The following is a 288,358-nucleotide window of genomic DNA, read 5'->3' on the forward strand; positions in this document are numbered from 1 at the left end:
GGAATCTAGTGGTAAAGGGCCAGAATGAATATATCTACTCTGCACCAGGCATCAGCTAACACAGCCTAAGTGAAAATAACATTACCAAGAATGAGTTGCTTCTTTCAGATGTGTAATAGCCAGACCTATCTGTCATACACAGTTTCAAAAGTGCAGCTTCTGAAGGGAATCTAAGAGACATTCATGGGTTTGATACCCCTAAATAAGCACCCTCTATTTTGTTTAATTGTTTAAATCATATAAATCAATATCCAAAGATGAATCCTTCAGCATACTATATACTTCATATTCTCTACCACCATTAAATGTTGTCCATTTCACTTAAGTGCTACTGTCATCTATGTGATTCTGTTTATAAGCCAAAATGGTGGCAAATAGATGTGATTTAGTCCAAACTGAATTTACTTTTGGAATAACCCTAAAAAATACGTGGAAGCTTCATATTTATTTCCATTTCTGAGTAATTGGATACCTAAATTTTCCTAAATTTTATTTTATTTTGTTTACTCCTTCATTATAATTTTTCTTCATCTCTACAATATAGCATTTTATTTATTTAACACTATTTGGGTGCCATTTCTGACTTTTTGCTCCTAAATGACACCTTGCCAGTTTGGGGCCACAATATGTGGGAGGTGGAACTGGTATTTTAAGTATGCAAGTCAAATAGCTTTCCCTCCTATACTATCTCTTAACTCACTCCTTATTTTATTTTATTTTTTTTTTTGGTTTTTGGTTTTTGGGCCACACCCAGCAGTGCCTGGCTGTCTGCTCAGAAATAGCTCCTGGCAGGCACGGGGGACCATATGGGACACCGGGATTTGAACCAACCACCTTTGGTCCTGGATTGGCTGCTTGCAAAGGCAAACGCCACTGTGCTATCTCTCCGGGCCCACTCACTCCTTATTTTGAATGAAAATCTGCTTTTTATTTTCTGTTTGTAAATATATTATAATTATTTATGATGTTGAAATTATCCAAGTTCATTTACTCCTTATATAGTAATTTTATTAACCCCTTTAGTGTTAGTGGTTTTTAGTTTGTTTCTTTGGGGGGGTTGGGTCACACTGGGTGGCACTCAGGGTTACTCTTAGCTCTGCATTCAGAAGTCGCTCCTGGCATGCTCGTATGCTCATATGGGATTTGAACCATCATCTGTCTTGGATCAACTGTGTGCAAGGCAAATGTCCTACCACTGTGATATCTCTCCTGCCCCATAGTGTTAATGTTTTATAAACCTTTGACTTCTTTCTGCTCTCTATTAGATACTTATTATATATTACTATGTTTTATTTTATTCCTGGGGAAAACTTCCTCAACATTAGGATACAATAGTCACCTGTACAATTCCATTTGAACAGATCACAGATAGCTCTAAATCAAACTGGCCAGATTGAATTATTCACTACAGATACCAAATATCATTTCCAATCAATAATCAAGGCCTGTTTTCTTTTTGTTCTAAATAATTTTTTTCTATATTTACTGCTAATTCTGACTTGGCTCAGTCACTTCTAATTGTTCCTGGGCATTACCCTAATAATAAGCAGCTTCTCATATTTCTCCTTGATATGAGCCATTTTCTTATACGATTTGTGCTATACGTAACTACCAAATAACCTTTTCAAGCAAAATAATGTTCATTTTACTGCTTTGTTAATAGAAACCAAAGGATCAGGCATATTCTCATTTCTTATCATGACACACTGGACTATGCCTCACTTATTTATTTAACCTTGGAATATCCTTCCCAATGTACTATAGATCCATATTTATGTAAATGTTGAAATGTATTTATATAGTATATATGTATATCGATATATAGGTATATAAATATAATAAATACATTTATTGACATGATTTCGTCTGTTATTTGGTAGGCCCACATAAATTTGGTTTATGTCAAAACTTATCTCATATACAAAGCATTTTAATTTTAATTTTAATTACTCTTTATAATACAAGTTATTCAGATCATATAGAAATGGCTACTTGAAGGCAATCAATGCTTTAAGAAATATCAAGGGGCCAGAAAATTAGCACAGCGGTAGGGCATTTACCTTGCACAAAACGTATCCAGGACAGATGGTGGTTTGAATCCTGGCAATCCATATAGTCCCCGATGCCTGCCAGGAGCAATTTCTGAGCACAAAGCCAGGTGCAACCCCAAACGTTGCTGGGTGTAACCTACCCCCCAACCCCCCAAAAAAAGAAAGAAAAAAGAAAAAAAGAAATATCAAGTTGCAGCCAATCTTGGTTTGATCCTGAGCACTGCTGGTTATAGACCAAAAACAACTAACAAAAAACCCACCTTGTAGTAAAAAAAATGGTGCCTTGCTAGACTAATCTTATCAAGATGTGCTTAGATTCAATTATTGAAACTATTTGTTAAGGATTTACTATTGTTTAAACTAGTGTTCAGTGAGCTCATTTCTAGTACATACTCTTATTAACAATAAATATTGATTATATTAAGGTAAATTATTCTAATTTAAAAATAAAATAAATAAAAATAATTAGGTTTTTTTTCATATTCTCCATCTATAACCAAAGATTTGGCATAATAGTTATCTAAAGTAGAAACAAGTTTGAAATTCTAGATAGGTCATATAGATGTCAATTTCTTTTATTCATTTTTCAAACTTAAGTGGCTCTCAAACTTAATTTACTAAAATTATTTTGTAGGTGTATAAATAAATAATGCATTTCCTACTTTATTGAAATTGTTTGAAATTACTACACATAAATTTTACTGTAAGCAAAATTTCTATACATATGTATATATGTCTATGTGTACATCTAAATGAATCTAAGTTTGTACTCTTGAAATTTCTACAATTGGATCTCTATACCATTTATAAATATGTGTAAATAAATTACTCAAATGTCACCCTTTTTGAAGAATTTCACTTGACTTCGTTGAAAGTCAGTAATGCATTAGCTGTTGCCCTAATGTAATCCTCTGTAGTAGTTATCAATTCGGTATATTTCCTATTTCAATTATTGTTTATTTTAATTGTTCTTCTCCAATGGGCTTTAAATTCTTTGAAGACTGAAAATATGAGTCTATACTATTTTCTACCCTAGAAGATAATATTTGGTATGTAATTGTTCTCATTTACAGTTTGTCGAGTGAATACAAAATAAGTCAGTTTAAGAAGAATACGTTTTCTTGATAGTGAGGCATGAAGAAATCAATTGTAGCAGAACAATAATTTCCCTTAGAGTAGGTTCAATATAAAACACAATTTATCTAAATGGAAAGGTTGAGTTATACTGGCAGCAAATTATCATGCCTTGCATTTTACCATGTCATCTTCTAGGAAATTAGTTACAAGTAGGAAGTGGAAAGAGAGAAATGTGATCCTACAAAGATAGAATAGCACTTTACTGGGAATGTCTGCCTTTATTTTATTGAACAAAAAAAATGTATGTAGTTGAGGAAATTATCAAAGGTAAATGGACTTGTGTACAATAAAGTAAGTTATTAAGGCTCAAGGTTACTCATTAAAATCTAAAATACAGTGTGTAAAAAGGGATGCAAATAAACTCTGAACAAGAAAATGTATATTCATACAGTAAAAGGAGGGGTCATGTAGTGTTATTAATTCATTGTCAATGTTTGTTTATACAAAGTACACTGACTTTGCAATTCAAAGTAAATTTGGAGATAGTTTAAAGCAAATGAGACTATATTCTTGAACTCAAAGAAATCTGACACAGAAAAACAAATTGCCCTTCAGCAATAACTGTATTTGATTATGATATAAGATATTCTTAATCAAAACAGATGCTTTCTTACATATTAAGTGTACTTTATTAGACTTGGAGACATTTGAAGTCTAACCCCAGATGCAGAACAAAGACTTGATGAAGAAACCATCCTTGCAATATAATGACTACACAGAATCTGTGTACATGAAAGGATTAGATCTAAACTTATGTGATCATTGAGTGTGAAGGGGAAGATTAGAGTCCATATTTGTCTGCATATAAAGGCTCCTTTTGTGCTGGCCAGGCAATGTAAGAAAGCAGAAGGTAGAAAAATTTTCTTTTGCCTCAAAAAGCAACGAATTTCTTATTTTCCCTCCTACACTGCTCTCCTACCATGGAATTTTTTAATGTGTCTAGAGGTGAAAAGGTCTGACCCTGTGGAAAAGAAATGCATAATTTTTTATCCAAGTAACACAAAAGATTTACTGAGTTTCTGAAACTAAAAGAGCCATATTTTTGTTTGTTTGGTCTTCCCAGGCAATGCTCAGGGGGCCCAAGGGCTATGCTATTCTCTGCCAATCTGACTGAATCATTCAGTGCACTGTCTAATGTGATGCTACTAAGGGCCAGCACTGCTTGGGTGCAACAGGAGGGAGTAGGGCATGGAAATTGAACTCAGAGTGTCCCATCTACCAGGCTTGTGCTCCACCCTCTCCACTTTCTTTGACCCCGCTTGTTATTGCTCAGTTTTATTATTTTAGCTGTTTGGTAATGACATTCTTTCTGAAAAAGACTAGTCTGGTCTCTTTACTCTCTTTCTAACAGTTTTTTCATTGTTTATTTAAAAATCTGCAACCTTGAGGTGGAGCGGTGGCACAGCTGTAGGGAGTTTGCCTTGCACCACGTGGCAGACCCAGGATGGACCTCAGTTCAATCCTCAGGTGTCCCATGGGATCCCCCTAGCCAGGAGTGATTTCTGCATACCCAGAAGTAACTCCTGAGTGTCACCGAGTGTACCCCCCCCAAAAAAAAAGGCAAAACATCAAAAAATGCAATCTTATTACTGGACTATTATTATTGAGAGTACTCACAAGCTACTACAAGTATGGAGAAACGAGTAGAGTTCTTTTAAGTTGTTTTAGCTCTAGTGAGTGAAATAAGCCCTTTAGATTTGGTCAACAGCTCCTCTTATTCAAGTTAAGCCAAATCTTTATTGATGAGATGTCTTTTAATTACTGTTTAACTGAATGATAAGGCATCCTGCACCAGTTTTGTAGTTCTCATTTCTGGTTATGCATTATATTCATTTGGGGGGAATTAAAAAACATTGACTTCCAAGCCTTTTAAGAATGAATCAAATAATAAACTCTATGTAGATTATCTAGGCATGAGTTTTCAGTATTACAAGTGATTGTAAAGTATAAACTAGGTAGACAATCAGTTTTCCTTGACAGGGTTTAGACTTATCTCAACAAAAATAAGCAACAAACTAGGCTAGAAACCATGGGCAAAAATTCTTTGCCCTCTTATTTTGCTTGTTTTGTTTTGTAGCCACAAACAAGTGATCAGTGCTTATTCCTGAATCTGCACTTCGGTTTCATTCCTGATGTGACTTGGGGAACCAATATGGACTGGTGTGGGTCAAACAAGATCATTCTGCTGTCTTTCCAGTTCCTCCTTGATTCTTTTTGTTTTTTGGTTTGTTTGTTTTGGGACCACATCCTGTGGCACTTAGAAATCGCTCCTGGCAGGCTGGGAGGACCATATGGGATGCCGAGCATTGAACCTGGGTTGGTCTCAGGTAGGCTGAATGCAAGGCAGATAACCTACCCACTGTACTATCTCCCCAACCCCACCTCCTTGTCTTCTTAATATAAAAGTGTGGGGCTAGAATCAGTATATCAGTAAAAGCCCTGCACATGCCCTACCTGGGTTGGCTACTCAAATCCTATATAATCCCTTGAACAAGACCAAGAGTGATCCCTGAGTCCAAGTCAGTAATAAGATCTGTTCACTGGTCAGTGGGACCTAAGTTTGAACTTTAAATACTTGTATTATATAAATTTGTTCATGAGAAAATGTTACAAGTATAACATTGATATTAAATTTATGCCTTATTTGACAGAAACATAATTAAACAAAATTTAAATTAGTTAATAAATTAAAGTAGTTAATATTAAATTAGTTAATAATTGACTAATTATTTGCTAATGTATTAATTATTGTTTTATTTCAAATGGTCTACATTAAATTATTCATAATATTTAGTGTTTAATTATGTACATGAATTTAATTATTTTTAAAAATAAATAGTGTAGATGTAGATAATTATCATAATTTCTCAGTTGAAAGTGCGGGCAAAGAAAAGGATTAGGTAGTCTAATAAAATACTAGATTGACTAAATTTACTACTTCTGTAGTGACATTATCCTTGGATAAGAGAAAACAGTTGACATTTATGTAGGATCATGCTGATATCCACAATATGAAATCTGCTCTGTATGAAAATATTTGGAGAATGACATAACATTTTATTGTCGAGTGATTTATAAGACTTGAAAATTTAAACTACAGGTTTTCTTTTATGTTGGGTTAACTCTAATTTATCCATGAACATAGAACTTAGTACCACACTCATGGCAGACACATAGTGTTTTTTACTTTTTTTCATTTACATCTACATAAAAATTATTTTCTATGGCTTCACCACTAATGAAACAGAGCTTTTCTCATCAAATTGTTCAGCATATAAGGCATTGTTTCTACAAGTATAATCAGAATATATAAAATTTGGGAATATATAATTTCTTTTTTTTTTTTTGGTTTTCGGGACACACCCGGCGGTGAGAATTTTTAATATTAGAAGTCTGACAAAAATTGGGAGTAGAAGATAGTACTATTTATCTTAATGGTCTTACCTTTGGGAACCAAGTAATGATATATAATGTAAGAAAATTAGAAATTTGAATGGTAGTACAGTGAGTAAGATACTTATTTTTACAAGTAAATAACATGCCTTCAATCTGTGTCATCCAGTATGGTTCCATAAGCACTGCCAGAGTGATCTGTAAAGACAGTTAGAAATAAGCCCTGCGTGACATGACATGAAGCTCACCACAAAGAGTGAAGAGTGCAGATAGAGAAATAACTACATTGAGAACTATCATAACAATGTGAATGAATAAGGAAAGTGGAAAGCCTGACTAGAGTACAAGCAGAGGTGGGGTAGGGAGGAGGAAAATTTGGGACATTGGTGGTGGGAATGTTGCACAGGTGAAGGGGGGTGTTCTTTACATGACTGAAACCCAACTACAATTATATTTGTAATCAAGGTGTTTAAGTAAAGATTAAGAAAAAGATTCTAGGTATTCTGTTCATGTGCATTTTGTCAGCATTGCTCAAATAATGTGGCCCACCCACACCCACACCCAAACCCACACACACACACACACACACACACACACACACACACACACACTTATCAGAAATTGGGTCAGTTAGATTATTCAACTGGCTGTAATTTGTAATTTTTATTGAATCCCTAGAACTCCTGTACACTGAACACCATAGTGGACTAATGGTCTAAACATGGAGGTATTCCTTAGCCCTTGTGCCCATCAAGCCACTGCCAGATTGCATAACATAAGCAATAACCCACATCTTCAAGCACTACTCAATAGAGTCACTCAAGATTCTAGGTATTATTCCAGACTTTGGAAACAGTCAAGATGTACTTCAACAGATGAATGGCTAAAGAAACTGTGGTACATATACACATTGGAATATTATGCAGCCATTAGGAGAGATGAAGTTATGAAATTTTCCTATACATGTGGAATCTATCATGCTGAGTGAAATAAGTCAGAGAGAGAGATAGACACAGAATAGTCTCACTCATCTATGGGTTTTAGGAAAAATTAAAGACATTTTTTCAATAATCCTCAGAGACAAAGAGAAGAGGGCTGGAAGATCCAGGCCATGACATGAAGCTCATCACAAAGAGTGAAGAGTGCAGATAGAGAAATAACAACATTGAGAACTATCATAACAATGTGAATGAATGAGAAAAGTGGAAAGCCTGACTAGAGTACAAGCAGAGGTGGGGTAGGGAGGAGGAAAATTTGGGACATTGGTGGTGGGAATGTTGCACAGGTGAAGGGGGGTGTTCTTTACATGACTGAAACCCAACTACAATTATATTTGTAATCAAGGTGTTTAAGTAAAGATTAAGAAAAAGATTCTAGGTATTCTGTTCATGTGCATTTTGTCAGCATTGCTCAAATAATCTGTGATTTAGAATCCGTTTTCTTTTTAATATTTTTTAATTTCCAGTGCATAATAAATTAAGTAAAATTTAGTAATAATGAATGTTTTAGAAAAAGTCATTAAAGGGAAATCATATAAAATATAATTATAAATCTACTATTAAGTTCTACAAAAAATTCCAAATTTCTGAGTTTTTAAATGCACTAGTAATAAAGTACTATTTTGAATTTATAAAATGATATTATTTTTAGATTAAAACTGGTAATCTGTTTAAATATTGATTAGCAATATTTGCAATTTTTGAACATAAGATCACTAACCAATTGAAATACTAATAAGATAAAAATAAAATGAAGGGGTTGTGACCACATAAGGAAAACGTGTAACTTAACAAATGGTTAAAAACATAAAATTTGCTTCTATACCAAATATTAATACATTCAAGGAGAAATAAAACTTTTCCAAAAATTATCTACATTATCAGTTTATATTTAAACACATTTAAGAAATTACTGTACAAGTGAATTTTATCATTGTACATCAAGGAATTAGAAATCTAATGATAAAAGTGACAGCTTATTAAGTGATCACTTATTAATTAACTCAATAGTCAATTAAGCAAAACTGTAATGTATTATAATACTTATAATGTATTTACTATTTTCCTTGTTTTCCAAACTGGTAATAGTATAATTTTCCAAACATGAACTGTCTAATTATATACCTAGGGAAGTCTTGTCTCTAATTTCTCTATGACAAAAATGACACTACTATCAGCTTTTTTGTTGTTATTGTTGTGAAATATATGTTTCTATCATCATATTTGTAAAATGTCTCTGTTGTTTATGATAACATATTTTCTGAATATATTGACCAACTTTGTAGAAAATTGTTATGTATTAAGGCACCTAAAGAAAGAGAGAGGCTTTATAAGTACAAGGCCAGAAGTTAAGTTCCTGGTGTCATTGCATGTGCCTAGCATGATTCTGTTGTTTGAGTGTTATTCCCAACAAGCAGTTGGGGATACAGTTTAAAGTACTATAGTCTGTGGGAGCACTATGGCCATGTATGTGAGTACCATAAATTCTGTTACTACTGGCCAGTGCCACAACTTAAGAGTATAAACATCGAGCTATACCTGAAATATATGGTCATTGCAACAACAGTGAAGGGAAATGGGGAGTATACAAATATGTGGAAAAATAAATCATCTCTTCATACAAATATTTTCTCAGCTTACTATAGGTCAGACTGTCTTCATAGTACTCTAAACTGGCAATAGATTGAAGTCTTCTGTCGATTCTTAGAGGTTGTATTTTAATGACTCTTTTAGATAAACTAATTCAACTATAAAATATGTATAAACTATGTACTGCCCCTTTTAAAGCAACGTTTACTGAAAGAATAAACTGTAACTTAAATATATAATTGTGTTGCATAGTAACATTTATCTGTTTTATTGTTTATCAGTAAATAGAATATATACCATATTCTTCAACTTATTAATATTTTGTGTGTATTCTTCCAAGAGATCATAACTTCTATGCTTAAAAATCACTCAGCAGTCCTTTTGCTTACTATATGGATTACAGCAATGGATACTCTACTGTGAATACTCCAAAGGATACACCTATATTGCCTGTATAGATTGAGTTATAATTTGGCACACATATCAATGCATTTTAAGCCTATTTCTTTTCATATTTTTAGTTTGTTTTTGGGCCACACCCAGTGATGCTCAGAGGTTACTCTTGGCTATGCACTCAGAAATTGCTACTGACTTGGAGGACCATATGGGACACTGTGGGATTCAAACCACAGTCCATTCTAGGTCAACTGCATGCATGGCAAATGTTCTACCACCGCTCTGGTCCCTCTTCATATTTTAATGTAATTTTTTTCATTCTTAACTATGTAACATCTTTGACTTAATTAACTGTTAAGTTTTTCATGCCTTTTATTTTTTGAACTTACATTGTTTAGGGGTATAAATTTGCATATTAAAACCAAGTATTTTGATTTAGGATATTTATTATAATCTTGTTTATTTATAAATAAATAATATGAATTAATTAATTGATATAATAAATAAAGAATATATTTATGATTTTTAATCCTCAGCATTTTCTTTTTTTGTTTTCTCATTTCTTTTCACAATTTTTATTATATATATATATATAATATAAAGAGTCTTTAAACACCATGATTACAAGCATGATTGTAGCTGGGATTCAATAAATAGAATATCCTTCTTCACAAGTGCAACATTCCCACCACCAATGCTCCCTCTCTCTTCTTCTCAACCCTTGCATGTATTTGAGGCAGGCATTCTACTTCTCTCATTTATTAAGATTGTCAGGATAGTTGTTAGTGTAGATTTTAGCCACACTCTAAACAACCAAGATGCCCTTCAACAGATGAATGGCTAAAGAAACTGTGGTACATATACACAATGGAATATTACTCAGCCGTCAAGGATATGAAGTCATGAAATTTTCCTATAAGTGGACATATATAAAATCTATTATGCTGAGTAAATAAGTCATATGGAGAGAAATAGACACAGAATAATATCACTCATCTATGGATTTTAAGAAAAATAAAGGCCATTATTGTAATAATCCCCAGAAACAATAGAGATGAGGGCCTGAAGAACTAGCTCACAATATGAAGCTCACCACAAAGAGTAGTGGCTCAGTTAGATAAATAACTACACTAGCAGTTTATTTTCTATCATAGGATAGGCAATTACTTTTAACTCATTGTTTAGAAAATATATATTTTATTTTCAAATATATCAAAATTATTATGTTTAAAAATTATTATATTGTGGGGTAACCTGAATGGTATTCCAGAGGAGTAGGCCCTACCACTTGTGTTTCTCAGCTAAATTGAATAGGGGTACAGTGATATTAATGGGATTAATATACATATAAAGATATTTTGGTTAGAATATTCAAATACAGTAATCTGATATATATGCACATAAAGATAGTTTGGTAATAATATCCAAATACAATAGAGATGAGAGTAAGGAATATTGGTCCATGGTAGAAAGCTTGTCACAAAGAGCAAGGGAGTTAGGGCAGAAAAGGGACCAATGTGACAGTGATAGTTGGAAATAATCATTCTGGACAAGAGCTCAGTGTTGAAAGGAGGTAAAATAATATACACCTCATAAAGAGAGGGAGATAAAGAAGAGAGAGAAGAAAAATGCCTGCCATAGGCAAAGAAGAAGTCAAGGGAGAGAATGGGAAGGAAACTGGTGACATTGGTGGTGGGAAATGTATACTGATGAAGGGATGTATGTTAAAAATTATAGGATTGAAAATATCTTGAATTTTTAAAAATTTTAAAATTCAATTTTAAAATTGAATAATTTTAGAACTATAGCTCACAGTGATTCAATAAAGATTTATTTTAAAAGAGGGAAATAGATTTAAATTAATAAAAGAAAAATTCTGATGACTAAAGTATCTTTTTGATTTTTTTTTAATTTTATTGAGACCATTGTGAAGTTCAAGTCTTTCACAGTTGTATATCAGGCATACGGTGTCAGTGAATTAGGATCATTCTCACCAGCAGTGTTGACCTTCTCCAACATAGTTCCCAGCATACAACCCATACACCCTGAATGACTAGTGTAACAGGTCCACTTTGTGTTTAGCTTATTATAGTTCGATTCTCTTGATTCTATTTTTATTGAATTTGGCTTAAGTATTTCAATCTGACCTTTTTTTTCAATGCTTCTGAGACCACTTGGCCCCTGGGCCACGTCCACTTATATTTTTCTTTTCTCAATTTGTAGAAAGATGAAGTAGAAATTTGTAGAAAGATAAGGTAGCACAAAATAATTAAAGTTCTAAGGGTCTACGAAAAAGTGGGAGCCCCTATCTAAAAAAATATAAATAAAATTAAATGAAGAGAAAGGGAGGACAGATGTAGCAAGATGTTTTTGTCTTGGGGTTTGGGTATTTTTGGGTTTTGTTTGTTTTATTTTGTTTTGCATATATGGTAAACATTGGGAAAATAAAAGGAAAAATCCTTGGCTTAAGAGATACAGGGTGCCTCCATCCATGAAACATACTGTCATAAGACCTACTACAAGCTCAGGGTATGCTGGTTATCCAAACCCAAGATCTTTTTTTATGGTCCCAGGAAAGTTCTGCTACATATAAATTCGAAAAGTCACTCTTCTGAAATTAGAGATCTTGGCTTTTGCACAGATCCTAGGACAAAGTCTAAGATAGTTTTTCTTTATGGTCCCAGAAAAAATTCTGCTCAGTCATAGTTGTCATAGTCAGTCTTCTGTAATTAGAGATAAGGTTTTTGCACAAATCCTAGAACAGAGCGTCTTCTGATTTCAATTCACTGTTCTTTGGTGACAATCTGTCCTTAGATCCAGTTATTGCTGTTTCCATTTATACCTGCCATGAAACAAGCAGGTGCCAGTGCAGTATTAGGGCCTGTCCCTACAGAAGTTTGATTCCGGGTGTTGGTGCAGGAATCTGTGATGACTACAGTATTTTTAATAAATAAAAAAGCACTGCAGATACAAAAATGAATAAATTAAATTAAATCCCTTTTGATCTTGATTCTTAGTTCCCTTTCAAACTTTCTAGATAATCACTAATTTGAATTTTAAATTTTATATGAAATTTTACAGGATATGTTCTACATGTTCTTATGACACATTAATAAGCATATAAATAACATATATATATTAACTATTTTCTTTTGGAAGTAGGAGTTTCTGAAATTGTTATAAGTAGGCTTGGAGACCCCATTTGCCTTTTAAGTCATTCAGACAATGAAGTTGTGATACTGCTTAAACCATGAAATTTCAGAAATATATAGGATAGACAGGCAGGTCTCCAGGGTCATATCTCCCACTAATACACATGGAACACCAAATTTACTCCTATTAATGCTTTAGGTATAATATAGTGCTTAAAGTGTGTCCAGATTGGCACATACTAGGAATGTACACTTACCACTGAACTATTCCCAAACTCTATTTTCTTATGATACATGGCATTGCACTAAAATTATTCCAAAGTTTCTTACTTATTTCCTCAAAGAGTAGGTTGAAAGTTTATGTTATTTAACATATTTAAGCTAAATTTTTTTAAGTACTGCAGTATTCATAGTTTGAACACATTCAGTTTTGTTTGATATCCAAATACTTCCTCTTTTATGTGCAGCGGCACAATGAATATTTTTGTGGGACCTCATTTTGCCATGGGGAATTTTTCAAAGTTGTTAACTATAATCTATTCAGGAACAGTGCATTGACCTTTCTAATAAGAAGTCAAAGTAAAAATACTTATTACCCCAATAAAATATTTCTGCTACAAAAATGTCAACATTTTGCTTCTATAGGTCAGTTTTGGTTAAGGCAATGCACAATTTTGCTAAAATTTTAGCAAAAAAAAAAAAAAAAAGAAAAATTATATGCATGGAAAACCAGTATGGAATTTTTTCTTTATGGAGCTTACAATCTTAAATATATATGAATGAGTAATATCAAACATATTTAAGACCTTCTAAAGTAATGATATGTCTACTAAGACTTTTCAAGGTCTCAGTTCTAATTTGAGATTAGAAATAATCTTAACCAAAGTTTGTAGGTAGAGTGGAAAAACTATTCCAGGAAAATGATATTGCGTACTTAAACTCACAGATGAAACTGCAGTACTTTAATGAGAGTAGAAATAACAGTAGTAAAGGAATGCAGATAATAAACTATGGTTAAAAGAAAAAGAGAGATTCATGAAAACTTTTACCAATGGGATCATTTTATTTTAATGTTTTACTTTGATAAGATCAATTGAAAGTATTTCCCCTTTTATAGTAAACCATACATAGATGATTGAATATATAATTATTGATTTTTATTCAAAACTGTACATATTGATTCATGACCTATGCAAAAAGTCTTCTATGATAAATTGATATTTTATTCACAATGAAAAATATTCTTGGGCTGGAGAAATAGCATGGAGATAATGTGTTTGCCTTGCATGAAGAAGGATGGTGTTTGAACACCAGTGTCCCCTATGGTCCCCTGAGCCTGCCAGGAGCAATTTCTGAGCATAGAGCTAGGAGTAACCCCTGAGCACTGCTGGGTATAACCCCCCCCCAAAAAAAAAAAGAGAGAGAGAGAGATAGAAAAATATTCTGAAGTTGAAATTATTTTATTGTATAGCCTTGACTAAAATGGAGAAGCAGTGAGAATATATTGCAATTAGAAAAATCAAGAGAGAGATCTAAAAAAAATGTCTTGCATATTTGCATTACTGTAGTGATTTATGGGGTCTATACTCATTATTAAAATATGATTAGGAAAAATGAACTTTCCACTTGAACTAGAAAAGATCTTGAGTGCATCTTTTTATACAAAGGTCTGAGTTTGATCCCCAGCCCCAGATATTTGAATAGTTCTAGAATTTACCACCAGAATTGACAAAGGAGTGCCCCTTACAAATACTAAGCAATATTTCAAACAAATACATAAATAAAACTACTTCTAGGTTTATAGAACAGAAAAAAGTACTTAGTGGGGATATTTTTTGCAGTGAAATTTATACTGAAAATAACATCAATTCATTGTGGTTTTCATAAATATTATTAAACATTTTGTTTAATATCTAATTATATTCATGGATTATGCCTTGCTTTTTGTTCAAGGCTTACTCCTGGCTATGTGTTAAAAACCATATGTAATACCAGCGGTAAAACCTTGATTGATCACAGGACAAGCACCTTGCATTTTATACTATCTGGCCCTAGTTTAAAATTTAAATAACTTGAAAACATAATTATTATAGGGGCTGGAGAGGTGGCGCTAGAGGTAAGGTGTCTGCCTTGCAAGCACTAGCCAAGGAAGGACCACGATTCGATCCCCGGTGTCCCATATGGTCCCCCCAAGTCAGAGGCAATTTCTGAGCACTTAGCCAGGAGTAACCCCTGAGCATCAAATGGGTGTGTCCCAAAATAAAAAAAACATAATTATTTTATTTTTTTATTTTCTCTTTTCTATGACTCTATCATAACATCCTCTTCAGTAATCAAGATGGTGTTGAATAATGAAATGTTAAAATAGTGTCTCATTTAAAATATATCTGCATGAATCCAATTGGTCTCAGATACCCTACTCTACACCTAACATTAAAGTGTCACCATAGAGAATATTATAAAAATTTTAAATGTTAGAAGAAACCGAAAAAGTTTAATAAAGTTGATTTTTAGTTGTTAGAGTATTAAAAGTATTATAAAATACCTATAAGTGCCCATATTTATAATTTATTTAACAAGTATTTATTAAGTGCAAACTTTGTATCTGGCATAATTCTATACTTTTAATTTATTACTGACAAATTTAATTGCAGTTGTAAATTCCTTTTGCTATTCGTAAAATTATCAGTATTTTTGAACATTTTTGATTTTTAAATATTTGTTTCCATCAAGGAAATATTGGGATCTTGAGTTCTTTGAAAACAATAACTTATGCTAAATATTTCTTATTTCATAATTTTGATCCACCAAATTTTAATTTTAATACTATTAATCATGCTTTAATTCTAGTTAATTCTGAACTGGTGAGATAGTAGAGAGGTTTCAGTGCTTGCCTTACAGAGAGCTAATACAAATTGAATATAATGTTACATATAAGTCACTAAAAATCTATGAATGATTCCCAATCATGCAGTCAGGAGTGAGATCTAAACAATACTGGGTAAGTCCCCAAAACTTAAAATAAAAAAAGGCAAAAAACAAACAAACAAACAAAAAACCTACTTAACCTAGTCCTTTTTTTTTTCTTTTAATTAGTTCATTTTTAGTCGTTTGTTTAGCCACAGCTGATTTTGCTTAGAGCTTATTCCAGATTCTGTGCTCCGGGATCATTTTACATGGTGCTTGCAAACCACGTGCAGTACTGGTAACTGAGACCTGGTAAACGCATGCAAGGCAAACAAACTATCAACTGCACTTTAGTTCTGACCCCCTTTTTTATGATATAAAACTGTATTTTAAGGTGTGCATTGTTGAACATCAGAATGTGCATATCCTACATTAAGTATACCAGGGGCCAGAGCGGTGGTGCAAACCATTAGGCTTCTGCCTTGCGTGCACTGGACTAGGACAGACGGCGGTAGGGCCGTTCAATTCCCTGGCTTCCCATATGGTCCCCCAAGTTAGGAGCGATTTCTGAGAGCATAGCCAGGAGTAATCACAGAGCATCACCAGGTGTGGCCGAAAAACAAAACAAAACAAAACAAAACAAAGAAGTTTACCATTTTTTTCTAGATACATTACTTATGTAGAATATTTTTTCTTTTTACAAATTATTCTCTGTTTTCTGCTTTAGTGTATTTTAATAAGTTTGAAAATATTTCACTCAGCTGAGTGAAATAAGTCAGAGGGAGAGAGATAGACACAGAATAGTCTCACTCATTTATGGGTTTTAAGAAAAATAAAAGACACTTTTGCAATAATTCTTAGAGATAAAAGAGAGGAGGGCTGGAAGGTCCAGCGAAAGAGGAAAGTAGAGAGCCTGTCTAGAGCACAGGCCGGTGTGGGGTGAGGAGGAGGGACACTTGGGACATTGGTGATGGGAATAAAAAATTAATAAAGGATAGCCAAGAATATGAATATGGTTGCAGATGTAAAACCCTAGATCCAAACACAAGCACTGTAAAAAATAAATCAATGTATGAAAAAAAATCATGCAGCTCATAAAAATAAAAATGAAAGAAAATCACGAGGCACACCAATAAAAAATGTTTAAAAAATTTAACTCTATGCCTATATTGACTATATATAAAGTAATTCTCTTTAAAATTGGAAATATTTAATGAATATTTGCTTTTAAATTAAAACATTCTATAGAAACAATATCATATGACTATTATTTGAATGGAGATTTAAGAACTTACATTTTAATATCCTCTTCCTTTATGGCATTTCCATTGAATAAAAACTTCTCTTCAAACTTTACATGATAAAGAAGAAAAATAAAAATAAAGAGTAGTAGATAGCTTATGGGCAAGAAAGGTGTCAAGGTCTTTCAAGCATAAAATCGAATTTGAAATACTTGAAACTCCTGAGGATAGGAAGCTATATGTGTCTAAGTTTGCATTCATAAAAGATATGATCAGCCAGAGAAATAAATAAGAAAAAATATAATGGCATTGTTGGAGGAAAATGAACTCTTTCAAATAATATGATATGTTTTGAAAATATTAGTGAACCATCTCTTTAAGAAGTATGCACATACTCAGCTCTTTAATATTGCAGTGTAAATGGTTGTTTTACTTCATTCTCTTACTTTTCTACTTTGCCTCATCTCAACTTCTCTCATCCCTATATTAATAATGTACTGCTGATATTTGATGTACTTGTGTATTTAATCCTACCAACTTAATATATTAAGCTATTATTAAATAAAGACAACAAGGAATTGTATGCATCCCTTGTCCCTGTAATATTCAGTTGAATAAAAAAAATATTTGAGGGGGCCTGAGCAAATAGCACAGCAGGTAGGGCTTTTGCCTTGTGTGTGGCTAACACAGGTTTGATCCTCAGAATCCTATATGGTCCTCAGAGCCTGCTAGGTATAATTTCTGAGAATAGAGCCAGGAGTAACCTTTGACTGCTGCCAGTGTGGCCACACACACACACACACACACACACACACACACACACACACACACACACACACACACACACACACACTAACTGTGTGACTGAGATGACTTGAAAATAATGTAATTTAAACAAGAAATGATAAACTATTTTGGGTCAGATTTCCTAAGAAACAGCTTCTAAGAAAATGAATTTATTAGAAATGCTATTTTGATCAACACCGTGGGGAGTAAATAAAGCATGCTTGAACAGAGGAAGTAGCTGAACACAAGTCATTCATAGCAATAGCCTCTGCTGACCTCATTTGGGCTATGGATCAGATCTCTATTCTTCTGTAAAGACCAATCATTGGACTAAGATTGTTCCCAAAGAAAGGTCATAAATTCGAAGGCTCAACTGATAACTCAGGTTAAAAAAATAAAAAGCTCAGAAACTAAATAATGTTTTTGTCCTGTGGATGAAATATCTAGACATGTACTGCAAATTCTATTTCAAACATCATTTGATGTTTACTGTTCCTTTAGAAGAAAAAATATATATGCGTTTATATATAGTATGTGTGTTTGTGTGTGTAAAAGATATTGTCTTCCAATATTAAAGCATGCTATCCACATATACCTGCTAAACATTGCCAACTTCATTGAACTGAGGATTACAAAGAGCTTAGATTAGGTTGATAATGAATTGTTATCTGAAATGAAATGTAAAATCCTTAATAAGCATTTGGTACATTCTCATTGATAAAAAATTACTCTTCTTTGTTGTTTTAATACTAAACTTTTGTCTTAAAAAAGAGAGATTGTTTATATAAATCTCACCTACTTAAGAATTTTTGTGCATAAATTTTATTATTTAGCTGTATAAAGGGATTTCAGTGATCCCTGCTTCTTGCAATATAAGAAAACTTAGAATAATGTGCTTTATGAAGAACCATTGTATAATGGTCCCAATAAGATTGAAGTTTTATTCAAAATTTATTATTAATAACTATTAAAAATTTTAAATTGCTTAATTTTTCTATGATTCAGTTTTCTTTACAGTTGAATGGATTAAAATTCCTACATTTAAAGAAATGTAAAAATTAATCAAAGAGATAATATATCCTTAGTTCTTGGTACAAGAACTGAACAGTTGCTAAATATATGCTATGATAATTTTCCTTTATCTCAGTCCTGTACCCCAATCGTTAATTCATTCAGGGTAGCACAGATATTTTTTCCAAGAATGATTTAATTGGGTTAACTCAATATATACCTCTCAAGTATTTCCTACCATTATAATGTGATTCTTGTTTATGTTGATGAATAATATTTCTTTATTTGAATATACTTACATAATAAAATGTGATTTAATTATAATTTTTCTGTTTAAATATGTTTTTATATGTTGAGACAGCTCCAAGTTCAAAGACAAAATTATAAAACCATTGCAACCATTAGCTAATGTAAAACTTAGGCTTTTGTATAGATTGATTTATATTATCTCTACTCTCTCTCACCACAATAAATAAGAAATGATTGAGGTTATAGCTATGTTATGTCCTGCTCTGTGCTGTAGCAGAACAAGTAGATATATTTTGTTGGACAGCTTGATGGTGGGCCAGGAAGACCTTGCATGGAAGTGCCATAATTTTATGAGTATTTTATTATTTTTTTACAGTGGTGAGGAAAACCAGTGGAGTCACTCTTTTCCTGTTAGTGAACTATTCTAAGTTCCAATGCATTTATATTTAATTAGATGACATTTAAAGAGTGAATGATACCTTTTGTTTTTAATTTTTAGAACATATTTTTATCTCATCAAATTACAAATTTGGATATCATTTTTAGCACAGAGCTATATATTTATTATTAACTAAAATTTTGTACTTATAATCAGCTCATGTTTGCAGAAGCTATTCAGTCTAATAATTATTGAGGGTCCTCTGGTTCAATTTTCTCCTTACTGACCTTATTTTGGCCATTGGTCCACAGCTCTGTTCTGGGGAATAGGAAGGAGGTGGTTTGCCTAGCTGTGTTATGAGATAGTTGAATTTCAGGCTTTGAAAAGGTCAAAGAGTGCAAAAATCTAATGCAGGCTAAAGTGAGATTACATTTTCATTGATGGTTACTTTTTCATTTTAGTATTGAAAATAATATGCAGCCTTCTCACTCAAAGGCAAATTATAATAACAAAAAAGGGGGACAGGAATGTGTGAAAATATACTTTGTTAATACATAATCTCCTTCACTGAGTCCTTATATCCCTGAAACAGTATTGTTCTTAGATCACTAATTTCAGATATGTTATTTGTACACGTAGTTCTTATGTACTTCTACAGGGCAATTGCCATCATATTCATTGCTACATCTTTTCCATATCTAAATTTGTACTGATTATGTTCTACAGTCTTTAGAAACAGAGATTGTGGCTGAGTGAGTAAATTAAATCAATTTACAATGACTGCTTTTAAAGATCTAATTTAAACATAATTTAAAGAACTGTTCCTATCACATTTGTGATACCATATTTCCAGTCAGTATTCTAACTAAAAAGTTGACTTCAAGGTAGTGCCAACATTAATCCTGGAAAACAATCTGTAAATTTAAGTAGTCACTCTGCAGAATGTTCTGTGCTATTCAATGCATGCTCCTGTTAGCTACGGCCTGAACATTGGCTCCTTATGCAGAGCCTTGACATCACCAGGAGACAAACAAAGAATCCATCAAAAGACTTGAGACAAGTTTGATGTATGCAGTTCATTCCTCATCTTGCAACATCACTGCCAGTCATGTCCTCACAGCTGTGGGAGATTCTGTTCATTTTATAGCACCTACAACATTACACATAAGCTTTCATAATCTGACTGTCAAAAATATCTCAGGGTGTGTATTGTACTTAGAGAAGATTGGCATAGCATGGCCAGGGACACAGCAAGTGATGCATGAGTAAAAATGGTCAGGTTTATTTCTTTGCCTTTTTATTATTTCTTTCTCCCTCTGCTTAGATTCAGAGAAATGTCTGTACCAGTCAGATATAATTATGAGTATTGGCCTTTTATACCGATCTTATTTTGGCTGCCTCCACAGGGTCAAGTATTGAAAAATAATGATGCAAAAGAGATTGTAAAAGATCACAAATAACAAAATATATATTTTGGTTTTTACATATTAACTATTTTAAGAGTGTATCTTATAGCTTCCAACTGAGGAAAGATAGAAGATAAACATATACAGAAACACATTGAAATGTTTTCATATATATCTATGAAATCTTTGTCTTCAATAAGCTCATGGAGATAACATTGAAATCAAGGAATATTTTTTTACAAAATATAAAAAGTACTGTGAAGTATTCAAAATATGGAAACTACCTTGGCTTCATTTTGACTTTATTCTCCCCACCCATCTTATGATTTCCCAGTACCCTCATACTGTGGTGCCTGCAGTAGACTCTACTTTCACATGTGGCTATTTGGAATACCCTGGAGGCCCACAAACAATCATGGGGTTCTGGTCTGAAAATTCTACCATCCCCATCGAGAAAATAGACTTTTGACATTCTGAATAATCAGTCCTGATAATTCTGAATAGTCAGTTCATCTGGAATGGGCTTGAGAGTGAAAGTCAGGTCTGGATTATTCAGCATTGTTGAGGTTTGGGATCTATTCACAGTCAGTTGGCTGTCAGAAGGTGGAAGTGATGAAGGTACTCTCATGTCAGTGTATGCTGGACATAGCAGTCCTTCTATGCCCTGCCTCTTTGCCCTCTCTCAACTCTTTCTCAATACTCTGTCCTTCCTTAATCACCACCCAGTAACACAATAGCTTTGGTAAGAAGCCAGCTCTGATGCAGTAACAAATACTACATTTCAGCATGATGAATGAAGAATTTTAATGAAACTGTCCCAAACTGCTCTGGCATCTGCCTTATTTCTGTGTTTTAAATGGGAGTGATCCATCAACCCATGAAGCATCACTATCTCCTCACCCTCACCCTAGCCACAACACATCTCTTGCTGTGCTTGCATGACTTCTTCTCTAAGCAAATATCTCTTACCTCTTACCTCTCCTACTGCTCTTTGCTTTTTCATGGGGACTGGGGGGGGGGGTGGCAGTACTCCTCTGCACTCAACACTTGGCATTGCTAATCTCTGCTGATGACCTTGGTGGCTGGGTGGGTGGGGGACTACATGATGTTATGCTGTGACTTGCACCTTAATCGCACCCAGCTCCACATACTGCAAACTAATATAGTAAATTGTCTGGCGGGTATTAATTACACATGCCTGCTGCTCTCTTATTAGACTTGCCTATCTCCCCCAGAGAGCTGTTGTAAATCAAACTTTGATTCATGACTTTTAAAAAATGGGAAAAGATACACAAACACTAAAGGGGAAAAATTCTTTCCCAAATAATAAATATAAACGAAGAGGAGGGATGACACCTTAATCAAGCTGGCTCAGAGCAACAGGCAGCTCAGCATTTTGCTAGAGTGGAAATCCGAGTTTTGTTAAATGATTCCTTCTCCTTGTTATTTATTCATCATCTTAAAAAATGAGATGGCATAGAATTATTTTTCTTTCATTTGGAGTGTTGTTTAAGATGAGTGTGAAATGAAAAATGCAGGTATAATCTGCATGGTTCTGTGTGAATGATCATACTAAGGCTGGTGTTTTTTTAGGCTGGGAATTTAAATTTTAGAAGTAAAACAATGAAGAGAGTGTAATGCTGAAAATATGAAAGTATCAAAGAAATATTTTTTGCAAAATGCTATCTTCTTGAGAACTATAAACCTATAATACACCTTTTAGACTACCTTAATAATACCTTTTTAATAACTGTATAGATTTTTAATACCTTTTAGATTACTTTTATAATAACATTTAAAATGATTAATCCCAAACTATCAATGCTGTTATAAGGATAATCATCTTTTTAGTTGCTAAAAAATATTTAGTGCCAAAAATATTATTTAGTTCTAACATCATTCTTCGTATGATTTAGAGACAAAGATATCCATTGTAATAATCAGATTTATTTATTTTATTTCAGCAACTGCACTGTGCCAATGAGCACAACATAATCTCAAAATCTAGTTTAGAAGTTCAAAAAGTTTAGTTGTCTTTATTAAATATTGTTATTTGATAAAGAAAGAAGGTCCATTGATCTTGAATTTTGTAGTAGACCCAACAAGCCCCACAGGAAATTAGAGTTCCCCATAGACTGGTTTGATTGGGAAAGGTTTATTGTAAAAGATAGAGCCAAGTGGTACTTTTTAAAATGAAGAGAATTTAGAAAGATGTTATAAAGAGAATAGCTTTGGGGTTTGGGACTTGTGCATAGGCAATTAAATGGAGAAAATGGTTTACTGTGTTTGGGGAACAATGTGGAGGACAGTCCCCTGGGCAGGAGTATCATTGCCTATTGTAGTGCATGACAAGGCTGGCTGTCATGGCCTGTTTATTGAGAAATAGATAGCAGAAAATAATAAAGGAAACTCCAATAACACAGGTATTCTGGATGACTTAATGATCCAAATTTTGTTTTGTTTTCCAGTGGAAATAGCTATACCTAGGATATTAGAGATAATGGTGGGACAGCACAGAGAGAATAGAAGGAGAATAAGAATGTTTCCTTATTTACTATCAAATTCTGGGTCTATATACTAGCAGTCGAACTGATTTTGGCTAGGCTATGCTATTAGAGAGTTATATATTAGCCTGCATCCACACTCATCTTGTCTTCAGTGGTGGTAAGGGAATGATGAGAAGGACTTAGATCATTCTTGTCTAAACCCATAAGAGTAGGAGGTTGTTCATAGCCAATCTGAACTTGGTAAATTTTCTTTTGCACTGATAAACCAAAGTTGCCCCAAATGTGTGGCTTGAAATGTAGAAATGTATTACTTCACCGTGTTGAAAATTAGAAATCTAAAATGAAAGGGCTAATCTTTATTTTCACATGGTGTTCACACAATGTATTTATTTTTATCAAAAAGCCTCCTTTGTGTCCAGCTTAGACAATTATTATATCTTGAAGTTGCAAAGATAACTGAAGTGATAGGAACACATGCCAAGCATGTGCAATGTCCAGAGTTTGGTATCTGGCTCTCTATGCACTTGCTGGGTAGGTGTTCTCTATAGAAAAATATCATATATGAAGCAATGTTATTTCTAAGTGAGTTCATATTCTGAATTAATGATGTTGATGATGTTTTAAATATTGATATATACTTAATATGTTAAGTAATATATTAATAATATAACAGCATAATATAACAACATAACACTACATAACAACATAAATCATATAACTTAACACAACATAACATAACATAACATAACATAACATAACATAACATAACATAACATAACAAACAATATTGATAATTACTTGGTCTGTCTCTGTGGCTTCTGGGAGACAGCCTAGGGGAGACTCCACCAAAGATGTCTACTAACAGTTCCGAACTCTACAGCCTTTAGGCCTTTCCTAGTCCCCACTGCTGACATCTGCAGCTCTGGGGGAACCCCTAGGTGTGAAGTGGGTGCCAGTTCACTGCCCAGGTTAGCATTCTCTGAAGACAGAAAGATCAGGAGGGACTCCCATCCTGGTGTCTGCACACCAAGATGTCCCCTACTTCCAGCCCCGGGAGTGTCACTCTCATTTCTCCCGGAGTGTCAGCTTCTCCCCAAAAGGTGGCACGGGCCTCATCCAGGATCAGCTCCTGTCAGGCCCTGAGACTCAAGCTGATCCTGCCAAAGCGAGGGTCTGTGTGTACCAGAGTGGTGGGCGAGAACCCAAGAGAAGACTAAGGCCTCCGTGCCCTTGGCCCTGGGGAGAGGAGGGATAGCGGAGACCAGATCCAGGAAGGGCAGAAATGACGCCCCAACCTTGCTTCCTATGATCCCACTTCCTTGCAGCTGTCCTTATGTACCGGTGATGTGATTTCTGTCCCTGGGCAGCATGCAGGGCTTGAACACTTCACATCCTTGCCAACCTCCGGTCTCCCTTACACAGAGGATACATCCCATTCCCATTGGAAGCAGGTGGGCTTCTAGCCCATGTATTGGGTTTCAACCTTTGGACTAGCCTGTAGCCTTCAGCAGCGTTTTTGGCACTGTGGCAGATGCTCCTGGCAGGCATGTTCTCTGGTCTTTGGCGTTCATTCCCGTTTTGTATGGGAGATGGGGTCCTGTATCCAGGATAGTCCAAGATACTCTGTGTTCTAGGATCCCAGAGGACCAATCCATTGCCACTTTTTGGGGAGAAGCCGTCACTCTGGGAGAAATGAGAGTGACACTCCCGGGGTTCAGTAAGTTCTTTTTATATATAGTTTGTTAAATTGGGGTGTTTCTTTAGGAACAAGCCTAGCAGCATCAAACAAATGAAGTCATCCAGAAATTCAAAACGACAATATTATGACATTTAGGGGCAAATTTTCAGCTGCAGGGCCTACTGGAAGAATGACTGGTTAGAACATGGCAACTGCCTTTGTGGACATAGGTACAGCTGCCAGGCTTCCCTGGAAGAAAGAAGACATGGGGAAGTGCCCACACTCTCTCACAAAAAAAAAAAAAAAAAGTCCTGGTGATATCAGCCCAATGTGGCCAGAATATCATCCCCGTAGAGAATTTGAGGTTCAGTCATTCTGGCTGATGGAAACAGCAAGCATGGCTTCGCAGGGTGAAGGACTTGGCCCACCCACCTCCTGAGATGGCTAGCTTTGTGCTGTGTTGGCAGGTGTAGCAATAATCTTTCATATTTTGGTTTACATCTTGTTTGAGAGAAGAGTGAGTCTATGGAACTCGCATGGTTCAAATACTGCAAAATATATTCTTAACAGTTAATAGAAAGAGGATGCTTCTCTACATAAAATGCAGCAATTTTAAACTTTGTTTTTTGTTTGTTTTTTTTTAGAAATTATTAAAACTTTAAGGAAAATAGCAAACCAAGCTTTTTTTTTAAATCATCAATCTATCTTCTTATTAACTTTCTGCAGATTGCTGTGAAAGAATCACTTTCTCTAAGGTATTGCACTTTCTGCTTTAGATCCTATAAAAAATGGAAAGAAGGAAGAAAGGGATGATGGAGGGGGGATGAGAAAAAAAGTAAAGAAGGATGGAAGGAAGGAAGAAAATGGAAGGGGAAGAGTATGACATCGAAAGGGGAATGGAAAGACATGGGGAAAGGGGAAGGAGAAAAATGGAAAGGGAAGGAAGGGGAAAGGAAAGGGAGGGGAAGGAGGAAAGAGAATGGAGAGAAAGAAGGGGAAAATGGAAAGAAGGGAGAGGAAGGGAAGAGGAGAAGTAGGGGTATGAATAAAAGGAAAGGAGGGAAGGAGAGAGAGAAGGGGAAAGGAAGCAAAAGAAAGGGGAAAAAGAGAGGTTATGGAAAGGAAGGTGAATTAGGAGAGTGGAGAGGAATTAAGGGGAGGGGAATGGAGGGAAAGAAATTAAATGGGATGGAAGGGAAAGGAAATGGGAAAAAAGGGGAAAGGAAGAGAAAATGGAAGGGGATGAGAACTGAAGTATCGAGAGCAGGAAAAGATAATCTTTTCTTTTACACATAGAAGATAATGCTAAAAGCCTTCTGCATTCACTTTTGATCCACAGGTATTGTAGCAACAAACTTGGCAGTCTCCTAGGTAGCATCTAAAACAGGGAGATTGTTCTTAACAGTTTAATGAAGATTAGGAATAAACAGAGCAAGTTTAAAGACAATAACACTGGATAAAAAAAAACAGCTCTGGGTGTGCTTTGTGCAAAAATAATATTTTCAAAACACATCTGCCTATTGAACATAACAGTCAAAACACGTGGCATACATTTTCACAGTTTTCCACCAGGGGGTGCTTCCCCCAATAGAAAGAAGCAAGAACACTTAAAAACATTTAACTAAACAGCCTCAAAGAAAACATTTGTTTCTGCCAAAATCATGAAAACAAACTTTTTTTTTGAGCTCTAGACATATTGACTCATGAAATGATGTATGAAAGGAGAAAAGTGTCTCTATAGCATATATGCGTATATTTTAAACTTGGCAGAAAATGAAACTGAGAGTTGATTGATAAGTTTGTTTGTTTTGATAATTAGTGCCCCAGAGAGACTTTTAGACAATTTTCAGTTTAAAATTTTTTTTTTGATTTTTGGTTTTGGGGCCACACCCAGCTGCGCTCAGGGGTTACTCCTGACCATCTGCTCAGATATAGCTCCTGGCAGGCAGGGGGACCATATGAGACAATGGAATTTGAACCAACCACTTTAGGTCCTGGATCAGCTGCTAGCAAGGCAAACGCCGCTGTGCTATCTCTCCGGGCCCTTTTATAGATTTTTTTTGCTAATCATAAGATAATATTGGCAAGTTACTCAGTGATCCAATTGCATGAAAATTCCTGAAATATCTTAGGCAAATGTGAGAAAAAGTAATCTTATTATTTTTACTATATCCAGCACAGCACTGGTTCCCACAACAATTCCTGGTTGCACAATCACTTATTTTGTTTATAGTATCAATTCTGGGAAATAAAAACAAAAAAAAATAGAAGGATGCTTTAATGGCTGAATGTCCTTGCTTTTTATTGTATAGTATATTGATAATTTCTCCCACAGACATATCCTGAAACATGTGATCCTACTGTCTTCTGAAACTAGGTTTGTGTTTTTCAAAGATGTGTTTACAATTTCTAAAAAAATAACAACAGCTATAACAAATCAGTGGATTTCTTCAAAGAACATGTTGCTTTCTGTTTCTGGCACAATATCCTAGAATACATATGTTCATTCTTACCAGAAAGAAAGCAATTCTACACAGAATCATTTGTATCATTATGTGAAAATTATAACCTTGAAACATATCCCCAACAGGTTTCTTTATTGAATTCTGCTTCCTTAACGAAGGGCAAATAAATAGGTGTCTGGGCGAATTAGAGGGGTGAGAGGGTGAGACATAATTTCATATTGCATGTTCGTGATGTTCTGCTTTTTATAACTCCTGCTTAAATAAGCTTTAAAATAAAGCCATGGATCAATGGCCTGAGATATATTATTACTGAGAATGCAACCCTGGGATTAACTTAACCAGTCATTCTTCCATGCAGTGAGCAAAGCTTGTCTTGGGGATCTCAGACATATGCTGTAGCCTGATGGGGCCCCTCCATTCTTCCTGCACCCAATACTGCAAAATGTGTGGCTTCACTATGCATTACCGAATCAGGCAAGTGGCAACTATCTCATTGATAGAGGAAACAAATAGGCAGTAATAGCTTCCAGGCATGCCTAATAGTTAACTGATTTTAATAATTATAGCAACTAATTATTGAGCAACTGAAAGTACTAGTTACCTCACAGACCATATTTTGACAATTACTTCTTTAAACATTAACTCCAACTTTCAAGATGCCACAATTTTCAACTAAATGGTGCTGAATAACTTGTCCAGGATCCATACAACTGATATGTAATCACATTTATATTTGAACTCAATCTATTCTATCTTGAAAGTATATTCTCTATATTATCAAGGACAGGACAAGTTATGTGATGCCATCCTAAATTTTTATATTTTTCTGTTAAGACTAGCATTTCCTAAATTGTTTTATAATTTACAATTTGTGTAGCTTAAATAAGACACGTAACCTGCCCTGTGTTCTTATTTCTTACTATAAAATAGAAAGAATATTAACTGATTCGTAGGATTGTAATAATTAACAAGTAAAAATGCATTAGGAAATTTTGAATTTTTAAAAGTAACAAATTAATATATTGATTATAGCTCCTATGATAATGAAATGTGGATATTAAGAATTAGTGAAAATGCAAAGGATAGAAACTATAAATATAAATTGTAAGCACATTTTAATATGGTTAAAAGAGCACTGGGGACTTTCATATAGAAAGAAAGATAATTAATTAATTCAAAGAAAAATTAAATTTCAAGTATAAGTCTTGTATTTCAGGAACTTGGATGTGTTATTCAAAGTTTATTAAATATTCCACTAACATCACAGCCCTTGCCTTTGTTTCTAACATACATAGTTCAAATCTTTTATTCTGAACCTAGATAGCTAGAGGAGAAAAACAGCATGGTGGAATAGTGAGGGTTTGTGAGATTGAAGTCTCATGGTGAGTCAAGAGAGAAGGACAAGAAAATAAAACATTAGTATAGTATTATTTATTTATGATTGAAGTTTTGAAAAACTTCATGAAATTCATAAAGGAAGAGAGTTAGCCAAGCCTCTTTGTTGTTATTCTTACTTTCTACACTCTTGTATGTTTATTTTTACTTTGTTTTGTTTCATCACAAGGCAGCTAGTTTGACTAGGTTTCCTGATGGTTTCCTTAGAGTATAAAACCTATAAAAGTTGCTTTCATGGAGATCCAAAATTTACTCAATTATTGCTTTTTATTTTCTACTTAGATGGTGCTGCACATGATGTGAGAGGGTAAGAATACTTCCACCTAACACTTCATTGGAAAAATTTCCACTTTCCTTCCTCACTCTGTCTCAGAAGTTCTCCCTTTTCTTCACTCTTAAGTCACAGTTTAATTCCTTTAGTCAATTCCCTTTCTGTAGGGTCAATCACCTTATTCTGCAGTAAAATTCTAGCAGTGTCACACTTCTTACAATATTTATGATTATTTCATAAGAAGAACACACACAAGTTTGTCCCTAAAATGCTCTAAATCATGCTCAAATAGTATCCTGCTCATGTTTCCATGCTCACAGGCTGATAGATTTGAAGGTACAGTTTTAAAATGTAGAACATCATGGTCCAGAGAAATAGTACTGTGGGTAGAGTCCCTTGCCTTGTGCACATTCTACCAGATTTGATTCCATCATTCCAAATGGTCCCTCTTGGCCACAAGAAGACCTTAAGCAGAGTCAGGCGTAGTAACCCAAAGCATTACTGGGTATGACCAAAAAAATCAAAACTAAAGGAATGTCTTGGGTATGAGAACTTACTTTAATTTTCCTTTGATATCCACATCATTGTTGCCAGCTAACACAAACCAGAATTCAGAATGCAGGTTTTCTAAACCTCTATTCTCTTTCTCCTCTGGTGTAATGTTATGTGAACCCAGGTTAATAATCTGTAATTTGTTTAGATAATAGTGACACATGGTGCTGTCTGAAAGTATGTCACTTTTAATGTCAAATAACCACATAACCACAGATTCTTTCCATAACTATGTCATTGGGTTACATCTAGATTGACAGATTGGGGGACAATTTTTTAATATAATTTTTATTTTAATCATAGTGGATTATATATCATTCATAGTAATATTTAGGTACATATTAACATTGAATCAGGGTAATTCCCACCACCGAATTGTCCTCCCTCCACCTCCGCTCCCATCCTGCCTCCTATAGCCTCTACCCTCACCCCCGGGGCTGCTAGAATGAGTGGTCCCTCTGTGCTTAGCTTACTACTTAGTGATCTTTCAACTGTTTGGTCATGGTACCTCCATTATATCCCCCTCTAATTGGGAGGTGGTACTAGATAGTTAAGGTTTATGGTTTTGTTTGAAGAGAAAAGTAATAAAATGGGGTAAAAATCAAATATGCCGAAAATGGGCGGAATCCTTCTAGAGGTTTTAATCCTCGGTTTGAGAGACAAAGGGGAAAAAGAGGTGGAACACCACATTAGTATAAAAAGAATTACTGAATAAAATATCCAGTGAACACTACAGCAATAAAGATAGGCACCACATACTTGCCATGGACATTGAGATAAAAATCATGACAGAGCACAAAATGAAAGAAGAGAAAAGAAGAAAGAAAAAAATAAATAAATAAAAATGGAGACAACCCGTTCAATATCCACACCAAATCAAAGAAATTGACAAAAGCTAGATAGATAAAAATAAAATAAAATAAAATAAAATAAAAAGCTCTATGTTGTGCACTCTCTCTCTCCCTCTCCCTCTCTCTCTCTCCCTCTCTCTCTCTCTCTCTCTCTCTCTCTCTCTCTCTCTCTCTCTCTCTCTCTCTCTCTCTCTCTCTCCCCCTCCTGCATAGGCACGGTAAAATTGGAGTCATTAGAAAAAGAATTCCCTTGGCCTAAGAGATACAGGATTTCTCCACCCTTGGAGTATATTGTTATGGGATTAACTATAGACTCCTTTCTAGTTCATTTACTCTCCCTATAGTGCTTTTGTGGTGTATGGAAGACTTCTGCTCCATCCTGGGTGGTAAAATCAGGTCTCTGTATCTAGAGATCTCCGTCTCTGCACAGGTCAAGGATGGAACTTATGGTGAAGTCTTTCTTTGTGGTTCTAGAAGTTCTGTTCCCTTAGTGTCATTTTAATCCGTCTTCTGTGGTTGGTGGTCTTGGTCCTTATGCTGATCCTAGGATGGAGCCTGGGGTAGTATCTTTCGTTATGTTACCAGAAGACCCATTCAGTTGCTACTGTCTCAGTCATACCTCTGGAATTAGAGATCATGGTTGTTGTGCAGGTTGTAGGTCAAACCCTAGACTAGGGTTTTTTTCTTGGTCCCAGGATACATACTGCCCGGTCATGACATGGTTCTATCAGCCAGTCATCTGTAGATCGCGATCTTGGCTTTTGCACAGACCAAAGGGTGATTATTATTATTATTATTATTATTATTATTTTCTGATTTTGTCTTATCGTTAGCTGGTGAGGTTGGGTAACCTGTTCTTAGATCAAGTTGTTCCCAATTTCCTCGTTGTCAGGATATCCTATTAGAGCTGGGCCATGTTGGTGTTTGAGCATTATTAAGGATGTCCAAGATGGGATTTGGTTCCTGTACCTGTTGTGAAGAACTTTGTCGTTTCTATGCCTGGGATCCAGGGTTCCAGGCTGGATGGTCAGCGTCTAATCACCTGGGGTCTAAGTTGGGTCCACATGACATATATTCAAGGTGGGAGATGCCCCTGTGTTGTAAAAAAGTATGAGTTCTTATCCCTAGTAGATAAGGGCCCATTTTTAAGCTTAACCATACCCCTTTATTTAGTGTGCCTTTGCAGGAAGAAATGGTGCTATATTATATTGCCAGTGTATTTGGGGGTGGGAAGAGAAGAAAACAGAAGCAAGTCACACACCCAAAAAAGATGAAAATAGAGATAAAAATATATGTGTTCCCATATATATAAAGAAAAAGTTATTTTTTAATAAAAATTAAAAAAATGAAATTAAAAAAAGTAATTTTAAGGAACAAAGTGATGCAGGAGACTACCTTATATTTGGGGAAGAGCAGGTAAAGAGGTACTGCTATACAGAGCTTATACTTATGATGGAACTATAGGTTTCCCCATTGTCTTTTGAGATTTTCTTGTGAGGTGTGGGTTCCCGGGCACCTTTTCATCACACACCTTGACCTTCTTGAGATTGGCAAAAGATTTGCAGCAGGGAGGTCTTGGGTAGAGTTCTTGCATTGGGAGTCCTTTTAGAGCTGAGTCCGGTATCAAACAACAGTCCGAGTTAGGAAGATTTGGTAAGAAGGGCCACACCGCATGAGTTAGCAGGGGTGTTGGTTGTCTTTTCTTGCCGGGAATGATGTGTGGGTTTGAGTGGGTGTCCCTTTCCTTCAGTGCTGGATACTGGTTTGTTGGGGTAAGGGGGTCAGTCTTGATGCCTAATAGATTAAGAACTGAGGGTGAAGAGTTTTAATAAGGTAGGAAATCTGGATGGGATTGAGGGTTAAAGGGATAGTTGGATTTCTAACAAGGGGGGGAGTATATAGAAGGGGCAGAAAAGGAGAAAAGAGCAAATAAGATTGAAAAGAAAAAGGAGAGAAAAAAAGTAGTGAAAAGAGAGGAGAAAAGAGCAAAGGAATGTTAGTTCGCTTGAATGTGTTTGATGAGTAGGCCCTGTAGTATAACTATGTAGGTTGCTGCTTCGGTGATCTGGCTTGTCACGTACTTCAGGTCCTAAAAGGTATAACCTAGAAATAAAGGGTATGTTAAAGAGTTTTATCGAGACAACTTCATATCGCAAGCTGGGTATGGTATCTCGTGTGACTGAGTCCTGAGGTGCCATCTTAGGTTGTCCACCCTTTGTATCCAAGAACGCCTGTGGACAGAAAAGCTGAGAGGTTATTTTAGATATAGTAAGATTAAGGCATTAAATCATATTATTTTGAAATGCTTCCATTGGAGTCAGTGATTTCCATGGTAATCTTTCCCTGTAATCCTGTATAGGATCCCTAAGAAATTATTATGGGCCTTTGTAGTAAAGGGCGGGTTACAAACCTGTTCTCTCTACGCTGCTGTTTTTGCTGTTGCTAATTTCTTTATGGTATAATGTGTAGTCAAGAGTTTGTGTTGTTCCACTTTCATGTGATTTGGGCAATACTCCCCAATATACGTTGACTGTTACAGTGTTTGGAGTTTCTACCCAGTTAAACCCTGTTATTTGATCATTGAATATTAGTTGTATATAAGGTGTATGTATGTTCTAGGTATTTCAGAATAGTGGTATCATTCTGTATTTATATTCCATCTTCTGGCTTACTTTGTTTAACATAATATGTTCTAGGTCCATCCACGTTGCTGCAAAGTCTGTGATTGTATCATTTCTGACTGCCATGTAGTATTCCATTGTGTATAGATACCACATCTTGATGATCCATTCATCTGTTGTTTTACATCAAGGTTGGTTCCAAGACTTGGCTATTATACTGAGTGCTGCGATAAATAGTGGGGTGCACACATACTTTGGGATGAGGGGGTAGATACCTAGGAGAGCAATTGCTGGGTCAAATGGCAGCTCAATTCTGAGTTCTTTGAGCACTCTCCAGACTGTTCTCCATAGGGGTTGAACTCGGGGGCATTCCCACCAGCAGTAGATGAGAGTGCCTTTCATACTGCATCCCCGCCAACAGAGACTGTTCCCATTATTTTTGATGTGAGCCATTTTCACTGGTGTGAGGTGGTACCTCATTGTTGTTTTGATTTGGATTTCTCTAATGATGAGTGAAGGTGAACATGTTTTCTTGTGTTTCTTGGCCATCTTTCAATCTTCCTCAGAGAAGTGTCTATTTCATCTCCTCATTTTTATGGCTTTATTTGGTTTTGGGGGGCTCATCTTTCTGAGTGCTTTGTATATTCTGGATATGAGCCCTTTATCTAATATGTTGAGTGAAAAGATTTTTTCCCATTCAGATAACTGTCTTCTTGCGTTAAGTACGGTTTCTTTCGCCATGCAGAAATTTTTTAGTTTGATGTAGTCTTGGGGGACAATTTTATGATGTAATTAAAAATATCTAGGCTTGTGCTGCATATATGTAGGACTTAGCCAATTCATGAGACTACAAAAATACCAATAGTTAAAAGTTAATAATTTATTGGGGGTGTTCTTTATATAACTGATACCCTACTACAATCATGTTATCACTTGTATTATGCAATTTTATATCTTGTCATTTATAGTCAGAAAAATAAATTGAATAAAATATTAAATACTTTGAGACATATAATCATGTCATCAGTAATTCTTTTATATGTGTTGAAAATGGATGGGTATAATACTTAAGAAGAATAAATTCACATATTCTCAGAATCAGAACTACTAAATATCAGTAATGCTTTTGGGAGCTGCATTCTGCTTTTATGGCAGCTATTGTAGTTGTTCCTGTACATCAGTCTAATGCCTATAAACTGATTTAAAGATTTGCTGTTACAAAGCTTTTGAAATAATACTAAATTATTTTCTAGATGTCACAAATCTATAATAGATTTAAATAACTTTGAGCAATTTTAGTGTGTATCTATCCATTTGTATAGATAATTCAACATGCAACGACATAAAAATATCAGTGATGTATTTTACATAGTTCTTCATAACAAATCTTCAAAGTCAAGTGTCTATATTATAGGTAAGGGACAAATTACCTTTTGAATGCAAAATTGACGTGTATTGGCCAGTATTTACTGTTTTATACAGCAAAAATATTTTATAATCCAAAATATAAAAAATGTGTTCTTAATTTTATAAACACTGAATAAATAGTGATCTGGTATTGTTAATTTTGACCATAAGGCTTGTTAATCATGAATAAAGTTAATAGTCACTTTGAATATTGGTAATTTTAAATGCTTTCTATTTTATCTACATAAACTTGAATGTGCTAACAGGTGAGGAAGGGATGAAGAAAAGCAGGTAGACTTGTAATTTACATTAGTTTTTAAATATCCAAGGGCATTTTTCACTTTAGGTGATAGCTATATAAATACAAAAGCCCCTATCAGGCTCAATAGTTATTTTTGAAAATGTCTGGTCCTTTTACTTATTCAAACTAACCAAAATCCGAAGGGAATTGGTTGAAAAAAAAAATCACTGTGGAGTCTGAATGGAGCAGCAAGCATGCTGTTTCGAAGAGAGAGTACTAAGATAAGTAAGGAAGAGCTATTTCTATGGATCAGATTGCTAGAGAGCTAATCAGACTTTCCACAGAAAGTGACAACAGGCAATTTTATGTGAGGCTTCTCAGCACAGGGACACAGCAGGGTGTGACAAAAATGGTTTACCTCACACAATACAACATGCTTTTCTATACAATTTTAATAATAGTAGTGATGATGATGATGATGTTTATTTCTATAGGGAAATACAGTCTAAATATTTTGGAACATTGACCTGAGTACACATGGTCAACAGCTGGGGATTCTCCCATAAACTGGTTTAAGAAAACTAACAACAAAAAAGGGAACAACTAACAGTCACATCAAATCTGCTCTTGGCTGCTCTCTGAACAAAGGTTGCATGCCAGGAAGAACTCTTTGGAGGAAAAATACCTTTTATCTTCTCTTTAAATGTGAAGGAAGTAAAGAGATGGGAATTACATTGAGTAAATACAATATTTAATCTCTCTGGGAGAGGATTATCTGCTCTTCACTGTCCTTTACATCTGAGAGAAAAGTTATTTAAATGTAAGATTCTAATGTGTTAACTGTCTTACAAATTGAAACTACAGGTTAATAGAGCTAATTAGAAGTCCATTATAGCTCATAGTACAGGTGGTTTCACTTGGGTCCATTACCTTTTATTAAAAGGTGATCCAAATAGAAAAGACACCCCACAACTTTGTGCTTTTAAAAAAGGTTTTGGTCTTGAAGAACAGGGAAGTTTTCCTCTTCCAGGAAGAAAGTTTCTTCAAGAAAATTTTCCTACATTATTGTGATTACATTTCAATTGTCCCATTAAATTCTTTAACTCTTTAGTACTATTCCTTTTTGGTTTCACTATTTTTTGGGAGGAGCCACATCTAACAGCGCTCAGGGTTTGCTGCAGTATTGGATGCTGAGATTTAAGCCCAGATGCAGGGCAAGTCCCTGATCCATTGGACAATCACTCAGGTCCCTACTGCTAATTCTATTTTGAATAAATTTGTGATGTTACTCCTTAGATTTAGTAACACTAAAGAGTAGTATGCTAACCTTTTACAGAGCTAGACTACTGGTGATAAATCATTAAAATATACATTGCTTAAATTATACAACAAATACATAATTCCTTCCAGTAAATATATGTACTAAATATCAATGATGCCACCAAAATACCAATTATGATTATATAGCTTTAAAGAAATGAATGTAAAAATAATATAAGAAGAATCCAGTACAATAAAAAATGGAAAAAGTACATAAACAAATCATGTAAAAATTAAGCACTAAGATTGCTGCTATTTTTTTATTTATTTTATGCAAAATAATTAAACCCTCATTAGATTTTCCCACCCTGAACTTCTGGAGGTTTTATCTCAGTAAAAGTAAAAATGCTTTCTGTCAGTTTAAGATTCCCAGTTCCTCAATAGAAGAAAAAGGAGAATGTATTCCCCCTGATGGGAGGAAATTTTCATAGGACAAGATAATTATGGTTCTTTTTGTAGTGGGGTTTATAGAGAAACTGAGTCTTTGTGCAGACCTTAAGATGCTTTTTACATCCTTATCAATTGATAAGAATGTTACAAAAAATGCAATGATCCACAGAGTGGTCTGCTTGGTCTGACTCCTTTGGGTTTGGCCATTTGCCTTTAGGCATTGTGTATAGTCTTAGGCTCTCACTGATTCCAAACTCTGAGGAATAATTCAGCTGTCTTGAGGAATTACGGGAATGTTTAAAAAAGTAGGATGGAGACATCAAAAATGGGACTTCTCATAGCAGCTGGCAAGAGCAAATTGAAGATTCCTCTTTTATCCTTTCCTGTCAAAGAGGAAACCCTGTCTGCAGCCAGGAATGGGGCATCAAATCTGTCCTGCTAATTTTAAAGCATCACATCACAAAGAGCCCAGTATAGTCAAGGTTTCATCAGAAGAGGGAAGCCTGGAGGTAGGATGTCATGCTTCAGTCAAGAGCATGCTTCAGCTACCTTCATCTGTGATTGATTATATGACCATCACCACTTGTATTGTGAAGGTTTCAAGCCTGGAGGAAGCAATCCTGAAGACAGTTATGAGGCAAGGTATGCCCTTTCAGGTCTAAGGCCTGACTAAGGTCTGCCAAAGGATGAAAGTCACTCCTGAGAATTCTGCTCCCAGAACAAAAAGGCCTTCTTTATAGGTTGAAAGCTAATATGGATTTACCTAGACTTATTCACTAAGAACATTCCTTTTCAAATGTAGTACCAACATGATGGGCTGAAATGACTGGTGTCTAAGGGATAAGAATAATATTTGGAAATTGAAAGCTAAGCATGTCCCCAGTAAAGGGCAAGGAACTGAAACAGCCATTCAAACAAAGGAGAGGATTATCTTCTGGTATCCAGAAAATTATTCAGTAGACATAGATCTTCCAGGTTAGCAGACCTTACCTAGGCCACCCTTGTGACATATAAATAATTCTCCCTTTTTAGCTCCATTTTGTTTTGGTTTGGTTTGGTTTTGGGCCACACCCGGTGAATCTCAGGGTTACTCCTGGCTATGCACTCAGAAATCGCTCCTGGCTTGGAGTACCATATGGAATGCCAGGTGATCGAACTACAAGGCAGACAGACACCTTGTGCCCTGTGCCACCGCTCTGGCCCCATTTAGCGCCATTTTTCTAATCTGGCCCTGTAACCTGGTGGATTCTATAACCCATTCCTGGCTACAGTCAGGGTTTCCTCTTTGAAAGAAGGGGTTGAAAGAGGAATCCTCAGTTTAACCTTGCCAGCTGCTATGAGAAGTTCATTTTGGACTACCCCATCCTACTTATTTTAGATAACTTATTTAAGCACAGGGGTTACGTAGATGTTCATCCTACATTTTTAACATTCCTGTAATTCCACAAGACCATTGAATTATGACTCAGACTTTAGCCTTTATGAGACTTGAGTATAATAGACAATGTCCAAGGCAAATGAGCAAACCCAAAGGAGTCACACCAGTCAGACCACTCTGGAATCCTTGCTTTTTTTTTGGGGGGGGGAGGGTTGGGCCACACCGGGTGACACTCAGGAGTTACTCATGGCTATGATCAGAAATTACTCCTGGCTTGGAAGATCCTATGGGACACCAGGGATCAAACTGAAATCCGTCCTGGATCAGCCACACGAAAGGCAAGTGCTCAACTGCTGCGTTCTCACTCAGACCTTTGAAAGAGAATAAAAAGAGCAGTTAAGGACTGCACAAAGACTCAGTTTTCTTATACCTCCCCACGCAATATGAACCATCTTTAACTTATGCTAATTTCCTCCCCACCTGCTGAGTTCTATTACTTTTCTCCTCTACCATCCAATAAACTTTTCTACCTTCTAACTGAAACTGAGCACTTTTATTACTCAATATTTTCATTCTTGAAACTGGGAATTGTGAACCAACACTGAAATGCTCTATCACGGATCCTTCATGAGTTTCACCAGTTCATACAACCCCTTTTGCAAAGAAAAAAGTTACAAAATGAAAATAATTAAAAAATATTACTCCTCTTTGATAAGTCACTTTTCCAGATTCTGAACCAAAGCAGTGAGTCTAAAAGTAGAGTAATAATACACATGTGAAATAATTCACCAAATTTTTTTGATGTTGGGAAGTTTTAAATAGTCTGGAAAAATGAATGAGGTTGATTAAATATGGAAAGTAATTATAAGAGCATAAGGGACTATATCAAAGCTGTACTAATTCATATTTAATTTCTATATTATAAAAGTTTCCTAGTTTAAAGTAGATATAATGAATGTATGTCAATGGATAAAATGAACTAAATGTAAAGAGGGATAAATTTAGAAAGTCAGTTCATAAATAAAATGTTCTATCTTTCCAATACCCTCTAATTAAAATATGATTTTTAGGGTCAGCACAAAATATTTGATTTGCATTTCACTTAGGATGTCTAGAGCAGATAATTTAGAAATCAATAATTAACTGCCTCGAATAGAGCTAGGTGCTATCATTCCAGGTTTAGGTTTATTTTTTTCTAGTAATGGAAAACTTCTTTAATTTGTGTTTGTATAATATAAGCATCACCCTAATATAAATGAGTAATGATTACTTTCAGGACAGTCTCTCCTAGGAATTTTCACAGAGATAAATGCACAGACTGATATTTGAATGAGAGTTAGCTGAAATCTGAAATTGTTGGGAAGTATTTTATTTTTGTCCCCTTCTTTCAAAGAGCTGTATATAGTTACAAATCTCTGTATGCAATTATAGTAGAGCAAATTTTACAAGAGTGCTCAGGACTTTATAAAAGTGGATTCTTCTGTGCTTTCTTTTTTGTGTGTTCTTTCTTGCAGCCAATATTTTGCATTCCTGGCCAGTTATCAGGATGTTTATATTTTCTAAAAATATAAATGAGTCCCTTCCTTCAACCTAGTAGACTCATTTCACTGGCCTGAGATAGATTCTGAGCATCAGATTTTATTTAAAATTTTCTAGTAATTTTAACAGTAACTGCATGCCAAAGCTATTTTTGTCCTGAGAAACTGGACAATAAAACATATTTTCATTCAGGAATGCTGCGAGTATTGTGAGATGTCACTTTTTTATTTTTTATTTGTTTCTGAGTAGGAGAATAAAGGATAGACAGTAATTAGCTAATTTCTACATTTCTTCTCACACAGCCCATCTAGACTCAGAAGATTGATGACAGACCTTTTTTCTTTAATCCTTTGAAGTATCATGAATCACTTTTTTTATTCCTTTATCTATGAAATAAATTCTACAATTCATGACACAATTTTTTCCAATCTTGTCAGCTATGCAACCCTGTAGCATTTTTTTAATCCTCATAGGCATTTCAGCATTAGTCCATTGTCTTTTGGAAAGAAGCAAAAATCTATCAAATTCTAAATCCTACTCAGATAAGTTATGCTATTAGTAAATGCTGCAATTTCTAAAACTATTTATTAAATAAACGCTATAAATTTAATGCATTGCTTAATTAATGCACATGAGAAGTTTTAATTTTTCATATTTGGTATAATTGGAGGGTTAAATGGAGGTGCAAAATTCTCTAATGTTGCTAAGATAATAGGACAGGAATACTAATAGGATGGGTAAAGCAGTTCCTTACACAGAAACTATCAGGTAACCTCCTGAGGAAGATGGGTGTTCTCTTTTGTGTTACAAAACTGTGATCAAAACAAGTTTTCATTTACTATGAAATATGGGCAAAGTAAATTGCCCATATTGCTGGAATTTTATAATTATGGATAAATATTGCCAATTGGTTCACATTGAATATGTAAATATATAAAGTTAAATATCTGGATTCCACATTCTTAAAGATGTAAATTATTCATTTGGAAATTGATAACTTTCCTATGCCCACCAGTCTGTAAAAGCTACAGATAGTATTGGCTTCTATAAGTGATCACTAGAAGTAACGATTCAGGAACCTGAATAGTACAGTTGGTAGGGCATTGTCTTGCACTTTCTGTAGTCCCCTGAGTATACCAGAAGTAATTCTGGGTACAGAGCTAAGAGTAAACCCAGAAAACCACTGGGTGTGCTCCCTCCCCATCAGAATAAAAAGAAAAAAAAAACAGATTTTTATTCCACCATTTTTGTATTCTTCTTCAGAAAGTCTAACACCGTAACCAGAAACAACCTTAGAGAAAATATGTCTTTAGGCTAATGATTTTAGGGTATTGGTTTCTTGAAATTAAACATTTTGGACTAGAAAATCTAGAATAGGGCCATTTCATACTCACTGAGTAATTTAATTATGATTCTTTTCCTACTGTTTGAGAAATCTACATCATTTTAATTTTTATAAAGTTATCTACAATATATATTATTGGTGAACAATGAATGTATAATTTCCTTTGCACTTGAGAAGAAATAACAAAATGTAATATAAAATGTAGTTAACAATAATAGTTTCTGGACATGTGAAAGCATGGGATAAAAATGAAGATCAAATGCAAGAAATAAGATTAGTTCAGACATCTCCAAAGAGAACACTGGATTAGCCTGCTTACTTAAGAATGTATGTGGTTGATAAAGGGATTAAATAAAAGCTTCTAGATTGAGGAGAAGAGGAGAAAAAGAAGTATAAAAGAAGAAGGCTTTTGAAATAGGGAGTAGTGAATAAAAAATATATTTGGAGGGGGAAGGAGGCCCTCATAATAATAAGTCTCTCAACTTCTCAGCTTAAAACCTTGAAGGGACAGGAAATGGGGAGTCAGTGACAGAACATGATAGATGGTGCCCTCCCATGATATATTGCAGTGTGTACATTGACCTTTCAAAGGTTTAGAAACCTCTTAAATTAGGGTTGACATATACCAGATAGACTGGTTGTTGAACATTCATCCGTCCAAACTTTCAACACCCTCAGATGATGGATTAGAGTTTTGTCTTGCCTTCCCAAACTGCTTCCTTCAACTTCAGGTTCTTAATCATCCAGAGAAAGAGAAAGGAAACTACAGTTAAAAATTTTCTCAGAGTAGAGACTTAAAATGCACACTATAGGATTCATGACAGACTTCAAGAAATTTTTGTGACTCTCCATGTAAATAATGTGCACAGATATATTTTCCCTAACTTACAATTGCACAGTAATACATAGACTGGGTCTTTTTGTTAAAACATAAATTCTACTCTCAGCTGTGCAACCCTGTAAGCACCTATATAGAGATTTATAGAAAAAAATCCGAAACAAGTCCTGATATACTACATTGAGAGATTATTTCAATAATCATCTCAGGTCCCTAAGATTTTGTTTTCCTTCTTAGAATATTTAAAAATACTGACATAAAAAATTAAGTAAGCTTTAAAATCTTCAGTTGCTTTCCCCTGTATGCACTTAATTTATAAACATTTTTCTTAAGACTGTAGTTCTGATCAAAGAAAAACAGTCTTCACACTAGAAGATTATTCACTTCACTCTCCAGTGATGGCCAGATTTTCTGTTTTTAAAGGACAATAAGGTTGTAAATTGACTTGTGCTAAAGAGGGTAACTATCTTTCTTATACTGTATAAGGACCATGTACTTATAAACAGATGTGTATTACCATAATAATTAATATTGATTACATTAATTAATGATTTATTAATCAATCTTATAAATAAATATAAAATTTAGTATATAAAAAGTTCATTTATTATATACACATTAATTTTAGCTAAATGGATCAAGTAATTATGTATGATGTGAGTCAAAATGTATATCTATTAAAAATAACTATTAAATAAATTATAATACTATGTACGTGTTTAAGCATACGTGTGTGTGTGAGAGAGAGGAAGATGATAATTGAAGGATAACTTATACAGTTTTTTGTATACTAGAGATCACTCTTTTTTCATTTTTGGTTTTTGGGTCAAACCCAGTGACGCTCGGGGTTTCTCCTGGCTGTGTGCTCAGAGATCTCTCCTGGCAGGCTCAGGGGAACTAATGGGATGCAAGGATTCAAACCACTGTCTGTCCTGTCCTCAGTTGAGTGCAAGCAAGGCAAATGCCCTACTGATATGCTATCATTCCGCCACTTCAAATGCTCTTAGAGACTAAATTAAACGTCTCTGCCACAACAAATGGAAGGGTGGACAAGAGGTCTCCATAACATTCCATTTGGTAGAATTGAAGTATTCAGATTGAAGTTGAAATTTTCAAGCTGTCTAAAATCAATACACCTTTATGATTACTTTTGAAGACTAAGCAGATAAATGGTATGTGATGTCCACAGGAAAAAATAAAAATTATTGTTTTGAAAATGCTTTTGAATTAAAATTCTAGGGATAAGAATTTGAAACATTGAATATGACTCTTACTGATCTAGCATAACAATACTGTCTAGCAATCATGACAGCATATGCGGACATGTAAGTAACTTAGTTAGGAATGAAATTTACCATAATTCATAAAGATACAGTAATTTGTTTTCCCAAACACATACTACACTTTTAAAAATATCTAAAATTTATCTTGATATAAAACCCACTACATGTTCATGATGTAAAATTCAGGGCCTAGGGGGCTTTTGGCAATACAAACACAACTGCTTTCAGTGCTTATTTCTGAAGAATTATCTTTCTGTTTGTTTACCTAGCACAGATGTTGTGGCTCATTGAGAACTAAATGTTTTGTGTAGCTAGCCATGTTTGCATGGTCAAAACAGCTCATGTAGGAATATGAGAATTCTTGTCACTGATATTATCACCATTGGAATAATGATAAATAGAAATGCAGTTTAATTCAGCATATACTGAGCCCCTAAGAAATTTAAGTAAAACCTATTCTGAGAAATCTTTGATCATGGTTTCCTTTGGAGTGAGAAAGCAACATCTTGTTTTGAATATCATAGAGGAGAATTTTTTATCTATCTACCAAACTAGTGAACTTGATACAAAATGCCTGGTATTTCATTCAGATACTCAAATATCCTTTTCCAAATCAGGCTAACTTATATGGGAGGATATACAGTTCTACTAAAAATTTCACTAATAGAGTTTACAGGAAGTATTTGGCCTCTGAACTATAGGTAATGGTAGAAATATTTAATGCATTGTTAACATAATGATAGCTCTTGTCACTTTTCAGTATTAATAAGACCAATAAGTACTTTGGAAATATCTTCAATATAAACAAAAAGCATAGATAAGGAAAGCAGGTATCTATTATTTACTAAATATTCTTAATGGGTCTTATGTTGATCCAAAGCAAAAGGTAATAGGAAAAAAAATTACATGACATCAAAAATTATGCTTCAGAACTTAACTGATCATTGATGTAACTATGATCACAGATGAGCCATAAACTTTCCATGGTACATTATTAAAATTAATAGGATTATATCTTGTACTGTATGTTTTGCAGTTGTCAATGCTATATACAAATGATGTTCTTTATATATAAAAATCACTGTTTTATCAACTCAAATATGTATAAACTTTATTCTTTCATGCAGATAAATTATTAGTTTCATAATAAAATAATAAAATAAGCATACATGCTTTCTTTGATGAGTACATAGTAAATTTTAATTAATTATAAAACCAATATAAGCTGGTATCTTAGCTCAGGTCACTTTAACAATTCCACAAACTGGATTGTATTAAAGAACTTTCATTTATCATAGTGTAGAAAATCTAAGCCAAGGAATTACAAATCTGTTGTAAACAAGAACCTGATTCTTGGCTTACAGGCTTTTTTCCCCGTTCACTATGGAATCACATGAGGGAAAAAGGTATAAAAAGAAGGCTTGGTCTCAGTTGGGTCTTCTTCTAGCATCATTCTATAGTGAAAGCTTTAATCTTATACAAGCCCAATACAATCTAAAAACTCCAATCTTCAAATATCATCAAACTTGTAGTGAGAATATCAGCATATAGATTTGATTAACACAGTTCAGCCCTTTACCAAGATTCACTAAAACTGGGCCATCATTTCAGAGAGTAAACTCTCATATCGTATTTTTCTAAAGTTATAGAGTGAGGATCAAAATAAGGATGCTTAATAATTTATAAATTTTGTTTTGGAGCTACATCTGGCTGTGTAGGACTTATTTCTTTTTTTTTCTTTTTTTCTTTTTTTTTTTTTTGTTGTTTTGTAGGACTTATTTCTGATTCTTCAATCAGGGTTTATTTCTGCGGGGCTCAGGGGATGCAAGGAAAGCAACTTCCCTACTGTATTATCTCTCTGGCCCTTAGAACTCTCACCTTTAATTCATGTGGTTTTATTTCCTGTTTTATTGGCAAACCACTTTTTCTGGTTTATAATAAAAGACAATTATTAAATTATTTTGAGATTTGTTTCTAAACAATGATAAAATGATATGTCTATATAAGATAAGGAGGAGTAACAGAATGGAAAAGTCTTAGGTCTTGGAATTATTTTCTTTTCAAGAGATTCTTTTTCCAAAATATTGAAAGGATGATATCTGAAGTCTTAAATGTAGGTATCTGTATACTTGCTCTTATTTCTTGCTTGTTCATTTATACTTGATCTTTCTCTAAAGGCTCTTTTTCTCAGTGGCCTTTAATGATGTATATCATATCTTCATCTTTCTAAGTATACAATGGATTCCTTAGTTCTCCAATATATACCATATTTTTATACCATAAAATGCACTTTTTGTCCCTCGAAAAGATGGTGGGGGGGAAAGCCTGTGCATCTTTTGAAGTGAATGCCACCTGTACCTGATGCCTGAGTGTACGGGAGGAGAACATATACTAACGACTTGGCATCCACAGTATTATGCCCGCTTTAATGCACAATACATAGTACAAGCAATCAGGTAAACGCACTTTCACTGGCACATATAGAGCTTTCTTTTAAACTATCTGATCGCTGCTGCGACTTTTATTTTTTATATTAACAAAAAAGTATTTAAAATTATTTTTTAATTTTCTAATGTAAAAAATGTTAGGTAAATGTGTTTAACCAGCTGAGGACCAGAATATTGTAAATATACTTCGGCCTAACAGGCTGGTTGTTCCCAGCTGCCATCTCCTGTGGGATCTCAGGATTTATTAAATATTTTAGCACACCATTTGCTTTAGAATATTTTTTTGTTTGCCTCGTCTAAAAACAATGTGTATCTTATGGTCAGATGAATCTTATAGAGCAAAAATATGGTATATGTATTACACATGTTTTCTAATCATTATTGATTATAACCATAATTATATGTATTTTAATAGCATTAAAATAATTTTATGTTTCTCATTGTTTTACATTACATTAAAATGTGCCCTTTAGGTAGGTATCATTCTAGTTTACATTATGGTCCTTTTATGGCTTGTGTTTCTTTAGACTAGAACTGAGCTGAGGAATCCTTGTTTAACCTTGCTTCAATAATATGGCAGAAAATATTAATTAAAAAAGATATAGTAGGGCCAGAGAGATAGCATGAAGGTAGGGTGTTTGCCTTGCATGTAGAAGGACGGTGGTTCAAATCCTGGCATCCCATATGGTCCCCTGAACCTGCTGGGAGCGATTTTTGAGCGTAGAGCCAGAAGTAACCCCTGAGCGCTGCCAGATGTGACCCCCCCAAAAAAGAAAAAGATAATACTAAAAATAACACGTCATTAGTATATAGAAATGGCTGCCTAAGCAAGCTTTATCTCATCAACTTCATACAATTTTTTTTGTAGAAAATTATCTACTTTTACTTTTTCATTTGTTTTAGGACAACAAAATAATCTCAAGATTTATTCTTAGCTCTGCACTTAGGGTTCATTCACTCTTGGTGAGGATAGGGAAACTATTTGGGCTGCCTATTATAATTCTCAAAGACAGTCATGTGAAAGGTACATACATTATCTTAACCTCTATACTATCTCACTAGTCCCTATTTTGAGATATTTGTGATATGTAAGTAAAAATGAGAATTATGGCTATTATCTATTGGGAATTTAGTCATAAAATGTAATTAAATTTTATTAAATTCAACATTAAATAAACCCATAACTACAAAAGGTGAATATGGATCTTTCAAAGTTTAAGTTTAATGCCCACACTTGCACTGTTTCAATTCAAGGTCTGTGAAGAAGCTGAGATGAGAACTTAGGGTAATTTGGCATGTACTATTTTTTATAAAGACAGACTTTCCACAATTAAATTAGCCTTAATTAGGGTAAAAGAATTACTTCAGCAAGTAGGGCTCTTGTTTTGCATTCAACTAGCATAGTTTAAGTCCCTGCACCTAATATTGTCCCCTGAAACCTCGAGGAGTGGGCTCTAAGCACAATACTGAGTGTGGCCAAAAAGTAAAAATAAATAGTAATAAATCTTCAGACTGCAGAAACTTGGAAAGAAATTTAATAAAACTATTTAACTAGAATCCAAGATATTATTCAAGTTATAAAGAACTATGGTGCTCTAATATTAGTGCAGTACATAGGGTGTTTACCTTACCTCTGACTCACCCAGGTTAATTCTCCAATATCCCATAGCTTAAGCCCCACCACAGGGGAACCTAGATCTCAGAGTCAGGAGTCATTCTGAGCACTGATAGGTGTGATCCCAAATAAAAACCAAAACAAAGAAAAGAACTAGAAGCCAAACTAGAGAGATCTTATCTATGGTTGAAAGTAGTTTTATCCTAGCAACCTATTTAGTTTCTTGAGACTCATCAGGAGTGATCCCTAATAAAAGAGTCAGGAGCAAGTTGTGTGTACAACTGGTTCTGGACCAAGAAGCAAATTAAAACAAATAAACAAAAACACACTAAGAGCAAAGGTTTTGAATCGTGACCTTATCATTACACAACATTTTTATTAACCTCAGCTCTGCACTAAAGATAGCAAGTAAACACACATTAGTAAAATAAAACTATGGGAATATGGCTTACATTTCTTTTTCTTCAGATATTTTATTTTTGTTTTTTGGGGGCCACACCCAGTGGCACTCAGGGGTTACTCCTGGCTCTGTGCTTAGAAATCACTCCTGGAAGGTTTGCTGGGGACCAAACCAAGGTCCATCCCAGGTCTACAGCCTGCAAGGCAAATGATCCACTGATGTGACATTACTTTGGCCATTAGATTACATTTCTATTGATACAACTTGTCCTATTAATTGATAAGTAAATAAAATGAGAGGAAAGTAAGTAAGGAAAACAATGCAAATAATAGGAGATGAAGAGCTAGTACAATGCACTGAGCTCGTGAATTGTATGCAATTGACCTATAAAACATAACTAAGACTAAGCTTATACAGTTAAATTTAAATAATGTTATTCCCTCATTAGGTAGTCTTATTTAAACTTCAATTTCCATAAACTTTGATTGCTGTATTGGAGCTTTCTCTCTTTACATTTAATTCCAAGTCAGCTCCTTGACAATTTTTGGGTGGGTGGTGTTGGGCCACATCTGGTGGCACTCAGGGGTGTGCTCAAAATAGCTCCTGGAAGGCTTGGGGGACAATATGGGATGCTTAAGGATCGAATCCTGGGTTAGTCCCAGGTTGGCTGCTTGCAAGGGATATACACTACTTCTGTGGTATCACTCAGGCCCCAATTTATTTTTATTTTTTTTTTATTTTGTTTTTTGGCCATACCTAGAAGTTCTCAGGCGCTACTCATGGATCTGTGTTCAAATGTTGCTCCTGGCAGGCTTAGAGGATCATATGGGATGCCAAAGATTCAACCTGGGTTGGTCCCATCAGCTGCAAACAAGATAAGTGCCCTACCCGCTATACTATAGCTCCAACCCCTCCTTGACAAATTTTATAATCTTCTGGAAAACTACTATATTTTTTTCTAGAGCCTAAATAGGTTTCTTAAAAAATTGCATATTAAGGTGATTATAGAAGAAAACAATATGTGGTTGTCCAAACACCTTTGAGAGTTGACTATAGATAGATTAGTTTAAATTAAACAAAAAATAGCCCAAGCATACAAAATTCATACAATAATTTTTTTCTAGAATATATTTTTTCTGTAAAAAATAAAATGCAATGGAGATGAAATATAACTGTGTCCATTAGCTTCAGATACTGTAGGTAAACAACAATAGATGTAAAGACAAAATATATAATTCCAAGAACTAGAATGTAGTTAACGCTGCTTCACAAATAATAACATCTTTCCGAAGACAACAGACTATTAGCAGTAAATGAATTGAACTAAAATAATTAAAACATTTATTAGTCAGAATTTAAAAATATCAGCATTATCAAGTTATACTAAAGAACACAACTTTGTCAATATCCATGCACAATACATGTTTATTCACTGGTACCACATATGATTTCTGAGCATCTTTAAGAGTAAAGAGCTGAGAGAATGCCCTGAATACAGACAGCTCTGGCCCAATACCCATCTCCTTTAATTAAAAAATACCTGAAAGCTATTTGTTATACTTACCTTAAAATAAGTGACTCATTTTTATTTAAATCTGGTATTCTTCAAACAATTTTTCTTAAAATGCTTATTCTGGTTATAAACATAGGCCCAAACTGTATTTTTCCTCATGTAAATGATGAGAACTCAAAAAAATCTATTCAAAGAGAAATATTTTTAGGAGTTAGTATTATGTGTATGACATTTCTTGAATATCCCCTGTACATAGTTGTGAGTAAAATGAAATGCACTCTCTTCCATCAAGAAAATTATACTCTAAGAGGAAAACATACATTAATCAAATAATCACACTAATGAATTCATTATTTCAAATGAGTTAAGTGCTTTGATGGAGAAAAATGTAATACTATAAAATGCTATAGAAAAGTATATAGCTTAGGGGTCAGAAAAGGTCTGCTTAAGAAAATACATAACCAGCTGAAATGGTAATGAGTAGAATTAGTCTAGGGAGTAGCAGAGAATGAAAATATCATGTATATTATCTTGTTTACTCTGTGTAGAAGTGGAGGAGACACCTGTTGTGCCTAGGTCCATGCTTGACTGTACTCTTGTTTCTATATTTTATTAATATATTTATTTAAGCACCATGATTACAAACATATTTGTAGCTGGGTTTCAGTTATAAAAAAAGAATATCCCACTTCACCAGTGCAATGTTCCTATGACCAATGTCCCCATCTCCCTACTCCCTCAACCCTTGTCTGTATTTGAGATAGGCATTCTATTTCTTTCACTCACTACCTTGTCATGATAGTTGTTAATGTAGTAATTTCTCTAACTGTGCTTATAACTCTTTTTGGTAAGCTTCATATTGTGGACCAGTCCGTCCAGCCCACATCTCTATGGTGTTATTAAAATAATGCCCTTTATTTTGCTTAAATCCCATAGATAAGTGAGACTATTTTGTGAATATCTCTCTCCCTCTGACTTATTTCACTCACCATAATAGTTTCCATGCCAATCATGTATAGGAAAAAATTTTGGCTTCATTTCTCCTCACGGCTGCATATTCTGTACATGTACCACAGTTTCTTTAGCTACTCATCTGTTGAAGGGCATCTTGGTTGTTTCCAGAGTCTGACAATTGTCAATAGCACTTCAATTAATATAGATGTTAAGAAGGCATATTTGTATTGTGATTTTGTGTTCTTAGGGTATATCCCTAGGAGTCATATATCTGGATCATATCGAAGCTCAATTTCAGGTTTTTGAGAAGTGTCCATACTGCTTTTCCATAAAGGCTGGACTAGGAGCATTCCCACCATTGTGAATGAGTGTTCCTTTCTCCCCACATTCCAGCCAGCACTGATTGTTTTATTCTTTGTGATATGTGCCAGTCTCTGTGGCATGACATGGTACCTCACTGTTGTTTTGATAATCATCTTTCTTATGATTAATGATATGAAGCATTTTTTCATTTCTTTTGGCCATCTGTAGTTCTTCTTTGAGTAATTATCTGTTCATTACTTGTCCCCTTTTTTGATGGGGTTAGATGTATTTTCTTGTTAAGTTCTGTCAGTAACTTATTTATCTTAGCCACTTATCTGATGGGTATTGGGTGAATAGTTTCATCCATTCTGCGGGTGGCCTTTGTATCCAAATCACAATTTCCTTTGATGCAGAAGCTTCTCGGCTTAACATAGCCACATATGCTTATCTCTATTTCTACTTGTTGAGACAGTGATGTTTCCTCCTTGAAGATGACTTTGGTCTCAATGTCATGGAGTGTTTTAACTATATGTTCTATATAATTATGGTTCTGTGTCTGATATCAAGGTCTTTAATCCATTTGGATTTGACCTTTGTACATGGTGTTAGATGGAGGTCTGAGTATCCTCTTTTTTAATGTGTCTGACCAGTAGTCCCAACACCACTTGTTGAAGAAGCTTTCCTTGCTCCATTTTGCATTTTTGCCCTTTTATCAAAAATTAATTGATTTAATTTTGGGAAACATTCTCTGAATACTCAAGTCTATTGCATTGATCTGAGGGTCTGTCTTTATCCCAATACCATAGTGTCTTAATGACTATTGCTTTGTAGTACAATCTAAAGTTGGGGAAATGATGCCTCCCATCTTTTTCCCTAGGGTGGCTTTAGTTCTTTTTTATGTGAATCTTGTTCCAAATATATTACAGGAGTGTTTAATCCACATTTTTGAAGAATATTATGGGTATTCTTAGAGGAATTGCATTAACTCTGTACAATGCTTTGGGAGAGTATTTCAATTTTAGTGATGTTAATTCTCTCAATCCATGAATAGTGTATGTGTCTCCATTATCTTGTGTCCTCTTTTATTTCTTGAAGCAGTGTTTTGTAGTTTTCTTTGTATAGGTTCTTCCCATCTTTAGTTAAGTTGACTCCAAGGTTTTTGATTTTGTGTTGCATTAATGTGAATGGGATTTTTTTAAATGACTATTTCTTCTCTATCTTTGTTAGTGTAAAAGAAGGCCATTAATTTTTGGTGTTAATTTTGTAGCCTGCCATATCGCTATATGAATCAATTGTTTCTAAAAGCTGTTTGGTAAAATCTTTAATGTTTTATAAATAAAATATCATGTAATCTGCAAACAGTGAGAGCTTGTCTTCTTTTCATCCTATCTGGATGCCATTGATAATTTTTTGCCTAATTACTATGGCTAGAACTTCCAGTACTATGTTGAATAGATATAAAATATGTACCATATTTTAGAGAAAATGATCTTAATTTATCTACATGGAGAATATCATTTGCCATTGGCTTGTGGTAGATAGCCTTGACAGTATTGAGAAAATTTGTTTCCATTTCTATCTTGTTAAGAGTTTACCATAAATTTATACTGGATATTATCAAATGCTTTCTCCACATCTACTGATATTATTATATGGTTTTTATTTTTACTTTTTTATATGGTGTATTAAATTTATTTATTTATTTATTTTTATTTTTTGGCCACACCTGGTGACACTCAGGGTTTACTCCTGGCTATGGGCTCAGAAATTGCTCTAGCTTGGGGGACCATATAGGACACCAGGGGATTGAAGCAGGTTCCGTCCTAGGCTAGCACACATCTTACTTCTTGTGCCACTGCTTTGGCCCCTGATTTACTTATGTTAGACCATACTGGCATTCCTGAAATAAAGCCCACTAGTTATGGTGTATGACCTTCTTTTTTTTTTTTTTACCTAAAATAGACATTCACTTTAATTAATTATTATAGTTAGAATAAAGTAATTATAACCAATGTGTTATTAAGTTCTCTTGAGACTGATTAAGGTTTATTTTCAAACAAGATTCTAGTTAATTGTATTTGCTTTTATGTATAAGAGTATTCTTTTCTGCTTCTGCAATCTTATCAGATTGCTATGGGGCACATCAGTCTTGATTAATTCTTATTCTTTTATGTATTTTGTTTGTTTGTTTTGATTTTTGGGTATCATTGGATGGCACTCAAGGGTTACTCCTGGTTCTGTGTTCAGAAATCTGTCCTGGCTCAGGGGACCATGTGGGATGCTGGGATTCGAACTTATGTCTGACCTGGTTGGCTGTGTGCAAGGCAAATGCTGTACCACTGTGCTATCTCTCCTTCCCTTTATTTGTTTATGTTAACCTCTATACCTACTGCCTGGCTTTAGAGGATTTCTGATTGAGTCATACATTATTTATATTTGCCCCTAAAGAAACAATAACTAAAGATCATTTTGTTCCCAGAGTATTTTTTTCTGAGTTTTTTTTTTTTCATTTTTTTCCTAAAGGTTACTTGGAGGTGTTCATAATATCCACTGTGAGATAAGTTATTTTGAACTTTGTGAAACTTAGTGTTTTTTGTTTTTTTTTTTTGTTTTTTTTTTAAAGATTTTATTTTTATTACGAGTTTTTTATAACCTAGTCTCCTACCCTTTCTTCCTTTCTAAAAAAAATTGAGGATTGAGACCAGCGTTAGTATACCACTCGCGGATCTGAATCCACTGCTGAATAATTAAATTGCCCGCAGAATTCACCAGTATTTAGATTTCACCTTTCCTGGTTTCCTGGGTCAAAGGTTGCCCTGGGATTCCCACCTGCTCAGTCTCTCTCCCAGCCGCTCGGGAGCTGACCATAGTACTGAATATCATGTGTGACCTTTTTTTTTTTAAATATATTTTTATTTAAACACTTTGATTACAAACATGATTGTGGTTGGGATTCAGTCATGTAAAAAACACCTCACTTCACCAATGCAACATTCCCATCACCAATGTCCCAAATCTTCCTTCTCTGCACCCCACCCCTGCCTGTGCTCAAGACAGGCTTTCTACTTCACTCGTATTCATTCATATTGTTTTGATAGTTCTTATGTAGTTATTTCTCTAACTGCAATCATCACTCTTCGTGGTGAGCTTCATGTAGTGAGCTGAAACTTCCAGCCCTCCTCTCTTTTGTCTCTGAAAATTATTGCAAGGATGTCTTTTATTTTTCTTAAAACCCATAGATGAATGAGATTATTCTGCATCTATCTCTCTCTCTGACTTATTTCACTCAGCATAATAGATTTCATCTACATTCATGTATAGGAAAATTTTATGACCTCATCTCTCCTGACAACTGCATAATATTCTACTATGTATATGTAACACAATTTCTTTAACCATTCATCTGTTGAAGGGCATCTTAGCTGTTTCCAGAGTCTGGCTATTGTAAATAGTGCTTAAATGATACCATAAGGTATATAGAACAACACATAGGTAAAACACTCCAGGACATTGAGACTAAAGGCACTCTCCAAACAAGTGGAAACAGATATAAACAGATGAGAATATATTAAGCTGAGAAGCTTCTGCAACTCGAAGGAAATAGTGCCCAAGATACAAGAGCCACCCATTGAGTGGGAGAAACTATTCACCCAATACTCATCAGTTAAGGAGCTAATCTCCAAAATATACAAGGCACTGATAGAACTTTACAAGAAAAAAATATAATCCCATCCAAAAATCGGGAGAAGAAATGAACAGACACTTTGACAAAAAAGAAATACAAATGACCAAAAAGCACATGAAAAAAATGCTCCACATCACTAATCATCAGGGAGATGCAAATCAAAACAAACATGAGGTACCATCTCACACCACAGAGATTGGCACACATCACAAAGAATGAGAACAAGCAGTGCTGGTAGGGATGTGGAGAGAAAGGAACTCTTATCCACTGCTGGTGGGAATATCGTCTAGTTCAACCTTTATGAAAAGAGATATGGAGATTCCTCCAAAAGGTGGAAATTGAGTTCCTATACAATCCAGCTATACCACTCCTAGGAATATACCCTAGGAACACAAAAAGACCTTCTTGATGAGGCATTGTATCCCATTTGCTAGGATTTTGTTGAGGATCTTTGCATCTGTGTTCATCACAGATATTGGTCTGTAATTTTTCTTTTTTTGCAAAATATCTGTTTGGTTTTGGTATCAGGGTAATATTAGCTTAATAAAAACTATTTGGACGGGGTTTTTTTCTTCAATATCCTGAAAAAGCCTGAAAAGGATTGATAATTTTCTTGAAAGGTTTGAAAGAATTCATTAGTGAATACAGTTGGGCCTGGGTTTTTTGTTTTGTAATGTTTTCTTTGGAAGACTTTTTAATAACATTTTAATTTCCTCAATGGTTATGGGTCTGTTTAGATATGCTAAGTCATCCTGATTCACAAGTTGCAGATAATAAGAATCCAAGGATTTATCCATTTATTCTAGGTTCTTATGTTTTGTGGCATAGAGTTTCTCAAATTAGTGTTTGATTACCTTTTAAATCTCTGTATTATCTATAGTGATCTCCCCCCTATTCATTTCTAATCAGGTTTATTAAGTTTCTTTCCCGTTCTTTGCGAATTTTGCTAGTGGTTTATCATATTTGTTTATTTTTTAAAAGAACCAAATTCTGCTTTTTTTATCTTTTGAATTGTTTTTTTTAATTGGTACTCTTTGGGAGTACAGGCTTTGGTTGCATTCAATCTTTATCTCTGGAAGATTCTCTGCAATGATGTCTTCGATTATTGATTCTTCCTTGGAATAATCTTCCTAGATCTCTGGGACTCCAGTGATTCGAATGTTTCTCTTGAATTTTATCAAAGACTTCTATTTTCATCTGTTTACAATTTTTCTCATTGTCTGATCATTTGTTTTAAGGCTCTTTTTTATTCTCTTTTGTTGTATGGAGTTGTTATGCATCTCACCTTCTAGCTTACTGATTTGTGAGCTACTGTTACTCTATTGGAGATGTTTTCATTTCAACTACCATGTTTTTCAGTCCTGTTATTTCATTTTGGAGTTTTCTGATTTCTATTTTCATATCCTTTTCATTTGTATTTGTGGTCCCCATTCAGCTCAATCTAGCTTTCTTTGAGTTCTATAAATATCCTCCATATTTCTTCTCTAAAATTCTTATCTGAGAGGCCAAATAGGTAGTTGGCACTTTTTGTGTCATCAGAACTGCTATCTCCATTCTCAATTCAGGGTGTCGGCCTGTGTTGTTTCCATTGTCGTGTCTGTAGTGTGATATTTTCTGCGTGTTGTGCTCAATTCAACTGACTAGGAGATGTGCAAAGCCACAGAGAGAAGCAAAGCAGTAGGACTCCTCTTGTTCCACTCTTCTTGGGCTGTGCCAGATCACTTTTTTTTTTTGGGGGGGGGTGTCACACCCGGCTGCCCTCAGGGTTACTCCTGGCTTGTGCTCAGAAATCACTTCTGGCAAATGCCTTACTGCTGTGCTATCACTCTGGCCCCCCAGATCACTTCTTATCTCATGGATTCTGCAGACACTCTGGGCTGGGTTGGCCCTAAAAACTGCAGTTGCGGGTTCAGAAAGCAGCAGCTTGAGAGGTGGTCAGCTGAGATTTGACTCCACTCTTCTTGGGCAGTCTGTACTCAGGTTTCAACCATTTTTATGGTCACATCTGAAGGCAAGACAAGGGCCTTAATTTCTGTCCTCTTTTATCTGCTCCAATAGTTTCACCTTATATAGAAGGAAAAACATGAGAAATGTGTTATATGTTTATACCATAGTGATGTTCATGGTGCCTACTTATATAAAAGCACATTGTATGTGTTTCAAGATAAGAATTAAAAGACCAAAAGAGACAGAAGCATAACATGCCAGAAATGACAGTTTCTTAAAATTAGCTGTTAGAAATTGACACAGTGAGAAATAATTTGAGCAAGGGTTGCCTATATGATTCATTGCTGTTTATGGTATGTAGTATGGGAATGATCAACAATATCAGTAAAACCTCAATCAAAATATGCTATATATACTTTACATTGAGAAAATATTAATGGACTTAATTTTATGTTTACTATCTGTTATCAATTTTGTAAAGGTTAGAGCTATATCTCAATTAACTACTTATACCAATCAAACAAATATTCTCATAGATTCCAACATTCTTGCAGTCACAATCTTCAAAATAGCTACTACATCTATGTTTATAGGAAAGGTGAAAGAATTCTGTTTGGCATATTAATTTATTTATTTCTGTTTTGCAAAAAATATGTGTGGAATATTTATTTATTTACTTATTTATTTCTGTTTTGCAAAGAATAACTATATCATTTAATGATGGAGCAGTTTATTTTCAGAGAAATCTTAATATCAGTTTTGCTTTTTACCTGAAGAATCAAAAATGCTCTGATTTTTGTGAACAACCAGGTACCATCATTGTCTTGAGAGTATCCAATTGTTGTGATTAACTTCATGGAAAAATATGAATGGATATAAGACATGGCTATAGAGGTGTTATGTATGTACAAGAAAATCCAGGTCCAAATCACATTGACAATAAATTAGTTAGACTTCCTTATCACTAGATCTGACATAGAAGTTGATTCCTATTTATAGTTTAAAATTTATATATTTCCTGACTAGTTTTGATTATTTCTAGAAACATATATAACAATATTACTGCAGGGAATTTTATACTTTTCTTTTCTTGGCAGTTATCTACATTGAAAATTAGAAATACAAAAATGAGTATTTTTACAGAATAATTTCTTTTTGTTTGTTTGTTTTTGGGCCATACCCAGTATTGCTTAGGGTTTACTCCTGGCTCTGTGTTAAGAATTCATTCCTAGCAGGCTCAGGGATGCTGGGATTCGAACCGGGGTCTGTCCTGTGTTGGCTGCTTGCAAGGCAAACACCTTACTGCTGTGCTATTGCTCGGCCCCAGAATGATTTCTTGTAAAGAACAATATCTGTTTCTTATACTCAGCCTAACATTATAAAATAACCATGGACAAGTGATAGCATTTAAGAAAATTGTCAAATTACTGGAGTACTGTTCATGTTTCCTATGAAAGTCAAAAGTAATTTTTGAAGAAAATTAAAAGGTTTTATGTACATACTTATACATGGTTGGTAATTTTGGAAAAATAGTATATATACCTCACAAATACACAGGTAAGCATGTTGAAATAAATGGAAGAAATTATTATTTTATTACTCTTTAAGCATGAATTAATGATTTTTATTTTATGAAGCTAATAGCCCAATTACATAGAAAATGTCATTTTTCTAGTAATATGTTAGATTCAGTTTAGGTTATCAACAGTATTCACAAAGATTTTAGGAGACATTTGGAAGAAAACGTAAAAGAAATTAGACTTCTGGGATCAGAGCAGTGGCACAAGTGGTAGGGCATTTGCCTTACACATGCTAACGTAGGACAGGCCATGGTTGGATTCCTTGGCGTCCCATATGGTCCCCATAAGTCAGGAGTGATTTCTGAGCTCAGAGTCTGGAGTAACCCCCTGAGTATCACTGGGTGTGGTCTATAAAAAAAATAAATAAAATTGAAAAAAAGTAGATATCTCTGCTGAAAGAGCTAGCAAGTCAATGAAAATCAAAATTATTAGGAATAAAGCTTATTTGCAAGAATATCCTTAGAAGAAAAGAAATAAAAAAAATTAAACTCATCATCATTGTTTATTATAATACATAATAATATTTTATAGAGTAATTTTATTTGTTTTGTTTTAGGACCATACTTCCTGGTATTCAGAAGCCAATATTCATGGCTCTGGGCTTTGAAATGATTCTTGGTTGTTCTCAGGTATCCTGAGATTGTAGTGCTAGCATTTCCTAATATGCATGGTAGATTGCAATACAAACATCTTAATCCCTATATTATCTCTCTAGCACATACAGAATATTTCTGGTTGGGGCTGGAGCTCTAGTACAGAGGTTAATGTGATTTTCTTGCACACACCTGACTTTAATCAATACCTAAAATCATATAATTTGCCCTGAAAATGCTGAATGTGACCCAATCACACAAACATTTTTCCAATCTTTTGTTTGATGTTTTGTTTTAGTTTTTGGTCACTTTATTTTGATTGCTTTTGTGTGGTTGGTCTGGTGCAAGGATAATGCAGGGCCAGGATAAGAGCCATTGTGCTCCAGCCTTTGGAGTTATCTCTTGAGCTTTTTTGTTTGTATGTTTTGATGTTTGTTTTGTTTTGAGCCACACCTGATGATGCTCAGGGTTACTCCTGTCTATGCACTCAGAAATCACTCCTGGTTTGGGGGACCATATGGGATGCTAGGAATGAAACCTAGGTCTGTTCTGGTCAGCTGCTTGCAAGACAAATGCCCTACCACTGCACTATTACCCCGGCCCCCTTCTGTGCTTTTCAAAGTGATTTTCTTCAACCTTTTTAAACCTTTATATTAGCACCTGTTAAACATACTTGAAGTTGTGAACAAGGCAATAGAATAGAGTTGCAGTATTTCTTCATCTGAAGACTGGAAGCAGTCTGTAGAAAAGTTGTTGAATATGTTTAAAAAACATTTAGAATATACAAAATAATAATATTATACACAGATAATAATATTACATTCTGTGTATTGTATAGCAAAGACTCTCAATCAATAAATATACATAAATTAGAATTCAAATAACAAAAATGAATATTTAAAAATTGCATGAGAGGGGACATAGAAATAGGAGAGCAGATAAGGTGCTTGCATCATACCTCCCCTTCTGATTTTCACTGAGTCTTCCCTGATTAAAGTCAGGAATAAGTCCTGAGAGATTTCAGGTAGGCCCCAATAATGATCAAAACAAAACCTCAGTTAAATTGAATTCAAATAGAATTGTAGGACTAGAGTGATATTACAGTAAGTAAGATGCTCACATTGCATGTGGCTAACCCTGGTTCATTCCCTACAACCCCCATAATCAGCTGAATCCAGCATGCATGTTTTCTGAGTTCAGAGTCAACCCTAAGCACCATTAGGTGTGGCATCTCCAAAAAGCTGCATGAGTATATGTCCCATTAGAAGTCAAATGAGCTAATACAGGCATCTATTAGAGATACTGAGAGTCATGTTCCAGACTAATTTAATAAAGCATATATGACTATAAAGAACTTAGTTTTTTGGTTTCTCCGTTGCATTTAAAGTCATGTTATGCTATTACAAGTGTAAAGTAACATTTTTCAATAAGAAACAATTGTATGAATTAGATGCGACTGATTAGTTAAGGTTTTAGTGAATAATCTTTGGTTAGTGGAGGACCCTGAAAAAATCTATAACCATAATAAATCATAGTACAATAAAATAAGGTATGCCTATACAAACTGTTATTCTATAATTATATAAGTTACTTCAATAATTTATTCTGCATAAAATTGTTATAATATGTAAGGAAATTTATGGCAGATATAAATTTTTATTTTAAAGGTAGTTAGGAATTATATTTATGATTTATATAATACTTCCCATATTCTCTTACATTCAACTTTTGTTTTGCTTGATGTCATTTTATGACCTTCTAGTATTCTGCTTCATTTGTCTTCATCTATTAGCACCACTACTTAAAACAACTTTTATCTATTTTTTTTCATACCCAATGGTGCTGGTGCTCAAGTATTAACTCCTGGCTTTATGCTCAAGAATCATCCTGACAAGGCTCAGGGGATTATGGGAGTGCATGTGTATGGGGGATGGAACCCAGGTTAGTTAATAAAGACAAGTACTTTTTTTCTGGATTATCTTTCAAACCCCCTTAGTTAGAGTTTTCTATCAATCAAATGTTGAGTCGTACAAAATAGTGGAGGCTGTTTTATATTTACTCATTTCTATGAATTACCTTAAAAGTATATCTCTCTGTAATAAATTAAAAGGCCAATCAACAGTTAAATGGAGTTTCACTTGGCTAAAAAAAAAGTGTTCTTCAAGAATAATTGTCAAAGAACTGGATGCTAAAAGGGGATAAAGTGACATGAATGGCACCCTTTCATTGATGGTAGTGCAAACCAGGTGACAAAAAAGAAAAAAAAGAGAGTGTAAAGTAAATTGCCTGCCCTATATACAGATTGGTGGATTGGTTGGAAGAAAGTGCATCAGGGAGGGTGGGAGAGAAACTGGGGACACTGGTGGCAGGCATTGTGAAATGGTGAAGGTTGTTGTACATTTTATAACCTTAACTCAATCATGAATCACTTTATCTATAAGGGCAAAACAGAAATATTAAAAACAACCTTGTAACCATTATGTTTAAATAAAATAAAGTAAAATAACTGTCAAATAATTAACATGGATTATCATATCTGATAGTATGCAATAGTGAAACAATTCATCAGTATGCTACCATTTAATAAAACAAAAATTTTGAATAAAAATAATGTTAATATCAAATAATAAGTGGCCTACTAAATTTATTTTATTTTAAGTTCGATAAATGGGGAATTTGAAATGGGAACAGTAATTGCTTCCATTTTACAAGAGGTTAGAATTTCCTTCGGAAAATTTCACAATAGTTCCTTCTCATATTTGGATTCAAATTTAAAATAATGTTAATAATAAATTATTAGCATGGGTTCTGATAAGAAAATTAGACAATTACTTTTGCCTTCAAGCAATTTATAAAGCTAATAAAGTCGTTTTTTCTTGTCAGCTGAATAAAAGAATAAAAATGGTCATTTAATGTTTTGTCATCAGTCTGGAGACAGAAAATGCTTTCTAAATCTCAACATGACACAAGTCTTGTGAAAACTAAATAGATTTGTAATGACATTTGGTATTGAGTAGGATTTTGTACAAAATGTCATTGTATTAAAAATATACTTAGCTTTGAAAATTGCAAACAGTGTATTAAAATAATGTATTTGTAGTCTTAAGTGGAAATATTTGTCTTTTTCCCCCATAGAACCCAAAATAAAATAGGTAAGGGGTCTAATGTCTGTTCTTTGTTAGCCTACATTGTTCTGTTTTAGTTCTGGTATTTTTAATTGTGTATTCTTTGTATTATTTCCTTAGAATATTGTTTCTATTAGGCATGCCAACAATTATACAGTTAAAAACAAGATATAACTTCAATATAACTTCAATCATTCAGCCTCATAAATTGAGGGGCGAAAGGATGGTACCAGGACAAGACAGTCATATGAATATGTTGTGAAAATAGAAAAATGATCAGAGTTGAAAACCAAACCAAAGTCAATGACAACAGAATCAATATCCAATCTACAACAAGCTGTAAAGTGAGGACCAGTTGCACTAGTATTCTGGGGGTAAAGGAGGGATATTATGGGATGCATTCCGGAACAGGGGTGGAGGGAGAACAATAATGGTGGTAGAACTGCCCCTCTTTCATTGTCACTATGTACCTTAAATATTACTGTGAAAGATTTGTAATTCACTTCGCTCACAATAAAAATAAAACAAAACAAAACTAAACTAAAACAAACGGCTTCCTCAATTATGTAATATTTACAATCATTTGGTATACATTGAGCATAATTTCTAACTGAAACAATGATTACTTTTTAAAGATTATATTTTAACCACAATTTATTAATATTAGAAAAAATATTTTTTAAAGACTTTTAAATCTTTGAAGCCAGATCAGTGATGTAAGCGGTAAGGTGTTACCTTGCATGCAGCTAACCTAGTATGGACTGTGGTTCGATCCCTGGCATCCAATAAGTTCCCCCAAACCAGGAGCAATTTATGAATGCATAGCCAAGAGTGAAACCTTGAGCATCACCGGTAAAAAAAAAGAAAAAAAGCTTTAAATCTAACTCATTAACTGAAGTATCCTTAAGTGTCAACAATATTGCCATATTTTAACATTTCTAACTTCTCATTAATCCATAACTCTAAATTTACTTTTTAAATGATACGAATTATTTAGTACATGGTTTTCTCATTGCCTCTTAAAAATCAAATCTTATGATCCATCATATTTTACTGATAATAAAGTTGAAAAAAGATGACACTTCTGAAGATGCAAAGAATTTGTTTTGTCACCATCCTCACTCGTTTATTCTTTTCAATTGTCATTTTGAATAATGTAAAAATAATTTAATTTTAATGATATTATAGTATTATCACCAATCATTTTTCATGCAACCTGCTGTTTGATTTATATGTGCTTTTCAAAGAAACACAGTCACATCTTCCTTGTAAACAAGTCCATTTTGCTGCCAAACAGGATGCAGTACCTTTTCCCTAAGCAATTGGATTCTGCATTCACTGGTTAAATTAGCATATGCACACTTTAGGTTTCAAAAGAGAAGGGCTAAGTTGCTGATGTGGGCAAGTCACACAGTCAGCTCATAAAGTCTTAATTAAATAAACATTGTGCTTTCTTAATTCTAGTATACTGAATTCTACAGCATCCCTTAGGAACTTCTAAAATACTCAACAGCATCTTAGCACCTCATTTAACAACCATTGACTTAGGCCAGTCTTTTGGATGGATAGTGTTTGGATTTAATTACTTTGAAATAAGTAAACAAATAGAAATAGTTAATTATCATATTGCCTTACTTAGGATGACTTTCTTTTTAATTTGAAAAAGGAAAGGTGAGATGACAAATCTCTGATGAACCTAGCCAAGATGCTCTTGTTTACTAAAGCTTTCGTTTCATAACCAATAGTTCCTTATATCATCTTTGCCCACAGAGACAGTGGCCTCATCACTTGTAGCAGCAGTATTTTTTAATATCCTGTGGTGACATCATTTGTCATATTAAAAAATCTGCTCCAATATTAGGAATAAGGTATCTATGATACAACCTTGTGTATGTGAATTAAACTTAATTTCTTACTGGTGCATTGGAAAACTGCTTAATTGTGAGATTAAACAGACTGATTTAAGCCCCACTTCACTGTATACTAAAAACTATAGAACTTCTATAGCATCAATATGTTTTTTCTTTCCTTAAAATTGAGTTGATCTCAGAAAAATATGCTATCATAAAGCATATAATGGAATAAAGTGATACTCCTTAAATTTTAAATTTTGAGGTTAATGATATAAGAAATAATAAGAAAAATTATATATTAATATATCTTGTTGATTACACACATATACACAAATATGTACTTAGAGATTTATCGGGATAAACATAAATGTATGTTAATAATGTTCACAATTAGGAACTGTGTATCAAACACAATTACAGACTCACTGAAGTTTAATACTGTAACAAACATCTTGATAAATACAATGTGGGATGAAAATCAATAAAAAGTGTTTCAATAAAAGCAAATGTAAACTGTACAGACTATTGTTCCATTGGGATAGAGATATAAGCTATAATGAATGATAAATTGAGTGTAAGTCAACAATATGATGGTGCCATATAAAATCCTAGATACTGCTTTGGGTGTATTAATAGGGAGAAGAGAGTGGAACTGAAAGGTAATTATTTTGCCCTACCAGCACTATTTAGGCCTCAATTGGATTGCTGTGTTCAGTATTTGTTCCTCTGTTTGAAATAGTATCATAGATAAATTTGAATGAGCTCAGAAGAGAGCAACAAAAATGATAAAAGGTTTGGAAAATGAGATCTATAAGGAAACATTAAGAGAATTGAACATTTTCAGACCAGAGGAAAGATAACAGAAGCATGGCAACTACTAACACAGAGGAAAGAGATAGTATAAATGAGAGAAGGGAACAGTTATTCCCACCAGTTACTCAGAGAAAAGTAAATTGGGTTTGGCCTGCAGTAGATAGAAACTTAAAATAAATATTAAAAGTGTATGTTACGAGTAAAGAACAGTTTAGCATGTAAACAGGCAATATTAGAGATTATGAAAACCTACTTACTAAATAATTTTAAAGTGTCACACTTTTGTAATTTAATCCAGAAGAAAGAAGATGACTCAGTTTAATCTCAACTTAATTTTATATTAATCACTACAGATATGCCTATAGTTCATGCTCCCACGGATGTAATTATAGTGATAGTCACAATTGATTTTGATTTGCTTTGAACAGGGGGTTTTGTTAATATAGATTTTGTTGAAAGTTTGTTAATTTTTTTTAAATTTGTTTTCAATGTCTTGATTCATCTTTACACTCTTATTAGATTTAAATTCTACTACAAATGATATTGCAAAAAATTATCTGAGCTAATTTCTTTTGTTTGTTTTTGGACCATAATCAGCAATGCTCAGCCATTACTTCTGGTTCAGCATTCAGGGATTACTCCTAGAGATGCTTGGGACCATATGGGATACCAGGATCAAACCTAGGCTAGCCACATGCAAAATAAATGTCCATACTATTGTTCCAGTTCCTGAGCAAGATTTCTAAGTATAAAACAAATAAGCAAATAAACAAAACCAGCATAATAAAACCTGCTATACTTTCATAATGTCTTCACTAAGCAAATTCAGTATAAAAACTATGAACAAGAGCTTTCGTTAGGTACAGAAACAGATTCCAAAGAGAAGAAAATAAAGCATGTTGTATAAGTCTAATTTATACTTCAGATTAATCCAATTGAATACTACTTCACTACCTGAGTTTAGGCACTATTTCATCATTGCAGATTGTATTATGGTTGCTTTCTCGGGGCAAGGGATAATGTCTGAACTTATAAGAATAAGTAGAATATTTATATTGACTAACATAAAAATAGGTATTTGACTTTCATAACTTCGCTTATTTTTCTTTAACATTTTGCATATAATTTCTTTGTATGAACTCAGTAGTTGCCCTTTGTCATACATAAAGTTTTAAGTACCATTCAGGATCCATTTAAGACCATCTGCATTCTGAATTCATTTCCAGATTTAGTTTGAAGTTTGCTTTAATAGCCTTTTTTTTTTTCAATATGGTAGCACTGTTTAAATGAGTGGAAGCCTAGAACTAATCAAAAAGTAGGTCACTGATAGAAACCAAAGAGTAAGGAGTAGCTGTGCATGAAGTTGTCTCATTAAAAATGAAGACACAGGTATAGGAGGTATTTTAGGATCTCTATTTGCTTTTATCATGTGGTTCGCACACATGCACTGAAAGATAGGTGTAGCATATGAAAAAGTTTCCATAAGATGATTCTTGGAATTGTATATAAAAGTGTTTCCTTGTTTTTTTTTTTTTTTTTTTTTTTTTTGTGGTGCTTATCGATATAGCTCAAGCCCTCACTGGATATTTGACACTTCTTTTGGTACTTGTGGAGTGTTTCACCTTCTTTTTCTCCATCTCTCAAATCGATGATGAGAGCCTCTGGAAGGATTCCACCCAGTTTCGGGGTATTAGACCCTTACCCCAGTTTATTACTTTTCTCTTTTTCAAACAAAACCACGCAACTTGAACTAGCTAGTCCTGCCTCCAGTTAGAGGGGGAACTAAGGGAGGCATCAAGACCAAACAGGTGCAAGACTACTAAGTTGTGGGTTAGATACAGAGGGGACCACATATTCTAGCCGACCTGGGGTGAGGGAAGAGGAAATGGGAGGTAGGACAGAAACGGAGGTGTAGGGAGGACAATTTGGTGATGGGAATCCCCCCTGATTTTATGTAAATATGTACCTAAAATATTATTGTCAACACTATGTAAACCACTATGATCAAAATAAAAATTAAAAAAAAAAAGTGTTTCCTTAGGATTGTTCTGTGACTTTTGCCCCACCTAACCCTTCCAGGTGGGGCGCTGTGGAGTTGGCAATAAATAGCTTGAGGGACAGGAGTGAGGGGTCCTTCTGTGAAAAGCTGCTGGCTGCAGGAGGATTCTCTGGCTCTCCTTGCCCGATCGTTTAAACCCTATCGTTCTTGTCTGTGTGGATTATTACTTGCTGCGGATAAATATTACCAAGGTCTTCCCCCGAAAGGGGACAAGGGGATGGGAAGTAATTTCTCATTCTGGGGACTGTTCTTGGATTCACAAATACCCAGCCAAGATAACGGCGAAGATATCTTGCAAATGGCGCCCGAACAGGGACTTGGGCGCCAGATGTTGTATTAAATAATTAACGATGGGGCTGGATGGCGGTGGATTTCTCTCCGTGCCATTCCAGTCCACGTGGCTCTGCAACCTTCATGCAGTCGGCGAGTCCCAGGCCCAGGTGAAATCACTCACTCACAGTCAGGCGTCAGGAAGCATCATCTTTATTCAAGCCCTAGCCACCATGTGTGTGTGGCCTATTCATAACCTTTCAAGCACAGCAATATTTTGCTAGCCCTGCATCTTATTTCCTGTTAGCCATCTTCCCTTTGGGCTCCATCCTGGTCAAAGACCAGAACACAAAAACCCAGAAGCCAGAGTGCACAGCAGCGCAGAAAGGGCCAAGAGCCAAAAGGGCAAAAAGCCAAAAGGCGCGAATTTCCTTGGTCCCAGCCTTATCTAACATTTACCAGACCCCTCCCAGGAATGGGAGGGTCTAGCAGGTAAGGTTACACCTACTATTCGGTTTCCAAGACCCCTCCCAGAAATGGGTGGGTTTCAGGGTTTCAAATAGGTACACCCACAGATAGGTACTTCAGTGTTGTATTCAGTTCCTTGAATGTGCATGGTGGGGAGGAGCAATGGGAAATGAACATTTCTTACTTTACTGTTTATGTCATTTAAGTATCAAACCTGCAATCTCTAAAATTGGGTTTTTATTTTATCTTGTGTTCTTGTAGTAAAATTTTAATTCCCAGTTGATGTTAAATGACTGCATTTGTGCCTCTCAATTTTCCATGCTGTTTATCAAGGACACTGTTAACACAGTTTGAGGTTACAATAACTCAGCCCAAAGGGTTGATTCAAAAACTGGAAGTTCTGAAAGTTGGGTAAATTATTTATGGAGGTTTGGGGCTAAGACATCAGGAAAAAAGAAACATCTTTGAAGGAAAGGTAGATTTAGCTTGATAGAAAAGAGAGAAATTCTTATCTTGAAGTGTTTGCTGATCACTCTGCTTCCTTTTCAACCAACTGCCAATTTCTTTTCAAGCATGATATGATCTTGTAATTCATAAATGTTGCATCATTATAATAAACCATATTATTATAAATTATTTTAATGCTAGTATAAGAGGTCAGATATTTTATTGATACTCTATGTGTCATAATTTAAAGGTGAATTTTTGTTGGCTTTAGTTGTATAGATTGTGCTTTCACAGAGACACAATGTATTTGTAATCATATATGTTTACAACATTCAGAGATAAATAAAATAAAATTAAAAATCAGGGTATGTATTAATAAAAGGGGTACTTTGTAAATATATTATTTTGAAAACATAAAATTCATTAATTTAGAATTAGTGAATAGTTTACTGTTTTTAATTACTTTAGATCTTTCTTTTTAAGTTTGAAACTTCATTTGAATAGTATGATCTAAAATGTCCATGATACAGTCATTTCAGTTATTTAATAGTCCAACATCAATTTCCCCACCAGTGTAATCTTTTCTCCACTGGTATCTTCAGTTACTAACACCCCCAAGTTTTCTCCCTGGCAGGCACAAAGTAATCTGTATTATACTGCTTGTTTCAGCATTTATTTCAAAATTGTGTTACTAAAGTCATTTTCTAAGGATTTACTGGGCTGTTAGGTCCTGGTTTAGCCTTCTGTGTTATTGTTTTTACTCATTGAGCTTATTGGACAACTTTACTATCTAATTTTCTGTGCCCCTACTGGGATGTCAGCACTATGAAATTTGGAGATGCCATCATTATATATGGTTGCAAGCTCCAGGAGTTGTGAAACTAGGATGGTTCAGTTGCTTAGCTGTCTCTGAGAATACTCAAAGAGAATGCTATGTATATGCTTAGGGAAGCTGGTCTGGATGGGGGACTAGATCTTCTAGCAAGATAAGAATTGGCCCACCCCATCCAGAGCAGGCTCCAGAGAACTAAGCTCAAAACCTGGGCTTTACCTATGTTGACTCAACCACGTTGTGTCTCCAGATTAATTGTGAACATGGGTCACTTGTATGACAGACTGTTGTAGACTCTAAATTTAGAAAAAGAAATAATAATAATACATAAATTAGAAATATTCATCAATATATTCATCAATAGAGCATTATGGCCAATCATCACTGTGAATAACCATTGCTTTCTCATATCATATGTGGTACTCTATATAAGGAAAATATTATAAAGTTGTAAATTATTTAAACTTTAAAAGAAGTCTTCAGTTATTTTCTCAATATATAAATGAATAGATTTAACAACATTGGACATTATCAACTATATATTTAGGAAACTGGTGAAGTCCAATTAGAATGCCAGGACTTCTTAACTCTTTTTTTCAAAACTGCATTTAAAAAATGAATGTAGGGGCAGAGTGGTAGCACAGCAGTAGGTCATTCACCTTGCATAAGGCTGACCCAGGACAGACCTCATTCTGTCACTGGCATCCCATATGGTCCCCCAAGACAGGAGTAATTTCTGAACACATAGCCAAAATTAACCCCTGAGTGTCACCGGGTGTGAGCCCTGCCAAAAAAATTAAATGTAAATTAAAATCCCTGATGGTAATAATGTCTACTATTCAAAAAAATAAACATAAAGGGAAAATAATTTAAAAAAGCAGAAAGTATAGAAATCTAATAGATAAAAAGATACAGCAATTCAACTGAAAATTATTTTATCACTGGTATGCATCTGGTAAATAATTTTAATAAAATATTTTATACAAGAAAGGAAATTATTAGCAATAATAATTTTACATGATATTTTAAGATATTTTAAAATAAATATAAATGCATTGTTTATTAGTGTCTATATTGTCAGTCACTCAGTAGGAAAATTAGAAAAATCATTAAAAAGTATTCTCTTACACAGAATCCTTAGACCCTAATAGTATAATGTATTTTAAAATTTTTACAGTGTGTTTGTTTGAATTTTGTGCTGTTGTTCCCTGATACACCAAGCAATGCTCAGGGATTACTCATGGCTCTGCACTCAGGTTTGACTTTTGGTGTTTTTAGGGTTCTATAGGGGGATGCCAAGGATTGAACATAGGTCAGTCTTTTGCAAGTCAAGTGCTCTTCAGCTGTGTATCTTTCTGATCTAAGGCACATTTAAAGTTCATAGGACCTCTGCATTAAGAATTCCCCTACATGGGGCCAGAGCGATAGCACAGAGGTAGGGCATTTGATTAGCATGCAGCTAACCCAGGACAGACCCGGGTTGGATTCCCAGCATCCCATATGGTCCCCCAAACCAGGAGCAATTTCTGAGTGCATAGCCAAGAGTAATCCCTGAGGGTCACCAAGTACAACCCCCCCTCCAAAAAAATAACCCAAACCAAACCAAACAAAAATAAAAAAATGTCCCTACTTTTACAGATACAGAATAAAGTCAATGGATATTAATCACCTTTTTCCCCCTTGGGTTTTGGGCCACACCCAGTGATGCTCAGGGGTTACTCCTGCCTATGGGCTCTGAAAATGCTCCTGGCTTAGGGAACCATATGGGACTCCAGGGAATCAAACCATGGTCTGTCCTAGTCAGAGGCATGCAAAGTAAACTCCCTACCACTACACCACCTCTCAGGCCCCATTAGTTACCTATTTTAAATGAGAGTAAAGTGTATCTTGATAAAGAGAACTAGGATAACATTGAGGATACTTGAATTTCAGTGAGGCTTGAATCACTCATGAGCTTTGTTTTTGTCAATAAATAAAAGATTTTTTTTAGGCCTTAGTTTGAGCATCTTTTTTTTTTTTTTTTTTGGTTTTTGGGCCACACCTGGCAGTGCTCAGGGGTTACTCCTGGCTGTCTGTTCAGAAATAGCTCCTGGCAGGCATGGGGGACCATGTGGGACACCGGGATTCGAACCAAACACCTTTGGTCCTGGATCGCTGCTTGCAAGGCAAACGCCGCTGTGCTATCTCTCAGGGCCCAAGCATCTTTAAAAGTTATTATCTCTAACATTTTTTCTGTTTTTTATTATAGATTATTCTAATTTTTCTAGGCTAAAATTATCATATATTTCAATATCTCTATGTATGTGTCATATGCATTCATTCATGTGGGTTTTCCTTGCTTGCGGCTGATCCAAATTCAATCCCAGCATCCCATATTATTCCCTAAGTCTGTTGGCTTTATTTCTAAGTGCTGAGCCAGAAATGAGCCCTGATCACCTTTGGTTGTGGCACAAAACCTAAACAAACAAAAATAATAATTCTGGGGCTAGAGCAGTGGCACAACCGGTAGGGCATGGTAAGGCTTCTGCCTTCCACATGTTTACCTAGGATGGACAGAGATTTGATTCCCCCAGTGTCTCATATGGTATCCCTAGTCAGGAGGGATTTCTGAGCACCTAGCCAGGAGTAACCCCTGAACTTCATTGAGTGTGGCCCCAAAACAAAAACAATAATAATCCTTAAATAATAGGGCATAAAACTAATATACGAAAAGAAGAAAAATAAATGGAATTTGAGAAAAATGTGTTTTTTTATACTTTCTTTAAAATGGTCTGTCATGTCACTCATGCAAGCTTGCTGGACATTCCGTATCCAATTGTATAAATTTACAAAACATATCTTTTGAGTATCTGAAATATGTTAACTCAACCTGAAGTCAACGTTTCATGTTAAGTAAGCTAATTTTCTCTGATGCCATGAAACTTGTAATCTTATGACAATCACTTGCATTTTAAATGTGTAACTAGATCTCAAATTGTGACATCTTTACACCACACTATTTTGGCACAATTGTCTCTTCTATATAATTTTTAAAGTGCTCAAAGCCTAGACATTGATTTTTGTAAATTACTATGTTTGGTTTCTGCTCACATAGAGGAATTATGCAAATTAGTACACTAGAATAAATAAAGATTCTATGAGATTAAGTATTATTAGGAATAGTGAAACTTTAGCCTACATCTTATAGTATACATTATATTAGAATGTTTTAGTGGTATTTTTAGGTGACCTGAGGGATATGATATTAGTTTCTATCTTGATATGAACCTATATCAGTTGCATTCAATTTACAGTGCCTTATGGCCTCCCAAGCATTGTCAAGATTAATGTTGACAGTATGGAGTTTGAGGGTTTCCTAGCAATGTAGACCCTAGTAACACTGCAGTCTGATTGGCCAAATTGTGCTAGGAGTGGCTTTTCCATTAAATAAATAATTTTTATTTAATCTTTCTATTTGTGGCTTTAAACTCATTATGTTTAATATAAAAGAGTAATCAAAATTATGGCATTGTCCAAATATTCACATATTCAAATATAAGTAGATCTGGAATGTAAGAGTAACTATACAAATAAATCATCATATGAGCTTCTCATTGGGGCTGTAGAGATAGCACAGCAGTAGGGCATTTGCCTTGCATGTGGGCGACCTGGGAGGAACCCAGTTCGATTTATGGTATCTCATAATGTCCCCCGAGCTTGCCAGAGGAAATTTCTGAGAACAGAGCCGGGAATAACCCCTGAATGCTGCCAGATGTGGCCCCAAAATTAATCAACCAATCAATTTAAAAAAAGAGCTTCTGATAATATATAAATGATCAATAAGCAAGTCATGTAAATGTTTTAAAGCATGTGATAATTATATTTGCACTTATCCACTAGTTAGTACAATTGAATTTATTTTGGTACTTATAATTTTTGTTCTAATTTATACTTAGAAGCTGAATAAAAGCAATATCATGGAAATATCAGCGGATTGGCATTCAAAGTTCTGGGTTCTAGGTTTGCCATAATTTGAACTGTGTGGAATCCTTGAATATAATAACTGTTTGTCTCTTTCAATAATCTTAATTTTCTTTTGTTTTTTTAAAATTTATTCAACATAATTTACAAAGTTGTCTATGGTTGTGCTTTAAGCATTCCAATAAATATCCTTTTATCAGTGAACACTTTCCTCCAACAAATTTCACACTTTCCCTCCTATCCACTAACTTTTGATGGTCACTTCTCTGAGTAAATTTTTGGCACTGAGGTTTGCTATATTGTTATTTACAGTTTCATGAATAATGCTTTACCACCTAGCTGCACTATAGGATAGATTAACTTGACATGCTAGAAAAGAAGGACGGCTACTAAGTGGCAAAAGGTACCTTTTCCAATAAAAAAGAATTGAAGAGCTATACCCTACAAGATCACACATAAAAGGCCAAAAATTCATGGAGAAATTGAATTCTGAATTTTAAAACCACTTTTGAAGAATTCATGCATCTCTGTAACTGTCAGTTTCATTACTCAGAATATTGGTAGTCAACCTTTGTAATTTTCTTCCTTCTCCGGTTCAATTCCTTTGTTTTTTTGTTTATTTTTTCCTGGTTATGCTTTGTATTAGTTTTCCTAGACTTCTATAAGTAAATACCACAAGCTGAGTGGTTTGGTTTAAACAATAAACAATATACCATGGTTTTTAGAGACTAGAATTTCAAGATAAGATATCAGTAGGGCTGCTTTTACTCTAAGAGCTGTTGAGGAAAACTGTCCCATGCTTGTGTAATTTTTTATGTGCTTGAAAATTGCTGATAATTTTGCCTATTCCTTCACTTATACAAGTACTTTATACCCTCAGCTTTGCATGCCTACCTGCCTGTGCTCAAACTTCCTCCTTTAATATAAAGACAGAAAAATTTTAAATTAGGACCTTTTCTAATAACCTCATCTTAAATAATTTTATCTTTATTGTCACAATTTCTAAGAAATATCATATTCTGAGATATTGAAAACTAGGATACAATATATAGAATTTGATCAGATGCGATTCAACAGAATTCAATCTGTAATTTGCCTACTTAGCAAAGTAACTTTCTACACTTGTTTTTGTTCACTAAGTGTTTTAATTAGGATTCCTTTCACCTGAGAAAACATATCTACTAAAGGATTTGTGGGTGTGTTTTACAGATCTAGAGTGGAGAGCGTTTGGAATATGTACTATATATGTGATTGATTGGTTGATTGATCTATTACAAAAAGAAATTGCAATGCTATAGTGAGAGCTAACTGCCTGGGCAAGTCTGAGGTCCCTAGAGCATGATATCTTCACAGCAATAACAAGGGCACAGTTTACTAAAAGGTTGAGTATGACAGTCTAGCCAAATTGATATAAAAACTTTTCCTACTATCAAGAATGGACAAAAGATAACTAGATAATTATGGCAGCCAAAGACAATGTGGGAAAATAATTATGATGTGTCACTAAGAAGTAATGGACTGCTTTCTCTCTGTTTGAAATATTTGGTGGTATACATAAAGTTTCCATTCCATTTTTGTTATGGCGTAGGATGCTTTGTGTATTTATGTTTCCTAAATCTGACTTAAAACAAGTTCTTCTTTTCTAGCATATATCATGGAGTCCTAGCTTCATTCTTCAAATTCAATCTTGTATCCTCTGAGGAAAAAATGCCCAAAGCAATTTTCACCCCATCACACCTGGTAATCATTTTATTTTTTCTGATTATGTTTCCTTCTCTCTTTCAGGTCTTTGGCAAATTACGCAGGGACCCTTTATTCTCATTCTCTCTTTTTCTGTCTTTCTGTGTCTCTATGTTAAGTGCCAGCTGTCATTGCTGGCAGATAATTACCATTTTACAAACAGTATTTAGGGAAATGGCATCAGTTTCTGAATGTATGGCTGTCATGGCTTATTCACAGGGCTTTCCTCTGTTAACTACCTTCTCTATGTGCAGGCTGGGTGGAAGCAAAAGGGATTAAAGGGAGGGGAAAAGGGAAGACCCCTTAGCTCCAAGCTTTTGGTGAAGAATTGCATTCCATTTGTCACTATTAGCATGACAACTCTCATTTCACTCCTCCAAATCCCCCTGACATACAGTGCTTTCAGTGACTAAATAAATAATTATTTTTATGAGCTTAGTGGACTGGTTTCTACATTTGCAGTTTAGTAGCTTGAAGAAGTAGTGGGTAGAAAGGCATCTGGTACTTGTTATTATCCTAAGTGATGTTCAGTGAGGTAGAACTCACTCTTCTCCTTGTGACTTTACTAGATGAAAAGACCTAACATTATAAAATGTAAACAGTAAGAATTTCTTAAATTTATTCAATAATCTATATTTCAGCAGTTTTTATTGGAAGATTTTGTTAAATATAATGCATTAAGTCTATATAAAATCAAGCTAAAAAGCATTATGATCTTCATTTGGGGTCACTGGTATCATAAAATGTATAAGCTTTTCAATAAGGTAATTTCATTGTATCATGGTTTCTTAGTAAGACATAGAAGATACATAATTTGGTATACATACATATATGTATATGTACATAGAAACCAAGATGATAATAATGATTATGTGCTAGCTAAATTTCTACATATATGACACTATTCCAGGTAGTATACCTTATGTAGGTTCACCCTGTGAACTGTGTGACTTTATTGCTACATTCTGTATACATACGTTACAAATAAAGGCAAAGAAACACATCAGTTTATTTACTTTTTATGTGTTTGAACTTCAGCAATGTTTCTAGATACAAGGTTTCTGGCTCCTGTAGGTGATAACTATCTTATTGATTTTCAGAATCATAAAGAAAGTTGGCTGAAGGGAGGTTTAGGAATACATGGGAGCATCTTTTCAAATCATATAATCTAATCTAATTTAGCATTCGTGATCCTTTAAAATCCTATAGCAGTCATTTTTCCCATACTTCAGCCCTGTGATGAAAGTTCAGATATTCTTTCCAAGGTAAAGTAACCAGGAAAAGTTTATACAATTTTGGGCCGGGTAGGTGGCGCTGGAGGTAAGGTGTCTGCCTTGCAAGCGCTAGCCAAGGAAGGACCGCGGTTCGATCCCCCGGCGCCCGGCGTCCCATATGGTCCCCCCAAGCCAGGGGCGATTTCTGAGCACATAGCCAGGAGTAACCCCTGAGCGTCAAACGGGTGTGGCCCAAAAACCAAAAAAAAAAGAAAAGTTTATACAATTTTGAAAAACTTAATTATGCCAACTTGAACAGTTTACTCAAGAGTTTCTAGGACTTCTAAAAAGTACAGAAAAGGAATTCTGTGAAGGTAGCAAAGTGGACTAATTAGATATCATGTTAAGGTTTAATTTACAAATGTAATTCAATCAAAGAAGTGATTAAAATGAATAAGACAAGTGAATTAAAGAAAGTCTCAAGACTTTGATGCCTTTTTCCCAGTAGAAATTATAATTTTCTATTTATTTACTGCAGTTTTATTTTTTTTAATCTCTTACATAAGATCAGTTTTTAGTTGTCAAGCCCTGGTGGTCTCATTTCTTTCCATCTCAATAGAAATGGGAATTCAACATTTGCTTTATTTCTCCAATACAATATTTTCCATACACATCTTCCTCTTTTCTGTGATCTTCATTTCAGAAAATTGAGTACCAATGATGGGTGAGCTTCTTTACTAAAACTAAAATGAGTTTGATACTGAAGAAATATGGTACAATTATCTTAAAGTTTTATTCTCTTAAAAGTATAATTTAATGACATAAAACAAGAAGGCTGAATCAAATTCTGTGGATAGAGCAGCAATCCCAAGAGCCTCTGTTGTGGCTAACAAAACAGACCTGAGAACCTGGAGTTTTCATCTCAGAGTTTTGACCTAGCAGTTCTGATTCTTGATAAGTTACTTAATGTTAAGTATAATAATATGTATAAGTACAAGGAGATGATTTCCTTGGGTATACCCCCTTGGTATGCTGTTATAGTGGATAACAATTAAAAAATAATATGCTTTTCTGTGTGGGAACCATTTTTTTTAATTTTTACTTTGATCATAGTGGCTTAGGTACATATTAACATTGAATCAGGGGAATACCCACCATCAAATTTGTCCTCCCCCCTTCCCCGTTCCCTTTCTGCAACCCATATTCCCCACCATCACCCACCGGGCTGCTGGAGTAGGTGGTCCCCTCTTTGTCTAGCTAACTATCGGTGAACATACATCTGTTTGGTCCTGGTGCCCTCCCTTGTTTCTCCCTCTATTTGAAAGGCTAAGCTAGATAAATCGAGTTATATGGTTTTGTTTGAGGGAAAGAAAAGCAATAGAATGGGGTAAATATTAAGCAAAAAAATATTTTTATAGGAGTATAGTTATTTCAATCATGTTACCATAAAATTTTGTCTAGAAAATTAATAGTCATTTAATTGTACTTATACAAATTATTTTAATCTTTAGAATTATTTATATCGTTTTAAAAGCAGTCCTGTTTTCAGGTTTTTATTTTATTTTACATATGCAGTTAGATTAAATAAATTATACTGCTCATAACAATTAAATATTTATAAAGATTTATGTTTTGTATACAACCTAGAAAAAAATACATTTGACATTCTGATAAAAAATAATTAATGATTGGGGCTGGAGCGTTAGCACAGTGGTAGGGCTTTTGCTTTGCACACAGCCAATATAAGACAGCCTTCCAATTACTAGAATCCCATATGGTCCCCTGTGCCTGCCAGGAGCAATTTCTAGAGTGCAGAGTCAGAAATAACCCCTGAGTGCGCCACCAGGTGTGACCCCCTCATATATTGGTGAAATTATTTTCCTATACCCATATACCAAACTCACAGATGTGTCCCCAAATATATATCATTTTCTTTTTTATTGAAAGTAATTTTTTTTATTTAAGCACCATGTTTAAAAACGTGTTTGTAATTGGATTTAAGCAATAAAATGTCTACCCCCACCCCTTCACCAATGCAACTTTTCCATCACCAGTCCTATCCTTTACCTATCTTTGAGATAGGCATTGTATTTCCCCTTGTATCATTGTCATGGAAGTTGATAGTGTACCGTATTTTCTGGTGTACAAGATGACCCCCTAATTTTGCAGTTAAACCTAGGTTTAGGCCTATATTCACTGTATCAGACAGAATGTTCTGCATGTGCTGCATATATTCATGTGCTCATATTCCATAGTGAGCCAATCACAACAAGCTATCAACAAGCTATACAAGTTATACTGTAATAGACTTCCTCTCTGACTCTGGTCAATCTGAGCAGGCTTTTTACAGTGTAGATTCAGGTACAGAACATTGTCTAATTTGCATGCATAAAAAGCCTGCTTGGATTGGTTGAGTTAGAGAGACGATTCGAGCAGTCTTGCAGTGATTGGTGCAGGATCAAGTTGGAAAATTCGTTTTGTGGCAATATTCAGACAATTTTCATTTAGCGGCGCATTGAAACATTTTTCGGGATATACTCGGTGTATAAGATGACTCCAATTTTCGGTTGACTTTTTTGTTTCAAAAGTCATCTTATACGCCGGAAAATACAGTAGTTATTTCTCTAACTGCACTTACTTTTCTTTGTGGTAAGCTTCATATCATGGGCTGATCCTTCTGGCCCTCATCTCTATTGTCTCTGGGCATTATTACTATGCTGTCTTTTTTTTTTTTTCTTAAATCCCATAAATGAGTGAGAGTATACTGTGTTTATATCTCTTCCTCAGACTTATTTCACTCAACATAATAGTCTCCATATCCATCCATGTCCTTTTATGTCCTTTTATGACTTCATTTTTTTTCTAACAACTGCATAGTACTTCATTGTGTAAATGTCTCACAGTTTCTTTAGCCAATCATATGTTTTTGGGCATTGCAGTTGTTTCCTGATTTTGATTGAAGTAATGCTACTATAAATATAGGGATGCAGAGGGCATTATTGTATTATTATTATTATTTATTATTATTATTATTATTATTATTATTATTGAAGTCAAAAAAGCAATGCGATATCATCTCAGACCACAGAGATGTCACACGTCATAAAGAACAAGAACAACACTGCTGGTGCGGATATGGGGAGAAAGGAACCATCATTCATTGCTAGTGGGAATGCCAGCCTTTCTGAAAACAATATAGATATTACTTCAAAAACTAGACTTTGAGCTCCAGCAATACCACTAGTAGGAATATAACCAGGATCACAAAAACACAATACAATAATGCCCCAAATTTATATCGTTGAATCATCTTTATACCCTTTTTAATCAACAGTTTTCTCAGCACTACTTTACAAAGTCCCAGATTTAAGAGTGACTGTACAACAAACCTACATACACACCTTCATAATGTGTTTTTTACCTACAACTTAGACACTCAGGACTTGCCTCCAAATAACTTTTTTTGGCCATTTCCAAACACAGACAGGTGTGGATTCACCAGATTATCTAGACTCTGGAGGTGTTGAAATGTGAAAAAACTGGAAGAAAAAAATGAAATAAAACAGGAATTGGGCATTGAAAAACATAAAAAATAAGTCAGCATTAGCACAGAAAACAAACTGCCTCCTTAATACTTCAGCCTTGGGGTAGCGAGACAGTACACTACTATTCTGAAGTCAATGCTTTGGACATTTTTATTCACTGATTCAAATTTTCTATTTACTATTTTTTATATTATTAACATCTAAGGTCATAAGATATTTCAGGTAAAAAATGTTCTCTGATAAAGTGACGTCCATGAAATATTTCACTAGATAGAAATTCTGCATTAATGCTATGACTATAGTGGGAAATGAGATATAAATATACAGTTATTTATTAATACTCTGCATTACTTCAGAGAAAATTTATAATGGTAACTTGGGTAATTATCTGATTATGCAAGCAAAATCAGCAAAATGTAAATAATCCAGGTTTAACAAAAATAAGTTCTTGTGTGTTTGTTTATATACATATAGAAGCATTTCAAATCTAGACATATTTTAGCATTATATGCATATAGTTAATTTTAAAGAAGCAAGATGTGGGCCGGGTAGGTGGCGCTGGAGGTAAGGTGTCTGCCTTGCAAGCGCTAGCCAAGGAAGGACCGCGGTTCGATCCCCCGGCGTCCCATATGGTCCCCCCAAGCCAGGGGCGATTTCTGAGCACATAGCCAGGAGTAACCCCTGAGCGTCAAACGGGTGTGGCCCAAAAACCAAAAAAAAAAAATAAAGAAGCAAGATGTTATGAACAAAAACATTAATGAGATGAAAATTCTTGTCCTCTGTCATGTGAAACAGTTCATCTGCATAATGTTGAAAGAAAGCATGTTACGGTGAGAAGAGGACTTTTAGGGAAGACATAGAATTTATATGTCGTCTCTTTTCTTCTTGATCTTGGGCTCTATGTCTTCAAACACATATAGCTACTAAATAACTATAATGCTATGAGCCAGTCAATGGGTATGAAAGGACTGGAGCATATATGCTTACATGCAAGAGTCTCAGATTTTGTACCTGACACCAACTACTTGGTGTTCTGAAAACTGTCAATACTCTCAAACACTGTGTCTGTAATGATTCATTAATTCTGCTGACTTAAGCTCCCGAAACAATAAATAAATATGAACTAATAATAAAACTGCAAAAGTATCTTAGAGAGAGATGTGCTGAAAGTATAAAATGCACATCCTATTTTTGAGCTGTTTATTAAATGAATTATTTTATTAGTTTTGTGCATTTATTAAATATGGAAGCAATAGCTTGTATTATTGGGTTGCTTGAAATAAATTCATAAAAATTAATGGATATGTTTTTATTTTTGTTTTATTATGATTACTAGGGGGCTTAAAATTATGTTCATGCATCATAGAGATAGTATAGTACTTAAGGTGTTTGTTTTTTATGGGGAAAAATTGAGTTGGACTCTGGGAAGGAACAATGGTTCAGCAAGTACCTCCAGGAATGTTTCCCATGTATGTAGAACCAGGAATAATCTGAGTCCTGGTGGATATGGCACATAAAAATCAAAGTTAGAATTATGCATGCACCACTTATTTGCTTATTTGCTTTCATTGTACTTTCACTCAAGATGACTGAACTAAGCATGCAATTCAAACACAAGGCCCATGAAGGATTGTGAGCAAGCAATAAGGTGATAGGTCATCTCTATTGTGAATTTGAAGAGGGTTTAGATGGCTGGTTGTGGGGAGCGAGCTTTCGGCTTGGTGAGAGATTGGAAGTGATTTTCTTCATTATTAACACACAGGACCAACTGAGACTCAATCTCTCTTGTTTCAGAGAAACTACATCATTGTTTCAAACTCCTTGAATGTCAGCTACATCAAGGAGAATAAAAGAGGAAAAAATGAAGCATTGTTCCTTTTCTTTTGTATATGGTAAAACCACTAAGGTGAAAGCAAAATTCAATAGCAAATTTCAATTCCAGTTTTACATTCTTCAGAGAAAATTTATTATGCCTAATTGCTATTAATTTTTATTAATTTTTTTAGCAAACTTAGACTGCTGATTGTTGTTTTTTGTTTATGGCAAATAATTATCTTATATTAATGAGAGGCAAGATTGTTTCTTTCCTGTCTCAGTTATACCTTCTCTTGATGTTTTGGTCATTTAATGTTTCTTAACCTCTTTTCCTCATATTTTTAAATGCTAATGCTTGCTAATTCATTGAGCACCTTTATGCTCATTTTTATTTGTTTATTTAATTAATGGCTTTTTGGGGAGTCAGACCCGGCAGCACTCAGGGTTAATTCCTGGCTCTGTGCTCAAAAATTGCTCTTGGCAGACTCGGAGGACTATTTGGGTTGCTGGGGATTGAACCCAGGTCTGTCCTAGTTAGGCTGCCTGCAAGGCAAATGCCCTACCACTGTGCTATCGCTCCAGCCTCTATGCTCATCTCTAATGCACAACAGTATTGTCCATGGCAAGAGCCTGTACATAAATCTGTCTACTACTATTTTCCACTTGTTTTGTTTCTGTACATCAGAAAGACTATAGGGATGTAATTCACTCCTTTTTCTGGTTGAGGAAAACATGTTTAGGTGGTCTTTTCTGTGACCTCATTTCTCATTCTCTAAATTGGGCCTCAATTGGATACTGTGTCAACATAAGTTCCAGAAAACTGATATATCTTCTTTAATACATCCTACTTTGAGAAACCTATAAATCGAGTTTTCTATAGGGTGCTAAATTCATTTCATTTTAATAAAAAATCCATCAATATAAACATTATATATATATATCTTTATATATATCTTTAGGAAGAAAGATCCTATGTAGAGCAAAACAGTACAAAAAGAACAACTATATTAGAGTGATACCTGTGGAGCAGTTCACAAGTGTTTGGCAATGAGATATTTCTCTAAGAAAAGAGAAAAATCTCCAAGAGATTTCAAGATCCTATTGAAATTCACATTGTGAATTGCCATTTCCACAAAGGCCCATTAAGCTGAGTCAGTGAATGAACACAAGGCTCTCTAACTGGGCTGATGCTGACAGCTTTGGCACAACTCTTCATATACTGGCAGCCTTTCCTGTCAGCTGTGCAGCCTGTGGGACCCTCAGAGGCCTGGGGAGAAACAGGCACAAGGATTTCTCTGGGCTTTGTGAACTCCTGGCTGGACTACAAGCTAAGATAAAGGTTTAGTAAGATTCTTTCTGTCCTTGAAGAAAAGAAAGTGATTTGAAATTCAGTATATGATTTAAAATCCATTGTGTCTTAGAATTGAGATTTTGCACACCTGAGTATATTTTTTTTTAATCAGTTTGTACCAGTATTCAAGTATAACTGGTGGATTGACCAGAAAGATATTTTTTATGGCCAATGCCACCTGAAAGCATCTGGCTTTTATTGCTTTCCTCATCAACTCTTTCTATTTTCAGCTCTCACCTGATTCTCTTCACAAATACACCCTTTTACATTTCATCGCCAATTGGCCTTGACATATGTCTTGATAGTCTTTATTTCATTGTTCAAAGTATATGTGAAAGTACTAGATTGGGTACACAGGAGATCTGAATTCTATTGCTGGAATTTTTGCATTCTTTCTTATATGACCTTGAAAGAAAGTGCTTTGTTCTTTTCCTCTGATCATTATTTGGTAAGGATTAATGTGATATTATTTATCATTTCTATGAAAACAGTGGGACTGAGTACAACCAAATATTTGTGGAGTGCTCACAGCTAGAGAATAGAGAATTTGGATACTCTTTCTAGACTACAAATTTACCCTCTAGATATAAACAACCAATATGTAAAATTGCAGACTACTAAATAAATGCAAAGAAACCAATGGCAATAATATATGCAGATAACTAAATAGAAGAAAGAGAAATTAAAATTGCAATCAAATTCACCATTACACATCAGAAAATCTAGAACTTGAGAATTACTTTAATAAGAGGTGAAAGAGATTTTTTTAAAAATCCATAAATCACTACTAAAAAAAATAGAACATAAGAAAATGAATACAAATTTCTGTTCATGTATGGGGAATTAATATGTTAAAATGTTAAAATGTAGACCATGCTTAAATACTAAGCAAATCAATGCAAAACCTATAAATTTACTTATAATTTTTTTAAAAACAGGGGCTGGAGCAGTGGTGCAGTGGTAGGACATTTGCCTTGCACGTGGCTAACCTAGGACTGATTGCAGTTAGATTCCCAGTGTCCCATATGCTCCCCAAGCCAGGAGTGATTTCTGAGCACAGAGCCAGGAGTAACCCCTGACCATCACCAAAATATAATTTTTAAGACAGAGATAAATTGCTGCCAAATCTGATAAGTAATAAAATCCCAATAAGATGTAGGAATTGGGGGCTTCTTTTTCACCAAAATTATTTTAAAAATTGTAGTAATCAAATCAGTATGCTGGAAGAGGTTTGATTCTCAGACTAATGGAATGGAATTCAGAATTCAGAGAGTGATCTTAAGGTAAATTTATATTTAATTTTTACAGAAGAGCAAAACTGATTAAGTAAATTACAGAGCACCTCTTCACAAATGGTTTGGGGAAACTGTTCAGTCACATGTAAAAATTTGAACTCAGATTACATTCTCACACCATGAATAAAAGTCGATTAAATGGAGTAAATACCTCAATATCAGACCTGAATCTGTAGATTTAATTGAGAAATACATTGGGGAAATGCTTCTTGACACTGAATCTAGGGTTGTCATCAATGATTAAATGCCACTAGGCAAGCAAAAGAAAGTAAAGATAAACAAATCTAACTGCATAAAAGTAAAAACTTCTGCAGTACAAAAGAGATGATGACCAGAATAAAAGGAAATCCTATAGACCAGGAGAAAACTTTGCATGGCATTCATCTGACAAATGATTAATATACAAGATACAAAAAAGATTTAAGTAAAACATCAACCAAAACCATCAGGAAATGGAAAAATGGAGGAAAGGTTGAATAAAAACAGTTCAAAGAAGGCATGCATATGACCAACATATATAAGTAGATATATTTATATATGAACAATTTTGTATAACATTTCATCTGAAAAATGCAAATCAAACCAATAATGTAATCTCTCATACCAATGAAATTTTTATGCATCACAAAGAACATAAACAACCAGCATTGACATAGATATGAAGGAAAGGAGCTTATTGTTCTGGTGGGAATGATACCTGGTCTAAACATTCTGAAAAAAAAGTTATGGACACTTCAAAAAAAAAACTAAAAATGTATATCCCATAACATACTATAATTCTTTTTCTTGGCACATAGTCCTAGGAGCACATAACTATTTGGAAAAGATAGCACTCCTATATTCAAGGCAGCACTATTCAGAATAGTGAAGATCTGGAAAGGATTCACGTGTCCAAGGAAAGATGGCAGATAATAAAACTATGTCACTTATATACAGCAGAATACAGCCTTAATAGAAGAAAAGAGGAAATCATATATATTTGTTGCTATATTTATAAATATGGAGAGTATTATGCTGAATGAAGTTAATCAGAAGAAGATGGACTGATAAAAATATTCTTTCTCATGTGTGGGATATACAAAAACATAGTATGGAAATAACAAAAGGTAACAAGAAATGAAAATTGAGGACATAGTATGGAAATAACAAAAGGTAACAAGAAATGGAAATTGAGGACAGGTCTTCAGTAGGACATAGTGGTGGTGTTATAGGGGTAAGAGTGTTCTGAGAAGGACACTGAACAATGGTGAAGATTGTGGTACTGTATTGGTTTGTGCATGAATCCCTACCATTATATTATTGAAAATAATGGTATCTAATATAAAATTTGAAGAAAAATGTGCTTCAGATGCGATCATTTAAATATGTATAAATGGGACCTGAGTGATAGCATAGCAATAGGGCATTTGCCTTGCATGTGGCCAACCCAGGACAGACTTGGGTTTGATCTCTGTCATCCCATATGGTCACCTGAGACTGCCAGGAGCGATTTCTGAGCGCAGAGCGAGGAGTAACCATTGAGCGACTCCAGGAGTGGCCCCAAAACAAAACAAAAAATAAACATGTATAAATCACTTTAATACAATAATATCAAGTTTAACTATTTGGCAGGTTTATAAGGAATATAGTTACATATAATTTATGTGCATATATATTAATTACATGTGTATTATCTCACTATTTATACTTTGACAGTCATTAAAAATGTTGGGGCCGGGCGGTGGCGCTAGAGGTAAGGTGTCTGCCTTTCCTGCGCTAGCCTTGGACAGACCGCGGTTCGATCACCCGGTGTCCCATATGGTCCCCCAAGCCAGGACCAACTTCTGAGCACATAGCCAGGAGTAACCCCTGAGCGTTACCGGGTGTGGCCCAAAAACCAAAAAAAAAAAAAAAAAAAAAATATATATATATATATATATATATATATATATATATATGTTAATAGGAACAGATAAATAGTTTAGTACATAAGGTACTTGTCTGGCCAGGCCTGGATTTGACATATACACTGACATAGTCCCTGTAATGCACCAGAAGTGAACACTGAGTACAGAATCAGGAGCTAGACGAGGCACAGCAATGTTGCCCATAAAATATATTATGCCCATAAAATAAATGTAAGTATATATGTATATGTATATATGTATGTGTGTTTTATATCACGAAAACATTGTAAAACCTCTCACCTAAACAGATTTACTCCATTGAAATTTAAGAATAACATAGATAGTAATGTATGGCCCCAATATAAGGTAGAGATGGCAAGCATTATGGCTTTGGAAATTAGTCAATCTTAGTGAGATAGTCTATAAAATTTTATAAATCCACCTCCACAGTTTCTAAATTACACTCTAAATCTACCTATGGAGAATGACATGCCTGAAAATATGGCAGTCTTTTAGATTATAGATTATGCCATGTTTAATTATATTTTTATCAGCACTAACCCACCTCACAGTCAGTATAGAGGTTTCTATCTACATTTTTTCATTACAAATAACTAACAATACGGAAGGAAGCTTAATTTTTTGTAATTGTCATGATTACTGGAGAGAAAAGAACATCCTGCTCAACACAAATGGTTTTGTGTAAAATCCCTTCTATGAAGTTATTTTGAAAAATCAGAACTCTGTGTGTATGGTTGACTTAATTATTTCCTTCTTGCTATGTGATTTTGAAACATCTCATTTCTGAAATAGATAAAACTCTAAACAGTTGTCTGCAAAGTGATTTTTTTTTCAATTTTGTATATGAAGTATTATTTTTCCATTATGTGTCATTTAAATTATGTTTAATTCAGCAAACATTTTCTTAGTGCCTATTACATACCCAGCACTATGGCGAATGTATAGGTTTTAGAAATGAATGAGATACAGCTGTTGCCATCAAGAAGCTAGCAATCTAGCTAGAGAATCAGAACTCAAAAATCAAATCTGACAGATTGTGATGTATGCCATCTTGACTGCATGAAAAAATATAGAAATGAAAGGGAGATAGTTACTAATTTCACTCAGATGGATTAGGAATACTTTCAAAGAAATGAAATAGAGGTTGGGATATGAAGAATGTGTTAAAATTGTTCCAGGATAGAAGACTAGAACAATCATGCCCAAAAAGAAGACATAAAGCAGAAAATGGAAAAATTATATAATTGTGATATATGGGGTTATGGTATTTATCATGCTTGACTCTGCCCTTTTATATGGAACCATGATAGTGTCACATTAGATGGTTTGCATATGAATAAAATTGTTGTCTTGTGAAAAATTCAAACAAGAGGACATTAAAATGAGATGGTCTAATCAGTAAAAGTGATATAATTTTAAATTAATAAAATTACAAGGGGGATAAAGACAAAGGAAGGTACTAGTTATTTGAAAAGTGGTATATAAATACTTGAGTTCATAGATAAGATTAATAATTCTGACTTAAATTTTAGATAGATGCTTTCACAAATTTTATTCCTTTTTATTTTTTTGATTTTAAAATTTTATTATCTGTTAGCAATTTTTGATCACAGAGCATGTGAAATATGTTAAAATCAAAATACATTGCAAAGTGAACCTTTCTATAAGTGTCACAAAGATTATTAAATGAGCATTCAATGGTTATCTCTTCATTTAACCTTCTAGATATTTTGCAGCAAATCTCAGAATTCATATTATTTCATCCTTGACTCCATTTTTTAAAACATGACAAAGTAAGTTTTTGACAAAGGAAGCTCAACATGGGAACATACTTGCTGATAACGTATTTATTCTATTTTAAATTTATTTGACTAAAGAACTTTGGCTTACAAGGTTATTGATAGTTAGATTTTAGGCATATAATATTTCAACACGAATGTCACCATCAGTATAAACTCCCATAGCCAGTTTTCCCATACTTTTCACCCTCCATTTATCCCTCACCACTCAAACCCCTCCCTGCCTGTCACTTGATAGGAAGATTACGAAATCGAATGGTTGCACCTTAGATCTCATGTTTTCAGTGTTGCTGAATCTGGGTTTTGTATTTAGCTATGTCAATACATACAGTACCAGTATAATTGAAGCCCTACTGTCTGTGCCTCAGTTACTTTCCTTTCTCATCTTTCAATCTTGTTTAGTTTACTTCTCCTAAGTTTTGGGGTCAAAGGTGATCTATGGATCCTCTTTATATTACATTACATTTCTTGTTATTCTATGTATCACAGATAATGAGATCACTCTGTTTTATTCTTCTGACTTACTTCATCAATTCATTTTCCAGTTTCAACCAGGTAGCAGTAAATTGAATTATGTTATTGTTCCTTGCAGCTGCAAACATTCCATTGTTTATATAGTAACATATCTTATAATTCATTCATTTTGATGGTAATTTTAAACATAGCAAACGGGGATATTTACATCTGTAGACAAATGATCTTTAGTGGTAGATATTTTCAATTTGAGATGTTTGTAAAATATCCAAATAAGAGGTCCAGAAATAAAGTACACAGTTTTTTTTATATACGATGTATAAATTTTTCTTGCACCGATTGTACAACTTATCAGCACAAAAACATCAATGGTAATTCTGGTAAAAAATAAATTAGCATTGACAATATAACAGTCAAAAATTAAAAATTACAAATAACATGATCAAGTGATTATAGAAGTAGGCATTATCTAAATGACATAGAAACTTTCATTGGAAAAATGTTTGTAACACTAAAGTCCATTTAATTTTTGAGTGCCATAATATCAATGCTAAATTATTTTCCTACAAACTATATATTTGTATTATTTATTCTCCCTGTCCTCATCAACCCTTGTTTTCTGTCTTCTTTTTTCCTTTTAAAACAGTCATTTTAAGAGATATGGGATGATTTTTTAGTTAATTTTATTCTTTGAATTTTATATTTCAAATAGGGTGAAATATTTTATTAGTCTAGTCTCACCAGTAAGGAATATGACAGTATGTTGAAACACAGAATTAAAAGTTTGTCTAAATTTGAACATTTTTTACTTTCATTTATACTAATTTTATCTTAGTTATGTCTAATCATTGTCTATTATCTTGCTAGAATATCTTAATTGAGTTGTTGCAATAACTTTTTTCTCTATTTGTGTATTCTTAGCATAGCTATACTACTATTTACAACATGTAAAGCCTTCTCTCCTCTCCTCTCCTTTCTTTCTCCCTCAATGAAGATTAAAAAATATAAGTGAAATTGAATTGTAAAAAAATCAATATACAAAAAGAATTTTAAATAATATATAGTAAAAGGATTGAATACTTAAAATATTGGAAAAAGTGCAAGGATAATGAAAACTAAAAAAGATCTCTAAATTTGACTTATATTTAGTTGCCAGTGACTTCAAAGAATATTTTATTAGAGAAGCAAAAATGTATGTGACTATTAAGGCTTATGAAGTATGTATTTGTATATAAACTTATAGCTTTTAATGTCCAAGTGAATGACTGATAGCTAGTGAGAGTTTGAAAATACACTTAATTAAAAAGACAAACAATATATTTATAAAAGTGTGCCTCTGGATAATTACTAGTATTTCAGAACTCTTTATTATTTTTTCTATGTTATATCCTGAAGTAATTTATTCATGTCTGTCTTCTGTTTTTAAAAAAAATCTGTGGCTTAATCTGTTTGCATTTGATTGATTTTGTTCATGTTGTATTCAGAATCACTATTTTATGTACTGTATTCCATACACCATATGCCATGCTTAGTACCTACAATGATGCCAAACTTTGTGCCTTGGCACCATACACTCCTCTTTATTACTGTTTGTGAAAGAGATTTTTCTGGTACTAGTTAAAAAAATACTATGTATTTTAAAGTATGTGCATCATGCAATAAAAAGGAAGTAACAGAACATCAGAGCGTCATGGAAGAATTAATTCACAGAGAAAATGCAGGATTGAAGAGGTGTGAAATACATATAAAAATAAACATTATGGCCAATATATATATTTTTTATTATGACTTAGAACTCCTGAAGTTAAGACAATTGCTCAAGACAACCTTAGTTTTAGGAGATCTTCAGCTCTAGAAACTGAGGACCATAAACCCACCACTGTTTTGTTACCCCTCAATACCTCTCTTCCCTATTAATTTCTGTCTCAAGTTTAGTGCAGTGTGAGAACAAACATCAGTTTTGTTCTTTATTTTGGAAATGTGAGGCTACCTGTGTGTCATATTTAGAAACCTAGAGACTTTCTTCTTTCAAATTCTATTTGCCATGTAATTTCAAGCTGAGATGAAGGCATTCCTAAGAGTCATTGTTTCTCTATAAATATATATATTATACTATATATTACATATACATATATTATATATGTGATTTGGGGGCCACAACTGCAGTTCTCAAGGGTTACTCCTGCCTCTGGTCTCAAAACAGAAACAGGTAACTTGAACCATATTGTTCTGCCTCACAAATTGAGGGGGAAATAATAGAGAACACCAAGACCAAATAGTCATATGCACATTGAGCAGAAATAAAAATGATTAGACCTGAAAACCAAATCCAAAACCAACTACGACAGAATTCATACCCAATCTACAACAGGCTAGACACAAAAAGGGATCACTTATACTAGCAGCCCCGGGAGCTAACGAGGGGCGATATGGGATGCATGCTGGGAACAGGGGTGGAGGAAGGATAACATTGGTGGTGGGAATGTTCCTGTTTCAATGTCACTATGTGCCTGAAATACTACTGTGAATGATTTGTAATCCACTTTGGTCAAAATAAAAATTATTAAAAAATAAAAAATAATCACTCCTGGCAGGCTTGGGGCACCATATGAATGCCGGGGATTGAACTGGGTCTGTCACGGGTCGGCTGCATGAAAGGCAAACACCTTACCTCTGTGCTATCACTTCAGCCCCCCCTGTATAAAAATATTTTAAGTGTAGGGAGAGATAAGATCATAAATTTCACCTACCCCCAAACCACTGGCTTACATTTTGATATAAACAACATCTGAACACTGAATAAAGAATAATTCATCTTTGCAGCTACTTCTGGACTGGTTTATATTCAGGTCACTACCTAAAAAACCTTCTATGACTTCAACATATGTTTCAAATTGAAGATATATTACTTTCCTCTTTAATCAGTAACTGATTATTATTGCCAATTTAATTTTTTTCTGGACACATTTCTACAAAATGCACTTGAGTTTCTATTTTTCTCTTCTCAATAAGTACTTCCAATAAACACCATAATTAAAATACACAAATGATCTTCATCAAAAATCATCACAATCAAGATTTAAATTCAAAGTTGCCATGCTTTAGAATTAGAAAATGTTTTCTGTACTGTTAGGCATTTCTCAATCTATTTCTTATGCAAATTATAGTTTTCAGCAAAATATGAACCTCATACACTTTAAACAGCTGTGAAGAAGGTTAACTTCTATTTTGTAATGTCCCTGGTATTTAGTACATAACTTTCTGATAACTTTCTGGTAATTGAATTGACTGTTTTCACCCATAAGTAAACTTCTAGAGATTCCTATAATCATGAACTGCCTCACTGATGTATGAAAAATTTTGATGTGTGTAATTTTATTTATTTATTTTTATACCACCCACTTGGAGTCTAGTAACACTCATGCCCAAATATTTATTTTTCCTCTACAGTGCTGAGTTTTATGATTACAAGAAGTATTACTACTCTCATTGAGAAAGATGTCCCAAAAGATTAAGTCTTTTATTAACTACATGCTATTGGATATTTTGCTTTTTTTGTTTTTGGAGGTAATGCCATTGCAGTAAAATCACAATACACCAGTGAATCAATATAAATTCTACATTTTAGAAATTTATAGTTCCAGTTTTGTGTTTACAATAATAAAGACATTCAGCTTTTGGAAATGCATTAGATTCTATATGCTGAACAAATATTTCTGAGGTGGATGATTACTGGCATTTCTTGTATTTCCTGCGAAAATGTAATAGGGGGACATAGATTTTTATGGAGAGATCCAGGGAATATGAAAGACGGAAGCAAGAGAAACTATACAAGGTAGATCAAGATGAAGAGCAGAAAATAAAAGGTGATTCCTCAAGAGTACAGAATACTGAATTGAATCTAGATATTTTAGATATGTTTCTTCACAGAAACAGGTGATAGAGAGGCATTATTGAGCTTATCCTTTTGTGAAATTCTTCAAATATTATAGACAGAAATAGCCTATAAAATTTGCAAAACATCTCTTATTTTTCATTATTTCAAAATCCTACATGAAAATTTGTTGTTAGAGCATTAAAATAGTTCAGAAATTAAATACTATAACCAAAATTACTAGAGTATTTCATGTTGTAAAGGTCCTAGTTTATAAGGATAATTTTTAGCATATTTATATATATATGGAAATCCTATTCCTGATAATGAATAAAGTTTGCTTATATAATAAACTTAAGTAAAGAAAGATCTTTCTTTGAAAATACATTGTTAGTCATTAATTTTAATTGCAATTATTTTTATAGGCAAAAGATGCATTTCATTTTAAAGACATGTCTAATTTAGAAATTGATTTTGATATGCTTCTCGTCCTAAAGTATAACTCATGTTTCGGTGCTTTTTCCATTTTTATCAACAACTTAATGATCTATTAATATTTATTAATTACTCTAATATCCGTACCATTGCTCATTTATGTAGCAAAGATAATTTGATATGGTTTATCACACTTATGACTGATTTTAGGGTACTTATAGGTATTAATTAAAATCTCTTCAGTAGTATTAGGTATTGATCCTTCAATTTTTAAAGTGTTTTAATTGGAGTATATTGACTTGATGACTTCTCCCAAATTTTTATGTTTAGAAAAACAATTTAAAAATATATGTATATGTATATTCATTTACATTTATATTCAATTCTCTATTAAATATAAAATTTCTGGTCCATACCAGATAGCATAGGCTATACTCCTGACCTTTTGCTTAGAATCACTCTAGGTAGTACCTGAAAGAAAAATATTTAATATATAGGGTACCATAGACAAAGCACATGGCTGAAGAAGCTTGCATTGCATATGGCAGACCCAGTTCAGTCCCCCACTTCAGTATAACATATAGTCTTTCAAAAATCTTCAAGAATCTTGAACACAGAACCAGGAAAATCCCCTGAGCACTTATATGTATGGTTATACCTCCTCAACAGTTAAAATATAATTTTAGTATACTAGATAAATTAACATATTAAATGTAATCATAACTGATCCATGATTACATGAAGCATTATGACTAAATTTTACAATTAAAACTAAGAAAATACAATTTATTTCAGTACATAAAAATAACAAACATAAATTGATAGAACCTTAAAGTAGGGCATAGCAACTAGAAGGAGATATAAGAAGAATTTCTCATTAATGATAATATTCTGTGTCTAGTTCTAATATGTAGATGTGTCAAAATTATTAAAATATTTTTATGTGTAGAAACTAGACTGGTAGTAGTTTCTGTATATAATCAGATACCTTAAAACAAAATTGGAAGTATATTTTACTTGATTTTATGCATTAATCTTGATAACTATAATCTCTTATAAAATAAGATTAAATACCCTCAAATTTGGGCCGGAGTGGTGGCGCAGAGGTAGGGTTTTAGCCTTGCACGTGTCTTACCTAGTATGGACTGTGGTATCTGGCATCTCATATGGTCCCCCAAGCCAGGCGGATTTCTGAGCACATAGTCAGGAGTAACCCCTGAGTGTCACTGGCTGTGGCCCAAAAACTAACACCTACCTAACTAAATACTTTCAAATTAAAATGTATATATATATACATATATATGTCCATTTCTATTAAAATATTCAGAAGAATAATGAATTATAAGATATAAGTAATATTTTCTTATAACTGAAGAACAAGGCATTTATTGATTAAAGGAAAATATACCTTAAACAAAATGAGCAAAGTTGATACATATATGGCCCTTGATTTATAATATTTTATATATCTATTACCTATTATATATCAAGCTTGACACTAACCTAATTCCATTCTTGGTTCGGTGTTTATTCTTAATCCGAAACGTCATAAATTATTCTTTTACATGACCACATTTATTGAGTGAACTTTACTTAGGAGGAAAGTCTGTGTTGGGGAGTTCAAAGAGCAAAGTCTTTATTTAGCACTGGAGCAAGGATAATGGAGAAATATAGCTACAAAACAAACATACTTTTGTCTACATCTGAGTATCCTATCTTTAAAAAAATTTCACTGAAAAAAGACCCAAGTTTGTTAAAAATTCATATTCATTTTTATGGTGTAATATAATTCATGGTTATATTTAAATGTACTAATAAATTACCAGCATACCTGGGGTACAGTTTACCACAAGGTAATGATCAAAGTTTGCCTCCACATGACAGCAAATGGGAACCTAAAAAGAAATAATGTAATATAAATTATTACATAAGTAGGAAAAAACTAATTTGCACATTCAAGTTAAATATTTCTTTTCAATGATTACAGAATATTCTTTTCTGAATATTTACTGAATAAAAACTGAAACCTATTTACAAAATCTTATGATGATGTCTTTTTTTTTTTTTTGGTATAGTGACACAGCTGGTTGCTCTTAGTGCTTACTCCTGGCTATGCACTCAGGAATTATGTTTGGTATGATCAGGGGACCATATGGAGTAACTGAACTCGTTATGCTCTACATATGATACATTGGTCAATCTACTATTTCTTCAAGTCCAAAAAAGATGTCCTTCTTACATTAATTCTATTGATTTAAAAATGGGTCACATGAGTACACCAGCCATGGAGCAAAAGCAGGCAACTGTGAAAGGAGAGGCAGGCCAAGCCCCCTCTCTTCCAAGGCCATCCCTGCTGCATCTATCACCCACAATCACTTCATTGCCTATGGTCCAGCCTCAGCACCCCTCTATAGTTCTCTTCAGTGACACCGGTCTGACCAAACTTCAGGTATGCCAGTATTTGGACTTATATCAATAGGGCTTTTTTGGAGCAAATGCAGGCATCCTCCCCTGCATCCTCATTTTTCAGGAAGGTCTGGCAGCTAAGAACACCCCACAAAGTTCACCGTACCAGTAATAGTGCTTTGAATACCTGGACAACATCATCAAAACAAAATATGTTTGATGAACTGTCATCTCTATAGGAACACATCAAGTTAGATGGAAATATGTAGCTGAGGTCATTCATTGTTCAGAAATAAATGAGATAACAGACTGGACAGCTTACAAGAGCTTGTGAAACCCTTTGCCATTGTGTTAATAATTTTATTGGAGGTACAATAATTTTCACAAATTTTTTTGTCATTGTACTTCTATTTTTTATTTTCTTCTCTTTTTCTTTTTTATTTTTGTTTTTGTACTTTTTAAATAAATTTTTAATAAATTTTCTCTCACTTATAGAAAACAAATGTATTTTCTAATTGCTTCATTGAAGATAAAATAGTTATAAAACTATGTGATGCATTTTTAAATAAAGTAAAAATAATAATAAAATAAAAATTATAAATGTGTCAGTAAGGCCATTGCAATAGCACAGCGGTTGGGCAGACCTGGGTTTGATTCCCAACAAACATCTTTGCCAGAGTCTGTCAGGAGCAATTTCTCTCTCTCTCTCGCTCTCTCTCTTTTTTTAATATATAAAATCTTTATTTAAGCACCATGATTACAGCATGTTTGAAGTTGAGTTTCAGTCACAGAGCAGAATTCCTGGTTTATTTTGATTTTCCAAAGTTATATTTACTATTTTTGTTTGCTTCTTAAATAAAGAAGCAAATGTTTTTGTTGTTTGGGCTACACAAGAAGGTTCTCAGGTTCTCCTCCAGGATCTATGTTTGAGGTTTCTCCTAATGGTACTCAGGATCAACTACCAATACCTGTGATTAAACCTTGGCTTTCCACATATAAGGTTAGCACATAACCTTTAAGTTATCTCTTTTCTTCTCCTCGAAGTTAATTTAAATCTATTGTTGGGAGTCTCAGAAAAAAGCACAAATAACAAATTATTCGAATCGCAAGCATTAGGCTCCTTGTTCTATCCCTGCATGTAAAATCCTGTGACCACTGCTAGCTATAATCTGGTTGTTCCAGCACTGCTGAGCCTAAAGCAGCAAGGCTTAGCCTGGCCTAAGCACTGAAGCCAGCAAGTTGATTGAGTGTCTCTGTGAATAGTCCTTAAGGTGCTTGGAACACTGCTTGGAGGCTCAAAAATAAATAAATATAAGCAAATAAATATAAAGTCTCAGTCAGAGAAAAATATCAAACAGTAGATTTTTTTTACAGACCCTTTATTTATCTGTGTTTGTGTGTACTGCTTGGCAAGATAATAGGGAGAAGCTGCTTTGCACACTTTAACTCAATACTCTAGCCGAGTGATCTTTAACTGAAGCTCCTTCTAGATAGTAGTGCTAATAAATTAACCCATTTTCACTTATCACACCAAAAATCTCTACATACCCCACACCTAGAATTGCTAGGATATTTGAAATGTCTTCCTTTCTATGACGGATAATGCATATATTTTTCTATTTGAGTTTGCTTACTATGAAGTCATATATTTGAATATAGAGTAAATAAAATGATTGTGGATTAGTTAAATAAGTTATTTTAAATGATGAAATCTATATTAGAATAATTTAAGAAAAATAAAATATATTAAATATAAATAATATATAAGTATCAATACTTATATAGATTTTTTAATAATGGAAAAGTTAGGCTCTTTCTAAGTTAGATCCAACCCAGCTTAATAAAAATGTAAGCCTAATAATATTCATCATTATTAATTCTAGCAATTTGCCAGTGCATTTAAATAAAGCAAATTTTGAAGATTTAGGGAGAAAATAGCAATTCTCCCCGACTCTAAGGATAATATTCATAATTTAAGAAATGAATCAACTAATTTTACACAGAATAAAAATGTCATGAATCACATATTTTGTATAGAGCATTTTGTGTCATCTTCAGCCCATTTGAAATTATTTAATGAAGAAATTGAATTAAGATTAATCATCAATAAATGAACCCATTTTCTGAATCACTTTAAATGACTTCTTTGTGCAAATTGAGATTTCAGTGAAACCCAATATTAATGAAAGAATACAACTACTTTAATAATATAAGATAGCAATTTTTATAATAGCAATTTTTTGAGTATTCTCCTTTGAAATGGTCTAAGTGGGTTTAAGGGTGAAGTAACTTGTCCATGCTTGTACATGAAAAATTGCATGTATTTAGCATGTTTATTTCTCTAGGGTTTCCATTTTGACTCTATCTCTTATGCTCTAGTTAATGGGTACTTAAAATAAAGTGGGACCCATTTTGCTTTATTACTTTAATTTCTTTAAAAGTGAATTCCTTTCCTCTGCTATTTTCAGTTCAAAGTCAGCATGAAGTCTTAATAATCTTCAAATGTATTTGGATAGCTGATAAATTTAATGATCTCATCAACTTAAAAAATAGGAAGTAAAAAGTAAGTGATCTTTCGAATAATTAACAGAGTTTTGATGGGAGAAAATGATCATTATGAAGAATAAATGAAAGGGGCCTTATTTTGTTAAATTTTTTATTGAAAAATGTAATAATTTTATTGGCTTTGATACTCCTAGCTTAAAATGATCTATATATGAGCCAGATCTCAGTCATAGATAATAATTTAAAAATTAGTATGCCATACTTTTTAGATAATAGAGAATAAAGAAAGAAAATATATTTAACTATTGTTGGCAGTGAGAGAAAATAAAGCCAAAAGTACATAGCAAATTAGACTTCTGAAAAATAAATGAAATGGAAGAGACCTGGCATTCATGAATCAAGTCAGAAGTGAATTTCAATTGATTGATTTACCCCTGACAAGTGTCTATGGCTTAATTTCAAAAAATTTTAATATTAAAACTTGGAAAGAATGAATATTTATTTTATCTAATATATTTTAATGTTTATTGCAACCTTATTAAGTCTAAAAGTTATCTTGAGAGGATGTTGAAAGTTTCTACCATGAAGGCAGAAAGTTTTTGTTTTGTTTATTTTTTGAAAGTTTTGGGGCTATGTGCAGCAATACTCAGGGGTTTCTTCTGGTTCTGCACTCAGAAATTACTTCAAGTATTGTCTGTGATCTATATAGGGATTGAAGCTGGGTTGGCTACAAGTCAAACTCCCTATCACCACTCAGGGAAGTTTTTATAAAAACATTAAATAGGTCCCTAATTTCTCTTATGTGTATTCTACAGCTATTTACTTCTTTAGTAAGTTAGATATAACAGCCTCAGGAATATATATAATATTAGGAATTATATATGAGATATCTATCAGGGACATAGATCATATTATGTATGATAAGAGTGTCTAAGTTTAAAAGTATTCCGACAAAAATTTTAATCATTCTACATAGACATATTGTTGCGTAGAGGATTGTTATTAACTTGTAAAGATGATCAAGTTGGTTTCTGAAATAAATTTTAAGATATAGAGGTATAGATAATTATTTGCTTAAATTTCTGGCATGTAGTGATTATATAGTTATTTACTTGTATAGTCATTACTTAAACTAAAGGGACTGCTAATATGAAGGTTCAGTGATGATTCAGTTTAGTATTGAAATAATTGTCTCCAATCTATCTACATTGCAAAAAATGTCAGATGCTTTATAATGATCATTTTTAAGGTAAAGTTTGGTTATTCTCAAATTGTTTCTATGGTATTAGACCCCACTATACATATCTACAGCTTCTATTTTCCTATCTCATTGTCATTAATATCAGGGAATTATTTATTTTTCTATATGTTTTAAAATTTTATTATTTGTAATGTTCCTTGATATTAATTATTCTGAAGTATTTAAAATATAAATTAATTTGTATGCTTCAAATAAAAAATAATTAAATTCCTGATTTAATTGATTTTGTGATACTTGAAGGGTAATAAAGAAACTTATTAAAATCCAAATGGACATTAATCACACAGTTAGCAGTTATTGAGCATCTTGTATAACCCAGGTAATATTAGTAGGTATATTAAGCTCAGAGCCAAGAAGATAAACGTTTTATGTTACAGAATTGACAGAAAGTAAAGCAGAAATAGTATATAAAAATATTAATGTAATATGGCTAACACTACTATAGATAAAAAGCAAAGTTTTGCAGATACTAAGATATGAATTCAAAATTTCTACTATGAAGACAGAGAGATTTACAGGCATTAATTCAATTGACTTCTATTCTGTTAACCCTGTTTCAATCCCAGCACTGTAGTTCCCTTAAAGCCATCAGATATTATCCTGGAGTCTAGGTTACTCTGAGCACTACTGCCAAAATGAGTGGTACATTCTTTGTCTCTCAAAATAATTATATCTGATATAGAAAAAATCAACTCTAATCACTCTTTCTTATTGACACTGTCATTTTTCTTTTCCATTTTTAACTAAGAATCAGTGCTTTGCTTGAAATTTGATATGGCCAACATATATAGCATCCAGGTCTGGTTTTGATATGCTAAAAAGCATTTCAAAACATATTACTGTGGTGTCATATATCTAGTTAATTTAAAGTATCTAAATATTTTAATGCACTTGATGTCTCTATTTTTCTGCATATTGTCTGCTTTTTTTTTCAAAAAAAGTCCTTTTACCTGGATTATATCTTTTCCAGAATTTATGACATTTATTTCTGTTTTATTTTGATTACTATAAGAGGAAAGACAAATTGTATCTTAACATATTCCTTGATACCAAATATAACCAGTTTCTGAAATGATTCAGATATTTTCATGATACTTCAATGACCATTTCCACTTGTATTAAAAACATACATCCTATTTTTTTCTCAAACCTATGTTTCATACCTTGCTTAAATTAAATCTTTTGATGTTTTATCATATAACTTATTTTAATCATCACAGTATCATTACGGTATTTATATCCTAAACATCAAGCAGAAAAGAGTTATACTCCATGAAAGTAGGCCATAAATAAGTTTGTGTTCATGGTGAAACTATTATACAAAGCATGAATATTGCTACAGTAATTGGATAGCCAGACCTCCTAATCTTCAATTTCATATAATTATTTTTTTCTTTTCTTGACACAACTTCTTGCTGATTTCAGTCAGAATTATATGCTCTTGTTTAGTTTATTGAACATAACTTGCCTTAGATTTTAATTGATTGTAGCAGAGTATAGGAATGCTGAAACACAAGATTTGCAAATGAGGTATCTTATGGATATTCTTACTTTGACCATGAGCTATTATAGAGATTTAGTTATGCATAGTTTACCATTAGATAATGCCCTGTGAACAAACCAGAGATATAAAAGGAATAAACCACAAAGTGATTCCAGAAATACAGGTCACTTCAGAGCATGCCATGAATGTATTACAAAGTAAGATGAATTTCCTTTTTTCATTTTTCAGTCACTAGAGAATATTGATTTCTTCCTCCTGAAGCTCATACCTATATCCTATAATTTCCTCACAGTTTCCATCGACCTCTAACATCTAGCAGAGGAGACACATTTGTAATTATATATATGGAAGTCTGCATTTACATATGTGATATATAAATATGTATCGTTTTAATATTCATAAGCATACAGATAAATATTTGCATATTCTTTGCTTCAACCTCTCTGGAACAATTTAAAATTTACTTCAAAACCAGCTGATATTGTTTCTTATTACTTAATATAAGGCAGAAATCTCTGCATGTTAGCAAAAATATTTGTTTTAAATGTTTTCTTTCTAGAGATACTAATATTTTATTCTTTAGGGTAGCCTACACAATGCCAGCCTTTCAAATTATCCCACTGGCACCTATTGGGTCAGTACAGGCACAGGGATAATCACTCGAAAATAATGGTAATTTTACTATCTTCTCCTCACAGAGTACACCTTGTAGCCAAGAAGCTAAATAATACCTCCACCAGTTCTGAAATTCATCACTATAATGAGCTACAAAATCAACCTATAATTGACAAAAGCACTTTTAATCAAAGTATGAGGCATTTAGAGTCCCTTGATTCCCTGCCCCCCTCCTTTTTTGTCTTATGTCAGCATTTACTTTAGCAGGATAGCAGGATAGGAGATGCTTGATTTTATTCAGGAGAATGAGTTTTTTTTTTTTCTGCAAAGAGATGAAGATACACTTTTCAGACACTTTCTTAAAACACCACCAGCCTCTCACCCACCATGAAAAGGAATTAAGATGATGTTATTTCTGAAACATGTGTAAAACAAAGTCAAGACTATCTTTACTGGCCCTTTTCGTGAAGAAAAAAGAGACTTGCTTTTGTAATCAATTTCTGATTAATTTCTTTCTACCAATTACATCTCTACAAAAATTGACCACTTCTTGAAACAAACTACTACCATATATAAGAAACTATAATTAAAAAAACCCTGCATTTTGGTTTTCTAAATTCATCTCCTATTTGATTAGATATTTTCTTAGGAATTTTCAAGAACAGAAAAACATTCTTCTTATTATTGCTATTATTTTGTGACTCACTTAAACCATTCAAAGTACAATAGTTTGTGGACATTTTAGAAGACTTTATAAAAGTTTTATTATATTTTACATTAGTGTAAATTATAGCTAAAGGCAAAATGTTTATAGGTATATGTATTGGATTTCTTGTCAGGAGTTCATAGGTTGTTTATAGCAATCTATCCCAGAGGATTGATATCAAATTAATTAAGAGCACATATTAACATTTTATGTTAGAAAGCAAGGTTCTTTCAGTTATAATATGTTATGCTAGAAAGCAAGCCAGGCTCAGCATCTCAGATTTTTAGTATAATGTTAATATGTGCAACAGAAGAGCCATCATTTTCTGACATGGGAAATAGAGTATTTTCAAGGGAAATTATCCAGAAGCTGCAAGAATAACTGAACACATTGTCCGTTGTCTAATCTTCTCATCTGTGGATTTTATGACTAGTCTGTGTATATGCTGTGTGTATTCATAAATGATTAAAGACTGAGCTGACTTTGCATATATCACACTAAAACATTATAATGCTTTTAAAAATTATGCTGACCTTTATAGAGAATAAAACTGCAACCATTTTACAGTGCATTTATATAGAATATGAGACCACTATGTAAATTATTGAATGTTTATGATGATGTAATAGGTAATGGAAGCTTAATCAATGTCTGGCAGTTCTATGAACTTTACATATTTCAGCACATAATTTTCTCTACAGTTTTGAAAACTCGTTTGTCACTATTTCAATTTTATAGGGGTGGAAATTGTGAGTTCCAGAAGTGATGTGACTTTATCAAGTTCACAAAGTTTATAAATTATGGGGAAAAAATGGAACATAGGACATCTGAGTCTGAGGCCCAAACTCTTAATCCTTTATATTGATGGATCACTAGTGCATATTATCAACTCCTATCTCTTATACTTTGCCCCTTTTCTGGTTTTAGGCAAATTTGTTTTTTAGTTACACATTTTCTTGACTTTATTTCAAAGGAATATATCCATTTTACTTTGTTGTTTAAGAGTATATCATTATCAATTTAAAAACAAATTTTGGGGGGGGGGCACACCCGGTGACGCTCAGGGATTACTCCTGGCTATGCACTCAGAAGTCGCTCCTGGCTTGGGGGACCATATGGGAAGCCGGGGGATTGAACCTCGGTCCATCCTAGGCTAGCGCTGGCAATGCAGACACCTTACCTCTTGCACCACCATGCCGGCCGCAAAAACAATATTTTATATCATTGTTTGTAGTTGAGTTCTACAATGTAGCTTCTTGAAATCAAGAGTGTTGTTACTTCAAGTTAATGAATGACGATGCTTTGGATCTCTTGATGCTTATGATAAGAGGATAAGTGGAACCTATCTTTCAAATTCTTTAACATAGTAGAAGTGGAAATTATGTCACCTTTAAACTTCCTCAAAATTACATTAGACAAACTTCTACTTGGAAGGAGAATCATTATAGGAGGTTTAATTAAAGTTAGAGTAAAACAAATACTTGGTTCTAGTTATTAACCCACTGAACTTGGTTTAATATTAGGTTTCTTCTCTTTTAATAAATATTTTTCTATACCTAAAAATTATTGGTAATCCTGAATATATTTTGGTCATAATTTGATGGTTTCAAGCATATTTAAAAATCCAGAGGGCAGAAAAAATAGTACAGCAGATAAAGCACTTGGCTTGTATGTGTTTGCCCTAGGTTTAATTTCTGGCATCCTGTTCCCTGAACATACGGTTCATATGGTTCCCTGAACGCCACAAATAGTGATTCCTTGGTCCAGATTTAGGAGTAATTGCTGAGTATCATAGGATATTTCCCAAAAAGCCTAAATAAATATATAATCTATTCATTTTTCTAAAATGGTTTTGTTCTTTTTCTTTTAAAATTGTATAATTTTATGACATATCAAAACTTTATATTCCTAGTTGTTAAATAATCTTAAAATAAGTTTGTATCATTAAAAGATTATATAAAATTAACTTTTTATATACATTTATTTAATACTAACATGATATGCTTACTTTTCAATGCCTAATAATTATTTACATAATTAATAGTCATATTTACCTAGTCAATTTTCAATAATTAAAATTCAAACCCATATAAATTTATATGAAATAAGTAATATTTCAGTGAGTAATATTCCTATCCCCCACATACTGTAATAATTGAGTTTGAAACTATGCCTTGAACAATCTCTACAGACTGGCTTATTAACTGTTATATAAATGGTGACAAAATAAAAACAACCTTTTAATCTATGTTAAAATATTTAGAATATACTATAATAAAGTAGATGCTTGCCTTACATCCAATCATCTGACTCAATCCCAGCAATATACTGTCCCCAGAGTACCTTTAGGAGTTATCATTGAGAAAAGAACAGACTAAGCTCTGAAAATAACCTATTCTAGACCAAAACAAAACAAGCAAAAAAAGGCATTTTATAAACTTAAAAATCATATGAATAAATGGACAAAATATATTTTTATTCTGAGTCTCATGTTCTACCGACTGAGTTAGCCAGGAGGCTAAAATATATTTTTATTTTAGAAGAATAAATATTATGCTTCATATACAAAACAGTTACTGTAATTGACAGGATTGATTTAAAATTCATAGATACATTATTGACCTGAACTTGACTCTCATTAATGACATTCATATCAGAAATAAAATAAAAGTAGGGCACAGGTCTCTAATGTCAGTGTAAAAGGGATCTATACTAACTGGGATATATGTATATATCACCCATCTCTCTTAATGTTCAGTACATTGATATGGCACATTCTGGTTCCAACAACTGTAGCTGCTAATCAATTCATCAGTTTCTCAGGGTATAAGCCAAATAAATTATAGCACATTAAAATCTTCCATAATTTCATAGTATTTCACGTCTGACTTTTCTCTCCATTAGCTGGTTCCTATAATTTCCAAGAAAGCTTGGAATCAAAATGATAAAATTTATTTTCAGGAAACTGGAATATAAATTAAGAATAAAAAGCAGAGGTCTTTTGGTTCAGCCTCTTCCTCATTCACACATAATTTGGATATAAACATACAGCTTTGTGGGTTCTCAGCTTTAGTGTTTACACAATGACTTAGATTTTAACCAAGATGAGTTTCAGTGGAATGTTGAAACAGTAAATAGTGCATTAGCATAGATATTACAAGTACATAAACCAAGCTCTTCAGACATGCCTAGAACTTTGATGACTGTTTTAGAGCAACAATAAATTAAATATGGTATTTAATGTTTTTCATTAAATTTTCTTTTGATGAGTGGTATCTCCATAAATAAAGTCCAATGGCTGAGATCATCTCGATTTTATGTTCTCTTAACCCTACCTATTGTACTATTGTTTTGCCCCCTAAAATTTCTTTGGATCTTAGTTTCTAGTGTATATAATTTGGAAGGTGAATACATTATCACTCTGGACATTCTACCAGAAATTTATCACAATAAAATTTCTTTGAACATAATTGGTTTATAAAATTATGATTTGTAAATTTTCTTTCTATTTTAATTCACCAAGGATGGGAATTTAATTGAATATGTATTAAAGAAAATTAAGTACAAGCTGGAGAGACACTTTAGTAAATGAGACCTGCCTTGACCATAGCAAACTCTGGTTCAATCCCTAGAATTTTATATACTTTTTCTCAAGCACTACCAGGAGTTATCACTGAGCAGTGAGACAGGATACACCCCTGAGCACAACTGTGTATCATACCCCCAAACTTCCACATAATAAATGAATTAAATTGACACATTAAGGGGCCAGAGAGTGGCACAAGCAATGGCATTTGCCTTCCAAGCGCTAACCTAGGATGCACCGCAATTCGATGCCCTGGCGTCCCGTATGGTCCCCCAAGTCAGGAGCGCTTTCTGAGCTCATAGCCAGGAGTATCCCCTGAGCATCACCAGGTAAGGCCCAAAAAAAGCAAAAAAAAAAAATTGGCACATTTATTTATTTATTTATTGAACTTTGGGGTCACACCCAGCAGTGCTCAAGGATTACTCCTGGCTCTGTGCTCAGAAATTGCTCCTGGCAGGCTCATGATTAAATTTTAGTAATACAATGTACAACACCCATTACCAGTATACATTTCCTACTGTCAATGTCCCCAGTTTACTACTCACCCTCCCCACTGTTCTCTCCCCTGCCTGTCTCTGGAGGAAACAGTTTCCCCCTTTTTTTTTTCTATTAGATACTGTAATTTGAAATATTGTTTTGGGGTGGGTATCATGATATCTCTTTAGCTCTTTTCAGCACTCAATTCTTGTCTAGAATGATCATTTCCAACTATTATTGTCATAGTGGTCCCTTCTCTGCCCAATTTGCACTTCCCTCTTATTTGAGGCAAGCATCTTATCATGGTTTTCTGGGCTCTTGTCTCTATTGTATCTGAATATTATAACCAGACTATCTTTTTTTTATATCTCACTGTTGAGTATTGATTATTCTTTGCCAATAACTCTCCCTCTGATATACTACTCTCAACATAACACTCTCCATATCCAACCATGTAAAAGTATATTTCTTGACTTAATTTTTCCTAAAAGCTGCATACTTTTCCATTACGTAGATGAACCACAGTTTCTATATCTACTACTATGCCTTTAGCATTTGTATTATTTCATTATTGTCAATAGTGCTGCAATGAAAATAGGAATCAAAGGGCTTTCCTGTATTGTGGTTTTTGGACTCCTTGGATATGAGCATCACTTAATACTTAGGTTGCTCTCTTATACCTCCCATTCAATTTATATCTTCTGCATATTTTTTTAAATTTTTATTGTGACCAATGTGCATTACAAATCTTTCACTGCATCATTTATGGTACATAGTGACAATGAATGAGGGGCATTCCCACCACCAATGCTGACCTCCCTCTGTCCCTATTCCCAGCATGCATCCCACATCTCCCTCCTCTACCCCCCCCACCTGGTATGCCAATGCAACTGGTCTCCACTTTACAGTTTGTTGTAGATTGAGCATCCATTCCACCGTCATTGGAGATAAAAAAAAAGGATAAGAAAAAGAAGAGAAAAAAATTTGGTGACAACTACCAAAAAAAGAAAGGAGAAAAGAAAAAAAAAGAAAAATGGAGGAAAAAAGAAAAAAATGGACCCAGCAAATAAAAATAAATTTCTAAATAATAACCACACATGTGAAAAAGAAAGAGAAAAGTGGAAGAACAAAGAGAAGGAAAATAAAGTCAAAAACTAACAAATCAAAACAAAACAAGAAAAAGTATGGGTGGTGGGGTTTGGTGTTCCCCCCACTTTTTTTTTCTTTTTGCATAGGCACAGTAAGCATTGGGGAAGAAAGGGAATTCCTGTGGCCTAAGAGATTAAGGGTTTCTCCATCCTTGAAGCATACCATCATGGGATCAACTCCTGGCTCCATATATACTCATTACCCCATTCCAAAGGCTTTTTTGTGATGCCAGGAAAGTTTCCTCTTGGTTGTGTGTGAGAAATTCAAGCCACTGTAGCTAGAGATCTTGGTATTTGTGCAGGTTATAGGTCAGGGTCTAGGATAGAGTCTCTAGGTTCTAGAGGTTCCTATTCATCGTTGATGTGGTGCTCAGTCTTCTGTAACACTTGCTCCCTGATTTCGTTAAGTCCCTAGGCTGAAGTCTAGAATATTATGGATCCAAGGGTTCTGCTCAGTCTCTGTTGTCCAAGTTGGATCTCTGCAGTAAGACATCTTGTTGTTGTTGTTGTTGTTGTTTTTTATGTGTCCTGGACTACAGCCTAGGGTAGGGTTTTCCTTATTAGTCTCAAGGCAGGCTCTGTTCAGTCACCTTGTCAAAGTCAGTTTTCTGTTGTTGGTGCTCTTATTTTTCACAGTTCAAAGGACGATAGCTCTTCTGATTTCCATTTAGTGTTAGGTGATGTAATAGGACAGCTTGGTCTTAGGTCAAGTTTTACTTTCCTCGTTGTCATATCAAAAACTGGCACAAGTTGGTGCCAGAGTAGTTTTATAAATCTCCCAATGGAGCTTAGTTCCTGGTGGTGTTGCCCAGAGCTGTATCATTTCTACATCGGGGATCTGGGGTTTCAGATTAGACTAGCACTGTCCAATCTCCTGGGGACTGGTTGCATCCACATGACACATGTTCAGGATGGGAGGCATCCTTCTGCTATAAAAAGTGAGTTCTGGGGCCGGGAAGGTGGCGCTAGAGGTAAGGTGTCTGCCTTACAAGCGCTAGCGTAGGACGGACCACGGTTCGATCCCGGGCGTCCCATATGGTCTCCCCAAGCCAGGGGCGATTTCTGAGCTCATAGCCAGGAGTAACCCCTGAGCGTCAAATGGGTGTGGCCCCCCCCAAAAAAAAAGTATAAAAAAAAAAGTGAGTTCTTATCCCTAGAAGATAAGATCTTGTTTCTCTTTCTATAGTTTCCCCTTTTTTTACTGTGCCCATACAAAAACGTATGGTGTAATACTGTGTTGCTGGTGCTATTCTGGGTAAGGATGACAGGCTGCACACACAGTCTCTGTCGTCTGGTTTTGTTCTGAGCTTTTATCCCAGTCAAGGCATTTTGTACCAAGCAGCACCAAAAATGGTAAGGATAGAGAAAAAATGTATATATTAAAATAGGACAAATAAATAAAACAGTTTAAAAGAAAAGGTATTCAAATAAAACAAGTGCTTGAGGAGGCTACTTGTATGTTTAGGAATACACATCTTAACATGTATTGTTATACAGGTATTGAGCTACCAATAGGCAATATAAAACTCCCAATTAAGTCTTTTGATATATTCTTGTGGGGAGTAAAAGCCAAGGCACTTTTCGATTCTCAGGCCTTGGAACTGAGATTGAGAGATGCTTTGCTGCATTACGAGACCATATAGTGTCTTTGAGCTGGAAGTTTTGCTGAGGCCGATTCCTGAATTGTGCAACAGTCCACCATTTGGTGGGGGTGAAAGAGGCCATCAAGTATGAGTCAGCAGGCATGCTGGTTGTAGTTCTTTGCTGAGGCATAAGAACAGGGACCCAGAGGATGTCTTTCACTGAGGAGCTGGAAGCTGGTCTGTTGGGGCAGGAGGTCGGTCTTGGTGCCTACCAAGTTAGGAACTGAGAGTAAAGAAGGTTAAATTAGGGGAAGATAACGGATCAGGATTGAAAAATGAGGGGATAGAGGAGACACAGGGGTACGGGAGAGGCAATACATGACAGGGGATATATATATATATATATATATATATATATATATATATATATATATATATATATATATATATATATATATGAATTGTTTGTGATTTCGGCTTGGAGTAAGTACGGAAAGTCACGTCCATAAAGACTGACTTTAAAGAACTATTTGAGTGTTATCATCCAAATCTTTGGTATTTCCTTTCCTTTCCTAGGAACTGTCTAGAATGAAAAACATTTTTAGATACTGCTCAAAAAGTATATTTGTCACACGGGCGCATTTGCGCCAACGCGGTTATAAAAATGAGTATTAGTAAGGAAAAACACCGCTGCAGGGGATCCAGTATGAATATGGGAGGAGTTTCCCTCTTCCCCCTTACCCCAGAACCCAGTTGCCAAACCTGGCCCTGAAGACCAGTTTGGCATGGGGGATCTCGGTCTCTTGGACTAGTAGTTGGTCAGCCCAGGAGGCCATTGGCCAGCTATCTGCCCAGTATCCCAGCCATACCTGTAGGAGAGGAACAGTAATCCTGGCATGTGGGATTTTCTGGGTCCAGCTGCAGCCTCCCTCTCCAATATGAAAAAGCATAGGGGTGGAGTTTGCCTCTTCCCCATCCCCCCATCTTCTGCATATTTTTATTATTGCAAGTACAATAAGCTATTTTTTGGTAATGTAAATGTTTCTCTATAATTTAAGTTATTTTTGCTATATGAGCTGCCTGCATCTAGGTTTGTATTTATTTGAATGTTTATGACTTTTCTCTGGTTTCTTAAACAAAAAAATTCACACACAAAATAAAGCAAAGGAAAAAACTCTATTCTCACTACACAAGACCTAATCTTTTTGTGCTCTTACACTTCATTACAGAGGAGATTAACATACAAAATTAAGTAGCCTATTACTCCTCAAAGTCTTTCTTGTCCAGGTGCATTTGCTCACAAAACTCCATAAACTAAATGGAAATTTACTTCTTACACAATTTATATATTATCATACCATATTCTGCATAGTACTTTTCTATTATTTTTAGTCACCCCAGTTGACATATTAGGTATTATTTATCTATTTCTGATACCTCATCCACTCTCTCCTGTTAGGCTTCTCTAGCATAAAGGCACATAATATTTATCTAATAGTCTTATAAGATCTTATGTCTATGCACATATAAATATTTCTGAATGAGTGACTGTCACTTAGCCATAAATTTTAATCAGGTGATTGGAGAGGTAGTACCATGTTTAGGGACCTTTTTTGCTCATAGCTGACTTGAGTTAAATTCTATCACCCCATATGGTACACCAAGATAGTGGTGCCAGAAGTGATAACCTTTGTTCAGAGCCAGTAACAATCCCTTAGCACTGCCAGAAATGCCTCCCAAATAATGAAATAAAATATTTAGGAAGGACTCTTTTCCCAATTGTTTGTGTTTATTTTTTACTGATAATAATTAAAAACCCATCAATTCTCCTTCATATTAATCCTATTCCCCACTTCGGTAGTTTTGTTAACAAAAAATTGCAAATAAAGGAACAGTGCAAATTCTCATGACTGAGGAGGAGGAAAACATATTTACATTACTTGAGACTTAAAGGATGTTATCATTTATTTTTTAACACTTTGTCCTACTTGACAGTTTGGTACAAGGACACATCTTTTCTATCCCTCATATACTAACAAACCATATTATATACTTTGTAAATTAAAAAGAAAGATGAAAGGAAGAAAATGGTTCACACTTAAAGATAATCTTAGAATACAGTGATATGTTTGCAATTATATGTGGTTCATAAATATAACACAAAAAACACAGCTGAGAGTACAGGATAAAAGGTATATTCTGACATTCTTTTTTTTTTATTTCTGTACCATTTTCAGTTTTTCTTTTATTTTATGAGTAGGGTGATAGAAAAATTGAAGTACAATTTTTAAAATTATCATAATAAAGTAATGAAAATAAATTTTCATTTTTAGAAAACTTTTAGAAACATATATTTTAAATATATATTTTAAAATATATATTCATTTTAAGAGAAATAATAAAAATGACTCCAATAATTCTTGAAATACTTTCATTGTTGAAGTATTTTGGGAAAAGTAAAAGAAAAATGTTTATTTTATTATAACTATATATATGTATTATAAGTCTTCTCTAACTTATTAAAGAGCTTTTATTTTCTTCACTTTGCTTTTATATCACTCATATTAAATTGTATTAATCCTATATTCAATGTCTAATAAGTGTCAGAAAGTCAGAGGATAATAGTTCTGGACCACTTTTCCTCTTATTTTAGCTGCTAATCTTGTGCTGTTATTTTTCAACTCTTAATTATATTGAGTTAGTGTGGGTATTCCCACCCCAATCTCTTATTGATCCCACCTGAATGATCAGAACTGCTCACACCTTGAATGGGAGGGTAGAGAATTCTGCATGGGGGAGAGAGAAGGGGATAAAAAAGGAGAGTTGGAGAGAGAAGAAAATGTATATGAGGCATCATCATCAGAGATTCAGTATCAGATTTAATATCACCAATTCAGCATCAGATTCAACATTAGCAATTGAGCATCATCAAAGAAGCAGCGGCAGTAACTTCACCAAAGGGAGTTAGTCAACTTGGAAGCCAGTTAGGAAGCCTGGAAAAAGCAGCTGAAAGGGAGACAGAGTCCCAGACAGCCAGTAGGAGTAGAGAAGTAGCTACTAGGAAAAGGCTTAGTATGGAGGCCATATGAGGAGGTGTGCGGTAGGAACTGTGAAATAAAGCTGGCTGACTCCTTGAACTTCATCTGGCTGCTTTGTGAATTTCTCCGCCCTGACCCTGCAACTTTCAGACCTGCCAGACTATAGGGGCTTCTGGAGTCGGGGCGAGTCATCCCCCTATCATCACCTCACCATCCCCCTATCAACACTATACCCCTTTAATTTATAGTAAGATAACAAGTTGGCATGAACATCACCACCAGTTGAGCATAGGTGTGGCCAAAACTACTTCTCCCATTCTGATTTTCATTATCCATGTTATTTGCTCTGGACTTGAGATCCTTTTCACAAAGACCAGAGGGTATGAGTCAGTAATGCAAAAAGGCATAGGAATTTATTGGATACCAATATGTTGGATCCACACCTCTCTTAGATGGTAACCCCAGACCAACTTACATTTGTACTTTTTTTTACCCAGTTTAGAGAATTTTAGAATGGCCTAGGTGACCTTTGCGGGGATTATTTATAGATTACATAATTGCTTATAGGGCTCTGGGTGATTGGTTGAACCTATTAAGGATTTTTATGATGGTTGCAAGCAGGATGTAAACAGAATGTTGGCCTAGGGGTAGGGGAAGGAATTATAGTAGCAGCTAGATAGATTTATTGCCTGCATTCCATTTGGGTGCCTGCAGGTTCCCAGGTACTAGTCCCTGGGTGCAATTAGATTGTTTCCTATTTTCCATAGTTTATAACTATCTGGTATGTGTTAACAAAGTTTCTGTAACTGGCTATTTTGGGGGGGCCTAGTTCCTGTCTTTTGTAGCTAAGCCTGGCATGGCAGTCCTTTTGCCTCAGTAAAACAGACATTTAAAAAAAAACTTTTAATTAATTTATTTGTTTATTAATGGATTGGTTTGGGGGCCACACCCAGTGGTGCTCAGGGGTCATTCCTCACTCTGTACTCAGAAGTCACCCCTGGCAGGCTGTAGGACCACTTAGGATGCCGGGAATCGAACCAGATCCCTTCCTGATTGGCCATATGCAAGGCAAATGCCCTATTACTGTGCTATCTTTCTGGCCTCTCAAAACAGCAATTAATTCTAAACTTACATTCTAGTATTTCCTTCTAACATTCCCCAATTTACATTTTAATATTCTCTTCTAACAGTTTGTTAGTTTTATACATTATCAGTATGGAAACATCTTTCCCATAACTTCTTACAGAAATATGATATTTCTCATTGTCCATTTCCACTTTAAGATAGTCCCAGGCTTGAGTACCAAGTCGTTTTCCTATTCTATTGTCATTGTGTTTCTAAGAATCTGCCTATAAATTGGTCATTATAACTTTCTTAGTGAATAAACACTTTAATTAACTGTTATATTCAACAATAGAAAATTTTCTCTCCCGTCTCTGTAGTTTCCAAGCAAATAAGGCCTGAAATAGAGAAAAGAAGACAATATGGATCAGAGAAGTTCATGAGAAAAATCAGGATCCCATGTGACTGAAGTGGGTGAAACCAAATACAAGTAATGAAAATAAATAAAAAAAGAGATTGAGTAAAAATGCTAGATGAAGAGACAAAGTGAAAATTTAGGAAACTGAAAAATGTGGGAAAACATAGAAAATAATAAAAACAAAAGTACACATGAACACTATGTAAACACTTAGAGAAATTTCATGATATGAAAGCATTTTGTAAATGACTAGTTATAAATTTAGCTGCAGAACATTTAGAAGAAAGATATAAAATGCATAAAAGCATGTGGAAGAATAAAATATAGAAAAACACGGAAAGTAATAAGAAATGAAAATTTATCAGTTTCTGAGATATCTCATTTCATCTTGCCTTTTGAAATAGATTGTCTGCATAATACTTGTGGGAACAAAAATGGTTTAAATGGGGATTGCTTAGAATTGTCATGGCCCCAGAGTATAAAGGGGGAAGGAAAGAGCTTGAGAAGAGGAAAAAGACAAATGTAAAATAACAGGGACAGAGCAAAGGGAACCCAGTAGATTAATGGTTTTAAGGAGAGTTAGGACTAAATATGCAAACCATGGAATCAGTAGCAATGAAATCATGAAACTGAAACTATAACAACCAATTTATAAAGGTACCTCTGATGCTATGAGGCGTTGAAGAAAGTTATGGGATGGACTCTGGGAACTTTGGTGGAAGGAAATTCACACTGGTTGTGGGATTAGTGCTGAAATTTTTGTGTCTAAATTTAATGATAAATAACTTGTAAATCATAATGCTTTTAAAAACTACTGCTGTCCCTGTGAGAGTTAGGCAGTACCCTATGAGTCAGGAAGTGAAGAAAGGCATAACTCCTCATATTCGGAAACTTCTCCAACCAGGGGTCTTAGTACAATGTCAGTCAGCCTGGAATACTCCATTACTCCCAGTTAAGAAGCCTGGAACTGGGGACTATCGGCCAGTACAGGACCTAAGGGCAGTGGCCTCATCAAAGATGGTAGGGGAGTTCTTAAATCCCTGAGGCAATCTGGTCCAGGTAAGTTGGCTTGAAATTCCTGCCTCAGGATCACTCCACTCAAAAGCAATAAGGGTTGACTGGCTGGATGTAGGGACAGGCAGAAGAAAGCATCCTTTAAATCCAATACGGTATACCATACTCTCTTACTTTAAATTTAAAAATATTTAAAAATATAAAAGAAAAATATTAATAATTTCTATAAGTTAAAGAGAAAATCTAGAACTAAGAATAAGCATTATATATTACAGAAATATAAGAAAAATTATGTGGACTACTGAAGAAGTACAAGAAGAAGTTAAAAATAGTAAATGAGGGCCCGGAGAGATAGCACAGCGGCGTTTGCCTTGCAAACAGCCGATCCAGGACTAAAGGTGGTTGGTTCGAATCCTGGTGTCCCATAAGGTCCCCCGTGCCTGCCAGGAGCTATTTCTTTTTTTTTTTATATATATAATTTTTATTTTGATCATAGTGGCTTACATATTGTTGACAATAATATTCTAGGTACATATTTACATAAAATCAGGGGGGATTCCCATCCCTAAATTGTCCTCCCTACACCTCCGTTTTTGTCCTACCTCCCATTTCCTCTTCCCTCCCCCCCAGGGTGGCTAGAATATGTGATCCCCTCTGTATTTGACCTACTACTTAGTAGTCTTGCATCAGTTTGGTCTTGGTGCCTCCCTTATTTCCCCCTCTAAGTGGGGGCAGGGCTAGCAGTTCAAGTTGGGTGGTTTTGCCTGAAAAAGAGAAAATGAGTAAACTGGGGTAAGAGTCTAATACCCCAAAAATGGGCAGAATCCTTCTAGGGGTTCTCCTCATCAATTTGGGAAATGAAGGAGAAAAAGAAGGTGAAACACCCTATCAGTACCAAAAGAAGTGTCAAATATCCAGTGAGGTCTCCAGTTACATCGATAAGCACCACAAAGCTATTTCTGAGTAGACAGCCAGCAGTAATCCCTGAGCACTGCCGGGTGTGACCCAAAACCAAAAAAAAAAAAAAAAGTAAATTATTTTATATTTTTATATAAAGGGTTAATTTAAGACTCGACTTATCATAGTTCAATCTCAGTAGAATGGGTTTGAGGCAGAACTAATAAACCAAAGCAGAGATAAGGTAAAAATGCAGAAAGTCAGAGGCTTCTATCCTCATAATCTCAGAGCTCCCCAAACTGACCTCTCTCTTTTTTTTATTATTTTATTTAAACACCTTAATTACAAACATGATTGTGGTTGGGTTTTTAGTTATATAATGAACACCTCCATCACCAGTGCAACATTCCTCTCTCTCTTGATCACCTCAATCCACAACTGGGAGGTGGGGAGAGGAGAGTGATAGAAAAAAGTACCTATCTCCAGCTAATCAAGTCTGGGTGGACTTTTTACATGTCAAAAGGGATGGGTGAAAGGAAAGAGGCATCTGAGGATAGTCTTTGTGTTGGATAAAGCAGGCTAAAACCCAACAGGTTAGTGTTTTGAGATGTGTTAATAAAAAGAACAAGAAAGAAGCTCAAAAGATATCAAAATGTATTCTGAACCCATATCAGCTGACTGCAAAAAAAGTTATTACACTATTTGCTCTATGTCTCGAAGCCTGAGAGTGATTATTTTATTCTTCTTTTTCAGACTAACTTTACTCAGTTTGATAGTCTGCAGTTCCATACATATAGCAGCAAGTTGCATGTTTTTTTTCTTATTAGCATAGTTCTATTTCATTGTGCATATATTTTTCTTCACATTCACTTTACTGAATTTGTCCAAAATTAATGTCATGTAACATAATTCACTCCAGGTTTTCCAAACATGAATGCTTCTGTCAAAGAAACGATTGTTTCTAATCTAGCAATGAACCAATGAGTCAATGAATCGAATTCAGACTAATAAACCATCCTACATAGGAAAATAGTATTAGTTAATCATTGTAGGTTGCTAATTCTATTGGTATTGATTACTTAAGAACCATGGTGAGTTTATGATAATACTACCCAAACAGAAATCCTCCTCACAAAACCCATAAAATTAGTGATTAGACAATGACACTACTAACAGTGGGAATAGAGTCAAATTCCAATCTCTCTTCATATTCTTTCCAAATCTAACTGTAGTGTTCCTACTGAATTCATTGAAAATTCATTTAAAACTATTACAAAGGAATTTTGCAATGTTATTTTTTTACTTTTATGTTACATAAAAGAAGGTGTGCTAGAAAACACACTAAATGCAACTAGAGTACTAATTTGTGATATATCTTTTAAATATCTAATCTCATTTGTAAACTCAAGTGAATTATGTATTTGGAGCAATTATAAAACTGGCAGGTGCTTATTATGAGATGGTAGAGTTTTGATCCCTGGTAAGATATATGGTCCCATTACCCCACTAGGAGTGATTCTTGAGAACAGAGCCAAGAGTAAGCTTTGTGAAACACTGAGGGTTATCCATTTAAGAAAAAAATTAGACATATGATTTTATAAAATGAGATATAGGGCCAGAATGATAATATAGTGGGTAAGCACCTCCCTTACATACAACAAACAGGTTTGATCCTAGGCACCCAATATTGTCACTCAACCCCACTAAGAGTGGTCCCTGTGTACAGAGCCAGGAGAAATCAGAGCAATGTCAGGAGTGATTCTTCCAAAAATTAAATGATGCATAATTGTTAATGTATTTATATGATTGTATTGGTGAATAGGGGTGTTCTTTGTATGACTGAAATCCAACTACAATCATATTTATAATCATGGTGTTTAAATAAAGACATTATAAAAATAATTTTATTATTAATACTTTTAGGTTTTAGAATTTTGTTATTTATTAAAACATTCATTTTTCCTTTCACTTTTGTTCATTTATTTTTAAAGATATGATTGAGGTTTGCTCATCATTAGTTGTAGTGTTCATCTATATGATTACAGTGCCTTGGTATATAGAGCTGATTCTTTCCAAAGACTTAACACTTCAGTTAGTACTCTCATGACCTCTAGTTGTAATTCTTTCTGTGAATCACTTACATTTGGATACTAAGATTTTTGTTTTAGAGCTCATGAGGGGTCTTTTTGAGTATTTTCTGGGGGGAGTCACACCTGGTCATGCTCAGGGGTTACTCATGGCTATGTGCTCAGAAATTGCTGGCTTGGGGGACCATATGGAATGTCGGGGTTAGAACCCAGGTTCGTCCTGGGTAGGCTGTCTGCAAGACAAATGCCCTACTGCTGCTCATTGCACTGGCCCCATTTGAGTATTATTTTAGCAATAAGGAATATATTTGTTTATGTTTATGTTTAAGGCTTATTTTTTTAGGCTTATTTTTGACTCTGTTCAGGGTGTTTAAAAGCTTATAAGTATTTTCAGGAATCAAATTAATCAAATCCAGCACCATAACCTCTGTACTTTATGCCTAAAATAAAAATTATTTGTAAAAGAAAAACCAACAACAAAACTATAAGCAATCATTTTAATATATGGGTTTATAAAACAAAGTTCCTTGTCTGATTGAAATATCCTCATTCTTTTAAAACCAGAAGTTTAATTGAAATTTCACAGATGATTAGTTCATAATAAAGGTTAATTATTAATAGTAATGAGATTTGTTGCCACCAGATTGAATATTAGCATTTTATAAGGTTAATTCAAAATACTATAAAAATGTAAATTTATAATTGAAATAGCTTTAGAGTTCATAAAAAGCAACATTTGTATACTACCATAAAAATAAGTTATTTGAAAAAAATTGCCTAGAATTAGACTAGAATATTAAATAAAAATATATTTTTATTTTGTTCTCAGAAATATGAGCAAAACTAAATTTTGCTTCATTTATAAATTAGAAGTTTCAAATAATAAATTAGTCATGCTGCCAATATTTTTCACAAAGTATACCACATAAAATACTTTGATGGAAAGGTTGAAAGTAAGTTTTTCTTTTTTTTTATTAAATAGTGCTATGAATTATTATGTTATTTTATTCTTCCTCAGTGACATGTTATTGATTGATATTTCTTTTACAATGCACTTCTTTAATTTTGGTCATATTATATATATATTGTGGTCTCCCCTTGTTAATTACTTTCCAATTGTCAGCTCCTTATCTTTGTTATTTCTGACTCGTGTACCCACTTCTGAAACATCTGAATTTGTTTTCTTACGTTTTTCTTTTTAAAACCTTTTGTTAGCTACATCTTATATTAGAAATATCAAAGAGAACCATATTTATATTTTTAGAATTATAGTCTCCAATGATCTTCTGTAATCATTATTCCTAATGTTCAGGTATAATTAAAATCTAATCAGATATTCTTTACAAAACAAATAAATATTATGAAATTATTATAATTATAATACCCATAAGAAAATGTTCAGAATATGACTGAAAGTAAGATCAAATTTATTCTGTTTTTATGGATCTTAGATTGACACCAAATTTTCTGTCTAATCTCTCAAAATACTGTGTGCAGTTTCTTTAGTCTTCTGCCTACAGAAAGAAAATTAAAACCAATATCTTTCCATGGGAGAGTGTAAGGAACTAAGCTATGAGTGTAAAAATGGAGGAAGGTATATGAGTAAAGAAATAATTCATTGAAGAAAGGTAAAGTAAGTTAAAAAAGGGTGATGACTAAAGTTTGAAAATATTTAAGCAAACATTGTGATATAAATTTGTAGAAGGAAATTTGTATGGGTAAGAAAGAATTTTAATAGGTTTTCTTTATACTTTTCAGAATACAGCTTTTCCTTTCAATTAAAATTTCAATATAGAACTATAATACTAGTCAAAATCCAAGAAGTAGTTTTGTAGATATGCTTTTACATTCCACTAATACTAAGTTGATAAAACCTTTAGAATTAGAGGATCAGTCAATGTTAATATATCAAGATTGTTTTGATGATGAAGGTAGATTTTATGTAATGATCAAATTTAAATCATACATCCTTGTAAAAAAGATTGTTTTGTATATTTATGTGATTGACTTTTGGTAGTTATAAACTGAGATGTAAACCTGTACCTCTGAAGAAAAGAAAGTTAAATGTCACCAAAGGGAATGTATTCCCCAGGTCACTCGTAAGCAAATGAAAACTAGACTTCAGTCACCAAAATTTTTATTCAAATCTCTTTTATTCCTGGTCTGGGATTTGAGGAATGCATGAATACTGGAGGAGTTTTGGGGGTTTTGGTTGGCCACAGCTGTTGGTTTTCAATTGCTACTCCTACTCTGCCTTTAGAAATCACTCCTGGTGGTGCTTGGGGACCATATAGAATGACAGAGATAGAGCCCAGGTAGGCCACATAACTGGTATGCATTTTACAGACTTTGCTATAACTAAGGTCTCAAAAGTGCCTTGACAATACAAAATTGTGTGTGTACTAAGAGATCCTAAATATTCTCAAAGATACTCAAAAGAAGTTAAAATCCATTGATTAAATTTTATGTTACATACTTTGTGTTTATTTCCCTTTTGTTTCCCTACCTTTGGGACCTTAGTAATCTGATTAAAAATTTGAATTGGATATTAAGATAAATATGCATTTAGGTTCAGTCTAGAAAGTTAAATCAAGAGCTCTATTCCAAGTTGAAGAAGTGATAAAAATACTTAAGAAAAATCTCTGCCTAGATGAATCGCAAGCAACAATTTTCTCTAACTGCGGTAAATATTGAACAGGTTTCCTTCCATGAAGAATTCAGTTTTTATATCATCTATGAAAAGATGTTTTCGGGCTGGAGAGATAGCATGGAGGTAGGGCATTTGCCTTGCATGCAGAAGGACGTTGGTTCAAATTCTGTCAATCCATATGGTCCTCTGAGCCTGCCAGGAACGATTTCTGAGCATAGAGCCAGAAGTAAACCCAGAGCACTGCCAGGTGTAAACCCCCATCACTCAAAAGATGTTTTCCTTAAAATCTTGCTAGATATTTTCTCAATCCAGTACCTCAATGTAAACTCATCATTTTCAACACCAAGTTGAATATTCAACTTAGCATTTCCTCAAGTTACCTTGGATTTTCTATTTCTGTGAATTTTTCCACTAATTTAAATATAAAAATCTTACATTATTTTCTTTAACTTCAATTCTTCTCACATTTAAACCTTTATCCCATAATTCTTTCCATGTTAATTGTTTCCCCCCAAAAAATTCTTTTCATGTTGATTGTTTTTTTAAAATCATCTTTATTTTATTGTATTTTTAATTTGCAGTACAAATAATAATCATTCCATGCATACCTCATTCCTTATATGGTAACCCTGAACATTCCTGTAAAGAACATCTTATTCATAATAGCTGCGAACTGTTTAGTACATAGTAATTCCATGAAAATCTTGAGCCTTTACTCTCTTAACTCCTCAGAATGTCATGACATTTTCTTTTACATGGAAAAATGATAGGCATTGTAAAAATCTTACTATATACAAAAGCTATTTTGAAATAAAATGAAAACTACTACCACATATCATCATCACTTGGCTAAACAAGAAAAAATCTTAAGAAAAATACATTTCTTTAATTAAAAATATATACCTTTGAAATATTATTTTACCTATGTTTATTTTTCTTATTTTTAGGCTTACCCAAAGATTGCTAAAATAGTTAAGAATTTCCCAACTCTGAAATTTGTACCAATTTTCAGTCTATGACATTTAAATTTCTATGCACTAGGCATTGGCATTTTGAGAGTAGTCATCTTTTTACAAATTGCAAGTTTTTGTCTTAAAATGATACGTATTGATTAAAGGACACAAATAGAAATCTATGATTTGCCAGGAGCTAAGCAGAAGGAAATATAAAAAAAGTGGTCCAATGGTAAAGCAAGATCCATTCTTTAAAAGTAGTCATACTGATATAACTATTTCCTATATATCCTGATCTTTATAGGGGTATTATTGTTAAATTGTACAAACACATTATATTAAATCACATTCATATTACATCAAATTAATATATATATTGATTAAACAAATATAGTTTGTTGAATATTTACCTTAACTTCTAGGGTCACATACCCAATCATGCTCAGGTCTGTCTCAAACTCTCACCCCGAGGGCCGTTTTCGGCCCTCCGTACATTTTGTGGCCCTTCCCTAGAGGAATCTTTTTTGTTTTGTTTTTAGTTGTTTGAGTCACACACACACACACACACACACACACACACACACACACACACACACACCAATATTCAAGGCTTACTACTGACTTTGCACTCAAGGATCACCCCGACTTTGCCTCCTGCGGCCCCCAGGTAACTGAGTTTGAGACCCCTGTATCAGGGATCACTCCTGGCTCGAGAAACTAAATGCTGTGCTAGGGTTGACTCAAGGTCAGTTATGGTTAATAGGTAAGGCAAAAGTCTTAAGCTTATACTTAAGCCCCACTTAGTTATTATAAAAAATAGTTGGAATGTTTTGTTTTGGTTTGTTTGTTTGTTTGTTTGCTTTTTGGGCCACGCCTTGTGACGAACCATGGTCCGTCCTAGTTCAGCTTTGTGCACTGTTCCGACTCCTGTTTTGTATTCTTAAAATTAAAAGGATGGGCAATCAAACGTGTACTTTAAATGTTTGACATAAATCTTATCATGATAAATGTATGTCTACCGTGACAATTTTCAGAAAGTTGACTTCAGTTTGGCATTTGCTCATGTTAATAAATGAGTGAAAATTTTGCCATCTGATTCGGGTTTAACAAAGCCACCTAAGATAATCCCTTTTGGGCAAGTCTGCTGATGGGTTTTCTGCACCACTAAATTCTGTGTCTTCTCATAATTAAAAGGGTGGATTTAAGCCTCTTTACTTACATCTTAAAGCTAAAAATATTTATCTATGTGCATTCAAATGAATACTGTCCTTCCAGTAGAGAGAAATAGTGCTTTATTAATAGTATTTCTTAAATCACAAAATAAGGACAATAATATTTGAAAGCTCTTGACGTTCAGGAAGATATTTGGAGTTAGTGAACAGCAATGTTAAACTATTTTGGTAAAGCACATACAATTGATTGAAGGACAGTGTAAAGAATAATATCAAGTGCTTACCAAATAGTGCATATATTTCATTAAACTCATTTAATATAGCAGACTTCTTTTATTAAAAAAGAATTATCTTTGCTTTATACCAAGGGTAAAGTTTGATTTAATGAGACTGTAAAATAGTGTTATCTGTTACACAAATAATATTCTTAAAGGCATACAATTAAATTGTGAAAAAGTTAAATATATATACATATATATATCAATTTACATCATATAATCAGGTACAGGGGATCTGAAATATCGATGAGTATGTGGAATGATCAATAAATGGGATGTTGATGTTCTCATATTATTTGAACTCATACAAGTATTTGGCTCTGAACTAAACTTACACACTTAAATTCTTACACTATTATGCTTTAATTTCTTCATCTGTAGAGAAAGTATTAATAAATCTCAGATTATAGAACAGAGTCTTTTAACATATCAGCAAGTGGGGGAATTCTAAATTTGTTGTATAGGTAAAAAACTGAGACTTAGAGATTTAGTGGCAAGGGCCAGCCCCTTGGTTTATCTCATTAATAGTATACAAATTTATGAAACCAGGCTGCCTATCTGAAGAATATGCTTGCTCTCCATTATTCCAAACTGCTTCCCATGAAACTAAGGTCTCTATTGGAAATCAAGTTATCTCTCCTACCAGGTGCTCTACAAGCTTCACTGTATTTATTTCTACTTTCCTTATAACCTCTGTAATCATCCACTTATGGAGTTGCAGCTCACAGTATGTGTGTGGGAGTTTGCAGATAACATACCAGCGGTCTGTGCTCTTACTTACGCTTGCCAGCTGTTTTGACCCCATAAGTTCTAGACTACTTATTGTTATATAAAAAGTTTCAATTGACAGTTCATTTTATTTTTCCACTGAAAATATGAGAGCAGGAGGTATCCTTGAGTTCAGGCCCATAGTCTCCAAATAAATGGAATTTTTCACATAGAGTTTGACTGTGTGTGAGACAGCTGTATTTGATCTAGAAAACAAATTTCCCTTGAATCTAAATTGAAAGTTCCATTATCCACAACCCTCTACCCCACAGAATCTCTTAATTACTCTCTTGACCTTCATCAAGGCATGCAGGAGCTAATGATGGTCAAACTATTCTAATTTAGTTGAATATGTGCCAACTCAGTGTCTGAAGTATGTGACAGGTGTCAGGCATGCATGCTTCTTAAAAAAGGCTTGCAAAGTGACTTTTTCATCATTGTCATCATCTGTGATCATCTGATGTCGTATGGTCAAAAATTGAAGAGATTGGACCATCTTTCTAATGTTCCAATTATCTTTTTTTTTACTCAGAAAAACTATGTGATATAGTATTTCCAAGACTACCTGTTTACATTAAAAAGCCAGTCAGTACATCTCTAATTCTCTATTTTTATTCTTAACAAACACTGCTTTGAGCTCAGAAGAAAAACATTTTGATACATTCATTTCCCTTTTGGAAATCCTTCCATCTTCCCCTTGATTTGTGATGTAATTATGGCTCCCTGGTTAGTTCATTAACTTTTCTTTTTCATTAAGCAGTCTGTCTTTTTTGACATTACCTTCTGGCAGCTAAAATACTAAATGCAAAGTAATTTGAGATTACCGCGAGTCCATTCAGCAATGAACAACAGAAAGAGAGGCCCTTTTCTTTAGGGTGGCAGTTTAAAGGTTTTTCCATATTTTTAGTTTATGTTTGAGGAAGTTCCTCAGAAATATCAGAGTTAAATATTTATAGATTATTATTACATTGGAGTGATAGAAGAAAGGTTATTTTGGAAGAATCAGATGACTACTATTTTCACCACAACTAACTAATTTATTTGTTATTTTACCCTGTCTCAAATTTTCTTGCATGTACCAAACATGCAAACATTTATAGCCTTGCTTCAGATGCAATCTATATTTGATTTACTCATATATTAGTAAAATTGTTGAAAGCTTGATAGGATATATAGCAGCATACCTATTTCCATGTTGGATGAAACTTACATTCAACATTTTGAGTAGTAGTGGTTTTTAGTGGAAAATAATTTTAATTATGTTCTGTTTTTAAGACTTATTGGGTAACTCTAGCCTTTAAAGCTAATGCTGCCTTAAAATACATAGGTCAGCAAATAGATTTTTTTTAACTGCACTTTTTTTATTCTATTTTTATTAGTGTTGATGTACCAATGCCTGGGGGCTACATAATTTCCAAACATTACTAAGATAAAATCACAATCAGAGTGGTATACTTAAATTCAGTAGTTAATTACAGTAAGCCTCTTCACTTTGCAATAAAAATTTGTTCTTTCTTGGGAATATTAGGCTTTTGTTAGCAATTCAAAAATAAATATTTTTTAAATTATTCCTATACATATTGCTCAATCTACCTGAAACTGTTGCATACACTACCCTTGGGGGTGGGGGCTCGACAATTTGAAAAACTCACAGATGACTTAATTATCTAGGAATATATTTGGTTTGGTTTGGCTTTGGTTTGATTTTGTTTTGGTTTTTGGGTCACACCCTGCGGCGCTCAAGGTTACTTCTGGCTCTGTGCTCAGAAATCACTCCTGGCAAGCTAGAGGACCATATGGGAATCTGGGATTCGAATTGGGGTCCGTCCTGTGTTGACTGCGTGCAAAACAAATGCCTTACTGCTGTGCTATCGCTCCAGCTTTTAGGAATATGTTTTTTAATTAAAAAAACATTAAGTACTCATGACAGAAAAACCATGAACAAATGTAATATACACATATAATCATTTATTTTATTATTTCTTTGCAAAGTATACACTAATCTACTGTTTATAATAGAGCATGACATTAAAATGTTAGTGATAGGCTAAACTATCATGAATCAATCATATTGATTATACTAAGGTATCATAAAGCAGTCATATTGTTTCCCATTATCAATGAATGAACCTATGCCTTAAAAATGTGATTTTATTTTTACATTATCTTTTCATTTTTTAATTCTAGTGAATAGTGTGTATAAAACATCTACAGAATTTAATATCATACAAAACAATGTTGATGTTACTGCTGACAGACATATAATAAACAGATAACATGAACTTATGATATAAGTAAATATTATGAGGTTCTCTTTGCCTTTATCTTCCTTTGACATTCTAAACTTTTCATTTTTTTAGCTTACTCTGCTTTAAAAAATGAAGCACATAGTGCATATTACACTCAACATATTTTAGTAAATTATTTATTTGTAAAGGTTCAGTTCATCAGTTGGGTAATAGTAAAATTTCTAGGGAATCAAAAGTTTTAAATTTTCAAGTTTGCAGAGGATCACTGAATCTAACACCTATGCTGTTTAAGGGTTAACAGTATATCAAAGTATGCATCAACATGTGTTACTTAAGTAGTGAAATTCCTTAGTAGCATTTAAAATATTTCTGAACATATTGAACTCATGACTAGTGAATTAATGGATAATAATAATAATAATAATAATAATAATAGTGAATTAATCTTATTAGATCCTTTAGGATCCTGAATACTGCTTATTTTGTACCATGGCTTAAAGTTCTGACTACATCATTCTTTGTTTTAGTTTTTTTTTAAATGATTTTACTGTGGCAATGTGTTATACCAGACTATGGTATTATCTATCCTTTCTTAATGGTGAAGGTTCTAATGTATAGTGTTGAAAACTAGAGAGAAAATCATCCTATAGCACCTGCTAGCTCACATCTGAATTAATACCTTCAGCCACATTTCAATTTATTGGAAGAAATGGTCCAGAAGAAAGGTATCAAAGAAGGGCAAAAAGACTCAGAACAATGGCATATATGGACTCTTTGAAAACCTGGAGAATGTTTGACTTGAAAGAGGAGATTTAAGAAAAGAGCTTGGAGACATGATGGCTGCCTTCATCTCACTGAAAGACTGTCCTGGATGGCATTTGATTTGATTCTGTATTGAAGTGCAGAAGTAGGACAAGGGGTGACAGCAGTAAAGAGGAATATCCTCTCTCAGCATGCTGAAATTTCTAGCAAAATGATCTGGTTTTTAATGTAATCTGTTGTTATGTGTTAGACGAATATAGTCTTTCTTATTGTATTCTGACCAATGCTAAATAAATTCTGTTCAGGGATATCTTATATTAGGTTACACAAGATAATATTTGTATTGGTGTACTAAGCTTCCATGACAAAATGTCACAGATTAGGTGATTTATGTACCTGGAATTTATTTTCTCACAGACTAGAAGTTCAAGAACAAAGTATTGACACTGCCAGTTTTTTGTTTCCTTTCTCTTTTATGATTTTTGGGCTTTATCTTACTCCCAGCTTTTTATCCAGGGATCGCACCTAGCAGGCTGGTGAGACCAGATGTATTGTTGAAAATAGGAGTTGGGTACACTTCATATGTCCTATTCTGAGACCTTTCAGCTCAGAGTCTACTGATTTATTCTTTCTTCATGTCCTGTCATCACGTACCATTTCCTCTATATTCATCTCCAATGTCTTTATGTGTTTCTAAATTTTATCTTGTAAAGATACTCGATTGACTAAAAATCCACCAAAATAGCCTCTGTTATACTTATTACATTTGTAGACACTCTATATCTTATTCGCTAACACCAATGAGGATGACATATGTCCAAAGAAATCTGAAAAAAAGCAAGTTGTTGAGGATTTAGTGAAAAAAGAACTCATTCACTGTAGGTAGAATGCCATCTAATTCACTTCTATCTTCAAGAACATGGAAATCACTCAGTAGAAAAGAGTAGAACTATATTTATATTTAGTGGTTCTAGTCCTTCATTTCTGTCCAAAGACCATAAAATATTAATGCAAAAAGATTTATGTATACCTGAGTGAATTGCAACATTATTTACAGTTATCAAGATTTGAAAGCAATACCAGTGCTTAATGACCAGTGAGGAAATTAAGAATACATGGTTTATATTATAATATAATGTTACATAGGTGCAACATAATTTAAATTTTACACTTTTTAATAAATTAGTTTTACTAAATGGTAGTATGATGATATACCAATGATTTAAGTCAGAAGACATAGAAATACCAGGTAATCACAGTCATAGGTGGAGTGTAACGAAATAATGCTAAGACAAAGAACATGGCTAATGAAGACAGAATTAAAACAGGAAGAAAGGCATATATGAGAAAAAAGATAGGGAGAGAAGTGGAGAAATAATGTCACTCTGATGGTAGATATGGTACAGTAATATTGTTGTCCAAGTACATTAATAGTAATATTATTACAAAATTTATTGAGGAATCAAAGAGAAACTCTAATTATATTGAAGAATGGAAAAAAAATCCTAACCAAAATACAATACTGCACAATTTTTTCAGCCCTACTCTAAATTAATTTTTGCCACAAGAGGGGTCTCGTCATCTTTCTGCAAATTTAGGATTAGCCATAAACTGTGCTCTTTGGCTTCTGGTTGAATGTGGAGAGGATTAAATTCACTATTATATTAAATAAATCAGGTGAAATTAGCTCTCAGCAGAGAGCAGCTGCTGGCTCTAGCAGTGTTGTGACAAGCTCAGCCAATATGCAATGCAAATATAATCATCTGACTTCCATCATTTCCAGGTCTTGACAAGCCTGAATATCTGTTAGGGTGTTTCTTCTGATCACTTCCATACACTTGGCTTGACAATGACTATCTTGTAGGCCAAATCACAATGGTAGTCATTGAAAACTTAAAGTCTGAGAATAGGTTCAAACCTAGAATGATTGAGGGACAAATTTTCAAGTAGGCTTGTTCACTTTGCTCTTATATGAGGTGATATTAATTCAACTACTTTTGAAGCTACCTGATTATTATTAGAGAGCAAAATAAAGTTGTAATGATAAGATAACTTAGCATCCAATTATTACTAAGGGTGATTAATTTTGCTGAGTTTATTTGTACTTTCATAAAAATGTTAGTTTTAAATACTATTAAGTATATGTATATGACAGAAAGTGCTGGAAAATGTATTTTTAAATATATAAATTAAATAGGTCTATGTTATGATTACTAAAGACAAAATAAAGTCTGACAAATAAAAATAAATCTTTACACAAAGTTTAGAAAACAAATTTGATAATATATTTAAGGTAGAGGTTAATGAATACAATAAAATATTTTAATTTGGGAATGTCTAGATGTTCAATCTATTTTCAAATGTGGCCATTTAGGGAGACAAAAGTATTAGAATGTAATAAGATTGTGTTTACTGGTTCTTAACAATAAATAGTGCAACAGGAAAAGTACTTGCCTTGGACACAACTGACTTGTTTTTCTAATCTCTGGCATTTATATGGTCTCCCATGCACCAACAGAAGTAATTCCTGTGTGGAGATGCAGAAGTAACTACTGAGCACTGCTAAATCTGGCTCCCCCCAAAGGGGGTTTAATTTATTTAAATTATCAATAAATGAGTGTAAAATAAAATGTTGCATAAATCTGTTATAGAGATTATACTTCCTTTTTCTTGAGAGTTCCTTTATTAATTTTTGTTTGGTTGTTTAGGGGCCACACCCAGTGACGCTCAGAGGTTACTCCTGGTTATGCACTCAGAAATTGCTCCTGGCTTGGGGGACCATGTGGGAAGCCAGGATGATCTAACCGGGTCTGTCCTTGCTAGTGTGGCACAGATGCCTTACTGCTTGTGCTATTGCTCCAGTCTCTCCTTTTAAATTTTTTTTAAGAAAATTAATTATCTTTATTTAAGCACCATGACTACAAATATGCTGGTAGTTGGGTTTTAGTTATAAAAATAATAGCACCCACTTTACCAGTGCAACATTCCCACCATCAATGCTCTCCATCTCCCTTTTCCCCCACCCCTTGCTTGTATTCAAGACAGGCATTCTATTTCTCTCACCCACTACTATTGTCATGATAGTTGTCAGTGTAGTTATTTCTTTCTTTCTTTCTTTCTTTCTTTCTTTCTTTCTTTCTTTCTTTCTTTCTTTCTTTCTTTCTTTCTTTCTTTCTTTCTTTCTTTCTTTCTTTCTTTCTTTCTTTCTTTCTTTCTTTCTTTCTTTCTTTCTTTCTTTCTTTCTTTCTTTCTTTCTTTCTTTCTTTCTTTCTTTCTTTCTTTCTTTCTTTCTTTCTTTCTTTCTTTCTTTCTTTCTTTCTTTCTCCCTCCCTCCTTCCTTCCTTCCTTCCTTCCTTCCTTCTTTCTGTTTCTTTCTTTCTCATCTCTTTCTTTCTTCTTTCTTTCTTTCTTTCTTTCTTTCTTTCTTTCTTTCTTTCTTTCTTTCTTTCTTTTTCTTTGTCTATTTCTTTCTTTCTCATCTCTTTCTTTCTTCTTTCTTTCTTTCTTTCTTTCTTTCTTTCTTTCTTTCTTTCTTTCTTTCTTTCTTTCTTTCTTTCTTTCTTTCTTTCTTTCTTTCTTTCTTTCTTTCTTTCTTTGTCTCTGGCCCTTTAATTTTTTTTTTTTAAACACCGAGCTACAAACATGATTGTAGGTTGGTTTCAATCATACAAAGAACACCCCATTTCTACGTGCAATATTCCCACCACCAATGCCCCGTCCCCCACTCCTCCCTCACTCCTGCCTATATTCGAGACAAGCATACTATTTTCCTATTCATTGACATTGTCATGGTATTTGTTAGTGTAGTTATATTTTTAATATCTTTATTTAAACTCCTTGATTACAAACATGATTGCGGTTGGGTTTCAGTCATGTAAAGAACACCCCCCTTCACTAGTGCAACATTCCTATCACCAATATCCCAAATCTCCCTCCGCCCCACCGCACCCCTGTCTGTTCTCTAGACAGGCTTTCCACTTCACTCGTTCCTTCTCATTGTTAGGATAGTTCTCAATGTAGTTATTTTTCTAACTACTTTGTGGTGAATTCATGAAGTGAGCTGGAACTTCCAGCCCTCCTCACTTTTGTCTTTGAAAATTATTGCAAGAATGTCTTTCATTTTTCTTAAAACCCCTATATGATTGAGACTATTCTGCATCTTTCTCTCTCCCTCTGACTTATTTTACTCAGAATAATATATTCCATGTATATCCATGCACAGGAAAATTTCATGACTTTATCTCTCCTGACGACTGCATAATATTCCATTGCGTATATGTACCAGAGTTTCTTTAACTGAAATCACCACTATATGAAAAGATAGATTCTTGTTTAGAGAAAAGGCTTCAGTATAAACTAGTCCATAGAGCAAAGTAATTAGAGAAAAGCAATGCCAACAAGATCTACTGCTTTTACATGAAAAAGAATATAGTTATGATTTTTATTTCTATTCCTATGTACTTTTGCTGGGGTTAGATTCCTAGGGAAGTTATATGTTATATGCTCTTAAATTGCTATCTCAGGAGACATTTAAAAAATAAAATTAAAGACAGATCATCTGTGAAAAGAGTATCCTCTTCCTTTAGAACTACCTTTTATAATTAAAAATGTGTTTATAAGTGGGATTAGATATAAAAGGCAGAATATTTTAGATTACTTTATCTTGAAAATAATCCTCTATTGTATCCACTTGACAAGTGAACATACTGATAAATATAAACATGTTCCACTTTCAGTATATTAATGGCCAAATTATTTGCCATTATTTATAATTATGAATATAAATATATATAATTATATTCTTCCAAGTAAGATAGGTGCATTTTATAATTGATCTTTTTCTAACACAAACTTTTCTCCATTCCAATGCACTATAAATACAAATATTACAAAATATTTGTCTTAAGCATAACAGTTCCAAGAGTGAAAAACCCATCAGAGCTCACTCTCTGGGATTAAGATCTTTAAGATTACCATATGGAAGTGAATATTCATCTATACTTTTAAACTCTTCATTCTGAATAATGACATTTTATGTAAATATTCTTAGAAAGATTTTGGAACATTTTTGTAAAATAAATGTAATATATAGTAGAAGGGCGCAATTCACATGAACAGAATTAAAAGAATGGCCAAGATACTGGAGGCAGAATTTTTTACCACTTTATGGAGCTCATCTTTCTATTTATTAGTCCTGTTATACTTTTATGACACCTTGTCAGCATGATATCTAAAAATGACTAGTCATAGAAATGAAACCAAAATAAGAACACTATTTTAAGTGTTGATTTTGTGTCTCATTGATATATTCATGAATAGTTAGGGAATACTGTGGAGAAAGTGATGAGAAATATACTCATCTCTAAACTATTTTACTGTTTTATTTTTAATAAAATAAAAACTATTGCCAACACAGATTTCAGGAAAATAGTATGATAAAATATACATGTATGTTTATACACACATACATATATATGCCAATATATCTATTGGTTTTGGGGGCTATACCTGTCACTGCTCAAGGGTTACCTGGCAAAGTACTCAGAGGTCATTCATAGAAAGGTCAGAGGACCATATGAGATTCTGGGAATTGAAGTTGAGTTGGTATCATGCATGGCAGTCATCCTACCTGGTATATAATCATGTTTGGTATAATCAAGTCGACATTTAAATTTTACTTATATTCTTGAAGCTTAAACCTTGAAGTTTATATGTTAATAGTAATATCTACTTCATAGAATCTTTTTCTGAGCAATGAACATTCCAAAACAATGCATATTTTTCTCCCCCGAAAAATGGATATTTTAATATTCAAAAATAATACATCATATATGAATTGTGTGATGTAATAATATAAAATAAGACATCGCAACATAATGAGACAATTCCTAAGTTATAGCATAATTACATTCTCACACATGAATAGTTTCAGTTTTTTGCATAACTTCACAAGTTATCACAGTACTACCTCTTACACATATTATTTTGTAGTTTATATAGTCTGTTCTTTCTTAACATTTTGAAGACAACTCTTGTAAGAGCAGTAGGTTTCAATGAGCCAACATGAACACATAATTTGAACATACGTGTAAATGTCTTGACCTTAAAATTTAAAATCTGTCCTATTAATACAGAAAGAAAACATTTTTTTTGGTACACCATACGAATAAAAGGTCTGATGATGGTTTGATTGAAATATCTCCCATTCAATAGAGTTTATCATAAAGAACTTCCAGGTTTCATATACTTTATCAGATTAAGATCTTTTTCTATTTTCATCATGGAGAATTATTATCAAAATTGAATAAATCACTGCTACAAAGTGACAAATAACATTTCACCTTGTGAAAATCATAGGAAAAAATGAGGCAGAGGAAAAAATTAAACCAGATATGAATTGCTAAGGAAACTATGATAGTGAAAAGCAGAGCTGCAGTTTATTTTTCCCCCCATTTTCTTTGACCCCTAGAGAATACACAAATAAAATCAATTAATGGGCCTTGAAGAAGAATCACTTTAAACTGTTCAATTAAACCCCGCAATGCAGAGAAGAGAAGAAAAGAGGGGAGGGGCAATAAATACGTCTTAAAAAATGGACTTGTCAGAGGCGCCAGGGTCCCGACATGCACCATTACTGACGGATCGAATTGCACTTCCATTAACACCATAATCTTATAGACTCCACAGGCTGTAAAAAAGGGATTTACTTTAATCAGGTTTAGTTAGGACTGAATTTGAAAGCGCTACAAGTGAAATAAAATGCAAACCTTCTCCTCCTCTGGTTATTCTCAGGCATTGTCTCCCTGTATGCAATTTGCTATCCAACAATAGGTCATTTTTAGTGTCATCTGTTGACTCTTTTCTTTCTTTAGTGATTTAAATTATTCATATAAACTTAAAATATTTCTTCTTAACCATTTCCCATCATCTGGTCATTTAGTTGCAAAGTCGTCATTACCTTGAAAATTTCAAAATAGTTGTCTTTTAGGAAAATATCTAATCTAATGTCCTTCAGATGTTGATCAATTGCCATCCATTTTACTTGAACTAAGAATGCCATGAACTTTAGGTAGATGATGAGGTTTCAAAAAAGTTTTTTTTTTTTTTTTGAATAGGTGTGTTTTACTTTTCTAATAGAATCAGCAGGAGGGGTAAACCTTTTGGTATTAACTATGCTGAGGTCTATGCTACATTTTGAGAGCCTTCCAAGAGACTATGTTCCATTGAACACATCAAAAAAAGACTTGGGCAGTTTTTATTTATCTGTGTCTATATGTTCCTTACATTAATTTGATTGCTGCCTTGTTGGTGATAAGCGTTCACCCAGAGTGTGGTCAGAATAGCTCTGGCAGACCAGGTGAGATGAATAGCCATTAAGGAGTATGGGAAGTCCATAAATCCAAAAGGTGTCAGAATAATCTTTTCTCACTGCTTTTTGCTTTGTACTTCAGACCTCCCAATTTATCAAAAGACACCAGCTCGATATCAAGTTGAATTTCACATGCTTTTCTTCACAGAGCAGGCAGGGTGGTCTAAAAAGACATGTGGTACTAATGTCAAGAAGCAGTTGTGGTTGTTCCATTGTTCACCTCAAATATGTACATTTTTCAATATTAATAATGACCTGCATTTAATTGGTATAGGTTTTAAATTTCTAATAAAAACATATAACATCCGGCTATATAATTTACTTGGGTTATTTATGATACTACACAGACTTGGAAGACTGAAGTAATATGATTTATACAAAATTCAGTCAATTTTGGATCACCCATTTTCTATGTAAGCCTCACTCTTCCTGTAACAATATTCTTATAACTATATTTTTTTCTTTTAGGTTTTGAATTTTTTTCCAAATTAAAACAATTAAATTTATTTGCTGTCCCGGTGTTTGCCTACCAATGAGAAAGGGCCATAATTGCAACAAAGAGGAAGACTTATAAGAAAGGGATGTATGTGAAGGGTCAGGGAGATAGATCAAAGAACTATAGCATACCTTCTATGTACAATGACTATACTCTATTCACCAGGTACCATGTACCTTTCATCCATCACCATCATGTATATTCCTAAATGACCCATAGCACATTTATGGTCTAATCATTGAGTCATTAACAGCATAGCCTAGACATGAACTGTTCAGAGGGGCCCAAGAATCTTTACCTTCAAAATAAGAAATACATGTGTGAATGGGGCTTAGCTTTGCCATAGAAAATTCTGCTAAAAGTAAAAGTGGCTGATTGCTAACAAGTAAAAAATTCTGTGTCATTAACTTAGTGGTATAATAAGGATTATCTATTTCAAAGTTGTTTAGTTTCAAAGGAAAAGTAGATTTTATAAAAAATATAAAAGAAATAATAAAGGAAAGACTAAGCAGGAAAAACTCTCAGAAAGATGAATAGCAAGTACAGTGAAAATTAGAGAAGTTACAGCTGGGATAAAACTGATTGCTAATAAAAAAATATCAAGGACATCAGCATAGACAAAGTGAGCAAATATGACAACACTAACAAAGCAAAGACCAAAAATAAAGGACATAATGGAAGATTTGGTCATAGAATAGCAAGGTTAATTCTAGAAGCATTTTTTAAAAGCCCCCAAAAGCATAAAATTCACTTTAAAAGAGCTCCAATTTGAAAAATTCCCTAGAGGCACTGTAATAGAAAAGGGTTTTTAAATGCTATTTCTATTTTTTCCCTGTTACCTTAGGGGCTGTCTCTGAGGGATGATTTATTGTCTGTTATATTTAAAGTGACAGGGCCAATTTTGAAGGTCTGCTGCAGTGGTGCTGGTAACAAAGTACATGGGGTTGCAGAAAGTATGGGCAATCTGTACCTGACTTCTGTTTGGTTTGGGGCAGCTTGAGTGACAGAAATGGCATGTGAGACACACACGTGGATCTATACTGTTTTGAGTCTAAGAGCAAGCCTGTTATTCAATTATTAGTAAAGCTAATTATTGTAGAAAAATATTGGAAGTTTTTAACTGATTTTACTTTCTCTTCGGAGGTAATAAAATATTGCTCGCTCATAATGGATATCCAGAGTCATATTTTCTTCAAGCTTCTATGAAATATCTTCCTTGCATTTCTTTAACAAATATTTATACTGATGTTCTAGGCCCCAGGTACAAAATTAACTGCTTTACATAAATATAGATGATGATGCTTTATGGGGAAGTACAATAGAGCAAGAGCAAGAGAAAGACAGAGAAAATTATTAAGATCATATAAAAAGTGAATTTCCTGACCTATAAAACCTAAATATTGAGTTAGAATCTAGATGCCACATCTGAACTTTGAGTAAAATTGAGTCATTTAACTTCTTGAAAAGGAAAAGTTCAGTAAGATCCGCTTACATATGCTTCGAGTCAATTTAACAAAATTTATGCTAACACTCTGAAAGGCAAAGCAATTAATAGCTTAAATTATGATTGCATGTTTGCTCACAACTATCTTCATAGTTTGAATTGTTTTTCTCAGTGTATTTTATATCAGAATTCAGAATAAAATGAATACTGTGATCTCAGAATTTTGGAAAAGTAGAAAAATAAATTAATTTGCTGAGATATGGTAATTAGGTTCTCTAAGCTAGAATAATTTAAAAATTATTCTTTTTTCTCACATTCACATTTGACTTTTTACATAATTTTTGACTTGTTATATTCATTGTGTAAAATTGTAAAATAAAATTAATCAAAAGTAAAATATTTATTCATTGGTAATTCTATCACCAAGTAAGCAATGCGAATATTTTGATTTTTTAAATATATCTAATATGCATAATGTATTTAATCTAAATGTTTAAAATATATCTGCATAAATATAATTTTCAGCACAATTTTAAACAGAATATATATTATATATCTTATTATACATTTTATATTATTTGTTTAACTCATTGAAGTAACTTATTGAAATGTATACCAGATCATAATTGAATGGATTCATTTACTAAAGTTTCTTTCACTGGGTTATTCACTTTTTTATAATTTAATGTTGAAATTAATTATATTCATGACATCTTCTAAAAGAAAGTGAGTTTCTAGAAGCAAAGTTTAAATTAATTTACAGATTTAAGGACATGTAGAGAGTTGAAAATTATTAAATCATCTTTGACATATATTCTTTGTTGTGTGTCCCTAACTACCAGTTATGCTTTAAATATTTTTCTTAAGTGTATTAGCTTATTTTATTTAATATATATTATTTATGTTTTTATTTATTTATATTGACTTGGAGACATCAGGACACATTCCTGGAGCTACTTAGGGGACATTTTGGGTTGCTAAAATAGAACCCAGGTTGGTCTCTTGCAAAGCAGCACCCTACCAGCTATATGCTCTCTCTCTCTAGCTCATGATTTAATATATAAGTTAAATACAGTATACATGTATATTACATGATGATGGGCTATATTCTGTTTAAAGTGCAATTTATAGAATAGTCTAATGTCCAGATATAATACAAAGGTTAAAGAACATGCCTTGTACAGAGCCAACTGGAATGGATTCTTCACATCTTCTTCAAGAATGAGCCTAAAACATGAGCTTAGGGGTGACAACTGTCAGATATGGCCCACCATCTTTAAATAAACAAATACATAATTTTAAAAGCCCATTATCTATATTATATTATGAAGTATATAATATGCTTTTAGCATTGTTTTTATAAGATGTATATATACCATTTATAGAAAATTACATTGATTTTGAATGAGAAATTTACTGAATGTTTTAGAAGCCAACATAATAATATAAATAAACCTTTTTTATTTTTATTAAGCCAATTTCTACAAAAAATATATATTATTTGAGAGAGTCAAAAAATTTAATAATAAAGTACATTGATATGAATTTAGTTTTTATAAAATTTTTGTTTATTTGGAATGTTACTATCCGTGTCATGACATTCTCCTAACACTGTTCTATAGGGGACCATATGCAGTGCTGGGGATCAAACTATATTCAATGGCATGATCAAGTGATTTCAACTCTACAGTCCTTCATTTATGGAATGATAATGAGATGGTATTTACTATTATAATCATTGGTGCCTTTAACTATGTTACAACAAATCCAAGTTAATGCTTTATTAACTTCAGTTCATATATCTACCCTGAATAAACTCTGAGAGAAAATTATTAAGCTGTAGTCTAAAAAGATAGCTCTGTGGAGGATTAGGCTGCATTTAAAATTAATAACATCCATATGTGGGATAAAGCAGAAACAACAGTAAAGAAATAACAAATGTTCACATTTATTGGAAAGAAAGATTTTGAGCTTTCTCTTTTAAGCCCATGTTTTCCCTTGAATACTTTTTTGCTTGCCTTTTCCACCTAGAAAAGCCATGCATTCTCTTGAACACATATTACTTCTTTTTCTTTTCTCTAATGTATTTCTAAGTAAATATCACTCAGTAAAAGTAATCTAAAGTCACAGAAAGAAAAAAAAACCAGAAAACTTTTATCTATAGAACTGAGACTTAAGGATGAGTGGTGTGACATTAGTGGAGGCAGTCTAGTGATAGGTGTGCTACTGGAATGATGTATGCCTGAAAAGTATGGTTAACAATCTTGAAAATCCAAGTACCTCAGTAAAAGTAGTCAAGGAATCTTATAAAAAGAAACTGCATAAATTTGAGGCAGCCCAAAAGCATGAAGATCACATCCCTTTGAGATGCAAATCTTGAGCTCTTTTGAGATGGAAAAATTTAGGCCTTCATACAGTTGCAGAAAACTAGGTAACACCCAGAGAAGGGTGGACCCCCTCAGAAAAGGAGAAGCAACCAGAGAATCTAAGGATCCTGACATGAATATGAAAGCCCTGTGCTTCTGCTTGATAGTGCTATGATTAACTTTTATATATGCAGGAACTCCAGGACAAAGTAATTTGAAGAAATTATATATAACCATCACCTAAAAGCTTTTTTCTGCCTTTTATCATCCTAGATTATCCTCTGTTGTCTCTATGTTCCTTAATATCCCTCAAAATTTCTTTCAATAAAAAGGATTTTGCTTCACTAAATAAAAATAATAAGTATAAAATAATATTAATAAAATGACTAACCTATTTTGATATAACCTGTAGTTTATTCTAAGCACATGAGTAAACATTTTTCTTCACAATGCCATTGAAGTGTGTGCTGATCATAAATACCATTTTACAGATGAGCCACTTATTCACATATTTATTTATTTATTTATTTATTTATTTATTTGTGTTTTTTGGGTCACACCCGGCAGTGCTCAGGGGTTACTCCTGGTTCTAGGCTCAGAAGTTGCTCCTGGCTGGCACAGGGGACCATATGGGATGATGGGATTCGAACTGATGACCTTCTGCATGAAAGGCAAACGCTTTAATTTCATGCTATCTCTCTGGACCCTGTATTTATTTTTTTATTTGCTTTTTGTGTCACCCTCCATAATCTGAGGGCTTACCCCTGGTTCTGTGCTTCAGGGATCACTCCTGGTGAGATCTAAAGTTCATGTGGGAAGTTGGGAATCAAATTACTACTGATGTGTGCAAGCCTAGATAGAGCCTTACCTCCTAAATTTGGCCCTAGAGGAATCATGTGAAACTAAAATAGATTAATTTTCTAGAGATTATATTACTAGACTACATTGGACCTTGGACATTAATCAAAATTGCTCACTGAAGTGGTATTTTCAATTTTGTTAAAAACTATGAATTTTGTTAAAAACTGTGAATAAAATAAGGAGTTATATATTTAGTATTTTAATCAGCACAAAGTTAGACTTTTATGGAATACATAAAATTTAAGGAAAACTAAGATAGTTGATAAATAGTTTAAATAAATTTAAAATTATTTAAATTAAATTAATATTATTATGTTATTTCACTCACATTCCATATTAGTACTGACTTTTCTTCAATATACTCTGGCAAAGACCTGATTGTGTTTAAGCAGATGAACAACTTGGTTATGAATCAAGAAAATGTATCTACTAGAATTCCCACACTATCAACAATATTAAAAAAAACTCATTCTTTTTTTTGCCATATTAATGAAGTGTTAATGAGTTTGTGCTGCATATTTCATATTGTGTGTTGTTTATGATATTAATAGTTTAAATATTTTGACTTTTACAGATTATTTTCATCTCATCTCTCAGTTTGAATGTTTTTATTTTAAAAATACACTTAACTATTTTTAGATAACATGCAATTTATATGCATAATAAGCCCTCATTTATGCAGGAGTCAATTACACAATTTAGTAATTAGAAGGATTGCCTTGATCTTTCTATCTTTTGACCATTCACTGAACCCAATACTTTAGGAAACAGTAGGGAAAAAAGAGGCATGAGCCAATCTTATTCTAAGGAGTTATATTTCAGCTTTTGCAAATTTTTTGTAATTAACTACAATGTTCAGTTTTCTCCCTGTAGCTTCCTTTAATTGTAATGATAGTTGCAGCAGAATGACAAAATGCGGCTTTTTTACTTTAATATATTGTAGAAAATTACCTCCAAATAAATACAATTGTAAAATAGAATACTGACCTTTGCTTTCAATTTATTTCTTACACTGAAATTTTAAAATCATATTCACCTTTATTTTAATATAAAAAGTTCTAAGTTTTTCCTAAATCATTTCCAAGGGATTATTATAAAATAATATGGGCATTAAATCATTTAATTATTAAAAATAAACCTATGAATAGACATAATATGTCTTCATTTTATAATTGAATAAACTAAGCAAAAAGTAGCAAAATTTCTAGGTTATAAATTTAGTTATTGACAGAGACAGGATTTTAATGAAAACAACTAGAGTTGGTGTAACGATAAATATCATAACAATTAGCTATAGAAGATATTAGCTAATAGAAGAAATTAGCTGTAGAAGATACTGACTTCAATATTTTTAGAAACTATAATACCTTAAGAAGTATTATTTAAAAACATTTCTGGACCAGAGAGCAAGTACAAGGTTAACTTGCATGTGATATATGGTCTGGTCCCTCAAATACTGCCAGGAATGATCCCTAGATACAGAGTTAGTGGAAAATTCTAAGCAGTACTGCAGCATCCCCAAACAAACAAAATATCATTACTTGCATCTTTTTAAGAAGATTGTATATGCTTTTTAAAACAAACTATTAATTTTATAGAAAGGTGCTACCATGTGTAATCTTTAGACTTTCTTCCTTCCATAATACTCATAGAAATTGTATTTGCATTTAAACTTTTATTTAACTTTTTATTTTAACTTTTATTTTATTTAATTAAAATTAACTAGAAGATTTAAATGTCACAAGACTTAGAACGTTTTCTCTAGAAGTACAATAAAGAGTTACTGAATTACCAATTGTGTAATAATCAAGAAAATAGAGAATTATAAGTGACTTCAGAAATAATATATCTATGTGCTTAGTTGAATATCCTTCAGAGTGTGTGGTTGTGCTTTCTATCTTCTAAAGCTACTGTACTATCAGATATAAAATGTAAATTGCTATTTTTGTTACAGGTTATATCCTTTGACATTTTTGCCATGGATTCTACTTGTGAATCTATTTAGAAAAGTCTAAATCCATTTCCCCATTTCAAATATATTAAAATGGTTAGCTTGAGGGAGGTAAAGAAATCAAAGACAAAAATAACAGAGATAGAAATCAGGGAACTCAGAAACATAAGTGGTGTAAAGGTGTGGTAAAGATTTTATCTAAATCACAGAGTCAACAACAATGTAAGTATGAGATATAAAAATTAAGCATGAACCCCAAGTTACAATAATAAATCTTAAAAATATACCTGCATGGAGGCAAGCTGCAAACATGGGAGAGAACATTGGATTTTTGGTGAAGGGAAGTAGACACTGTTCGTATTGGAACATTGTATTCCTGAAACTCTAACATGAATAATTTAGTAAACCACTTTGCCCTAATTAAAATTTTTAATAAAATGACTTGAATATCTTATAATTGTTTCCCTCAAATGGTTTCTTCTTTTATTTACTTCCTTTATTTTTATTTTAGTTGAAAATGTTCCAAATCTTCTCCACTGCCAAAAGTACTTCCACAAACCTAAAACATTTTGACATCTTGATGCTGGCAGCAGCAACTTGAGTGGAGCAAATCTATGTTGGCACTTGTTTACCCAAATATATAGAGCCATTGTTTTTCTATACTTACTCCTAAACAATAAGTATTATTTAATTAACTATTTTTTAATTTTATGGCTTCAATAAATTTTGAGTCAATTTATTTTAGGATGGAAAACAGCTGTATGAATAGAGTATTATGTAAGTCTATAACCACATCCTAAAAATCATAGTTGTGAAATGGTTATATCTTTTTTTTTTTTTTTTTTTTTGGTTTTTGGGCCACTCCCGGCGGTGCTCAGGGGTTACTCCTGGCTGTCTGCTCAGAAATAGCTCCTGGCAGGCACGGGGGACCATATGGGACACGGGGATTCGAACCAACCACCTTTGGTCCTGGATCGGCTGCTTGCAAGGCAAACGCCGCTGTGCTATCTCTCCGGGCCCGAAATGGTTATATCTTGAAATCAACCTGCAAGGAGTAGTTCCTGATAGGCAAATTGTGTAAAAACATCTTTATTAGATATTCATTTTTCCAATAATTCAGGAGCACTATTGGAAACTATTCAATTTGTATAAATGTTTAGGTATCACTTTAGCCAAAAAAATTTTGGTGAGCCTTTAGGTAAATTTCTCAACTTGGCCATTGTTCATGAGTAGCTGAGTCTTGTATTCTTGGCAGGTGGCTCTGAAAGAGCAAAAGTTCACTGACTCTTCTCTGACCCTGATAGCAGTACAGGGAGCCATGATTGCTCTGCGGGGCTCCTTTTCAATACAGGTTTTTTGTACGATGTCAATGCAATATGATGCTCCCTCCCAAAATCAAACTGAGCATCAGTGTTTCCACCAATCACATTCTGCACTTAATTGACCAATAGAGCTAGACATATGAAAGATCAAATCACAAACCCAAATCAGCGGTTTTCAGAAGAGATCAATTCCAACAGGAGGGAGAAAATTACTTGTTTTTTTCCCCCTCTTCATTCTGCACTCATTTTTGGCATTCTGATGAGAGAAATGATTGTGACTATCTCCAGCTGTTCTCAAGCAGATGCCAGGAATGCCAATGAACTGCTTCCTATATCCCATATGCCATTAAGTCTATCTCTTATGATATTCTTTTGACCCTTTGGTCAAAAGATCCCCTTGTACCCTTGGGATGAGGGTTCGTTTTTAAAAATCTATGTAACTTCTACAGAAGTTTCTTCTGTAGAATCTTATTGAGAAAATATCTCTGTTGTCCTGCTGAGAGTATTTTCCATCTCAGGATCCCTCTCAGATCCAAAAGTAAAAGACAAGTAGACACATTCTATCTAATTTCTTCTGGGAATAGTTCTCAAACTATCAACTGATTAGTCAGTATGAGTTTTTTTTTTTTTAATTTTAGCCCTTTTGGTAATCAGAAACTACTTTGAGAAACTTTATGCTACTAAACATGAGAACCTAGAAGAAATGGAAAAATTCTTGGACACTTATAAACTTCCACATTTAAGTAAGGAGGATGTAGCATATCTAAACACCCCATCACTACTGAGGAAATTGAAACTGTAATCAAACATCTGCCCAAAAAGAAAAGCCCAGGCCCAGATGGATTTACTAATGAATTCTTTCAAACCTTTCAAGAGGAGCTACTACGAATCCTAGCCAGGCTCTTCCATGAAATTGAAAAAACGGGAACACACCCAAACAGCTTCTATGAAGCCAACATCACCTTGATACCGAAACCATACAGAGATGCTGCCAAAAAAGAAAATTACAGACCAATATTCCTGATGAATGCTGATGCAAAGATCTTCAACAAAATCCTGGCAAATAGGATCCAAAGCATCATCAAGAAGATCATACACTATGACCAAGTAGTTTTTACCCCAGGAATGCAAGGATGGTTTAACATCCATAAATTTATCAACATCATACACAACATCAACAAGAAAAAAAAATAAAAATCACATGATCAAATCAATAGACACAGAGAAAGCATTTGATAAGGTCCAACACGCATTCTTTTTCAAAACTCTCAGCAAGATGGGAATGGAAGGAACCTTTCTCAATCTAGTTGAAGCCATCTACCACAAGCCAATGGCAAATATTATTCTCAATGGAGAAAAAACTAAAAGCCTTTCCTCTAAATTCTGGTACAAGACAAGGCTGTTCACTCTCACCACTCCTCTTTAACATAGTATTGGAAGTTCTTGCTATAGCAATCAGGTAAGAAAAATATATCAAGGGAATTCCGATAGGAAAGGAAGAAGTCAAGCTCTCATTGTTTGCAGATGATGTGATACTCTACTTAGAAAACCCTAAAGACCCTACCAAAAAGCTTTTAGAGCAATAGACTCATATAGCAAGGTGGCAGGCTACAAAATTAAAACAGAAATCAATGGCCTTTTTATACACCAATAATGATAGGGAAGAGAAGGAATCCAAGAAGGCAATCCCATTCACAATAGCGCCACACAAACTCAAATATCTTGCAGTAAATTTGACCAAAGACGTGAAGGACCTATACAAAGAAAATTATAGAGCCCTGCTCCAAGAAGTAAGAGAGGACACATGGAAATGGAAACATATCGTGCTCATGGATTGGCAGGATTAAATCATCAAAATGACAATACTCCCCAAAGCATTGTACAGTTTTAATGCGATCCCCTTAAAAATACCCATGACATTCTTCAAAGAAGTGGATCAAACACTTATGAAGTTCATCTGGAGCAATAAACACCCTCGGATAGCTAAAGCACTCCTAGGGAAAAGGAAAATGGGAGACATTACTTTGCCAACTTTAAACTGTACTACAAAGCAATAGTTATCGAAACTGCATGGTATTGGACTCAGATCAGTGGAATAGGCTTGAGTTCTCAGACATTGTCTCCAGACATACAATTACCTAATTTTTGAAAAAGGAGCAAGAAATCTTAAGTGGAGCAGGGAAAACCTCTTCAACAAGTGGTGCTGGCAGAACTGGTTAGCCACTTGCAAAAAAGTGAACATAGAACCCCCCCCCCCAGTTAACGTCATTTATGAAGGTAAAATCCAAATGGATTAAAACGTTGATATCAGACCTGATACCATAAGGTATATAGAACAACATGTCGGTAAAACACTCCATGACATTGAGACTAAAGGCATCTTTAAGGAGATAACTGCACTTTCCAAACAAGTGGAAGCAGAGATCAACAGATGGGAATACATTAAACTGAGAAGCTTCTGCACCTCAAAAGAAATAGTGCCCAGGATACAAGAGTCACCCACCGAGTGGGAGAAACTATTCACCCAACACCCATCAGATAAGGGGCTAATATCCAAAATATGCAGGGCACTGACAGAACTTTACAAGAAAAAAACATCTAATCCCATCAAAAATGGGGAGAAGAAATGAACAGACGCTTTGATAAAAAAGAAATACAAATGCCCAAAAGGCACATAAAAAATGTTCCTCGTCACTAATCATCAGGGAGATGCAAATCAAAACAACGATGAGATACCACCTCACACCACAGAGATTGGTGCACATTATAAAGAATGAGAACAATCAGTGCTGGCGGGGATGTGGAAAGAAAGGAACTCTTATCTACTGCGGTGGAAATGCTCTCTAGTCCAACCTCTATGGAAAATGATATGGAAATTCCTCCAAAATCTGGAAATTGAGCTCCCATTCGACCCAGCTATTCCACTCCTGGGGATATACCCTAAGAACACAATAACACAATACAAAAAACCATTCCTCACACCTATATTTATTGCAGCAATATTCACAATAGCCAGGCTCTGGAAACAACCAAGATGCCCTTCAGCAGATGAATGGCTAAAGAAACAGTGGTACATATACACAATGGAATATTATGCAGCCATCAGGAGAGATGAAGTCATGAAATTTTCCTATACATGGATGTACATGGAATCTATCATGATGAGTGAAATAAGTCAGAGGGAGAGAGAGAGATACAGAATAGTCTCACTCATCTATGGGTTTTAAGAAAAATGGAAGTCATTTTTGTAACAATCCTCAGAGACAATGAGAGGAGGGCTGGAACTTCCAGCTCACTTCATGAAGCTCACCACAAAGAGTGGTGAGTGCAGTTATAGAAATAACTACATAGAGAACTACCATAATCATGTGAATGAATGAGGGAACTGGAAAGCCTGTGTAGAGTAAGGTGGGGATGAATTGGGATGGAGGGAGATTTGGGACATTGGTGGTGGGAATGTTGCCCTGGTGAAGGGGGTGTTCTTTATATGACTGAAACCTAATCACAATCATATATGTAATCAAGATGTTTAAATAAAAAAAAAGCTTCATAAAATTTTAGTCCTTTTCTAACTACTGTTGAAAATAGTAATATCATTACTATTGAAAATCATGTAAGAAAACATGAAAACAAATATGTCAAAGATATTGCTAAAGAATTGGTGGCTTGAAGCTTTAAATTAAATTCTTTGTTTCTTATGTCATTAAGGAATTATATGCTTTCAAATGACAAAAAAACAAACAAACAAAAAAAACCCCACAGCTTAACCTGACCTAAAGACAAGAAGTCTTTGTATTATGAATGGAAGAAAGCAATGCATTTCACCATATTTTACTGGCTGAAAATAGGGATCATAAGATTGTAGGACCTTTCTTATTGGGGTTTCCAGGGGATTGCAGAACTTAATAAATACACAATTTTATGCCTTTAAAGCAGCCATTATAGACAAGAAAATGAATTATTTTTAGTATTTTCTAAAAGTGTACAGGACTTCCTAATTCCAATTAACCTAAAATTGTGGCCTTGAGATCTGATAGATACATAGAGTCCTCCTTAGTAGTAAGAATGGTGAGCTCAAATATCAGGTAACACTATAATTTGTAATATTTGACAAGTTACTTAATTTATGTGTCTCTGTTATACTAGCTATAAACAGGGTAAGTTATTTTGTAATGTCTGTTTTAGGAATTACATAGATTAAGTCATAAAATATTCTTGGAATGCTGCTGGAAACTTAACTATTATTATTGTTATGATAATAATGCTTGACATCTGGATGGAATACTGTTTAGCTTAAGACATTAGATTAAATTACCTCAGTATAATACCCAATTCTGCAATGTTATGACTTATTCATAAGATGTCATATTTCTCATGAAAAACATTTTTAAGAATTCCAATTTATTTGAATATAGCAAAGAGATCAATAGAGTAAATGGATGGAATAAATATAATTGAGAATTAAATCATGGAAATAGACTACTAAATATTTCCATAAAGCCATACTCTAGCCCAGAAAATTCTTCCATTTCATAAATGCATACAGTGTCTTTCACAACTCACTGTGAGACAAGTGGCCTTCAATCAAGTAAAGCTTGCACTGCTGCCTTAGAACAAAATGAATATGAAACCTGATTGCTCGAAACCCTAGCCCATACTGTGGCTTTGTTGTTTAACATAATGTTGGCTTTGAAAGCAATCTTGAAAATGATGTTCACTGGGTTTGGACAGTAATGATCCAGTCAGAATGACTTTATCAGTTCTGTTTTTAATGCAAGTTAGATAAGAGGAAGTCAGCAGAAGACATGATAACACAACAGCAGAGAAAACTGTGAAAGAAATTATTTGTGACGAATATGAAAGGGTGCTATTAGTAGAAGGATTTCGTAAAGGGTAGGCATCAGTGAGAATTAGTCATTAAAATGAGTTGTTGATTGATATGTTTTCCCACTTAAGTTCACTTTTGTATGTAAAATAATATTTATATTCTAAGGTAGCCAAGATTAATCTTATGTGTTTGATATGATGGGTAGACTTTCTATATTTCTGAAATATCTAGTAATTACTGTATTTTTTTTTTGCTCTATAAGACATATCTGACCATAAGACACAAATATTTTTTGATGCTCTCCTCCCCTGCACTTAGGCTTCAACTCCAGGAATCATTCGCTCCATAAGACGCACTTTTGGAGAAAGAAAAAAGTGCATCTACAGTACAAAAAAATACTATAATTACTATATAAAGAAGAACTAAATTATATGCCATGAGAAAATTCGGGTGCAGAGGCTTTATTTGTTTTGTTTTGTTTTTGGGTCACACCTGTTGAAGCGCAAAGGTTACTCCTGGCTATGCTCTCAGAAATTGCTCCTGGCTTGGGGGGGATCGAACTGCTGTCTGTCTTAGGCTAGTGCACAGCAAGGCAGAAAACTTACTTCTAGCGCCACTGCTCAGGCCTCTGAGAGGCTTTATTTTTGTCCCCCATTTATAGATAGATAAATATAGATAAATATAAATATATAAATATATATACTACTTATATATCACCACTAGTCAATTCTTAAAAGTAAGACAGATGGGGGTGGGTGGGAAGTAAGACAGATAATAATGTTAGTGAAGAGAAATTTTATCATTTATAGTATTAAAATTCCTTGATGCACTTTTGAGAGTTCTCATAGTAAAGACTTTCTTTAACTCCTACCAATCCTTGCCAGATATTGGAAAATATTTACCTGTATTTGCTACTCATAAATAAAAATATCCTAAAATCAGATCTCTGGTACACCTTTATTATAATTCTTTTGCCCCTCTCTTTTTGCCTTTCTATCTTATATTTGCTCTCCAAAAGCACTCTAGCTCCAGTCTCATTTATGTTTAACATCTCGTTTAAAATAAGAATTTATTACTCTACAACAATGTTTACCAAACTGTCCTGAATGATTTTCTTAATTCAAATGTCATTACTTATTAAAGATGTATATCTTTTGACCATTGGAATCAGAATATTCATCAATTCAGAACAAAATTATCTTTATTTCTTGTTCTATTGTTGGCATTTACAAACACAGTCTATGTATAAAAGTAATAAAGAAAAATTGAAGTAGGGCCTGAGAGACAGCACAGCTGTAGGGCATTTACCTTGCACGCAGCTGGCCTGGAATGGACCAGAATTTGATTACTGACATCCCATATAGCATGGGTCTCAAACTCAATTTACCTGGGGGCCGCAGGAGGCAAAGTCGGGGTGATCATTGAGTGCAAAGTCAGTAGTAAGCCTTGAACATTGGGGGTGTGTGTGACCCAAACAACTAAAACAAAACAAAACAAAAAAAGATTCCTCTAGGGCAGGGCCACAAAATGTTGTAGGTAGGGCTGCAAACTGCCTGCCGGCCGTGAGTTTGAGACCCCTGCCATATAGTCCCAGAGCCTGCTGGGAGTGATTTCTGAGTAATTGAGTGATTTCTGAGTGACTAGAAGTAACCCCTAAGGGCTGCCAGGTGTGGCCCCAAAACCAAACACCAAAAAAAAAAAAAAAAAGAAAAGAAAAGAAAAGAAAAGTCGAAGTTTTCAAAAGAATACTGTAGCAGTTTGACATGATTTTTTTCTAGAAAATTAAGTACAAATCGGGGTCGGAGAGATAGCATGGAGGTAAGGCGTTTGCCTTTCATGCAGGAGGTCATAGGTTCGAATCCCTGTGTCCCATATGGTCCCCCGTGCCTGCCAGGAGCAATTTCTGAGCCTGAAGCCAGGAATAACCCCTGAGCACTGCTGGGTGTGACCCAAAAAAAAAAACACAAAAAAAACAAACAAAAAAAGAAAATTAAGTACAAATATAAAGTAATTTTGCATAATTTTTTATTTATTCTAATATATGTAAAACATTTCTCCTTAAATTAATATAATTATGATAAAGATGTTTTTATAATATTTCTCATCTACCAAGTCTTCAAATACTAGAATTTTATGTTTAAGCACATCTCAATTCAAATAGCTGTATTTTCAAATTTTTACTATATTAAATCTGTGACTACAATATTGAACTATACAGTGTAATGATAGTTATATAAAAAAAACTTTTGAACCATATTGGTGGTACTCAGGGGATATTCCTGGCTCTATTCTCAGGAGTAACCCTAGTCAGTGCATACATATATGGTCAAAATATATATGGTCAAATCAGGGTTGGCTATATAAAAGTCAAGTACCTTATCTCCTTTACTATCTTTTTAGCTCTATTTTTGTTTTAATCTTTAGTTTTCCCAAGACATGGATATTCAATCAGAAACTGTTGACCAGCTTTATTATATAAATAGAAAACTATTTCTAGTATAAATATATAAAAAGTGTTTTTTGTGAATGAGCATGATCAGGTATGGTAATTGTAAAATTACCATAAGAAAGGGTACTAACTCTTCTCAACTTCCCAAAAATCTTCCTTTTTTTGTGAATGAGCATGATCAGGTATGGTAATTGTAAAATTACCATAAGAAAGGGTACTAACTCTTCTCAACTTGCCAAAAATCTTGTGGTTGACTTTCTGTGTCTCCAACATATACTCTTTTACATAGTAAATAGAAATTCTTGATAAATTCAAAAGACATTGTGTTCTTTTTTGGGGGGAGAAACTCACACCTAGTGACACTCAGGGGTTACTCCTGGCTATGCACTCAGAAATTGCTCTTGGGTTGGGGGAGCATATGGGACACTGGGGGATCGAACCGTGGTTCATCCTAGGCTAGAGCACAGCAAGGCAGACGCCTTACTCCCTGCACCACCACTTCAGCCCTATTATGTTTTTTTTTTATTGCCACTGCCTATAAGAATTATGTAAATGGAGATAAATGAAATCAGAAGCAAAGCACAGAAGCAGTATGAGAGTCAGGCTCTGCCCTGTGGGAAAGATGGGATAGTGAGCACACATGAGGGGCGTACTAAGAAAGGAGGTAGAGGGGAGGAAACAGCTGTCTGGAAAAGCTGCACAGGTGTAGGGGTACTCATTAGGTTCCCATAGGCTCTGTCATTAAGGCTGTGGCAGATGTTCTCAAATGTGACTGGCATAATCACAGGAGACACAGTAAACTCAGCTTAATGTTCACAGCTCTGGTGTGGCACTGTTGGTCAAGAATGTTGGCAAGCTTCATCTCTTTACCAGTGGCAACTAGTCTCCTTAGATGTGGGGTCTGTTGAATTCCTCTTTGGCAGTATTATCATATGTCACTGGCTCTATTTTTCATTCTTATAATGGAACTTGAGTTATTAAAACAGAAAATCTCTCATAAACAGAGGTAACATAAACAGAACCCTTGAAATGTAGAGGCCACAATATAGTCCTTGTCCTAGAATCTTTTGAGAATTTGCCCAATATCATCCCAGCTCAGGAAAATCTTTAAATATTTTACAACTGAGATATAATTTAAAACTGAAATATAATTTAAAACAAGATAGTCCTGTGGACTGGTAGCACAAAGCCCAGAGCAATCTTAAAAATTACATTTGAGAGACTGGCATTTTTACAACTCTACTACATTGAGGAAGGTAAATAAAAATCATTGTTTCTTGGAAGTGACAAAATGGTGATGGCCCTAAATCTACAATAGACATAGATCAGTGTTTTTGCCTTCCTTTCAACACTTATACAACACAAATTCCTAGGAATACAACACTAAGAATATTCAATTCTGCATTCTCTTTTCTTAGAGAAAAGGGTAAATATGGGTTATTAAAAATGTGGAACTGGGGCCCTTTTGCAATAAGTGACAGATAATAAGTTAGCATACAGATGGCTTTGTTTGAAGTAATAATTTATTGTTGGTTTTTTTTTTTTTTTTTGACTAAAAATAGTCACCTGTTTTGTGTGCTGTTCCACATGCACTTATTCAGGTCCAGTCATTACCAAATCCTCAAGCACTGATAAGACAGGCAAGATCTTTTTGATTGATATACCTAGTTTAAAGCTAGCTTTCTGCAAGTATAAATGTCTATAGGTATTAAACTCTTTGTTTTATTCTTTTTGGAATTCCAAACCTCTTGTCATAAGGGAAAATCTTGGTTGTCAATTACTGATGTTTAAAAGAAGATAGATGGAGGTTTTCAGGAGAGATGAATTTTAGCTATTTGTCGAAAGATTTCACAGTTTCATGACAACAGAATGATTTTATCAAGGAACTGAGTCTAATCACAGGCTTAGTGGTTCAAAGGTACCTCTTAATATCCAGATTTATTGACTTTAGGAAACATGCTAAGCACACACAGAAAAGGCTGAACTATGAGTCACATGATTATAAATTTAAAATTTTGTTTTTAATTAATTTATTTGTTTTGTTGTGGGTCAAATTCAGCAGTGCTCAAAGTTTACTCCTGACTCCATATTTAAGAATTACTCTTGATATTGTTACAAGAAACCATATGGAATACTGAAAATTTAACCCAGGTTGGCCTCATGCAAGACATGAGCCCTTCTCATTACTATCTCTCCAGCCACCAAAAATGTAAAGTTTTATAAGTATTAGAATTGTTAAACCAACCTGTCAATAAATCCATTCTATGTTCCTATACATGTGGTAAAAAAAGTTATTTATTATCTATAAAATACAGTCTCACATATTATTGGTATATATTATATATACAATTTCAAGGATTAAAACATAGGTAAGGATGTATGTAGGGTTTCTCTATAGGTCGATGTAGGTCTATGTATGTAGGCCAGACATGATCTCAATATATACCATATATTAGCTCAGTCATTTTTCAAAACTATCTTATCATATTATTTATTATATATTATTTATTATACTCATTTACAAAAATAAAGTCACAAATATTAAATATATATGTATATATACATATACAACATATAATTATAACCCAGAGATCCTGGCAGCAGACCAGTTTTTAAACAGTGTTCTCTCTCTCTCCTCTCTCTCTCTCTCTCTCTCTCTCTCTCTCTCTCTCTCTCTCTCTCTCTCTCTCTCTCTCTCTCACACACACACACACACACACACACACCTATAATGAAAATTTGATCAAGTTCCTGGCACAGGGTCTATTTTTTGGTTACTGCTAGATATGCTAGCAACTTTTCTGAACTTTCATTTTTTTCTTCTATAGCCAAAGCTAATGTTTTCATTTATTTCAGCTTTTCTGTGGACAAAATAAACAAAGAGGCTCAGAGTCCAGCATATTAAAGTTTTTTATTTTGTTTTGTTTTGTTGTTGTTGTTGTTTCTGGGCTACACCTGGTGGTACTCAGGGGTTACTTTTGGCTCTGCACTCAGAAATTACTCCTGATAGGTTCAGGGAACCATGTGGGATGTTGGGATAGAACCTGGGTCAGTCCTGGGTCATTCGCATGCAAGGCAAACACCCTACTGCTGTGCTATCTCTCTGGCCCCCAGTTTATTAAATTTTAACCAAACTGCTGCATTTCTTTTCCTAATTCATATTGATAAGAAATATATAGAATTCTCAAACATTTTTTGAGAATATTGTGGTTTTGTTGTTGTTTTATTTATAGCAGTAACCCATGCATATATTTTATCAGCAACTAATTTAATCCTCAGAAATTAACTTCATTTTCAAGTTCTAATGCATGTTGCTCAAATCATCCTAGGTACACATCCACTTTAATACAACCCAAATTTCTTAAAATTGTCTCCTGCACATCCTTTTAATGAATAACCTGTCTGCCAAATGTTCACACCTCAGAAATGACTACAGTCCTACTGAAACTGTTCCTTTCCCAAATAATTTAGAGAAGTGAGGGAGTTTCTAGCTGAGCAAGTTTCAAAGTACAGTCAGATTTTGTGTCTAATGCATTGCTTGGATACAAAAAAAATAGATGCTCAAACCTTGTGATTGGTGTCTTCTCTGATATTCTGTTGTTTGCTCAGAATATTAAAGGAAGAACAATACCTTGTTTCAATTTCAGTGCAGCTGTCCTTTTTAAATGTCCTATATTTAATTTGTAACACAGATAGTTTATCCTTGTCCATTCATCTCTATTCTCGGCATATCACAAATTGCTTATTGTATCTGGAGTAGATTCACCTTTTAAGTCAACAGGAATGTCAGAATATCAAGAGCTTCTTGAAATATAGAGGTAATCAGATACAACAAGATTAATATTAAAGGAACAGTTTTTTGCTGCATTTTTCTTTTGGCAAAAAATAGGGATAGTTTTGTTTTAAGAGGATTATAAATATTGAGTTTTATAATTAAATAAACCTATGAGAAAGTCTCCTACCACACAAATCTTTCATGATCCAATTAAAAAAATACAACATTTTTGTTTCATCTCATACCAATTGAAATGAGAAAACAGTCTTATTTTCGAGAGTACTCTCACAATTTATCTCCAATATCTTAAGTTTGATCTGCAAACATCAAGTGAGATGTGTAACTTGACTTCTAAAATTACTGCTAAGAGTTAGTGGGAAAATGGAGAGGAGTATTTACAGTGCAGAGGATAAGATACTTCCAATGTTATATAGATTCTTTGTTTGATAACCTTCATTGTTTCTAGCTAGTGCACATTTTATAATATAGGATGACTTGTGATAATATAACAGATTGAATTTATTATATTTACTTTATCAGATAGCAAGCACAATAATTATTTTGCATCTATAAAGTTCAGTATGACTAAGAAAAAGTCAGACATGTAAATAATTGAATTGATATTAATTCAAAGTAAAGTTAAATTTTCTTTTATACTTGCCACATTTCAAGTGTTCAATACCCATAAATAACTAATTCCCAGAAAACTCAAATTATTGCAAGGTTTTAAATGTTTCATCTCTTCCTTTATCTAGAGCTGGTCTTATCTCCATAAACTGAAAGGAAACAAATAGCTCAACCAGTCCAAATTTTATCAAATGGATTCCTGGATTTCTTCAAAATAACAGCAAAAAATGATAAAAAGATGTTCTTTTTTTGATTTTTGTTTTGTTTTGATTGTTTATGTCTTTTTTCTTTTTTAATGTTTGGGCCATACCCAGTGAAGCTCAGGGGTTACTGCTGGACATGCGCTCAGAAGTCGCTCCTGGTTTGGGAGACTATATTTGATTCAAACCACATATGGATTCTCCGGGATTTGAACCATAGTTGGTACTGGATCGGCTGCATGAAAGGCAAACAGCCTACCACTGACCCAAAAAATATCCTTTTTTTTTTTTTTTTTTTTTTCAGTGTGTCTATGTCCACGCTCAGGGTGGCTATGCGCTCAGGAGTCGCTCCTGGCTTGGGGGACCATATGGGACGCCGGAGGATTGAACCGCGGTCCGTCCTAGGCTAGCGCTGGCAAGGCAGACACCTTACCTCTAGCACCACCATGCCGGCCCCCTAAAAATATTCTTTGGATAAATAAAATATTTAACTCTTTTGAAGTTTTACTCATTCGTAACACCTAAACAGAAACATCTATAAAGTACTCAGTCAAATTATGGAGCTGATGTCTTTTCTACTAATATTCTTTTACCTATTCAAAATAGTTTTTCAGTCATTTCATAAATTAAAAGACAAAAACCAAGAATCCAAGTGCATTCTTTGTCCTTTTGATTTCACATACAATTTTTGATACAAATCACTACAAAAAAAATTCTTCTTTTTGTTCATACTCATAGTTTTCACTAACTTTAGAAACTGTATCTTCCATATTACTTCTAAAAACTCTTGATAATGCCAAGAAGTATGCTTATCACAAATACACAGATCTGGTTTCCTCATCAATCCAATAAGTGGAGTATGAAAATTTGCATATTCTGGATCCATATAATAGTGTTTCCTGATAATGAGACCCAGATCCAGCCCATTAACTGGTCAATAATGAACATCGTTGGTTTTTTATTTTAATAATTTTTACTGTGACCAAAAGTGAATAATAAGTTTTTCACAGTAATATTTAAGGTACATAGTGACAATGAATCCAGGCCATTTCCACCACCAGAGTTGTCCTCCTTCCACCCCCTTTTCCCAGCATGTGTCTTATGTCTGCCTTCTTTGCCCCCTGGAGTGCTAGTATAATTGTTCCCCTCTATATATAGATTTTTGTAAATAGGGTATTGATTCTGTTGTTTTGATTTTGAGTTTGGTGTTTAAATCTGATCATTTTTTATTTCCACTCAATTTTTATATGGCTCTTTGGTCCTGGTACCATTTATTTTTGCCACACCAGCACTCCTTCCTTTGTTCCTTTTCTCATTTACTTATTATTTTTTCTTTTTCTCTTTTTTCTTTTTTTCTTTCTTCTTCTTTTTCACTCTTGTGGTTATTATTTGGTGATTTTTTTTTTTGTTGATGGGTGCTTTTTCTTTTTTTGGTTGTTACTGTTTTTTTTTTTTTTTTGTTTGTTTTTACTGTTGTTTGTTGGGATTTTTCTTATTTTATTTTTGTCTTCCACCAGAACTACACAACTTGAATCATCTTGTTCTGCCTCATGAATTGAGGGGGAAAACATCTTTTTTTTTTACAGTAAAATGTGAAGGAAGAGTAGAAGATATAAGGGGCATACCATATAGATAACTAATACTTTTATTAAATGCTAATGAATGCATCTTGCTTAATATATTTCTTGCTAAATATTATTGATAAGCATTTAGAGGAACATGTCTTCGGAATATTAACATTAATAAATGTAGCCTAGGCATAGTTTGGTGAAAAATTATACAAATTTTATTTACATAATATGCTTATTTTTTTAGTTTATGCCTGGTCATCACTATTTATACACTATAAAAATTAAATCCATTAAGGTATTATGTTTACTGAATAACAGATGGGCATATCTCATTACATTATAATTTAGTTAGTATTTGGAAAGATGCTCGAATGAGTCTAATAATAAAATATCAGTCTCATTTTCTACATATTTATTTAGCATCTATAGGATTTATTGCTCTGTGTCAAATTATATGTACAGAATAAATGATTTTTAGGTTAGCTATGTTGTTACGTACAACATGAAAATGTTGTTGATAATCCATATAAACTCCACATAGAGATAAAGACAAAAATAGAACTTTTGTTTCTATTTCCTAAATAGAAAAGATATTTTGGGATAAATTAAATATATGTATAAACTTTGAAAAACTCTAAAAATAATTTACTTCACATCTTAATATAAAATCTAATATTAGTGTTTTACATAAAAATGGGAGATCCTATGTGCAATAACTTTCAAGATCATTTAAAGTCCATCTACTACAGTCTTTTGCCAAGTATTTAGGCATGAGGTTATTCAAACTAGGCTTGGATATTTAGTCGTTTTAGATAGTTTTATAGAAGAGAGCTATTTTTATAGCTAGCTTAATATCCATTTCTTGATAATTAATCAATCACTTAAATTAGTTAATATGTGCCACAATTTTCCCCCATAATTTTACTAATTAATCAAAAAATTCCAAATGATTTTAGCATTTTATTCTGCTATGTTCACTTGTAGTTCTCCCCTAATTAAAAAGAAAGATCACAGTAAAGAGAAACATAGTTTGCTGAAATTCTCTGAGACCTGCCATGTTTTCAGCCGTGGGCATATGAGCTCATAGTAAATTTGCATGGTAATTAAACTAATTTAGACAATATACTGCTTAAAAGAGGATTGGACAGCTTCTCACCTAACATTTCATTAAGCTACCTGTGCTAAGGCCTTCCTATATGACAGGTCAAGTCAGTGTAGCAATATTAAATATGCTGTACATTTGCTTTTGAAAAAAAGCCAACTAGAGAATTCTGATGTTAGATTCAGGGATAAATGGTCTCTTCTAAACCTATCTTGTACTTTTTTTTTTTTTTTTTTGGTTTTTGGTTTTTGGGCCACACCCGGTGGTGCTCAGGGGTTACTCCTGGCTGTCTGCTCAGAAATAGCTCCCGGCAGGCATGGGGGACCATATGGGACACTGGGATTCGAACCAAGCACCTTTGGTCCTGGATCAGCTGCTTGCAAGGCAAACGCCGCTGTGCTATCTCTCCGGGCTCTATCTATCTTGTACTTTCATTTAATTGTGCTTCACTTATTTTTCATTTGTGTTTCAATATCAATATTTTCAAATCAATGCACATTTACTGAAGTCCATTATTTTCTGTAATGTTCAGAGATACTCTCCCAAGAAACATATGGTGGATTCTTACAATCTTGTCTGATGTTGGAGTTGCCTTTTAGAGATTGGGGAGTCACTACAGTGCTTCCCAAATCCCCACTCCTTAATCTACTACAACCTTGCCTATAAGGTATGTAAGTACAAAAATTTGGTGTGTGTCGCTTCCAAACATGGGTACATAAGTCCTTACTTCATCTCAGATGTCTGCCTATTCTCACAGAAACAATTTCAAAAGACAATGAAGCAAATACTTTTATTTTATAAAAGTGAAATAGGGAGAAAGAGAGATAGAATCCCTCATTCATAAGGAAAATTAAGAATATTATACTACTCAAAATTATGATGCATGTGAACTTAATGAAATTAATCACATAAAAATAAGGAAAATGGGTAAACAGAATACAAGGCTATTGGCCATTCCCAAGATAGAGTGCGTTCTTTCCTTTCATTAGTTTTGAAAGACTGCTTATGCTGTTTTATTTTCAGTTCAATTTTAGTTTATGCACTATGATTTCCAATACTTATAATAACAAAAGTTCAGGCAGATAGTGCTTCAGGTCCATATTCCTCCTTAATATCTGAGTCTTCTACTTCTCACCAAACACTCTTGTTCATGTCAGTACAGTAAGTCATTTTTTTATTCCCTTACCATGTTTTTTTATATTCCATACATGAGAAAGAACAATATTTATATGTCTCTCTCTGACTGACTTTAATCAGCATGATACCTTCTAGTGTCATCTTCATAACTGTAGTTAGATAATTACATTTTGCATAAATATTAATACTTTTTACTCCACTCATTGGCTATTGGGGGTGGTGGGTTGTTTCCATATCTTGTTTTGGGGAAATAAAACTGCAGGAATATAAATGCTTTTATGAAATAGTGTTCTTAGACCTTTGAAGTAGATGCTAAGAAATGATATCACTGGCTAATAACGGTGTTTGGTTATTAATTTTTTTGCTGTTTCCATACTGTTATCCATAGTGACAAAATTACCAAACTTTGTGTAAGCTAATAAAGGCTAAGTGTTTCCTGCACGTGCAGATAAAGGTTGTTTTTTTTTTCTAAAGTACTGTCCAGAGGAACCATTATTAAATTAATAATTAAGATTGATTTGTCCTAGCTATTGGTTACAAACTGTAGGGGAGCTCAAAAAAATGACTAAATTCATCCTCCCCTTCCTAAGTTTACAACTCATACTTTATGACAGTGAATAGAAGACAAAAATTTGCAAAAAAAACTCCAGACAATAGATGAGACAGTGCTGTCAGTAAATGACAGAGAGAGGATTAATTTGCTAGGGAATTACCAAAATAGAAACAATTAACTCTAATAAGTTTTTCAGAGAAGGCTTTTCAGAATCATATTTTTCTTTTGCTTTATTTGCATTAAATGGTAATGAATTTCAATCAAGTACCAAATTTTATTCAAACCCTAATACTTGCAACATTTTGTGGAGTCAAATATATTTCTTATTAGTTTTTATGTTTAATATATGGATATGGAAATAGACTTAATTAAAATTCTTGTCAAAGTTTACTTAAATTTTAGTCATGGACCTTTCATTTGAACCTAGTTTGGTTTTGATCTCATTTTCTTAAATGCTGTGAATTATAGTTCTTTTGACCTGGAAAGATGAAAGCTGTTTGGCCAATGGTAAGTGAGGGTTCAGGTAATTCTGGTCATAGGTAAAGACAGTGATCACAATATGTTCATATACTTTTCCTTAAAAATGCCCTCTGACTGCTCATTAGAATACAGAAATTTTGAGAGACTATCAAGGGAATGAGAGGACTATAAGAGTATTTAGTAGAAGACTAAGCTTTGCTGGGCAATATATAATAAGGGAATAAAGTTAAATCTTAGGAATAATTAACATTTAGGAAGCCAGGCAAATGACAGCTGGTGAACATGAAATATGTAGAGCTGTCTCTTCTGGGTCATTCATAGATAAGTAATGGTAAATAAAGTAAAAATAATTAAACAAATATTGAATACTTGATGAAGTATTAACTTTGCACCCTTTAAATACCTGAAGGGTTTACTTTGACATTGTACTTTATTATCACCTAAAGAACTCATTTCATAATAGATTTGTGGAGGAAAGTTACAACATACTATGGTGAGGCAGCCTGGATACATATAACAAACCCATCTACTCAAACTTGTACTTTCAAGATTTTAGTAAGTTATCTACATCGAATCATCTCATTATATGGGAATGGTTATAGTTTAAATTAGTAACAATTAGTGATCTATATGACTACTAATATGTATATATTATATTATATTATATTATATTATATTATATTATATTATATTATATTATATTATATTATATTATATTATATTATATTCTAAAAAGAAGACATACTAAATTAAACAGCAATTATATCCTTGGTTTTTGGAGATAGATTGAGAATGTGTGTGATAGAGTGAGATTCATATCTTATTTGGCTACATCTGAAAGACTTCAGAGTCTTTATTATGAGACTAACTCTGATGCAGTCCTTTGTAGGATCACTGTAGCATCACTGGGAAATGCTGCTTTGAAACTTGTTTATCAAGACATATGCCCTGCACATTGGATCTATATTTGTCCCATGAGAGCCAAACATACAAAACTCATAATGAAAAATCTGTTTGAAAGCAGCCTTTCCTAAATTATTTCTCGATTCCAATTTAATTTTCTTTATTTCATCTAAATTTTTGTTGTAATCAGTATTGGTCACTATACATTAATCTTGTACATTCTACTATCTTACTAAAATTTTCTTGATCACAAATATGGTTTATTTAACTTTTAATAAAAGGACCTGCTAAAATAATTGAATAAATCATGGAGCTAAAATTATAGATATAAGACAGCACTACAATAACATTATAAATAAACAATGCTTTTAGAATTGTGCTTACTTGCTAATTATAAGTTATATAGCAATGACATGTAATTTAAAGACTCAAAGAAAGGAGCTAAGCTTATATTGATGTCTATAAAATTACTCCATGTGATTACCCTTCATTATACATCTTAAAATGTGATGTATAAATCAGCAATTTTTATTCAGTCATATCAGTCTGTATCAGATGATTATACCCTCAGTACGATTATAAAGTATAGAAATGCTCTAATGGCAGAAGAAAATTTGGTTTAACGAATAAAAGGATAGAGACTCTAAAAGCTGCCTATAGAGATTGATTAGAAATAGAGAAAACACAGTGGATCATTAATAAGATACTATTCTACTTGGAGCAATTGATTTAACAGCAGTCCTTACAGAGGAGTAAGTTAATAAAATATGGACAGTGCATGTGACATATTAGATAAAACACTTGAAAATTGTTTTTAATTAGAATAAATTTAATTTAATTTTAAATTATTATTCTGTATTAGGCTTTTCAAATATAAAGAGATAAATAGGTACTAATGTATATGCATTTTTGTTATTTGGAATGAAGATAGATAATTTTTTATTTTTCTAGAGCTACAAATAAGAAGCATAAATGTCGTATTGTGGTATTTAATTTTATGAACAATAATGTGAAATATCCTGACCCAAAATTGTTGGCAAATTTGGCTCTAGAAATTTTCTTGTTAATATAGATATATACTTGACACAAACCTTATCAGAGAATGATGACTTTTCTTTGAACTGTTTATATTTGAGACAAGAATCAACAAAGAATTAAATGAAATGAAAAATAATTACCAAAACTGTACAATGACTCATAGCACTACCAGATGTGTGGTTGAATAGGAATGAATTGATGGTTCCAAAACCTGAACATAATTGATGATAATCAACTTATAGAGAAAATTCTGGTTTGTACCTTTTGGTTCAACCCTCTATAAAGTCTCTGCATGAAACCATGGGATGTAGACATTGGCTCTCCATTTGATATAGATATTGGCTTTGAAAGCCACTTACTATGGACTGAAGAATACTTCAATGGATTTATTCATAGAAATTCACTAGCACAGCAGAATTGCCTCTTAGTTCCTATTTCTTCCACCTACTCAAGACATTTTTCTTATTTATTGTTTATTTTGCTACTTTTCATCAATTTTAGCCCTCTTTTCTGTCCAGAACTTCTCAAAACTTCTCTTTCCTCTTCTGTGTAATACACTTAATTGATTATCCTTAGTAAAAAAGAAAAAAACAAAAAACAAAACAAAAAAAAAACGGAAAAAAGGAGCTCATATGATTTTAACTTTGCTGCTTGAACACCAGTCTCAACCATATGGCCAGCAACCTATTTTGTAGAAAAGTTACCAACAGGCACAACTTCTAGGTGGAATCTGCATTCTGATGGAAGACAGGGGAGAGGAGAAAAAGAAGGGGAGAGAGGGAAAAGATAGGAATAGGTGAGAATAAAATCCAATTTATTATGTATTTACCCCACTGATGTCTCTAAAACTGCTTTTCAATTTGAGCTCTGTGTATATAAGCTACTGCTCTGAATTCTAGTGGGCAACAATTTTCCATCTCATTAAATTTGTAGTAGAGATGTTTCTGACCTTTTCCTGTCCAAGGGATAGTGATTTACTCATGGAATTTTATGAAGAACAACTCTTCAATTTACATTTCATTTAGGGATACTCTGGAAAATGAATATTATTCTGAAGAGAGGGGGAAGTCTGGATCAAGGTATTGGAGAGCTAGAATACAATTGCTGGGTTCTGAATATAGTATTTCCTGACAACCTGTCCTTTATTAAAATTATTTTTTCCCTGTTAAGAAAAATATCAAAGAGAAAGAAGGATACAAAAAAGGAGAATCAGTAGAAAGGAAAAAAGTTAAAAAGAAGAAAAAGAGAATGAAGCAAAATGGACTAGAGATTCAAATGAAGTAGAGTAAGTGAGAGGAAAAACAAATAAGAGGAATGAGATGAAAAATTAGAAGACAGGGGAGAGGATAAAGAGAAGGGGAGAGAGGGAGAAGATAAGAATACAGAGAGGAATAAAATATAATTTATTATGTATTTACCTCATTAACTTCTCTAAAAATCTGTTTTTCAATTTGAAGTTCTGCATATGTAAGCTACTGGCTCTGAATTCTAGTGGGCAACAATTTCTCAATCTTCTCTCCTCTTCCTCTTGCAATCTCAGGACTATTTCTGACTATCAGTCCTGGTAGAAGAGGAGAAAAAAATGCAAAGATTCAAATTAGATAAATACAACAGGAAACAATATAGAGGTGAGCTTGAATAAGAAGAGAATTTTATTCTAGGACTTCATGAATACTAACACAACTCTTTCAGGAACTCACCTGTAGTCCAGGTTGAAACTCTATTTATATCACCCAGATTACAATATTCTGCTCTTTTCTTCGTGGTTTATAACAAGACCTCAAGGAGAAAAGGAAGGAAACTAACATCAGCATCTGCTGTATGTCACATGTCTATTAATATATTAACTATCACTTTATTCTTATCGTTTATTTTGTCCAAAGTTTTACTACTTTCAGATTAAGTTTAAAGAAAGTGAGACCAAAATTTGCTTAAATTCTAAAGTTCTGATGTTATAAGTGGTGAATCAGAGACTGATTCCAGTTCATTATGACTGCAAAGTGAATCTTCTCTACAAAAGTAAAACCTACAACCTCATTATTTTTCATCTCTTGTGTGGGACTTTCTGCATATTAATTAGAATTTATAGTTGAAAGTAAACTTTTGCTATGGGCTTTTCCTTTTCCAGACATAGATTAAAATTTGTGGGAAAAATGTTTTTTGCAAGAAGAATAATTGTCTGTTAAATAGTCTATCTCCAGACTAAATTCTAAAAAAGAAACCAATTTTAACATTTATTTTTAATTAATTTTGAATATTTGATTAAGGCACAGTGATTTACAATTTTTTTTTTTTAGCTGAGTTTCAGCACTCAATGTTTCCACACCAATCCTTTCACTGGTTTTGACTTCTTCCCAGCAATATGCCCAGTTTCCTTAGAATCTCTAGTCTGTTTCCTTGATGGAAACATGTTTTAATCTTTTAAATTTATTTTAGACATCATAGCTTGAAGTACTGTTAATGACAGCGTTTAATTAACATTCCCATACAGCACTCTTTAATCAGAAGGTCAATGGACCATCACCATTGTCCCACTGCCTCCTTTCCTGTCTTATTTCTCCCTTACCCACCCTCATGGTGAGCTTTGTATTAAAATCAATTCTTAGACACTGAGGTCTTTAGGCATTTGATAGACTTCTACATTTTTTTAAATTTTTTATGAGAGAGATTATTCTGTATCTTGGGTTCTTGGTGGTTTCCACAGTTTTTAACAATTGTGAGTACTGCTCCTATGAACATAAGAGTGAAAAATACTTTTGTAAATAGAATTTTGGGGTTCTTAGTGTAGATGCCAAGAAGCTGTATCTGGGTCATATGAAAGCTTATTTCCTTGTATTCTGATAATTGTCTTTATTTTGTAAAAGTGCTGAGCCAGTCAGAATTTCCACAAACCATGAAGGAAGTTTCCCTTTACTCCATATCCATTTCAGCAAAAGATTTTTTTGATTTTTTTTTTTATTGTGTCACTATGATAAAGTCGGAAAATCCACACACACCCCTTTAATGATTCCAAGAGGTAGAGACCATGCAAAAGCAAGGTGTTTTATTATACAATCATATATGCAAGGTCTCTCAACATGTCCTAACATAAACCAGAGGATGAGGGCCTCGAACCAGATTTAACAAGCCTTTTTATAGCTTTTCAGACAGTAGAAAATTACAGGAGGGTGGTCCATTTCAGGAAGTACGTGACACTTGCATTTTCTCAGTTACATTTTTGCAAGATTTAGATAACCACAAGTCACAAGATTTGCAACAGTTAAAATGCATCTTTTGATCAAGGGCAAGTTCTTGGGATTTAAAGGAAGGGATGGGGTCCAGGGTATTAAGGGCAAGCCCTCGGAACGCTGCAGAGAAAAATTATTTTATTTCTTTTACCTTTCATTTATCATTGGCATTAAATATATGATTGTTGTTTTGATTTGCACTTTTTCTGATAATAAGTAAATCAGTACATTTTATTTTTATCTTTTGGCCATTTTAATGTTTTCTTTGAGGAAGTTTCTGCTCAATGCCTTATCCTATTTTTGGTTAAGTTAGATGATTTATTTTTTCTTGTGAAGTTCTACCAGCATTGTATATCTTAGATATTAACCTTTATAATATGTGCAGTAGGCAAATATTTTTTCCCAGGCTGTGGAAGATGTTTTTTTCCTTTGAGATACAAAAGATTCTTAATTTGGTGTAATCCACTTGTATAACCTTGGTTCTATTTGCTTGCCAATTTCTTGCTTTCTTTTCTTTTTTTCTTTTTTTATTGTAAGAATTTATTCAAGAGACAAAATTGATTAACATAATGAGGTAAACTAACATAACATAATATAGTGACATAATATAACATATAATATAATTGATATAATAATACATGTAAGTCAAAGAAAGTTTCTGATTAAAAACACAATTTTTTTCCATAATGGCTTACATATCTTTCACTGTAGTATTTTAGGTATATATTAACGTTGAATCAGGGGAATACCCATCACCAACTGGGCCACACCCAGTGACACTCAGGGCTTACTCCTCGCTATGGGCTCAGGAATCAGCTGGACAGATAGCATGGATGTAGGGCAATTGTCTTGCATGCAGAAGAAAGGTGGTTCTAATCCCAGCGTCCCATATGGTCCCTCAAACATGCCAGGAGTGATATCTGAGCGTAGAGTCAGGAGTAACTTCTGAGCGCTGTCGGTGTGACTCAAAAACCAAAAACCAAAAACAAACAAACGAACAAAAATCGCTCCTGGCTTGGAAACCATATGGGACACCAGGAGATGGAACTGCTGTCAGACCTGGGTCAGACCCTACAGCTGCGCCATTGAACCGGCCCCTTGCTTGCAAATTTCAAAAGGTATTCTAATATGTACATTTTAAAATTTGCTCGCTGTAGTTTGCATCTCAGCTTTATAGACATGTTGGCTTTATATTCAGATATATAGATATACCACTCTTCTACACTAACAATGTGTCTTGGACCTATGCCCCTTTCCATTAACTCCAGGACTCCAGTTCATCTCTTCTTAATTACCACTATCAGCTTCTTTCCTTTCCTCTCTGCAGTTCTACCATCAAGGGATTAGGTTAATATAAGTTTCTTACCACTACTATGATACCTTGCTTTCCCTTTTCATATATGTATATATATATATTTGTGTGTGTGTGTGTGTGTGTGTGTGTGTGTGTGTGTGTATAAACCACAGTGGAGTGAAATCATCTGGTATTTGTCTTTTTTCTTCTGACTTACTTTTCAGTTTCATACAAGTTGTAGTGATGCATGATTTCATCCTTCCAGGGAGCTGTGTAGTATCTCACCATATATATCTACATGTATACATATATCTACATATATACATATATCTACACATATACATATATACACACTACATTTTCATTATCCATTCTTCTGTTATTGGTGTTATTGGACACCAACCTTCCTTCTGAAATCGTTATGTTTCATTTTGTATATCTTCTGAAAGAAAGGTAAAAGAAAAATATTTTCCATTTCTTTAACAAATTCTGTTAATATTCATGCTGCTATCTTGTTAGTTTCCGCAGAAACACAGAGCTTATGTGGAGATTCAGTCACAATATTCCCAAGAAGTATTTTATGTTGTCTCCAAATAAAAGTTAGTGACAACTCAGTATAGGACTGAAAAAGCTGGTTTACAAGGCAGAATGCTGAAATAAGCAATATCTAATTTGAGTTGTGATTCTCATCAATATTTTTTGCTACCATGGACCCAAACAACATAGACCCTGATCTTGTTTGGCATTTGAAAATGTCATCTGGCAAAGGTGGCTATTATAGCCTCATTGTATATGTAAACATCTCTGCTAGAATCAATTAATATGAGATGATTCAAAATAAAGCATTCAATCATGAAGTCATTTATTATGTATGAACATATATAAGATTCTGTTCTAGGACTTAGAATTAGATAATTAAAATTTGTGTACAATATTTTAAAAACATTAGAATTGTAGAGGCAAATGGACATATACAAAAACGCAGGAATAAGAAAATGAGAATGTTAACTGAGAAAATTAAAATACAAAACAAAGGATGTAATATGTATTATAAAATGCATATATTAAAAAGCTATATATTTAAGTATTTTTAAAAAACTGCAGTAAGAAACCAAGTATGTTAACTGAGAAAATGAAAATTATATACATACCTATGTATATAAATTCAAACTTTGTTGATTTCTTTGTCTAGCTTATATTTAAGTGGGAAGAAAAATATATCAAAATTTTGATATTACAATATTTATGGTATTAAAATAATAACATTAGCTTCACTGTAAAAAATTATTTCAACATTATTCAACATTATGTGCAAAACTATCTTATGTATCTTCTAAAGATATGGGTATCATTTTACTTTGATCATGAGAAAGAAATAATTTACTCTTATTTTCTTTATTCTGCTAAGAAATTTTTATGGCATCTTAATTGCTTCAGATGTTCTGAAACTATGGAAACCTACTTGGTCTCTTGCCTTCTCTTTAAAAATTAACAGATGTAACTAATATTTATCTATTTCTAGATAAATACTCTGTAATATGGGAATGCCATTCTCTCATTTAAGTAATTGGGTTAGATTAGCTATTAATGTGAAAATATTTAAATACCTTAATTTTTTTTGTGAAAACCAAACATAATCTATGCATTACCAAATGTTTTTGAGCAACTGTGAATACAAGTGCTATCAAGTTTAATAAATAGATAAGCTGAGAACAAAATGATTATGAATGTCTGTCATGAGTTTCATAAAATTTTATTTATTTTGTACCAGCTCTATGCCACATTCATAACCCTCTTGGAATAACTCCCAAAAAATTTTCCCTTATATGGACATTTAATATTATTTTTATAATTTTTCCTTATAACATATTGGCAACTTTGGACCTTTTCTTGTGTAGACAGTGTATAATTAATTTAAAAATTCTAGAAAAACTTCTCAGGCTATATAGAAACACAAAATGTTACATTTATACGTGAATGAAAAGTAATTGTACTAAATGTTTTTCTCATTGTATTAATTACACTAGTAAAAGCATACTATGTAAAACCACACACCATATTAATACTACTTAAATTTAAAGAATACACTAACATATTTCTCCTTAAAATTTATTAATAACATTTTTATTAATAATTTTTATTTTGACCAAAGTGGATTACAAAGCATTCACAGTAGTATTTTAGGTACATAGTGACACTGAATCAGGGGCATTCCCATAATCAATTTTGACCTCCCTTCACCCCTTTTACCAGCATGCATCCCATATCGTCCCTCCTTTGACCCCCCGGGCTACTAGTATAATTGGTCCCTTATGTGTCTAGCCTGTTGTAGATTGGGTATCGAAACTTTTCCAGGACCAAAGGTGGTCGGTTCGAATCCGGGTGTACCATATTATCCCCGTGCCTGCCAGGAGCTATTCCTGAGCAGACAGCCAGGAGTAACCCCTGAGCAACGCCGGGTGTGGCCCAAAAACCAAAAAAAATTTTTTTTTCACTGAGACCATAGTCAATTAGTGACAATAAATTAGGGCCATTTCCAACACCAGTTTTGACTTTCCCCCACCAAAGTTCCCAGCATACATCCCATGTTTCTGCCCTGAGCCCCCTGGTCTACCAAAGAAGCATACTGTCCTAAGACCAACTACAAGCTCTGGGCATATATATATATATATATATATATATATATATATATATATATGTATATATATATGTATGTATATATATGTATGTATATATATGTGTGTGTGTATGTATATATATGTATGTATATATATGTGTGTGTGTATGTATATATATATGTATGTATATGTGTGTGTGTGTGTGTGTGTGTGTGTGTGTGTGTGTGTGTGGTTTTTGGGTTTCACCTGGCAGTGCTCAGGGGTTACTCCTGGCTCCATGCTCAGAAATTGCTCTTGGCAAGCACGGGGAACCAAAACCCGGGATTTGAACCGATGATCTTCTGCATGAAAGGCAAATGCCTTACCTCCATGCTATCTCTCCAGCCCCAATGGGCATATTACTCGCCCAATTCCAAGGTCTTTCTTCATGGTTCCAGGAAAAGTTCTACTATGTTTCAGTGGTTTCAGTCAGGCTTCTGTTATTTGAGATCTTTGTTTTTGCACATATCCAATGGGAAAGCTGGGGTATTATGAAACATCATCTGATGTTATTTCACTATTAGTTGGTGAAGCAGGGAAACCTACCCTTGGAGCAAGTTGTTACTATTTCCTCCACATCAAGGTATCATATGAACCTATCCTGCAGCAAGTCTGTTCTAGGATAGCACGATTAGTTTCCCATGATGGTGCAGAAAATAGTGTTCAGGGTACATTAATAACTTTAATTTAGGATGGGATCAGTTCATTTTTTTGACAAGGAGAATCCTTCGATATATGAAAAGCATTTTAATCTTTTCTGAGAACTTTCTGAGATGGGATCTTGATATGTGAAAACTTTAAATCCTTGCTCTTTTCACTGTACAAAATGAACTTGCCTGCCACAGAATCTCATTGTCCTTCAGATATAGATGTATTTTAAATAATCATATCTCTGTAACCTTATGTTTTCACCAGTTCAGAAATGCAAATTTTATTCCCCATGCCCTGGTTACCTCCTCAGAAGTCACTTAAAAGACTTATAGATGGTACCTCTAACAATTTATTTTAAGAGAATTTACATGTAAGGAGTTTTGTATCAAGTACTTTGAATTCTGTTGCCAAGGACCACTCTGACTTTCACAAAACACATTTAGGTCAGAGTACATTAAATTTGATTAAAACTGTGGATTTTGTTTACACATAGAAGAGAATTTTGAGCTCACTTAACAGATGCCTTCACAACCCTGATACCAATCAGTGGAAAGTGCAGGGTATGCTGCAAAAATCAATACACCATTCGCTTTGGACATTTCAAAAGAAAGATCGAGCTTCTGAAGTTAGAATTATGTTTGTCCTCAAATAATTCATTTTTAGCTCTACTTCTAGAGCTCTCCTTATAGTTTTTGTTTCTTCTTTTCCACTGTGGTGGTTAATGCAAACATTAGCAAAATCAAATTCTCTTAGAGATCTTGAAGCCTACAACAAAGTGGGTGGTGCTTAAAACTATCATACAAGAGAGCATATGATATGTATCTTTCATAATGTGGGGATATAATGCAGAAATTTTTAATCAAGGAAAATTATAATTGTATATTTTCTGTAATGCTATATTAATTCTTTTGAGAAAAATATTTGTCAATAGCAACACATATTCTTATCCCTACACATATTTCCATTGTAAATAAACTAATCACTAGTGTGTAGGGAAAGGTCTCGGTCTGTATTCAGAAAACAAATAAACAGTCAAAACTGTTGAATAAAAAATATTATATTTGAAAAAATTGAATAATACAAGTAACAACTATTTATAGTGCAGGATAATTGTATTTTTATTTTCAGTACCTCACTGCTACCTTGCAAATATGCCTAATTTAGTTTTGTTTTATAGATTATTTTATTTAAAGTTTTTATTTAAAGTTTATTTAAAGTGTTTTACCCTTGAAAATATTTTACATTTCAGTGTATTACAATATTTCACCCTCAAAATTTTGACTTTTTATCTTAACAAATTTGGCTCTGTAATAAATTAAATTACACAAATTTTACTAATTAAAAATAAACTTTATGAAAAAAGATGTCCTAACTTTGAAATGTCTAGCTTTGTTAATAACAATTATCATACAAGTAACTCATGTGGTACATTATTCTGTCCTTTAAAATCTCATTTGTGAAATTCATGAAAGTAATAAAGACAGTATGATAATTGTAGCCAGAGACAATAGAGATGAGAGCCAAAGGACCAGCCCATGGGTTGAAGCTTACTACAAAGAATGGTGAGTGCAATTAGAGAAATAACTACATTAACAACTATCATGACAATGATAGTGAGAGAAATAAATGTCTGTCTCTAAAACAGGCAGGGTGTGGGGGGAGGATGGAGATGGTGGACACTGGTGGTGGGAAGGTTGCAGTGGTGAGGTGGGGGATGTACTTTTTATGACTGAAAACCAACTACAAACGTTTGTGATCATGGTGAATAAATAAAGATATTATAAAAAAGAAATAAAAAGAAAAAAGTATCAGTTTTTAAGTTCAGTTCAACTCAATGACAATTCAAAAGTATGTGTAGACATAATGCTATTGTGATTGATTTCCATTTTATATTTTTCAAATGCCTTCTGTATTTTAATAGAATATAAAATAGTTACAATTGCAGTATTAGTAGTAAATTTGAATACTATCAGTTATAGTCTGTTGATAATTTAGAAAAGTACATTGTGCTAAATTAATCTAATAGACAATGTGACTTAATTTTACCATAATTTGTCAAATCTGCATTTATTCTATATATACTTACTTTATATATCCTTTCACACACAAATGCTATAGAGGTCTTTTAAAAAAATTTATTTGAATATAATAAAATATATAGCAATTCTTTGGTTAATTAGGCTGGACAAATATTTTGTATCTTAAATAGGCTTGCAGAGAGAGTAATATTAAATGAATACTTTTTTTTTATAGAAAGTACTTTCAGCAAACACATCCAATGTCTCTGTGTGCAAAATATTTTGCATGCTCTGCATGAGACATCATACAGAAATCTAGGACATGAGCACTCATTAAATTTATGAGTTCGATGGCTGGTAAATATTTCAATCCCTATATTCTGTATGGGAAACTATAATTTAACTTGGCAAAAATTTTATGTAGTTCAGCAGATGAAATTACATGGAATGTGTCATATGATTCAATAGTCTATTAAAATATTTTGAATTATAGGACTTTTAATAAGTCCAGTGAAATACATGTGCTCAAGAAAATTGTTTTCTTGATTTTCTTCTCATGACTTGTGAATGAAGGCATTCATCTAAGTTTATTTAATTGTGAAATAAATAATACATATTAAAATATAATTTTTCTTAATGAATTTTAATATTATGTCTATTTCAAGTCTGTGAAAATAGCTTTGTAATGGTAGGTTGATAATTTGAAACTGCACTAAATTTTTATTTTGGAGGTGTTCAAGAACTGTATTACAAGTACTCTTCTGTTACTGTTGGCAATACTTGGCTAATGAGGTTAAAGTTCAGAGCTGGGATTGAGAATAAGGTTAGTCCTTGAGCCTGATAGAAACATCTGAGGCACACTGGTGTTTGTCAGAGGAAATTTGGATCATACTTAATATTCTGGAAACCTTATACTATTAGAAATAGAATCTAGATTGCTTTGCTTAAATCCTAACCATAGTCTAGCTTTCTTGTTTCTTAATAACTTGAATATGTACCCTGTGATACTGTTAGTACTTGCAGAAAACAAAGATAGGAAAGGAGATATTGCTTGTCTTCAATGCATGTGTTTATAATTTGTCTATATACATCTTTTAAAATAAATTCTTTAATTGAATCACTCTGAGATACATATTTACAAAGTTGCTCATGACAGTTTAAATCATACAATGTACAGAACTCAGCCAGTGCACATTTGTCATCACCAATGTCCCCAGTTTTTTTTCACCACTCTACTCCCTACTCTCTCACTTGCTTGAATCTGGTAAACATGTTTTCTTTCTCTCTATTTCACTCTCTTCCATTGTATCCTTTTATACACCATGGTTTGCAATATTGTTACTGAAAGGATATCATGCATATCAATTTATCCCCTTTCAGCACCCAATTCTTGTACAGAGTGATCATTTTAAGTGATCATTTTCATAGTAGTTCATTCTCTGCCCAAAGTACACTCCCCTACTATTTGTGGTCAGCTTTCTACCATAGACTGGTCCTCCTGGACTTCATATTTCTTGTCTAAGCATATCAATCCCATACTATATTCATGTATTCCAGAAAGGAATGTGATCATTCTATATCTAGCCCTGTCCCTGTGACTCATCTTGATCAGCATACTGCTCTTCATATCATCCATTTATAAGCAAATTTAATGACTTCATTATTCCTAACATCTGCTTATATACCATGTTCTTATCCAGTCATCTTACATTGGATGTTATTTTACTTAGAAATTATATATAGTATGACAATCAATGTAGGTTTGCATGTGTATTTTCAGTTATTATTTCTGTGTTATTTTATCATTTTTTATAGAGGTTATACTTTATGGCAATGTCAGCAGCAGTTAATGATTCCTTCTTTTCTCTTGATGGTTGTTGCTAACACTGACTGTTTCTGATCTATTTAATATACAATTCTCTTTTATATGTGGCAATATCTCATTGTTTTTATTTTCATTTTTCCGATAATAATGATAAACTAATTTTCTAATCCTGTTTTATATATATATATCTTTTCTGAGAATTTGTTTCTTTATCTCTTCCCACCTCTTTGTTTTTTCCTATGGAGTAGGAGTGTCTGTTTTGTTGTTGAGCTTCATATATTTTTTAAGTATCTTTTAGCCTTTTTTTGTCTGGCTATAAAGTACAAATATTTAGCCCATTATGTAGGGTTTCTTTTAAATTTAACCCTGATTTCTTTTGTGTATAAAACATTTTAGTTTGATAATAGTCCCAATTATTTATTTTAACACTTATCTCTTTTGTGAAACAAATTAAGTTTTATAAAACAAAACTTACTTACAAAGGATGTGAATAGGAGAAGGAAAATTAATACTTGCTCAATAGAGATCAGAGCTTAAAAAGCAAGCAAAGGTACAGAAACAAACATGTGAGATATGTGTTCAAGGAAGAACACAAGCTTAGGAGTAAGTCTATTTTGCCATTTTCAATAGGGATTATGGTGATGAAGAAGATATCATTGAATGTATCTTTGAGGTCATAGACTAGACTCTTACCTGTATTTTCCTAGATTTATTTCATGAAATACGTTCTAATATAAGCATCTTTAATCCATTTTGCTTGACTTTATGTATGGAAACCTATGTCTGTAATTTGAAACAAGCTAGATAGGGTTGCGTTAAGTAAAATTTGTTAGTGGTAGAAATGTTATATATAAAGATATAGGCAAATAAATGAACTCCATGTAATGATAAAAACATTGGGCTTTAAATGTAAAACTGAGATTACCAAGTGATTTTGAGATTTTTTAGTGTAATTGGACCATATATTTAGATTATGGAAAACCGTTGTTTCATGTCTACAATTTTATGTCAAGTCAAAAAGAACAAAAATATCCTATGACAAAGACTAATAAAAGCTTGCTACTATTACAGCTCATGACCCTTCTACCTATAGTCCTACTTGAGCATTTTATTTCCTTATATTTTCTTTTTTTATCATCTATAAAGAAAATTCTGGGTCAGAAAACATACAGAATGTAAAGCATTTTCCATTTCACCCATGGTTTCACCCCTGGCAACAGGTATGGACCTCTGAGCAAAGAGCCAGGAGTAAGTTCTAATTACGGCTGGATGAGTCCCAGAACAAGAAAAAAAAAAAAAAAGGAAATGGGAAATATATGTCCCAATTAGTTCCTTCTCAGACACTTTTTGGATATACACCCAAATTTAAATTTAAGCTCCAAGAATTAAATATTCTGATTCCAAATAGATATATATTTGGCTTTCTAATTTTGACTAATATTTGACTAATCCAATTTTGATGTCAACATTTTTTAGTTTTATTTTTATGATCAACTAATTGGTATTTAAAAAAGTTATAAGTATGTTTGGAAACAGTTATTATTTGTGTATTTTAGAGTAAGACAAACCAACAAAAGTTGACATCTTTTATTTAGAGTAAATTTAATAAAGCCAAAGTCACTGGTCACAATGTCATCCTGTTGTCATTACTTGATTTAAGGAGAGAGATAGAATGAAGATAATAAGATCATCAGTAGTTACTAAGTTAAGAAGTTTTAAGTAATATATTACCTCTATTTTATATTACACAATATCTGGGTCATCATAAAATAGAATAAAAATTTTTGTCTTTGGAGAGCTACATTTAGGTCGGCCATTATCCGCTGGGATGCTAGATTGCTCCTGGGAGCAAATGCACCACAGCAAGATGAAGAATAGAATGCGTTTGGAAATAGAAGGAGACAAAGAAATTGAATTCAAAGATAATACCCTCATCTTAACTTAAGATATGAAAAGTTCAATAGCACTGCAAAAATCTTCAAAACCTAATAGCACCTCTAATAGCTCTTCTGAAATGCCCACCCTCCCCTTTAGGACCTAGCAATCTTCGTGGAGTTGAATGAAATGCATTTTCAAAAAAGTATTGTCTAGCCCAGTGCTTTTCTATCTTTTCATTTCCATGCCCCTCTGTAAAATTATTTCAGTTTTAGAGCCCTGTCCTTGTAAATACATTCAAGTCTCAATTACCTCCACCAATGAAGGAACCTGTTAGTGCAGATAATTGAAATTGGTGCATAATCTGCTCCATTGGGCTGTAACCAACTTCTCCTTCCCAGACTGCAAATTCTTTGAGTACTTGGGAGTGGCAGGAGTGGAGAATAGTTAAGGGGACCTGTGCTTTGAGAAAGAGCCTCCACTGACAAGTCTCTCACCTTTTACCAACATTATAACTACATTTAGTTGATGTCTATTTGCCTGAAATTATCTTAATCTTTCTTGAAATAACTATATGTCATTTTAACTCAAAGACTCTCACATAGATGCAAAACTAGGTTTTTCAATCTAAATTATCATAGATGAAATGCTTAACAGCCAGATTTTATATATGTATATATGTCATATATAGTTACTAATAAACCAATAATTTGAATCAGTCTCTAACAGTTGGGGAACAGAATTTAGCATAATTCCTCAGTCTTTGTTATTACTTCATCTCATATAACACCACAAAAGAATATTTGTATCAGGGTATGATTAAAAAATATCAGCAGGGGGTCGATGCCAGAGCAATAGCACAACAGGGAGGCTATTTGCCTTGCCCATAGCCAACCAAGGTTCAATCTCGGCTTCCAGTATGTTAACCTGAGCACCACTAGGAATGACCCCTGAGCACTACTCATTGTGTCCCCCCCAAAAAATGAGAAATAAATCAACAGGTGCCAAATGAATAAGAGTTGGGCATTTGCCTTGCCTGTAGTAAATCAAGTGTTGATACCTAACAACCCATATAGTCTCCTGAGAACTATCAGAAGTAATTCCTGAATGCTCAGAAGAAGAAACACTTGAGCATTGCCAGATGTGGTCCCCAAACAAATACAATCACCTAATTTTTGATAAAGGAGCAGGAAATCCTAAATGGAGCAGGGAAAGCCTCTTCAACAAGTGGTATTGGCACAACTGGATAGCCACTTGCAAAAAATTGAACATAGACCCCCAGTTAACATCATGTACGAAGGTAAAATCCAAATGGATTAAAGACTCGATATCAGACCCGAAACCATAAGATATATAGGACAACACATAGGCAAAACACTCCAGGACATTACAGGCATATTCAAGGAGGAAACTGCACTCTCCAAGCAAGTGAAAGCAGAGATTAACAGATGGGAATATATTAAGCTGAGAAGCTTCTGCACCTCAAAAGAAATAGTGCCCGGGATACAAGAGCCACACACTGAGTGGGAGAAACTATTCAGCCAATACCCATCAAATAAGGGGCTAATCTCCAAAATATACAAGGCACTGACAGAACTTGACAAGAAAAAAAATCTAATCCCATCAAAAAATGGGGAAAAGAAATGAAAAGACACTTTGACAAAGAAGAAATACAAATGGCCAAAAGACACATGAAAAAATGCTCCACATCACTAATCATCAGGGAGATGCAAATCAAAACAATGATGAGATACCACCTCACACCACAGAGAATGGCACACATCACAAAGAATGAGAATAAACAGTGTTGGCGGGGATGTGGAGAGAAAGGAACTCTTATCCACTGCTGGTGGGAATGCCTTCTAGTTCAACCTTTATGGAAAGCGATATAGAGATTCCTCCAAAAACTGGAAATCGAGCTCCCATACAATCCAGCTATACCACTCCTAGGAATATACCCTAGGAACACAAAAATACAATAAAAAAAAACCCTTCCTTACACCTATATTCATTGCAGCACTATTTACCATAGCAAGACTCTGGAAACAACCAAGATGCCCTTCAACAGACGAATGGCTAAAGAAACTGTGGTACATATATACAATGGAATATTATACAGCTGTCAGGAGAGATGAAGTCATGAAATTTTCCTATACATGGATGTACACGGAATCTATTATACTGAGTGAAATAAGTCAGAGAGGGAGAGAGAGAGAGAAAGAGAGAGAGAGAGAGAGAGAGAAACGCAGAATTGTCTCACTCATCTATGGGTTTTAAGAAAAATGAAAGACATTCTTGCAATAATAAATTTCAGACACAAAAGAGAAAAGAGCTGGAAGTTACAGCTCACCTCAGGGAGCTCACCACAAGGAGTGATGAGTTTAGTTAGAGAAATAACTACAGTTTGAACTGTCCTAATAATGAGAATGTATGAGGAAAATGGAGAGCCTGTTTAGAGTACAGGCGGGGGTCAGGTGGGGAGGAGGGAGACTTTGGACATTGGTGATGGGAATGTTGCACTGGTGATGGGTGGTGTTCTTTACATGACTGAAACCCAAACACAATCATGTATGTAATCAAGGTGTTTAAATAAAAAAAATAAAAAAAAAACCGCAAACGAAAATATCAACAAAATCTATCCAATACCCACAACAAAGCATTTGCTCTTGTAAGAGATTCTGAGTAAAGGTGCTTCATAGAAAACAAAGATAGCAAGTGGCTAGCCAGTTGTGCCAACACCACTTGTTGAAGAGGCTTTCTTTGCTCCATTTAGGATTTCTTTCTCCTTTATCAAAAATTAGGTGATTGTATGTCTGGGGAACATTCTCTGATTATTCAAGTCTATTCCACTGATCTGAGGGCCTGTCTTTATTCCAATACCATGCTGTTTTGATAAATATTGCTTTGTAGTAAAGGTTAAAGTGGGGAAAGTAATTCCACCCATATTATTTTTTCCAATAATTGCTTTAGCTATTCTAGGGTGTGTATTGTTCCAAATGAATTTCAAAAGTGCCTGATCCACTTCTTTGAAGAATGTAACGGGTATCTTTAGAGGGATTGCATTAAATCTGTACAATGCTTTGGGGAGAATTGCCATTTTGGTGATGTTAATCCTGCCAATCTATGAGCAGGGTATGTGTTTCTATTTCCGTGTGTCCTCCCAGTTAACATCATGTACGAAGGTAAAATCCAAATGAATTAAAGACCTCGATATCAGACCCAAAACCATAAGATATATAGAACAACACTTAGGCAAAACACTCCAGGACATTGAGACTACAGGCATATTTAAGGAGGAAACTGCACTCTTCAAGCAAAAGAAAGCAGAGATTAACAGATGGGAATATATTAAACTGAGGAGCTTCTGCACCATAAAGGAAATAGCGCCTAGGATACAAGAGCTACCCACTGAGTGGGAGAAACTTTTCACCCAATACCCATCAGATAAGGTGCTAAACTCCAAAGTATACAAAGCACTCACAGAATTTGACAAGAAAAAAAAAAACAAACATCTAATCCCATCAAAAAATGGGGAGAAGAAATGGACAGACACTTTGACAAAGAAGAAATACAAATGGCCAAAAGACACATGAAAAAATGCTCCACATCACTAATCATCAGAAAGATGCAAATCAAAACAACTATGAGGTACCACCTCACACCACAGAGATTGGCACACATCACAAAGAATGAGAACAAGCAGTGTTGGCGGGATTTGGAAAGAAACTCTTATTCACTGCTGGTGGGAATGCCGTCTAGCTCAACCTCTATGGAAAGCGGTATGGAGATTCCTCCAAAAACTGGAAATCGAGCTCCCATATGATCCAGCTATACCACACTAGGAATATACACCGGGAACACAAAAATACAATACAAAAATTTCTTCTTTACACCTATATTCATTGCAGCACTATTTACCATAGCAAGACTCTGGAAACAACCAAGATGCCCTTCAACAGATGAATGGCTAAAGAAACTGTGGTACAAATACACAATGGAATATTATGCAGCTGTCAGGAGAGATGAAGTCATGAACTTTTCCTATATATGGATGTACATGGAATATATTATGCTGAGTGAAATAAGTCAGAGCGAGAAAGAAAAACACAGAATGGTCTCACTCATTTATGATTTTAAGAAAAATGAAAGACATTTTTGCAATAATAATTTTCAGACAGAAAAAAGAAAAGAGCTGGAAGTTACAGCTCACCTCATGAAGCTCTCCACAAATAGGGATGAGTTTAGAGAAATAACTACATTTTGAACTATCCTAATAATGAGAACGTATGTGGGAAATAGAAAGCCTATCTAGAGTACAGGCGGGGGTTGGGTGGAAAGGAGGGAGATTTGGGACATTGGTGATGGGCATGTTGCACTGGTGATGGGTGGTGTTCTTTACATGACTGAAACCCAAACACAATCATGTATGTAATCAAGGTGTTTAAATAAAATATATATAAAAAGACATCTATACAATTAAAAAAGAAAATAAAGATTGCTAATATATAGTTATCAATCTTGTTTTCATGATTCAGTCAAATGGTTTTGCCAGGACCCTAACCTTGAAGACAAGAGCTCTCAACATTGTAAAGACCATTGAGGTCCTAATAGTGGCCTCACAGACTGTACAGTGGATCCTTACCTACTTTGTTGGCTGATCTTCATTAGATGTCTAACTCTTTTACTGTCTCCATATCCGTACAGCTTTATTTTCATTTACATATTTTCTCATTCTCTCTTCCTTATTCTTTCTAATACTATTATTTAGTTGGTTCTCTGATTTTTATTTATATATATATATGTTGGGCTACACCCAGAGATACTCAGGATTGTTTCCCGACTCTGAGTTCAGGGATCAATCCAGGTGGTGCTTTGGAGACCATCTGGGATTCTTGGATTGAATCCAGGTCATCTGTGTACCTAAGTTGTCCATATACAAGGCATGTTCACTACCTCCTATACCATCTTTAAGACCCCTGGTATTGTTTATTTTTAAGAAACATTTTTCCTTAAATTGCTTCAGTTATATATATAAATGAATTCTTTAGATTGCCATTGCAATATTTTCACTTTCCTTACTCCCCTCTGCTCTAGCATCCTGCATTCTGATTAGATGCCATATGTATAACAAGGTAGACAGATGCTTTGCTGTTAAACTAAAGGGCTTTTTAATTTACCAAAACAGGAAACTCCAGCTTTCTTTTTGTTTGGGGACATCAGCAATCCATAGCAAAGGGGTTAAGAATACAAATGAGAGTTTTATGTTTTTTTTTTTTTTGGTTTGTTTATTTTGTTTCCAACATGCAGCATGGAGTCTCAGCATGTCTTCCTTAATCTCTCTTTATTTTACTTGATCTGCAGAATAAAAACTACACATATGATATTCATAAATACTACTAATAATACTTAGATATTTGTATGAATATTATTTTCCCCAATGAGTTATCATATATATATGAAAGAGACACATACCGTATCTTCGGTGTATAAGACGACTTTTGAAACAAAAAAATGTCAACCGAAAATCGCGGGTCGTCTTATACACCGACTATATCCCGAAAAATGTTTCAATATGCCACTAAACGAAACAAAAAAAAATCAGGCTGCAGAATTTCCAAATCACTTTCTTGGGGGCTCCCAAACAGTACTCAGAAGATCTGGGGGCCACTTCTGGCAAAACCCAGCTAACGGTGTTGGTGGTTCAGTGCTAGGGTCCGAGGATGGGGTGTTGTTTGGTTCATGTATGGGGGAGACTAACTGACGCCACCAGGGAATTGCCAGAAAAGGTGCCTATGATAAGAGAACAATCACTGCAATGCTGCTCGGACCGCCTCTCTAACTCAGCCAATCCAAGCAGGCTTGTTATGCATGCAAATTAGACAATGTTCTGGACCCGAATCTACACTGTAAATAGCCTTGCTCAGATTGGCCAGACTCAGAGAGGAAGTCTATGACAGTATAACCTCTGAACCTTTGCTTGTTATGATTGGCTCACTGTGGAACATGCAGCACAGGAACGTTCTGTCTGATACCTATGTTTTAACTGCAAAATTAGGGGGTCGTCTTATATGCCCAGTCGTCTTATACGCCGGAAAATACGGTATATATAAATATATATATATTTGACTATCAATGTATCTTATTTATCCATCTACATTATTTAAAAATCAATGCTCATCTATAAGGGTTTGTAATGTCTCTATCAATTATAATTTTCCCAATGTTTATCCAAACAAAAAATGTGTTTCTTTAGAGAATTCTCATCTTACTTGGGGATGTCTTTGGATTAAGTCAATGAAATTTCAATATAGTTTGACATGCTGCCACACCAAAGAGATTTTCAAAAAATTCACTTTTATGATCCATTGCCACATAGATCTGTCATTCTGTGTGAACTTTGATTCAGCAGAGAAAAAAAAACAGAAGGAAAAGAACCAGCAATTAGGGCTAAGTCCACTGAAATAAAAAATATTTTTGGCTCTGAGTGTGTTTAGAGAGTGTTCTGGCAGTAGAAATAAGATTCTATCTCTTAATTGGTGGGATAGTTAACCTATCCCAGCACTTCTTTCCAGCAGTTAGAAGCATGAACCTAAGTAAAAGGCTACTAACATAATGGCATTTGTTCATGCCACTTTCAGAACCCTTCCCATGGAGTGAGTATGCCCACACTATGAGGATTTTAACTAAGAGGTATTTACTCAGCATCCACTATTGTATGCTGTATCTGCAAAGGTGCTTGATGATTTCATCTTTTTTTTATCTTTCCTCTTGTGACCCCTGCCTAATGTAAAACATATAGACTCCCCCTCTGTTCTCTCTCTATCATGCCATACTGGATTACTACCCCTACATATATTTCAGTAAGGGAATTGACTCAAGTATCTTCCAAGTTATGAAGTTGTTCATAATTGATATTCAGTCATAAAATATTCACCAGTGCACATTTCCTGTCAACAATATCTCCAATTTTCCCACCTTCTCCGTTGCAATCTCCCTTTCATTTTCTCTCTCTTAGTCTCTCTCTTTCTCCTTTTCTCTCTCATTCTTTTTCTGTCCCTCTCTATCTCTTTCTATTTTTCTCCATTATTTTTGCTTTCAGATGCTGATTTGCATCTAAATTACTAGATATGTATCTAAATTACTGAATATGTTACTGAATATGTAGCATGCATAATCATTTTATCTCCTTTAGCAGCCATTCTTGTCCAGAGTGCTTATTTCTAACTATCGTTGTCAGAGTAGGTCCTACTCTAGCTTAACTTCATTCCTCGCTAATTGTAGCAAACTTCCTACCATATGCTGGTCCTCCTGGCCCTTGTCTCTGTTCTCTGGATATTTGTACCATACTATTTTTTATCCCACAAATCAGTAGAATCATTCTATGTCTATTTTTTTACTCTGACTCTATCTGCTCAACATAATATTCTCCTTATTTATCTATATATGAAACAATTATATTATGAACAACCTTGTAAAGCAGTGTTTAAATAAAGTTATTTTTAACTTAAAAATGGTGGTTTGAGATTTTTCTAACTTGTGTAAGCTGTCAACAATATTGACAGATAGAACCTTACAATACCAAATGGCAAATTGAGTTTTCACTAAATATAACCCACGATCATGAATTTCTTAAAACCTTAGGATGTCTGGCTTTTGATGGTACATTATGATGAAGAATTTATTGACTTAACATTGCAACTCTGTATTTGGCGTTTGAAAAATATTTTCATTTTTTGCTTTGCTATTGGATTACTTTCCCTAAAAATCAGAAGAAGGGAAAGAGAGTAGTTCATAGTTTTTATATTTTAAAGTTGTCCAAACAAACTGAGAAAAGGATGCAGTAGTATTCTTTTCCATATGGAAAGTAAAAAGGAATGATTGCAAAATTAACAGTTGATCATATTTCATTTCCTTCCAACTTTTTTATGCTATGAAAGTTTATCTATAACACCACAGTGGATTTGATACTCTTTTTATACAGATACTTTGGGACTTACACCAAAATGGCCACCTATTATGGAGATTGCTGAAGGTCATCTGATAATTCTCAGCTGTTCAAAGAAATAAATATCAACACTACAATTCACTTTGTCTACTTGCTCTTTGTATCCACAACACCCTGCTGTGTTGCCAGCTATTTACCCCTTATAATTGAACAGACCTGGCCTTTTTCTGCCTGTGTCTTTTATTAGTTTGTTCCTGGTACAGTTAACAATTAGCATGATGGTAGAACTAAATATATTGCCTAATACAAAAATCCAAAGACAATTAGGAAAAACAGAGCTTATGCTAAAAGTCAAGGTTCTTTAGAAAGCAAACATGTGGGAATCACACTAGCCTGGATTGCATGGAGCAATCAGAGGCCACTGCCCTCATAAAACTTGGCCAAATATGCTGCACAAAAGAATTTATACCCATTATATCTCTCACAAAGAGTCCTCTGTGGTCATTCAGGAGGTCAGGGAAATCACACTGCTGTTTTTAAGAGTGGCACAATATATGACACGATAATCTCCCAGTTATGAAGTCCTGAAAGTGACTGGTAGATACTTTATTTCTCTATTGCAAGTCTGTAGTTTCCCCTTGGAGCAGACCAAAGCACAGAATCTTGAGCTTGCTAAATTATTCTGGTTTCTTTGAGTTAGTTATCTCTTCTCTGCTTCTCTCTGCCAACCTTTTTCCACACACCCACACACACTTCAGAACTTCTGTTCACTTTCAAGTTTCTTTTTTTCTGTTCTTTTGTTAAGATTTTTTCCTCTTCAGGTCTTTCAAAGCTTCTTTGAGGATTCTCAGAGACAAAGCACTTCTGTTGGATTATATTCCTGATCTTCTTCAAGACGTGGCTGAAAACAGTATCTGTGTTTGCCTGTGGCACCCTGCTTTGGACTCATGTGTGTGCTGTTTTGCAAGTGTACAGAGCTGTGTAACAGCAGGACCAAATGATCCAGGCCAAAGAACCTGTTGGGTTTAAGGAAAAATAAATTTTCATTCTTGTTCTGTGCTTGACTCTATAATTTTGCAGAAGTTATATTTTCAATATTCTGTGTAATCAGAATTACCTTACACATTGATCACCTCATTGTTTTTTTTTTACCACAGTTATAATAAATAATTTGCTTCTCATTTGAGTTTTATATTTTCTGGTATTTGAATACTCTGTGAGTAGATATGTTGCTCTTAAATAGTACCTCTTTGGATCCTCAATACACCAACTTAAGTAGAGAATTCTATTGTACACAATAACAGGAGTGTATTTATGAAATTCTAATTTCTGGAAATCCAGTTATAGTATTTACTGGCTCTAAATGTATTTCCTCCTATGAAATGGATGGCATGGTTCTCTGTGCTGATTGGAGATTTAATGAGCACATCTAGAAATAGCCTTTAAAATTGTGCCTGACATATCAGTGCAGCCTCATAAATGTGAACAGCACTTTTATTGCCCTTCAGAAAGCTTAGATCCAGACTTTAGCCAGGATACCAATGTCTTTTATTTGTTATTCCCTACCCTTTGTGCCCCATTAAAACACTCAGCTTATGTTTAGCTTTATATTATTTTCAAATCTTTTTTAAAATATTCTTTCTTAATCATTGACTCTAAAAGTCAGCTTTTATTTTATACTCTAACTCCATACCTCATATGTGATCTACAATGCTTATCAGAAATTGAAATTACAGTTTATTTGTCATTTTGCATATGAATGATATCTCCAAGTAAATTGCCATATTCTTATAAGTAGTGAACATACCTCTCTAGTGACTGTTGTATTCCTGGCCCCAACTTTTTCAGTAGCTTCTGTTAATTGAGTATTTATATAAAATATTTTATGTAAAAAATTTTTTTAGGTTTTTGTAGATACAGCAGTAAAACAAAACCTGTCTCCATGCAGTTTACAATTTATTGGAGAACACATAAAGTATGAAAACTATAGATAAAATAAGTAGGATAGGAGCTATGATAAGTATTAAGGAGAATAATGAAGCAAGAATAATTTACAGGGGAGTTGTGAAGAAAGATTGCAGTTTTTACATAGGATGATTAAAGAAGTTTCTCTATGAGAGAGGTAGAACAAGTACAAAGGATTGATGCTGGCATTATGACTCAGTGTTATTTTGCATTTTTCTATTGGATAACATTTAAGGTTTATTCTAGTATTGGAGAAAGGAAAAGAAAAGTAAGACAAAAAAAAAAAGAAAGAAAGAAAGGAGGGGCCAGAGCAATGGCACAGCCATAGAGTGTTTACTATTTATCTTGCACCCAGGACAGACTGCAGTTCAATCAATCCCCCAGGATTCCCATATAGTCCCCCAAGCTAGGACCATTTCTGAGTACCACCAGGTGTGGCCCAAAATTAAAAAAAAAAGGAAAAGAAATGAAAGGAACAAAGGGACAAAGAAACAAAATATCATAGAAAGTAAAATATGTAAGAGATAATGATAAGATCAAGTACAAAGGTCATAATTTTGGAGTGTACTTAGAATCTTTGAGAAATGGAAAGTTTATAGCTGAGGAGTAAATAGTGATAGATAACTAGAAGAAAATGACTCAGAAATAAAAGTATGTTTCTTTTTAGAATATGATACAAGGACCTATTTCTTTCGTAGATACTTCTTCAGGGGGACTTCTTCAGGGGACTATGAGATTTTTATAAGGTCTTATACTTTTACTCTGAATCTACTGAGGTGACTAGGAGGAGAATAACAGTGAATGATAATTTTTTAAGGAAAACATTCTAAATATTAAATCAAGAATAAGTAGAAAGACTAGAGGAGAAGCAGAGAGACCAATTAGGAGATTCTTCCAAGAAGCCAGGGATCATAGCAACTCAATAGATAAGTGTTTATAACAAAAATTAAACTCACTCATTTGTGGGACATGGAACAATAAAAGCTAGCATAATAATAATATTCAAAGATAGTAATGATGAGGGTTAGGAGGACTGGTCCATTGTAGGAAACTTACCATATGGAGCAGTGAGTGCAGTTAGTGTGGAAAAGGGTCTACTTTGACATAGTGGCTGGAAATGATCACTGTTTAATAGAACTGAATACTAAAAGGGAATAAAGTGACATAAATGTCACCCCTTGTAAACCACAGTATTAAAAGGGAAAAAGAGGGGCCATATCAATGGCACAAGCGGTAGGGCGTTTGCCTTGCATGTGCTAACCTAGGACGGACATCAGTTCAATCCCCTGGAGTCCCATATGTTCTCCAAAGCCAGGAGTGATTTCTGAGCACATAGCCAGGAGTAATCCCTGAGCATCACCGAGTGTGGCTGAAAAACAAATCAAAACAGAACCAAAAAAAAAAAAAAAAAAAAGGAAAAAGAGGAGTGGTAGAGAGAGAAGCAAAATGCTGCCCCAAAGATAAGCAGGGGTGTGTGGAAGGTATAAGGGGACATTGGTGGTAGAAAAGGTGCATTGGTCAAGAGTGGTGTACATTCTATTACTGAAACCCAAACATGGACGATTTTACAACTATGGTGTTTAAATAAAGCCATTATATTTAAACAAAACAATAAATGAATATATGTTCATATATAAATATAAATATATTCTGTAAATATTTTTTAGATTACTGTGAGTTTTCTGGCAGTTTTGCTTTCCCTGTATCTCTTTATAGTTAGGTAATAATGTTTTTTTTTTCTGTTGCTGTCCACCTCAGTTGATACAAAAGACAAATATATTGGCAATGATGGATAGAGCCAGAATGATTTATGATATAGGACAGTAAGCCAGTATAGGGTTCTAAAACAGTACCTTGCTTTTTATCTTTGAAATAACCATTTCGTTCTCCTTTATCTCCAAGCAGCAAAATGAGCATCATTTCAAATAGAGAGAAAAAACTAGAAAGGCAAAAAGTGAAATAAAAGAACAAAATGCACTGCTAGCAAAAGAAGTGTTGGTCATCAGGGCTTAGATTCAGATGTCTTGTCATTTTTATTCTTATAAAATAGAAGAATTTTTATAGGGTTTTCACCCAATGACTTTGTCTAGTATTTCAGTTTCATGGTAACTTATTAGATATTTTAACTAATATGGCATAATTCAATGATATTTAACTCTATCATCTAATCAAAGGTATTGAACTAGAATTGCTTTACTAAATTACAAAAAAAAATTTCCAGAGTTATTAGTTGCTGAGATTTCTAGAATATAATACATTCGAAAAACAATCATAGTAAGTGAAATACTGTGCAAAACTATTTAGAGAAGAAAATATCTGATTACCTGATTTGATGAAAAAAGTCATTTTGACTTGTATAAGATACTATCACAAGAAGATAAAATTCTTCTTAATGGAAAAAAATACAACTGAGTACTATTTTTGAATTTATGGCAATAAGCCTGTGGTTACATTAATAAAACATATCCAGTTTTTTGAATATAGACTTCCTTATCTCCAGTTTGGAGAGTATGTGTGGGAAGTGCGTTGCGAGGTGAGAAAAAAAGAGAAGTTTACAAAGCAGTTCTCTGCTTTGAGTGCCAAAAAAAAAAATGTATTTAATCTCATCTTAGTTCCTGTTTTTCATAACACAGAAAGTTTATTTATTAAAATAAATTTTGGTGGAGATACAAATTTCAAAGTTTAGCATGATATTGGAAAATATTCTTCAACAATAGTAGAAAAATATATTAGAAAAATGAACCTTTAAGGATTAACATTGGAAAAGATGTTCCTTTATTTTTTTTTAAATAAAGCATTGCAAAACGAACATTGCAAAGAACATGGTTTTATGGCAAACTGTTTAACAAAAATTAAAAATCCTACCCAAATAATCTGGCTATTTTTGATCATCCACTCCTCCATGAAGGACTATAAATGTTTTTTAAAACTTTTTGTTTCATTTATTTTCATCGGGGTTTTTATCCATTTTGTTTGTTTGTTTGTTTGTTTGTTTGTTTGTTTGTTTTTGGGTTTTGGGTCACACCCAGCTGTGCTCAGGAGCTACTTCTGGCTCTACGCTCAGAAATTGCCCCCTGCAGGCTCAGGGGACCATATGGGATGCCGGGATTTGAACCACCGTCCTTCAGCATACTAGGCAAACGTCCATGCTATCTCTCCGGCCCCTATCCATTTACTTGAAGATGGTGATAAGACTGTCTCTAGAAATGCTACCCCAAGGTATTTTCTGTTTTCCAGAACAGCATGTTTTCCAAGTCCCTGTATATCTGGAATTTGGATATATAATATGTACAATTGGACACATGCAATGTAATATATTGCTGTTACTTTTAAGATCTGGAAATTGCACAGTATTTTTCTATGGAAGCGTAACAGGCCAGTCAAGCCTTGACTATAATAGGCTTTTTATAAAAACAATTTTGGGGGAGGACGTACACCAGCAGTCCTCAGAGATTACTCCTGTCTCTTTACTCAGGGATAAATTTTAGAGGGGCCTGGGTGACCATGTAGGGTTTTGTGGATCTAACCTTTATTGACTGTGTGTAAAGCAATTGTCTACACTGTACCATAACTGTGGTCCTAATGTAGAATTTTTAAAGATTTGATACTGCAGGTAAGTGGAGGAAAATGGTCCTTAAGAGGATAAAGCATTGTAAGGAATAGAGGAAGGGGTAAAATGGTGTAAACTATTTTTTTCTTCAGTGTCAAATATATCTGGTTCTAATACAAATCTAATGAGAGGGAAAAAGCAAACTAAAATAAATAGGATGAACATTTTAAAGCGATGGAAAACTTGTATAGAAAACTTGTATAGAAAAGTTTACAAACAAAGTGCAAGTTTGTAAGGTAATAAAATTGAAAGATGAAGGTGATTTGCAGGTTAGATGATGCATGGCAAGAAACTAGAAATCAAGGAAAAAGGAAGAAAGAGCTCTGAAAAAAATAAAAGAGGGACAGAGACACTTATGACAGCTGGGAACATCTTGAGAAAGGTCACATATGCCCTATGGGCTCCCAGCTACACCAGAGTTACAGTGGACTGTCAAAGCAGATAAACAAGGAATAGTGGGATTGAATACAATTTAAAATTTCCTTGTCATCTGGCAAGAAAAGAGAGATGAATTGCACAACACCGCTCAGCTCAGAAACTAGATGGATTCTCTTTTGCTTTATGACAAAAAGGAAATGAACAGTATCTACATATTTAGACTGAACAGATCTAATCCCAACCTGTATTCAGTATTCTGGCTGCCTTAAGACTGTTGGAGACCATTCATGACTTAGGCCCTGCATTCTGACGTGATTTTCTGTGACAACACTCTGGAAACTAAGGGAATGGTTTTCAGGATAACCAGCTGGAGATAAAATTGAACCCAACTTGCATGCCCATATGGAACCAATCATCCCAATGTAGTCATTACAATTAGACCTACCTGCATACAAACATCCTTGATTTTCTTAGGCAAATATTTATCTTCCATCTCTTTGAAGCAGGCAAACATTTTTTTTCAGTTTTGTTCTGCAATTCCTTTAGATTTGTTTCTCCATTATCTTTTGGACCTCACTATTAAATACCTCATTATTGGTCACATGAATCTAGTCACCTGGACCTAGCACAAAATGCAAAAATCACAAGGAATCCTAATAAAGTTACTATTGACTATAGGTCAGCAGCCCATTTTATTTTCCAGCTCTACACAGCAGATATCTATGGACAGTACCAAGACCGTCATTTGTTCTGTCTAGTAAAAATATATTTCTGGATTCTAGTTAATCATGACAATAAAAAAGTGCCATTCTTTAAAAATGTCAAATTTCCAATGAACATTTGATGTTTTAGATTGTAATGAAACACACACTCACACACACATACGTGCACTTCTGAATGAATATGAATTATTTTGGAGAAAAGAATCTTCATTCAGATAGTGACATAGACTATAAAAATCTGAGATCTGTAAGCCAGATAACTTTGTCTTCATATTTTCTTCATCTACATCAGAAGCTAGCACATTTGAATGAAGACTTGGATAAGGAAAAAAATGCACAGATGTGTGAAAATCAACAACAGAGGGTGACATTCAACATAGCTAAATTGTTTTCATTTTTGTTCAGATGCTCAGTGCCTTTCTGGTTCCTGCATATTGTAGAATAAATCATAATTCTCTTCTTTGGTGTGGATCATAAATTTCCCAGATAGGAGCATGGGTTGTATAAGTGGATACTCTTCACTCATTCCAAACAGCTCTTAAGAGGATATAACTTAGCTCCATATGTTTTAAAATAGGTCACATTTGTGGCTGTGTGCCTAGTGTCATAGTTTTAGCTCAGATCAGTAAAATTTGATGGTATATCCATGTCCTGTGTAAAAGTCTGTAAAACACTACCATTATTCTACAATTTGATAATGAATTAGAAATAGATATTAAATATTCTTCACAGATAATACCTTTGTGTGTCTTTAATTCTGAGTAAAAGAATGACCATAGGATTTTGAGAAATAGTATAACAATAATTAATTTCTATCACAATTTTGTATGTTGTGGAATTGGGAATAGGCCACTTAAACCATTTATTAGATATGAAAAAGGTTAAAGAAAATGCAGGTTTTAATTTATTTTATTACATTTTTTTCAAATAAAGATATATAGATTTAAAAATCCATGTGGTGTCCAAATTACAAGAATAAGGAAACTATATCCAACAAGATTGCCCTCTTGATCCTTACCACCCAGGGAGGTCTTAAATGTCCTCTATTTCTAGTTTTATATCTTTCAGATCTTCCCTAGAGAGCAGAGGGAGTGATGAGACAGCAAGCACTGTCATTATTGTGGAACTCTGCCATCCCGCTGCTTGTTTATCATGTTCAGCATTATCTTTGTGCTATCTTGCTTCCTTGATAGCACAGTATATTGAATCAGAAAAGGCCAGCCCTCTCTTCCTTCCAAAAAAAGCAACCGGTATTTCACTAGTAGATTGTAGTTGGTTAAATAAACACACACACACACACACACACACACACACACACACACACACACACACACACACACACACAAGCACATATGTACTGAACATTGTTATCAGGATAGTAAAGAAAATCATGGTAGAAAGTACAACACAAAGAGAGAGAGGAGAAAGAAAGATACCACACCAGCATGTTGAGCCTCATGTGTAAATCAACAAAAGAAAAATTTAAAAACAAACAAACAAAAAGAAACCCAGAAAGCAAGAATGGTTCCACCTATCACCATTTTTGTAACATTTATATGGTTATTGAGATAATCTGTTGAAATTTAGCTTTCAGCAATAAGTCTGTCTTCTTAGGACATAATATGTGTATGAATTGTGAAGCAAAATTAAATTTATCCCAATTTTATTGATGTATAAATAGATTTGTTAGAAGTCAAATTACCTAAGCCCCAAATGATCACCTTTCTTCTCTTTGAAAAAAAAAATTGTTTTGCTTATTTCTGGCATGAAACAAATAGCTGTTAAATTTTCTTTACTAGAAGTATACCTACTAAGACTTTCCTCTGGACAACTTACAATACCCCTATTTTCTCATTTAAATGATACTTTAGATAGCATAACTTTCTTCACTCTTCTCACTTTTCAGCTAGTTGTGTAATATCATTCCACTGTAGAGCTGGACACGTCTCTGCTGAGGCAAGCTTGAATTTTGTGATTTTTTTTCCTGGAACTTTGAAACTTTCCATTTCTGTGTTCATTTTGCTTTTCTAAAAATTTGCAAGTTAATGGAGATGTGGAAACGAGAAGGATAAATGCGGAAAGTAGAAAAATATGTAGACAGGAGGAAGAGCGGTTTCAACAGCAAAGAGCAGTATAGAGAAAAGTGAAAAAAAAAAAAAAACTGTTGCTGCAACAAGAAAGAAAGGAATAAGTTTTCGTTGGATCGTTGTAAAAATGGAGAGATGAATGCCATAAAGGCCAAAGAAGGTGAAAAGATACCAAAAAAACAAAAACAAACAAACAAACAAAAAAAAAACAAATGGAGCCAAAAAATTAGGCTGGAAGAGAAACAAAATTGGAGGATGGAAATTGAGGAGATGAAAGAAAAAGTTTTTTAGTGTTACCCCTAAATTAGATTTCAGTGAGTTTTTTAGAGACAGACTTAAAAAATAGACTATTTTTGTGCATAAAGAAGTGATAAAGGGGCCGGGCGGTGGCGCTAAAGGTAAGGTGCCTGCCTTGCCTGCGCTAGACCGTGGTTCAATCCCCGGTGTCCCATATGGTCCCCCAAGCCAGGAGCAACTTCTGAACACATAGCCAGGAGTAACCCCTGAGCGTTACCGGGTGTGGCCCAAAAACCAAAAAAAAAAAAAAAAAAAAAAAAAAGTGATAAAAGGCAATAATTAAAACAATAAGAAAAGGAGCTATATTAACTTTCAGAGAGCTTAAAAACATAAAAAGTTACAAATAAAATGTATCTTAAAATATATTGGTCACACTACCTTTATACTTTTACTGTTTGTCTACCTCTGGTTCCTTTCCATACAAGAAAATATATTTCAATTTCATTTTGAACACTGAAATATATGATTTTTTCAGAAAAGAAAGATACCATATTGTTTAGAAATATTTATTTTCCAAGGAAAACATCAATTTCAACTTTCATTGAAAACATCACAAGTATGAGCTCTGTTGATAGTTATTTAACCTTTGATAACAGGTTACAAACTTCAGAAAAGAAACAATAACAGCAGGTTTATTTGTTCTGCATGCTACATACTCTCTATACACTGATAAGGATTTAGGGATACTCATTCCTCTACTACTATTTACCTGTTACTCAAGTTTGTCTATATAAAATACACCATCATATAAAAAAATCACAACATTTTTTAATTTGATACCAATGTATTTGGTAGAAGTATGGAAAAAAGAGGAAGTTGTTCTATAGTTTACAGTCTATAGAAGCATCCTTGATATATTGTGAAGTCCTTTACCCACCAGCATCACCCAGAACTTTTTCTGAAGCATAATGTGTAGTTAGTGGTCATTACTAAACAAAGATTCAACAGTAACTGTCCCACTTCTAGCCTGGGAATTATAGTCCCAGCTCTCTTAACCAGATTTAGAGATAACCAGAGAGAAAAAAAGCTTAGTTTTGGATTTTGGACTATTTTTTGGAATTAGATTTTAGTCCTATTAATTTTCTAAACCAAACTGAAGGCTTTTCTAGGACGCATCCTATTTTTGTTTTAAGTTTGTGATATAACTTAAAGTAAGCTCTTGTAGAAGGGTGGAAGATGTATTATCCCTACTATTTTCATTTTTAATTATAACCACATTTGAATTACTGAGCTTTATTATAACCACATTTGTTCCCATGAACCAAATAAAGTAGAAAATGTGTCTATAACTTATAAATTTGAATTCCACACATATCTTACTGCATTTTCCTTTTGATATCTATGGGTCATTGTTTTCAAAAACCTCACCTTTCTCATTTACACCATAATCTGTTGATATGCAAATTCCTTTACAATCTACTCTCTCTGTCAGTTTACTTTTTATTGGGGTTATAGCCTGTGGAACAGAGCTCTGGGAACCTGGGGTAGTGAGGATTGTACCTAAATCAGCCATATGCAAGGCAAGTGTCCGCTCTACTATACTATTCCACTGGTCCCATTTCCTGTATTGTTGAACTTAATAAACCAATAACTAGCATTAGTTTAATCTGGAATGTGGAAATTACTATGAAAAATCAGCTATATTTGTTTAAATAAAACCCTGGGGCCAGAGGTGGCGCTAGAGGTAAGGTTTCTGCCTTGCAAGCGCTAGCCAAGGAAGGACCAGGACTGCGGTTTGATCCCCTGGCATCCCATATGGTCCCCCCCAAGCCAGGGGCGATTTCTGAGTGCTTAGCCAGGAGTAACCCCTGAGCATCAAATGGTTGTGGCCCCCCCCAAGAAAACTGAAAACCCATTTATTACACTAGCATACACATCACAAATTTCCATTACTCAAGGTTCAACTCTATAGATAATGAGGAAACTAACTAGATCATCTTCCTTGACTGACAGGAGAAATAGCTCAATGGGCTAAGCACATGCTTTACACATAGAGCCTAAATTCAGTAGTTGGCACTCTATTGTTTCATAAGCACCACAAGAAGTGTCCTCTCCACCCAGCAGATTCACTAAGAGAATACCCTGAGTATGGATGAACAAAACAAAAAATACTAAAACAATTTTCTTAATTCATATGTAACATTATATCTATTCTTGTAATAACCACAAACATACCACCAAAATTTTCACTATACCTACTAGCAATTATAAAGCACAATAAATGTATGATTGCATATGGTTTATGATTCAATGATTTATGTTCTTGTATATATAATCCAGGAATTGTGCATAGGGTCACACATAAAATTTTCTGAAGAAAGCTAGAAATTATCTATAAATGAGATATATATCTCTCTTGATTCAGTTTTCTAACAATATGTTAGTAATTATACCAGATTTATAATGTGATCTGTTGACTTCTAGCTCCCCACAACTCCAGATCTGCAGATTTTGTGACTGACATCTTCAGAAAATCTTTGGAGCCAAGGTGGGCTTCCTCTCTCCTACTCACTAATGCACCTGTTTACTTCCAAAAGTCCAAGTTAAAATACCCACGAATCATTGATGTTACCATATGAACTCATCGGCTCAGCTCTACAAAGCCTTAAACCAAAAGCCATTATTCCTATAATTTTAATACCAATTTCCCAGTAGGAATACAACAAATTACATGTGAAATCGTAGAAGCAACATAAGCCCAACAAACAAAACCAAAAATGGAATGGTCAACTAGCAATAACCATCTTAGTAAACCCTCAGTGACATAATGACCCATTGTGAGATATAACAGTTTTCACAACATTGTTTTTGATGAAGGTATTTTTTATAATTCTATTACCATTTATTTGCACCAATTTATATTAAGTAAACTGTTTATATCTGCCAAGGAGAAAACTTCAGGGTGGCTAGGCTACTGATGATAATGGTGGTATTGGTGTTGGAATAGAATGCAGAAATAATTGTATTATGAGCAACTTTGTAAACCATGGTGTTTAAAATAAATAAATTTGATTACAGAGTGCTCTGTTTCATATATATATATATATATATATATATATATATATATATATATATATATATATATATATATATATATATTAAATAGTTTGTTCTAATAACTTAACATCCTCAAGGTCCTTATCTCACATAAATTTGCTCAAGCAGCTCCTTTGTTATCTAGAATTTCCAACTTGTTTTAGGGAGTTAGAAAAGAGCAAAGGATCAAAATAAGGTTTACAGAACTCCTAATCTCAATGCTATATATTTAAAATATCTAAGTACTGTGATGCATTTCATCTAAAAATAAAAAAAGGAAAATAATAGTCATTAATGTTTGTTTAGTTAGTTAGTTTTGACCGCAACTGGTGAACTGGTGGCCCTAGGCGTTACTCCTGGCTCTGTGTTCAGAAATTGCTCCTGGCAGGTTCTGAGGATTATATAGACTGCCAGATATCAAACCCAGGTCGGCCATGTGTAAGGCAATTCCTCCTGCTATTGCTCCAGGCTTGAACTTTTTCTATTATTATTATGTACATAGTTTTATAATAAGCATTTGTTGATAGGACCAGATAAATAGATAATTGGGCTGGAACTAATGCTTTGCATGGAAAGTTCCAGGTTAATCTCCACATCCCAATATAAGGTAGTCCCCAGCAATTCTCACCACCACCCACAGCCTCACCTCTAACACAGAACTGTGAGTAGTCCCTGAGAAAAAAATAAGATGTCTGTTGCTAACCTAATTTTTTTTAAGGATTTTTACATTTCAATTGTAAAAATGAGAATTAGCAACCATTGCAAGGAATAAGCTTAGCTTGGCTAAGACAAAAGTAGAAAAGAAAGCTTCAAGACAATTTAAACAAAACCTGACTACAGCTGAAGTGGTAGCACTGGGGTAGGATGTTTTTGCCTTTCATGCAGCTTACTCAGGACAGACGAGGGTCGATTTCCAGTATCAAATAGGGTCCCCATAGCCAGGATACCTGTTTTCTGAATGCAGAGACAGGATTAACCCTGAGTGCCAAAAGGTTTGACCCTCCCAATACACAAAACAATACAAGCAAAAAAATAACTACAAATATGTTTGTAATCATGGTGCTAAAATAAAGATATTATGTAAACTAAAAAGACAAATAAATAAGTGGAAACATTAAAAAAAGACAATTAAAATAAAAGACTAAATGATGGCTACATACCTACACCTGGCTTATTTTAGGATCACACTAAATTGGAATGAAAATATTCATTAGCTGATCTTATACAATTTTTTTTTACAAATATCATAACTGAAATCATGGGTATGTATATACATTTGTGTTAAGTTTATATATTTTAAAACTGTCTTGGAGAGAATATGGTCACGCTCTCTATTGTGACAACTCAACTATCTCCCTCAAGTTATCTATTGCTTATCTTCTCAGCTTTGTGAAGAATAGCCCATATGCAACTTGAATATTAGACTTTAATCATTGTAGCTGCAGTTCAACTCCGTTTCTCTCATTTTATTAATTGATAAAAATGTGATTGACAGTAAAGTCAGTAATCACACAGTGAATTACGAGAAATAAATGCATAAGAAAATGTTGTATACTTGAAGATATGATATAGTGATAAAAAACATGCAATGCCTTCAGAGAGAGGCACTGTATAAACTTATCTCGGTATATCAACTTGTTTTCTCCCTTGTTACTCCTAATTTATATATTATACTCTCCTACAAAATATATTTCTATAAAGTATTTGGCAGACATACAATTTGTATGAAAAAGGCCATATAAAAGAAAGATGATTCATTATAAATATATAACCCATAAACTCTTTTCCCATCTCCCTATAGGTTGCAAAAGATGAAAGTGAGACTTCCCTGATATACATCTTTGCATAAAACACTATGTGGTTGATTTATAAGGTTCAGCAGCCAATTTATGACTAATAGTGTATGTATTAATTTGAAAGATATTTTCAAGTAGTTTGTGGTAAATAGTTTTCAATCAATTGCAGTGTCATTATTATTGGAAAAAGACAAAAGACTCAATTCTGTTTCTTGTGAAGGTTAAATTGAAGAGACTTCTGCTTATTTCTTTTTGCAGTCCTTATTTTCTGAACTCTCAGAGGCAGATAGAGTAAAAGAGACAATGAACAGACCTTACCGCCTCCCCAAGGTCACATTCCACCATAACTGCTCTTCTCTTCAGGTTCCAATATAGAGTGCTGATGTGAAATGGCCTCTGTGTGGTCTGAACTTGGAACTTTTTCTAATTAAATTTGGAAGTGTTTAGTGTGTTTTCATTTTGGTTTTCTAATTTGATAGGTCTCATTTGTGTCATTACTATGGATTTCTTAAACCCTTGCTTCGGTTATTAATTTCTCAATTGTCCCAGGCCAGGTTGTTATGCTTTGATCTACACATAACATAGAGGAGAATTAGGGAAGTTATCTAGAGGATTTAAACCCAAGGAGTATGATTGTTTGAAGAAGCCTCCTCATGTGAAAAGTGTATAGCTAATGAAAATTACTTGGATAATATCTTGACCCCCAGTTCTCTGAAGCTATTCTATATCTTTAATCTTTGGGAAATTGGCTACTTCTAATGATTTAAAGGAAATCCGGTAGTATGGGATTTGTAGTTTCAAAATAGTCACTCATTATTGCAATCAGAAAATGCCCTGTCATGTCAGAAAGGTCAGTAATATCTATTGAGAATTTTTCTGTATAATCTAAAAGAAATTGCCATTAATCAAGTTCACATCTAATTTATCATGATAGTAAGGGGTGGGGGGATATGGGCACACTGCTAATATAAATCTTTGGAGAGCTTCTAGTCCTAAAATATGAGAAATAGTATCTTGGATTTTATTCTAGAATATTGAGTAGAAAATTGCATGTGAAACTCTGTCCTATACTATTTTATGGCATTTAAATTTGATTTATTTGTTAGATAAAAGAAATCAGCTAAAAAGATACTATTGCTTAAACAACTTTCATTTATCTCTTTATATCGCAGGAGAAATTCTTGGTTCCAATTGAGAACGCCAGGAATAATTCTATCTGCATATTTTTGGTAATAAAAACAAAGTATTTTAAAATTAGTTTTTTTGAGAAAGTTAAAAACATTAACTTTAAAAGGACAAATCAGCTCTTTTTGTGATGTATATTGAGGTGGAAGTTAGTGTTTCACACCATCCAATTCATATAACATGACATTTGTTGGAATAGTTACTCTATATGATACTTATGAAAGACTAGGTTTCCCTGGTTAGTTTTACCTGTTAAGTTTTACTTGAGAAGCCAGAAAATTGTTTGTAAATAGCATCTCAAAGTATCAAGAGACTAAGACCAAAGACAAAAACTGGAACTGAAAATGAATTTCTTTTGGGGGGCATATCCAGTGACACTCAGGAGTTATTCCTGGCTGTGAGCTCAGAAATTACCCCTGACAGACTTGGGGGACATATACTAGGGACTGAACCCAGGTTGAGCACATGCAAGGCAAACACCCTACCAACTGTGCTATCAACCTGGCCTGTAAAAATAAATTTTTGATTGAGTTATTTGCTTGGGAATTATCATTGAAAGACCTTGGTGTCAATGCATACTAAAATCTTATCAATTAATTGTTAATATGTTGATTCTTGAAATAAACAAATGTTAGACAAAAATGTTGGTTATATATTAAAAGGAATTTTAGGAAGAAAAAATTTCAAGCTCTACCAGAGATTTAGACGTTTTTATACTAAGTTATTAATTTAACTTAATTATATTCTTTAAGAGAATAAACTGGTAATGTGTGGGTTGTTGGAAATATATTTATAAAATTATTAATAATAATATTGTAAGCCAAAAAATTAAAAATAATTAAAAAATTAAAAAAGCAAGTTTAAAGGGTCAGACCTACTTTAAATAATTTAGATGTTATATAACGGCAGTACTTTAAACTACTACATTACCAATAATTTCCCTCACCTCAGTGCAAACTAACATAGGTCAAAAGACAATTAAGATTAGTCGATGGTAAGTTGGCAGAAGTCATAATACTCTCTCTCTCTTGAGAACTTGAAAGTTAATTGCATAACACCACTGCATTTATCAGAGGTTTGCAGACTATAATGCCAAGCACATTTGCAAAAAAGGAGATTCGACATTTCTCGTGTTTCATGCTAGCTTTAGGAATTTGATCCAAAAAGTTGAGTATTAGCAGTAGAAATTATTAAATTCCTACACCTATCTCCAACTACTGTCTATGTATAAGAAGTTGATTAACACATGTACTCTGACTTCAACAAAGTAAATCAGGCACAAAAAAATCAGAGTATTGAATCTTATATTTCCTAATAGAGGAGGGTTCTATACTGTGAATTGTAGTTAGAGGAGTTCAGTGTGAGGTATAATTCTGAGCCTAATGAAAATGGAAGAAATTTCAGGGGATTAAAGGAAAGGAAGTGGAGAAAACTACATCTGAAATATTTTGAATGACTCAACCTCTTGTCAAATGCAAATAGGAGGTGAGTTTGAGAAAAAAGAATATTCATTTATAGCTTCATGAAAGAAAGGAGAGAGAAGACTGTAGAAGTTGGCAGTAAGGGTGAACATTTTTTGTTCTTATTCTGAGAAGATAAAACCAACAGAGAAGAAGAATTTGAAGATATGGAAACAGGTAAAAACAGATATAGAGATGTTGCAAAGCAAATATTTGAAGTACAGTTGGTAGGATTATCCATTAATGTGAATGACAACCCCAACTCCCAAGAAACAAGGAAAAACATACTGTGACTCTGTTAACACACATCTGTCAAACAGAGAGTAGAAATCCCTCTGTGATAGTCAAGCCACTGTTGCAAATATAATGTCGAAAGTAGAATCATTTAGAAGGTGTCTTTTTTGTTGCTTGTTCAACAAATATACTTATAATGCTCCATCAACATTAGAATTAAAAAGATTAATCACCATGGTCTGTATATTTGCATTTATTGATATGCTTAAAATAATCTTAGAGATAGCACAACCTGGGAATTGGGAAAGAAAGCCTAACACTATGGAGGGAAAAAGAATTCATACGCTATATGTATTTTAGTAATGGCAATCAGTTACTATAGACACACACAGGACAAAAATATTTTAAAACAGGAAGATATGTATATATATCATTTAAGTGTTCAAACATTTATGCTACAGCAGTAAAATGTATAAAATGTAAAAGTAAAATATTATAATTTATTCATATTTAGAGTTCATGGCTTACTTTGTAAAATGACAGTTTACTGGACTAGACGAGAAGAAACTGTTTCCTTTAATGGAGCATATACTACAAAAGAATTAGATTACAAAAACTATGTACCTATAAATGACTTTATTTTAAATTTGAAAGAAGAAATTTGTTCCGGGTCAGTTATTGTGCTAACCATTGAATTTAGAAGAAATTTGCTACCTGGATATTTTTCAAACTGTATTACATGTGATTATTAAATATGACTTCTAAAATATTATCAAAAATTGTTATTAATCTTAAGGTTAAGTACATGTACTGTGAAAAATGCTATATATAACTGAAGAATTTTACATATTCTTACTATTAAACTACTTATGATGAGTCAGTCACCAAGAAAATTAATCCATTCCAAAATACCTCCACTTTAAGTGAACATGAAACTTTTTAAAACAGAATCCATAAAGAATCTTGAAAAAATTGCTTCTCAAATCTAAATCTATTTTTGCCATTAAAGTCCTGAAACAATGATGTTAATTAGCTTCCTCACCATAATGGGGACCAGTGCTCATGAGAATACAGCTCTGTTTTTTCTATGCTTGCCATTGACATGCAAAACAAAGCAATTTTATTTTAAGTTGGATGTATGAAATTGCTGATATTGGACAAGTTTTAAAATAACATATGAAACACTGTATGATTGAAACAAATCACTCATGAATGACTATTATTCTTGCAACCCAAAGATAATAGTATCATAAAGTAGATTAGACTACGGCCTACTGATATTTTCCCTACAATATATAATCTCCTTAATCCAAAATACTGTTAGAAGTTTTTTGCTGTGAATTGCTTAAGTCTGTGAAAATGATAGTTTGAGTTATTATTTGGAATACAAAATGATGGTGGTTTCCCTGGCCTTTTTGAGCAGGGGCCATTTTTGAAGAAAATTTCATGAGGTTAGAAAAATATTAGACAAAGAAAAGAGCAAACAAGGGCCCGGAGAGATAGCACAGCGGTGTTTGCCTTGCAAGCAGCCGATCCAGGACCAAAGGTGGTTGGTTCGAATCCCGGTGTCCCATATGGTCCCCGGTGCCTGCCAGGAGCTATTTCTGAGCAGACAGCCAGGAGTAAGCCCTGAGCACCGCCGGGTGTGGGCCCAAAAACCAAAAAAAAAAAAAAAAAAAAGAAAAGAGCAAACAAGTGAAATTGTAGGTTAATAGGCTGAAAGCCTATTAATATCTGTTCAAACCTTATGTTGAAATCCATAGTGACTGCTACTCCTTATAATATCTGGTTCTAACTCAGTATCTCTCTATTTCTTTGGAAATGCTGTTTTATATGTAGAAGTCTACCTTTCAAATAGATTTACACATGTAAATTTTTAAAACAAAATATATATCTACTATGAAATTTTACTCTTTATACATTTGTAACTTCATGTTTAATAATATTTAAATACTAAAATGAATTGTTAAAAATAAATATAACAGATTAATAAGTTATTGGTATTGAAAATATTAAAGTTTGTCTCTTACCTTTTGTTCTTTATCCCCAAAACTATATATTCCCATTAAAACTCAGGATTCTTCTACCATAGCAAACCAATGACCCACTCAATTTAGAATCCTGCTTCTAACAGCAGTTAATAGCAAATGCTTCAGAGAAAGATAGAAATATTTGATAATGCTCTCTAGCCAGTGGAAAAACTTATACCTCTTGCAGAATGAATACTTATTGATGGCAATGAAATGTGGATTGAATCTGTTTTAAGCAGGTAGCCCCAAGACTTTGTTCAATACTTTAAATAATTTTGAAATGTATTTTTATTGAAGTTAATATAGAATCAGTGGCCCAAACTTGATCTTAAAAAGGAGCAAGCTATTAAAAATATGAATTCCTGATTCTTTTGCAAAATTTTTATATTCTCCTTCAGAACTTATGGTGTGAGTCACTTACTCTTTCTTTTTCAGCTAAGCAGCTTTATATGCTTGAATAATGAGCCAGGATGTATTACTAGGTTGTGCCAAACGTAATTTTTATTTACAACTGTAAAGTATGTAAAGTATGAGCTAACACTAATATACATTTTAGTAACATATACTTATGTCATGTATCAAATGAATATGAATAAACATAGGGACTTTATACAAACCTATGGCTGCGTATATACAACAGTAGCCATTATATGTTAGCTTTAAACATATGCCTCAGGTCTGAAACTCATCATGTTTTCTTTAACTTCATTTTAAGACAAAGGTGTTGTAGATAGGAAAAAGTAAAAGGAAAGTTGTTTCTATTAGCTGTAGGGTTCAGATTATTATCGTTCAGGGAAGTTGTGATATAGTTCTTGGACTTTTTCCTCTAAAATGTGTTCACATTTTTGTACATCCTCGGATCAAACAATCCAATTAATTCAAAAACTATGCATTGGAGCTGACAGATTCAATAGCATTTTGGGGAGATTAATGTTAAAGATGCCAACTTCATAATATAGTAAAACCTGATTTATCTCTATTAAAGAAACCACAAACCTTTTATTGATTTTTTAAAAAAGAGAAATAAGAAAAATCATGTACCAATTGAATAGGAAGCCATACAATCCAATTACCATTATAAAACTGAAGCATTGGAAATGACAGGACTACTGATTGCAAAGGGCTGCCAGAAAATGCAAGAGAAAAGTTGTCTATCCAATTGTATACAGAAGCATGATCATGATAAGCCTCTTGGAACAATGCAGTGTCTGACAAAATAATATTGGAAATTTAAAGGCCAAAATTTGATTACAAAGTTTATTGTTTTTGTTGTTGTTTTTGACCAGTATTATATATATTTGAAATTCACCTAGAGGTCAATGACAAACAAAGACATTTTGTTTTAGTTATGTTCACTGTTGAATGATATAGCCAATGCCAATGAAAATCTTTTAATTAAATTATTATTTATTCTGTTTTGGTAAAAACAAACTGAACTCTTTTTGCTCATCAATATAGTCTTTAATTTGTGGCTTAAATTTCATACTTCATCTATTATTGATTGTACATTTATTTTACAATGTAACATTACTGTGGCTTAAAATAAGTCACAGAAAACGTAGCAGTTATCATATTAAAAGGAAACAGATTATTTTTAGTAGATAACTGTGACAAAATACAATAGTTCCCCTTATCTCCACTCATATAAGATATACAGGTGGAGGTGATTACTCCCAAGTAGGCTGATGGCCTTTGTAGGTGAATGAGGACTGCTGAAGGATTCTCTCTCTCTGGACAATGAGAGAGGACTTATAAACTCACTGAATCAACAGAACTCTGATGTCGTGAACTTTTGCTCTTTAAAGCAGCACATACCATTCCCTTCTAAAAAATGAGTTACTAGCTGCTAATAGAGCAGAAAAGGATTCTCTTAGAGGGCTTACCCTTAGGTTTGGATGATCTCATTCATTACAAAATAAAAGTCAATGCTGACTCACCTCTACTATCTCTGTGGAGTGACATGAGTTTCAGAGGATATTGTATAAATAATAAATATATGGAAATTCAGTGTCTAAACTTTCTGAGTTCAGATCTCTTTTTTTCATGTAATATGTACTAAAGTCTGTATACTAAATTGGTGACATATTCAAATTTAAGCAATGATGATTAGATCCATAGTCTAGTGTCTCTACATAAAATTAAATGGAACCCTCTCAGACTCTTGGAAAACAATACAATCATGAGTCATTTCTGTACTCCCAACCTGTAGTCTTTAAATAATTGTAAAGCATAATATATTTGAGTCTAATTCATAACACTGTTTTATAAAGTTATCAGATGCTGCAGGAATCTAGAAAGTAAAAATAAACTAATCCTGCTTTAATATTGTAGCGGCTACAGTAGCCTGTATTCAAAGTTACTTTAACCTGTTCATCTGTCATAGCTTCTTTATGGCTCCCTGTGGCCCCTGCTAGCTGCCTAAGGGAATATAACTTTTGTAGAGACAATGTACTGATCAATAGCTCTTATCCCAATTATAACAAACTCTCTGACACAAGTCCAAAGTGCATTTTCTTATAAAATTGAAAGTACAAAAGTAGCCCTCACAGGTACCTTCAATATAAAGGATTCAATCACAAAGTGTTAGATAATAAAACAATAAGTGGATAACTAGATATTACAAAATATATGAATTCTTAGGGAATAAAATATATATTTATAAATAGATGCAAATATGATTTGTAATGACCCTTGAGATTGTCTAAAGTTATGAATCTTAAGCTCAAGATTTGGAAGTATATAAAATGTATTAAAGAAAGAACTCATTCAACATGTCATTCTGGTAGAATCAGTTTCCATAACAACAAGTTTTATTTTTTTAGTCATGTTTCTATGTTATCTTTTCTTGTCACTCTAAGAATGTCCCTTGCCATAACAACAAATAATATCCAGATCTTATTGGTAAGCCATAACATCTTTTGTATTGCTAGCAAATGTGTTATTATTTTAAAAATACATGAATGACATTTAGCTGGTTCTATTTTCACTAAATATTTATGAAGATATTCATTTCTTTGTTCATTTAGCATTGGTATTTTTAATTACTCATAAATTTGACAAGTATTTTATAATTCCAAATTTACAAAATCTTCAGTAAAAGGAGTACAATTTTTTATGACTCAGATGTGTGACAGCACTGACTACTATTATACTGGTTGCTGACCCAAAACATTGCTATCAGTCTATTACTCTCATATTAAGGTAGGTGCAGAGAAATTAAAATAACATGGTATTTAATGATTTATAAAGTTTTCCAGTATTATTTAAAAATATTATCACTGTTTTACATGCCAAAATAAAGTGTGCATAAGAGTTAGTCAAAGCAATATTTTATTTAAAGGACAAACTGGATTCTGAAACTTGGTTGGGTTTCCAAATTTATAACCTTTAAATGTAATATAATAGAATATTAATAATTTAAATGTAGTTGTAATAGTCACCCCATATATCCAATTTTCATTTCTGTTTACTTACAAAGATATATAGACAGTAGGTAGCTAATGAAGAATATGAAAAAATTTTTTTTTTGGTCTTGGGGTCACACCCGGCGGTGTTCAGGGATTACTCTGTGCTCAGAAATCGCTCCTGGCAGGTTCAGAGACCATATGAGATGCTGGGATTTGAACCACCTTCTGTCCTGGATCTGCTGCAAGTAAGGCAAACACCCTACTTCTGTGCTATCATTCCCATCTCAGAATATGACATTTTTAAGTGAAAAAAAGCGATCATGAAAAGTAGTTAAAAACAAAGAAATGTTACCCCAAAGAAGACTAGAAGATGCCTAGCCACTTTAATATTTTGCTACTAGCAATATGAAGATCAATTTTCCTATATGTCTACAGTGAATATACTCTGTTAAATTATAACCTTGTTAATATAAGGTTTTATGGTAACAAAAACCGAAATGTTCTTTAAAATATTATTATAAATAATAATAAATAAAATATTATTGAAAATGTTCTTATTGTAAAGTAGTGACTATGTTCAACTCAGGAACTCAATTTTTTTTTTTGTGGTATGTGGGACACACAGATATTATCAGTGTTGGGGCTGGAGAGGTGGCACAGTGGTAGGGTGTTTACCTTGCAAGTGGCTGAACTTGGAGGTTCTATCCACCACCTCCCCATATAGTCCCCCAGGCCAGCAGCAAGTCTGAGCCCATAGCCAAGAGTAAACCCTGTGTCACCAGGTGTGGCTCCCCCCAAAAAAACAAGCAAACAAAAAACAAACAAACAAAAAAAGAAATTTTAAATGTTTACCCCTGGCCATGTATTCTGGAATCAGTTCTGGAGGGGTTGATGGCCAGATTGAGTCATAGAGATAGAACCTGGATCTACGGCATTCAAAGCAAGTACTTTTCCTACTGTACTAAGACCACTCATACTTTAAATCACAAACTGATTACATTCATTTGATTTAAATGTCGATACACCTAGGCACAGGCTTATTGCTTTAATTCTAAACAAAGATGATAAAAAGAGTAATAAATTTCTTACCCTGAAAAATGCCAGTTATTAATCAAGATTAAAACACTAATAAACTAATTTAAATACCACTAGTGTATCCTCACAAATATTATCAAACCAATCTGAATATTTTGATGTTCTTTTAAGTTCTAAATTTCTATAAAGAAAGAACAATCTGTCAATTATTTGTACTGGCTTTTATTACTTCTTTTATAAAAAAACTTTAAACATTAATTTGCATTGTTCATAATCGATTTATTTCAAGCTCCCATATTGCAATACCAATCCTACTTCCATGATGACTTTCCCTCCAACAATATCTCCAATGTCTCACCCCTCCCTACTCTTCCCTCTTAGCAGGAACAAACAAGTTTACTTCAAATTACTTGTTCCAATAAAATGGAATTATCAGAAAATTGATCAATAAATGTCAATTTGTGATAATTGTTATATCTCAGAAAGGTTTTATTTAAGTCACTGAAGGTTTCCTGACTTGGTTGTGTCCGGTTGAGATGTCTAGGCTGTTTTTACACAGTGATTTTGGTGTGTTTCTATGCAACTTTACTATCAAATTCACTGTACTCCTAGTGCACTGTTATTACTATGAACTTTAGAAAGTGTTGCAAGGCCACATATGTGTATTGCACTTCAGGAAATATGAAGTGGAGCATTACAGAGTTGTGTAATTTTTTTTTAGGTTTTTGGGTCTCACCGGCAATGCTCAGGGGTTAATCCTGGCTTTACACTCAGAAATCACTCCTGGCAAGCTCGGGGGACCTTATGGGATGCCGGGATTCGAACCAAGGTCCTTCAGCATGCGAGGCAAATGCCTTACCTCCATGCCATCTCTGTGGCCCCAGAGTTGTGTAATTTTTATGTAAGAGAATGAGGTTGGGTGTGGTGCCTGCTGAGTATCTCTAACTTTTTAATAATTATTTTTGACTCTTCAAGCCAGGTTCTTCTTTGATCATGTGCTCCTCTCTTTTCTATACCCTCACATCTTTATAAGTAATTTTATTCAAAAATTATTCTGCTTCACAAAAATTATCCATAATTATTTAAATGTACTATGACCATTTATGATTGCTCTAAAGATAAAAAAAATCTTAGGACAAAACAGGAATATATGAAGTAAATAGAGAATAGCTAAAATACAAACAAATATTTGAAGTTTGATAAGACAGAATTCTCATTTTTCTATAACAGAAAAAATAACATTCTAGAACATAAATTATAAATAGAAATGTCATGATTTCTATATACTTATTACCTATGAGTAAACTTATGTAGTTTTATTAATCATTTTAATTGAATAGATTTTAAATATCTAAATTCCTAGACTGATTCTATCACAGGTTAATCTAGGGCAGGTGTATAGGTGTATAGTGTGAAGAGGTGTACATAACAACTTGATTAAATAATTATGACACATATTGCACTAAAATGTGGTCTCAAAAGAAGATAAAATAGTTTGGAAGCTTATTAGGCCATTATACACCTTGAATTATACCATAGGAATCAGAAGCAATATTAAAATAAGAACTAATATGTTTCTTGATTGCATAATTTTCTTATATAATGACAGTGATATGCTTCTGTTTATTTGTTTTAGGTTCTGGGCCATATCCAGTGATATTCAGAGAGTATTCCTAGTGCTTCATTCAGGAAATAATTCTGGTGGGTTGGGGGAAGCATATGGGATGTTATGAAAGGAACATGGGTTAGTCATGTAAAAAAAAAAAAGTAAATGCCCTACCAATTGTAGGGGGTAGGGACTTGATGCTTTTATAAATGAAAAGTCATGAGTCAGAAATATGTGTACCTATGTGTCTGTGCAATATTTGTTTATTTTTTCAGGGAAAGAAAGGGGTGGTTAGGATAAAATTCACTAAAAGTGATTCATAAGGAATATAACAAACTGAAGTTTTTTAACTTTACTTTTTGATTCAATTTTCATATAAGGCATATTGTTTTGTTCTTAGATGGTAAATTTAAGAACAAAATAGCTTTAAAAGCAATGATTAAAGCATAGCAGTTTGATTTGACATGTTAAGTGACAGAATTAAAAATGAAGCAACTCTTTCATGAACATTACATTTAAGATGTGTATTTTATTGTGCTTTATACATTTGATACAAGCTTCATTTTGTCTTTAGAAATTGCATAGGATTGCTTTCTATGCACAGAGCTCAATATACTCTAAAAATTGAGCAAAACATTGATACCTAAGATTCCAGCCGTGATGACAACAGGGAAGCCTGGTTAGTAAAGCATAACAAATCAAAGAGCTAAAAAAATAAAAAGGGTCATGATAGACTATTGGGAGTTACTGGAGTCTGTTATCTCAATATCACCAACAAGCTAAAGCTCCATGTGAGATCTGTAGAGAATCCATGGATAAGATTACTCAATGAAAGAAGAGAAAGACACTCTTAACTTTGAAGATTGAGAATTCTCTCCCAGTGGGAATTCAGGTTTCATGGTAAGAAATTGCAGTGTGAAAAGAAGAGATGATTAAATGTGTTATGTCCTATTGTAGCTATTCACAATTTATAATTTCTAGCTACTGTCATTATTTTGCATCAGCACAAAGATGGAAATCAGAGAGGTTTGTGAGTCTTGAGACTCCAAAAGATTGAGGCTGAATTCTTATTTGTTAGGCTGCAGAGCTTGCTCCCATCAGTCAATGTCTATTTTTGCCTTATCTATACTGGTATCAATTGTGTTTTACAGGTAGGGCTCCAAAATATTGTAAGAATACTTGATATTTAATGTGAAGTGTTTTTGGCAGGTGAGATCAAATGTTATAATCTCGATTCTAAATCAATAATTAACAGTAGAGTAAGATCTCATTGAAAAAAATGCTACATAACTTCTCAAAAATAGGTGAAAATCTATGAAATTGAGGCTGGAGAGATAGCACAGCGGTAGGGCATTTGCATTGCAAGCGGCCAACTAAGGACAGACCCAGGCTTTCTATCTGGGCATTCCACATGGTCCCCTGAGCCTGCCAGGTGCAATTTCTGAGCTTAGAGTCAGGAGTAACACATGAGGACCACAGGGTACGACCTACCCCCGCCCAAAGAAATGAATATCTATGAAGTTAGTCATTCACCAATTAGTCTGATAATAATATTTCTTGTAGTCCTACTAGTCACTGAAGAAATAATTTGTGCCTTGGAGAAATTCAAATTCAAATAAATATTGATTCATCACCTCAAAGAGTATGTGTGTGTATGTGTATATATATATATATATGTATATATATAGTTGAAAAAGATAATATATATATATATAGTTGAAAAAGATAATGTCAACTAAGTTAGGACATTAAATTTCATAAGAGAAGGTAAAATGCAAATATAATATACAAAGTTGTAATTTATCCACAAATTAAAATATAATGTGAAAGTTAAGGCCAATAAAACTATGTTATATTAATGGCTTTACTGCTGAGTTTGCTCCTTATATTACACAACATGTGGGTTGTTTTAGGTACCAAGAGTAGATAAGTAATAAATAAATGTGCATTTCTCTTATAATTCAATAAAGCTATATATATATCACCAAAATTAATTTTGAAATAAATAAATGTGTGTGACTGTCTGGGTGCTTATTTGACTCTAATGCTGGTAAAGAGAGATTAAAATGCTTAACATTCTTTTAGACTCTTGACCACCACAATTGTTGAGGAAACATAGGATTACTAGATCTCAGAGAAATCTAGATGTAAGACTCCTTAAGCCTCATGTCTATTTCAGTTTTCTACAATAGTGAAATGATGACTTTAGAAAAGAATACATACTGGCATGAATATCTTTGTAATGAAGTTTAATCTAGACAAGAAAATGAAAAGAAAAGTAAATAGAAATGACTATATGTTTTCACTTCTCTTAGAAACTTGACTAAAAATCTTGACATATTTTAATGATACTAACCCATTCATTAAGACATATCTAAATTATCTTCCCCATTGTTATTGCTTTCCACAGGTAGCCGTTGTTTTAAATTTTTAATTTGTCTGAATACAACTTTGTTTCTATTTTTCTCTTATTTATAATGTAACCTCTTTTCATTCTTATTTATTAATTATCCCATGTTAAATTAAATGGCTTTTTGACTTCTGATTTTGTCTGAAATTAGAACTTAAAATGAATGGTTACTGGGGGCAAGTTATCCCAAATGTCAACTAAAATCAACAGATGGGGCCTCTTGGCTGGAGAAAGTTAATATTTGGGACCCTTAGGCAAATCAATCTTATTTGGCCCTGTTTGAAAATGCCAGGGCTTTGGAGAATTTTCAATGTGTTATATAATTAACAAATATACAATGAAAACTGGATTACATTTAATAATTCTTTTTCTAAAGTTGGGACTATGAATTAGCAATCTGTATTTAAATGCTGTCAAGATTTTATCACTTTGTATTCAGAATTTTCAATGTTTTATCTCTGAGGTTCATATTATTTGATGTATTCAATAATAATACATAATAAAACATTAACATATATGTTCATATAAAGAAAGTATCAGATACATAATATACTGATTTTTATTCTTACTAATTTTTATGTAATAGGTAAATTAAACAATGCTATTCTTAATATAGAAATAGAAGATATTAACCTTAGTGAAGATGAGTGATAAGGAATTGTATACAGTTATATCAATATTCAAAATTACTGTTAACATTACTATATTTGTTAGAAAATATTTCTATATATCTGATACTCATATAATGATCATTATGTTTGCAAAAATATATTGGAATTGGTGATTTTACTCACTTTGAGATAAGTTGGAAGAGGATACAGGCTACTATTAAGAATCATGTAACTTTTAGGTAAACAGCTGATATTAATGCTTAAGTTCATAAAATCATTGAGTCATTACAATTCATGTTAATTTCTTTTTCAGAGACTTTCCCTAAATTAATTTTTCTCATTATGCCATCCAGGCAGAAAGAAGAACAGATATGGGCATGATAATTCTGTTAAAAAGTAGTAATTAAAATTTGCACATTGCTAAATTTTCATATAATTAAAGAGTATAACTGTGTTTTTAAAGATCTTATTGCTCACAAGTTCAGGTATCTTTTTCCCTTTCAATAATCTTCTCAATTTTTCAAAAAGCTATTAAGAGACCATGATACTGACCCTCTTGTCAGTGGTAGGATGTTCATTCCATGCACTCCCTGGTTTATGTGAAAGGATCTTTATTTCATCGCCATTATTTAACTATGAGAAAATTATAATCCTCTAGCCCTATACATTCTCTCAAGACATTTTGAAACCATTTTATTGCCTACTATTATTATTTGCAGAAAGTCTAATAAAATGATTAATACATTTTATGTTTCCTTACATTATGTATGGTGTTCACCATGTCACTCAAGTCAAATTTAGAGTAAGAGGTACTTCTAACCTCTAAATTTCTATTTTAGCCTATGTCCTCAAAACATGCATTAATACTAACTTTACAAACAGTTTATCACAATGGTTTACATTCTATAGAAGGAGACCATGAAGCACATGAAAACACACTCTGTATGTGTTTATGTGTGTGTGGCAGGAGAAAGTTTTATGGATATGAGTATTCAGAGGAAAATAAGTTAGTTGATGTCTTGAGGAAGAAACTAAAAAAATATTTGTTTATACAAATAATAAACACTCTTTTTTGCTGTTCTAGTACAAGAGTGATTTGGGACATTGGTGATGGGAATGTTGCACTGGTGATGGGTGGTGTTCTTTACATGACTGAAACCCAAATACAATCATGTATGTAATAAAGTTGGTTAAAAAAAAGAAAAAAAAAGATTAGATGACTTGAATATTTATATTAACTACTATGTTTAATATGCTTAAAAGATAGAAATTTCAAAGATAAGTATGAACATTTATATTTAACAGGCTCCCTGATTGTTCATAGTTAAATTGTGTTTGTTAGAAATAAAAAATAGAGAACCAAAACTTGTTCTTGGTATATTCTTTAAAGAATAATATAAGGCAATAAAATTCTAGCTGAGTTTTTCCTGTCTCTTGGTTTGGGAAAAGTGTGATTAAACTGTATTACCCTCATAATAGTATTAATAAAACAACAAGAAACTGTACTAAGAGTATTCATAACATAATGGTGTTTATAAAAACTTACTTTTTTATGTTTTTTCCCTTTCTCTAATCCTAATACTATCCAAACATTATATAAGAACACCTAGGCATAAGTTTTTATGCTATAAACTCAGGAAGACCTACTCATTTTTAAGATGGAAATATTAAAATATATAACACATTTAGCGTCAGATCTGAGAGAATTTTACTCTTAAAACATAGTTACATTTATCTTCTTTTGACCTTAACTATATTATATAGACTTCTTCTCTGATCTAGATTTTGCATTTGTCAGTGCTTTTTATCTCAATCAATATTTTCTTTTCTTATATTTAGCAATTCTATCATGAAAAGAATCTCTCTTAGACATTTGATCATTTTTATGAAAGAGAATCTTTCATAAGATATTGTCATAATTTTATTTTATTGAAAAATAAGTAAGAATTGTTTATATGCATGTTAACGTAGAGATAATGACAATAAATGACAAAAAACTCACTTCCTTGAATTTTAATAAAAAATGAAAAATAGAATGAAAAAAGTAAAACTAAAATTTATTATTAAAGTTCACATAGTTATGTTAAGTAATACATTTGTAAAAGAAGAAGAAGGAAAGAAGAAGAAAATATGAAGAAAGAAGAAGCAGAAGAAGAAGCAGCAGAAGAAGAACAAGAAGAAGAAAATAAGAACAAGAAGAAGAAGAGAAGGAGAAACACAACCCGTTTTTTTGAAGAAGATGCTGGTCTGATTTTTGTTGTTTTTGTTTGTTTGTTTGTTTTTCTTTTTTTCTGTAGCTGATGGTTTTGGGTTTTGGTTTTTCTATCATATTATTCTTTTTGTAATTTTGTTGTATTTCCTTATTGTTTTTATTTATTTTGTTTTGCTTTGCTTCCTTTTTCTTCCTTTTTCTCTTCCTTTTTCTAAATAAATATTTATAATACCTTGACGGACTCCTCCTAGTTTTTCTCTTTTTTGTTTGCCTACACCTCCCCCATGGTACCAAAACCAGACAGTTGTATGCTCATTTGGTGAAAATAAAAAAATGATCAGACTTGAATACCAATTAAAAATTAACAACAACAGAATCGATACCAATCTACAACAAGCTGGATAAGTGGGAAACAGTTCCACTAGCAATGGGGGGGGGGGGGCATAGGAGGGAGATTTGGGATGCATGCTGGGAACAGGGGTGGAGGGAGGACAACTTATTTCCCTTCTAAAAGTATGATTTTACAATTTCAATGTTCTGAAACAACTTTTAAATGTTAGATGGGAATTGCCATTGAACTAGGAGTCAAAAGAAATGAACTTGAATCAAATTAAGCAATTAACTTAATAATGTAGGAAAAGGATAAACTTTGGAACTAACAGAATCTGAGATTAAATGCTGACTACACTCCTTCTAGCTGAGTAATTTTTGGTTTGTTTATTGTTGGTCCATACCGGGTGGTTCTCAGGGAATACTCTTGAATCTGTGCTCAGAAATTCCTCTTGGTAGGCTCAGGAAACCATATAGAATACTAGGGATGAAACCCATGTCAACCATATGCAAGGTAAATGTCCTACCCACTGTGCTATCACTCTAGCTGAGAAACCTTGAGCACATTTTATTTGAAGTCTGCATGTCTTGATGTTCTTTCTTACTTATTTTCTTGTGTGTGTGTGTGTGTGTGTGTGTGTGTGTGTGTGTGTGTGTGTGTGTGTGTTTGGCCACAACCTGAGATGCTCAGGGATTACTCCTGGCTAAGCACTCAGAAATTGCTCCTGGGTTGGGGAACCATATGGGATGCCAAGGAGATCGAACTGTGGTCCTTCCCATGTTAGCACATGCAAGGCAGATGCCTTACCTTTGGCTCTCTTACTTATTTTCTAAGGAATTAATATGGATAGGTGGTACTTGACTTAAGTGTTAAGTATAGAATTAATATCACTATTGAGAAGTTGGGGACAAGGGCTTCATTTGGAAACTCTCACATTACAAATTAATACCCCTAATTAACCATAGAAATAAAATATCTACAATTCCCTCTTGGGATTTTGAAGGAATCTTGAAAACTATAAGCAATGATTAACACAAAGTGACCTAATTTACTCCTAGTATCTAGAATAATTAGATGACAAAATGTAATTTTGTAAAGAGGGGATTCCTAGATTACCTTTGTCACCAAATCCTACGTAGGGCAGAGAAGGAAAGAAATCAAAGAGAGAAAGAGGATGATGAGACAGGAAAGTAATAGAGGAACAGGAGTCCAGAGGTTCAGTCATGTTGGTGATGTGGGATAGTAGTATCCATCAAGAAAACAGACTTAACAAAACTGAAAAGTGAAATCTAAGTTGCAACTATTGAATTTTGCAATGAATTTTACTGGGCAGGCAGGGTGTGGAGAAAAGCTTATGGAATATGGTGGTGGGACTATTGTTGAAATACTATATTCCTAGAATTCAACTATCAATAACTTTATAACCCACAGTAAATTAAATAAAAGTAAAAGAAAGAGCAAGTTATTCAAATCAAAGTGATGAATGCACTGTCAAACAAGTTATTTTTTTCTTCATAGAAACAAACAATGCCTATATTAAATTTTTTTCAAAATTTTATTCTGCAAGCATTGATTTATATACCAGAACAAGTTTTGACTAAGGATTAGTTCACACTGGATATGTGAACATTTTGTTTGTTTTGTTTTGTTTTGTTTTGGGGTCACGCCCAGAGGCTCTCAGGGGTTATTCTTGGCTCAGGGGGCCATATCAGATGCCAGGAATTGATTGACCACGTGCAAAGCAAACACCTTACTACTTATAGTGATGGCCCCGGATATGTGAACACTGAGGCAAGTATCATAACATGAATTTTGCAAGGACCACTTATTTTTAAAATGATCAAACTCACTCTTTTTGCTATGAAACAGTTTCAATTCCTACTTTTTTCCATTTTGAGGTGTGCTGGATAAACCTTTTATATTAGAATCCAAATACGAAATTCCTAACAAGGAAAAGTCACAGTTTCTATCTGCTGTGAATGCTTCTTCTTCATGGCACAAGGGATTGCAAGATCGCATGCATGCAAGACTTGTGCTTTGTAGCTGAGCCATAGTCCTCAGTCCTTGCTATCATTCTCTTTCATTCTTGCTTTATCTTTCCATTGCTCAGGCACTTACTAAGGCCTCCTGCCACTTAGAATTCAGAACACAAGTGGTGACTGCATAAAGAGGGCAATAAACATAAATGATACCTGTGGGTAATAGGTTTGAAATTGCTGTGTTCCTTGGTAACTGAATATAATTACAAGTGCCCTGGATTCCACCATGCTATGGTGCAATTATCACTCTCATTTCCCAAATAAAAGGGAAGGATTATAACAGTGTTACCATAATACAGTAACATGAGAAAAGAGATTTCACCAGAAGCATTTCAGTTTTACTCAGTTCTCATTTCACATAAGGGACCTGCATATTTATAAATCTAAAAATTACATCTATGTGATTATATCCATGTAAGTTATAAGACATACTTTTTATTGTAAGACTACTAAGCAGGTTTCCTTAGTAAGTTAAACATAAAAGAAAAGAAAAGGGAAGAAAAGGAAGAAAATGAAGGAAAGGAAAGGAGAAAAAGAAAGGAAAGAAAAGAAGAAAAGTAAAGAAAGAAGAAAAGAAAACAAGAAATGAAAAAAAAAGGCGGGGAGTGAAGAATTATATTATTGTACTATAGTAGTGGGCAGGTATTCATGCGTTTTGGAAGTAATTAAAGAGCATTGAGTTACTCTTCCAAAGCTAGTTAGTGATTTTTGCCTCAGCCTCCCAGTAGGGAGGCCCCTGTGTTTTAGTGTCTATTTCCATCATATTTACTGGGATAATGAGTGTTATTGCTGTGGTGTAACAGCAGGGTGCGCACTGCTCTCTATGCTTTCCTAACAGCACCGTCATCATTAAGAGTCAAAAGATGATTACTTTTTTGCTAGATACTAAACGCAAAGCATTTTTATATTGTTCCTTAGAAACTATGAAATACAGTAGTGCTTATGTCCCAATATATTTAACTAGGACAGAGAGCTGAGTTTTAAAAATGCAATTTATTTATTTATTTATTTATTTTGCTTTTGTAGCTTAATGACATTAATTCTAATATTTATGGAATAAATAATGGCAAAAATAGTTGTAGTCTTGTGTTAATTTACCCACATACAGTATTTGATGCAGTTTCTCCTAGAATTTTGATTGTGTGTTTGTCTTGTATTCACTGTATTTTTCAGACATCGCAGTGTAAGGTGGGGAGAGAAATGGATAGGAGAAAAGAGAAAATAAGATTTTGAAATAGGATTAGCTTTCATACTTTATGGAAATATTTGAATATTTTATAACTAAATAGCCATTTTTACACTCTGAAAAATGTAAATATATCAATCAAAAATACAGAAGAATCTCAAATTGGCTAGCATTATTTTGATCTTTTGTAATGACAGTATAGAGAATTGTTTTAGTTTCAAATATTTTGGCTTAGTTCTCACCAGTGACTAAAATATTCCATTGAGTTTGGTATTTTTATGTTGGAATCTGTAACTAGGATAATATTAAAAAAGAGAAGCCTTTTGGGTAGAACTAGGAGAATGTGATTCTGAGATGACTCTCCATTAATGGAGAGTTCACATGATTATGGGAGTGGAGGAAAAGGATTTGTGCCTGGATATTAAACAGCCTTTATTTCCTGTATGGCAAGGGGGACTATGGATAAATATTTACTCTTTTTAATACTTTTATTCCCTGTAAAATGGGGAAAAATAGTACTGCCTGAACAAATGTCTGTTAAAGTAGATGTATGTAAAATATCTATATAAAGTATGTTGTCATTAAATGTTATCTGATTATTATTATTGTCCAATCTTAATAGAAATTAAGCTATTATTTATTTAATGACTTTAAAATAAATTTCAATCCAGTTTATAGTTCAATCATATTTTGTGTTTCTGGTTATATCAAGTGGAGACAGAAAATATTATATATGCACAAATGAAAAATCTAAAAGATAAGTTGTGCCCTCACTTCTCTACTTTACATACAGAAAGCCAATACATTGGAATTCCAATTTCTAGCTGAGGTGAAAATGAGAGGAGAAAAAAATCAGCTGATCAAGTAGGAAGTCAGAAAAAGAAAAAAAAGGTCATTCTCTAGTCATCCTGGTATTTGCATCATTCCGAATGGAATTAAACTTACAAGCGGCAGCCAAACACATGAAAACTATTATAAGTGAGGCCAATGAGGTATGAAAAATGATATTTCCCTAGAATATCTATGAGGAATACTGAGAATTCTCTCACTTTTAGAACTTTCATTCAAAAAGTACTTTAAGTTAGAGAGCATTTGTATCTATATTGTTAATCAGGAATGATTTTGTTTCCCTAAAAAATTCTTCAGATTGAATTTGCTTTATACTATAAAAAATTTTGGAACTAAAAGAATTCTTTTCATAGCTGGACAGCCCAGAGAGACTCGCTGACCTACCAATAGAATGACTAGAATTCTAGTCAGTTTCTGGAAATAAACTGTTATATCTTGCATAGTGGGTAGTATGACAATAATTTTAGTGTATATTACTATTTCTGTGCAATGCTGGACCTTTGGCATCTGACTTAAATTACAGTTTTCATAGAACTCTTAAAGTGTACATGCACTTAGTGTCATAATTTTCTAAAAAGTAAAGCCAAAGGTAATATTAAAACTAACAGGCAAATAGAGTACTCGAGTTTCAGTTTGGCACATCACACATCAGCTTACTTTGAGGTAGTCACTGAACTCTCTAGAGCAGAAGACCAGAAGGTAGTGGGATCTACTAGTGTGACATAAGTGTGGTAGATCAAATGTTTGTAAGACCTAGACATACTAACATTAAAACCCTTATGTATGAATTTTACCAATCCATACCTAATGGCTCCTACAGTGTTTCATATATAACAGAAAGCATTTTAATTACTTATGAATTTGATGCATTACTAGTTACAGGCATCAGTACTTTAGATATTAACATGAAATATTTGCAATATTATTCATTATGAAATATTTTATTTTATTTATTATATTTTATTATAAGACCCTAAATAGAATTCACTGAAAAGAGAGCAGTGTGGTCTGGAATGATAGTACAGTGGTAGGGTGTCTGTCCTACATGTAGATGATCTGAGATGGAACAGTGTTCTCTCCTCCGCATCCCTCTCATATGGTCCTCTGCCAGGAGCGACTTCTGAATGCAGAGCCAGAGTAATCCCTGAGCGCCTTTGGGTGTGGCCCAAAAAACCAAGACAAAAAAAAAAAAAAAAGAAAAAGAAAAAAGATCAAGGGATAATTATATATATAAAAAATTATTTCATGCCAGATATTAAGCTTGTTAGGTGATATTTATGAAAAATTATCTCCTCAAGTGGCTTATTTATTTCTCTAGGTAGGTCACATGGTATAAGTGACCTATCAAATTTATTCCATGCTATTTCTGTATTTTTCATCATTTCAACATGGCATGTCCGTCTATCTTTGTGAGCACATTTTTTTATTAATCAGCGAAACGTTTGGACCTTTGAAATTGAAATGGATTTTAGTCTTCTTTATATATTAATTATTGATAAATGGAGCCTGAGAGACAAGGAAGAAGCCTGGCATGATTAAAGACAGATAGTTTTTAATTTTATGTCTCTAGCAGTGACAGAGAAATTTAGTTTAATAGGAGCAATTTTTCAAAGTAGATGCTATCATGAAGGAGAGCATATAGAAAATGGGCAAGGCATACTAAAAAACGAAAGGACATGCAGGAGAAATAGGAATCTTGCCTGCCATCAATTTCCTAAAAGTTTCCTAGAAAGAAATATCAAAGGGCACAAGGGTAAAAATATCTTGAAAATAATGTGTATTATTGTTTTTGCAAATATGACCTGCAACCTTAGAAATAGATGTTTTTATACTATTTTCTAAAGACATACATTTCCAGCTAAGTCAAGTTAGTGCCTTTTATATTGTTTTAGTGTACAGATATTATAGTTTTAATCAAGTAGCATTCCAAAAGTCATTTATAGAAAGACACTATAAAATAAAGTAGTAAAACTAAAAAACAAATAGAGTACTTGAGTTTCAGTTTGGTACATCACAGGTTAGCTTGTCTCGAGTCACTAAACCCTCTAGACCAGCATTTCACATGTGGGGTTATATCCCTCCTGTAGCCTTCAGCATATTCCAAAAGTATCTCATGTAAAAGATCACATAAATGAGTGGCCAAAGCAGAAAATGACAGGATCAACAGGTAGAACAGCGGATTCCAAGAAGAACCACAGGACAGAGGAGCCACCATTAGAAAGACTGAGAAAGACAGTGCAAACATTTTAATTTCTTGGTATAGAAAATAGAATTGTGAATTCTTCTTCAATTAGGTCCATCAGGTATTTATGGGTATTGAGTAAAGATCCATGGATATTTTGTTTTTGTTTTTGTTTTTGTTGGGCCACACTCAGTGGCACTCAAGGGTTACTCCTGGCTCTGTGCTCAGAAATCACTCCTGGCAGGCACGGGAGACCCTATGGGATGCTGAGATTCGAACCACTATAGGTCCTAGGTCGGCCACTTGCAAGGCAAATGCCCTAAGGCTGTGCTATCTCTTCAGCCCCCTCATGGATAATTTTATAGCTCTCATTAATTAAATTAAATCACTTTTTGACAAAAGAGAAATAAATCTACTAAATGATAAATATATGTCAGCAGGTACAAATTATTCCATGTAAATATAGTATTATTTATTTTCTATACATATGAAAAATTAAGTTTTACATCATAGATAAATTCAAGAACTGAGATATGGTGTTATTCCAGAAATTTTCTTTGAAACTGGTAATTAAGCAAAAGAAGAAAAAGAATAAAATGGAGAACCCTCACTCCTGTAGATACACACAACTTCAAAGAATATTTGTTTTATGTTAAGCTTCTATAAAATTGGCAGTGCACTTGAAATTTATATCTCATTTTTGGGAGGGAACTACACCTGGCAGCACTCCGGGGAAACTCCTGGCTCTGCACTCAGAAAGCACTCCTGGCCAGCTCAGGGTACCATATGGAATGTCGTAGATCAAACCTGGGTCCTTCCAGGGTCATCAGCATGCAAGGCAAATGCCCTATGCTGTGCTATCTATCATTCAGGCCCCTTCAAATGTAAAACTCTTGATACCCTCTATACCACAAGTTGCTTCATTTTCTTTATCTTATTGATATTATCAGTTAAGTAATATTGTCATAATAGTTTAAAATTTTATAGTATTAAAATATAATGTAGCATATCACTAGAACCTAAATCAACCTGAATGTCCATGATATTCTTTCTCCTGGCTCTGTGTTCAGAAATCGCTGCTGGCTCAGGAGACTATATGGGATGCTAGGGATTCGAACTCTTCCATCCTGGGTCAACCGCGTGCAAGGCAAATACCCTACTACTGCACCTCTGCTTTTCTTATATCACCTGTGGCCCAGATTTTATCCCCTTCTCTTCATAGTTATTATTCAGATAAAGATTTGATATATTATATGTATATATATATATATATATATATCACAAAGGTAAAAATAATGAGACAAATAATAGGCACTTTTCTAAAGAAAACCTAAGGATAGCCTTCTAGAAAGCATCTGGAAAAATGTTTCTATTCACTTACTACAAGGAAAATGCAAATTGCAAGGCTGAGATATGATCTCATACAAGTGAGAATGACATGTGTCAAAAACTAAAACCAATAATATTGGTATGGATATAGTAAAAAGGAAATTTTTATCCACTGCTTTGCATTATTTTAGAATTCCTAGAACAGTATTTTTCACATATACACAGAGGGAGTTTACATGTTTACATGAATCACTCAAAAATAATGCTTTAAAAATATTTTCTAATATATAATAATCAGAAAGTCTACTACCTAGAAACTAGCAAGCATCCCTAATCTTGTGGGGGGGTTGTTTGTTTTTTGGGCCACAACAAGTGACACTCAGGGGTTCCTCCAGGCTATACATTTAGAAATCGCTCCTGGTTTGGGGACCATATGGGATGCTGGGGATCAAACTCACGTTCATTCTAGATCAGCAGCGTGCAAGGCAAATAAATGCCTTACCTACCGCTGTGCTATTGCTCCAACTCCAGCCTTTTATTGAACAAGTATTATATTGCTTACTTCATAGAAATAAACCATCAAGATTAATTTTTTGCAAGTTTTTACTCAGGAAGGAAAAACATTGAATTGGGACGAACCATTATAAACAGTGTAGAATATTTTTAAAAAAGATATTTTTTTGCGTAAAATATCAAATAGTACTTGGCTAAAATGTTTTATAAATCCTCAACTTACAACTCTCTGATTGATAGAGGAAAAATATCCCTAGACACCACCCTGCTCTATTTTAGTGATTATCTTTTAACTGAATTTTTGTATTAATCTTCCTAAAACTTTTCAGTTTTTTATTTTCCTGCTCTAAAACCTAGATAGCTCTCTCTGGCACCAAAGAAAATCTATATTTCTGTAGTTCTTTCCTCCTTCCAATCTCTTTTCCTCTTCAATTAATTTTGTTTGAATATATCTTACATCTTAATAATATTACCCCATTCTTAGTATGAAGCTGGCCTTACATAATTATGCCTTGGAAACTTGCAGAGAATAGAAAATCAATAAATGTTTCTGGATTGATTCTAGCCCTGTAATTTAGCACTTACTTTTATAGTTTTATATTTCATTCTAATTTTTGTGGGCATAACTGTTTCACACTCAGTTATAATTAAAAAATAATAATGTTGCATTGAAATTTTTCTACCCCTGGAGAATCCATCAGCATTTGATTATATAGAAGCATTTGCTATGAGCTGTAATAAATAATTTTTCTTATCTAACACATTTTCAGTGAAATTCATAAAAATTTTATTATGTGACTTCTTTTCTAAACATTTTCTAGGATTTTAAGACCTTTCTTCTACTAACAGCATAAATGTTCACAAACATGTTATATAAATACAACATGTAATAATTGTATTTAATCCTGTATTCTACAAAAGGAATTATAGATTCAGTTTTTGCTATTCTGGATACCTGAATCTCTATTGTAATTAGATCACTTAATTCAGTTTATATGACAATACCTGAAATCATGATGTAATGATCTAATATTAAATTTAGTATTTGAGGAGGATTAAACATACATGTATAATTAGTTTATCATGTATAGTTTAAATATGCCTCTGTTAACAGCACTGAATAACACTCATTACAATGGTCAAGAGATTAATTCCCTATGGTTCCATTCTAAATTCTTTTCTGTCTATGCACCGTATTTCACTTTTTTCCCCCTGTTTCTGCTAAATATTCTGGGATTGGTTAGGACTTTGCATTTAAGCCTTATTGCTATTTTCAGAAGAATTCTAATTCTTTATCACTGTTTTGCCAAGAAGGCTTTGCTTTCCTCCAATAAGCTTTGCATAATGTGACTGCCAGCTTGAGTTATTAGGCCAGAACTGCCTATGCTATGCCCCAGTTCACCCTTTTTCTAATCTGAGAATTCTGGGTTTAGGCCAAGAATATCTAGGCTCTGCTTTGCTTTATTCCCTTCATTAAATTGGGTTGGGAATAATTGGAATATGAACACTTTCTTTATTAAAATCACACTTTCTTCTCAAATAAGAATCAAGTCTCTTAGATGCAAATATATGCATACAAGAGTATATACATTGTATATGGTTAAGGTGTGCTTATAGGGCATTGTTGTGTACTCTTTTCTTGTGGTATTAAAAATACAAATATAATGAAGACAAAATCTCTATGAATTAGCAGCATAAGTTAGTTTCCAAAGATTGTAAGACATTGAATATAGAAAAAAATCACTTCTCATTACACCGAATAGTACCCCTGAGGCTGAATGAAAAAGCATAGTCTCAAAAGATATTCAAATTTTCTACAAGAAATGTAAGACATTTAGTTCATTGGTACTTACAGGTTCAATTTAAATGCATGCAAAAGATACCCTAGGTCCAAATGACACTTGTAAGCCAGGCCATGGTATAAATAATGAACTCTATGACTCAAAGGCACATTAACCTATATATAATGAAACATTTGTACGAAGCCCAGTGAAAGATTGGATCTGACTCAGTAATTTCAAACACAATTGGCCTCTTTCATTTTTAATTATGCTCACCAATTTCAAAAATTAACCTTAACTTTAAATTTTTTAGACTTCCTCTTTTGGATTTGTGTTACAATTGTAGACTTATTTAAATATAAGTTGGTAGGAGGTTTTTGTTTTGCTCTCCTCTGTTTTTCTCTTTTCACTGAATAGATTATTTGTTCCCAGTTATTATTGTCATAATGACTCTGCCCAAAAATAATAGTATTAAAGGTTGTGAGAGTCTCCAGCCAGGATATTGTGGGACCCCTGATGCCAGAACTAGATTGCCTTGCCTAAATTATATCTCCATATAATTGGCAATAGTAACAAAAAGAGTAAGAATGAAAGAGGAAGCCGGCAAGTCTGATAGGAAAGTTGTAGGCATTTATATCTAAATAGTCTCCAAATGTGCCATTTTGCTCCTTAAATGGCATAGGATTAGAAAGGGAATATAATGAGGTTTATCAAATGTTCTAAAGAGTAGCCTGACCTCTTCTCTCTTTCTAACACAGTACTTTCACCCCTTTCATATTTTTACTATACCTTCCATAATAGCATTCTAAAATTAAGAAAAGCAAATTCAATAGGAGCTTAGATGACTTTGTTTTAGTTTGGGGAACACATCTGGCTAAACTCTGGAATTATACTCAGCTTGAGGTTTGTGTATTTTTAGTAGGAGGTCACTCTTACTGGTGTTTCAGAACCTATGCAGTGCTAGGATTGGTCCTGAACCCTCTCACTTTAATAAAGCCATGAACTTTGCCTACTGAATTATTTCTTTGTCTCCTCCATAAAAAAGAATCTCCTCTGCATATATAATAGTTCACCATTGGAATGATGTTTCTTAAATTATTCATGAAAGAATACTTCTCATTCTTATTCCTCACTTCTGAAATCAAAGATTGACCAAGACCAAATAAATTGACAAATAATGCTGGAAAATATTTCAGCATATTTTTTCTTGAATATATCAGTGTTCTTTGATATGAGATAGCACTCAAAGTGACACTAGTGACGCAAAAACTAATTTTCAAAGAACTTCAAATATGAGATTCATGAGAACATTTTTGACCATATTCCCTTGCTATATTAGACAAATATTATCATCCTCTTCTCTGTGGTTCCACTTACAATCATGCACCAGACTGCCTCCTCTATAATTTCCTATTCTTGACTGCATATATATATATATATATATTTCTATCCATATGCACACATTTTATAATGTCTCAACATATGTACTTTCTGATTTTCAGTTCACAAATAGAAAACTACTGTTTTGCTTTATTTGCTTTCTCTTTTCAATGACTAGATAGAATAGTTCTCTTCTTAAATGTTTAGTAGCTCTTTCAAGTCATTTGTTTTTATAATTGAAGCTAATATATTATTCCAAGAATAATAAGATTATTTGGCAATTCTATATAAAATGCTATCTTAATTATAATGTATAAATGCATGCATTGTCCATTATACATATATTTTGAACAATTATGCACACATTAGTGTAAAATTTCAGGTATACCATATGTGAGATTATTCATATATTTTTCTTTTCCATACAATTTTCACACAATCTACATAAAAATGATTTCTAGAGCTATAAAATAAATTTTGTCTTAATGAGAGAATGATATAAAAAGAGAAGAAGGCAGAGGTTAGGGACACAAGGATCAGTCCATGTTTATAATGCAAGAAAATGTTGGAAATTACTAAAGAAAAAAAGGCGAAAATGACAGAAAGTGAATTTCTATAATATAGTGTCAAAGAGATCTTAGAACATGAAAGTTGTATAAAAGACACAGGCATATGGCAAAGATCTATAGCACAGCAAGTAGTGCATTTTCCTTGCATGTGGCTGACCTGGATGCAATCTCCAATATCTTACATTGTCTCTAAGCCTTATAGGATTAAATTCTGAGCACAGAACTAGGGGTAATACCTGAGTAACCTAAATAAAACAAAATAAAATAAAATTATAAAAAGGTATAATAATTTTATTGAGGTAAAAGACAACCACAAGTAAAGCCTACTGCATTTAGCAATTAGAAGAATTGATAAATAATGTGATGAATCTTGGGAGTGAAGCTGTATATACAGGGCTGAAGAATTGTTGAGAATTGTGGAAATATGTATGACAGATTATTTTGAAATTGTGTTAGTGGTTTCAGGGGTGAAACCCAGGACCTCACACACAAAATACTCGAACACTGAGATCCATGTTTTACCCCTCATTTGAGCACTTTTATGTTCATGGGACAAAACTAGAGATTACTTGAAAAAATAAATGTGTTTTATGTAGAGTAACATTAATAGGTGGTGGGTCTGTGGGATAAATATGTTTCAGAAGCAGTAGAATGTTGTGTAAAAAGAATATGGAACAAAAGTACTTAAAGAGGCTAGGACAGATACCATGACAGATATTGTTATAATGTGATAGGGTATCTGGCCAGAGGGTACAAAGGCAAGGCACTTTCCTTGCATGCAGAAGAACAGAGTTTGATCTCTCACAACCTTATTTGACTTATAAGACTGGCCAGGAATGATATTTGAGTGCAGAACAAAGAGTAATCTCTTAACATAACCAGTTGTTCTTTCAAAAGAAAATAAATATGTAATAGGGAGTAAAATAGAGGGAACATTTAAAGTGGAAGGTGTAGAATTGAAGCAAGCTATTTATTATTATAAGTGACATATTAGGTTTGGATTTAACTAGAGATTTTATTAATTTGATTTTTTTTCTGGTTTTGGGGTAATGCCCGGCAGCGCTCAGGGGTTACTCCTGGCTCTATGCTCAGAAATCGCTCCTGGCAGGCTCGGGGGACCATATGGGATGCCCGGATTTGAACTACTGTCCTTCTGCATGCAAGGCAAAGACCCTACCTCCATGCTATCTCTCTGGCTTCCTAACTTGACATTTTATTTATTAATAAAGAAATATTTTAGAGGGGCCGGGCGGTGGAGCTGTAGGTAAGGTGCCTGCCTTGCCTGCGCTAGCCTTGGACAAACTGTGGTTCGATCCCCTGGCGTCCCATATGGTCCCCCAAGCCAAGAGTGACTTCTGAGCGCATAACCAGGAGTAACCCCTGACCGTCACCAGGTGTGACCCAAAAACAAAAACAAAAAAAAAATTTAGAAGGACAGTAAATTTTGGCAAAATGTCAGGATACTATCTAGAACTTCTTAGTTGAATTTGAATCATACCCTAATTATTGTAAGCAAGAGAACTGTACACAATGCTTAAATACCTGAAAAATAAATTGTATAAGTAATTAGCATAGTAACTAGAATGAATCCAAAGTCTAGAATGTTGATAATATATAATTGCATTTCTAAAGAAATAATTTTCAAAAAAAAGAAATAATTTTCAAATAGTTTAGAGGAGTGTAATAGCCCTTTCATATTGATAGGAAAGCAAAATTGTGTGTATGCAATTGTGTGTAGTCAAAAAGAAGATTTAGAACTCTTGAATTTTATTTAACAAAAATACATGCTAATATCTACAATACATTACAAAATAAGACTTCATTAATATTTTATGGTAATTAAGTAAACTAACTTTATCTTAATTCAAAATAGGAAATACTATAAGTAACATCTTAGATTATATAAAGGTTAGAATTACGTTATAGAGTTATAATAGTTTTAATGAATAGTCATACGATTTATATTAAAATTTTATTTTGCTTTGTTTTGTTTGGGGGGCCACACCCAGTGATGCTCAGGGTTTACTCCTGGCTATGCACTCAAAAATCGCTCCTGGCTTGGATTTATGTATTGGACACCAGGGGATCAAACCAGGGTTCATCCTAGGTCAGCAGGTGCAAGGCAAACACCCAACTGCTTGCACCATGGCTCCAGCCCCTAAAGTTTCATTTTGAATATCAAATTTGTTCCAAAATTTTTAATAAACTACTTGCTCTCTTAAACTTGTGTTTCTTTCCCTTTTAATTTTTGTTTTATAGTTTAAGTTTGACTTTTTTTTGGCCATACCTGGTGGTGTTCAGCACATACACCTAGTTTTCACTTAGGGAATGCTCCTGAGATACTTGGAGGGCTATATATGGTGCTGTGGAATGAATATGGATTAGCCCATATTTAAGACAAGTGACTCATCCAAAATATTATCTCTCTGGCAACACAAATGAGTTTTGAAACATGTAGAATGTAGAATGGAGCTAATATTTCATTTTATTTTAGTATTATATGCAAGAGGCATATAATAAATACTTTACTTATATTCAAATATAATTTACTTATATAATACCAAATACTAATACTTTCATTATAATCATAATCATTATGGTTCTTCAAGTTAAAAATCAGTATATTTGTATGTATGTAAAAAATATATATAGTACCATAATTTCCCAAATAAATATTTATTACAAATAAATTAGAACATTGAAAATCCAATGGAAATGTAACAAAAATATAATTAGATAAAAAACAGAAATAACTCGTTTTTCTTTAATAAACATGCAGATTATTATTATTCTGTGGAATAAAATTATAGAAGGTATTCAGCACTGACTATTATAGAGAAAAATTTTGAAAAAGATTAATCTTTACCTAGTACTGGTACTATTTTGTAGGAAGTTTCATCTAAAAAGCATAGAAAACAGGGACAATATTGTCTTGAAAACAACTTAAATTAGGAAGCATTTCTAAGTTATGCAAGGATAATGCAAATTTTCTAGAGAGAAAGTGGAAGTCTGTTAATATTAAAGTAGTGTTTAGGTGGCATAATAGTCTTTTTATATTCAATAGTTTTTTTCAGGAAATCATGAATATTTATGAAGAGGAATGGTTGGCATGTGCAGTTGAGGAACTTTCAATGAGCAAACATTACATGCACAGAAAATGAAAGAGAAAAGTCATCAGGGTTGTGTTCTCAATATGGTAATGAGTACAGTGGTGACAGTCCTCACCTGTTGGAAAGGGCTCATTGTGAAGTCTTCAGTGTGCTTATCAGTACAGAGGTATTCATAGAACTTCTTGTTGTCCACTTAAAAGACAAATAATGTTGCAAGGTGACTTCTCCTAAGGAGACTAAAGGAAGTTGTCATATCCTCTGGAGCACAAACCTAATAATACCAATCTAGCTTTCCTTCCTTAAGTTCAAAGAATCTTTATATTTGGGGGGCTTGTGTGTCTAAAGATAGAACCTGCACAGTTTGCAAATGTTTTATTTGAATATAATATTAAAGGTAAAGAGAAGTGTCTATAAAATTGCCATGTTGAAAGTGGGGCTGACAAGGATTGCAAGCAGTAGGTCAAACAGATGGGAAAAAGGAAGAGTGAAGATGGGAAAGTAGGGGAAAAGGTAAAACTATGATATCAAGGACTTGAAGACAAACTCCTTTTTTCTTTTCTTTTTGGTTTTTTTTTTTGTTATTTATTTATTTTTTTTTTTTTTTGGTTTTTGGGTCACACCCGACAGCGCTCAGGGGTTATTCCTGACTCTGTGCTCAGAAATTGCTTCTGGCAGGCTCGGGGGACCATATGGGATGCTGGGATTTGAACCATCGTCCTTCAGCTTCCATGGCAAATGCCCTACCTCCATGCTATCACTCCGGCCCCACAAACTCCTTTTTTTGATGACAACTGTTATTCTTCTAAATTTAAGAAGAATTATGTATTTCTCAATTTTGCACCTCAAGATCTGAAATGAGAAAAAGATAAAATGTCAGGTGATTCATCATATGGGTACTGATATATTATGCACACCTCTCATTGTGCCCTATTGTACAAACAGAATTTGAGGATAAGGACATAAAAGCAGGTGTTTCTATAGTCTATTCAGTCCGTAGCCTAAGGATATTTTATTATGATTTGACAGACTTGACAATTAGACATGCTTCAGATAGATGAAGTCAACTCGAAAGATATATTTACTAAATATGTATATATATATATATACATATATATATATATATCTTCAGAGTATAATGAAAATAAGAGAAAGATTAACTACAGATTATACTTTATTATTTAGTAAACAAGTAAACAAAGTCATGTAGTCTCTTTTATGAGATTTATTCTATATAAGAAGTAGACATCTTTGCTTTATGTTTCTGTGTTCAATTTTTAAATTTAACATATTTGCGAGCAATTTTTTTGAGTCAAGAATTTCTAAATGTATTTGTTGAGCCAGAAAGATAGTATAGAAGAAATGGTGCTTTCCTTGTACTTGAACAATAATGGTTCTATTCTCAGCACCCCAGATAATTCTCAAACTTCCATTAGGAATAACTCCAGAGTGAACAGTAATCTGATCACCACTGAGTATGGCATAGAGCCTAGAACAAATAAATAATACAACATTATTTTGATTTTTTATTGGTATGATCTCTGTTAAAAAGTAAATATATTGAGACTATTTAAGCTTTCTCAATTTAGTTCATGAACATAAAATATATGTTAATTACCTGATATTATTTTATAAAAAAAGTTAAAAAATGTAGTGAAGTTACCTTATTTTAATGAATCATCAAATAATAATTTAGGAACAGGAGCTGAGAATCAAAGAATCAAAATCCAAATTTACCTTTATCTCTAGATTGGAATGTAGGGAAATAACCAATTGTTCTAGTTTTTACTTCTGACACTGTGCTCAGGCTTTGCTTCTGTCAGGAAATGAACTCACATGTACGACATGCAAGGCAATTACCTGACCTGCCATACTATTTCTCTTGATCCTACCTGTTTTATCTATGTATTAATCAATAATTATAACCATGTCCAGTTATGTATTATTTTGTTATATGTGAATCAGTTTACCATTAACATAGAGAGTACGAAAATAATTATGAAACAAGAATACAATGAACAAAATCTATAAAATTGAAAATATTTAATGACATAAGTCTAAATTGAAGTTTATTACTAATATTTATTTTAATTTATTTCTATTTTATTATCTTAAACAGATTATAGACCAAACACTGTGCTAGACAAAGAAAATAAGATAAAGTAAAAAAATATGTAGCTCCTGCCTATAAGGAGCTCAATGATGATAAGCATTTAAGTGAGGTTTAAATATCTCTACATTGATTGAATTATATCTATGCAACAGGCATTGTTCTAGTAATATGAGAAGCTAAATACTATATTAATAATGTATGAGTAAAACTTAGATGTCAAATTCATAGGAAGAATAACTAATGTCTGTAAATTAAATCTTATAAATAAGAAACTTGACTTTTGATTACACAGATATGTAAATAAATAGAAACATCAGAAAGCAAGATATATTTTGAGAACTAGGGATATTTTTGTGAACTTCAGACAAAGTATAGGGTTTGGTAGAGTAACAGAAAACAAAGCCTAAATAAGAGACAAGTGGTACAGACACGTTCTCCCAGTACTGGCCAAAGTCTAGTATCTTTAAATAAGAGTAAGAGTTGAATTCAAAATGGGTCAATGGGTCAAAAAGGTAGATAGAAAAGAAAAACATGGAGTACTACTCAAGAAAAGTAAAGTAATGGGGATGTGGATGCATAAATACTTCTAAGTAAAACAGAAGCATAAATCAGACCCTTATGAGAGCTCATTTAAGGGTATTATAACGAACAAAGCTGGGCTTTGAAATACATTGAGTAGATGGGAGGATTTACTTCACATAGTAAATGGGAATGAACTGTTAATTTCAGGAAATTGCACATGGTGGTTTGAAGTGGGGCATTAAAAATAATTTAATTCTCTCTGTTCACTAAGTGTTCCTGAGAACTGTGTCAGACAGAAACCGAAATGGTATTTGAGAAAGTAAAAACAAACAAACAATATAATTCAAGCACCTGCCTAATAGACTCTTCAGGAAAAACTTAAGCAATTTCCAAGGATTGAGTTATTTTTGAATAGAATTAAAATAAATTTATATTAATTAATTAGGAAATTAATAGCATTTAAGGTGTCCATTCAAACTACTGGTTATTTTTGATGATTAGGATATTGTACACTGACATGGGTCAGTAGCCCATATTTTCAGCACTAAAATTTAAATTAGTATTAACAAAGAAGGGGAGCATCCAACTCTAAAATGCAATGATACTTTTTTAATATTTATTTACAAATGCTTTGTGTTTACTATTTATTTATGTGCTTACTTGATTTTTGGGCTACACTCAACTGTGCTCAGGAGTTACTTCTGGCTCTATACTCAGGACTCATTCGTGGTGGGCATGGTGAATCATAGAAGGGAGACTGGGAACGAACCCAATTGTCTGTTTGAAAGGCCAGAGTTCTCTCCTTTGACCATCTCTTGACCCCAGCTGGAAAATATTTTAATCCAGTCTTAAACATGACAATCTCTTTTGTCTAATGAACATACCTACTTAATTAACTCATATTAAATAGAAAAATACTATTTAAAAAATAGAAGAAGTCTGATATAATGTGATTATCAAAATAAAGCTCATTACTCTCTCAATTTTCCGTGTCAATTAAAAATGCTTTATCAATTTAAGACTCATATAACATTCAAATAAACCATTACTTTTAAGCATTAGGCTTACAAAGATATATACAAATAAATAAATATATTTATATACACTAAAAAAAAAACCTGGTTCTGTTTTCAGCGTCTGCTTATGATTTAGCTACTTCTCAGCAGGTGAAGCCCTTGCTGAAGGAACAAACAGCATGCTGTTGTCAGTAATGTAAGGCAGTTTCAGTATTTTAGATAGAAAAATATAGTGCCAGTAGTTAATGATTTCATAGAGAGATAATTATGGTAACAGATCTAGTATAGTGTGCCTCCCAGCCACCAATCTGGAAAATAGTAGCTGTCATAGTAGAAGGACTATTTAAACAAAGTACAGACATTTTTGTAGTTAGTTCTTAGGATGTTGCAATATAAAAATTCATGATCGCAAACTTCAGATGGTTTATGCTGACCACAAAACTGAATAGTGAAAAAATTTAATAGTGGTTGAATGTTTTAATAAATAATAAAATTATGGGATATAATTTTGTTAATGTGGGAGCCATAATAATCAATACACAAGGTGTCATCCTGGATCTACCCTTAAGAATCACTCCTTGTGGTGCCCTAGGGATCATATGGGTTCCTCAGTATCGAAATTGGGTACGTCACATGCAAAGCAAGCACCATACCTGCTCTAATATTGCCATGAACCCAGTTATTAAATACTTTAGAAAATACTGTTTTATAAAAAGTATCTGAACCAAAGAAAGATTGTAGATATATGTTCAATTTTGAAACAAGTAGATACCCAGATGCCATCCTAACCTTCTCACATATTTATTTACACAATAAATATTGTTGTATTCTGAACTCTGAGTTTAAATTAGTAGGTTGTATTTTTTAAGTTTAAAAAATAGAATTTTGGAATGTAGTCATTATTGTAAATCTCACTTAACTATAGTTAAACTATAAAAATATTAATATGTATGTTTTGGGGGAGGAAAATGGAGAGGAATGGGGATATTATCTAGTTTTTTATTTTTTTATTTATGATATAGCATAGTTTGAGAGTATACTTTTATACATCTTGTATTTGTCCTCAGTGCCTTGAAATTTAGGCAAATTAAATAAATAAAAATTAGAATTTTTCTATGTTGTGTCTTTTTCTTCTTTCTTTCCTTCCTTTTTCTTTCACTCACTTTTTTCTTTTCTTTTTTAAATTTTCTTATTTCTTCTTTTTCTTTTTTATTCTTTCATTATTTCTTTCTCTTTCTCTATATTTTTTGATTTTTCATTCTTATTTATTTCTCTCTTTCTATTTCTATTTTCTTCTTTCTTCTTTCTCTTTCTTCTTTTCTGATTAATCTCTTCTTTAACTAATCTAACATGAAATTAATGGCGAATTAAATCTGCAGATAAAATGAAGTGGAACATAACCTAGAAATATAAATAAAATACAAAATTTTGCAAGACTTCTTCAATCTTTGTGTACATTAGGTAAGATTAAATTAGACTTAGTAGAACAAAGGTCAAATTGACTAAGAACTTAGTTCCAGAGCATTATTGTAGTAACAATTCTGTAAACTAATATAGAATCATATGACATCATTTTATTGTTATTTTTTGGTTCCTTCCTCTCTTGGACAGTAATAGGGTATCCAGGAAAAAGTTGTTTAGATAAGTATTTTTCTAGTTGATATCAATGATAGAAAATAATAAGAACCTGTTTCTTTAAAACAAGAATTGCTGGATTAATTGCTCTGAGCTCAGTAAGAATCATTTGATGTTATTATCATTTATATAATAGTAATATGTTGCTTAATATACCACTATATTTTTAGATTAATGGACATAAGATTTTCTTGTGTTTTCTGGTAGCTAAATATTAATATTAAAAAATAATCAACATTAAAAGCTCCATGTTTTATATAAAACTGTTTTGTAACCTTTATGCAAAATTAAAAAAGGTGAAGCTATAATAAATATCAACCAAAAATGTTTTAATTGAATTTAGAAAAAAAATATGGAATCGAAGTCTCTTTATAAAATACATACTTAAGATATATAATTTCTGACTTTATCATTGTGAATTATATTTTATTTATAGACAAAGGAATAATGCATTTTAATATAATTTATAATTGTGCTACTGCAGAAGACTGTAATACAGAGTACTCATAATACAGAAAATAAAGAACACATTTCTGAATACTCATTTACATTTGATAAACCCAGTTGTAAATATATTAAATATATTTATTTCTTCTATCCATGCTTTTAGGTAGAAGCATTAACTCATTTTTGTCATTATTAGAGAATATTAAAAATGTGTCCTCAGCATTACATTTACTACTTATTGTTTTAATCTTTTTTTTCTCTTGTTTCCCTCTAGGTAAGTTCTGCTGCTTTATAAATATTACCAGAATACATTTTAGAAATATGGTAAGTCTCTCCTGTTATCTGGTTTAATTTTTTAGAACACAAAAATATTAAGTTTTTTGGTAAGATGCATTTGTTATTTGGTAATCTCTTTGCTTTAATGAATTAATTCTATAAAAATATTGGTCATGAGTGAGGTAGCAATTTATCATTTTATAAATCAGTGGGTATTTTCTATTTTGCAGTTTTTAGAATGTTAAAAAAATTCTAAAAACTGCAGAGAGGCTGCTCAATTTCAAGTAGACATTGAATTTTGAATGATTAGCAATTATGGTTAGTAGATGATTTGTTTGAAGATTTAAAAGACAAGGCAGAGTTGAGATAGATTTTAGGGATAGAAGGTAAATGTTGTTCTTAAGAGATTAGATAATAACTTTCCTTGGGGCCAGCGAGGTGTCTCTAGAGGTAAGGTGTTTGCCTTGCAAGCGCTAGCCAAGGAAGGACCACAGTTCGAACCCCAGGCGTCCCATATGGTCCCCCCAGTCCAGGGGCAATTTCTGAGCGCTTAGCCAGGAGTAACCCCTGAGCATCAAATGGGTGTGTCCTGAAAAACCAAAAAAAAAAAAAAAAAAAAACTTTCCTTAAAACATTTCACATCTACAACACCTGTAAAAGTTAAACCTACCTCTGTATAGAGCTGTAGAGGGAATTAATTATATCAGTAGCTTGATATTCATCTACTGGAATTTGCTTTTCGGTTCATTTAAAAATACTCCCACAAATTTAGCTTTGCATATTAAAGTCCTTCATATTCAAAAATGTTTCAAGTTGCAAAAAATTTTGATTTATCTTCCTGAAATGAGAGTGTGAATAACGAGCTGGAATTATGACTTCTTAGTCTTGTCATCTATTTTATTTTGTTTCCTTAGTTTCACTGATGTTTCTACATAATTATACTAGAATAATACTTTGTGCTCTTTCAAAAAAACCATTTTAAAACCTTTTCTGGTGAAGTTGAGAATGTATTTGATAGTATCAACCTAAAAGAACAAATATGAGAGGGACATTTAGTTGACAACATGAAATATGAGTTTTCAATTCTCAACTTATAGCTAGAATTCCATTAAAATGTAATAATAAAAATTAAAATTTATATGTTAGAGAATGACTTTTATAATATATTTTGTTATATTATCAACACACATATATTTTATAATCACATTTAAATAATATTCAGTTTATAAAAAGGGTGACATGTCTTCTGATTTTGTCTTATCGTTGGCTGGTGAGGAAGGATAACTTGCTCTTAGATCTAGTTGTTCCCATTTCCTCATTGTCAGGTTATCAATTTAGAACTGGCATACGTTAGCATCAGTGCAGTATTATGAATGCCCTGGAAGGTACTTGTTTCCTGGAGCTGTTGTGGAACACTCTGTCCTTTCTATGTCTGGGATCCAGTAGTCAAGACTGGACGGTTGATGTCTAGTTCCCTGGAGTCTAGGTTGGTTCCCCATGACATACATTCAGGGTGAGAGATGTCCCTGTGTTGTAAAAAAGTGTAAGTTCTTTTCTCTAGTAGATAAGAGCTTATTTTTACAGGTAAAATTTCCCCTATTTTTAATATGCCTTTGCAGGAAGAAGCGGCGCTACATTATATTGCTGGTGGATTTGGGGGTGAAGAGAGAAGAAAACAGATCCATGACAAAAACTAAAAATATATATGCTCAGATATATCTAAAGAAAAAAAGAGTTTCTTAAAAAAAAAAGAATTAAATAAAAGACATAATTAAAGGAATAGAGTGGGGCCGGGAGGGAAAGGATGGAGGCAAGGCGTCTGTCCTTCCTGCAGAAGGACGGTGGCTCACATCCCGGCATCCCACATGATCCCCCATGCCCACCACGGGCAACTTCCGAGCACAGAGCCAGGAGCACCCTCCAAGTGCCACCAGCTGTGACCCAAAATAAGCACAAAACAAATCAAATCAAAAAACAAAAAGTAGGGCCCGGAAAGATAGCACAGCAGCGTTTGCCTTGCAAGCAGCCGATCCAGGACCAAAGGTGATTGGTTCGAATCCCGGTGTCCCATATGGTCCCCCGTGCCTGCCAGGAGCTATTTCTGAGCAGACAGCCAGGAGTAACCCCTGAGCAATGCAGGGTGTGGCCCAAAAACCAAAAACAAAAAAAAAAAAAACCAAAAAGCAGAACAATAACAACAACAACAACAACAACAACAAAATGAACAAGGGGGGGGGGAGAAAAAAAGAAAAAGGGAGAAGTGATACAGGAGATTATATTTGGGAAGAAACAGTATAAGAGGTACTGTTATAGGTCTATAGTATAGGTCTATACTTATGATGATATAGTATAAGCTTCTCCATTGTCTTTTGAGATTTCCTCGTGAGGTGCAGGGAGGTCTTGGGCAGAGTTCTTGCAATGGGAGTCCTTTTGGAGCTAATCTGGTATTAAATCCACAGTCCACAATAGGGAGAGGTGATTAGGAGGGCCACAGTGTATGAGTCAGTCGGGGTGTTGATTGTATTTTCTTGCAGGGAACGAGGTGTGAGTTTGAGTGGGTGTCCCTTCATTTGGGAACTGGGTACTGCTTCGTTGGTGTAGGAGGTTGGTCTTGATGCCTAATGAGTTAAGAACTGAGGGTGAAGAGTTATAACATGGTGGGGATATCAGGGATTGGAGTAAGGGGTGAAGGGATAGTCAGGTTTCTGAGGGGGAAGAGGGGATAGTACATGGGAACAACTTAATCTAAGAGCAAGTTGTCCTTCCTCACCAGCCAACTATAAGACAAAATCAGAAGACATGCCATCCTTTGATCTGTGCAAATACCAAGATTGCTATATACAGATGACTGGTTGTTACAACCAGGACTAGACAGTACGCATCCCGGGACCACCAACAACAACAACAAAAAGCTCTAACCTAGCTTTTGGTCTACAATCTGTTCAACAAACAAGATCTCCAATCCCAGAGGTCTGACTAAGACAAGATGGATCGTAGGTGCTTAATACCCTGGGGTCTAAGTTGTTTGTTTGTTTTTAGTTTTTGGTTTTTTGATTTGATTTGTTTTTCACTTCTTTTGGGTCACACCTGGCAGCACTCGGAGGGTGCTCTGGGTCTATGCTCGGAGGTTGCCCCTGGGGGCACGGGGGACCTTGTTAGTTGCTGAGATTTGAGCCACCGTCCTTCTTCAGTAAGGACAGACGCCTTGCATCCGTGCTATCTCTCCCGGCCCAACTTCATTCCTTTAATTACGTCTTTTATTCAATCTTTTTTTTAAAAGAAACTTTTTTTCTTTAGATATGTGTGAGCATAAATATTTTTAGTTTTTGTCGTGTGTCTGTTTTCTTCTCTCTCCACCCCCAAATCCACCAGCAATAAAATGTAGCACCACTTCTTCCTGCAAAGGCATATTAAAAAAGAAGGAAATTTTACATGTAAAAACAAGCTCTTATCTACTAGGGATAAGAAATCATACTTTTTTACAACACAGGGGCATCTCCCACCCTGAATATTTGTCATGTGGAACCAACTTAGACCCCAGGGTATTAGGCACTGACCATCCCAGACATAGAAAGGACAGAGTTCTCCACAACAGCTCCAGAACCAAATCCCCTCCAGGGCATCCATAATGCTGCTCTGACACCAACATGTACCAGTTCTAAATTGATAACCTGACAACCGCAAGTGAACGGGTCTTCCAGAAACATAATGAAAGACTTTGTCCCAGGCTCCATCCTAGGAACAACATAATGACCAAGAACACCAATTACAGAAGATGAAGACACTGAAGAAGCAGAACTGCTAGAACCACAAAGAAAGACTTCATCATAAGCTCCATTCCTTGAGCTGCACAGTCACCAAGACTCTAGATACAGAGGAATGATTTTACCATCCATGACGAAGCAGAAGTCTTCAATACACCACAAAAGCACTGACGGGAGAGTAAATGATCATTCAAGGAGTCTATAGTTAATCCCATGATGGTATACTTCAGGGATGGAGAAACCCTGTATCTCCTAGGCCAAGGGAATTCCCTCTACAATATCCCCAATAATTACTGTGTCTATGCAGGGGGGAAAAAAAGCACAAAATAATCATTTTTCCATATATATATATATATTTATTGATTGATTTTTTGACGTCTTTATTTTGGTATAGATATCGAAGTTGATGTCTCCTTTTTTATTTTATATTATTTTATCTTATCTTTCTCTTTCTTTTTGCACTCCGGCATGATTTGAATTCAGAACTGAGACTATTGTGTGGTGCTTCTCTTTATTGCTCTAGGGCTCACTGGATAATTAATTTGACATTTATTTTTGTATTGTTATGATGCTTCAATTACCTTTTTCATGTCCTCTCTCAAACTGAGGCTGATAGCCACTAGAAGGACTCTACCCATTTTCAGCATATTTTTATTAATTAATAAATAAATTTTTTTAAAAAAAATTTTACCCCATTCTATTGCCTTTCCCTCAAACCAAACCACATAACTCAATTTATTTAGCTTAGTCTCTCAAATAGAGGGAGAAACAAGGGAGGACACCAGGGCCAAACAGAGGTATGATCACTGATAGTAAGCTAGACAAAGAGGAGACCTCCAACCCTAGCAGCTTGGGGGGTTATGGGGGGGGGGGTATGGGTTGCAGAAAGGAAACGGGGGCCTGGGGAGGACAAATTTGGTGGTGGTTATTTCCCTGATTCAATGTTAATATGTACCTAAAATACTAATGTGAAAGATATGTAAGCCACTATGATCAAAATAAAAATTAAGAAAAAAGGGGGGACAAATTTGTTTTGACTGGTCTTCTTGGAACAATTGTAAAGGAACTTTGAGAAGCTCTAGAATCAACTGCTATGCATGATCTATTAATCATATATCTCAAATTATTACACAATTGGCTAGTTATACCTACCTCAAAACCATATAGTTTCTATTTATTCTCTTCAGTATCATAAAAGGTTTAATTTTTATAATATTCAGCAAACTCACTGTACCTGGTTCCAGTAAAGGTAACTATAAATATCTACAGATTGAGTTGTTTCCAAGCACACTGTTAAGTAAATACTCAACAAGACATTTTAGCTTGTGTCAGGATCTATAACATTTAGGTTTACTTATTAGTTTACTCAACTCTAGAAGACATAAAAAGAGAATTATAAAGACAACTTTTCCATCCAGAGACCATTTTATCCTGATTTTAATTTTGTTATAAACTTGACATCAACCAGCTTTCAGTGAATGATTTGACTTAGGTCTGATTTGTGCTTTATGCATCTTTGGGCTGGAAATAATAGAACTTAACCCAAACTCAAATACACACACACATACTCACACACACTCACACACACACTCACACACACACACACTCACACACACACACACACACACACACACACAAATGGAATGATTTCCAAATAAGTGCTATTTAACATAGGATGCTGAGACACCAAAATAAAGTATCATTTTCTATTTACCTCATCTTCATTTTTACTGCATCCCTTTAAAATACTGTCTTTTCTTTTTTTCTTTTTGGAAGGATGCATTAAGCGAGCCCAATTCTATACCATAAGTAAAACTGATCGACAAAAGTAGAAACGAAAACTGGAAAAAATAGAGTATGTAACAGACTTCAATTGTGGCACTGAATGGATGGACACCTGAGTACTGCTAGGTATACAATTACTGAATAGTAGTACATCAGGGGGCTGAGAGCTCTGAACTGTCAAGATCAAAGGGATGCCCCAGGATAAACAGGAGAGAAAAACAAGAAACAAACAAATTTGACTACCAATTTGGTTAAGGAACAGGGTGCAAATTCTGATGTCATTTCTATTTTAAAGATAAAGTAATTAAAAACAAGAACATGGGGGGATAGAGCAATAGCACAGTAGTAGGGCATTTGCCTTGCACAAGGCCAACCAGTATGGTCCCAGTTCGATCCCTAGCATCCCATCTGGTCCCCCAAGCCTTCTAGGAGCGATTTCTGAGAGAGAGTCAGCAATAACCATGATTGCCACTGAGTGAAACCCAACCCAAATAAATAAGAACAATATTCACAAGATCTTCTAATTTTATTTTATAGATCTTATAATTTTATTATATTTAACTTATAAAATCTAATTAAAATGAATAACACTCTTGTTAACACAGAGCAGTTATTGAAGACCTTTATAATTTTCTCAAATAATTTTTTGACTTTGATTTTTCTATATTCTTTAACAGTTTGCATCCAGATGGATAGAAATTGTTCCTTCAATGAAAATAACTAATTCCATCTGAGAGTGTGAATTATGGAGTTTATAGCATATAGAATTATGGAGTTTATTGGATATAGTTATTGACCTTTGCTGATGTACATATTAATGTTGGACTTTTAAATCAAAAGTATTCAAATTGCTGCTAGAAAAATATATTTAAAAAAATCACTTTTTAGAAAAAAAAGCTCTGAAAAAATAAAAAATAATGTCTTAAAACTTCTCAGAAATACATTTCTCTTATGTTCTGCTTAGATAAAATTTGTTATTTTATATAATCTTTGAACATTATTAACTTAGGTAAAGTTCGGATGCTATTTAGAAAATTTACTAATTAGGGTTTTCTGAAAAATATTTTATTAAATTTACATTAATTAAAAATTTATCTTTACACTTATTTTTAAAATAAAAATTAAAAAGTTTTATGTCTCTTTGAATGATAAAATTTATTCAAAGAATGATAAAGCATAGGTTAGTTAAAGCTAAATCTTATTTACTGGCTCAAAACTTTTTCATTAACTTGTTATGAAATGTATATTTGAAAAATATTTTTGTCATATAAAATATACATGCTTTATAATTTTCATTAGATATGTTATTAAATATATAAAATCATTAAATCTCATCATATTTCTATTCCCCAAAGCACCTAAAGCAATTTTAGCACATGAGTTCTTAATTGGTGAATAAGAAATAAGAAATAAAGATGGAATGAACACAAATAAATAAGTCTTAAGGAGTTTTAATAATTAAATTCAACATAAAATATTAGAAAAATTTAAAACAATAAAAACTATGTGCATGTCATGCTTAATCACAAAATAATATATTAAAATTGAGATTTAATGGAGATAATAAGATATATATAACTTTTATAAAATAACTAGTAATAAAATTATACTCAAGTATAAAACAGCTAAAATCTATTAGGTACTTAAGTTCTGCCTTCGAATGCATGAATTCATCAAACGTATATATCTGATTCTCTATCCCCGAATTAATTTGCTCCTTAAAAATTCTATTTCCATTAAGATTTTAGGAGTACCATTGATTTAATACTATGCTTTACAAAGTTGGAAAATTGTTCGAGAGATTAATTGGATTCTGCATAACTTCTATGCAGTAGTCCTTCAAGCCCATTCATATATTTGGAAAAATTGGTATAATATGCTATTCAGAAAGCTACAGTTTCTTTATATTAGTTCTTCAGCATTAAAAAACATTTCCATATAGGGCCAGAGTGGTAGCATAGCGGTAGCCATTGTCATCTAAAGTGATCATACAATTTTAATGATGCAAACATCTCAGATATTTGAAAATATATTTTTATACAGAAAATAAATTTGATATCTGTACTAGCTTTATTTCCATTCACCAAAAGCCTGAAGCAAATAGGTGATCTAATATACCAACTAGTCTGTTTCACTCTGCATATTATCTAATATAATAAATATTAGTTAATTTGTTTATGAAATAAATGCTTATCAAAATACAATATTATATAAGTCTTAAATACAAATTACTAAGCTAAGGAAAAGGCATTTTAGGTGCAATTGTTCTGTATCACATTGTGATGGCGAATAGAAAATACTAAGTAATTGTGAAATTCTGAAATTATAAACCATATAGTATGGACTGTAATAATTTTAGAATTAATATTATTCTTTAGGATACTGAAAAATACAGAATGAAATAGAGAATGGAATGCATAATGCAACAAATAATCAAAATATATTATAAATGATAAATCCAACACAATATAGTGTGAAAGAACAAGGACGTGGCTATAATGATACATACAATAATGAGTCAGCAATATTAACTGTTGCTTATTCCAGTACAGATAGGTTGGTTTAAATAGATGTGAGTAGATAGATATATTTTAGAATGGACAAGTGCATGGCAAGGTATTACTATATTGAAAAAGCAATATGATCTATGTTTTTTTTTTTGGTAGTTTTTGGGTCACACCCGGCAGTGCTCAGGGGTTACTCCTGGCTTCATGCTCAGAAATTGCTCCTGGCAGGCACGGGGGACCATATGGGACGCTGGGATTTGAACCGATGACCTCCTGCATGAAAGGCAAACGCCTTACCTCCATGCTATCTCTCCAGCCCCAATCTATGTTTTAGTTATAAATATTATCATTATTCAAAGGAAAGAATAGAAATAGGATAAATCACAGTTTATTAACACCAGTATCTTTATTTTTAACATGCCCAAGTTAAATATATCTTCTAAATTCATTTAGGGAAGAAATTAAACTGAATGGACTTAGATTTGAAAATAGTATTTTATTTAGGTGAAAATTCATACAATATTCTAGAGGATATATTTTGAATCTTACTAATATTTGATCTATACAGAATTTATTTAAACTTTGTTCCTGGGTCACACAGAGTGGTGCTCAGGGGCTACTCCTGTCCTTGTTCTCAAAAATCACTCCTGGAGGTCTCAAGGGACCATATAGTTGCCAGGGATAGACCCAGGTTGCCTACCTTCTATGCTATGGTGCTAGTCCCTTTTTAAACTTTATTACTCGTATGAATATTGATAAATTAAATTTTAAAATATTTGTTAAATTCCAATAGTATGTCTTTCCTATGTTTGCAAATGGAACATTGCAGTATCAAACAGGTAGAATTAATTATAAAAATTATAGTAAGGGGTGAACTTTCATGCATGTCATATTTCTAAGAGATAAAAGGGTAAAATTACTTTGTGTTTTTTATGGAAAAGTGATAATTTTCTACTAACTACTACTTTGTACTATTGTAAAGTATAAATCAACAGATAATTACATCAGTTCAGAGTAGACAATTCATGAGTAGTCTTTATCTAAGTGTCTACTTAGATATTTATAGACCCCAGAAAACTGTACAATAATGTTTAGAATCAATTCCTAAAGTTATTTAAGTGTAAAGATTAATAAAGAAGTTTGAGTAAAAATGAGATGTTTCAGAGCATACACTTCTTTATAGAAACAGAATGCTTCATTTTCTTTTATAAATTAAAATAGTTAATATATAATTATAATCAAACAATATAACTGATATTCTACTGGTGGCACATTATTTGTTTATTTTCTTAAAAGTATCGGTATATATTTACTAGCTCCTGGATACCACTCTATTTTATTTTTAGAGGTTAGTCAACTATTGAAAACAGCTAAATATATACACACTACACACTATAATATAGTAACCCACATGAACCCATGATACTATATTGATCTCCAAGGTGTGAATTTTAATACCCATTAATATGGATTGAATATTTTATCTTTTTGCCATGATAACAGTTAATTATCTCAGTTTAATACATTCTGCATGCAATACTATGGTGGTATAGTGATATCTTGTGATAAAGGTCACTTTAAAGTAATACTTAAAGATGGCTCTTTGAAATTCCAATTAAAGTAGACAATATCACCATTCTGTTAGATTTTTCAATCCTGTTTTGAATATTTATTTTTATACAATGTAGTTTCTTTCAAAGATACAGATATAAAAGCCACACTTTATTAATCTATCAAAACACAATTTGCAAGTTTAAACTCTTCTAGAAAAGTAGTATTCAAATATGCAATTCAGTTGCTATAATTGAATAACGTATTTACCCAAGTGTTTTAGTAGAATATAAAAAAAAATCAATGGACTATAAATTTTATTTTGTTAATAATAATGCAACATAATTTTTTCTGAACTGCCTTTTTTAAAAATATATTTGCAGAGAATTGCCATGCTGATTACTGGGAAATGCAGAAACTATTACTTTTATTAGTCATTTTGTAGTAGTTCAGAAAGGAGCCATTTCATAAATTGACCATTGATTAGACCAAATTAACTCACAGGTGATATTTAAAATAGTTGTAAGCTAATAAGGTCTGAGTATGTTTTTCAATGCTATCACTAGATACTAAGTAGAAGAAAATATGTATAACAACTTTAGATTATATTTATGGTGCAAGTTCTTACCATAATTGAAGATTAGCAGATCTTGTTTCTTCTCAGGTTATCAGGTGAAAGGTGGATTTTCTTGAAACAGCTTTGGTTGTTTAAGGAATTATTTTAAAATGGTAGGAAACTTAGAGTAATCTCTAATAAACTCAAAGCCTCCTATATAATGGTTTTATCAACAGATGTAGCATATTTTTAACCATTTATATTGGTGCTTTGATTTATAATACTGTTAATGATACTTTGTGAATACAGTTTCAACACCACACCTATCACCAAAGTACCTTCTTTTTCCCACCAGTGTCCGTAGGGCTTTCCCATCCATCATATCTACAAGGTAAATTTAGTTCTGTAGAAAAAAATCTTTATGTGCTGGATTAAGGGTAGATTAACTGACTTCTAGGAGATGAAACTGCAGAGAGTTTTAAAAAAAGTTCCCATATATAACTGGTGGTCGTTGTTCTCAAATATATCTGGCACTTTTAGTCTTTCAAATTAAAAAAAATGTAGAGACTCCTGTTCAATATAGACCAGTTTGGACATTTGATGTTGTATCTCAGAAGAGGTCTATTTGTCTCCATGGTTTTCCTTAGAGGATAGAGGACACATTTGCTATGTGCAGATCATCTTTGACCGTATTTCTGATGATGTTTTTTTTTGTTTGTTTTGTTTTGTTTTTTTTTTTTCTGGTCTTGTGTAACCTGGAGTAGTTGCAGTACCTACCCTAGAAAAGGAATCCTGGAACTAAATGAGATGGGTGGACCATTTTCAGAGCTGCGCTACTCTGACCCTCTCTGGTAAGAAACAGGGTCAGAACTAGGCACCTCATTTCCTAACACAAACACATGGTAACACAAACACATACGGTACATACCCAACCACTAGTTTTATCATAATTTTTCTGTGATATTATCAAGAGCAGTGGGATATCCTGCTCTGTTATGAACACCCATTGATTGATGCTGAAATTATTATTTTATCTTTGGTGATAAAGAGTTATATTTTTTATTAAGTAATATTTTATTTTTCTAATGCCACAATGAGAGTTATGTGTGGGGTGTGAGTTTTTTTGTTTGACTGATTTTGTTGCTAAAAATCTTCAGAGACAAATCTGAAAAGACTTCTAATACCATACCAAAACACTAGAACCAACTTTGATTACAAATACATGGCCCTAGATGAATCTTATCTCTATACCTAACTTCGGGTATACAAACAAGATCATTTGAGGGATGAGAGGGCACAAAACCATTGGTGCTTATGGTGGGGCTCCAAAAATCATGACTTTATGTAAATCATACCGAGGCTCCTGATAACTCTTTGGATTATATTACCAGCCCAAGAAAATAAACTTATTATTGCAATAAAAAAATCTTTTGCTTCAACACCATTTATTTTTACTTTACTATAATAATGTACATTTTATGATGTCTTTTATGTTTCCCTTTTGCAAATAAAGGAGCTTATGACAAAAAAGCTAGAGAGTGTGCAATGTTATTTTCAGAATAATGGGAAGTGTGCTATGGGTCATTTGATTTGCAGTTCCTTAACATTCAGATATTTCTATTATTCTATAATTAATATTAGCACTAAAAATAGCATCTGAGCTCTCAGTTATCTTTACCTATGTTTCTATTACTGGTATTATTTAGAAACTTATTTATGTTCAAAATAAATTTGGGCAAAAGTACTCCCAATTCAAATCAGAAACTATTTATTCTGATAGGTGATAGGAGAGTGATTCATAGGACAGATATGATAAAGAATAAAAAAGTGAGTTTAGTTGTGACTCTTGTGTCATATTTTACTCCCTCCAGCCTCTCTCACTTCACTTTGATAGCCCTAAGCTCTCTTTGTTAAAATAATTATTTTTTTTCTCTGTGTGAGATTCTGTCATTAGATGAAAGGTCATGGTTATAATATGAATCCTGGATAATAAATACAGTGCAAAATGAGTTGAAATGCATAAAGCAAAAAGATTTTCCAATTAAAAACACTTTGCCAAGTTCGTACCAAACAAACAACCATATAGACTCTGATTTATCTTCGGTTATAATTAGTTGTCACTGAAAGTTAATTACTTTCAGGATCAAAGGAAACAAAACTGGAAATAAAATGGAGGAATTCTTTCAGATACAAAGTTTAAATAAAAGTTTGACTTAGAAGCAGACCATATACTGAATTCATCCCAAAGGAAAAATGATCATAAGATTATTCAATACATATAGACAAACTCTAAAGTTCATTGAAGATGCGCAAAGAAATAAAAGGGATTTTTATTTCCTTTGGGAGTATCAATGTGAGATTTTGTAAGGAAGTCTTGTTACAAAACATCCTTTCGATTTTATCATTAGACTGAAATATATTGTAATTTTATGAAGATCTTTCTTAAAAGGATATTTGCTCCTTGTATACTTTAAAATTTATATTTTATTTCTTATTTCTCTGAACTATCTGCTTTATAGGAAATTAATTGTTATAGTACATAAAGCTATAATTATATCCATAACAACTTACAACTAGCATTTGCTGAATATATTTAATTGTCATATTATTTTGCAATCCTAAAATGAGGGCATAAAATGTTTTCTTGAGTAATAGTTTAAATAATTATGTAAAAAAAGAAATATAATTTTATAATAATAACGTGCTAAAATTGTACTCTTTTAATAATGCATTTTGGAATACAATCTTCAATTGTGTTTTATATCTTATATTAAGTCATATGAATTATGGTATAATAGTTGATCATAATATATAAGACAGGGAAAGTTATTATTCTGGCTCACGTTATAAAATCCTGTTTTCCTTTCCTTTCCTTTTCCTTTCTTTCTTTCTTTCTTTCTTTCTTTCTTTCTTTCTTTCTTTCTTTCTTTCTTTCTTTCTTTCTTCCTTTCTTTCTTTCTTTCTTTCTTCCTTTCTTTCTTTCTTTTTTCTCTCTCTTTCTTTCTTCTTCTTTCCTTCCTTCCTTCCTTCCTTCCTTCCTTTCTTTCTTTCTTTCTTTCTTTCTTTCTTTCTTTATTTTTTCTTTCTTTCTTTCTTCTTTCTTTCTTCCTTTCTTCTTCCTTCCTTCCTCCTTCCACCCTTCCTTCCTTCCTTTCTTCTTTCTTTCTTTCTTTCTTTCTTTATTTCTTTCTTCTTTCTCTCTCTTTCTTTCTTTCTTTCTTTCTTTCTTTCTTTCTTTCTTCTTTCTTTCTCTCTTTCTTCTTTCTTTCTTTCTTTCTTTCTTTCTTTCTTTCTTTCTTTCTTTCTTTCTTTCTTTCTTTCTTTCTTTCCTTTCTTTCTTTCTTTCTTTCTTTCTTTCTTTCTTTCTTTCTTTCTTTCTTTCTTTCTTTCTTTCTTTCTTTCTTTCTTTCTTTCTTTCTTTCTTTCTTTCTTTCTTTCTTTCTTTCTTTCTTTCTTCCTTCCTCTCTCTCTCTTCTCCTTCCTTCCTTCCTTCCTTCCTTCCTTCCTTCCTTCCTTCCTTCCTTCCTTCCTTCCTTCCTTCCTTCCTTCCTTCCTTCCTTCCTTCCTTCCTTCCTTCCTTCCTTTCTTTCTTTCTTTCATCTTTTTTTGTATTTTTGAGTCACAAACGAATTCTCAGGAGTTTCTTCTGGATCAGAAATCATTCCTGGCAGCCTCAGAGAACCATATGGGATGCTGGGATTCAAACCACCATCAGTTCTGGATTGGCTGCATGCAAGGCAAATGCCCTACTCTTGTGCTCTCTCTCTGGCCTCAGAAAACCTGAAATATTAAATTACTTGCTAAGCCTATATGTCTAATGTGAAACTAAATCTAAAAGATGATTTATCAGGTTTTTAAACCTGTTGTCATAAACAATTCTCTCTTATAAAATTTTATCCAAGTTAAAGAGCACATAATATATCATTTACAATATTAGCTATTTTTAACTGGACAGTTTAGTAGGACCTACATGTTATCATGAAACATATCTAGAACATTTTTTCATGCAATGCATAAACTGTACACATGATGAACAATCTAAATAATTACATTGTACTTCCCTTTCCTATGTATTCTGCTATATTGAATAACTTTTTTTTTTCTTTTGGTTTTTGGGCCACACCCGTTTGAAGCTCATGGGTTACTCCTGGCTTGGTGGGACCATATTGGACGCCGCTGGGGGATGGAACTGAGATTTGTCCTATGCTAGAGCTTGCAAGGCAGAGACCCCTTACCTCTAGCTAGCGCCAACTTCCCGGCCCCTGCATGGAAAAACTTTTAAAGGATAATCATGATTGTCATTTTGTGCCAATGTTATTTCACTCAGTATAATGACCTCAATATTTATCCCTGTTGTAGCATATAATAGGATTTATTGTTTTTTTAAGTTTGACTATTTTATTATATGTGTATATATGTATACATAAAACAAATTTCCTTTACCCATCCATTGATGGATATTAAAATTCTATTAATACTTGCCTTGAGAATAATATTGCAATGAACTTCAATGTAAGCATAATATGAGATCATGTTTTTAGGAATTCTTTTCATTGTTTTATACTAAGAAGTGGTCATGTGATTTAAGTTTTAATTTATTTTTAGAAACCTCCAGATGCCTTACTGCTCTGGCCCCTATTTTCTCTTATTTTTAACTTTGGTAAGTTAGTATATTATTTATTAATGTGAACTTCTAGTTTATCATAGATGGAATCTATATTATATTTTCATTTGAATTTATGTATTTTTTCAGATACTGGAAGCTTTCTGCCATTTTTTTCTAACATCCTACATGTTCCTCCAAGTCATTCCACACTAAGTATATTGGTTCTTTTAAAGATTATACAAGTTCCTTAGAGATTTCTACTACGTTTTATTATTTAATTTTTTGTTTTGTACTCCAAGGTGCTCTTTTTAAATTGAAAAATAAAAAGAAAGAGGGTTTAGAGGTTCCACCCAATGGTGTTATTTACTCCTTGCTCTGTGCTTAAGAGTCATTATAGGAGGTGATCAGGGGACCCTGTGTGGTTCTGGGAATCAATCCATGGTCTGCTAGAAGACAATTGCCCTTCACACTGTACTATCTATTGGTTCCCTAAATTGCTGATTTCAAATGACTTATCTTCACCTCTCAAACCCTTCTGCTCCAATTATACAACATTCACCTTATACTTTATGGTTCACTCCAGTTTGGATTGCCCATAAGCCTCCAACTTTGGTGTGTGCAATTTCTTCTCCTTTACGTTTATTTTTTTTTCTGATTTTATTCCTCTTCTTTATGTATGTTTGTGTCTGTCTGTATATCTCTCTCTCTTTCACACACACACATGTACACACATCTTACCAAATTCTCCTTAGACTTTGCATCCTCCCTCACTAAAACTTTCAGATACACCAGAATGTTAGACACATATTACACTAATATTTTTTCTCCCAAGATATAAAAACACTAGGTTGATATTTTACACTGTAATTTATACTATTGTGAGCCTATTTATTTATACTATTGTGTGCCTATTTGAAGGAAGGTGATTATAACTACAAATAAATGACTAGTTTAACTGTGGTAGTTTTTAATGTATAGTTGCTTGAAGCACTGGAACTTTTACACTTGTTTCTAATATTCTTGTACAATAATTGCTGTGTATTCCTATTAAATGACATTTCTGGTATGGGAATTAGTACTAGAGATTCCAAATATTCCATTTTGCTGATATCTCAGTCCTTTAACATTACAGTTCTCTCCAACACACACACACAATATAAGGAATATCAAGATATTGTTTTAAAAATAAAAAATCAGCACAATTTAAAAATAATCCTGTTACAACCAGAGCACTAGTACAGCAGGCAAGGCACTTGCCTTGCATGTTACTTACCTATGTTTGATTCCAGATATCCTATAAGGTCTCCCGAGCAGGCCAGGCATAAGCTGTGAGCACAGAACCGATAATAAACTCTGAATACTACTTAATATAGTGCCAAAATAAAATAAAAATAATCTTCTTGGTTCAGGGATAACTTACAATATTGATAATTTAAAATTTAAACATAGAAAGGCATGCAGTGATCAAGCTAAGTCTTAGCTAATTAATCAATGAATCTTGATATAATAGCCAAGTAATTTAATTCTAGCAAGGGAAAACATAATTAAAAATTCATTGTTGACAAACACTTAGACCTATGAGAGAATATTAGACTTTGACATCTTTTACTAAATGACTGATGAGATAACTATGAATTATTCTTTTTAATTAAATACTCTAAGTTGATATATAGTTTGTTTTCAGTTATGAATTAGATAATTCTAATAAAACTAGAAATTGAATAATTTCAAATTAGAAATTGAACAAATACTATATTCATATATGGAAGCAGTGGCAATAGTGATGAGTGGCTTTATTGCATATATAGTACTCATAAAATTGAAAAGAAAAAAGTAAGGAAATACATAATAATAATAATAATAATAATAAAGTAAGACCATGGGATATTTACACTTATGACTCAAATTTGAATTTCATTTATTCTTCCTTTTGTATCTTCAAATGTTTGAATCTTCTTTGATTAGATAAATATTTATTCCCCATCTAAAAATAATAAAACCCAGGAGTCCAGAGAGGTGACTCAGCAGTAGGATGTTTGTGGACCTCGGTTCGATCCCCTGGCATCCAATATGGTTCCCCAAGCCAGGAGTGATTTCTGAGCGCATAGCCAAGAGTAATTCCTGAGCGTCACTGAGTGTGGCCCCAAAACAAAACTAAAACAAACAAACAATAAACACTCTTTGACTTTTTTTCCTAAGTATAGCATAATACAAATTTAAACAAGATTATAGATTTATTTTCAGTAAGCTTGTAATTTCATCTGAGGTTAAAGTAATGCTCACCATTATATTGAGATATATTTTATATTTCACTTATATTTAATTTAATCTTTATTGTGTTTTAATCAGAAATCAGCAAGGGGGTATTTTCAGCCATGCTTAGAATTTTATGTAAAATAATAAGAAAGAGCATGGGAAGCAGGTGAAAATAAATGAATAATAAAAAATTCAATTTAATAATGTTAAAATTAAAGCACCTACATGTACATTTGTTAAAAGTCCTTAACTTTTTTCTAACTTGATCATGAGAGCTAAATACTAGCTAGGTTAATGATAGTCTTACTAAATAGTCATCACATCATTAAAATGCCATATAGGGAATGACCTTTGTATTTACGCTAAGAACAGCTCTTTATATCTGAAAGTATCAGAGGACTAAAAAAAAAAAAAAAAAAAAAAAAAGAAGTCTATTCCGACTGTTACTGTAGAAATTCTTCATTTTTTATTGGGTGTATTCACAGTATGAATCCAATTTCTTTTCATACTCAGACCCCCTCAACTATTTTTAAAAGATTCCAGGATATTTCTTTATGTCCATAGCATAGTGAAAAAAAATTAGGCAAAAGATATTCTTTCCTTCCTTCCTTCCTTCCTTCCTTCCTTCCTTCCTTCCTTCCTTCCTTCCTTCCTTCCTTCCTTCCTTCCTTCCTTCCTTCCGTCCTTCCTTCTTTCTTTTTTTGGGCCACACCCGTTTGATGCTCAGGGGTTACTCCTGGCTAAGTGCTCAGACTGCCCTTGCTTGGGGGGACCATATGGGACGCCGGGGGATTGAACCGCAGTCCTTCCTTGGCTAGCGCTTGCAAGGCAGACCTCTAGCACCACCTCACCGGCCCCTCCTTCTTTCTTTTTTTATCTTTCTTCTTTTTTTTTCATTCTTTATCTTTTTTCTTTTTCTTTCTTCCTTTCCTTCCTTCTTTCCTCCTTCCTTTCTTATTTCCTCCCTCCTTCCTTCTTTTTCCTTCCTTCTTTCCTTCCTTTCTTCTTCCTTCCTTCCTATTTCCTTCCTTCCTTTCTTCTTTCTTTTTCTTTCTTTTTATTCTTTCTTCTTTCTCTCCCACACCTGGTAGTGATCAGGGGTTACTTCTGGATTTGTGCTCAGAAATCACTCCTGGAAGGCGCTGTAGACCATTTAGGGTGCCTAAGTCGTCAGCACTGTGCAAGGAAAATAACTTATCCACTGTGCTTTGGCTTATGCCTGAGAGGTCATTCTTATTCCTTAGTAACATAACTTAGACCAGAGGACATGGGTATTAACATTTCTATAACAAGACCCAGTTGAACTTATCAAGTGATGTGATATATTTGTGCCAGGGGTTAGGTATTATAAAGAAGCCTGGGTTGTAGGTCAATCTCTAACCTTTATTGAGTTGAGTAAGTGTCTTTATGTAAATTTTCCTCTTAAGATTTCTGTGACCTCATATATGAAATATTTAAATAATATAATAAGAAGTTTTGAAAATATATAACTTTCTAATGAAGAATATAAGATCTTTAAACAATCACTTAGAGGAAGAATTATAAATAAATATAAATAATAATATATAATAATATATAATATAATAAATAAATATAAATTATACATATATCATACTATTTTAAGCATATAAACTTGCACAAATTTATACACATAAGATAATGGTGTTATATATACATACTCTTGATAATCTTTTATCTGTTAATACTACAATATAAAGATCTTTTATTGGTTTCACATAAAATCACAGTATTATATATAAGTATATATGTATATATAGCACACTTGAATTATTTTGCAATTTGTTTTCATTTCCCCTTTATTAGATATTTATTCTATTTATTTAATTTTCAATGTTTTAAATGAAATATCAATAAATTTCTCACAGTCTGGAAAAAGTAAATAACTTTATCTGGATATGTCAAAACTCCATACGATATATTCCCAGATAAAGTTATTTACTTTTTTCAGACTTTGCCACAAATTACAATCAATAATAAAAATGGTAATATATGTAAATAAACACTCCATATGTGAAGAAAATTTAAGATCAGTTAGTACATATTTAGCCATAGTAGAGCTGGGATGGCATTTTTTTTGGTATGGCTTACTTGGCTTTAATCCTTGGCATCAAATTTGGTCACCCAATCCTGGTAGGAGTGATAATTGAATGTAGAGGCAGCAGTAAGCCATGATCAATATTAAAACAAAAATAAAGAAATAAATAAAGTAAAATGGACTATGTGAGGTTGGACATACTGTGGGTAAATTACATACACTAACCTGGTTTAGATCTCTGGCACCAAGTGATCTCTGGAGCTCTACAGGAATAAGAGCTGAGCACAAATCCATTATAAAGCCATCCCTGAGCAAATCTTATATGATCCCTAAACAAAGAAAGAAGTTAGTTTTAGAATTAAAATTTAAAAAAAATATATGCACTATGGAAATATAAATGAAAAGTTGATAAAACTCCATTGGCAGCCTTTTAATGTCTGATAGGATTAGATGTAAAACATGTCTCACTAGATGTTGTACATATTTTCATTGGGAGTTTGATTTGGTGTTACTTCCTTGGATAAATGTTTGACATATTTTATAGCAAATTTTCTCCCACATACATAATAAGAGACATATCTAAAAACAGTATTTGAAAAGCAAAAAATATCATAAGTGTCCATCATCATGTGGAGTTTTTTTTTTTTTATTTGCCATGAACTATAATTGAGAGTCGACATAGATAGTACCTAATGTTTTTATTATTGTGGTCATAGTATTTAGAAAAATAGTATGTGGAAAAAAAGTAAAATTACACATATAAAGATCAAAAATATGAGATTCATTCTGTTTCTTTCTCCACTTTCTTTTCTTAACTTATTTACATTTAGTATTTGGATTTGTGCACATATAAAGTATATATACCTGTACAAAAGTAAATATATATGCATATAATATGTGTAAATATATACAAGCATCAAAATATTCTCCTGTTAAATAATATTATTTTAGAAGTTTTAGAAGTGAACGAAAAATTAGATGAAATTAAAATCATCAGAAGAATGAAAATGATATATAAATAGAATACAAAAATATAGACCTATTTCACCAACTTTAGAAATCAGTAGGTTTTATTTTTTTCATATTTTTTAGTTTTGTGCTGAAAGTTCTACATTTAGCCTTACATATAATTTATATGCAATTTGGTCTTTGTTTATTACTAGTTTGTGTATTTTTAAGTGTTCAATTTACTAAGAGGGCTTTTAATAATGATCTGAGAATGAACATGAGATAAATAGTGTTTTGTATATCTCATTTTCCCAAAGATTCTAGGAATTAAATTTATTATTTTCCTTTACATGTATAAAATTATAAAAGTAAAATACTCATTTTCTTTTTTTTTTATTTAAACACCTTGATTACATACATGATTGTGTTTGGGTTTCAGTCATAAAAGGAACACCACCCATCACCAGTGCAACATTCCCATCACCCAAGTCCCAAATCTCCCTCCTCCCCACCCAACCCCCGCCTGTACCCTAAACAGGCTCTACATTTCCCTCATACATTCTCAATATTAGGACAGTTCAAAATGTAGTTATTTCTCTAACTAAACTCATCACTCTTTGTGGTGAGCTTCCTGAGGTGAGCTGGAACTTCCAGCTCTTTTCTCTTTTGTGTCTGAAATTTATTATTGCAAGAATGTCTTTCATTTTTCTTAAAACCCATAGATGAGTGAGACCATTCTGCGTTTTTCTCTCTCTCTCTCTCTGACTTATTTCACTCAGCATAATAGATTCTGTGTACATCCATGTATAGGAAAATTTCATGACTTCATCCCTCCTGACAGCTGCATAATATTCCATTGTGTATATGTACCACAGTTTCTTTAGCCATTCGTCTGTTGAAGGGCATCTTGGTTGTTTCTAGGAATATACCCTAAGAACACAAAAATACAATACAAAAATCCCTTCCTTACACCTATATTCATTGCAGCACTATTTACCATAGCAAGACTCTGGAAAATACTCATTTTCTACTGATTAATGTGTTTGTTAAAATCTACTGGGTAGACTTATAAACACTGGGTTTAGCTGTCCCTGTATTTCTATAGTTTTTTCTCAATTGGATGGTCTTAGTGAAAGAAATTATTTAATGTAAAATTCTTATCAGAGGATTATGCCATGTAAGTTCAGGAAACTAATGACAGTGTTTTATGAATAAGATTAAGAGAATGAAATTGACAAGGGGTGGAAGAAAAATCAGCGGAAAGCAATTTAATCAAAGTTCTTTACCAGTGGCCATTCTGTGTGTTTGAAGGATTTAATAGCAAGGAATTGTGGGGAAATAGCAAAGTATCTGAAAACAAGCCTATAATAAGGATGACATTATGTTTGACAGATGAGAACACTTGAAAAATGATTTGCAGATTCTGAAAAAATAAACTTTGAAAATAGCTGCCATGTGAAATAGTTCAAAATGCATGCTAACTTCCAAAAGTATTACCTTAAAAAATGTTTTCCAAGCTAGGACTTGAATCCAATAATCATCCAATGATTTGTGAGTCAGTAGAGCATGCTGATGAATTGTGTGTTGTTATTAGTGTATGAGTGAAAGAACATGGAAGGCCAGTTGACACTAAAATTGATCTAAAATCTTAGAGATTATCATTTAGAAATTCATGTGACTTACAGTTATTCTCTTCTAGCTATCAATTTGTTATCTATACATTTGAAATAATAATTAAAAATAACTTATGTGGTTACAATATCAAGTAGAAAAATTAAAATTATTATTTAGGGGATTTTTGGTTTATTATGGGGGGACCACACTGGTTCTGCATTCAATGATCACTCCTGGTAGGCAGGCAATTGAACTAGGTTTAGCCATACCCCTGTAAATTATTTCATGTTTTAGAATACAGGAAATGGTGAGTAAAGGCAAGGGATGTGGATGAGGACTATCAGAAATGAGAGACTGAGCATTCATTTTTTATTTTTTATCTTCTCTCTTCTCTGAATTTTTTACATTATATAATTATAAATGGCTTTGCTAAAATAAAATATATCAACTAAGTTTATTATGACTCAACCCTTTTATTTTACGTTGTTATAGGTTATATGTATTAAATCATATCATTACTCAAATACACTTTACTAAATTAATGCCAATTAAAACTTGTCCATTTGGCTAAAAAATAGAATGCAAAGTATAAAGCCTAATCTTAAGATATGGGTTTTTCGGGGCTGGGCGGTGGCGCTAAAGGTAAGGTGCCTGCCTTGACTGCGCTAGCCTCGGATGGACCGCGGTTCGATCCCCTGGCGTCCCATATGGTCCCCCAAGCCAGGAGCGACTTCTGAGCGCATAGCCAGGAGTAACCCCTGAGCGTCACCGGGTGTGGCCCAAAAACCAAAAAAAAAAAAAAAAAAAAAAAAAAGATATGGGTTTTTCCATCATCAAAAGTTGTATTTAATTTTTATTATATAATAATTTATATTTCTCTAATACAATTTATTAAAATATGATTATCTCAAAGTTTTCTTGAAAAAAGTTGATATGTAATTATTTCACATTATTTTTAAAAAGTCTTCCCTTAAACATTGTTCTCTACAGTAAAATCAGTGGAGTACATCTATATCATTTCTGAAATAAAAAAGATTTTGTGTTGTACCTCATATTACATATTTTAAGTTTTGACTTATTATCTTAGTCATGTCAGAGTGAAAAATGGATCTCTCTAGGGACTTCCATTATGTCAGATTGAAAAATCATCTTTCTTGACTGCTGGGGGCAACTGCATGTTCAAAACCCTTTGCCTCATTTCTCACAGTTCTCTGTCTGGCTATATCAATTTTCTTTGTTCAGGCCCATTTCCATTGCTGATGACAATATTTCACTAAATAGTCAGAACAATCCCATGTAGATGCAATAATCTCCAAACAATTGCCAATGATTGCTTTATAAGATATATTTAAATATTCACATTAGCAAAAGGTCACTAATCTCTGAAATATGATGTTTTGTGCATAGTTAACTGTAGAATTATTTTCTTTAGACAGTTAAATAGTGGTTTATCAAAGGAAAGGCAGTATGGGAACTCTAAATGGCCAAAGGCAACATAGAATAAAAGTTAGTATATAAACCTAAGTTTACAAAGGATAGGTGGTTGGAGGAGGTGAGAAGAAAACAAAAGACAATGTTGGAAAGTAGATGACATTGTGATGCATGGTGTAGTATTAAAATATTATGTGAATAAAGCCCTGTTATGTATAGTAATATAAATGAATATATATTGGAATTTTACTCAAATATCTTTATATGAGTATTTTGAAATACTTTCAGATTGAAGGGTTATCCAATTATTTGTTGGCTTTCTATAGTTTGAGTATTTCTTGCAATCTGAAAATAAGCAAGGAAAAGATTTCATGACTTTACTCTCAGGTGACAGTAATTTCATTTTCTATAAGATCCCATGATCATCTAAATATCCTTATTCTCATTTTGTTCTGATTACTCAGAACACACATAAAATGAGGATGTGTGGAAGCTTTCTCTAACCACTATTTTTCCTTACCACTCATAACTTCCAATGTACTATGAATTAAGCTTGTGCTTTTTGATCAATTGGCCTATAATTATATATCTTTTGATATTTTCCTGTACTTTGAAACATTCATTGGAGATGAAACATCATCTCCAATACTTTCTAATATTTCCTAATCACTATAGCAGAATGGGTATTTGTTCTTCTCAATCAAAGATAGGATTTCTATAGTATCATTCACTTATCACTTTAAGTAAATTTATTATGTAGACTCTACTAATGTTCCTAAACAATCATTTCCTTGAGATTGTGAAATGCATATACATACCCTATATAGAATTTACATTAGAGTTCTATATCTACTACTATGTGCTCTCATAATAGCTATTTTTGAATTACTCATGTTGGGATATCAGAAAAAAACTAATGTGACTTCATTTAACTACAAAATATTGTATGATGAAATGTTCATCAAAGAGTAATTGTTCATTTTTAAATTTGAAATAAAGGACAAATGCACTTTAAATGGCATCTTAGCTGGTAAAAATTCAGTGAGACATTAAACATTATTATATTGAGTCTTATAGCTTAAAATTTGGCATTTCTATTTAAATGGCACACTATAAAATTAGATTTTTAAATAACATATTAGAATAACACATTATTTGGTAACTTAAATTTGCAATAGTTTAAAAGGAAAATACTAATACAAATAGTAGAAATTCCAAACAGAAAATATTACTATTGATTTGACATTATGTTTAATGAGAAAATATTAACAGTGTTGAGTGCCAGGAAATAAATTCTATTTTTTTATTGAGTTTCTACTATAGATTTGTTTTTTTAAAGTATTGGGAGATTATTTATTCTGAATAGCTTAGGGTTTAGAAAAATATTTGATGTATAAAGATGCTATAAGGTGAATATGCCAAGAAATAAAAATCAATAAAATAGAAAGTTCTGTAGGAGGAAAATGTTTTGTAACTTTAATAAAAAAACAGAATATAACATTTTTTAACTTACAGCTTTGACTAAATATGTTTATATTTGTTTCTATGTGGCCGTGATATGTTCGAGCAAATAAATAGCTAGAAATGCAAAATAAAATTATATTTCCAAGAAACCCTTTTTGGACACAAACTTTTTATAAAAATATATTGATGTTTCATTTATATGAGAATTAGCTATTTTTTGGCAACAAAATTATCTATAGAAGACAAGTTAAGTTTAAAGATACATTGGTTGAAGGATGGATAATTTCACTCAGACACTTTCACATATGATCCCTGATTTCTTTGTTTACCATAGAATTTATTTTTCATACAAGATTTTATCAGTGATTTGGAGAATAATCCTATGGTGGGTTTTTTAGGAGACAAAATGGTGAAATAAATATAGCTTTATTTAAAGAAAATTATATAGAGGAATGTATGTGAGAGAAAGAAAGCAATGCCTGTACAAAGAATACAGGCTTTTCTAAAAGAGAAAAACACTATCATGATTTTTTATTCATTTATATAAAATACTTTATTTTGATGGTATTGAACATAGTAGATAAAATCTTTTTTATCTTAATATATTATGCTTGCATTCATAATGAAGAAGGTACCAAAACCAAGTAACAATAAACAGTTTATTAAATATGTCAGGAGGAGTAAGTGCAGCATCATATAAATAACAGCATTGTAGTATTTTGCCTTTTGAGAAAAAAATGTATTGTGAAAGTTCTATCAGATTAGATAAAAGCTACTGTCTACTGTGGATCCTTTATTATTCATAACTCTTTTTTACTCTAAAACCAAACAATTGAAGTAGATATGTAAGAAATGGAGTCACTAATGACTTAAGTAAGGAACCTTAGATAGTACAGAAGTTGGGACCTCAATATTTAGAAATTCATTCATCACTGACCCTGAATGATATCAGAGTGCATATATCAAAATGTAAGTTTTAGAATGCAGCTAGATAGAAATTGTGATTGGGAATGACATCTCATTAAACTGTCCAGACACTACCTCATCAGTATTATGTTCTTTCAGGCATTAAATATCAGGAGAAACTAGATTCCCAAATGTTACATTTCTAGTTTGACCCTTTAAAATACAAGTTTGTAAATGTAAGGAAAATATAAACATATACTTGGTAGCTACATCATATTTGTATCACTTGAAGTAAATGAAAATAAAAAAGGCCCCAAACTTGTCCTTCCTTTATTCTTTTTTCTTTCATAACATAATATTTTATCCACTTTAACATGGAACATATTTTTATATGCTTTTTCGATTTAAGAAGACTCAGAGACAGGCTTTTATGCATATTCATGAGTATTTGATTAATAATTGATGAGAAGGTCTGAAGCAGGTGGTTGAGAATAAAATAATATTTAGCACAGAGAGTAAAGTAGAAGAAGATCTCACTCTGGCCTAAGTCCCAAAGGAAATAGAAGCAAAGAGAAAAAAGAGGAGGTGGTGGTAAAAAAAGAAAAAAAGAAAATACAGGAGGGGAGGGAAGGCACAGTGCTGAATGTCAAAGTGCAAATGTAACTTCTTCAATTTACATACTCGGTTGCTTCCTGTCTTTAGCAGTTGAGCCCTAGATTCTGGTACACTTTCTGAGTAATTTATATCAAGGCTGGAAATATTGTGTGTGGGAGGAAATCTAAGCCTAAACCTTGTTAGTTGTTTACAGCCTGGAGAACTGTTTTTGTAGTTTGTTTTTTAATTATCAAGTGGCTCTATCAACAAATTTAATTCTAAGATGCGAGTAACATAGAAAAGTCTTTGTTGTAATAAGGGGCAAGATGAGTTTCATAACTGACTTCAATAATATTTACCATAATTCCTTATTATCATAATTTATATTGCTCCTTATGACTTATAAAACAATCTCAGTCCTCATAACAAGATTCTGATAAAGACATTATAATTTTAATTTCTATATTAGATAACAAATAAAATCAAACCATTAACTGTCTTGTTCACAACCCTCTGTAAAAAACTAGCCAGCACTGCAGAAAGTTTGTCCAAATTATAGTCCATAGCCTCTTTCACCATGCTTACACATCATAATATCAGGATTCAAGCTATACCACATAACCTTAGTTGTTTTAAACACATCTATAGATCTTAGGCTAAATACCCAGTGATATATTTATACATTGAATTATTCTGCAATATCATTGAGTCAGGAAAAAAAATGAAAGAATACATAAATATTTACAATAAGTACGAGTAGTTATGGTTTTATTTTTACAGTCTCCCCCAGATCAAATGCTAAGAACTCATACAGATTAAGAAAAGAATGGAGGGAAATTAAGCAGTTGTTGTATAAGAAGGGCACAAGAGAAAGTATACAGAATGCAGTACTTGCCCTGATACCCAGTAGCAAATATAGTTCTTCGAGCACGCAAAGAATGATTACAGAGTACAAAGCCAGAATTAATTCCTGAGCAGAGTCAGATGTGGCTCAGACTACCCTAAAAAATAGCTCTAACTTTTACCAGGACTTTTAAAAATATACTTTCATATATGAAATATATTTGAGTAACTCCCACATAGTTATCTTATTAAGCAGAAAACAAAAAATGTAGAAATATATAGTATTGCCTATGGTAGTAAAGCCTAAAAACAAGAAAGGGCATTTGTTTTCATCATTAGCTTTTTCATAATCCAAGCAGCACACTAATTTTTTTTTCTCTCAACATGAAGGTGATGTTTGAAACTTTGTTCATGTGGGCTATTCATGTAGGCCAAGTCAGTGTTAATTCATCATCATGATTTTTCTAGTGCAGAAGTTAATAGTTTATTTATGAACTCTGTAGTCAAAATCAAAGTAATATTTAAAAAACAATGGCAATTCTAGCCACTCAGTCTTATTTTCTGTTGTGAAAGAGATGATAAATAATAAATGAGAAGTTGATGCATATTTTAATAGAAATGAATCATTGCATAAATGTTAACTACTTATTTATTAATACTTAACTACTGTATATATTGCTTAATGACAAGAACTAAAGTAACTGTTCTTTTTCTTTCTCCTTATAACAATGCTCACAGAGCAAAGAAAATTTACCCAGATTTCCTAGTCATTTCTATTCTTCATGCCTTTTTTAATGAATTTTTAATTGAATCACTGTGAGATAAGTTACAAAGTTGTTCATTATTAAGTTTCAGTCATACACTGTTCAGCATTCAACCTTTAACCAGAGCACTTTTCTAACCACAAACACAACCTCTCTCTCTTATTTTCTCTCTCTCTCTCTCTCTCTCTCTCTCTCTCTCTCTCTCTCTCTCTCTCTCCCCCACTTTCTCTTTCTTTCATGCTCTCTCCCACCTTCCCTCTCTCTCACTCTCTTATTTGCTCACACACTCTCACTCTTCTCTTTTAAATGCTGTGGTTTGCAATATAGTTGTTAAAGGGGTATTATGCACATGACTTTACAACCTTTCAATACCCATATCTTGTCAAGAGTGATTATTTGCAAATATTATTGTCATAATGATCCTTTGTGTACTACATTCATCTGTTCTTTGTGGCAAGCTTCCTACAATGGACCAGTGATCTTGGTCCTCATCTCTTGGCCTTCATCTTCTTTTTGGGTATTATTACCACATTATTGTAATATTCCACAAATGAATGTGAGCATTCTATGCCTATTCTAACCTTCTGATTCATTTCACTCAACACAATACTCTCCATATTTATCCATATATAAGCAAATTTCATGAGTTAATTTTCCTAACAGCTGCATAGTATTACATTTTTCAACATGATTTTTAAACACTATCAAAATTTTAATTGTTTTCTTATGAGAAATTTGTTAAAATTTTCTTCTTTACATAATGTGAATGAGTGCTGTTTTAAAAAAATTATGATTACACATAGTGTTTATCTAATATAAGTGATGATATTTTAGTAACTTACTCAAATTTGTGATTTGATTGATACCAACTCTTATTAATGTTTTATTTTCAATAATGGGTGGACTTTTTTCCATTAAATACTTATGAAATGCATGCTTCCCCTGTTGTGCTCTCCAACTTTTAGACATAGGCTATGATCTATTTTAATAAAAATAATTCAGGTATTCAATATTTTTGCTCCAAATTTAGCACCACTAGTGTCATTGTGCCTATAGGGTCTTTAAAGTTCTAGGACCATTTCTTCTTTTTATCACTTTATATATTGTATAATACAAATTGAAGCTTTATGCAAAATGGAAAATAAAGAAAATAAAACTCTAGCAGAAATGGCCTTTTCAAAAATAGTTGGCAAGAAAAGCCTGGAGACCTTGTTTAGAGCTATATTTTAAAATTATATTCTGAACCATTGAAAACATTTCTTGACTTTATATTACTGAGTTCCTATTGTTTTGAAGACAGAAAAAGTTGGGCTTAAACTATAAGTCACTTTTTGTTCCTGTAACATGTTCTTAATATAAGTCCAATATTTAATTTAAAAATAATATTTGGGGGGGATGGAAGAGGAGAAGTCCAAGTGATATAGAGGATAGAATGTATAACTTGCACACGACCAACCCAGGTTCAATCCTCAACACACTGAGCCAGGCAGTAGTGATCCCTATACTCAGAGCAAGGAATAATCTCTAAAAATTATCTGGTGCTACCCCTCACCAAAAATGTTTCTTTTTTCATCAAACTTTTATAAGTAAAACATATTTTCTTTTAATTTTCATGTTATTGTTATTAAAACCAAATGTTTGGAGGTCCAGATCAATAGTTCATTGGGGAGAGTGCTTGTCTTGCATGCAGGTAATCAGACTTCAGTATTCAACACAACATATGGTTCCCTAACACCCCCTTCAGGATTTATTCTTTTTTGGGGGGAGTCACACTTAGCGGGGCACTCAGGAGTTACTTTTGGCTCTGTGCTCAGAAACTGCTCCTGGCGGGCACGGGTAACCACATAGAATACCGGGATTCAAACCACCGTCCATCCTTGGTTGGATGCATGCAAGGGAAATGCCCTACCGCTGTGCTATCTCTCCGGCCCAAACCCAGGAGTTGTTGTTGTGTGTAAATTCAGGAATAAAAGCTGAGCATCATTGGATGTTTGGATGTTACTCCTTCTAAAAAAAGGGAAAAAAATTGTTCACAATAACCCGTTTAGAGTTTTACTTTATCCCAATCCATTTGAACCATAGAATTTTATTATATATTGGTAGCCATGCACCATCAGTCTTTATAATAACATTACATGTTTTTATAAAGATAAATGCCTTATGAGTGAGTACTGATTCTGTGATTCAATGTTTCTAGTGTAGGGTCCAAGCATATATACTTTTACAGAGCTCCTAATGTGGTTCTGAGATAATAATAACTTTCAGAGGTGATATGTTAAATGCCAATGAAGCTTATGTTTTGCACAGATGATTGGATTCTTTTGAAAAATGAAAAGCTCTCAAATTTAATATATTGTTTTCTTTCCTTGAAGATATATTATTTTTCTTATAACATTAGTTTTTTATTCAGCAATGCAGTGTATTTTTGAGTGGATTTTTTACTAACAAATTCAAATATTATTTGCATACTTAGGCTTTTAGACCTATTAATAAAAGCATAACTATTGTGGGACAAAATATTTAAGATTTTTAATTAATATGAAATATAACAAATGTTTATAAAGCACTGGGATAAAAATGGGTCAAAGAAAGGCTCTAGACTATAAATAAATTGAATCTATTAGCCCTTCAACATGTCATAGATAAAGTTAAGAGTCATAATGAATTAGAGAGACTTGTTTTAAAATAATTATAGTGCCCTTTAGATAAGTAATTCCAAATGAATATGAAGAATTCAAACTAAATAGGGAAATTATATTTAGGATAACACAAATATCTTCAGATGAATACCAAACTCTCATTTTTCACTATCTCCAAAAATGTGTCTATTTTTTGTTAATTGAAGACATTATTATTTTACATGTACAGCAGCAATATCTTAAAAGAGATAATATTTAGTACTCTAAATAAGTTCAAACTAAGGTATTATGCAGTGATATTGAGAATATAGTTAAAAATAAAAACAGAAATAGTTATTTGCATATGACACTGCAAGTAATACAATGCCCTAACCTAGTAAAATAATGTAACACATATAATCTAAGTTATTCATTGCCAACATAATTAGTGTATCTAAAACTGGGTGGCATTTTATGTTGTTATGAGATTTTGTTGTCAAGCTAACCCACTGTAAAACAATATACACTGACTTTCATCTACATAACAGTCCACCAAACTTAAAGAGTGTACATTACAAATTTTGTTTTAAAATTACTCTTACAGGATTATTTCTAAGAGTAATTAGAATTATTAATTGAACTTATGTAATATAATGGACACATAGAAAATTTAGGAAATAGTGATATAATCAATGCTTTGTAGACAAATACTCGTCTAAGAAATTAATATCACTCCTGCTTAGGTTACTCTACTTCTACTATTGTGTCATTTCATCCCACAATCCCATAGAGATATCTAAAACTTTTCCCCAGTTTTCTGAGCTGCTGTCATAGTATCATTTATTTCACTAATTCTCATTATACATTAAAACCATATGTATGTTATGTCCAATTTAACAGATAAATTATATGTCTTTAATTTATAAATATAAACTTGACATTCCTCCTTCAAATGTTTGTTTACTGTTTTCACAGTGATGGTATTTTAACCAAAAATTTTATACTTTCTTGGCCAAACTTTTCAAAAGCATTTAACAAATATTTAAAGGTTCCTTTTTTTTGATATTTCACTTATATACAAAAGGATTTATCTGATAACATTCTTAGTGATATCACAAAACTATTCCAGAATTCAAGGTCTAAAGATTGCTAATAATAATAAATTAAATTGAAGAATTATGATAAATTGTATTAAAAATGATGCACAAAATATCTGTGAGACACAAAAAGGGAAATTTATAGGTCTGGAGAGAATGTATAGGAGTATATAATAGATATGCAACTAAACTTTGAAACACAATTGGGTATAAAGACAAACCCCTTCTGTATCTATCCCCAGAAAAATAGAAAGTGATTTCTAGGAAATATCAACTCTGTCCAAATGCACATATTTCTATTTTTGTTAAATCACATCAGTGGTGCTCAAAGCTTACTACTGGTATTATACTCAAGGGAATACTACTGTCATTGCTAAGAGGAAATATTCGGTGCCAGGTTTCAAACTCTAGCCTGCCTCATGCAAGGCGAGCAACCTGCCTGCTATTCTATTTCTTTGGCCCTAAATCATATGCTTTTTTAAAGCTGTAAACATATATAATTAACCAAGTACAACTATGCTTACTTAGCATACTAATATTTATTTTCTTATTTTGTAGAGGAAGGGTTTTACTTGGTGGGTATCTCTGTCTATGTTCAGGATTTACTCCTGAATCTCTGCGTAGAGAATCTCTCCTGGATTTGCTCTGGGGACGAGGTACAGTGCCAGAGAGTCAACCATGGCTGGTCATCTGCAAACCTTGATCCTTAATCTCTATGCTATCTCTGGCATCTACTTGTCTTTATCTGCACTATGTTGTAAACTAATTGAGCCAAAGGAAGCTAACCCAAGCCAGGAGAATCAGAGCACAACATTTGGATTTATTATGTTCAGATAACAAATTTAGCAGAATTAAAAAGAAGAATTTCTCAGAGTTAAGCTAAAAAGACAGTATAGAGAGATGTAGATTATTTTGCATGCTGCTGACATGAGTCCAATCCAGAGTACCCCAAATTGTACACTGAGCTCTAGTAGTAATTCTTGATCACAGAGCCAGGAGAAAACCTTGATAAATACCAGTTGTAGCCCAAAAAGGAAGGGAATTAAAGTACAACAACTCATAAATTTAATACTAAAAAGAAATTCAGATATGCTTCTTCCCTATCACCAACACTTTCTAATTTTAATAAGTCTAAGATCCTTTTTTCCTACTCTTTGTTCTGTAAAATAAAATCTGTCAGGATTAAGCAGAACAAAGTGAAAGGCAAACTTTTATTGGCTCAAAATACCCATTATCCCATTCAGTATTAATGAAGAGTGTAAATGATATTTGTTTGATGATAGGCTCTATAGAGTTCTCTAAATTGTCATGTATTTGTTATATTGTGTCAAATTAAATATATGAAAATGTGCCTATAGCAGTGTGGAATATTAAAAAAAAGCAGTGACCTTTCATATAAAAGGATAATGAAGTGATATTAGCATTCATGGAAGGTGCTAGTGTGACTGCCCTAAAGGCTGAAATATTTTATCTAGAAAGTAAAAATAGTATGACAGCCATCGCAGCTGCAGAAACTTTCCCAATGAATTGCCTCTTCTGTAGAGACCAAGTGTAAAAGATAAATGAGGCAGGGTGTAGGAAGGGAAACTGGAGGAATTGGTGGTGAGAAGTATACACTGTTGAAGAGATAGATGTTGGAACATCGTATTACTGAAACCAACCCATCAACAGCTTTGTAACAATATTGTAATTCATGGTGATTAAATAAAAAGAAGATAAATTAATTTTATGGAAGTTGAAGATTTTGATAGAAACACATTCATATTTCACTCATAAATAAATATATTTCTATGTATTATACTTAGCCATATTTTACTTGTCATTGTTATTTTATATTTTAAAATATTACTTGCTATTTTATCATCAGAGATATTAATAGCATTTACTAGCTACTTGATTTTATCAGAGAAAGTTATTTGAGAATGACAGATGATGTTTCTTTCTTTGTTCTAATTTATATAAAGGAAAAATAAAGATGAATGCAATATTCTTTTATTTGTACTGATGCCATAAGAGTCTATGGGTTTGTGTTTACCTTTAAGTTTTATCACAGGGAGTGTGTTTGCTGTAGCTGTAAAAAGAAAACCATTTTTTTTCTTAAAAAGGAAGATCCAGTAGAGGAGGTACAATTACACAATTGATGAAAATGCACTGGTGATGGGAATGTTGCACTGGTGAAGAGTGCTGTTCTTTAGATGACTGAACCCCAACTACAATCATGTTTGTAAATCAAATTGTATAAAGATATTAAAAAATGTAAGAGTTTTTCCATGATAGGAGGTAACCTCAAAGAAAAGAAAATGTGCAATACACTAGAATATCTCTGAAAAAATATTAAATGAAATAAGAGGCTTGTAAAATCAACATGCAATTTTTTATATATTTTTATATCTTTTATTTAAACAACTTTATTACATACATGATTGTTTTTGGGTTTCAGTCATGTAAAGAACACCACCCATCACCAGTGCAACATTCCCATCACCAATGTCCCAAATCTCCCTCTTCCCCACCCAACCCCTGCCTGTACTCTAGACAGGCTTTCTATTTCCCTTGTACATTCTCATTATTAGGATAGTTCAAAACATAGTTATTTCTCTAACTAAACTCATCCCTGTTTGTGGTAAGCTTCATGAGGTGAGCTGTAACTTCCAGCTCTTTTCTCTTTCATGTCTGAAAGTTATTATTGCAATAATGTCTTTCATTTTTCTTAAAACCCATAGATGAGTGAGACCAGTATGTGTCTTTCTCTCTCTCTCTCTCTCTCTCTCTCTCTCTCTCTCTCTCTCTCTCTCTCTCTGACTTATTTCATTCAGCATAATCGATTCCATGTACATCCATGTATAGGGAAATTTCATGACTTCATCTCTCCTGACAGCTGCATAATATTCCATTGTGTATATGTACCACAGCTTCTTTAGCCATTCATCTGTTGAAGGGCATCTTGGCTGTTTCCAGAGTCTTGCAATGGTAAATAGTGCTGCAATGAATATAGGTGTAAGGAAGGGGTTTTTGTATTGTATTTTTGTGTTCCTAGGGTATATTCCTAGGAGTGGTATAGCTGGATCTTATAGGAGCTTGATTTCCAGTTTTTTTTTTCTGTGTAAAACATACAATAACTTAAAAAGATTTATGGGGTTAAATACGGTAGAGTAGATAAATGTATTCATATAAAACTATACAATGTTTATTGTAATTTATGTCAATGAATTATATACCAACAAAAAAAGACTGAGATCACATAGAAAAAAATTTTTGCTTATTTTTGGGCCACACCTGCATGTTCAGGTGTTACTCCTGGCTATGTGCTCATAAATTGCGCCTGACTGGCTCAGCAGACAATATGGAATGCAGGAATAATTCCATGTCCATCCCAGGTCAGCCTCAGTCAAGGCAAACACCTACCTGTTTTTCTATGTTTTGGGCCCTTGAGATCACATAGAATTTTTAAAATGCTTAATCTAATCTCAGAGCAGAGGATAGTTCGAATCACGTACTTGCAGTTTTTCTCATTAATAAAGTATTGTTGGGCCGGAACAATACCACAGCGGAAGGGCGTTTGCCATGCAAGCAGCCAACCTGGGCTCGATTCCCGGTATCCCTTATGTTCCCCTATTGTTTTAATATATAAATTAATGAGTCTATAGTTGGTATGGGGATCGTGAGGCGTTTCTCAGCTCGACCTGGCTCCTGTTGTCCCTTATGCTCAAGGTTCTGAAAACTGCAGTGTAATGACAGAGGAACTCACAAAGCAGTCAGATTAAGTTCCAGGAGTCAGCCAGCTTTATTTCAGAGTCTGTACTGCCATGTACACCTTTTCACATGACCTCTATAATAAGCCTTTTCCTGGCAGCTACTTCTCTACTCCTTCTGGCTGTATTAGCCTCTGTTTTCCTTTCAGTTGCTTTTGCCAGTCTTCCTAGTTGACTAACTCTCTTTGCTGAAGTTACTGCTGCTGCTTCTTTGATGATGCTCAATTGCTGATTCTGAATCTGATGTTGAATCTCTGTTGATTCTCACTGTTGATTCTTCCTTCTGCTTAGTCTCTCTTCTGCCTTCGCTTCTAACTTGCTTCTCTAACTCTCCTTCTTAATCCCTCTCTCCACCCCATGCCCCAGTCAGCCTCTTTTACCCACCCATTCCAGGTGTGGGCAATTCTGATTATTCAGGTGGGATAAATAAGAAGTTGGGGGAGGAGATACCCACAGTCCCCAGTGCCTGCCAGGGACGATTGTTTTAGTGCAGAGCCAGGAGTAACTCCTGAACACTGACCAAAACTAAATAAATAATAAATTATTGTTTCTCATAATGTGATGGGAGATTAAGAATAATAAGTGATAAAATACGTGTAATATTTAGGTTACAATTAAATTAGATTGAAAAGTAGCAGAATAAGAGACGATAGATCTTCTAAGGATTTAGTCATTAATATTCAATAAGCCAAAACTAAATGTGGGGAATTTAGATATAGGGATAGTTGATAGTGAGTAAATTATAAAAAAAGTTGCACAATGTAAGGAGTGAATTCAGACTGGGGAAAGGAAAGATAAAGATAGCATAATAAAAATGAAATAAATTTTAAAAATTGACAGAAAAATAAAATAAGAGAATAACAATTCTACTTTGAATTTCAGCGTGATAAAAGAGTCCTTAGAGTTTAATTATTTCTACTGTATACCAAATACTATAGTTGTATACTCTGAAATATCTCCTATTTCCCTGAGCTCCCAGTTTGTTTCAAAACTCTTTATTGCATTATACTCAAAGACATTTTCCCTTATCATTTTAAGCTTATTGGAATCATGAATCTTAGAGTATATATCAATAATTATTTTATAGTATTTACTTATCATCACAGTGTCAGTGACTGAACACAGGATCTTAAATATATAAGGCAAGCCCTCTACTCTGTAGATATGTACAAATCCCCCTGTCAGTATTTAATAAAAAAAATAACTTTCATTTATTCTAAAAACTAAGGTTGGCATTGGAGAGAGCGTATATTAGAAAGGGTGATTGCTTTGGATTTGGCCAATAAGGGTTCAATTTCTGCCACTATATTCTTGCCTAAGGTCCTCAGGAGTGACCATGAGCTCAGAGCCAGGAGTAAACCTTCAGTATTACGGGGTACATCCAAAAAGAATAAACTAAATTAAATTTAGTGTAGTGAAAGTTTTTATAACCATTCTTAAAAAACAAGTAAATAATCTACTGGAGAGATAATACAAGTGTTATGCTGCTTCCTTTGTATGTGGCTGGCCTGGTTCAACTCCCAGCACCACATATTATCTATTGAGCAACAATTGAGTGATCAATCTCTGATTCCAGGCTCAGGAGTAAACCTGAAAAAAGGCCAGTTGTGGTCCAATCATATTTCTCCCATATAAAATTAGCAAAAAAGAAAATGAAGACAATGTGTGCCCTGGGACCATCCATCCTCAGATACATTTGTAGAATTGCAAAGCTCAGGAACCTCCTGGGTTATATAATATTTGATAGTAAATTGATGGAGCACTTGGATATTAGAGTTATACTAGAGCTGGGTGAATTTACTCTAGTCCCTGCAAGGATTTTTCTGGTCTGAAAATTTCTTCCTATTCTCTCGTCCTCCTTTTATTTTTTCTGCTGTGGTTTCCATGATCAGAGGTTCTACTTGCTAACTTGTGGTACCCTCATATTTGGACATGGTGTGTCTTGTGAAGATGCACATTATCAGTTACAGTATTCTCACACAACTGGTTTTAAGCCAAAGACTGCACACTCCATTGTGACATAGGAATCCTAGGGAGTGACTGATTTCTAGACCACTTACTGCATTGAGGTTGTATTGGAGACAAATCCAAGGCCTCCTAAATGAAAGACAGGTGATTTAAGTTACTAAGCTATCTCATGATCCCAGAAAATTTCTTGATACTTAATAGAACAATTAAGTAATTTAATGCACATAAGTAGCATCATAAATTTTCTTACTGGTTTAAAGCCATCTTAGTGAATCAATTAGAACTATCAATGTCTGGAGGTAAGTCTACAATGATCAAAGGAAGATAAAATGTGGAAAGATAGAAATAAAACTGGTGAAAATTTTAAAAGAGACATTGTAATATTCACAAAGTAATTTTTCAGGCCTAAAACAGACAGTTTGATTTAACTATAATATAGAAAAATAAATCATGTTAATGGCAATTATTATCATATAAAACAGATTTTAACAACATATGCAATTTAATCTTTGTGCAATACATTTATATAATCCATATGCTTTTGGGGAACTCATTTTAGCAATTTTTATTTCTATATTTTATGTAACTTTAAAACAATAATAATATGTTATTAGAAAAATATCACTGTATTATAATAAAATTTATTAGTGAAAATCCAGAATTAGTCTACTCAAAATATTTTAAGTAATTTTACAAGGTCATAATTTGTAAATGATAGAATTGAACTCAATATTAATTGAGAATATTTTTCTGTAAATTAAAAAACTAAGATAGTTTTTATAGTTTCCATCACCATCAATTAGAAAATAAAAGCAAAAGAATTTATTCTACAGCAATAATTTTTTAAGATTACTAAATCAAAAAACAGGAATCACTTATTTTACTTTAAGTTTTACCTCTTTTATGGATTTAACTTATGTCTTGATATGGTTAACAATTTTTTTAACTTGTTCTCTGTTGAGGTATTTTTGTACCAAGTTTGAGGGTCAGGTTCCTGTGATAAATATTGTCCAGTGATTAACAGATAATTAGGGGTCATTTTACCTTAGTCTTATATATGTTTTCTGAAAGTAAGATATTTGTGAAGAACAAAGATTCTATTTTTTGCCCAAAATCATAATTTTATTTTATTTTTTAAATAATATTTTATTTAAACACCTTGGTTACAAACAGGATTGTGGTTGGGTTTCACTCATATAAGAGGACACCCCCTTAACACCAGTGCGACATTCCCACCACCATGTCCCAAATATCCCTCCTCTCCACCCTGCCCCCACCTGTACTATAAACAGGCTTTCCAGTTCCCTCATACATTCTCATTGTTAGAATAGTTCTCAATGTAGTTATTTCTCTATCTAAACTCAAAGATTCTTAACGGTGGTACTACAAAAAAACCCACATTTTGAGCATTTATATTTTAATTCCTACTGCATTTACTTGTGTAAATGTAAAAACATTTACACTGTTTTTGGTCCAAAAATTGGATTTTGGTCATCATGTGAATCTATCATTTTGGTGTAGATATTTCAATAAATCATGTACAATAAATAATATATTATTGGTAGAAGGTTAGAATGCAAGGAATACTCTTGAAAAAGATATATTATTATTGAATATACAAACTAAAATATTTTTCCTCGTAACTTAGCATCTTTGTTTTCAATCTAAAAAACAAAGTAAGCATATTAGTTGTTATAATTTGTGCATTGTAGTTGATATGTGAAAAATTTTACTACAGAGTTTCAAAAGATGAAAATGTTTACTTTCTCGATCTGAAGATTCTGCTCCACTGTTAGTAATTTTCTTATCTGATATGCCATCCTTAGCACCATTCATATGCAACATTTACTTTCTTATTGTGCCACAGTTCATTATCATAAGATCAATCTAGTGCATTGAAAATTTTTATTTTTTTAAGTTTTTAATTTTTGATGACTGTATATCCTAGCACTAATTAACTTACAGGTGTAACATTTCCAATGGCAGACACATATTGATAAGAAATATTAACTTCAATCCATTCATTATAGAAATGGATGAAGTGAGCTATTAGTGTTTACCCATACTACTGACCTGTTGTGTCTTACTTGCATGTCAAAGTGTACTCAGTTTAGTCACAAAGTGATTTCAAAGTATATCTATAACAAGCAGACTCATCTATTTAGTATTCATCTTAGTCTGTTCTATGCAGTTTTAGCCCATTCTACTATGAGTTTTAAGTCCAATTTTTATTTTTGTTTACACTTGTACAGGAATTCTGCAAGAAAATCTCATTCACTGAGCATTTTATTCTTTACAAAGTATGTAAACTAGTAAATTTCTTTTATAAACTGTATTGACAATCATTATTCAGCATCATAATTTCTCATCAGTACTAATTTTTATTGATACAAGTAATGATTCTCTTAGTATTATAGTGCTATCATGAAGAATATAAAAGCAATAACACTTGGCCCTGAATAGCACTACCAATTCATTAAAAAGTAAGTAGCATTAACACTTTTAGAAACTTTCTTGAAATATATACAAGCACATAAATAAAATATTACATTATTTTTATTAGCTGGTAAATTTTGGCACACCATGCTTCCTCTCTTCACAGATATCCTCATACAAGCCTCATAATCTAGCCAGGACTTGCCTTAAATTGTGTAAAAGAAATGCTACATGGGGCTGAGGAGTTAGCTGAAAGGAAGGGAGTATGTGATTTACATGCGGCAGGCCTGGATTTGATTTCCAAAACCATATGGTCTGAGCACCACCAACAGTAATTCCCAATAATCAGGACCCTTTAATATTATAAAAGGGAGAATTCCATATACTCATCTATAGCGTGTGTGGTTGAAATCAAAACAAAAATATTGCACTTAAAAATAGGTCTTAAGGTATCATAAGATATATTGAAAATGATAAATTTGCTTCTTTTATGTCCTCAAACATTCATTTAGGAAGGTTTGTAGTTTTAAGCTTGTCTTTTAGTTTTTATTATTATTGCACAATTTTGTTCACTCTCTGAAAACACCACATCTGTGTTTTCATTCTCTTCGATAAAGAAAATCACATTCAGTTTGAAGCTCACAGAATAGTTTTTATTTCATTCATAATCATAAAGTATTTCTCTGCACTTTAAGGCATCATTGGCAAATGAACTTACAATTTAGTAAATGCAAAAAATGATATAATATTTTATCATGCTTTATAACAGTTTTTCTTAGCATACCACATGACTTACAAGAGCTTTGCTTGCTCTATGGCTCCATTTGTGTCTAAGATTCTTAATTGGGTTGAGTGAAAATACCATTAGTAATACAGTGCTCTAAACAAACAGAAAAAGAGGCATTTGGAAATACACTGTCCAATCATTTTCACTGAGAATTCTGGACTTGTGGTACAAAACAAAATATAAATTCATATGTTACTTGTTAACCATTTTACCTTTTAAGTTGTCTGTCAAATAGACTTATAGCATGAAAATATTATGTAATAAAAGATTACAAATTAATATTTGGACAAAAAAAATAAAATGGGGTATAATGATTATGCATTGTTGATGGTAATTTATTAAATATGGCTGTTATGTTTTTTTACATTTTTGTTTCATGTTGTGAAAGCCAATGTTTATAAATTTGATAAATAATTTCAAATATATAAAATTACAATAAATTAAAATATATAATTTTTATAATATCTTTATTTAAACATTACAAACACGTTTGTATGTGGGTTTCAGTTATAAAAAGAATACCCCCCCCCCAGTCACCAGTGCAACCTTCCAACCAGTAAACCATTGTAATTATTTTATTGTGTCTTTCTTCCTAAATTTTGTCAAAAGCTTTTTGGCATTGACTTGTAATATTAGGGAATAATTTACAACAGTTTTTGTTTGTCTAATTCCCACAGTTAAAATGTGGCTTTAACCCATAAAATTTGAATTACCTTTCTTCATATATATTGATTACCATGCACACTTTCACTAAAGCATTTTTGACATTTACTGCACAATGACGTCTTCCTACAGTTTAGCTTTCTCTACTAGTTCCCTACCTAAAATGCATCATGATGTTATTATCAGGTCATAAGTATATTTAGACTGATTTAAAATCATAGATGCTTTTGATGAAGTAATTGATAAGAAAGTCAAATTGGAAAAGTAATTTATTTATCCCTGCAGGTCCCGGAGATTTGGTTGATTTTCTGCATTAGTTTTCTATGGTTGTACGAAGGATTATTTTATACCATTGCTCTAGTCTTAATCAGTTGCTCTTTTACAAAGAACATCCAATACTTTTTTCCATTAAATTTCCAATATTATTATCTTTGAAAAGATCCTCATCTGAGTATCAATTTTTATTAGTCCTTTGTTCCAAGAAAAGTAATGTAAAAAGAAACTCTAGTTTCACCACCGCAGACTATACCTATAAATCACGAGTAATTATTTGCATGTGTCCAAAGAGGTTCAAGCACTGTGTTTAATCAATCATGCTACATATGATTCTCTACACCTTATCAGGAGTGATCATGGAACACAGGGCAGGAGTTAGCCTAGAAAACTGTTTATATTTCCCCCCTTAAAAATATAAAACAAAGCAAAAGAGGAAAGAATAAGAAAATAAATGGACAGTTTAATTTCAAATTCCCTGTAGATATCTATGACTTAGACATTAGAAAAGGAATATGTGCACTATATTCAAAGTTAGCAATTTGTTATTTGAATTATTAGCAATCAATTTATTTCTATTCCTGACACTTGCTATTCTGCTTGAGGGTATCTTGGATAGAATTTCATGATACAATTATTTTATATATAAAACCCCCCAAAATAGTATACATTAAAGTCATTTAATGAGAACTCCCAATAAAGCTAGAATTTATTTCTTATAGATTTAATATTAACACAAATATATATCTCATTTCTCTTAGTTTATTCTCATATTCCAGTCATAATCATTGGGCTTGATATGCATAGATCTTTTACTTAGTTTTTCATTGTGTTACTGGTTTTCAGTCCAGATTTTTCTTTTAGTTTTTAATTTGGGCTTTCACAAAAACTCATTCTAAGTTAACCCATGTCTGAAATTTCCTTGCCTTTTATATTAAGACAAAACAAATTTCTTAGGAAGTTTTGTGACTTTTAAAATTATTCTACAAAAATGTCAATTAGATTAGTTTTTTTTATTGTGTAATTCTGACCTATTCTAATACATACTGACCCCATCAGAAAAGATGATTTAAGTGTAACATACAGGACACTCAGAAAAATAAAAGCTTTGCTAAAATAGAAATCTCCAAATAGAGTTATTCCCTTTCTTATAATCTAATCTCAGCACACCAAATCGTGTGTGTGCGCGTGCGTGTGTGTGTGTGTGTGTGTGTGTGTGTGTGTGTGTGTGTGTGCGCACGCACGCGAGTTGCCAATGCTCAGGGCTCTGAGCTGAGGGATCACTCCTGAAGGAATGAGATCAAATCGGATCAGCCAAGTGCAAGGCAAAAAAACTTATTCCTACAATTTGTTTCTAGCCAGAATACTAAATATTGACTAGAGAGCAGAAGTATTTATGTGTGAGAGAGCAATATATTATTATTTTGCATAAATATAATATATTGATAAAACTCAACAGATCCACATGTTTGAGATTGATACATGTAGACTACCACTAAAGTTCTAGTTATTTCTATTTATTTATTCAGTTATTTAGTTAGTTAGTTCAGAGTCCAGAGTGCTAACCATTACATCATTGAACCCGCAGTTACTTAGTTTTTAGTATTATCTCTTTCTCAGTTTTTCATTTGCCGATATACTAGAATGTATAAGTATGTTTGTGTAAATATGTATTCATAAATATATTTGTTATTTTATAAAAATGAACTAATTTATTTTAATTATGCTAATAAAGTGCAATTAAGTAACTCAATTCTTATTCAATTCTTTAGGCCTATCGATTCTTTATTTTCCCCTCTCCATCCTGCAAGTGGATTGTCAGTTACTCTATTGTTTGTGGAAGTTTTAAGACTCTTTTTGTAATAAGTTTCCTTTCTAGTCTTAAAAATTATTAATTATGTATATAAAAGCATAATAAAGAATACATAAAATGACATTTGATCCAATACATTCTGGTCAATGGAAACATAGCATAATTAGTATAATCTTGACACATCTAGTTTTTAATTCAGATTCTCCTCTGTGTATTTTTGAGCCTCTGAGGGTAAGTAGAGTAGAAGTAGAAAGAAAAACTGAGCTCTCATTGTTCTTAATTAATGTGTTCTTTTGAATGTTACTTTTACTCACACATTATTTTTTAGCTAATAAATCCTTTTATGATTCAGAATAAATTGTACTATTTTTTCTCCTTGAAATGAATGTTGAGATCTCAGCAAGGGACAAAAATTGTGTTGGTTGAAAGAAATCTTAAAGAATGAGCTACATTGTCCACTAGCTTTTAGTCAGGCATTTGACAGATTCAGTGCCTGCTTGGTGTCAGGGATTCCTATGGGAATAAAGACCATAGGACATCACTTCTATGATAATAAATGCCAGTTCTTAACCAGTTCTCTTTTCTAGGAAAAAGAAAAAAGATAGAAAAAAGAGATCAATTGTGTAGGCACAAACATTTTGTTGATTAAATTATATTTTATTTAATTATTTAGATTCAGAAAAATGTTCAAAAAAGTTGCCTTAGGTTATATGAAAATTTTGCTGCTTTATTTCTTCTCAATATTTTTGTAAACTTTATTTTCTTATACATTTTCTTCCTCCTCTTTTTATTCCCTTATTTTTTCTCTCCTATTCATTTCTCTTTCCTGTTTATTTTCTCTCTTTCCATCTTCTATATGATTTTTTTTCTCCTTTCTTCACTGTCATTAAGAAATTTTCATGAGAGATGGAATGGTGGCGCAAGTGGTGGGGCATTTGCCTTGCACTGCTAACCTACAACAGACCGCAGTTCAATCCCCTGATGTCTCATATGGTCCCCTAAGCCAGGAGATATTTCTGAGCACATAGCCAGGAGTAACTTCTGAGCATCACCGGTGTAGCCCAAAAAGCAAGGAAAATAAAAAGAAATTTTCATGTACATAAAATAAAAGAGAAATAGTATATTTACATTATATGATCACATAATATGCTTGTCTCATAGTTATGTAAAATACTTCATTAATCATCAGGTAATAATTGATCACTATTGTGGCTACTTTATAATAGTAGTAATGATGATCTTTTAAGAAGTATATCGTTGTGTTTTTTGTTGTTGTTGTTTGTTGGTTGGTAAGGTTGGTTGGTTGGGTGAGTAGGTGGGTGGGTGGTTTTTGAGTCTTATTTTTTAGTGGTCAGGGCTGACTTCTGTCTCTCTGCTCAGGAATCACTCCTGGTATGCTCTAAGGATCATCCCAGAGATTTAAATAGGTTTGACCACATGCAAAGCAACTGCCTTAACCTCTTTACTATATGGTCCTTCAATATTTACAAAGGTATAGTTTTTTATTTACTAAGAAATAAATTTAAGAAGAGTTATTTCATCCTGGATGTATGTTAATAAACTTAGAAAATGTTAAATTTTGCAATATTGCTGAATGTGTTCACATCGATATCAATTTGTATTAGAATATATGTTGGAATATAGCATAATATTTTAGCTAATTACTAGGTGATTGGGATACCAAGCATGATTTTGACATCTGTTTTTGGAAAAGTTTACCAAGTAACAAAGATGAATTCCCCTGATATAATAAAATTAATCCAAATTGTATATTTTGCATCTCAATTGTAATTAATATGGAATCAATATAATAAAAATAGAAGGCATCTTATTATGTATCCTTCTCTCATACTATACCCAATATAAATGTTTTAATCTTGAGTTTTAAATGCTATCTTTGATCACAGGTCCAATTAAAGCCAATGGAAAGTCATGATCTTTCTTTTATTTTTGATGTTTTGCTTCATCATTCTCATATGAATATTCTTGGCAGAATATATTTGGTCCAAGAAAATTAGTGAAGATAGTGACTGAAGTTCTTCCAGTTTTGTAGGAAAAGATGTTTTACTTTAAAATAAATATGAGGAGGCATTTATAGTGTCAGATAAAATAGAAAATATGGGGAAACAAAGATAATATGGAAGTTAACTGTATCATTTGCATTTTGCCAGGTCCAGTTCAAGTCCTGGTAACAGCATGGAAACCCAGATTCAATCCCTAGTCCCTAAATCACTATTTAATATTTCTGTGGAGTCCTCTAAGTACAGGCATGGTGGGGTCCCCAGTGCCCTAAGCCCTGAGTATTACCACATACTTGAATTTTTACATGAAAATGCTGGCCTGGTTGAATGAAAATTGCAAGAGGGACTTCCATAACCCTCAGCATTATGTGGGATGCCCTCCACCAAACACACAACAGAGATTGTGCTATTTATTTCAGTTTTAGTTAAATATAGTTAATATAATTATACTTCCATGTATTAATTGAGATACACTTATGCCATAAATTGATGCTTAGCTGAAATTTGAATTTAATCAGATATTCTTTGGTCATATTTGTTAAATTTGATAATTCTGAGAAGGGAATTAAAATTAAAAAGTTAATAGGATTTACATATACTCAAATGCTGAGGACAACTAAAATAAAAACTAATAGGTAAAAGAGTAATGCAGATATTACTTGATAATAAAATGAATTAGGATTTCAATTACCTAGAAAATAATTATAAATAATTTTTAATTAAATATAATTTTTATTTTAATCATAGTGGCTTACATATCATTGACAATAATATTTTAGGTACATATTAACATAAAATCAGGGGAATTCCCATCATTGAATTGTCCTCCCTCCACCTCTGTTCCCATCCTTCTTCCCATAGCCCCTTCCCTAACTTGCTCTTAAGGTCAAGTTGTTCCCATTTTCCTCGTTGTCAGGGTATCAAATTAGGGCTGGCACTTGTTGGTGTCCAAGCACTGTTAAGGATGTCCCGGTTGGGATTTGTTTCCTGTGGTTGTTGTGAAGATGTGTGTCGTTTCTACGTCTGAGGTCCAGGGTTCAAGGCTGGACGGTTGGTGTCTAATCACCCGGGGTCTAAGTTGGGTCCATGTGACATATTTTCAAGGTGGGAGATACCCCTGTATTGTAAACAAGTATGGATTCTTATCTCTAATAAATAAGAGCTCATTTTTATACATAAGATTTCCCCTTTTTTTGCAGGGAGAAATGTTGCTACATTATATTGCCGGTGCATTTGAGGGTGGAGAGAGAAGAAAACAAAAACATGTCGCACACCCAAAAAAGATAAAAATAGAAATAAAAAATATGTGCTCATGTATATATATGACAAGAAAAATTTTTTTTAAGAAATGAAGTAAAAAATTAAAGGAACAAGGTGATGCAAGAAAGTATCTTGCATTTGGGGAAAAGCAGGTAAAGAGGTAGTGCAATACAGGTCTTATACTTATGATGGAACTATAGGTTTCCCCAGTGTCTTTTGAGATTTTCTTGTGGTGTGTGGATTCCTGGGCACCTTTCCATCTCCCAACCTGACCTTCTTGAGATTGGCAAAAGATTAGAGGTAGGGAGGACTTGGGAAGAGTTCATGCATTGGGGGATACTTGTAGAGCTAAGTCCGGTTTCAAGTAACAGTCCACTTTAGGAAGGCGTGGTAAGGATGGCCATGCAGCATGAGTCAGCAGGGGAGTTGGTTGCCTTTTCTTGTAGGGGGCGAGGTGTGGGTTTGACTGGTTGTTCCTTCGCTTGGGTGCTGGGTACTAGTTCGCTGGGGAAGGAGGTCATTCTTGATGCCTAATGGAATAGGAACTGAAGGTGAAGAGTTTTAATGTGGGGAATCTGGATGGGATTGTGTGGTGAAGGGATAGTCGAATTTTCAAAGGGGTGAAAGGGGAAAGTATATGAAAGGGGCAGGAAATAAAAGAGAAAATAAATTAAAAAGAAAAAAAAACAGTAGTGAGAAGAGTAAAGAGCGAGGGAATGCTAGTTTGAGTGTGTTCGATGAGTAGGGCCTGTAGTATAAGTCTATAGGTCACAGTTGCTGCTTCGGTGGTTTGGGTGGTCATGTGCTTCAAGTCCTAAATGAAGGTATTACCTAGGGATAAAGGGAATGTTAAAGAGTTTTATCGGGACATTCTCATAGTGCAAGCAGGGTATGGTATCTCCTGTGATTGAGCCCCAAGATGCAATCTTAGTTTGTCCACCCTTTGTATCCAAGAACGCCTGTAGACAGAAAAGCTGAGAGGTTATTTTAAGTATAGAAAGATTAAGGCATTAAAACATTTTTATGGCATGCTTCCGTTGGAGTCAGTGGTTTCCTATGGTATCCTTTGCCTGTAATCCTGTATAAGATCCCTAAAGGCTTATTATGGGCCTTTGTAGAAGAAGGCTGATTACTTACCTGGTCTTTCTATGATGCTGTTTCTGCTGTTGCTGTTTTTTTTTTGTTTGTTTTTGTTTTTGTTTTTTTGTTTGTTTGTTTTGTTTTTGTTTTTTTGTGGTATAGTGTGTAGTCAAGAGTTTGTGTTGTTCCTCCTTTATGTGTTTTGGACACTGCTATCCGGTGTATGTTGACTGTTACAGTGTTTGGGGTTTCTACCCTGTTATACCTGTTATTTGATTGTTGAGTATTAGTTGTATATAAAATGTATGTTCTAGGTGCTTCAGAATAGTGCTATCATTCTGTGTTTATCTTTCACCTTCTGGCTCACTTCATTTAACATAATATGTTCTATGTCCATCCACGTTGCTGCAAAGTCTGTGATTGTATCATTTCTGATTGCCATGTAGTATTCCATTATGTATAGATTCCACATCTTAATGATCCATTCATCTGTTGTTGGACATCGAGGTTGGTTCCAAGACTTGGTTATTATACTGAGTGCTGCGATAAATAGTGGGGTGCACACATACTTTGGAATGAATGTCCTTTCAACTTGGGGGTAGATACCTAGGAGAGCAATTGCTGGGTCAAATGGTAGCTCAATTCTGAGTTCTTTGAGCACTCTCCAGACTGTTCTCCATAGGAGTTGGACTAAGGGGCATTCCCACCAGCAGTGGATGAGAGTGCCTTTCATGCCACATCCCCGCCAACATAGATTGTTCTTATTATTTTTGATGTCAGCTATCCTCACTGGTATAAGGTGGTACCTCATTGTTGTCTTTATTTGGATTTCCCTAATGATGAGTGAAGGTGAGCATGTTTTCATGTGTTCATTGGCCATCTTTCAGTCTTCCTCAGAGAAGTGTCTATTCATTTCATCTTCCCATTTTTATGGCTTTATTTGGTTTGGGGGGGGCTCAGCTTTCTGAGTGTTTTGTATATTCTGGATATCAGCTCTTTATCTGATATGATGGGTGAAAGATTTTTTTCCCATTCAGTTAACTGTCTTCTTATGTTAAGTAGGGTTTCTTTTGCCAATCAGAAGCTTTTTAGTTTGATGTAGTCCCATTTGTTTATGTTTGACGCTAAAGTTCTTGCCATTGGTGCTCCATCCTCGAAGGACCTTTTTGATATGTAGGTCTTCGAGTGTTTACCTATTTTCTTCTCTATAAACTTTATAGATTCGGGTCTAATTTCGAGGTCTTTTATCCATTTTGAGTTGATTTTTGTATAAGGAGTAAGGTATGGGTCAATTTTGAATTTCTTGCATGTGGTTTTCCAGTTGTACCAAAACCATTTGTTGAAAAGACTTTCTTTGTTCCATTGCAAGTTCTTGGCTCTTTTGTCAAATATCAGTTGACTGTATATCTAGGGGTTTATGTCTGGAAATTCTGTTCTAACCCACTGGTCTGAGGCTCTGTCTTTGTACCAGTTCCTTGCTGTTTTGATCACTATGGCTTTATAGTATAGCTTCAGGTTAGGTAAGGAGATGCCACCCAGCTTCCTCTTTTTTAGTATGTGTTTGGCTATCCTGAGTCTTTTGTGGTTCCAGATAAATTTTATGATTGATTGTTCTAAGTGTTTAAAAAGTTATGTCTGAATTTGGATGGGGATTGCGTTAAATCTATATAGGAGTATGGGTAGGATGGTCATTTTGACTATGTTGATTCTACCTACCCGTGAGCATGAGATATTCTTCCATTTCTCAAGATCCTCTTCAATTTCTTTCTGAAGTGTTTTGAAGTTTGCCAGGTAGAAGTCCTTCACTTCCCTGGTAAGATTGATTCCTAGGTACTTGATGTTTTTTTGATACTATTTTAAATGGAGTTTTATTCTTAATCTCTCTCTCTTCTACTTCCTTATTTGTATAGAGAAATACTACTGTCTTTTGTGTATTGACTTTGTAACTAGCCACTTTGCTGTATTGGTTTATTGTTTCTAGGTGTTTTACTGTGGACTCTTTAGGGTTTTCCATGTATATCATCATGTTATCTGCAAAAAGAGATAGTTTTAATTCCTCTTTCCCTAAATGTGTATTTTGCTTTCTGGGGGGTGGAGGGCCCTATATAAGTCTATGAGCCCTAGTTCTTCTAATTTTTCATTTAGGGTTCATATTTCTCTCTTAGTTTTCTGCCTGGTGGATCTGTCTAGTGGTGATACTACTATCACATTTCCCTTCATGTGTTTCTCCAATTTTGCAAGCAGTTGCCATATATATTTTTCTGGCTCTGCATTAGGTGCGTAGATGTTAACCAGCATTAGCACTTCTTGGTCTAGTGTTCCCCTGATCAGTAAGTAGTGACCCTCTTAGTCTCTGATCACTTTTTTGAGGTTGAATGCAATTTGGTCTGATATAAGAATGGCCGTCCCCGCATTTTTTTTTATTTCATTGGCCTGGATAATTGATTTCTATCCTTTTATTCTAAGCCTGTGCCTATCTTGTACTTGTAGGTGTGTTTCTTTTTTTTTTTTTGTGTGTGTGTGTGTGTGGTTTTTGGGTCACACCCGGCAGTGCTCAAGGGTTATTCCTGGCTCCAGGCTCAGAAATCCTCCTGGCAGGCACGGGGGACCATATGGGACACCGGGATTTAAACTGATGACCTCCTGCATGAAAGGCAAACGCCTTACCTCCATGCTATCTCTCCGGCCCAAGGTGTGTTTCTTGTAGGCAGCAAAAGTCTGGTTTATGTTTTCTAATCCAGTTCTCTATTATGTGTCTTTTAATGGGAGAGTTTAATCCATTAACATTTAATGATTATTGACAGAGAGGGCTGTTGTGCAGTTGTGTTGTTTAGGGCGTTTGTTACAATCAAGGTTTTAATTTGTATAATTTGTCTCTGAGTAGGTCATTTAGGGTCGGTTTTGTTTGCACAAATAGTGCAAGTTCATTTTTGTTTGAGAATGATTTTAGTTTTCCCTCCCATATGAATGAGAGTTTCACTGGATAGTGGACTCTTAAGTTGAAAATTTCTTTCATTCAGTTGTTTAAATATGTCATTCCACTGTCTTCTTGCTTGAAGAATTTCATATGGGAGATCTGGTTTGATTCTAATGTCCTTCCTTTGTATGTGAGGGTTTTTTTTCTCCCTTATTGCTTTAAGTAGGTCACCTTTCTCTTTGTTTCTTACCATTTGAATTACTATGTGTCTTGGAGTTGGTTTGTTAGGTTCTATTTAGTTGGGGACTCTTTTAACCTCCTGGATTTGCTCAGATGTGTCTTTCCAGAGGGTGAGAAAATCTCCCTAATTGTTCTTCCCCTTTTCCTGTTTCCTCCCCTTCTAGTATACCTACAGTTCTTAGATTGTTTCTTTTGTCTTTGTTCATTAAATACTGGACTTTACTTCCAGTGATTTTTCTTCTAATTCTTTGTTGGCTTCTTTGTTGTCTTTTGATTGCAGTTTATCTTTGAGTTGTTCTATGTTATTCTCAGGCTGTGTGATTCTGCTCTTCTGGCTTTCAAAATTTTACGTATTTCATTTAATTCTGTTTGTATGGAGTCTTTCATATTTTGTAGGAGTTCTTGTTTAAATTGGTTCATTTGTTCATCTATTGATTTATTGTAGTCTCTGGCCAGTGTGTCTTTTATTTCTTCTAGTATGGCTTGGAATTCTATTCTCATGGCTGCTTTTAGGTCTTCCTCTCTTGGTTCTGCGCATTTTGGTGGACTTGGGAACTTGTTCTGATTTCTCTCCATCTCCCCTGTTGTTAATGTTTTCCTTGGTTTACCCAACTTTCTTTGCATTTATTGGATTGGCTTGGCATGCAGTGCCTTCAGGTTTCAGCCCGCTTTTGCCACCTGTGGTGTGGGGCTAGGTCTCTTCTCAGGATGTGGCTCTACACGAGTATGTTTGGTGATGTCGCTGAGTTTTGGACTCTTCCTTCGTCCTCAGTCCAGCCTGACCAATCACCACTCCCTTCAAGCCAGACAGTGCAGGTTCACTCTCTGGCCTGTCCCTGTTCCGTTAAATGGCTGCTTTTCACCCGCCCTAGTCTGCGACCTCCTGCACCCACTCTGGCCTGTTCCGGGAGCTCAAGGTTCCCTAGAATGGCCGCTTTCCAACCTATAAATAAGTTTTAATTTCCTTTCCAATTTAATACTTAAATTTTATTTTATTTTTTTCTTCTTTTTTACACCCATCACCAGTGCAACATTCCCATCACCAATGTCCCAAGTCTCCCTCCTCCCCACCCGACCCCCGCCTGTACTCTAAACAGGTTCTCAATTTCCTTCATACATTCTCATTATTAGGACAGTTCAAAATGTAGTTATTTATCCAACTAAACTCATCACTCTTTGTGATGAGCTTCCTGAGGTGAGCTGGAACTTCCAGCTCTTTTCTCTTTTGTGTCTGAAAGTTATTATTGCAAGAATGTCTTTCATTTTTCTTAAAACCCATAAATGTGTGAGACCATTCTGCGTTTTTCTCTCTCTCTCTGACTTATTTCACTCAGCATAATAGATTCCATGTACATCCATGTATAGGAAAATTTCATGACTTCATCTCTCCTGACAGCTGCATAATATTCCATTGTGTATATGTACCACAGTTTCTTTAGCCATTCATCTGTTGAAGGGCATCTTGGTTGTTTCTAGAGTTTTGCTTTGGTAAATAGAGCTGCAATGAATATAGGTGTAAGGAAGGGGTTTTTGTATTGTATTTTTGTGTTCCTAGGGTATATTCCTAGGAGTGGTATAGCTGGATCATATGGGAGCTCGATTTCCAGTTTTTGGAGGAATCTCCATATCGCTTTCCATAAAGGTTGAACTAGACGGCATTCCCACCAGCAGTGGATAAGAGTTCCTTTCTCCCCACATCCCCGCCAACACTGTTTATTGTCATTCTTTGTGATGTGTGCCATTCTCTGTGGTGTGAGGTGGTATCTCATCGTTGTTTTGATTTGCATCTCCCTGATGATTAGTGATGTGGAGCACTTTTTCATGTGTCTTTTGGCCATCTGTATTTCTTCTTTGTCAAAGTGTCTGTTCATTTCTTCTCCCCATTTTTTGATGGGATTAGATGTTTTTTTCTTGTAAAGTTCTGTCAGTGCCTTGTATATTTTGGAGATTAGCCCCTTATCTGATGGGTATTGGGTGAATAGTTTCTCCCACTCAGTGGGTGGCTCTTGTATCTTGGGCACTATTTCCTTTGAGGTGCAGAAGCTTCTCAGCTTAATATATTCCCATCTGTTAATTTCTGCTTTCACTTGCTTGGAGAGTGCAGTTTTTTCCTTGAAGATGCCTTTAGCCTCAATGTCCTGGAGTGTTTTACCTACGTATTGTTCTATATATCTTATGGTTTTGGGGCTGATATCGAGGTCTTTAATCCATTTGGATTTTACCTTCGTACATGATGTTAGCTGGGGGTCTAAGTTCAATTTTTTGCAAGTGGCTATCCAATTGTGCCAACACCACTTGTTGAAGAGGCTTTCTTTGTTCCATTTAGGATTTTTTTCTCCTTTATCAAAAATTAGATGATTGTATGTCTGGGGAATATTCTCTGAGTATTCAAGCTTATTCTACTGATCTGAGGGCCTGTCTTTATTCCAATACCATGCTGTTTTGATAACTATTGCTTTGTAGTAAAGTTTAAAGTTGGGGAAAGTAATTCCTCCCATATTCTTTTTCCCAATGATTGCTTTAGCTATTCGAGGGTGTTTATTGTTCCAAACAAATTTCAAAAGTGCCTGATCTACCTCTTTGAAGAATGTCATAGGTATCTTTAGAGGGATAGCATTGAATCTGTATAACGCCTTGGGGAGTATTGCCATTTTGATGATGTTAATCCTGCCAATCCATGAGCAGGGTATGTGTTTCCATTTCCGCGTGTCCTCTCTTATTTCTTGGAGCAGAGTTTTATAGTTTTCTTTGTATAGGTCTTTCACATTTTTAGTCAAGTTGATTCCAAGATATTTGAGTTTGTGTGGCACTATTGTGAATGGGGTTGTTTTCTTAATGTCTATTTCTTCCTTATTACTATTGGTGTATAGAAAGGCCATTGATTTTTGTGTGTTAATTTTGTAGCCTGCTACCTTGCTATATGAGTCTATTGTTTCTAGAAGCTTTTTGGTAGAGTCTTTAGGGTTTTCTAAGTAGAGCATCATGTCATCTGCAAACAGTGAGAGCTTGACTTCTTCCTTTCCTATCTGGATTCCCTTGATATCTTTTTCTTGCCTAATCGCTATAGTAAGTACTTCCAGTGCTATGTTGAATAGGAGTGGTGAGAGAGGACAGCCTTGTCTTGTGCCAGAATTTAGAGGAAAGGCTTTCAGTTTTTCTCCATTGAGGACAATATTTGCCTCTGGCTTGTGGTAGATGGCCTTAACTATATTGAGAAAGGTTCCCTCCATTCCCATCTTGCTGAGAGTTTTGATCAAGAATGGGTGTTGGACCTTGTCAAATGCTTTCTCTGCGTCGATTGATATGATCATGTGATTTTTATTTTTCTTGCTGTTGATGTTGTGTATTATGTTGATAGATTTACGAATGTTAAACCAGCCTTGCATTCCTGGAATGAAACCTACTTGATCGTAGTGGATGATCTTCTTAATGAGGCATTGAATTCTATTTGCCAGGATTTTGTTGAAGATCTTTGCATCTGCATTCATCAGCGATATTGGTCTGTAATTTTCTTTTTTCGTAGCATCTCTGTCTGGTTTAGGTATCAAGGTAATGTTGGCTTCATAAAAGCTATTTGGAAGTTTTCCTGTTTTTTCAATTTCATGTAAGAGTCTTGCCAGGATTGGTAGTAGTTCCTCTTGAAAGGTTTGAAAGAATTCATTAGTAAATCCATCTGGGCCTGGGCTTTTGTTTTTGGGCAGACATTTGATTACTTTCTTAATTTCCTCAATAGTAATGGGTGTGTTTAGATATGCTACATCCTCTTCATTCAATCGTGGAAGATTATAAGATTCCAAATATTTATCCATTTCTTCCAGGTTTTCATTTTTAGTGGCATAGAGTTTCTCAAAGTAGTTTCTGATTACCCTTTGAATCTCTACCATATCAGTAGTGATCTCTCCTTTTTCATTCCTAATACGAGTTATCAAGTTTCTCTCTCTTTCTTTCTTTGTTAGTTTTGCCAGTGGTCTATCAATCTTGTTTATTTTTTCAAAGAACCAACTTCTGCTTTCGTTGATCTTTTGGATGGTTTTTCTGGTTTCCACTTCATTGATTTCTGCTCTCAGCTTTGTTATTTCCTTCTGCCTCCCTATTTTTGGATCCTTTTGTTGAGCACTTTCTAATTCTATGAGCTGCGTCATTAGGCTATTCAGGTATGCCCCTTCTTCTTTCCTGATGTGTGCTTGCAAAGCTATAAATTTTCCTCTCAGTACTGCTTTTGCTGTGTCCCATAGGTTCTGATAAACAACACCCAAAAAAAAAAGCTGGAGTGGCCATATTAATATCAGATGATGCAAACTTTATACTTAGGAAAGTTGTAAGGGACAAAGATGGACATTTTGTATTAATCAAGGGATATGTACAGCAGGAAGAAATCACCCTCCTAAACATATATGCACTGAATGAGGGGCCAGCAAAATATTTAATACAACTGTTGACAAATCTGAAAAATAATATCAATAACAACACAATAATTGTGGGAGACCTCAACACGGCATTGTCAACACTAGACAGGTCAACCAGACTGAAACCCAACAAGAATATACTAGACCTGAGGAGAGAAATGGAAGTAAGAGGCCTAGTAGATATATACAGGACACTCCACCCCCAGAAGCCTGGATACACATTTTTCTCTAATGTACATGGGACATTCTCTAGGATAGACTACATGTTAGCACACAAAACATATCTACATAATATCAAGAGGATAGAAATTTTGCAGGCTGCCTTTGCTGACCACAAAGCCCTGAAATTATATATAAACTACAAAGGGACACAGAAGAAAAATTTTAACACCTGGAAGTTAAATAGCCTCATACTGAATAATCAGTGGGTCCGAGATGAAATTAAAGAGGAAATCAAAACCTTCCTGAAAACAAATGACAATGGAGACACAATTTATACTTAAATTTTAATACTTAAAATTTTCTGGTGAAAAGAAGAATAGGCTTCTGTTTATCTTCTTACTTTAGAATTTTACATAACTCAGTAAAAAAATAGTTCCTGTGTCTTTTTTTGTAAAAATAAAAACTTAAGAAGAATTTTCTAAACTTGGACCTAAGAAATCCCTACAAGGAAGCTGCTTTGGTTCATTTGACAGTTATCACTCCTAGAAAGTGTCTTGTGCTATGTTCTTTGATGGTTTGCAGAACAGCAACAACAAATGAGAGTTTAGCCACTAACAGATGTCTTCTCATAAGATAAAATAAATCTATCTCATTACAGTTAGGTCAGAGAAGAAAAAACATAACTAAAACCAGTGTTGGATAGTTGTATAGGGATAAAATGAACTAAAATCTTTTCTCATTCATATACTTTCCCTGTGAGTAAGATTGAGCAATTCTTAAATTCTTGTTTGTAAATTAGTTAACTGTTTTAATCTATTTTCTTATAGCCTTCAGTGGTTTCTAGTCAAATACAGCCCTTGGATGAAATCCATGCTGTCAATCTCTGTAATGTATTAAGCAGAAATCTATATTATTGTGGTTACTGCAAGATTTGTGGCAAGGACAGCACAATTTCTGAACATATTCAGCAAATCTCTGCCGCTAGTTGGGGACTGAATATATTGTTATCTTTAGTGAAAAAAAAACATATAACCTAAACTTTAGATGTAAATTTAGTTTCTTACGTCTAAAATATACATTAGAATACAAAATAAATATGAGTATTTTATATGAATAGGCATGTCTATTCCTCTTAGGTGATATATATTGGATACATACATTGGCTAACTCGTATTGATTTCCTTCAGATACCATTTGGGGCAAGTGATTAGAAGTATAGCCATTAGTCACAAACTGTCAGAGTAAATAATGCTTGACTGGATTCTATGATGAGGTTAGAGTGTGAGTTAGTATTTATCTGTGAAATGGGGATGAGAATTGCTTCTCTGCTAATTCACAACAATTAATTCAGAGTGATAATCGATCCCTGTAAGTGATAAATATAAGTGTAAGTACTTAGTAAGTGATGAGTTGTTTCCTGCATGTAATCTAGTGATAGTAATTCAAATATGAAAATGAGGAAACTCAAACAAATGCAAAATTTTATTAGAAAGATAAAAGCATAAGAATATTATGGCTTTAGATCAGGTATATAATCAAATACTTGATAACAGCTATATAATATGTTTATAATAGCAATAATTTATCTGACTTTGTGTATTTTTATAATTTACAACTATAAAAAGCTTGTTCACTCACTGACAACTACCATGATGGTATTGGTGGGTGAGA

This window comes from Suncus etruscus, chromosome 13 (genome assembly GCF_024139225.1).
Source record: "Suncus etruscus isolate mSunEtr1 chromosome 13, mSunEtr1.pri.cur, whole genome shotgun sequence".
NCBI lineage: Eukaryota > Metazoa > Chordata > Mammalia > Eulipotyphla > Soricidae > Suncus > Suncus etruscus.